Source organism: Dendropsophus ebraccatus, chromosome 5, assembly GCF_027789765.1.
Source record: "Dendropsophus ebraccatus isolate aDenEbr1 chromosome 5, aDenEbr1.pat, whole genome shotgun sequence".
Lineage (NCBI taxonomy): Eukaryota > Metazoa > Chordata > Amphibia > Anura > Hylidae > Dendropsophus > Dendropsophus ebraccatus.
The window spans coordinates 44,251,938-44,540,295 of NC_091458.1; the positions used below are offsets into that span (position 1 = coordinate 44,251,938).

The 288,358-nt window shown below is 42.4% G+C and overlaps 2 protein-coding genes, 1 long non-coding RNA gene and 1 pseudogene across 4 annotated transcripts; 2 read left to right on the forward strand and 2 right to left on the reverse strand.

The window, feature by feature from the left end:
- The first annotated feature begins 36,678 nt into the window (after nt 1–36,678).
- Nucleotides 36,679–42,005, forward strand: TRIM13 (tripartite motif containing 13). Its single transcript, XM_069972117.1, has 2 exons — nt 36,679–36,963; nt 40,775–42,005. Exon 2 carries the CDS (start codon nt 40,780–40,782, stop codon nt 41,995–41,997), a length of 1,218 nt encoding a protein of 405 aa, XP_069828218.1. The 5' UTR covers nt 36,679–36,963; nt 40,775–40,779; the 3' UTR covers nt 41,998–42,005.
- Nucleotides 42,006–52,245: 10,240 nt separating this feature from the next.
- LOC138794302 (U2 spliceosomal RNA) lies at nt 52,246–52,344 on the reverse strand (annotated as a pseudogene).
- Nucleotides 52,345–59,312: 6,968 nt separating this feature from the next.
- KCNRG (potassium channel regulator) lies at nt 59,313–61,901 on the forward strand. The gene is made up of 2 exons (XM_069972118.1): nt 59,313–59,893; nt 61,626–61,901. The coding sequence occupies exons 1-2, from the start codon at nt 59,313–59,315 to the stop codon at nt 61,876–61,878; spliced, it is 834 nt and encodes a 277-aa protein (XP_069828219.1). The 3' UTR covers nt 61,879–61,901.
- Nucleotides 61,902–65,118: 3,217 nt separating this feature from the next.
- Nucleotides 65,119–193,917, reverse strand: LOC138792491 (uncharacterized). Of its 2 annotated transcripts, XR_011363149.1 has the most exons (5): nt 193,733–193,917; nt 123,714–123,828; nt 94,423–94,504; nt 68,984–69,026; nt 65,119–67,666 (listed from the first exon to the last, which is right to left on the reverse strand). It is a non-coding gene; the product is annotated as an uncharacterized lncRNA (long non-coding RNA). The 2 variants fall into 2 exon arrangements; XR_011363148.1 differs by lacking the exons at nt 123,714–123,828; nt 193,733–193,917 and adding an exon at nt 102,297–102,553.
- Between the last annotated feature and the right edge of the window lie 94,441 nt (nt 193,918–288,358).

Sequence of the window (288,358 nt, forward strand, 5' to 3'; positions counted from 1 at the left end):
ATGTTCACACATCGGTTTTTAATAATAAGGGCCATAAAAATGCCCTTATGGCCGTTATTATCAAAATAACAGCAGTTTTTCTCCTAATAAAAATAGGCTGTGTTCTCAATATTTTTTTGTTCAGTATTTGTAGTCATAACCAGGAATGGAACTGACACAGACATGTGCTTTGGACTAAAAATACTGACCAAAATAATACCCAAAATACTGTGTGTGTGTGTACATAGCCTCAATGTTGGTTGATACACACATTTCCTGCCAACCATCATCAGAGCTGAGCAGCCTGTCACTGAAGAGACAGGGCCAGAAGCATCAGCTGTGAGCAGGGAACATTGGCAAAGGCTCCAGGACACTGGGGGAGAACAGGTGAGTATGATCATTATTATTTTTCATGGAAAAAGGTCTGCAAGGACATCGCTAATGCTATATATATTCCTTGCTGCATGTGTATGGGCTCGGTAAGTGAGCACTGCTCGTTTACAGCGTGGAGTCAGGCTAGGTAATACGACCCTAAAAGTGACAGTGACCAGCCAAGAAGCCAAGGCCTGATTCTCGGCTAATCGTGTGTTTAGTACATACTTCAAAATTTATCAGTCAGACATCTGCTTGTGTAAACAGGGGCTGTGTGGCCGATAATGGTAAAGGGAAACTGACAGCACATATATACATATATTTGTGCTAACAGTTTCCGCCTCCTTTAGAATGATTGACAGCTGGAGGAGGCAGGGCCTGAAGACACAACAGCTAGATGGGAGACCGGTAGAACAGGATGCTGAATTGCAGCAGCACAGATGGTAAGTATACACTCCTGTGTGATCTGGAAACTGACACAGATATATGTAGATCAGTGCTGTCAGTTTTCTTGGCTGCACAATTGATACATGGATCGTTCGTGCAGCCTAATTTCTCATGCCATGTAAAGGCACCACAAATTGTGGCAGCCTGTGGCTGAGAAATCTGCATGACAATTTTATACAAACTTTCCAAGGATTTGAGCCATGACACTGCACCACATTATTACGGACAGGAACAAGTGAGCACAGACAAATGGTTTTACGCACAGAACTGGGTTATATCTATTTTGTGTTGATAAGTGGCTGACGACCAAAGCTCAGGTACTGGGGTGAACAGAAATAATGGGATTTTTTGTATGCTAAAAAAAAAGTTATAATGAATTCAATGTAAAAAAGCAAACATAATATGGATGTAATTTGAGACATAAGATTACAGTTTTATGCCTGACAATACACTCCACTGACAATGCAAATGTTTAGTCTAAGGGAAGCCTAAGGGTTCTTTCAACATACTAAAATAGTAACATCCTCAATAAACATCACTGTTATCACACAGACACTGCTTGTATTCCCTGCCATTGTTTATAAGTATCATCCATACAGGCAACAAAGTAACAAAAATAAATGGGTCACCTAGTCACAGGGTGTTCACATGAGACATCAACATGCTACCATATGGGGCAGCTTTTTTTTTTTTTTTTTTTTTTTTTTTTTTTAATCCCATAAAAACTGAGTAGTAACTGCTAGATATTTGAATCCAAAAGCCGTCAGGTTGAGCTTCTGAGAACCCAAAAAGCATCTGATTTGGCCAGACTGGAGTAGTTGTTAGCTGCTCATGTTTTCTGCAGGGAAGCTGGCAAAGGCCGGCCAGGAGAAGCCGCTGCCAGTGTTGTATGGCAGAAGATAGGCGGGGAGGGTTTTTGCCTGGACAACCTCTTTAAACAGAATGTACCACCAGGTACACTGCTATAAGCTTTTTACATGAACAGATTGGCGCAGGGATGTCGGTGGCATGGTCCTTTTTTTGAACTGCTGCCTGGTTCTCGCGCACTGGGCTGGTCTATTACCAATCACCAGACTGGCGTGAGGCATTGGGGACAGGCTTGCCGGCCCCCAGTGTGACAAAACCCCCTCCCCTCTGTGACACGGCCCCATTAGAATCAATGGAGTTGTGTCACACAGGGGAGGGGAGATTGTCGCACTGAGGGGTGGCCGGTAATCGGTAATAGACCGGACGGTTTTTCAAAAAAAGGATCCTGCCACTGACATCCCCGCGCCAGTCTGTTAATGTAAAAAGCCCATAGCAGTTTACCTGGTGGTTCATTTGCTTTATGGTGGAGTTGGTAGATGCCTACTTTTCTTATTATTATTATTATTATCATGCATCTCTTCTCCCAGCAGAATGTTATTGACAGGGTTCTCCAGTGAAAATCTTTTTCTTTCAGATCAGCTGGTGTCAGAAAGCTATGTAGATATGTAATTTACTTGTATTTACAAAATTCCAAGTTTTCCAGTACTTATGAGCTGCTGTATGTCCTGTATGGAGTATTTTGTCCAGTTTGACACAGTGCTCTTTGCTGCCACCTCTGTTCATGTTGGGAACTGTCCAGAGCAGGAGCAAATCCCTATAGAAACTCTCTTCTGCTCTCCAGACTGGAAAGAATAATGAATGATATCATGTGTAAGATCTGAAAGGATTAAGTTCAAAAACACATAAAGGAGTGATCCAGGATTGCAAGAAAAGAAAAAGGATTTGCTTTTCTTTTTTTAACAGAAACAGCGCCACTCTTGTCCATTGGCTGTATTTTGTATTGCACCTCGCCCCTGTGTATTTCACTAAAGCTATTATTACACTGGGTTTAAATGGGAGATCGCTCATTCATCTATTTCCTGGTGAACAGTCTTTTGCAAGAATAGATATATGGTTTTAGACAGATATGGGAAATCCTGTTACGTGGGGTGTGGACCCTGCTGTATGTCACTTAATCTATGGGTGTTGATAAATAAAGAATTTAATTAAAATATATATATATGGGAAATCCTGTAGCCCTATAAGCAACCCTCTGGGGTCAGAGGTATAGGGGAGCCCATGGAAAAACCTAAGTGCCTGCACTTATAGACCCTAAATGTGGGGAGTCTGTCAGATGAAGAAGTAGAAGTTTAGCATAAATCGACCAGTAATGCACTAACCCCTTCCCCCAATATGACGTCCATGAAAAGCAGTGCCAGAACACATCATGACGTCCCTGGACGTCACACAGCCTCCTCCTGCTGCCACTGCCCAGAGAGGAGCTGCGCTCCCCCCAAGCAGTTAACCCCATAGACGCCGCGGTCTGTGCGACCGCAGCGTCTATGGGGAGATATGCTCCCCCTGCCGATCGGGTGCCTGGGAGGAGGCTGCGGCACATGCTGCTGCGCTCCCCCCAGGCTCCCCTTCTCTGCTGTCGAGCCCCCCCGTGTGGCCGCCCCCTCCCCGCGTGGCCACCCCCCCATGTTTCCCCATCCTCAGCCGGCCCCTCCTACGGATCGGGTGCCTGGGGGGAGGCTGCAGCACATGCTGCTGTGCTCCCCCAGGCTCCCCTTCTCTGCTGTAGAGCCGCTCCCTCCCCCGGCTCCCTCTTCAATCTCTCCCCCCCCCCCCGGAGCCGCGCGAGCAATCGCGCGACTCCGGGAGTGTATCCATAGCAACCCAGACGCTTTGCAGTGCGTCTGGGCTGCTATGATTTCTAATGATCAGGCAGGGACCTGATCATTTGAATGATCTGTCAGTGTGTAACACTGACAGATCATTCAATATATAATGCATTACAGCACTGATCATGTGCTGTAATGCATTATAGATGTGAAAAAGTGAAAGTAAAAAAAAACAAACACCAAACACATACATACATACATACATAATTAAAGAAATAATTAATTACAATAAATAAATTAAATAAATACATAATACATATATATATATATATATATATATATATCAATACACACATTCCCCATCCCCCCTTTATAAATGATCCCCTATAAATAAGATACACATATTTGGTATCGCCGTGTCCGTAATGACCCCGTCTATTAACCCGTTACATTAATTATTCTACCCGATTAACGATATAAAAAAAATAAATAAAAAAACTAACAAAAATGACAATTTATTGTTAATCCCGCCCCCTAAAAAATTAAGGAAAAACCTATCAAAAAGTCACATGTACCCAAAAGTTGTACCACTAAAAACGTCAGCTTATGCCGCAAAAAAAAAAGCCCTCACATAACTCCATTGGTGAAAAAATGTAAATATTACCACTCTTACAATATGCAAGACACAAACAGTATTTATAGTATAAATGCCATAAACTATAACAAAAGCTATATAACATGGATATCACTGTAATCGTACCGACCTGATGAATACTGATAACATGTCATGTGACGTATAGTAAAGGGCGTACATAAAAAAAGGATGAAAAACAGCTGCTAAATTGTGTTTTTTCTTCATACCACCTCATATAAAAATAATAAAAAAATGATCAGGGTATCACATGTCCCCCAGAATGGTACCGATGGAAATGTCAACTTGTCTTACACAAATATTTTGGCACCACAAGGCCTCTGTGAAATGGTATAATGGCTAAAAAAAACTCTGAAATAAAAAAGAACCCCAAAATTCACCAGGTCTCTGTCATGTCTGCAGCCTGTGGTTGAGTCAGGTGACGCACTGCAGCCACATATGGAGGATTTCTAGAACCATTGGAATATGGGGAATAAATAGTGAGTGGTATTTCTCGGTTAGTATTTGCTGTGTAAGAGGAAAAAAATGGATTAAAATGGAATATCTGCCAAAAAAATGAAAATGTTAAATTTCCCCTCCAACTTGCTTAAATTTCTGCGAAACACCTAAAGGGTTAATACACTTATGAAATGTTACTTTGAATACTTTGAGGGGTGCAGTTTTTATAGTAGAGAGATTTATGGGGGTAACTACCATACAGGCCCCACAAATCCACTTCAGAACTGAACTGGTCCCTAATTAAATCAGAATTTGAAATTTTCCTGAAAATTTGAAAAATCGCTGCAAAATTTCGAAGCCCTCTAACATCCTAACAAGTAAAAGGACGTTCACCAAATGACGTCACCATAAAGCAGACATGTTGTAGATGTTGCAGTAGTAATTAGTTCATGTGGCATGACTATCTTTCTTATGAAAAGAGAGTTTTGAATATACAGAAACATACATTTTTCAAATTTTTGCGCAAATGTTGTGCTTTTTACAAAAAAACTACTGAGTGTATCAACCAAAGTATACCACTAAAATAAAGAGGAATATGTCACGAAAAAACCGTCTCAGAATAACCACAATAATTAAAAGCACCGCAGAGTTATAACTACATAAAGAGAGACAGGTCAGATTTGAAAAATAGGCCCCGGGCATTAAGGCCAAAACAGGCAGCGGAGGCAAGGGGTTAAACATGCAGTAGGCAGGTAGGCCTGATGGATAATATACCTTGGGGTAGAGGCGACACCAGAATGGGCACAGCCAGCACTTCTTTCTGTCATCTATGTTTAGGTGACCTGACAACTTCATGGCAGCTTTCAGCCTATTGTATTTTTGCTATGTTATATAATGATTTCTTTGTAAAGAGTTGCAGATATTGTAAATTGAGTGTTTTGGTATATCAGATTCATAGGCAGCATACAACATGATAGCCAATAGGCCGATACTGCAGGACATGCCAGATGCTATTACCTGGGAATTGTTGCACAATCTGTTATGTGCAATTGCTTGACAGAAAGAAGATTTGATAAAACCAATAAATAAACCGATGCGTTTTGGGAGTTGCTGGTCCCCTTTTTTAAAAATAAAAGCCTTTAAACCCTGAAGCATGTTAGAAAAACTATGATCATTGCTAAGTGTAGGTTGCCACCCGGTGGCGACATTAGTTATTACACAGACATTTTTTTCTATTAAAGGAGAAGTCCGGCGAAAATTATTTTTTTATATGTTATTACTTATGGAAAGTTATACAATTTTTTAATGTACGTTAATTATGGGAAATGCTCATATACTGCTATTTCCCTTAATTTAGTGTATCAGGAAGTGTTAGAATTATCTCTGAAGCAGTGACGTCACGACCAACGGTGTAATTCCTATGGAGTGTCCAGCAGGGGGCGCTCTATATATAGAAGTCAATGAGTACCATTTCTATATATATATATATATATATATATATATATGAGTACCACTTCTATATATAGTGCGCCCCTGCTGGACACTCCATAGGAATTACACCGTTGGTCGTGACGACACTGCTTCAGAGATAATTCTAACACTTCCTGATACACTAAATTAAGGGAAATAGCAGTATATGAGCATTTCCCATAATTAATGTACATTAGAAAATTATATAACTTTCCATAAGTAATAACATATAAAAAAAATAATTTTCGCCGGACTTCTCCTTTAACAGAAATTTTGTTGGGTATATCTGTTATTATTGTATTGGATTTTTATTATGATTGCTAAATGCTGAAAACAGTCATAAACAGCTTGTGCAGGGTGACACTGCTGACCCTTAGGCTATGTTTACACATAGTATTTTAATCAGTAGCTCTCAACCAAAACCAGAAGTGGGTTGAAAACACAGAAATTGTGAAAATCTTTTCAGTTTAATTTTCTTCTGTTCAGTTCCACTTTTGAATTTATCTACAAATAATGACCAAAATACTATGTGCCTCACAATCAAGATTTGCTGTCCATGTCCTTTGTGTCCCTATTTCTTATTGGCTCGGAGGATTGTTGTGCCAGGGAAGTATCCCCTTCATCAGAGGTTCTCTGCCCTAGGGAACCATGTAACATAATGCATATTAAAGACATGAGGCAGAAAATATATTGTGATACTTACTCATGGCTGCCCTGAAGGCCCTTTTAGCTATGATCATAAAATGAGAAGTCCGGCGAAAATTTTTATTAAAGTATTATTTTACCCCTCAAAAGTTATACAAATCCCCAATATACACTTATTACAGGAAAAGCTTATAAAGTGCTTTTTTCCCTGCACTTACTACTGCATCAAGGCTTCACTTCCTGGATAACATGGTGATGTCACGACCCGACTCCCAGAGCTGTGCGGGCTGTGGCTGCTGGAGAGGATGAGGGCAGAGGGATGCTCAGTGTCCCTCCAGTGCCCTGTGTCCCTCAGGTCTCTGTCATGTCTGCGGCTTGTGGTTGAGTCAGGTGATGCACTGCGGCCGCATATGGGGGATTTCTAGAAACATTGATGAAAAAATGGATTAAATGGAATATCTACCAAAAAAATGAAAATTTCAAATTTCCCCTCCAACTTGCTTAAATTTCTGCAAAACACCTAAAGGGTTAATACACTTATGAAATGTTTATGTTTATATTCAAAGTATGAATACTTTGAGGGGTGCAGTTTTTACAGTGGAGGGATTTATGGGGGTAACTAACATACAGTCCCCACAAATCCACTTCAGAACTGAACTGGTCCCTAATAAACTCAGAGCTGAAATTTTCATGAAAAATTAAAAAAAATCGCTGCAAAATTTTGAAGCCCTCTAATATCCTAACAAGTAAAAGGACGTTCACCAAATGACGTCACCATAAAGTAGACATGTTGTAGATGTTGCAGTAATAATTAGTTTATGTGGCACAACTAGTTTTCTCAGAAGAGAATTTTGAATATAAAGAATTGTAAATTTCTCAAATATTTGCACAAATGTGTTTTTTTGTACAAAAAACTATTGAGTTTATCAACCAAAGTATACCACTAACATAGAGAGGAATATGTCACGAAAAAACAATCTCAGAATAACCGCTATAGTTAAAAGCACCGCAGAGTTATTACTACATAAAAAGAGACAGGTCAGATTTGCAAAATAGGCCCCGGGCATTAAGGCCAAAACAGGCTGAAGAGGCAAGGGGTTAAAGCTGCATTCACACGTTACGTATTTGCTCTATGAAACACAGACGACATGGACGTTGAATGCCTGCCCTGGACTGTTTCCCTACACGGCATGATCAATTAATATCATGCCGGGAGCAGGGAAACCGTTTGAATCTCCGCGGCACTGTAATGACACAGCTATGAAGCTCTGTCACTACAGTGCCGCTAATCTTCAATCAGTTTCCCTGCTCACTGTATGACTTCAGTGCAACACATTTCACTATGACAAGAACAGCCATTGTTTTAATTGAAAACAACAGCCCTTCTTTTCATAAAATGTATGTTTTGTGAACATAGCCTTAAATTGTAAAGAATAAAACTTTTTTTTTACACTAAAGTTTTTAAAAATAAATAAAAGGTAAAACAAAAAAAGCAAGAAAAACCAAAACCTCACACATGGGTGCACTGATGCTAAAAAATAAAAATGTAAGACAGACTTTATGCAGAAGGGCAAACTACTGTACTGTACTGGTCTGATAAATCAGTTACATTATCCAGGAAAACCCCAAACCTCCCCATGTACTAAAACAGCAAATGCTTGCATACTTACCTACTGTAACGCCCGGAGTAGTGGATCCACTGGACCGGCACCAGCGATGGCACAAACCTCACCAGGGAGCGGAGTCTAAGGGGCCGCTGGTTTTCACCAGAGCCCGCCGCAAGGCGGGATGGACTTGCTGCGGCAGGCGACCCCCAGGTCGCTACCCCTGGTTTGGTTGCTGGTGTCGGCAGGCGAGGCGTGGCAGGAGATGGCACAGGCAATAGTCTGCAGATGAGAGAGCACGTGACAGGCTGGACACGGGAACAGGTGGCGTGACAGGGAAACAGGAACCAGGAACGGGGACTTGGGACCAGGTAACGGACAGGACTCAGGAACAGGGACTTGGGACCAGGTAACGGACAGGACACAGGAACAACAGGGAGCTGGGCCAAACGCTATGGGAAGCATGTAGAGGCTCCAACACAAGGGACAGGGCATGCTGGGATTTATAGGGGAGTGATTGGTGCAACTAACCAATTAGGGACGCACTGCCCCTTTAAATCTGAGACAGCCGGCGCATGCGCCCTAGGAGGCGGGGACGCGCGCGCCGGCCGGCACAGACCGCGACATGCACGGAGGAGAGGTGAGGCGCCCCAGGGGCCGAAGCAGCAGCAGCGCCGGGTCCCTACACAAGGACCCCGGCGGCTGCACGGGACAGGAGGCGGTCGCGGCGGCAACCCGGAACGCGGGAAGCCGCCGCGGCCGTGACAGTACCCCCCCCCCTTTGGCCTCCCCCTCTTTCTTGCCTGCAAATGGCACAGGAAGCCACAAAGTCTTTGACATCTTGGGATAGGCTGGGCCACCAGTAGTGGCGAGAGATCCGTTGGCCGGTCTTACGGACTCCAGGGTGCCCGGCCTCCAACGAGGAATGTCCCCACTTCAAAATACCTCTTCGAAGCGCAGGGTGAACATGAGTCCTTCCGGGGGGTACTCTCTGAAGAGTGGAGGTGACGACTGGTACTAGGCGATCAGGCGGTATAACGTGGCAAGGGACTGTGGGTCTGTGGACGAGGACCTTCTGTAAGTTCTTCCGGTGGTGAGAGGACACGACCTTAGTCTTGGGTACGGGGAGAGGGTACACCTCGGCAGAGAAGGCATCCGCCGAGTCTTGGTCTTCTGCCGGTAGGCCGGATAGAGGCTTGGCCGGGACAGGAAATGACATAGTACACTTGGTCTGAGGTGACTTGAGACACTGGTGGGAACAGTCCTGACCCCAACTGAGAATCTCCCCGGTTCTCCAGTCCAGCTGAGGGGCATGTTCTTGTAGCCACGGGAGTCCCAGGAGGACCGCGGGGGAAGAATGGGGCAGGACGTAGAAGGATATCTCTTCTTGATGTGAAGGACCCACCTGGAGGACTAAAGGTGCGGTCTGGTAGTACACACGGTCGGTAAGAATTTCGCCCGTGACCGAGGAGATAGTCAGGGGCCTGGCTAGTCGGGTCACGGGTAGCCGCCATCTTTGGACCAATGTTGCCGCAATAAAACTGCCTGCTGAGCCAGAATCGAGGAAGGCAGTAGTCTGATGATTTTGTCCTGAGGGAGTCCGGATGGAAACTGGCATAGACAGACTTGGAATGGTGGCATTCGCACCTAGGGACACCTGTCCCACCGGACCTAGGTGCGAGCGTCCTCCGGATGTTTGGGGACGTAGGGGACATCCCAGCCGGAAGTGATCGGAACCACCGCAATAGAGACAGAGATTCTGCTCCAGGCGCCGGATTCTTTCATCAGGCGTCAGGTGAGCCCGTTCCACCTGCATAGGAATCTCAGGAGAGGGTTGGGACATCGAAAGGTCAGGATTCTGGAAAACCGGCGCCAGCTGGGGATGGCGACGGGAATGGGTTAGTAAATGTTCATGCCGAACCTCCTCCTCCCTCTCCGAAAAACGAGTATCAACTCGGGTGGCCAGTAGAATGAGTTCGTTCAGGGAGGTAGGCAGGTCTCGGGCAGCGAGCACGTCTCTCACTCGACTAGACAGGCCCTTCTTGAAGGTGGCCAATAGGGCGGCCTCGTTCCAGTCCAATTCAGCTGCCAGGGTGCGGAACTGGATGGCGTAGTCACCAACAGAGGAGCTGCCTTGAGAGAGGTTGAGGAGAGCAGTCTCGGCTGAAGAAGCACGGGCAGGTTCCTCAAAGACGGAGCGAAACTCGAATAGGAAGGCCCGGAGATTGGCAGCAACAGGATCATCACGGTCCCACAGCGGCGTGGCCCAGGCCAGGGCTCTACCTTCTAATAGGCTGATGATGAAAGCCACTTTAGAGCGCTCGGTGGAAAACTGACTACTCAAAAGTTCAATGTGCATGGTGCACTGAGTCAGGAATCCTCTGCACAACTTAGAGTCCCCAGAGTACTTGCTTGGGAGGGCCAGTCGGAGTGAAGAAGCAGCGTCAGGAGGTGGTGTGCGCTGGGCAGTAGTCTGCTGCTGTAAGGCGGCAGTGAGTTGCTGGATCTGCTGTGACTGTTTCTGGATTTGTTGAGCCTGTTGCGCGACCACTCTGGCGACGTCACGGAGATCAGGCACCTCGCCGGGATCCATGGTTGGAGCCTACTGTAACGCCCGGAGTAGTGGATCCACTGGACCGGCACCAGCGATGGCACAAACCTCACCAGGGAGCGGAGTCTAAGGGGCCGCTGGTTTTCACCAGAGCCCGCCGCAAGGCGGGATGGACTTGCTGCGGCAGGCGACCCCCAGGTCGCTACCCCTGGTTTGGTTGCTGGTGTCGGCAGGCGAGGCGTGGCAGGAGATGGCACAGGCAATAGTCTGCAGATGAGAGAGCACGTGACAGGCTGGACACGGGAACAGGTGGCGTGACAGGGAAACAGGAACCAGGAACGGGGACTTGGGACCAGGTAACGGACAGGACTCAGGAACAGGGACTTGGGACCAGGTAACGGACAGGACACAGGAACAACAGGGAGCTGGGCCAAACGCTATGGGAAGCATGTAGAGGCTCCAACACAAGGGACAGGGCATGCTGGGATTTATAGGGGAGTGATTGGTGCAACTAACCAATTAGGGACGCACTGCCCCTTTAAATCTGAGACAGCCGGCGCGCGCGCGCCCTAGGAGGCGGGGACGCGCGCGCCGGCCGGCACAGACCGCGACATGCACGGAGGAGAGGTGAGGCGCCCCAGGGGCCGAAGCAGCAGCAGCGCCGGGTCCCTACACAAGGACCCCGGCGGCTGCACGGGACAGGAGGCGGTCGCGGCGGCAACCCGGAACGCGGGAAGCCGCCGCGGCCGTGACACCTACCTTACTTACCTGCTGCTGCAGCTGTCTTATCTTCTGGTTGTTTGTCTGATGACATCCTGGTCCTTGTGCAGCCAATCACAGAGCTGGGGAGTGAGACATTATTGGAAGAACAACACATAAGATATCACATATTAAATATTTTTCACAAAACTTTTAGTGTTAAGGCAGCCAAAATTCTGCGGACTTTAGGTTCACCCTACGCTTTTCCCATCTCTTAAGCGTATATGTTTGAAAGAAAAATCTGATGCAAAAACGCATGGTAAAAACAGATGCAGTGGTATACTGCAGGATCTGTTTTCCATTGACTTAAGTTATTTAAAAAAAATGGATCAAAATGTACTTTTTTTTTAACATACGCAAAGATGTGGTCGATCACTTTTTTCTGTAAGTTAAAATTAAATGTACTAAAACGGATACAGTAAAACGGATGCAAAAGTGCATTGTGGAACTAGCCTTACTTGGGTATCTGCGCAGGTAAAATCTGCACTGGATTACAGGAGCAGGTAGATTTACAGATCTCATCCACATGCTGTGGCTAGTCCATGCAGAAGTATAAGCAGGCATGGATTTTCAATTCTGCAGTATATTTATCCTGGTTTTAGCTCAGATTTTATCATCTGACAATGTAGCGGAAATATATGACGAATCAACAGTTAGGTCACTTTCACACGTCAGGAAAATCTGATATTCTGATTTATAGGGTTGTTTTATGCACAGACACCCTTCAGGATTTTTCCTAAAGGGAGTTTGTTCCGGTAAATAGGTCAGTAAGCGACGAGCGAGAAATCGTTCATTTTGATCTTTCAACATGTTCTCAAATGGTCGTTGGTCATTCGCTAAAAATTTGCAGATGGCTTCGTGTAAACAGTCTTTCAAAGATTCACCCTATGTGAAAGATGGGCTTAAGCGATCTTAAAAACAACGCAATAACGATTTTTCTTACGAATTTTCAAACAATTTTTTTAACGATTTATTCGTCTAAATGCTGATCATTATAAAAACCAAATAGTTGCTTCAAAATCGATTGGGCGAATTATCACTTAGTGTAAACGCAGCATAACAGCATATGGTCATGCCTGCTGCGGGTCACACTGTGCTTCGGTCATCTGTTCACTCTTCTGCTCTCTCAGCTTACTTATCTTCCAGCGGCTTTTCACCTGTGCTGAGCCGGCTTCCTGTGGGATTGGGCTCCCTCTAGTGGTGGACGCACACCTGTTCACCTGTATTTAAAGGCTCAGCACTAGAGATTTTCCAGGCTGTCCCCGGGCAGCATCCTCCCCTCTGCACGGACCGGCAGCCTGAGGGAGATGAGGACAGATCATTTCTGCTTCGTATGAAACACAACAAATCTGATTTGCTCATCTCTACTCAGCACACAAGTTCTAGTAAATTCTAAGCTGATCACCTTAGGGTATTTTTTGCTATCATATCCAGACCTCTGTGCTCCATTGTCGGTACTGTTCCAGTCAGCAACCACGTCTCTGCTTCCTGGCTTTCTGCCATTTTCCTTGCTTCCTATCACCAGTCTACCCTTTTGGATCTTGCTCCATCCCTGGTTCTCTGCTCAGCTTCGGTCACGAAATGATAGAACCTGTCCTACTTTCCGGAATTCCGTCACGGATGCCCTCATAGTAGTCTATGGGAGCGTCCAAAATTCCAGATGCTTTCCTGATGCACAACCAGAAAGCGTCTGGAATACCAGAAGCTACAATAAATTTTTTTTCCCAGCCAGGAAATCCTGAAGGTGCTTCTGATGGTTTCCTTAATGTAAATTCTGATTACTATCAGGAAATTCTGATGGTTTCCTGAAGCCTCTCCTGATTGAGATTTCCTGACAGTAAAAACGGATGTGTTAAGGGGGCCTGAAACCATGCACAATGCTCATTTTCCACTTTGTGTTGATTCGACATAAATGTAACTATTTGAAGGTTAAAGGGCCAGTTAAAGCACTGTTTCTAGCACAATGATACACTGTGCTATTGCTAGGGCCTGAGAGGGTGTGCACAATAAAGGGATTTAGGTCACCAAGAAATTGAATTGTGCACTTTACCCTCAGGCCTGCACCAGTGTATTAGCTAAATGAACTGTAGACATGTCACAAAGAAATACCAACCTATAAATCCCACATAATAACATATGATAATGTGTCCCTGTTGTACAAAACCAGAAACTGCATCTCTACAATTACATACACAAAGACTCCTCAGAACAAATCCACAAATATTCAGTTTTTATTGTATCAATGTTAAAATCACATAAAAAAAATAAAAGGGAATTCACATAAATGAAAATGAGTGAAGGTAGTGGGTGCCAAAATATCCAACAGTTATATGCTAGGTATATATTGCATGCAACAAATAGCATATGGTAAAAGTTATGTAAAGTAATAGTGCATATATATGTTATATAGGATACAATTAGTATTAGTATTATAATTACATATCAGTAGTATAAACCAGTAGTGGTCAAAAAACAAAGGGCAAACCAACATGCCTGCATGAAATAGAATACATTAGCACCTCAGTGGACCACTCACGGCCGTGGTGAAGCGTACGGTCTAACATCTTCTGTACGCAGACCAAGTGCCAAGCTAAGGATTAAAGCACACTACAGCCTGCTTCACCCAGCTATACCTAAAGATTACAGGGAGTCTGAGCTCTTGGGCCCCATACACACGTCCGGTAAATTTATCTGGATTTCTTATCAAAATCCATTAGGCTTCTATTTGGCATGGACAGCCTTCAAGATTTTTCCTGAAGGGTGCCCATTCCAGAAAATAGTTCAGGAAATTATAGATCCTGTCCTATATTAGTCTGGAATTCCAAAACAGATGACCCTATAAAAGTCTATGGGAGCATCCAGAGTTCCGGACAGGCATCCAGAAACCCTGCCCTGTCAATCACTATTGTGGACTCCACCCCCCCCCCCCCTCCCCCTGCCCCTGTGCGTTCCATCCCTGGTTTTCTGCTCAGCTCTGGTCAGGAAATTATACAACCTGTCCTATTTTCCAGAATTCTGACATGGATGCCCCCATAGAAGTTCTGATGGTTTCTGATGACAGAAGTTCTTATATCAGGAAATTCTGATGGTTTCCTGAAGGCCTCCTGACAGTAAATAGGGAAGTGTAAAAGGGGGCCTAAACACACATGCACAATGTCCATTTTTCACTCTAGTGGCTGGGGGCAGCATTATCCATCCAGCCGCAAGAGGATGCACTCAAGTGATGTAACTTGTGCACGCATAAAACAGGAAGGGAGAGGGGGAAGCTGGAGGAGAGCACTGCTGCAGTGTGGCTTTTTTTTCTCTTCAGTTTTTAACGCCAGGAAATAATACTGATGTTTCCTGAAGCCTCCTATAAGACTTCCTGATCAGTATTTCCTCACCATAAAAATTGACACGGAAGTGTGCATATGGCCTTAGGCCCCAACTAGGGATGGTCCGAACCTGCCGAGGTTCAGGTTTGTATGAACCCGAACGCTCGGCAGCAGATTCCTGCTGTCTGCCCGCTCCGTGGAGCGGGCGGATCCAGCGGGAGGAACGCCTGGAAAACTGGGATACAGCCTATGGCTATGGCTGTATGCCAGTTTTCCAGGCGGTCCTCCCGCTGGATCCGCCCGCTCCACGGAGCGGGCAGACAGCGGGAATCATTACCGGTGGTTCTGGTTCGTACGAACCTGAACCGAACTCGGTTCGGACCATCCCTAGCCCCAACCATCTAAACTTGTTTAATGTTTTACAGGTTAAAGTGTCACTGTCGTTATAACTTTCAATACCTAAATCAACAGTAGATGTGATATAAAGCAAGTTTGCAATATACATTAATTTTTTTAGTTATCATGGAAAACACGGCACTTCCTGTGTTTAGACACTTTTTTTCTCAAAGAGTCTAAATACAGGAAGTCCCTCCATCTGAGCGCTCAAAGAGAGAAGGCAGTCATGTGATTGGCAGACACATAGAGCCGTGACTCTCTGTACTGGCCGGGACGTCACACGTTTAGTCTCTTTTTTTCAACCAGCACAAGTAAAATCTGCCTTCAGGAGACTGGACCTGGATTTCTGGTAAGTACAGTTTCTTTTTACCGCATAATAACAACAACAAAAAATAATGACTGTAAATTGAAAACTGGCTTTATATCACATCCTGGGTTGATTTAGATTGTTACCTGTGAGGACAGGAAGGAAAGTTGGCTAAAAAGATAAATGGGAGAAAAAGAAGATTCAAGTAAATCAACAAAAATTCCCTAATCAGCATCGAGAGTTGTTTTTATGCTGGACACTAAATGGGATTGTGGAAACAACTGGTGGCAGCGAAGAATACAGCATTATATCTCATAATCTACTGTTACTTCTAGATTTTAATTTTTATTTATAAATATTTAAAAAAATAAATAAAATTGGAATTCATTTTATAATATTCTTTGGCCAAATCATCGACTGCAGTGTTCATTTTAAATTTTTTTCCTTCTGAGAATCATAACTTGGAAATAAGTTGCTGACTTTCTATTGTAAGCGATTTTACCTATGGATTTGCACTGAAGCAAGCAACCCATTAACTATGATTAGTTTAAACAGTGAGGAGAGCGGAAGGGAAGAACCCATTGTACAAAGAGGAGACTGGCCCCAAAATTGCTGCAGTCAGCCCTGGGGTAATTGTTAGCTTTCTGTTAAGTTATCTTAATGAGGAAAATTGGAAAAGGAGGATGGAAGTGATTATTCCCAAACTATCAGAAAGCACAAGTAAAATCTTATACACACACCATAAATCTTTCAGTAACTTAGTCTCTTGAATATAGTCGTGTCTAATACCCTGGGAACGCAGTCTCTGACTCTAAACCATTGTCTGGTCAGCTCACTGCTTCTGATTTTGGGATTGTTAGGAGACGCCACCATGTCTTTTGCTAACCTAAGGGTGGTATTACATGGGCCGAGCAGGGCCCGATAATACCTGTAAACGAGCAGCGATCTGCTAGATCGTTGCTCGTTTACTGGGCCTATTACACGGCCCGATAATCGTTTGACAAGAGCTGCAGGGACATCGTTACCGATGTCCTTGCAGCCCTTGCTAAACTGGCATACATTACCCATCCACGTTCCAGGGCTGCTCCTGCCGTCCGCTTCTCCTGGGGTCCCGTGCGCGCTCTAGCTTCACAGCGGCCTGTCAGCTGGTAGGCCGCTCAGCCAATCACAGGCCGGGACCACCGGGACAGGCCTCTGTGAAGCTAGAGCGCGCGCGGGACCCCGGGAGAAGCGGACGGCAGGAGCAGCCCTGGAACGTGGATGGGTAATGTATATCGTTAGTCGCCGGCCACGCACCGCTATTACACGCAGCGGTGCGCGGTCGGCGCCCGACGAAAATAGGGTCTAACCTATATCAACCGATGATCGCTGTCATCGGCTGATCGTTGCATTTATTACAAGGAGCGATAATCGGCCGAATCGGGCCAATTCGGCCGATTATCGTTCTGTGTAATAGTACCCTAACTCACCTTTCCCTACTTGATAAAGTATGGTCACCTGTAAGGCTAGGGCTACAATGTTACTTTGGACATTACACGTGTCATGTGGCCAAAGATCTCAGTGCTGTGTGCCTGTACTGCAGCTTATAAGAATGAATGGGGTCAGGACATGATATCTATTCCTGAATGAATTTCAGGTTGTGGTCACAGCAACTTTAACCTCCAGGTTCCCTTTCATAAGTCCCTGTGCAGGTAGTACAACAGTGCAATGTCTGGACGTGCAACCCGTGTCATGTCCAAAGCCGCTATATAGTCCTAGGTACAGGGGGACATTATTACTATATGGAGGCACAGGGGGACATTATTACTATATGGAGGCACAGGGGGACATTATTACTTTATGGAGGCACAGGAGGACATTATTAGTATATGGAGGTATGGTAGGACATTATTACTATATGGAGGCACAGGGAGACATTATTACTATATAGAGGTTTTGTAGGACATTATGACTATATGGAGGCACAGGGGGACATTATTACTATATGGAGGCACAGGGGGAAATTATTACTATATGGAGGTATGGTTGGACATTATTTCTATATGGAGGCACAGGGAGACATTATTACTATATAGAGGTATGGTAGGACATAATTACTATATGAAGGCACAGGGAGACATTATTACTATATGGAGGCACGGGAGGACATGCTTACTGTATGTTGGCACGAGGGATATTATTACTATATGAAGGCACAGGGGGACATTATTACTATATTGAGGTACAGGGGGACATTATAACTAAATTGAGGTATGGTAGGGCATTATTACTATAATGACATTATTGCTAAATGAGATATAGGGGGCAGTATTACTATATAGAGGCACAGGGAGAAAATATTGCTATATGCAGGCACAAGGGGACATTATTACTCTATGGAAGTTTAGGGAGGGAGACAAAAACATAAACAGACACTGGGCTCTCTGCTGCCACCCTCTGTCCATGACAGGAACTGTCTAAAACAGGAGAGGTTTTCTATGGTAAATTGCTCCTATCAGGGACAGAGGTGGCTGCAGAGAGCACCATGTCAGACTAGAAAGAACACACCCCTTCCTGCAGGACATACAGCAGCTGATAAGTTTTTAAATAGAAGTAAATTACAAATATGTATAACTTTCTGACAACAGTTGATTTGAAAACTATTTATTTTCACTTGAGTAACCCATTAATAGTCTCACTGTTCTCCAGTTACCCTCAGCTGGCTCCTTTAGCATTAAACATGGTTGCTCTGCACACATACTGCTTACACTTTTTGAAAAGCAAACAAAACTTTGTATGACTGCAGTGCTCAATGACAACACTAGAGGGCAGTTTATGGTAATGAAATATCGCTTATCACTTCTACATCAAGTAGTTCTGTGAATTTGGAGCACTGCATAAGAACAGAGCTGTGAACACTACAAAGGTATATTAAGAAATTATTCAGCAACTAATTAGCACTTAGATTAAAACAGTGAAGCTTTTGTTTTGTTTTTCCAGTACAGGCAGCCATAATGAGAGACAAAAGAATACCTTGTTGAGAAAAAGTCATAAGAGAATAAGGAATATAGTATATGTAGATATTACTATTGACAATGAATAATTAGGTTCTAAGGTGTTCTTCATGTTGCTTATGGTTGTGGACAAAGTCTACCATATATATTAGACTATTGAAGAAAATGTACAGGTTTGTGAAGTTTCTATAGCTGAAGTGAAGACTAACTCCATTTTGTCAGGGATGGATTGAATGTATCCTGGAACCCCTAGTGTGCACTGGCACGGGACCCTAGGGTGATGAGCTTGTAAGCATTCCCTTATAAAAGATCGCTCCCCTAGAGTAAATGTCCCTCAGTGTAGCCCCCTTTTAGTAGATAGCCCACAGTGTAGTCCCTCTTTAGTAAAAGGCCCCCTGTGTAGTCCCCTTTAATAAATGGCCCCCAGTGTAGTCTCTCTCTCTACTGATCTGTAATGCAGACGTGTATTCTATCCGTATTTCTGTACAGTAAATACTAATGGGTTTCTTGAATTGAATTACACATTACAGCCCACAGGGAACAAGGAACTAATAATATGGAATAAAAACATGCTATAAAAATAACAATATATATAACAGTGAAAAATTAACATGTTGCTTAGAAATGCAGTCCAATCTTTGAGCACCATATTATAGAGGAGGAGGAGCTGAGCAGATTGATATATAGTTTGGCGTGATAAGATTGAGGATAACTTTTCATTGTTTCCTGTAAACCTTTACTCATCTTGGGCTAAGTAGTTATGTGGGTGGTGCTAATTAATGATTGACTAAAGTTGTATATACAAACTTATACACAAATAGAGTTGGGCCACACATCTGACAACTGACCCAGGTTAACATGAATGAATTACAAGTTATCCTGTTGTTGCTTCTAGTAAGTATCATCTCTTATTGCAATGGTGGATTTATAGCTGTACTACTTATTACTGCTCTGTAATGTCCTCCATGCTGCTTTTTAGGGTGCACTTTTAAAGATGTAGGAGAGTAGGATCCCCTTCTCTGTGTGGTGAGACATCATAGCAGCAGGCCTCCACCCACACATTTATAGAAAATTACATCAGAAATAGAAACTGTACATGAAATAAATTGGTAAAGAATGCAGAATAGGTTACTCCTCAAGTACACACAACAGCTTATTCTAAACTTCTAAAGAGTATGTCAAAAGAAGTCAAAAACAATACCAAAAGATGCTTTCCTTTCTATAAATGTTACTCCCCTGTCCCTTCCTGTGATCTTACAGCTGGAGTAATTATCCTAAAAAGGGTGACATCACAAATATGACCCCTATAACACTCTAAGGGTATAAACCCACACACCGTATAAGCAGCGTATTTACTGCTGCGATACGCAGCAAACACGCAGCAAATACGCAGCAGATTAGATCTAAATAACTGAACACAGCATCAAATCTGTACCAACAAATCTGCTGCGTATTTGCTGCGTATCTGCTGTGTATACGCTGTGTGGGTTTGTACCCTTAATCACTATTCCTGACTTTTTATCTGACTCTGAAGTTATCGCTTGGTGAAAAACACATATAAGGGGAGATTTATCAAACATGGTGTAAAGTGAAACTGGCTCAGTTGCCACTAGCAACCAATCAGATTCCTCCTTTCATTCCTCACAGATTTTTTGAAAAATCTGATTGGTTGCTAGGGGGAACTGAGCCAGTTTCACTTTACACCATGTTTGATAAATCTCCCCCATAGTGTTCTGATTATACCATTGACACAGACTTTGAACTAAATACCACCCAGAAGCTCTGTGGGAGAAGCAACTTCTTGAGATTACCTTTAAAGAGGTAGTGCGGCGGTAAACAATTATTCACAGAATAACACACATTACAAAGTTATACAACTGTGTAATGTATGTTATATCTGTGAATGGCCCCCTTTCCCGTGTGTTACCACCCCCACCCGTGTACCCGGAAGTGTGATGCGCTATACATACCTGTCACGTGCCGACTCGTCTCCGATCTTCAGTCAGCGATGCCGACTTCGGACGGCCGGGCCGAATCCCTCCGAGCGTCCTGAGTGCCGACCGCCCTCTTCAGTGTCATCAGATGCTCAGCCGCGATTGGCTGAGCACAGTTTGGCTCAGCCAATCGCGGCTGAGCAGCTGATGACATGGCCGCGTCATCGGCTGCTCAGCCGCGATTGGCTGAGCACAGTTATGCTCAGCCAATCGCGGCTGAGCAGCTGATGACGCGGCAGAGGGCGGCCGGCACTCAGGACGGACGGAGGGATTCGGCTGAAGACGACATCGCTGACTGAAGATCGGAGACGAGTCGGCACGTGACAGGTATGTATAGCGCACCACACTTCCGGGTACACGGGTGGGGGTGGTGGGACACGGGGAAGGGGGCCATTCACAGACATAACATACATTACAAAGTTGTATAACTTTGTAATGTGTGTTATTCTGTGAATAATTGTTTACCGCCGCACTACCCCTTTAACCCCTTAACGACAAAGGGCGTATAGGTACGCCCTATTGCCGGTAAGGGCGTTCAGAGAGCTCTGAACCGCGGCGGTCCTGGGTGCCGCGTGTAGCCCGGGACCGTAGGTATTAGCAGGCACGGTCCGATCGCCGTGCCCGCTAATACAGTAATCAGATGCAGCTGTCAAACATGACAGCTGCATCCGATTACCGGATCCAGCATCTCCCTGGTGTCTAGTGGAGGAGATCGCTTCTCCGGGATGTTATCCCGGAGAAGCGATCTCCGTTTCTGAAGCTGGCCGGGGACCGCTCCAAGATGGCGCCGTCCCCGGCTCGGCACTCGTTTGTTTCCGGCTGCAGCAGCCGAAAGCAAACGAGTGCCGATCTCATGGATCTCTGCAGCATATCTATGCTGCAGAGATCTCAATGAGAGATCAGAGTGTATATACTAGAAGTCCCCTAGGGGGGCTTCTAGTATATGTGTAAAAAAAATAAGAAAAGTGTTGTTGTGAATAAAAAGCCCCCTCCCCTAATAAAAGTCTGAATCACCCCCCTTTTCCCAGGTTATAAATAAAAGTAAATAAATAAATAAATAAATAAATAAATAAACAAACAAACATGTTTGCTATCGCCGTGTGTGTAATCGCCCGAACTATTAATTAATCACATTCCTGATCTCGTACGGTAAACGGCGTCAGCGCAAAAAAATCCCAAAGTGCAAAATTGCACATTTTTGGTTGCATCAAATCCAGAAAAATTGTAATAAAAAGCGATCAAAAAGTTGTATATGCGCAATCAAGGTACCAATAGAAAGAACACATCATGGCGCAAAAAATGACACCTCACACAGCCGGAGCGGTTTTAAGTGACGTATATTTGTTGACATTGGTTTGAATTTTTTACAGGCCATCCGATACAATATAAGTTTTACATGTTACATATCGTTTTAATCGTAACGACTTGAGGAACGTGCATAACAAGTCAGTTTTACCCCAGGGCAAATGGCGTAAAAACACATTTCGCCCAAATAAACAAAATGCTTTTTTTTTTTTCAATTTCACCACACTTTGAATTTTTTTCTGGTTTCGCAGTGTACTTTATGCAAAAATTCAGCCTGTCATTGCAAAGTACAATTAGTGCCGCAAAAAATAAGGGCTCATGTGGGTCTGTAGGTGTAAAAATGCAAGTGCTATGACCTTTTATGCACAAGGAGGAAAAAACGAAAACGCAAAAATCGAAATTGGCTCTGTCCTTAAGGGGTTAAGCTGACCAAGGCTACACCCAGTCGCTGTCTGTGACTAAAACGTAATATTATGCAGGATCATCAGACGCAACATTCAGCCTCTCCAGCTTTTCCTCTAATGTATTTCCAATCACTACATGGGAAATATGTATCTAAAATCTAGATAGAAAGTCTCTTTTTTTTTAAAGCAAATTTATCATCAATACATTCGCTTTACAGATTTGGAGATGGATAGAATGTGCAATGTACTTATTTTGAAACGCAGTGTCGGCGCTGTTTTGCAAATGCACTGATAGTACATTTGTTTTAAGTCCTTTTGTCTGAAAAGCAAATGTACCGTATATTTTTTTAAATGCAGGAAATACAAAGGTTTCTCAATTAATGTTCTTCAAAAATGAAATCAATACTATGGCTGCAATATTTATTTTAAGGGGTTGTTCACCCCAAAAATGTTTTCTTTCAAATCAACTGGTGCCAAAGATCTGTAATTCCCGTCTATTAAATAAAATCTCAAGCCTTCTGCGGCTTGTCAGCTGCCGTATGTCCTGCAGGAAGTGGTGTATTCTTTTCAGTTGGACACAGGACTCTCTGCTGCCACCTCTGTTTATGTCAAGAACTGTCCAAAGCAGTAGCAAATCCCCATAAAAATCCTCTCCTGCTTTCAAGACTGGAGAGAATACACCCCTTCCTGCAGGACATACAGCAGCTGAAAAGTACTGAAAGACTTAAAGGGGTAGTGCGGCGGTAAAAAATTATTCACAGAATAACACACATTACAAAGTTATACAACTTTGTAATGTATGTTATGTCTGTGAATGGCCCCCTTCCCCGTGTCCCACCACCCCCACCCGTGTACCCGGAAGTGTAGTGCATTATACATACCTGATCCATGCCGACACGCATCCGCCATCTTGTGCCAAACGTCATCTTCGCCGGCCGGCCCGAACACCTTCGATCTTCCCGAGTGCCGGAGGCGTCATCAGCTGCTCAGCCACGATTGGCTGAGCATAACTTTATAATGTGTGTTATTCTGTGAATAATTTTTTACCGCCGCACTACCCCTTTAAGATTTTTTTTAAATAGAAGTAAATTACAAAAATTTAGCATTTTCTGGTACCAGTTGATTTAAAATAAAAAAATAAAGGGATACTTTAAAATCAAGTAAAGAAAATAAAAATTTGCATATGCATATATAATTGCCTACATGTTTAATTTTGAAACCACCAAGCTTGTTGTTGTTTCCCAGAATGCAGTGCTCTCCCTCCCACAGCACTCCTGCCAGTTCCCTCCCCAGAGCTGTTGCAGAGCATCTCATGTCACGGGTTGCAGCACCTGCTGCTTTCATCCTCTGAGTATAGCATTATTCAGCACAGGACAGCTTGCTGTAAACTCCCTCCACATTCCCTAAATGTCCTAATAAAGGGATATATGTGTATATGACAGGGAGGTGTGATGTAGGCTGGAACGGTTGATCAGAGGTGACATCACTTAGGGGACAGGGCTAGAGCTCAGAGACAAGATCCAGACACACTTAAAGGGGTATTCCACTCAAGTAAAATACATGTTATTGAATTGTATTTTTTAAATACAAATTTCTGTTACTGGAATACCCCTTTAATGCTGCCCCCCCCCCTTTTGGGACAAACCAGCTGAAAAGATCTTATTAGAGACCATGCATGTTTTCCCCCCAGCAGTGCCATGTCTACATGTTAGTACAGTAATGTCCTTTAAAAAAACTTTTGACTTTTCTTACAGACATGTCGAAAGTTTTAATTGCTTGGGGTCTGAGGGTTCAGACCCGGGCTGATCTCTAGATATCTCCATATGAAGGGTGCAGTAATGGCCTTCACTTCCTGGCTGGCCACAATCCCCATCCAGCTGCACTGGACAGGCTCTACTATAAGTCTATGGGGACGTCCAATTCAACTGGATAGAGATTGTTGCCCGCCAGGAAATGAAGCACATTACTGCAGGCTTCTCCCAGTAATATCTACAGATCAGTGTTCAGACCTCTGGCAATCAAAACTTTTGACATGTCTGTCTGACATTTCAAAAGTCTTTCTAAATGTCAGGGACACTTTAAGTCCTGGAACATTTTACACATTCATGAGCCCTGTGTGGTAATGTGAATAATTGACGGTGCATAAACTAGTTGTGCAAACAGCCTTCTATTAGTCGTGTATCTAAGTGAAGCTTCTGCTGATGTGCACAGCGCCTGTCTATCCAGAGTCTAAATTGGTGGCTGGGTCACAATTCATTCTATGCAATAGAAAAAAGAAACATATAGATGATGGGTCTTGTGGAAGAATAAGCGATCCTGCTGCATACCAGCTAAAGTCTGGCTTTCATTTTATTGGTTGCTATGGGCAAGAAGGCCAATCTTCCTCTGAAAGTTTTGACAAGCGAAGCCCTATGAGTATGTTTTTCCCATTTACTATGCCCTCCACGAATGATGTCACCATCTCTGACCAGCCCTTCCAACCTACATTACTATCTATCTCCTATCTATCTATCTATCTATCTATCTATCCATCTATCTTTATTTGGATATATAGGGAGAGTGAGGTGTGCTTACAGCATTCTGCCTTGTGCTGAATGATGCTACAGAAAGAGCAGACAGGGAGTAAAAGCAGCAGGTGCTGCAGCCTCACTGTGTACTAGTATGGGGGAGGGGAGTAGGCCAAATGGGTAGAGCTGATGAAGAGCTGAGAGAAAGCACTGCACTCTGGGAATTGTAGCACTACGCAACTACTCAACCAGGTGGCACAACCACAAAATACAGAAGCAAGACCACCAAAACTGAATGGATTTTTGGTGTGTGCAGGACGAGTGCAGACAGGTTAGCAATGCTATATCTAAAGCATTTTTATTTTTTTAAACCTTTTGTCGGAGTTACCCTTCTAAGCGGGTAAAATAAAACTGAAACAATAGCAGAATATTTTTTTTTTTTTACGCTGTTTCACCCCAAATATGGATTAATAAAAGCTATTTACTACCGGTGTATACAGTATAAAATACTACAAGAAGCAAAAACTAAAAACAAAACTGTCCCATTGTTGAAGGGGTATTTCCATTGAAGCCATTTATGGCGCCTCTAGCGATCAGTTGGCGCCATAGTGCTGGCCTGTTTGGACTCTTGCCAATCAGACACTAGGGGGCATAGCCTAGAAATTTAAAGGGCTTTGAAAAAGGCATTCAGCCGAAACGTCCGTCGGGGTGGGGGCTTCTGGTCGACATCTCTACTATTCCTACCTTGGTAATGTACTGTTTGCTACTATATGATATTGTCATACTTACTTTTCTTAGGAGAAGCATATAGGTGTGTGTCTTTATTTCTACAGTGGATAGAGTCTTACTTTTTATTCAGACTCCCATCCTATATGGTCCACCTGCACTATCCCCCGCTTGTATGTTCATTGTTGTTGTTGTTTTTAAACATCTTTCCAGTCGTGATTCACTGTTTCCCTTTGCACTGTTTTTGATCATGTGTTTTTAATCAATAAAGATATATTTTCTTGTAATGATTCTCTCTGTATCATGATTATTTAGAGGTTCAGTTTTTTTCTCTATCGGTTTGTTAGAAATTAAAGGGGTTGTCCAGTGAAAATCTTTTTCTTTAAAATCAACTGGTGTCAGAAAGTTATATAGATTTGTAATTTACTTCTATTAAAAAATCTCTAGTCTTTCCATACTTATTAGCTGCTGTATGCCCTGCAGGAAATGTTGTTTTATTTTCAGTCTGACACAGTGCTCTCTGCTGACATCTCTGGCTGAGACAGGAACTGTCCAGAGCAGGAGAGGTTTTCTATCGGGATTCATAGAAAACTGAGACAAAGTTCCTGACTTGCCAGAGATGTCAGCAGAGAGCTCTTTGTCAGACTGAAAATAAAACATTTCCTGCAGGACATACAGCAGCTGATAAGTATGGAAAAACTTGAGATTTTTTAATTAAAGTAAATTACAAATCTATATAACTTTCTGATACCAGTTGATTTGAACAAAAAAGATTTTAGCTGGACAACCCCTTTAAGGTAAGTTTCTCTCCTTGAATCGTAGCTCAGTTGTGCTTGTTATCTATAATCAGATAGCGGTGGCTTCTTTTTTCTATTTTATTGTCTTTTGTAATGCGATGAGACAATAGTGGCGCTGTGTCTGGTAAAATTCCCGAACCCGCCTAATTATCAGGGTCACAAATCCCAGAGATACGCCATCTACGTGTAAAACTACAGAAGCCCTTTTAATTTGGATACTTTGGGGGGTCAGTATATCTAACTTGTATTTTTGTCCTCTTGCTTTCTGCCCTTTATGGAAAACTGTTGGCAGGAAACAAAGGAGTTAATACATGTTATACTGCATCCAGATTTTCACAATATCTTATAAAAGAACTGTATTTGAATAAAACTTGGCAGGATCGCTACTATTCTTTGTCCAATTTTCCATTCAGCCCAGTGTGATCCAAAAACATGAATAAGCAAAATTCAGACAAAAAGACAGTTTTAACACATAAGGACTGTGAAAAGTAATGTAGAAATTGATAATAAAACAAGTCAACAACCCAAAGGAAGCGGGACAATAAGCAGGGGTGTCCTCAGGGGCCCCTGCACTCTCCTCTACCTGAACCATGGCTTCAGGACATTTCCCAAGTCCCCCACACTTACAGGGCCTAGCACCAGATTTGCTGCGATGTGGGAGCCAAGCATAACATATAGCGTAATGGAATCATTCTGACTCTGGTGCCTGATGATGAATATGAGCCCCTGAGCTAGCTGGAACCACCGAAACAGCCGCTTATCATGCTTCAGCGTCATCAATAAAACACTGCATGTGGACATGGTGTGATAATGATACGGGATGGAGGAAGCGAAGCATTGTGTGAAATACAAAGTGCAAGTTAACCCTTTCATGGCCACAATCCTAAGATATTCCCCATTCTTCTAGTCACTGAACGGTATCCCTGTCCATAATTATGTGTTTTTTCTTACTTCAGATCTGGATGAAATCCAATGAATTCCGACCACGTCTAGTGACAATCGCTGAGCTCAGGCACTTATCCAATGATAATCACTACTCTAGTCTGACATGCTATAATGTCTGTTGTCTGACAAGCCAAATTGTGGTATAGGAAAGGAGCAGCAATATCCTTAAAGGGGTGCTCTGATTTTATTGCAAATCCACAGGATGACATAAATGTCTAATACTTGTTGGTTCTATCTCTGGGACCCACACTTATTTCACAAACAAGTACCCCAATCCCAACCAGCCTGGTTGTGGTGACCAAAAAGTGGCAGAGATTATGAAAACAGCCAAGGTTTACACTGGCTGTATCATTACTATTGACCTAATGTGAGTTGCATAAATAGTTATGGTCATTATATTTTTTTATATTATATATATATTATAATTTTGCCATTATATTTTTCTTAAAAAAAAATAAAAAATACATAGAGGGATTTATCAAGACTAGCGTTCTCGTAAGCCGGTCTTAAATTAGGCCTGCCTCCTCCCCGCCTTGCCATGCCCCCTGTCCGCCTAATGGGTGAGCGGGGGATACGGCAGGTGTATGCCAGGGAGAAGGGGCAAATCTGCACCTTCTCCCTGGCGTGCGCCACGGGTGGAACTTTCATGACTGTAGTAACTATACAAACTATAATGGACATTGGGGGGAAAAAATTTAACTGTTGCAAAAAAATCTGGTTATCATATAATTTCTTTTATTGTACATCTATAGAGATTGTTGGTAACATAAATTCACAAGACATATTTTTCGATCCGTTGTTTCATTTATTTGAAATGATCAGATGGTGTTTTTTTTTCACAACAAATCTATAAAAAACAGGCCACAATCTCTACAATGAACAGAGCCAAAGGGGCTGTACAGCCACCCACATAACTGAGAATGTCTTCTCTGTAAACTTCCACCCACTGATACTCATCGTTTTATGTCGCGTAACAACAAGAAATGAAATCCTGGTTTTTCATGTAGTGAGTGGACGTGCAGTTTATGAGCGCACTTCGCTTTACTCATACTTCTGATCCACCCAACTAACTGTACCATAAAATCACTTCTGTCATTAAATTTTTGCATAGTTGTAAATCTATTATAGATAGCATAGATGTAAATCAAGAGCATGTCCTTGTCAAAATGTAGTGTATATGTGGCATAAATATATGATCATGTAGTACACAGTGTTACAGAACCCCTTAGTATGAGAGTCACTCTTTGCAGTCAGTTGTCCTGAGCAGGGCACCCCAATGTCAGTACGACATAGAAGAGCAGTTTTTTTTGCACAACTGTAATAATAATAATAATATTAAAAATAATATTTATTTGCATAGCACCAACAGATTCTGCAAAGTTGTTTTTTTTTTTTTTTTTTTTAGAGTATACAGGGTATACATTTACACATTACATTACAGGATTAAATTATTAAAATAAATAAAAATACAGAAGGAGTGAGGGACCTGCTCACAAGAGCTTATAGACTAGGAGCACTGGGGGTGAGGCAGTAAGTGCTTTATTTGCAGATGGTCTAGCCATTGTGCATAGAAAAGTGTTTCGGAAAGTGCCTTTGAGGCTGACTTCACACACAGTTTTTTTTTTGGCCATTTCTGTGTCTATTGTGTTTTGTGTAATTCTGGCATTTTTCAGGTTGGTGTTCGGACCCAAACTGAAACGGAACTATTACTGAAGTCAGTGTTCGGGTCCAAACGCACCTACAACAGAAAGGAAGGGGTGGAGAAATAAGACAATTAAGGGGTTAAGTGGGGATGCAATACATCATCACTTAACTCCTGTGATATCCACGGCCCATTGACTTCTATTGGTAAACCATACCACAATCAAAATCCACACTAGGACATGTCCTATATTTTTCATGGAACGGATTGCAGATCCGTGTAAAAGTAGAATGTTTGAATAGCACAATAGAAATTAATGCACAATAAGTTGATCCGTGATTGCGGATTGGCAATTACTGGTAAATTTGCAAGATGTGTGAATGCCAGAGAGGAGAGAAAACAGCACTGAAAAGAAACAAAACGCCAAGTATGTAGGGTATCTCATAAATTTCCATTGACTTCCAGCTAACATCTGGCTGCTGGCGTTTTTGCAAATAAAAAGGCCATGGAAGTTTTTGTGGTGTTTTTGCTCAAATTTAAGGCAGTGTGAAACCAGCAGAAGTGTTGGGTGAGCCAAGTATGCTATTATAATTGATGAAAGTGTGAACATGCAAGAGTGGGACAGAACTCTACTCCGATATACAACTCAGACTACTGCTCCGATAATTGACCTTGATAAGCTGTCAAGCATACATGAGTATGGCGGGTCAGAAAGATTGCTGTCAGCCTAGCATTTAACAGAGAGCAGTGTTATATCTATGGCCAACTTAAAGGGGTTTTCCAAGATTAAAATGTATTCCCTCTCTATTGGATAGGGAATAACTAGCTGATCAGTGGGGATCACTGGGACACCCACCTATGATGAAAACTGAGGTCAATGGATAGGATAGGAGATAACCTTTAAGACAGCAGATATAGTCAGTCAGGGTTCCATGACAAGCTAATGAAGCTGACATACCTCTCGCTTTAGTCCTGGAAACAACAACTGAACAAATGTTATAAAGCTTTCAATTTTCGACACCTCATCAGCCGACTCTTTATGGCTGTATTACCATCAAAACTTGTGAAAAGTGTAAGAAAGTAAGGCAGGCGCATTATCATATCATCATCCACACACAGAACGGTCGTCCTATCACCACATCATCTAACATTTAAAGGTAGAAAAATTTTAACCCCTTATGGGAAGCCACAACATAGATACTGTATAACAATCAGCCTCTGTGTCCTCCATAACAGAAGTAGCCAGCCACAGGAACTCCATAACAGGCCTCATGCACAGCCGTGTATACAGAAGCAGTACAACTGTATACATAGTCCCTGCATGTGTCCTTTCACATTTAGTAGTAATACTTCGAGAGAGGGAGAAAGAATCTGCACACTCACTTACACAAAAGATAGTCAGCTGGCCCTGATGGCTTTAGTTTTATGTACATGGCCTTCTTAACCCTTTGAAGACCAGGCCCAAAATGACCCAGTGGATCGCGCCAATTATAATTTTTGTGTTTTCGTTTTTTCCTCCTCCCCCTCTAAGAGCTCTAGCACTTTCATATTTTTATCTACAGGGCCATGTAAGGGCTTGTTTTCCAGGAAATAGGTGTATTATGTAATGGCGTCTTTCATTCTACCATAACATGTATGACAGAACCCCTAATATATTATTTATGAAGATATAAATAGGTGAAATTGGAAAAAACAATGCAATATGGTAACTTTTGGGGGGTCCCTGTGTCTACGTAATGCACTATATGGTAAAAGCGATGCGATACTATTATTCTATAGATCAGTCTGAACACAACCATATGCAGGTTTAGGGTGGGTTCATACTGAGGAATTCTCAGGGATAATGTCCGCAGAATTCCGCAGTATGTCCGTGCGCCTTTCCACCGGTTCCATAGACACCAATCTATGGGTCGGCGTATTCTGCTATCTGCTTTCGGCGGATAGCGGAATACACCGGCCCATAGAATGGTGTCTATGGAGCCGGCGAAAAGGCGCGTAGCCGTGCGCGGGGACAGCCGATGGGATTCCGCGGAGTTTATCCCACCCTTACACAGATTTTCTGATAATCGGTAATTCTGGTGTTTTTTTCCCTCTTTTTGTTCATGCAGTTCACCGTACGGAATGACAATTGATATATTTTAATAAATCGGACAATTACGCACGCTACGGTATATATGTTTATTTATTTAATTATTTTTATATGTTTTATTTATCAAATGGGAAAGGGGGGTGATTTTAACTTTTATTGGGGGAGGAGCTTTGGGGTTTTGGGAAAAACATTTTTACTTTTTTTTTATTTTTTTTACACTTTTTAACTTTTTTACATACAATTATTAGATTACATACACTGATCATTGCTATGCCATAGGCATAGCATTGATCAGTGTAATAGGCGCTCTGCCAAAACACCAATTGGACCGCACAGAGGGAGGTAAAAGACCTGCTGGGGGACCCGATCGGTAAGTGACAGGAGAGGCCCCTGTCCCTTACACTTAAACACCACGGTCGCGGCCTTTAAGGGTTTAATGACAAGCTGCATCGCAATCGCTCCCACCTGCTATGAAGCGCGCTCCATTCCAGAGAGCGCTTTATAGCTCCCTAGAGACCCAGGACGTAAATGTACGTCCAGGGTCGTCTGGTGACAGACTTCCAGGATGTACATGGACATCCAGGAGACTTCCTGTTGTGTATGTAGCGATAACAAGGGGCTGCTGTAAAGCGATCTGTACAGCATTGCAGCAACATGTGACCATGAGACAATGGTACGCTCAGTGATGTTTTATTTTCATCTCAAGGAGACAGAGTCTGTGTGTTGTTGTCTTTGTCCATGAGTCTTGCTGTAAAGCATGTCACTAAATGCTGTTAAAAACAACCCAGGAAAGATGGAAGCCCCCATAACAATATACAAAAAGTAAAATAAAAAGAGAAAATTACAGACAGAAAATAGAATCAGCTTAGAATAAAAGAATACGTTTTTGTATCTGATTCTGATCTGATCAGTAAAAGAAAATATAGGCGACACATGCCCTTTAAGGTATTATCTGCTCTGATTGGATAGTGTCAGACAATTTAGGGACACTTCCCCCAGATGGTAACACCCAGTTAGTTATTTAGTCATACATTTCCAGTAAGAAAAACAACACATCACAGAGCTATTAGAGAAGAGGATCCAGAATTTCCATTTCATGCATTTAATGTATTTGTTACTACAGACAGATAAAAGGGGCAGTTCACCCATTTTTTTTCTTTCAAATGAACTGGTCCCAGCAAGTGCCAGAGATTTATAATGGACTTTATCTCAAGTCTTCCAGTACGTATTAGTTGCTGTATGTCCTGCAGGAAGTGGTGTATTCTTTCCAATCGGGAGAGGTTTCTATAGGGCAGTACTTCTCAAACTGTGAGGCGGGCCTCACCAGTAAGACGCCCCCTAGTTGTTGGTGAGGCCCGGCTGGGGAGTCAGTTTTCACAAAGTAACTATGAGCTGCACAGTCCTTTTGCTGTTGGCAAAAATATCAATTTTAACAACATAGGTAATTTATTTTGTACTTAATTTATTAGTATCTAGAGCTTGGGAGATGGGTGAAAGGTAGCCCTAGTATTGTTTTCAGTTTTTATATGGACTTTCCCCACAGATAGTGAGGCCCAGCCACTCTCTTGGTCAGTCTGGTGAGGCCCAGGCATTGCCTTGGTCTGTTGGGTGAGGCTCCAGTAGAAAAAGTTTGAAAAGCACTGCAATAGGGAATAGCTCCTGCTTTGGACAGTTCCTGTCATAAACAGAGGTGGCAACAGAGAGCACTGTGTCAGACTGGAGAGAATACACCACTTCCTGTAGGACATACAGCAGCTGATAAGTACTGTAAGATTTATTAATAGAAGTAAATTACAAATGTCTGGCACTTGGTGGGAATAGCTCATTTAAAAGAATTTTTGGGGGGTGAACTACCCCTTTAAGGGCCCTATTACACGGAGCGATAATCTTCTGAATCAGGCCAATTTGGCAGATCATCGCTCCGTGCAATAAAAACAACTACCTGACGATAACGATCATCAGCTGATCGTGTCTTAAGATCCTGACCTAAAGTTATTGGCCGCCGAGCACGCATCACTAAATGTAACAGCGATGCGCGGCCGACAGCTGAATGTCTAAAGAAAGTAATAAACAGTGCTGCATCGCTGATGGCGTCTTCTTATATGTCTGTTTGTTTTAAGAAACTTGTATGGAGTAAATAAAGTGAAAAGAAGAAGACTACAAAGTGGTGAATACATGAATACATGATATGCTGCGTTTACACGGAACGATTATCGTTCGAAGTTGCATGATAGCGATCGAATTTGAATGATAATCGTACGTGTAAACGCAGCAAACGTTCAAACGATGAGCGAGAAATCGTTCATTTTGATCTTACAACATGTTCTTAAATCGTCGTTCGCAAAAAATTCGCAGATCGTTCCGTGCAAACAGTCGTTCACCGATTTTTACTATGTGCAATATAGGATTAATCGATCACAAAACGATTTTTCCATACGATATATCGTTCCATCTAAACGCTGATCGTTATAAAAAAATAATCGTTACTTCGAAATCGTTAATCGTGCGAATTATCGCTCCGTGTAAACGCAGCATTATAGTTGCTATTGGAACTTTCACACATAGAGCACCACGTTAAAGTCTCTTAAACCTGTATTCAAGGAAGTTTCTGTGCCCTCCACCTTAAACGGATTTATATGGAGTGCCGGACCTGCCTGTTCTTTGCTTGGTCTGTGCTATGCTTAGACAGGTAATATTATCTTGACAATAGAGGGTATGATGAAGGCGGCACTCACCAGTATCAGTTAAAAGATGCTTTATTGGTACAGTAAAGGCATTAGGAGTAGGTGCTTTTCACAAAAATTACAGAGCGACGGCCGTTTCACTTGTGAGCCGAGAAAAAGCATTTTACACTTTAAAGAGTCACTGTCGTATTTTTTTTTTTTTGCAGAAATCAATAGTCCAGGCGATTTTAAGAAACTTTGTAATTGGGTTTATTAGCCAAATCTGCCATTATCTGCATGTAAAAAGCCTTTTCCCAGGTCCCCCCCTCCTTCCTCTTTTTCATCCACTCTGAAAAATCTGAAAATTGTGACTTGTTGCAGGAGTCGTCCCCTGTCTGCTCTAGGGAGAGGGGAGGGGGGAGGAGGAAGGAGGGAGTTAGCCGGCAGCAGAAAGCAGATAACAGAGGATTACAGGCAAGGAGCTGGGTGACAGCTGTAATCCGAGCTCAGACAGGTCACTGGTGACTGTCACAGGAGATATCCCGTGAGGGATTTGTAGATTAACTCTTTGTTGTCCTGTTTTGGTCTTTTGTTTAGCTCTCTCCATAGGAGAACAATGAAGACAGGGGGGAGAGCTTCAAACTGCTTTTTCATGATAAAAATGCATTTTTCGGCTAATAAACCCAATTACAAAGTTTCTTAAAATCGCCTGGACTATTGATTTCTGCAAAAAAAAATAATTCACGACAGTGACACTTTAAGGCTATGTTCACACTGTGTATGTTTCCGTCCGTAGTGCGAACCGCGAATATACACACGTAGTTTTGAGGGTGATGCGTTCGCTTGAAAGTATACGATATTCGGCCGCACAATGCACACTACGTATGAGCTTACGGCCGGATCGTATACGGCGCCGTGAAAAATGAACACGACCATTGTTTGAGGACGGAAATGTTGAAACTCACGGCCGTGGATTTCCATGCGGTCCCGTACGGAGTACTTATTTCAGCCAATTTGAACTTGATTTTTCGATCCAAAAGGTTCTGTGTGGTTTATGGTGCTGGGCGAAGATTTCCAAGTAAATGACCTGTTTCAGATCGCTTCGAAACAAGCTAGGGAAGCATAACTCTACTACGGGCGTATGTTCGCGGTTCGTACGCATCCGGTTGCATGTCTATTTTTCCCACACCCGTAGTTTCAGCCGCACATGTACGGCGGCGTACGAACTACGGACAGACTCATACGCAGTGTGAACATAGCCTAACGCTGTGTGCTCTGACACCTTCCTATCAATTTTCAATCATTTGTATTACAGTGGCTCAGAAGGGTCATAGCAGGTGGGCTAGCCTCCCCCCTAATCAGTGAGCCTTGGGCGCCCATAGCCCTGTCATCAGTTCATTGGTTGTCTCTTGAAGCATTTATGGTAAGTACTAACACTATATACTGGGAACTCCCAACAAGACACAACATTTTGGAGATGCTCTAACCCAGGCAGCTAGCCACCACAACTGTCTGTATTCACACATTGGTGTTTCATTGTGGAACTGTGCAATGTTGGTGAAGAGATAGAAGTGCAGCGACAGTACTGCAATGAAGCCGCAACGTGTGTGAACACAGCTTCAGGGCCCTATTACTACATACACTTGTCATCTAAACAGGCCGATATCTCTCTGTATAATAGCCATCATCCTGATCACTTCCTTCTGACCTGCTTTTGGCGGCTGCTCATCTCTGTGTAACAGGGGATGGCAACGAAGGGGTTATGGACGATCTATCCATCCTTCATGCGGCCTTCCTCATGTGATGGTGGAGCCTTAGAATGAGTGGCATGGGTGTCATGCGCATTAAAGGGGTTATCCAGCGCTACAATAACATGGCCACTTTTCCCCCTACTGTTGTCTCCAGTTCAGGTGCAGTTTGCAATTAAGCTCCATTTACTTCAATGGAACTGAGTTTCAAAACCCCACCCAAACTGGAGGCAACAGTAGGGGGAAAGTGGCCATGATTTTGTAGCGCTGGATAACCCCTTTAAAGGAGAAGTCCCTCCAAATTTAAAAAAGGGTGGAAGGCAGGACGGTGCAGGAAAATAATAAATGACCATAACTCACCTGTCCCTGTGCTTCTGCTGTGCCGTTACAGGTCCCACTGACTGCTGCCGGATGTCACTTTCAGCTAGAAACTTGGTCCATCACGTATCTGGCTCTTCCAGCTGCAACATCACGGCTCAGGTGAGTGAGTGCCTGCGCAGCCAGTCAGTGACTGAGGTGGTGTCCCGCCCCCATCACTGATTGGCTGAGCGGGCAATTGCTCAGCTGGGTATGTGACGTGGCAGCTGGAAGAGCTACAGGTCACCAGCAGCTGTCAACGGGACCCATGTAGTAAAATCATATAATTCTCGGCACTCACCAGTTCAATCTTTCAAGTCTTTAATCATAAGTAAAACAAAAACCTTTACAGGACACGTTTCGGCTTCTCGCCTTCAATGGGACCCATGATTGACGCTAAGGGGCACAAGGATAGGTAAGTTTATTATTTTATTGTTAACCCCCTGCCTTCCTGACTTTATTTCATTTGGTGGGACTTCTCCTTTAACATCACAGCCTGTACGTATCCATAGATATCCAAATTTCCTGCCACATTGAGGAATTTACCGCCAAATGGGTCAGTGAACTTTATGACAGGTACACTTTAAACTTGTCTATTTTTTCTACTTCCAACACTTCCACTTTAAGGACTTCTCCACCCTCTGCAGGATACATGTCACCCCCTATCCTCTCCTCCTATCAGTGGTATAATGCTATGGCAGATCAGTGTATATTACATCTACATCACAGCTATGGAGTGTAGGACACCTTATGGTAGTGCTCCCCAACCTGCAGCTGCATATCTCCCTCTCCACTGTCTGACCATGATGGGAGTTGTAGTCCTTCCCCAGCTGGAGAGCTGCAGGTTGGGGGCAGAGACATCACTGGGCTCCCCTGAGGCTTGCGCTGGGTCTGGTGATCTCCTGGATCCCATTGGATGTGCATAGGGGAGCGCACACTGATACACAGCGGCAGGAGGAGCCGCAGCGGTCACATTCACACTACATGACATCAGGGATGCGGCTCCTGAGAGGAATCTTTGTGATGCTGGTCACATGGCACTGGCGCCATGACAGCGGGCGGGGCGGAGGCAGCGGGCACCACGCTGAGGGGCTGGCACACCCGGCACAGCACTAGGGGAGGAGGCTCCACACCCGCTTGTCTCGTCCTGACCGGGAGCGCACGGAGTCAGCCTGCCATGCCTGGTGGCAGCGGAGCCCGGGGCTTGTGCTCACAGCCGCCGCTATAGGGTAAGAGGTGCGGGGACCTGCCTGCTGTCTCCTCCATGATCACCCATAGACACATTACTATGTGCAGCCTGTGCTATACGGGGACATGGAGGCTCAGCCCTATGGGAGAGCACAGGCTAGTGACCGTTAACCATTCATAGTGTCATGTCCTCTATGGGATTGAGGCCTCATTGATCGGGGGTCCTTGTTGTCCATAGCAACCAATCACAGGGCAACTTTCATTTTACGGCTAGAAACAAAGCTGCATCTGTTGCTATAGGCAACAGTGACTACTGTATAAGGGGCAAAGGCTAGGTCTTTTTTTGTGGGGAGGTTTATCTCCATGGAGACAAAGGAGTGGGAATATTGGCATTCAGCATACCAATGGGGAAGTGGCCAATGAGGCTATGGTTGTGATTTGTGGTCCTAGATGTCAGACCGTCACTGGTCAGCTAGTCATCTATCCTGCGGGTGCGGGGTCCAGGTGCAGAGACCTCCACCAATTGTTAGAATGAAGGGGCAGAAGTGCCAAGCTGCTGTGCCCTTCTGTACCCACACGCTGCACTCCAGATAGTGAGAGTGGGTGGTATACACAGGTGATGGAAATCCCTAATGCTGCGTTTACGCTGAACGATTATCGTTCAAATTTTCGCAATAACGATCGCATTTGAGCGATAATCGGCTCATGTAAACACAGCGAACGATCAAGGGAGAAAACTTTAATTGTGATTTTTCAACATGTTCTCAAATCGTCGGGTCGTTTGCTAAAATTTAGCAGATCGCTTTGTGTAAACAGTCTTTCAAAGATTCACCCTATGCGTGAGATGGGCTTAAGTGATCTTAAAAGCGATCGCAATAACGATTTTTCTAACAATTTATTGGTCTAAACGCTAAGCGTTATAAAAACCAAATCATTGCTTCAAAACCGTTAAACGAATTATCGCTTCGTGTAAACGGACCAATAGACTTACCTATATTCTGTATACTGTTTAGCTTCCCAAAGTGCGCAGAGTGCAAATAAAGGGACCAGCAAGTGCAACTATACGCTTCTGCCCCTTTATTCTAGTGATTGGTGGGGATCTCGGCCCCTGGACATATCGGTATTATGCGAGAGGCTTTTAGGAACTCTTTTAGAAGTACTCTGTAGGGTCTGTTCACACGTACAGACTCGCTGCGTAAAACTCGCACAGAACTCGCATCAAACTCGTATGAAAGTAACTGCCTTTTTTGTGGTGTTTAACTCGCCTGTGAAAATCATGTGAAAATCAAAACTCACATGTAAAAATCGCACCAAACACGCAGCGAGAATACACATACATTGACTTGATAGCAGTCAGTATCGCTGCGGATTTATGTGCGAGAAACTCACTGCGATAAATACGCAGCGAGTCTGTACGTGTGAACAGACCCTTAGGGTACATTCACACGTACCGGATCAGATCCGCAGCAGATTTCATCTAAATAACTGAACACACCATCAAATCTGCTGCGGATCCTGTACGTGTGACCGCACCCTTTAAGGGGTTATCCAGAGCTACAAAAACATGGCCACTTTCTTTCAGAGACAACCCCTCTCTTGTCTCCAGTTCAGGTGCGGTTTGCAATTAAGCTTCATTCACTTCAATGGAATCGAGCAGCAAAAACCCGCCCAAGTTGGAGACAAGAGTGGGGCTTTCCAGGCATAACAGGAATTGTAGTTTTGCAACAGATGGAGGGCTGAAGGTTCCCCTTCCCTGCTTCAAGGCTTTGTTCACACTGGTTTCCATCGCGTTTTTTTTTACAGCCAGAATAATGAGGACTGCTGCACTACAGTTTACTGCATAAAGCCCAGAAATGTGCTGAACACATTAGGAAAGGCAGTGGGCTCAGTGGGGATCTATACAGTCCGCCATTCTTCTTTTACCAGAAACTGATGACAACTGATGCCACAAAAATGCATCAGCTGTCATCAGGCATCCTGTCCTTTTTTTCATTGACCATCAGACCTTGGAGATGACAGATGGAAGAACGCTGCAAGATCCGGCATCCAGATTCAAGCACCGGATGGTTTGAACTGTCCCATTCAAATCTACTCAAAATCCACACCAAATCCTGCTTGGCTTTGTGCATATTTTGTACTGCAGAATAACTGCAGATTTTCTATCCCATGTGAACAGAAACTTTGTCATGTGATTAGAGAGGAGCGAACCGGGTTCAGGTTCGAGTCCCTCCGAACCCGAACGTTCGGCATTTGATTAGCTGGGGCTGCTGAACTTGGATAAAGCTCTAAGGTTGTCTGGAAAACATGGATACAGCCAATGACTATATCCATGTTTTCCATATAGCCTTAGGGCTTTATCCAACTACAGCAGCCACCGCTAATCAAATGCCGAAAGTTCGGGTTCGGAGGTTCGCTCATCTCTAGATGTGATGATTTGTGATTAGAGATGAGCGAATCTCGAGCATGCTCGAGTCCATTCGAACCCGAGCATTCGGCATAGCGGGGGCTGCTGAACTTGGATAAAGCCCTAAGGCTATGTGGAATACATATCCCTGTATTAATGTTTTCCAGACAACCTTAGAGCTTTATCCAAGTTCAGCAGCCCCCGCTATGCCGAATGCTCGGGTTCGGATGGACTCGGGCATGCTCGAGGTTCACTCATCTCTATTTGTGATGTTTTTGAGAAAAATGGGAGATTTAGTCAGATGCGCCAGAATTCTTGTTTGATTTGTGCCAAAATTTGGTGTTAGAAATTATGTGTCTGAGACACTTCCTGCACCACATTACACATCATGTGAGACCAGTGGTAAGTTCTGTGGATTTTACACTGTTGGCTTTACTGGGGAAGTCAAAATCTACAAATAAAAAAATAAAATAAAAAAAATCAGCAAATGCAGATTTTAAAACACAGAGTACAGTTCCTGTGTAAACACGTGCTGCTTGGCTCTGGCAAACAGCTGATCGTCAGGGGTGTCACCACGCCACAGGGTACAAGTCCCAGAAAACAAGTTTAAAGCGGTATTGTCATTTGTTTTAGCTACTGACGTGTAGTTCAGACAGTTAAAGGGGTACTCCAGTGTTGGAAAACTTTTTATATATTTCTGAAGTTATATAGAAAATAACCACCCAACCACGCTCCCTCAGGGTTCTCTTGTGGTAACTCTGGGTCCCTGACTAAATGTCCATGCTGCCACTTCTATTCACTGACTGACAGGACAGCACTGTGGCCAGTGATTGGGCAGTGATTGCTGGGAGGAGTCCGTCTCAGAAGTGGTGGAGGGATCATTTAGTGGGGGACCTGCAGGACAGCACAGGAAGAGCCCAGTGAGGTAAGAGTAGCATCTTTATTATATTCTATATATATATTATGTTCTATTGCTATAACTGCAGCAATATATAAAAGGTTTTCCAACACCAGAGTACCCCTTTAAGATCACACTGCGTGAGTTATAGTAAGGGAAGGCGTATCTGCGATCCTATACCTGGACGGCCACGGAGTCCAACTGATCGCAAGAGTTGGGCTGCATATACTTATAATGGAGCCTGACTCCTGCTATCAGTTGGATCAGACAAGAGTAAAGTGCTTATTTGCATGTTCCCCCAGGCCATTATTCATTTTCCCACCGGGTCTTAGATCTAGTGTGGTTTTAGCTTCTGACATGGCTGAACAGTATGTCGAAAAATTGACACAAATGACAGAAATGCTACAAAGGTAGTTTTAAGTGGGGCCCCCTGCTGTGACGTTCTGATATTGTTACGTCAGGGTCAAGGGTTAAACAGTCTAAAGAGTAATGGGAACTTTTTATCATTTTAATACTATAGATGATCTATTATACATGTGTTTCCTTCCAGATGTAATGGAGGTACTGGAAGAAGAGCTGACATGCCCCGTCTGCTGCAGCCTTTATGAGGATCCTCGGGTATTACCCTGTGCACATAATTTCTGTAAAAAATGCCTGGAAGGAGTGCTTGAGGGTAATTCCAGACCAATATGGAGGCCGTCTTTCAAATGTCCAACTTGCCGTAAAGAAATCTCTACGATGGGTGTGAACAGTCCTCAGGTGAATTATCTATTGAAAGGAATTGTGGAAAAATACAATAAGATGAAGGCGACTCCGAAGACACTGGTGTGTAAGGTGCATGCTGGTCAGCCCCTCAATATCTTCTGCTCTACAGACCTGAAACTCATCTGTGGGTTTTGTGCCACTAATGGCAAACACAAAGATCACATCTTCTCCTCCATCGAAGAGGCCTACAAGCAGGAGAAAAGTTCATTTGATTTCCTGTTTAAGAGTTTTGAGGACATTCAGTGCAAAGACGTGACTGCTCGCCTGGAAACCCTGGAGACTAACAAAAGGAACACCCTTCACTTGCTGACGTCGGACTCAGACAGAGTAAAGGATTATTTTAAAAGGTTGCAGGGATTACTGGAACAGAAGAAGAATGAAATCCTCTCTGACTTTGAGACCATGAGGCTTGAGGTCCTGCAGGCTTACGACCCGGAAATCAATAAGCTCAACACCATAATCAATGAGCAGAAGAGAACTTGTATCACTGCCAAAAACTTTAAGGATATCTCGGATCCAATTTTATTTCTCCAGCAGATAGAAGAGTTCAGAGAAAAAGTTGACTTTCTCAAGGCTCCTTTGCCCTCAGCTTCCGATGTGACTGTCTTGTCTTATATGAAAAATTTTAACACCCGTATGTGGGATAATACCAAACTAGGCGATGTGGATAAATTGTGTTTGCCACAGGAAGCCCCCGTGAAGCAGCAGAAACGTTGTGCGAAATTCCCATTCTCTTATTGGGCAGTGGCGGCTGTCTGTATACTCCTTGTTGGACTATTCATGGCGTTTCTTTTAGGACCTCCTACTGATTTCTTACAGACATGCGATGACTTAATACGCCAGATCTATCTTTACTCATCAGATGTTGCCATAAAAATATTTGAAGAAGCCACTGTATATTGGGAACTATTGGTAGAACAAATCTTTCTTCTTTTAAAAGTTTTAAAATATTACACCATGATGTTTCTGGAGCATGTGGCAAATTTTGCCTGTAAATATAAATTGTAACATCGAAATGATTTCTCATCGTCATTGTGTATATGTTCATATTCTGTGTATGCAGTGGGGAGGTGGCTAATAGACACATGGTGCAAATGAACCTGAGAAAGTTTTAAAGGCGTTTTCCCAAGACAAAGGGCGTCCGGTCACAAGGGGAAGTGGCAGTGCATGCTCAAAATCTGTCCATTAATGTCTATGGGAACTAAGAAGGTCAAACAAGTCCTCCATCATTATAGAATCATATAACGTTCTTCACCACGTGAGGATTGTTATTGTTATGTTACCAACATTGCTGATCTCCCAAATGTAATACTTGTATTTATGCTAGTGAAAGCGCACGCTATGTTCTTTAGGGCTGTACGCCTGTTTGGCCTTCTTATATAATTTTCATGACTGATCTGTCTTTGTGACCTTTGCAGAATAGTGAAAATGTGATTGGCCACTTAAAGGGAACCTGTCACCCCCCGTGCCGGGGTGACAGGCTCCCGACCCCCCGTTAGAGCCCCATATACTTACCTAATCCCGCCGGGTCCCGCTTCTGGAGGTGGTCGGGTGACGGAGATCTCAGCCGCTGCAGCCCGGCGCGCGCGATGAGAGATGAGTCCAACGCTCATAGAGAATGACGGAGCGCTGGACTCTCCTGTCATTCTCTATGGGTGTTGGACTCCTCTCTCAGCGCGCGCGCCGGGCTGCAGCGGCTGAGATCTCCGTCACCCAACCACCTCCAGAAGCGGGACCCGGCGGGATTAGGTAAGTATAGGGGGCTCTAACGGGGGGTCGGGAGCCTGTCACCCCGGCACGGGGGGTGACAGGTTCCCTTTAAAATCCAACCTTTATCACTTGTTCTGTACATCGCTGTAGTACAGGTTGATTCTTCAGTGAACCAGGATTTCTAGGGGACAATACCTTGACAATACGGTATCCAATGGAGTATATTTTTTATATGGAAACATACATATAGGATGAGATATATTGTTAAATGGAAACAGGCATTTTAAGGTGAAGTTCATTTTTAGAAATCTATAAAGTGCAACTGCATTCATTCACTTTTAGGCTGCTTTCACACTGCCTTAAATTATAAAAAAGTCATGATGTTTATTTGAGCAAAAACGCCAGTGGGCAGATATTAACTGTAGGTCAATGAAATTTTATGAAATGCCATACTTTCATGGCGTCTTTTTCTGTGGTGTTTTTTTTTTTCGGTTCTGTTACAGTTTCTCCAAAACGCAGCATGTTAAGGGTATAACGTTTTCTTTCTGCAAACTGTGGCATCTCTCTCCCATAGGTGTTCAATGAAATGTCTTCTGTTTGTCTCAAAAACACCAAAGACAGAAAAAGAGCTGAAGTCAAAGACGCCAAGAAAATCTTTGGCATCTTTTCTGGCGTTTTTTTTGGAGGCCACAAAAATGCCACACAAAATCTGTGTGTGAAGCCACTCTGGAAGTGTCACTGATGTCTCAGAGACATAAAAACAGAAAAGTGCAACAGCATGCTGTAAATGCTATAGAAAACAAATGAAGTACTTAAAGGGAACCTGTCACCCCCCGTGCCGGGGTGACAGGCTCCCGACCCCCCGTTAGAGCCCCCTATACTCACCTAATCCCGCCGGGTCCCGCTTCTGGAGGTGGTCGGGTGATGAAGATCTCAGCCGCTGCAGCCCGGCGCGCGCGCTGAGAGATGAGTCCAACACCCATAGAGAATGACAGGAGAGTCCAGCGCTCCATAGAGAATGACAGGAGAGTCCAGCGCTCCGACATTCTCTATGAGCGTTGGACTCATCTCTCAGCGCGCGCGCCGGGCTGCAGTGGCTGAGATCTCCGTCACCCGACCGGATCCAGAAGCGGGACCCGGCGGGATTAGGTAAGTATATGGGGCTCTAACGGGGGGTCGGGAGCCTGTCACCCCGGCACGGGGGGTGACAGGTTCCCTTTAAAGCGACTCTGTACCCACAATCTGACACCCCCAAACCACTTGTACCTTCGGATAGCTGCTTTTAATCCAAGATAAGATCTGTCCTGGGGTCCGTTTGGCAGGTGATGCAGTTATTGTCCTAAAAACAACTTTTAAACTTGCAGCCCTTGTGCCCTAACTTTGCACCACCCCTCCGTCCCTCCTCCCCACCCTCTTCATCAATAGGAATGCCACTGGAACATTTTCTCCCGTCTGAACATTGCACAGGTGTTTTAATGATCCAGCCCATGTGCAGTATTCACACAGCTGAGGATTAGGAGACAATCTGCCTGGAGCATTCCTAATGATTAGGGGTGCAGGGAGGAGGGACAGAGAGGTTGTGCCAGCCTAATTCATACACAATCTAGGCCACGGCGTTGGGCAAGGGGCTGCTAGTTTAAAAGCTGTTTTTTAGGACAATAACTGCATCACCTGCCAAACGGACCCCAGGACAGGTCTTGGATTAAAAGCAACTAACCGAAGGTTAAGCGGTTTAGGGGGGTCAGGTTATGGGTACAGAGTCGCTTTAGCATACCATTTGATTAAATAGTGTGTACCATCCCACCACATTAAGGTGACCTCAGACCTCCCGTTGTGCTCAGTGTGCTGCTTTGAGTGAAGAGGGCGTGCGCTCCTCCGCTGCCGCCGCTCTCCGCTCAAAGAAATGACACTTCTTCATGTTTTCAACTTATAAACCAGCTTAGCGCCATACGACCAGACTCTATTCACTTTGAAAGATGTTAAAGTGTAACTGTCATTTCAGGGTCATTTTTCTGAAAACATTAAATATCAACAGTACAAGCGATTTTAAGAAACTCTGTAATAGGTTTTATGTACTAAAAGAGTTTCCTTCTGTACTGAAAAAGCAATCTCCCAGCCTCCCCCCTCACATCAGAAGAGGCAGGATTTCTGTCTCCATTATGTGGCTATGGAGAGGGGAGGGGCTGTTAGGAGTGACTGAGCACGGAGCAGTCCTGCACAGCACAACACCCTGCAATCTTCTCTCAGTAAGTTCATAGATAAGCACTGACCTTTCTGACACCTGAATTTAGCGTCTTAGGTGCCCAGAGAGTCTACAAACAGCTGACCTTCATGTCACCTCTTCCTGCTCCCTCGGCCCCTCCCCCCTCCATAAGGATAGAATGGAGAGAGCAGAGCCCGTCTTCACTGGCTTCTCTGTAATGAAGACGTGTTTGCCTGATAATGCACAGATAAGAAGTCAGGTGGGGAGGCTGGGAGATTGCTTCTTGAGTACAGAAGGAGGCTTTTTTGGCTGATGAAACCTATTACAGAGTTTCTTAAAATCGCTTATACTACTGATTTCTGAAATAAAAAAAACATGACAGTTACGCTTTAAGCAATTCAGGTCTCCTCATAGGCCAAGACCAGTTTACCGGTGGTATACTCAAGAGCTCTTTGTAAGCATCAGTTTCCTGGAATTGCATGCAGTTTAGCAACATGTGGGTGAAACGGTCAGGAGAGGCATGCAGGCTCGAGGTCAGGTCTTCCATATGCATAAGATTATTAATTTTTCCGACCCAAAGAAATCAGGGGAGGATGGCCCTGGCGGCCATCACAAAAAAAAACTTAGCAGGGAGAGTAAGAAAAATGGAATTTAGCCTGGGCACTTCTCCTAACTCATTGTAGTAATATGTAAGAATCATCATTAAATGAATATTCCAGAAAGTATATATAACTATGTGACACTGAATATAAGTCATAGACTATGTAGAGTTATTATGGTATTTCCTGTTAACCGAATAATAAAACATTCAGCTAGAAATACCCAAGACTGCTGCTGGGAATGTCAACTCTCCAGATAGTGCCCACACACATCTATAAGCAGACTACAGTGGAATATATGGAGGAGCTGTTAGCTGTTCAACAAGATCTTCTGTCAATCATCTTAATTCCTTGTGTCCCCATAAGGTAAAGATGCAGCTGGATTATAGGGACATCAGGCACCAAGGTTAAAGAAGTCCGGCAAAATTTTTTTATATCTAATATTGTATTGCCCCCTAAAAGTTATACAAATCACCAATATACACTTATTATGGGAAATGCATATAAAGTGCTTTTTTCCCTGCACTTACTACTGCGTCAAGGCTTCACTTCCTGGATAACATGGTGATGTCACTTCCTAGATAACCTGGTGATGTCACTTCCTGGATAACATGGTGATGTCACGCCCCGACTCCCAGAGCTGTGCGGGCTGTGGCTGCTGGAGAGGATGATGGCAGAGGGACACAGGACACTGGAGGGACACTGAGCATCCCTCTGCCATCATCCTCTCCAGCAGCCAGAGCCCGCACAGCTCTGGGAGTCGGGTCTTGACATCACCATGTTTTCCAGGAAGTGAAGCCTTGATGCAGTAGTAAGTGCAGGGAAAAAAAGCAAAAAGTGTATATTGGTGATTTGTATAACTTTTTTGGGGCAATACATTAGTTTAATAAAAATTTTCGCCAGACTTCTTTAAATACTAAACAGTCGACTAGCTATAGTTTTGGATTGGTTCTGCTGCTAATTTGAATTGTCTAGAAAGTTGTCTCCTCTGCAGCATGTTTTCTGGTAGTACAGCTCATTTGAAGCTGTAGTATATTGTAATTTCAGGCATTGGCCACTGCTTAACATATGGTGCTGTGCCTAGTAACAATAAAGGGTCCAGGCATAACTACTTTAAAGGGAATATGTCATCACTTTGCTGCCTGAATCACAAGACATTGGTACTCAATGGTCTATATCTGCCCTGTCAGACAGAATTGATAGATCTCTCTATATTTCCAAAATGGAGACTTCTATTAATCAAGGCTGGTGCGATATGGAGAAGCCACCAAGGAACACCCAGATGACTCATAGTTTAACAGTACCCCACCACCACCAATAAGTGTTTAAAGGCAACCTAATAGTTGGACCCCCCAAGAGTTCTAATATTGATTGCCTTTTCCAATGCTTCTCAATTCCAGTCCTCATGGTCCACCAACAGGTCATGTTTTGAGGATTTCCCATACAAAGAACTCCTGTGATAATACCTGATGCACTGAGTATAATTATATCACCTGTAAAGGGCTAAGGAAATCCTCAAAACATGACCTTTTGGTGGGTCATGAGTAGGAATGATCGAACAGCTGAAAATCTTAGGTTCTATCAAACTTGAACCTTCTGCATTTGATTTCCGATGCCTTCCCGGTCCGTGGGGAAGGAGGAGACAGCCCGGCGCCCTCCTGGAATTCCGGGATACAGACTGTTACCTAGGCTGAATCCCGCAATTCCTCCCGCTGTCTCCTCCTTCCCCATGGACTGGAAAGGCATTGGGAATCAAATGCGGAAGGTTCAGGTTCTATAGAATCACTGTTCCATCATCTCTAGTAATGAGGACTGGAATTGAGAAGCACTGGCCTATCCTAATGATAGCAGTCTATTCTAAATAAACTGAAAAAAAAACCCTTTAAATTCAGTAGGTTCATGTAATTGTCTTCATATACACTGCTGTTTCTGTCTATATTTTTCATATTGATGGCCAAACCCATAAAACAGGTCTCGACTAGTATGTTATTAAACTGAAACTTGATCTATAAAGTGCTTTGTTTTCTCTGCTTTGCATTATGAGCAGTTCTCTTATTGTTATCGTTAGCTGACTTGGTTTCCCTGTTAGCACATGGAGATGTGAACAGTAGAGCCAGAGAGAAAAGAAACTTCCCACAGCTTCCCTAGATAAGATAGTAGAGCAAGCTATAGTCAATGGCCTCACAACCATATTGTCAGGCTTCATAGATTCCCCAGTTTCTATTCACCGCAGAATCTAGGTGGTTAAATCAGGGCTGACATAATAGTGTACCTATACCTTATGGTGCTTTGAAGATGTTATTCACAGTTTTTGGAATAAAACTGGTGCTTTTCTAATTCTGCATAACAGGGGCATAGCTAAAGGCCCAGGATCTGTATGCTAATATTGCCCTGGCCAAAGCTGGGACTAATAAAACCAATCTATATAATAAAGGGTTAAAAATATTTATTTTTACTCCTAGTTGGTAACCAACATAGGCAGATACCAAACTGTAGCTTCTTGTTTTATGACTTTACTCCTTTGACCTCTAACCTGTGAGACACCTCTGCCCCTCTTAGTGCTGCTGGACCTCCATATACTGTGGAACATTGAAGCAGAATTTTAGCAGGTCAGGCATAAGCAGTCAAGCTTTGTATGGAGATGGGGGCCTCTGAGCCCACCTGATTTATGGGCCCAGTCCTAGGTGTGACCACTGCAACCCCTATAGCTATGCCACCGCCTCTTTAAGAGGTTAATGTAGCTAACACCAGTAGTGTGCTTTGTGGTGATTAGAGAATGGTAGCAGTTTCTATGCTCTCAGAATGAAACAAGTGAGGGAAGTCTATATTATACTCTATGTGCTGATGAGATCTCATGACAGGGACTGAAAGGTAACAAATGAGTAACTGTGGTTAAATCAGTTCTACTTGATCATTTTCAGGACACTAACTGTATATCATTAAAAGCGAATGTACCATCAGGTACATTCTCTTAAAGTTTTGCCTATGGATAGAATAGTGCCGACGCAGGGGAAACCCCCGCCCCTCCGTGATGTGGCTTCATTGATTTTAATGGAGCCATGTCGTAGAGGGGCGGGGTTTTCTCCAATTGGGGACGGCCCGGCCCACCTCCAGTGCTTCATCCCTGGCCAGTGTTAGTAAATAGAACCGCACCGTACACAGGATGGTACATTAGCTTTAAGGAAGATGTCACAGCAAGGTGCTCTGCACAGAGCCATGATGACTACACTGCTACGAGAGGCTGCTGATAAGTCTTTGGCTTTAATCAGAAAGAAACAAGATAGGAAGATGAAACTTTACATTTATTCCACATACTCTCCACTGATGTCAACACACTTTTTACATTGGTATTCCAAGTTCTGTAAGCCTTGCAAAATGAAGGATTTTGGTTTTGCCCTCAACCAGTGATCTGTAGTAGCCATGGCATCAGAAATGGTGTGAAATGTGGTACCCTTGAGATGTTTCGTCAGGTTTGAAAACAGATGATAGTCGGAGGGAGCTAGATCTGGTGAATAAGGTGGGTGGTCAATCAGCTGAAAGCCTTGTTCCACCAGTTTTGCCGTGATCGCTTGTGCAGAGTGAGTGGAGGCGTTGTCTTGCAGGAACAAGATTCCTTTGGACACATTGCTGCACCTTTTGGATATCAGAGCTGCCTTCAATTGGTCCAAAAAGTCAATGTTATACCTTGCATTAATGGTGGAACCATTTTGAGGATAGTCCACTAGCAGCATTCCCTCCTTATCCCAGAACACAGACCCCCATCACCTTAGTGGCCGATTCTTGCACCCTCAACTTCTTTGGACCAGGAAAACTACTGTGCCTCCACTCTTTTGACTGCTCCTTGGTTTCTGAGTCATATAAATAAATCCAGGTCTCATCCATAGTGACCAGTTGTTCCAGGAAGTTCTTATCAGTCCGGAAATGCTGATAAATGGACTGGGAAGTTTTCACTCACTGCTTTTCTGATCTGTTGTAAAATATTTGGGGACCCATTTTGCAGATCGCTTCTTTATGTTCATGGATAAAGACACACACAGGTTCACGAGAACTCCCCATGATGTCTGCTATTCCTTTAGCTAAAATCCGCCAATTCTCCAGTGTGAGATTATGCACAGCATCAGCGATCTCCAGAACAACCACCAGTCTCGATCGCCCAGGATTTCCCTCATCATTGGTGCTGAAGCGGTCGTTTTTAACTTGGCAACCCAGCTCTTACCTGTACAATATGAAGGGCATTGATCACCCAATATCTGCGACATATCACCATGAATGTCCTTGCAGAAACAAGAATTTTATCCCTCCTCTGCTCTCATTTGCAGTAAATATTACCTCAGACCATTTTGTTTTCCTGCGTGCCTAGATCACTGTTGCCATAAGCTATATACATAAAATTTGGAAAACATATATTAGACATAAGTGATGTAACATTCGTTATTGGAGAAAAACAAAAACAAAGCCAAAGACTTATCAGCAGCACCTTGTATAGTACAGGCATCATATCATCCTTGGATCGCATGGATTTTCCAGGATTTTAAGGCAGTGTGAGGGCAGCCAAGCTCTGTACAAAAGGGAAGGCTGGAATACAGCCGTTTATGTCTCACTTTACTTCCCTATTAAAACACTGGAGTCAATGGCATAACTACTGTGCATAGCGAGCTGTATCTGCGATGACTAGTTGATAATCTATTGTATATATGAGGTGCCTTGGCTTGCATCATGTTGTAAACTTACATCAGACAACTCCACTTAAAGTAAGTGACAAAATCCCCAAAATTTGCATTTCCACAACAAAAATTCTCAAAAACTGCAGTAAGGAGAAATTAGGGGACATTGACACGCACAGTTAATGATGTGCAATGGAAAGGACTTAGGGTACTATTACACGAAACAATAATCGGCCCTATCCGGCCGATTATCGTTCCGTGTAATAAAGACAACGATCAGCCGATGATCGTTGTCATTGGCTGATTGTTGAGATAGGTTCTGACCTATTATTGTCGGGCGCTGACCGCTAATTTGCAAAGAAGAATACATTACCTTTCCAGGCTGCAGGGCTCCTCTTGCTCTGTGCTTCTCCCCAGGTCCCGCAGGCTCCAGCTTCAGACGCCTGTCTCAGCCGGGAGCGCCACAGCCAGTGATTGGCTGAGCAGCCTGTCAGCTGAGACAGGCCGTTCTGAAGCTGGAGCGCGCGGACCCAGGCAGAAGCCCAGAGCAAGAGGAGCCCTGCAGATAGAGATGACTGAACCTGCCGAGGTTCGGATTCGTATGAACCTGAACTCTCGGCGTCTGATTCCCGCTGTCTGCAGGCTCTGTGAAGCTACAGTCTGAGGGCCGCCTGGAAAACTGGGATACAGCCATAGCCATAGGCTGTATCCCAGGCAGTCCTCCGGCTGTATCCACCCTCTTCACCGAGCAGGCAGACAGCGGAAATCAGACGCCGAGAGTTCAGGTTCATACGAACCCGAACCTCGGCAGGTTTGCTCATCTCTACCTGCAGCCTGGACAGGTAATGTATGAAGTTTAAACAAGGGCTGCAAGGACATCGGTAACAATGTCCCTGCAGCCCTTGTTAAATGATTATCGGTCTGTGTAATAGGCCCAGTAAACGAGCGCCGATCTAGCAGATTGGCTCTCGTTTACATTTATTATCGGGTCTTCATTGACCCATGTAATAGTACCCTTAGGAGTTCCTGGCTTCATGATTCATTATGATGTCGGGAGCTCTGAAACGGTTAAAAACTTTACGCTACTGTACTGACACAGCAAAAAAGGTGGACAAAAGTGGCAAAAATGTGTGAACACAGCTGCAGGGGAAGTTTTTAATATATTCTGAAGGCATAGATATAGCAGTAGTTTACAGATAGAGCTGGGTGAGGAAATGTCTGAACACGAAGATAAGATCTCATAGATGATAATGAGGATGACGGTCTATAGTTCTCAGGAAGTCAGCTGACCCAAAACAGACCACCACCCCTTTACACACTAAACACTATGATTGTTTGTGGGCCAGGGTGGTGATCACTTGACCCAGTTACAGTAATGAAACACTTGGATGCAGCTGCGCTGGAGTGAAACAAATGGTGTGGTAGGGCTAGTGATGGTGAGAAAAAAAAGCCTGGAGTGCTTCTTTAAAGGGGTTATCCAGCACTACAAAAACATGGCCACTTTTCCCCTTCTCTTGTCTCTAGATTGGGTGGGGTTTGGAACTCAGTTCCATTAAAGTAAATGGAGCTTAATTGCAAACCGCACCTGAACTGGAGACAAGAGAGGGGGAAAAGTAGCCATGTTTTTGTAGCACTGGATAACCCCACTAATGTCTTGCAAAGATTTCTGCAACTGAAACTTAGAGAAGTAGGTATAAAGTCCAGCTCACTTGGGGATGTTAAGGCACTTCCTCCCCTGGGCTGGGTGTGGGAACACCAATGGCAATTGAAGAAGCATGTCAGTCTTTGTTGGGCTTCCTTTGTTTCTAAGATTTATTATAGTCCATAAAACAACATACAGCAGGAAAAACATAATGCTTTTCAAGCTCTAAAACACTTCATTTTTTTCTCCTGCATGGGCTATAATAAATCTTCGAATCAATACTTCTTCACTGGATTTACCTAAAAAATAATCAGGTTCGTGAGTTTCTACAGCAATCTCATTGATTTCTCCATGAGAATTTACCTATCCTCTGCAGTACACCACTGTCAAAGTCTTGATAAGGACTCGTGGGCAGCAGATTAGCATTCCCTTCCAGTCAATGTTTCCAAGAGAGCTCCCAGACAGGGGATGTATCAGATATTAGACTAATAAGAACAGATACTGTGCTGGATCCTAGCCAAAAGTCTGAGAATCGATCCAAGGTAGACACTTACTGTGTGCATTAAAGGGGGATATTTACCGTTGGTATTGCTTGTATTTACCTTATATAAAAGGTTTGCAACTTGAATTACATATTTGACACCAATTTTGAGTCTGTGTAATATCCCAGAGATACACTGACAATTCTGCTAAGTCTTTACTGGAAAGAGTCGATAAGCCTGTTGTCAGTCATAGTCCTAATAGCTTTGGCCAAGCTTTTATTATGCAATGGGATGATTCTCTACACTGCCTGATGTAAAGACCCTTCCTAAGAGCTTGCTGTGCTGATTTGCAGACATTGAGCCAACAGGGGATGCTCAGAAATGTCAACGCCGAAGCCTGCAGAGTTATCAATGGAGCTGTGAATCATTATATTGGCTGAACAATGCGAGATAAAGCTAGGTTTACATCAGGTTTCTGCTCTACATCAAATGTATATATGTTTATGACAAAAAAGGTGTATATATTATAAACACACACACACACACACACACAGTACAATACCTGCAGGCTTCAGTTGTGCAATTATTTTTTTTTCCTACCTTGATCGATCAGCACCGGTGCGGGAATGCTGGTGGCGTGGTCCTTTTTTTCATTTGCCGCCCGATTCCCACACTTCCCACAGGACAGATTATGCGGTGGTAATGTTCAAGGTGTGGAGGTATTATTCAGTCCTTTTGTGGTAAGGTCATGGTGCAAGATTATTTGTCCCTTGTGTGTATACTGATATTATTGGTAATATTTGTCTTGGTGTACTGTTATTTGTTCAGTAACAGTATGATGTAATATATTAGGTGATATTTGTTATTTGTATAGTGGTATTATTTGGTAACTGTACCCTGTGAAAGGAATTTGGGGGGGGGGGGGGGCTAAAGGTACTGCAGTCCGACACTGGTTGTTTACATTAAATGCCATACATAATAAATTATATTTGAAGTTACACAGAGCATTATATATAATCAGTTACAAGGGTTACAACAGTATGGCCTCACAACAGTTGTATCAATATCAAAAAAGCACTTAGACACAGCAGTTGTTACATTCACTACTACAGTAATGGGAGGAGAAATCCCCACCCTAATGCTGAGCATGGAGTCCTGGGGATGATTAGGCCAATAAACATCTAGCACTGGGATGTGATCTGTCAGGAGGGCACAAACACCGAGCAGCGAGGAGCTAGAAGCCGCAGAGCCAGTTAGACAGGTTGCCTCCTGGCAGCTGTAATTACAATGCAGTCATGTTTTTAATTAACTATAAATAGATCTACAAAGAACTACTTAAAGGAACACTAACCCCAAAGTAGAAATCTCATAAAAACCTATTAAAGCTGCTTATAACATTTACACATAGTTATGTAAAAGTTTACCAGAAGTGTAGCTGGGAGATACAGAAGTGATCATCTACCCTAGACTGATGGCTGCATTCACTACACAGCCTGTAATGGCTGCTTACAGAGGGAAACAAAGTGTACCAAGCAGATGTCGGAGCAGTGTACAGAAAGGTTTTATAATCTTTAGAAAAAAGCGAGCTATTATATACACTGAAACAGCAACAGCAAGAAGGTCATTTTGAAGTTGTGCAAATCAGTAGACATGCAATGATATAAAAAATTATAAATTAAGACATCTTGATTTATTAAATATGGAATATGAGTACCACACACACATGCACACCTTGGCACGCCATTAGTTTGGTTATTACTGATTGTCAGAGAAATGTTCTGCCATGCTGAGTACACCAGGGCATACACATCAAAAGCTCTTGCTTGCAGCTTCCTTTGCAGTTACTGAAAAACGATATTCCTGATGTGCTCTCCCACCATCATTTCATTCAAGAAAAAAGCAGGGATCATCACGGAAAAAGATAGACCTCCAATCCAGTTTGTCATCCCCCCCCCCAACCATTGGGACATGTAATATTACACAGTGCTGACATCTCAGCCTAGACACAAAGGGGGACATTAAGACTGGTGTGCGAGTACATAAGTGTTAAATAAAGCCCTCGCCCCCAGTTTCTCGGACTGATTAACTACGAGGCGCATGCCTCTTAGTAAATCCGTCTGGCTCTGCACCTGGCGCAGGCATCGCATGACAGGTGTAGATTTGTGGCATGATTTACGTCTACGATAGATCAGGCACGGGAGGAGGCCACATCTCCTAACAGCACATTAGGCCAGTGGGGACAAATCTACCCCTTTTCTGTTGTGTACGCCTAAGGCACATTTTGATGAATGTTTCCAATAGTGATCTGCTAGAGGGATAAACAAGGTGGAACAATTCTGTCCGTATTAAACAAGTGGTACTAACTGGCATGCCAACAAAAAGGACATAGTGCACAATCACAAAACTGTACTGACTTCATCAATACAGCACGTCCTACTTGGTATTGCAATTTCAATGTTGGGGTGTATTATACATACACCATAAGGCCAGGTTCACATATCTGTAAACTTTGTCTGCAATTGCAGACAGACTACAAACCCATTTATTTGAATGGGTCCATACAATTACAGACAGCTCAGGATGTACATCGGTAGTGCTGTATGTAGCTGTGGGCCCATGGCTACGGACAGCCCTATAAATGTGTGAACAAGGCCTAATACCTTTTTGGACTAGACATACAGTTGCTTAATATTGTTATCATTTATTGGGTTTACACATTATAACAACCACCACTGACATTTTTAGGGCCAAAACCACATCATTGTTTTCACTAGTCACATGATTTAAATGGGTATTTGTATCTCAACTAACATAGCTTAATGGTGCATTTCCACAGAGATTTATCTGACAGATCTTTGAAGCCAAAGCCAGGAATAGACTATAAACAGAGAACAGGTCATAAAGGAAAGACTGAGATTTCTCCTTTTTTTCCCAAATTTATTCCTGGTTGTGACTTCAAAAATCTGTCAGATAAATCTCTCTGTGTAGACGCACAATAACTTGTACCACCTACAACTACTCCAATAAAAACCAACAACTTAATTTCCCCCTAATCTTACATAAACTGTAAAGCATTTTCAAGGGAAACTTATTTTTAAGAAAGTTAGGTTTTATGCATTCCAAGAATATCAGACAGCAGCCATAAACAACCTATATAACGTCTGTATGGTGCTAGCCATCTATTTATTATGCTAGGATATGCCATTACTAGGATAGCATTCACATCCAGGGAGTAGAACCAGAACTAGGCAGTTTTCTGCCCTCACACCTGAACTTCCTTTCCCTTACTTCTCTGTAAAACCAGCAATTGATCCAGCACTTTGTAATGGTGTAGAAAAGAGGAAAAGGTGCACAGGACAGAACGGGTACACAGTACGCTGGTGATAATGCTTCGCAAAGTGCTACATGAGCAGGAAGGAAAACATTAAAAGCAGTGAAGAAATGTGCATCATAAAAGCAGCCCTGGTCTAAGCAAGGAGGGGATTACACTCAGGAGGCAGCATTGTGTTACATTGTGAGAAAACAAGTAGGAGTGTATGATATATGATAGTTCATTTTATCAATATATTTAGAGGAAAGAAAACATACTACATACTGCAAGACCAGAAAGTTTGTTACTGTAAGAAACTTTCACCATTAGTCCCCATTATGGCAGGCTGTCATGTTAACCAAGATGCAAAGCAGTCATGGCCTCATGAATAATTCAGCAGTAACAGACCATGTGGAACGCTGCACAACAACAAACTATATACTGTATAAATTAATATCTTCTTTACACTGGGACTAAATATAGTTAAATTCATGTGCTGCTGGAGCAAGAAGGGGTTAATCTTATCTGTCTGGTCTGAACTGAAGTGCTGAAATTTATTTTGCTTTGCCTCTCAAAAAGTGAAATAATTATTTAAAAAAAGAACAAAAAAAGCCTGAAAAACATGCCAAAAATACAAGCAGATATGAAACTGCAAATTTATAATGTATCCAAATCCCAGTTCTCTTATCATAGTGGAAATATTTGGCAGTTTCGCTACTCAGGAATGGTGTTAGCTGCATTCAATGGATTATGAAATCTCAGCCAAGGAACAGCAGCTCTGGTCACAAGATATTATTTACATGTAAAATGCAGTCTCAGAGAAACTCATGGCTAACAAGCAACTGGACTTGAATCATGAGTTCAGGGAAGATGTCATTTGAACATGGATTATGTATGCATCCTATGTGTATGGACTAGGTATGCATCCTATGTGTATGGACTAGGTATGCATCCTATGTGTATGGATTATGTATGCATCCTATGTGTATGGATAATGTATGCATTCTATGTAGCATCATGGTGTGTCTCAAATACAGCAGAGCTTCAAATCTATGCATTTATTTACAAAATGACAGCCACAATGTGTGCAACCTTCAATGTCTAAATAGAACATATTCGTTTATGATTAGAAGGGGTTATCCAGGCCAAGCAAAACATGGCTGGTGTACAGTTTTGGGTGTAGGTTGCCTTTAAGTGAACAGAGCTGAATTGTAATAATTTGTGTGGTATAAACATGTAACCATTTTACTTTCTGTTGCATATTAGTTTGTTTGGGGCAGTTGTGATGTAGCTATTACAACAACGCCACACCTGTCCTCAGGTTGTATGTGGGACTACAATTCAGCTCCATTCACATTAAAGGATTAAGTCCAGCCACAAGCATTTTATACCAAACAGGGGCAGGGGGGGGGTTTACAATGCTAACTTCTGGCTGCTCTGACATCACGACCCAGCAGACAGCCCTCTCAGACAGTTACTGGGGTGGGATACTGCTGCAGTCAGATTGGCTAAGCGGGCTGTCTGTCTATCAGCTGTGACGTGCATATCCCCCCACCAGACATCACAACTCAGTGGAAGAAGCCTTCCAGTGGGGGTCCCGAGGTCTGTCAGGTGGTGCATCGTGGGCACAGGGAGAGGTTAAAAAAAAAAAAATCAATAATTTTTCTCTCCTTTAAAGGGTAACTCCAGATAGAGGTTAAAAAAAAAAAAAAAAAAGACTTCTACAGAACGATAACATTATTTACCTATCTATCCCAGTTTTGAAACTACCAAAAATGCATTTGGGGGGTTGTTCTGTATTGTGTTTCTGTACTTCCTGGTTGAGCAGTTCCAAGAATGCAGTACTGGTTCCAGAATGCATTGCTTTCTCTCAGCTATTCATCACAGTCCCAGAGAAGTTGCAGCAGCTGCTTCTGGCTGGTCAGAGATTGTGAATCAGTCAGGGGATTGGGTTATCCAGCCAAGCCTCCTGTGACATCACGCCCTGCCCCGTCTGCATCAGAAAACACACACACACACACACACACACACACACACACACACACACAATGTGAGACAGAGGCATAACATTTTTGTATCCTAAGGTGGGATAGCAGAAGGAGCAGGAGACAATGTGGATTGGCACAGAGGCCATTTTTTTTTACTTCCCGGATTTCTATCAGCTACCAGTGTGGCAGAACCGCAGAGATACAGTAATACATTGTATAGACACATCTATATAACTTTTAATAGAAAACAAGTTTTCCTTTATGTGGAGTTCCCCTTTAAGGAGCGTTTACACGTACAGCATCAGCAGCAGATTTGAAGCCGCAGATTTGCTTTAAGTCTGCACCATCAAATTTTCTGAAGATCCTGTACGTGTGAATACACCCTTAGGCCATGTTCACAGAACGTATGTTTAGCAGAAATCACGGCCGTTGTTGCAATTTGCAACAGCGGCCGTGATTTATGCTAAACATACGTTGTCTTTGAATAAATGGAATCCCGGCCTGGGCATAGACATGTAGTATATGCTCCGGCCGCACGAAAAACTGACATGCCAGTTTTCTGCGGCCGCTATTCATTGAATAGCGACCGCACAGACATGTTGGTGAATTGGGTGTGCCCGCATCTGAATTCACCAGAAATGAAGATCATCTGGGTCACAAAATGGCCGGTGTTATATGCAGTGGGAACATGGCCTCAGGGTGCATTCACACATACAGGATAGGATCTGCAGCAGATTTGATGATGCAGATTTGAATCTGCAAGTTCAAATCTGCTGCTGATCTTGTATGTGTGAACGCACCCTCAATGTAACTGATCTTCAAAAACCATGCCTAATCTGAGAACAAGAGTGCTGCTGTTTCTGGAAGAAAGTGGTCATGTTTTTGTACACCTAGAAAACCGAATTAATGTTGACCTGGGGATTTTCTGATTGGTTAGCCTTTTGCAGTGTGGTGCAGTATATATAGTATAGTGGTTCAGATTTCTTTTTTTTTTGTGCAGTCAGTATCATGTTGTTTATATAGTTTCTTCCAGTTATTTAATTGTATTTTAATACTGCTCAGTCGTAGAGCCACGTAGTAGTTTGCCCCTTTAGGACCCTATTCCACGGGACGATTATCGTTCGCATAATCGTTAACGATAAATTATCTCAAACGACCGCTATTGTGAACGACCTGAAATAGTTCACCCATTTACACGGAACAATGATCGTTGCTTATGATCTTTCTTGCAGTCGTCTTGTTGTTGCTATTGCGTTCGTCATTACTGCGAACGAGCAATGATAAAAAATAGATCCAGGTCTCATTAAGCGATCTACGATTTCTCGATCGTCATTTAATAGTTTACTGCTATTCAACCGAACGATTATCGTTTCGGTCCGAACAATTTAACGATTATCCGATAATCGTCCCATGGAATAGGGCCCTTAGGGTTTTTATTCAAAATCTAAAAGAACAAATGAGACAAAAAATTTTTAAGAAATTCTAGTAAAACTCATTTTTTAAGATAAAAATGTATATAAAATGCTTATCTGAGGAAACTTTAATCCATGCCCCTTGCTGATTTGCATATGTTTTCTGCTGAATGTTACACAACAGTAATGGATGTTCCCAAGCAACTAGAAGACTCTGTTTAGTTTGTGGTTGCCAGGCACATGGCCTCTCTATGGTCTACCTTGCTGGAAGCTTTTAGTGTGAACTTTCTAAAACTGTGGAAGGTGATCCAGAATGAGCAATCCAGAAGTGATAACCCTTAATGTGGGCGGCATGATGTTCACCACACTGACATCTACTCTTGTTAGATTTCCAGAGTCAAAATTTGTACACATGCTGGATGGCACTGATCGGGACTTTAGAATAGTAAATGGCCAATATTTTGTGGACCGGGATGGAACTCTATTCAACTACATTTTGGATTATCTCAGGACATCACAGCTGACTTTGCCTTCAGACTTCTCAGATTATGAGAGACTGCAGAGGGAAGCAGAATTTTATCAGATTATATCACTGGCTGAACAGTTGGGTCAAGAGAACTTTTATCGGCCCAGAATGGAAATCTTAGAAGTTCGTTTTCTACTTCAGGAAACGCATGCTTTTTTCCGCATTTTCTGTTCCTGTAGCAGCACTATCGAAGCTCTTGCTGATCGCATTGTAATGTATATAGAGCAACCAGTAGGAGTTCAAAGCTGGAGCTTTCCGTATGGCTCACAAAAACCAATGGCACCCGTACCTCTGCAAAGACCATCACACCATGACCTGGTGTTTCAGTGTGGAACAGACTATTCAACAGGAGACCAATTCGGAGCCAGGTAAATACCAAATTTATTATCATCTATACAAACATATATAATTCTCCTTTGCATATAACACCCCTGTATGACATCAGCAAGATACCTCTTGTGCAGAAGGAGTAATAGTTCAGAGGTGTCAAACACGTGACTCTCCAGTTGTTGCAAAACTACAATTCCTATCATGAAGAAATCCTACAAAAAAGGCACCACTTAGAAATATTCAAATCACAAATCCTTTATTAAACATATTCAAAATAACATGATTAAAAACATATAATATATAAGCAGAAATGCAGAAGTGGTATGGGTACACACGGATCCCACCTGGACACAGCAATTATAAAAGAAGCACATAAGTATCAGAGGGGAGCATGAGAATACATATAAAGTGCAAGTGCTACAAATAAATCTCCTATAATCTCCCTGACATGAAAGTGTCACTCCTGAGTCTGTCCCCAGTGGGGCAATCAGCTTCCAACATTAGTAAAAAACCAAAAGCAAAAGTGCCAGTGCAGCTAGGTATGTATACCTCTGTGTTCGGTGGATACAGGTATCCACGGTAAATAATATTGGTCTATATAGGATTTATTATACAATTCCTATCATGCCTGGACTGCCAAAGCTGTTCAAGCATAATGGGAATTGTATATAACCTACACAAATCCCACAAAAGAAAATATAACCATCTAGTTCCAAACATGATGGGAACTGTAGTTTATCTCACCTTTAGACATAGCACGTCAATAGAAAAAGCTTTAAGAAATAGCATATACATTATGTTTCCACTACATTTAATATTTCAGGGAATATTCTAAAAATAGGATTTAAAAATATAGTGACAAATGTGCAGTTATATGTACAAGCCATTGAAGCCAGTTATTGCCCTGTGTTGTATAAGGCGTAACAAATGAACATTTGTCAGCTGATCGCAGAGACACTGCAGGAGTGGAAATCAAACTACTGCCATGGATAAATGGGATTGCTGTAGACATAATCCAGCAATGCAGGCAGCTGTTTACTCAATTATCGACCTGTTTAAACAACCGACCCGTTCATAGTCAATCAGGTCTTGTATTGAGCAGTGAAATGCCAATGTAATAGGACTTTGAAGTCCTTCTTATAGCATTGTGAACAGTCAGCTGACCCTGCAGATATCAATAGGATTTGCCATCTATATACCATGTATGGGGCCTCCCAACCAAATGTTAGGGGAAAGACCGATCAGACATGTTGCATGCTAACTGCCTGACTTGCCGCCTCTTTACATTTGAACATGGCATGTCAGGAGAGGTGACAGATTCTCTTTGAAGGGAATGTCACCTAAATTTTAATTTTATTGATGAGTCTGTCGCCAAAGAATTCTTACTCTGTTTAACATAAAACTTTACACATTTTCAACTTTACAACATTTTCAGATTACACATTCCCTTTAAGTTGTAGGGAATTGATTCCCCCCACACACACCACAAATTGATCTCCAGCCGCAGTGTAGTCTCCTGCATGGTCAACTATGCTACATCATGATCAACTTTGGCTCCTGCCACTTCTATATACCACAATACCTAGCAAGTTACAGAACGCTACCAGCTTTGTTTAGAATATAACACATACACACATGTATACATAGCCTTTATATTCAGCATAACAGCAGCATGCAATGGTAAATGGTACTTCTCTTGATAATAGGGTCCTAGTGCAAAGACTACACAGGGTGGTAATCTGTTTTCTGGAAATATACTCTTTGCCGCAGGTATGTCTCCATAAAACCGGACCAGAGGAAACTATTAAATGGCACCAATGTGCTTGGACTACTGCTGGATATCTTACTTAGGGAAGGCTTCAGTCTGGTGAGCACCAGAGCTGTGTCAGCAGAAGAGAAAGTTGAGTGCTACACATTTCAGAGGAAGAAAAAGCCAGAAGTCCTAACTATCACAGATAACCCCAAACCAGAGAAATACGTAACAATCCAACCAAAACAGGTGAAACCGAACAAGAAAAAATGAAAGTGAATGGCACCCAAAAGCAGAAAGGCTAAAGTATTATCAAAAAGACTGGGGGGTGGGGGATTACGATTATCTACTGACTTTCCAACAAGCTAACTGCACTGTGTGTTTAGAGGTTTTTTTTATTATTTCGGTGCTCATTTGTGAGTATAATGACTATATACGTGAAAATATAATAGTTTTTTTTTGCATCAAAAATTGCTCCAGAAATGTTCATTACTACATTCACTGGGAAAATAAATTCCCCTCTAGCCATGCCTCCTTTTCGGTCATCGGCTGATCGTTTATTTAGGCCCAAACCTAAAATCGGTCACCCACCGCGCATCGCTTTGTGGAATATCGGTGCGCGACAGGCGACCGACGATTTGATAAGCAGCATACATTACCTACCAGGGCTTCTCCTCCGCTTAGTCTTCCTCCCCGGGTCCCACATCAGCTTCGGTGCAGCTTGAATGAGCTTTCAGACCACTCAGCCAATTACTGGCCGGGACCGCCGCAGCCAGTGATTGGCTGAGCGGTCTGACAGCTCAGTCAGACCGCTCCGAAGTTGATGCTGCACCGCGGGACCCGGGGAGGAAGGAAGGAGAAGCCCTGCTAGGTAATGTATGCTGCAAGGACACCGGTAAGGATGTCCCTGCAGCCCTGGCTAAACTATCGGGCCCTAACTCTGTTCACATGGTTTGTGGTTACAATCATTCGTATACCAAAGACTGAAAGATTTGCAAATAATTAAGAAAGCATCTTTTGACCTGACCATAAAACCTATCAACAAATTTTCGTTAGTCGTTTGATCACTGCCTGCAAACACACAGAAAGATTATCACTTAGAAGTCGGGCCAAAATTTTTATTAAAGTATTGTAGTGCCCCCCCCCCCCCCTCCCCAAAAGTTATACAAATTAAACCAGCAGATGCAAGCTGAGAGGTGCCAAGGCTAGAAGGTCTCGGGGAGCTGCTGCAGCCAGGGTCATGACGTCGCCATTTTATCCAGGAAGTGATGCCTTGATGCAGTAGTGCAGAGAGAAAAAAAAAACAAAACAGTTTATGTTCATTTCCCGTAATAAGTGTAGTATTGGTGATTTGTATACCTTTTGGAGGGCAATACTTTAATAAAAATTTTGGCCGGACTTCTTTAAATTCAAACAATTTTTCGCACAATCTTTCCGAGCAATAGGGCCTTAAGACTTTTGTAGGCTGGAGAAGTTGGATACAGCCCTATGGGGTCAAAAATCTGCAATATTCACATGTAGACACTCCTATGTCTTAAACAATTTTATTAATCCATGGATTTTCAGACAATTTGTCATCATAAGACTTAGGCTGCATTCAGACTGAACATGGAGGGCCTGTAACGAAATGTTGTCTCCCCCCCTCCAAATAGGCAGCATCTCTAACATGATGCTGGGAGCAGGGAAACTGTATGAATATGTGCCGCACTGTAGTTATAGAACCACACAGTTTCCCAGCTCCCTGGGGGGGGGGGGGGCGTTGAATTGGGCTGATAGAAGTTTATTCTGACCCTATAAAGTTCCACTGTTAGTGCTTTAATTACCCAGAAAAAGATAGAACAGGCTAAAGTCCCCTAGGTCTGTATCTATTCATGGTTTCTGAAGTCTTGGCAGAAGACAAAAAACATACTTTTTTTCGTATATCTCCACAGTTGCCCAGCAGAGGGAGCTCATACAAGTGGTATAGGTAATCAGCTGCTGTAAGGTCTGGCTCCTATTCCTGCTGCTGACCTCATATCTGCACAGGCAGATAGGTAGGTAGGAAAGTGGAGTTGAATTCCTCTGTACCACTGTATAGAGCTAAATTGTTGGTGTCTACACAGCAGTAAGAGTATAGAAGCTAGTTTAGGACACAACACAGTAACCTTATACTCCAGAAACTAGGAACTTGTATTTGCTTCCATCACGTTTCTCCCATATCAGTGAAGACCACAGTACACTCGAACCTGACAGGATGGGACCAATGTTGTAAGGTTACAAGGTTCCCTGGAGCTAAAGCATGATGTGGAGCCACAATTAGAGGATACTAGAGGCCACTGTCAGATGTGATCACCACCACATCCACGCACAGGGGATGTAATGTGTTAGTTATCACCCTCATGTTCAGGACTTGCATTTGGGGTGCACAGAATTTTTTTGTCACAGATTTCTTAGTCCTTTATACCCTGTGTATTCTAGGTCTATGAGCAGATTTTTGCAGTTATTTGTGGTCATATTAAAAAGGGAGGGTTCATGTGAACATACCCTGCGCAAAATAGGTGCTTTCAGTCTGTATTAAACTAAAATTAAAGGGGTACCCCAGGGAAAAAGATCTCAAGCCTTCCAGCACTTATCAGCTGCTGTATGTCCTACAGTAAGTGATGTATTCTTTCCAGTCAGAAACTGGTGGCAGCAGAAAGCATTGTGTTAGACACATATATAAAAAGAAAAAAAGCAGTAAGTGATGCATGTGCAGGAAAATTAACTCTGAGGGAGCCACAAACACAAGCACACAGTATGCACGCTCACCTGATATGGTCGTGCTGAATTAGGCACAACACTATTCGGAGCTTGAAATTGCAGTGGGATTGCAGCCCGCCACCTTCCGGTAACTCAGCCAGGAGTTCCATCAGCAAGATTAGCACAAAGAAAAAAAAAAAAAAAAAAAAAAAAAAAAGGATAAAAAGCAGTGGCTTTCCTGGCGCAGCCCGTCTGGACCAAGAGTCTGATGTCTGGATCACTGGGTTTCCTCAATGTTACCAGACACTGACTCCACGTTCTGGTCTTTATTTGCATTCAGCTACATGTTTTGAGGAGGCCACCCTCCTCTTCATCAGGCATCTGTGTCAGACACAGAGGTGGCAGCAGAGAGCATCAAGTCATTTACAAATCTGTTTAACCTTACCCAGTTGATAAAAAAAAAAAAAAAAAAATTCTCAGGGAGTACCCCTCTGAGCAGCCATGACACTTTTGGAAGCATACTACCCACTGCCCATGATATGAAGTGAAAATCGACATTTGGAACCATTCATAGAGAACAAATGAAATTGATAAGACTGGGGGGGGGGGGGGGAGCCAAAACTTTAACAGGTCATAAATGGTTATTACCTCAAAGGCCATATATCTGCTAACCAAAATATGACATATAAAATAGCCTGCTTATAATAGCAAACAGAAATATTATAAAAAAAATACCACAAACGTTCTATAGAGCCAGAGATGGATGAGAAAAGAACACCATAGACACCGCACAGATTAAACAGTCACTAACACTTTATTAAATGTATACATGTTGCCAAAATTAACTTGTACACAATACTTTCATATTGGAAATATTCTACCAGGGCTTATGTTACATAACTTATGAAGTCAAATGCAGATAGATTTTGTGACAAAGCCATAAGGATTTTAGAGGTGTTATTAACCCCTTCCAGACTTTTTGAATTTTGATTTTTCTACTAGCTTTTCAGACCCCTTACATTTTTCTTTTTCCACCAGAGTTGTATGAGGACTCATTTTGTGCGGGACAAGTTGTACTTTTTATTGGCTCCCTTCAATTTACCATAAAACTTATTATTTCGAAACCAGAGAAAAAACTGTGTGGTGAAATAGAAGTGAAGGGCAAAAAAATTCACTAACAATTATGTGGGCCAATGATTTTTCCTAAGGTCACCCTGCAGTGAAATGGACACATTAAAGTGTCACTGTCTTATTTTTCTTTTAAGAAATCAATAGTACAAGCACTTTTAGGAAACTTTGTAATTGGGTTTATTAGCCAAAAAAAGCATTTTTATCAAGAAAAAGCAGTTTAAAGCTCTCCCTCCTGTCTTCATAGTTTTCTATGGAGAGGGGAGAAAGGAGATGAGGCAACAAGACAGGACAACAAAGTTAATTTACAGCTACATCACCGGGCTATCTCCTCTGACAGTCAGCACTGACCTCTGAATACCGGCTTTCATGCAGCTCCCGCTGTGTAATCCTTTGTTCTCTGCTGCCAACTAATCTCCCTCCTTCCTCCTCCCCCTCCCCTCTCCATAGAACAGACAGGGGCACACCTAATGCAACAAGTCTTTTTGAATGCAAATAATGCCATATTTGCCTAATAAACCCAATTACAAAGTTTCTTAAAATGTCCTGTACTATACAAAAAAATAAAAAATAAATTTACGTTTTAAGAGCGTTTTGGTTTAGGAGCTCACAGTTTTTCAAAATTGTGACTTGGTTTAAGAGCATTGCTTTGGTTTAAGAGCTCCCTGTACTGGGTGGGAGGGGGAGTGGAGGAGGGGCATGGTCTGCATAGCGGGGTCTACAGCACTGTACACTGGACCCAGGAAGTCTCCCTCACCTTTCAAATCATAGCAGATCCACTTCAGGCTGGGGCTTACATCAGGGGACAGGTCTGTGGAGGTAATCTCTTCATAGCTGTGACCCCCCTCTCCTTGGTGTCTAGTGGGGGGGGGGGGGATCCCTTCTACTGAGCCGTCAAGGGCTCAGCGTCGGAATGACGCTGGTCCCGGCTCGCCAATCAGTGTATCTGGTCTGCTGCAGACTAGAATAAGGGATAAGTGCTCTATTATATACACAGCATTGATCTCAATGGGAGATCAGTGCTGTGTATTCAGAAGTCCACTAGGGGGCTTCTAATCACTGTCAAAATCCCCTCCCCTAATAAAAAATCCCCTCCCCTAATAAAAAATCCCCTCCCCTAATAAAAGTTTAAATCATCCCCCCTTTTCCCATTTTATAAACAAACATATTTGGTATCACCGCATGCATAATCGGCTGAACTATTAAATTATCACATTCCTGATCCCGCATCATAAATGGCGTAAGCGCAAAATTACGCATTTTTGTTTACATCAAATCCAGAAAAAAAATGTAATAAAAAGTGATAAAAAAAGTCACACAGCCCCATAGACCAAACAATAAAAGCGTTATAGGGCAGGGAATAGAGCAATTTTAAACACATTTTGATTTTTAAAAGGTTTTAATTTTTTTTAAAAGCCATCAAATAAAATAAAGTCATGCACCTTTTTTTCCCCAATTTCACTGCACATATTTTTTTTTCCTGTTTTTTCAGTATATTTTATAGAAAATTTTAGTCTAAATCTGCAAAGTATAATTGGCATCACAAAAATAAGGGCTCATATGGGTCTGTAGGGGAAAATATGCAAACACGGTGGCCTTTTAAACATGGAGGAAAAAACAAAAGCACAAAAATGAAAACTGTCTCCGTCCGTAAAGGGTTAAGCACATATGTAGCAGGCTGCAGTGAAGCAGCAGAGTAGTTTTTAATGATTAATAAGGGATGGCGTATGAAACACTGTGGAGGATTACAGAAGACAGAAGTTCACATTAGTAAACGCACAACACATCAGTCCACTTGATGGTGCACTTCTTGAAGCCACTTCCTTTGAAAGCATGATGATGAATAGCCTTACTCTAGCAGCACTGTTAATATTGGGAAGATATGATGAGTGAACTCCAATATTTACGTGCTGCTAAGGTACTGCTGACACTTTCAATGACAGTCTTCAGACACTTCTTTTGGAAAGGACGCAACCCTTGGGTTTTGGCGGCAGCACAATATGGCCTGCACCTCTGTGTAATCCACAAACCATTATGTGCTGCTACTGTACTTCAAGGCACATGAGACACCCAACTTATTACATCAGTCCTTAGAAAGGGAGGAAATAGCCCCCCCAAATCCCAATTCCCAAAGTATCATATAAAGATCACCTGGCGTATATCCGAACCCTGACACACCACATTTTAGTCAAGTGTGAGGTTATCTTTTTAAAACCTGCAAAAAAGAGAAGAGAATATTTACCATTTCATGAAGGGTAAGAGCTGCTCAAGGAGACGCACAGACATAGACCTGGCTCTCTTTTACCTGTTTGGGAATATAAAGTGTATAAACAGTTTTTTTTTTTTTTACACTGCACCAATATATACTTCTGCTTTATAGCCATGATGGTTGCTACTCAATGATATCCAATTAAACAGACTAATATTAAAAACCCTTTCCTATTGAACAAAAAAGGCAAAATCTGATGTTAGCCGGGGAAGATCAGAAGCAACATGAAAAAGTATTTTACTGAAAGTAGAAGACGCTTGAAACAAACTTCCAGCAGATGTGGTAGGTAAATCTATAGTAAGTGAACGTAAACCTGCCTGGGGATAAACATTTATCATAAGATAAGGGCTCGGCCACACTAGCGCTTTTCTTTGTTTCTAACGGATCTGTCTATATTAATTAAACGGATGAGCATAAACCTATGCAAACTGATTGCAAAATGTTCATTTTTTTAATGGTCAGTTTGTATTTTGGCTTAAAAAAACTGACTTTTGTCCATCAGTTAGCATTCGTTTTTCTATCAGTTTATTTTTCTCCTTTGGTTTCTTGCTGCTTCTGCGCATGCTCAGTGCAAAAACGGATGAAAAAAACGGATGTGAACGGAAATACCTTCCGTTTTAGATCCGTCCTCATTGACTACAATGTAAAAAAACAAACAAAAAAAACAAAAGTGCACTTTCCGTTCGTGATCCGTTTTTTCAAGCGGAAAGAAAAATACAGCAAACACTATTTTTTCTTCCGTTCAAAAAAACGCATCTTGAACGGATTTCATGCAAACGGAGCACAATTAGGGCAAACGGAGCACACTAAAATAGCATGGGAATCTATGGGGATTTTAACGGATCCGACAGTTTCCGTTTTGCTTACTCTAAAACGGAAAAGGTAGACGGAATGGTGCCGGATGGTCAAACGCTAATGTGAACGTAGCCTAAGAAAGTAAATAGGATCAGGGCAGATTAGATGGGCTGGGTGGTCTTTTTGTGTTGTCAATCCTTATGTCATGACAGTGTGGAACCATAGAAGTCATGTTAGTTGGTTAATTTAGTAGGATAGGGCTAGCTGGGTATTTTAGTAGGACAGGTGAGAATGTTAGACTTGCTTCTCCATTGAACTATTGGATTTATGGAGGCAACCAAGTGTGTGCAGTGCCATGTAAATTCCATCTTACTATGATCATGCAGGTCTGCGCGTCTCTTTGGAAAGGAATGGCTTAAAATACTAAATACATCAAAAAATGTAGAACCATAAAAAAAGTTTACTTACTGCATTAGTAAAGTCTTTCGTCCCTTTTAGTGCTCATTTTGGTCTGCAAAAATATATATTAAAAAAAATTATATATATTAAAGTGTGGTTGTAAACAAACATGCATAACAGACTACTACAATACATAACACATTAGTCCCTTAGTGGTCGGCTTATTTTGGGCCTTAAGGCCAGTTTCACACATACCGCATAGCAGCCGATTTCACACTGCAAGTTTCACAGCGAAATCCACTGCAATGCTGTGTGTCCTGACACTTCATATGGCTCTACATTCTTGCAGATTTTCATTTTGCTGCAAAAATGTAGCCCCTGTCCTATTAACCCACCGCTGCCAAGCTAATAACTTACCTGTCCGCGATCCGGCCTCCTTCTCTGCCTTCCTGATGTCCTGCTCAGGGCCCTTTTACACCAACAGAATATCTGACAAAGCCGGGAACAGACTATAAACAGAGAACAGGTAATAAAAAGTAAAGACTGAGATTTCCCCTCTTTCCAAATCCATTCCTGGCTTTGGCTTGAAAAAATTCCGTCACATAAATCGGTTGGTGTAATAGGGCCCTCAGCCAATCAGAGTGCTGTCCCACTAAAGCCACCGATTGGCCGAGAGGGGTGTCAGGGAGCCAGGAGAAGAAAAAGGAGGCCAGAGTGCTAACAGATTGAAGCCAAAGCCAGGTATGGATCTAAAGAGAGGAGAAATCGCAGTCTTTCCTTTATGACCTGTTTATATAGTCTGTTCCTGGATTTGGCTTCAAAAATCTGGAAGATAAATCTTTGTGTATACCTAACCCAAAAGTGATATAGCAATACATTTAAATTGACGCACAAGCAGTGTTGTTCGTGTGGCTCAGATGCTCAAGTTATCATGTCTTCTAAAGGCACTGGAAATGAGTGCCGATCTTGTTTGGTGGGTCGTAGCATTAAGGTCCTTATAGACCTAATAGTCGGCCGTCCAATCTCATCATAATAATCTGATCCAGGATAAAATACAATATACAAAATACATCTAAATATGCACCACGCATAAAAACATAGCCAATAAAGGAATCATATGGAAAACCAGTGTCATACATATTTTGTATTAAACTTCTCATCTTTCCTGCCAAGTAAACAAGCTATGTATGCTTCGGTGCAGGATGACACTGACACATTTGTGGTGGCTTGTCACCACGTCAAGGCGTACACACAAGTGGTGCGAGTAGCTGCTTATTTTTTATATGTAGAACTGTTTAGTCCAAAGACCCATACCTGGTTGTATCTAAGGAGTAGGGTTTTATTCGTTACTTTATTGCGAGGGTCATTTACATCTTCAATGGCATTGGTTATATACACTGGATTACATTTACCCTTTCAGCTTATATCTAGGATAAGAAAACCATAACTAAAACCCAAACATTGATCTCAAGTCCAAGTGTCAAAAATAAAGAGAGAAAAAGTGGTATTACTATGTACTACTTTGAAGTTTGAAACCAAATCACTGTCTACAGATAAGATTATACATGGCCGAATGACAGCAGAGAATACAGATTGTGGACTCAAACCCACAAGATAAATATCCCTTTAACCCCTTCCCCCAAAATTACGTCCTGGGATCTTATGAAATGCAGGTACTTAACGCATTAGGACGTCCCAGGACGTCATGAATGTAAACAAGCACTGTGCAAAATTGCACAGTGATGTCAACTGTTTGTGGCCACCGGCAGGACCCAGGGTCTCCTGGCAACAGCCAGGAGACACACCGGAGCCCGGCCAGTTAGCTTAACCCTATAGATTCCGTGGTCAGTACTGACCATGGAATCTATAGGCTTGACAGGAGGAGCTTCCCTGTCATCCATCGGGACCCTCACAGCGCGATCCCGATGTGTCCCTGAGCCTCCTGATTCATGGCACAAGCAACTGCTGCTACAGAAGCCTGTGAGATCGCACTGTAGGCTCTGTCTCACAGGCTAAGTGACAGCCTGTCAGAGCCTGCAGCGCAATCTCACAGGCTTCTGTAGCAGCAGTTGCTTGTGCCATGAATCAGAAGGCTCAGGGACACACCCCGCGATCATGCTGCGAGGGTCCCGATGGGTGACAGGGGGAGCTCCCTCCTCCTGTCAATCATAAATCACAGCAGGGGGATCACTTCAGATAGGAAGATACACAGGGGGCATGTTTTGAAGAGGAGCATCAGGCTCAGACAGGCATCGGGACCCAGCGATCACACTGCACAGGTCACGATGGGTGACAGTGGGAGCTCCCTCCTCCTGTCACCTCTATAGAGTGAACACATTTAGACCCTGTGAAGGCAGGTATAGCACATACTAGTACTGATGTACTTCGATGTGTTTTACCAGTCAGTGTCAGGTATAGCACATCGCAGTACTGTTGTACAGCTGTGTGTTATACTAGCCATCGCATGGTCCTAATGTGTGCCTGTGCTGTGTACCTGCTGAACATGCCCCCCAATATAAAAACCTGTGAGATGGAGCCACAGGCTCTGTCTCACAGGCTGTCAGTGTAAAATTAACAGTTAAAGCACATAGCAGTACAAATGTACCCCCATTGGGGAACCAAAAAAATAAAGTGAAAAAATAAATGAAGTGTAAAAACATAAATAAAAATAAAATAATTAAGTGTAAAAACCTAAAAAGTGATCCTTCACCAATAAAGGCATGCATTACAAAAAAGGTTAAAAAAAAAAAACCACTGAGACCCTGACTGATCTTAAAAGTGGGGGTCCCCAATGTGAATGGAGCAAAATACTGGATCCCAGCTTCATTCACAGAATATGGGACTTCTCAAGATAGCTGGACACTGTATTCCGCCACCTTATCCGCTATCTCTGTCAGACCTCTAGAGCCTGAATGGAGTGGAAGTGCACATACAAGACCACTGCTTCACTCAAAAGCACTCAGGACCCCGTACTTATCAGTGGGGTTCCAGCAACCAGACCCCCACTAATCACTTCTCACCTATCTTGCACATGGGTGGTAATTTGTAGTCTTAGGATAACCCTTTTAAGTGTTTTCATTGTGCAAAAAAGTAAAAGAAAAAAAACCATAAATGTGGCATCTCAAAATAGTGCTAAATTTAAGGGGTACGCGTATCTCTGGTGGCACAAATGGGGCACAACATATGTTGCACTGCAATGGCCTCGCTGGAAAAAATTATGTGCATTTAGCTTGCCTGTGGGCTCTTAATGCTCTGTCTACTCCTAGATGTTGTTTCTGAGGGTGTCTACTTTAAAAAAAATGAGGTTATCTTTGGGAGGTTTCTGCTGTACTAGTACCACATGGGGCATTATAAATGTGGGTGGTACTCTATAACCAGTCCAGCAAAATGTGCCCTAAATATGGCACTCCTCTCCTTCTGAGCCCTGTCATGTGCCCAAACAGCAGTTTATGGTCACATATGAAGTATTTCCATATTCAGGAGAGACTGGGTAGAACATTTGGGCATATTTATACCCCTGTGTTCCTTGTGAAAAATAGATATTTTGCGCAACAAGTTAAATTTTATTGTAAAAAATGTAGATAAAAATTTTTATGGCAAAATGCTTAAAAGGGTAGTGCGGCGGTAAAGAATTATTCACAGAATAACACACATTACAAAGTTATACAACTTTGTAATGTATGTTATGTCTGTGAATGGCCCCCTTCGCCGTGTCCCACCACCCCCACCCGTGTACCCGGAATTGTGGTGCATTATACATACCTGTCACGTGCCGACTAGTCTCCAATCTTCAGTCAGTGATGTCGTCTTCGGACGGCCGGGCCGAATCATTCCGACTGTCCCGAGGGCCAGCCGCCCTCTTCAGCGTTATCAGATGCTCAGCCGCGATTGGCTGAGCACAGTTATGCTGTGGTGCGGCAGCCGATGATGCGGCAGAGGGCGGCAGGCACTCAGGACATTCGGAGGGATTCGGCCCGGCCGTCCGAAGACGACATCACTGACTGAAGATCGGAGACGAGTCGGCACGTGACAGGTATGTATAATGCACCACAATTCCGGGTACACGGGTGGGGGTGGTGGGACACGGCGAAGGGGGCCATTCACAGACATAACATACATTACAAAGTTGTATAACTTTGTAATGTGTGTTATTCTGTGAATAATTCTTTACCGCCGCACTACCCCTTTAAGATTTTCCTTCAACACCTGTGAGGTCTGAATGCTCATTACACCCCTAGATGAATTGTATGTGGTGTCCAGTTTACAAAATGGGGTTATTTATGGGGAGTTTCCTCTGTAATAGTACCATGGCGGGCGCTGCAAATGCACATGGACCGAAAATAAGGTTCCAACAAAATCTGTGCTAAATATGTTAATACACCCCTGGATGAATAATTTGAGGGGTTTAGTTTCCAAAATGGGCTCATTTGTGGGGCGGTCCACTCTCCATCAAAATCTGCACTGAAAATGTAAAAGGGCGCTCCTTCCCTTCTAAGCCCTGCTATGTTCCCAAAAAGGGGTTTATGCCAACAAAGGGGGTGCTTTTGTACTCAAGAGAACTTGTGTTACAAATTTTTGAGGTGCATGTTCTTTGTGAAAATATGAAATTTTAAAGCGTAACAGAGTTGCTTTAGCATACCATTTGATTAAATAGTGTGTACCATCCCACCACATTAAGGTGACCTCAGAGGGAATCCCGTTGTGCTCAGTGTGCTGCTTTGAGTGAAGAAGAGGGCGTGCGCTCCTCCGCTGCCGCCGCTCTGAGAAATGACACTTCATGTTTTCAACTTATAAACCAGCTTAGCGCCATACGACCAGACTCTATTCACTTTGAAAGATGTTAAAGCGTAACTGTCATTTCAGGGTCATTTTTCTGAAAACATTAAATATCAATAGTTCAAGCGATTTTAAGAAACTCTGTAATAGGTTTTATGTACTAAAAGAGTTTCCTTCTGTAGTGAAAAAGCAATCTCCCAGCCTCCCCCCTCACATCAAATGAAGCAGGATTTCTGTCTCCATTATGTGGCTATGGAGAGGGGAGGGGCTGTTAGGAGTGACTGAGCACGGAGCAGTCCTACACAGCACAACACCCTGCAATCTTCTCTCAGTAAGTTCATAGATAAGCACTGACCTTTCTGACACCTGAATCCAGCGTCTTAGGTGCCCAGAGAGTCTACAAACAGCTGACCTTCATGTCACCTCTTCCTGCTCCCTCATCTCCCCCAGCCCCTCCCCCCTTCATAGGCTTACAATGGAGAGAGGAGAGCCCGTCTTCACTGGCTTCTCTGTAATGAAGACGTGTTTGCCTGATAATGCACAGATAAGAAGTCAGGGGGGGAGGCTGGGAGATTGCTTCTTGAGTACAGAAGGAGGCTTTTTTGGCTGATGAAACCTATTACAGAGTTTCTTAAAATCACTTAAGATATATTATATCTGCGGGCGGGCTCGCAGCGAGATTCTCGCTGCGAGCCCGGCAGGTCCTGTCAGTTCCCATAAACTACATACTTGCTGCGGTCTAAACGACCGCAGCGAGTATGTAATTATACCGCGCTTAAACCCTTCTACTCCCGCCGGCTCCCCCGCTGTAAGCAGCATACATTACCTGTCCTTGCTGCACGGGTCCGGCGTCCTGCTCTCCCGTCCGGCCAATTAGTGTGTTGCCCAGCCGCAGCCACTGATTGGCCGGGCGGGAGAGCAGGACGCCGGACCCGTGCAGCAAGGACAGGTAATGTATGCTGCTTACATCGGGGGAGCCGGCGGGAGTAGAAGGGGTTAAGCGCGGTATAATTACATACTCGCTGCGGTCGTTTAGACCGCAGCAAGTATGTAGTTTATGGGAACTGACAGGACCTGCCGGGCTCGCAGCGAGAATCTCGCTGCGAGCCCGCCCGTGTGAATATACCCTTATACTACTGATTTCTGCAATAAAAAAAAAACACGACAGTTACTCTTTAATGGTGCATTCACACCTACAGGATCTGCAGCTGATTTTCTGCAGCAGATTTCATTTAAATAACTGAACACCGCATCAAATCTGCTGCAGATCCTGTAGGTGTGAACGCACCCTAAACATGAAAATCTTCATGGAAAAAAGCTAAGCTTTTAAAGGACAACTCCCACAAAAATTTTTTTTTGCTCATTTAACACACATTACAAAGTTATATAACTTTGTAATGTGGTTAAATACCCGGCCTGGCCCCCTTCCCCCACTTTCGGACCCCCGACCCCCCACCCCGGAAGTTAAGGAATGTATACATTACCTATTACGATCGTCACGGTCCTCTTCTCCGGGGCGGCATCTGGTGACGACGACGTCAGAGCCGAGGGGCGGTCCGGGTCTTCTTCCTCCTCGGCGTCTTCATGCAAAGTGAATGGGGATGAAAAGGCTGCTGGTGCACATGCGCACCAGCAGCCTTTTCATTGGCTGGAGCGCATCACATGGCTTCCAGCTTGCTCAGCCCTGATTGGCTGAGCTTGCTGGAAGCCATGTGATGCGCTCCAGCCAATGAAAAGGCTGCCGATGCGCAAGCGCACTGGCAGGCTTTTCCATCCCCTGGACCCGGAAGTTGGAGACATCGCTGGATGGCGGAAGGCGGCGACGGAGAGGCGGACGGCGGGCGAATCGAGTGGCGATCGTCACCGGAGAGATGGTGAGTATGGTGTCTGTGTGTGTCTTTTTTTTTTTGGGGTCCCGCGGGAGTTGTCCTTTAATTCTTATGTCCTAATGAGTAATGCTTTCCTCAAACATATGGGGTGACTTATGGGTGTTTCTAACATACAAACTGCTCCAATTCACTTCACAAATTAACTGGCCCGTAAAAAAATTGATATTTGAAATTTTCATGAACATGTGAAAAATACTGATAAACTTCTAAGCCTTGTAACATCCTAAGAAAGTAAAACATGTTTCCCAAATCATGCCAACACATAGTAGACATATTGCTAATGTGACTTCGTAACTAATTTATGTAACGTGACTAACTTTTTTAGAAGCAGAACTTTTCAGTCAGTTATACTAATGCTATTTTTTCTAATTTTTCCTAAAATTTTGCAATTTTTCACCCAAAAAACCCAAAATACTGACCAACTAAATACAATAACAAAGTACAATGTGTCACGAGAAAACAATCCCAGAATCGTGAGCATACATTAAAGCATTGCAGAGTTATAATGAAATAAAAATAAAGAAAGACAGGTCAAATTATGAAAAATGAGCTTGGTCATTAAGGCCAAAACAGGCTGCGTAGGCAAGGGGTTAAACCTGGGCTACAATCAAATGTAATGGTCTGTCCTAGGGCTGTATGAGTCTATCAAGGCGCCAAGCAACTAAAATCACCCTGGTCATAAGACAGATGCTGTGTGCCCAAATGTAGAACTTTATTTTACTCTCACATTACACACGTCTTAGTCACACATTCATGCTTTCATCTCTTACTGCACAGCCACCCACAAGTAGCAATACTTGTCTCCAATCTTCCTTTGCACAGCCACATCTGCAGATCAGTATGTAAAGACAGGGTTGCAATGTCTTTTCAATAACAGCAGACTTTCCATTAACTGTTTATTCACATTAAGGGCCACTTTACAGATACAGTATCACAGCAGATTTCACGCTGCAAGTTCCGCTGTGTACTCCGGCCTTAACAAGCTAATACCCATTACCTGCCTTAACTCCCGCCTGCTTCTCCGGCTTCCGGGTCACTGATATAGCGCACTACTCAGCTGAGCAGGATATTGGTGGCAAAAGAAGAAGGCGGGTGCACTGGCAGGTAATGTATTAGCTTGTTAAAGCCAGCAGTTGTTGGGTTAAGTAGGCAGGCCATAACAGTACAAAGTACTGATTCGAAATTTACTTCATACTGTAGGCATGAAGGTGCGGTAAAGCAGAAAAGTAAAGAGTATTTAATTGCGCCTTTTTATCTACAATTATGTTTAAGTATGCACAGAAATCAAATCTGGAAATCCCTCTTAAAAAAAAGCAACCAATCTGTCCCAAACATGGCCACAAAAGGGTCAAAGAGGAACCACTTTTTTTTTTTTTTTTTTTAAACAAAAACATTCCACACAGTGTTCCTTAGATGCAGTTTTCTGCCTGCTCCGTATCTCTTGCCATTCCTCTTCCTGTGGCCTGCTATAAGACACATCTCTCAGTAGTCTTTGTGGTGCATGTTCAGAACGTTCTGTTTCTCAAACTCCCATAACACCCTTTTACTGACAAAGCCGCTCTCCTGTAACATCCCACAAAGGTTTTCTAGGCAGGGGTGTTAACTACTTTGCCTTGGTAGGGTGGTGATTAAAAAACAACCTGGCTCATGTCCCTGGCTCCTGCACCACCACTGGTATACCGCTCCATCCCGGCTGTAGGCCCACCCAGCAAATCAGTAGCATCCACCTCATCTGCTGACGCAGACCAGAGAGGAGTGTAAAAGTTATTGTTTTGAATCACCCCCTACCAAGGCAAAGTAGTAAACACCCCTAACTAGAAAACCTCTTTATGGGTACTGTCACATGTACTAAATTTCACAGTGAACATTTAATGCTGCAGACTTAACCTATTTATATTAGATAAAAGGCACACCATCAAAGGTATTTCCTTCTCAATTAATATAGTTAAAGGGAATCTGTCAGGACCTGGGCCCTACCTAAGGTGCCTACGTAAGTGCGCTTTTTGATTGTGCAGTGAATTATTTATAATTTCAGGTCTCCTACTGTAATGAAGTGCCAAAGAGGAGTTGTTTGTGCCACAGCTCAGCACTCCTTCCTCCTCCCTCTTCATGAATATTCAATGCTGCCCGGCCTCCTGCTTGCTCAGCTGTCAGCCAGTGTCTGAGTGCAGATCAGTCCTCTGTAGGCAGTTTATGCCTGAAAGAAACACTCAGATATAGTTGAATCTTTAAACCCAAATGTGTTGGAGCTGTGGTCTGGGGGGGTAACTCATCTGTCTGGAGACCAGTCAGCCATTTAATTGCAAATAATTGCAGTTATTTTAAAATGGCCGCTTTGAAATATTGGCCGTAATTTGCCATTAAATGGTAGACATCCACTGAATTTCAGGGGATCTGAACCAAAGGATGAACTGCTGTCTGGTCTCTAGACAAGCGATTTACCCATATACCACAGCTCCAACACATTTGGGTTTAGAGATTTAACTATCTGAGTTTCTTTCAGACAAACTGCCTACAGAGACTGATCTGCAATCAGGGACATTGACTGACAGCTGAGCGATCAGGTGGTCGGGCAGCACTGATTATTTATGAAGAGAGAGTAGGAGTGGTGAGGTGTGCCAGAGTGTGGCACAAACAACTCCTCTTTGACACTTCATTACAGTGGTATTGTGCATAATGCACTGCACGGACAAGTTACCAAAGAAGTTACCATGCTGACTAGGGGACTGCCAGCTACAGCACACTGTCAGCAACTTAGGTAGGGCCTGGATGATGACAGATTCCTTTTAAACTTGTAGGACATATCAAGTTAAATATTTTTACAAATACATCTATTGTCGCCTTTTCCTGAAGTGTCCAATTTTTGTCTGAGAAATCAACCAATCACAGCTACCTTTGAGAAATGAAAACCAAGTGATGATTGGTTGGCACCGGAGATAAAAATGCATACAAACGGGCTTGTGCAGACCTCTCCTGGTATGTTGCGTGCTGGGAATAATAATTTTCAGCATCACACAGAAGCTACAGACAAACCTCACTCCAGAAACCTATCAAAATCAATTAACCTGCAAAGCAAACAATAAATCTAATCTTTATCAATACTTTGTTCAACCGTCCTCGCCTTCAGAACAGCATCAATTCTTCCAGGTAAATATTAACACCTACATCCCACATTGCAGTCATACAAGTTGAGGTTTAGGAGGAGGAGGGGGAATACATTTTGTCTGCTGCCGCCACACTTTGTAATTCTAGTACTGAAACTGGTTGAGTCTTATACATTATGACTCGTCTCAACACCAGAACATAACTACTAGGCTACGTTCACATCAGCGTTTGACCATCCAGCACCATTCCTTCTACCTTTTCAGTTTTGGAGTAAGCAAAACGGAAACGGTCGGATCCGTTAGGGTACGTTCACACTTACCGGATTCGCAGCGTATTTTCTGCTGCGGATCTGCAGCAGATTTCATTTAAACAACTGAACACAGAATCAAATCTGCACCATCAAGTCTGCTGAGGATCCTGTAGGTGTGAACGCACCCTTAAAATCACCATAGATTCCCATGATATATTAGTAAGCTCCGTTTGCCCTAATTGTGCTCCGTTTGCATGCAATCCGTTCAAGATCAGTTTTTTTGAACGGAGGAAAAAATTGTGTTTGCAGTATTTTCTTCCCATTTCAAAAAACGGATCACAAACTGAAAGTGCACTTCCATGGTTTTTTTTTTTACATTGTAGTCAATGAGGACGGATCTAAAAACGGAAGATATTTCCGTTCACATCCGTTTGTTTTCATCTGTTTATGCACTGAGCATGCGCAGAAGCAGCAAGAAACCAAAGAAAAATAAACTGATAAAAAAAAACGGACTTTTGTACATCAGTTTGCATCAGTCAGCATCAGTTTTTCTAAGCCAAAATACAAACGGACCATTAAAAAAAAGATTAACATTTTGCAAATCAGTTTGCATCAGTCTGCTCATCAGTTTATGCTCATCCGTTTAATATAGACGGATCCGTTAGAAAAAAGGAAAAACGCTGATGTGAACGTAGCCTTACATAGTGGAATTTGTGATTGCAACTCTTTACTGTGCTATAAACTTCGACTGAATGGCCAACAAACAGTCGGTATGTGTAATCGCAAATAACGAGTGGTCCTGCCATTCCACACCACCCAGTTGTGTGCTCTATGATGACGTTTGTTCAGATCTACTTACCATTTCACTATGGATTTAATACGTCAAGATAGAAATAAATAACTTCACACCCATTCTAATGTACCACATGTAGTGCTAAACTCCCAGTAATGGGCCACTTTTTATTAGTGTTTTAAAACACACCTAAAAAGTTGGTCTAAAGAGACTAAAACTGTTGCATCCATAGTAGTGGGTATGATGAAAAGGCAAGCTTCACAAGTTCATCTCAAAAACAATTTAACCCTTTATAAGGCATTGCTAGCGGTCGAGAATTGTAAGAAACTGATACCATACATATCAACTATCTATATTGTCTTTTTATTCAATGTGCGGGGGTAGGGGAGCATGCTTTATTATATGCCATAGATAAGAAGCGCTGCCTTTTTACAGCTGTGTTCTCTCTATTTTAAAATATCTAATCCTAGCTTATTCTTTTTGACACTTACATCAATGAGAAATAAGGGCGTTGTTCTCAAGCCTCACCCTATGCAACCGAGTGTGTGCTGTAATCCTCAGACTTGTGCAGTGTTGGGGCATATGCTGCACACCACACTGTATTACATACAACTTAGAATTCAGCGTTTTATTTACTCTTTAGGGTCTCTAAGGCAGCTTTTTACCCTGTCCTGTTATTGGACCTTTCTGGTGTTCACAGCAAAGCACCCTAAAACCATTATCCGCACCCACTATCAGAAAGTAATTTTGGCAAAGATCACAGCCTGTCATATTACAATTTGCGACTGGAAGTCATCTGGTAACCGGCAGCTCCATGCAGAGCACATGTGGAGCCGAAACCTAGAGCACAGTGAAAGCATTGGTGTATTGTCATACGCAGAGCCTTGTGTGCTATTCTGACACGGGTAGAACAGTCCATCAGAGTCCAATGCATGTGTGTTCACCAGGCATCTCCTACCCATAAAAAGGGCAACGACTCCTTCAAACCCAATGTCTCTTGCCCAACAGCAACTTTAGAGGAATGTTCACATAGAAGAATTGTTGCAGAAATTTCTTGGAAAAAAAAAAAAATCTATCCCTCTAATATCTGCAAGCCCCTTTCAGATGTCAGAAATTTCTACAGTAGCCCAGCCTTATGTGAACTTCCCCTTGTACAATAAGATGTGCACAGATCTCGTCCAGCTGATGTGACATTACAGCTGAATGGAAACAAAGAAGCTTATGGACAAGATACACCATTTATGGGAAAAGAAAACCTATTTAAATATAACAGTTCCTTTGACGTGGTTTAGAAAAACCATCTTTATACATGATATGAGTTAAAGGTGTTATCCAAGTATAGATAAACAGACGCCATCTTCACAAAACAGCCCCACTCTTGTCCTCAATGTGATATTACACCTATTCACTTCAATAGAATGGAGGAGCAATACCACATATACACTGTACAAAAGTGGTGCTGTTTTTTGGAAGTTTTTCCAATTCTGGATAACCCCTTTAAAGTGTCACTGTCATTATAACCTAAACCAACAGTAGATGTGAAATAAAGTTTGCAATTTACATTCATTTTTTTAGTTATGAAAAACAAAGCACTTCCTGTGTTCTAACTTTTTTCCCCAAAAAGAGTCTAAACAGGAAGTCTTGTGTTTCCCAGGTAACCTGCACGCTCACAGAGAAGGCGGTCATGTGACTGATTGACACAGTGAGACTGTACTGGTCAGGACTTTTTTTTTCCCAACCAGCACAAGACTAAAAAGCTTCAGGAGACTGGAGGAAAAGCGGCGGAATTCCGCCAGCCTCTGTGTCATAATGACAGTCTATAGTAGGGTGGCGCAGCTCCTCTCTCTGCGCTGAAGAATGAACATGTTCATTGTTCAGCGTGGAGAGAGGAGCCGCGCGAGCCTTCCATAGACTGTCATTACGACACGGAGGCTGGCGGAATTCCGCCCCTTTTGCTGTGTGTGCACGGGGCCTTATACAGCATGATAACTAAAATAAATATATAAAATAAATAAATAATAAAAGTAAATTGCAACTTGCGTTATATCACATATACTGTTTATTTTGATTTTAAAAGTTATAAAGACAGGTACACTAAGATTTAATAGAGGAGGGTCCTCTGTTCAGGTGCCTCACCTTTTGGCTATGGAGAAAGGTTAGAAGAAGCATCTCTTACACTGGAGCGACAGAAAACCTATTGCACACGGGGTGCTGAGGAGGATGGTATATATGTTACCTTCCTCCTCGGCACCCTTCCTGTGCTGTTCGCAGTGTAATCCTTGGTCAACAGCACAGCTATAAGCACTGCCCCCCCCCCAGAGCGCCAAGCAGTCTCCTAATAAAGCGGCTAAGCTGGCTTGGCACTATGGGGGCGGGCACTGCTCTAGACCAAGGATTACACTGCTAACAGCACGGGAACAGCACACAAGAGAAAAGTAAGAGACATGCCGTCCTCTTTGGTGTCCCATGCGCAATAGCTATCAGCGGGTTGGATTTTTCTAACCCGCTGATTCCCTGAGTTCCCCTTTAGGGTATAAACCCACACACCGTATATGCAGCAGATATGCAACAAATACGCAGCAGATTTGTTGGTACAGATTTGATGCTGTGTTCAGTTATTTAGATCTAATCTGCTGCGATTTTGCTGCGATTTTGCTGCGAGTTTGCTGCGAGTTTGCTGCGAGTTTGTTGCGTATCGCAGCAGTAAATACGCTGCATCTACGGTGTGTGGGTTTATACCCTTAATCTGTGTGGTCACTGTGTAATGCTTCATTCTCCCTGTACTGGTAATGCAGGGAAACTAAAAACTTTTTGCCAGATTTACTCACAGATTACAGCTGATTACCGATGGTCTGGGAAACAATCTGATTATTGTTAAAAGAAAACGTAGGGATACCTAAAAGGAACGTTCACGTGGATTCAAAATCTGTGTCCCACTGATTCAATAGCAAACCCAGATTGCTGCTCAGATGACACCAATTTTTCCCCATTTGATATCGGTGTGTGAGTGCAGTGAGTACAGTGATGGATAGCCTGGACTCTGGTTAACTCATCAGGTCCATTGCAGAAAGCTGCACGTTTGCTTGGATTTCTGGCACAGATTCAAGAATTTTTTCTTTTTACAAAAGTTATTTGAACATAGCATTACTGACAAGTCTATATAATCCACCCTATTTCCTGATCAGTAACATTAATACTTCCACACCAAATCGTGCAATTTTGCAATTCTAGATGTGGAATGGAAAATATATATTTAAAAACAAAACAAAAAAAAAAAACTATACGGCATATTAACTAAAGCCTGCTGAAGTTGATATAAAATTATTAGTAAGAGCAGACTTTTTTCACATCTGTGGCTGTCCACGCACCAGTAAATCTATGCCTGCTATCAGCTGCTGTAGATTTCAGCTAAGATTTACACCAATTTCTGGAGTAAATTATAGTGAATCTGTTGGCCGCTGCCATGCCCCAGTCTACTCAACTCAAAGTGCAGCAACCTTAAGCCTCTATTACACGGGGCGATGTGGAGAGCAGGTAAGCATCAACCTGTCAGGTCAGTGCTCGCTTGTGGAACGATTACACGCGCCGACAGCAAGCGAGGAGATTGAGGAGACCGGGCAGCCCTTAGGAGACAGCAGCGGTCTGCTGCTACCGCTCCTATTACGCAGTGCGATGGCAACAGATCTTTGCCAAGCTGATAATTAGCATTTCAGCCTGTTGAAAGACAACAATCAGACGACATCGTGCATGTCTGCTGATCCGTCTTCTAATACACAAAGTGATTATTGGCCGGTACGGCTGATAATCCCTTTATGTAATAAGGCCTTTAGGATAACATGTATAAGAGAATGCCTTAAGGGGTTAAACTGTCGCTATACTAACTGACTGGTGACAGGTCCTGGCAACCACCCAGGCACCTATCACCACTCCACAGTCTGAGATCACTACGATTTGCCTTTCATTACAGATGGACCAATCACAGTAGAAAATGACAGGAGGCTGGCTTCTGACAACTCTCTCTGAGAACAACCACACAGTACAGCTAACAAACACAAAAACAGACAAAAAATAAACTGTGTTCTCACCTTGTTACCCCTCTGCCTGTATCTAATAGTTGCCCTTGTTCCCTGTTTACTACTAACAAGAAGTACATTTTGTGAGGAAAAACAAACTTATCCAATTCATTCTGAGGTTAAGGGCCCTATTACACCAACAGATTTTTGACCAATTTATCTGACAGATGGAATGGAAGCCAGGAATGGATTTTAAAAGGAGAGATCCCAGTCTTTCCTTTATGACCTGCTCTCTGTTTATAGTCTGTTCCTGGCTTTGGCTTCAAAAATCTGTCCAATAAATTGGTCAGATATCTGTTGGTGTAAAAGGGTCCTAAGTGTCGATAAGTTATTAGCAAAGAAAACGAGAATGGTCAGATTTGAAAAACAGGGCCCAGTCCTCAATGTCAAAATGTCTGCAAAGTTAAGAGGCTAAGGGTTATAGGTTAGGCTGGGTTTACATATGTCCGGCGGTGCGGCGGCGTTTCCCTCCGGCGCAGGAGAAAAGCACCGGAGGGAAACGCATCTTTGAACTGATCCCATTGTTTTCAATGGGATCGTTCAAAATGTGCGGCGGTGAACTAGTGGCCGCCGCATCGCCGGACCGTCGGTGCGTTAGACGCATCTTGCAGCGTCCTGGCGGACCGCCGCTCCGGTGATGCGGCGCCGCACCAATTTAATCGAATAGAGCGCCGGATGCTTCGCCGGGCAGGACGCATGCCGTTCGGCTCTGGCATCCGGCGTTCAGGCAAATAGTAGCACAAAATAAACATATATCTCCCCCTGTGTGCTCTCCCCCTCCCCTATAGTCCCCCCTTGGTCCCCCAGTAGTATATCACCCCCCCTATTTCTCCTCCAGTAGTATATAGCCCCCCTGTTGCCCCCCCAGTAATATTTAGCTTCCCTGTGTGCTCTCCCCCAATTAGTATACAGCATTGCTGTGCGCTCTCCCCCAATAGTATATAGCCCCCCATGTGCGCTCTCCCCCTCCCATATAGCCCCCCTGTGCGCTCTCCCCTTGTAGTATATAGCCCCCCTGTGAGCTCCCCCAATTAGTATATAGTCCCCGTGCGCTCCCCCGCAAATCCCATTGAAAATGACAGGAAAACATACTGGGGAAAAAAATGTCAACTGATGAGCGCAACTTGTGACAACTGATGGCAACTGATGGTTTTTAATGAAAAGACGGATAGAAAAACTGATCACAACTGATGCATTTTTGGCATCAGTTGTGACATCAGTTGTGGTCAGTTTTTAGGCAAAAAACGCAACTGATGCCAACTTATATATGTAAACCCAGCCTTAAGAGGAAAAGAAAATAATCGATTATAAACTCAGATTAAACATTTAATAAATACCAATGTTGGCAAAATACTTTTTATTTTTTCTAAAAATTTTATACAAAATTTTTTATAAAAAAAAAAAAACAAAAAAAAAAAAACAGCCAGATGTTGGTCATATGAAATGCAATAGCCACATTACATTTTTTGGTGTTTGATATTTTTTTTAGGCCATTTTGGCATTTTTCTGGTCATTTGCAAAATCGCAACAGGCTATGTGTTTACTGTTATTTCAAGAAATGGTGGCATTTTTCCTGATAGACTTCTATAGGGGAGAAGAAAGAATTCCTATATCTATATGCATATTTGCATCCCCCCCCCCATTGTTTAATTCTGGAATCACATGATGAAACAAGAAAAAAAAAACAACTGCTAAAAACACCTATACTTTTTTACATAAAAATTAGAAAACCAGGAAAAAAAATGCTGGTACTTTTTTTTTCTCCAGCCATTAGTTGTGGTTAAATGACTTCCGTACTATAAAAAAACGCCTGTCATTTTTACAGTGTGAACATAGTTGTACGCAGCAGACTCAGAAATGGCCCCTCAGTTCAGTATTAACGCTGATTTTATCCCTATAAAAGTAAAATATATTTTGGGGGAAAAAACACCACATACAAACCACATTCAATTGTACTATAATTCTTAATGTATTAGAGGTCACAACTATTGACACATAACATTAACAGCTCCTCAGCAGCGTATTAAAGATGTGAGTGCAGCATGTATGCAGAGAAAGCTGGTAAGGTCTGTAGTCATGAGCAATCAATTCAGGAGGAAACAATAACCCCAACAAAGTGCACAATATCTCTTAGAATATAAATAGAATATAGAATGTTATTAAAGGGAGTTAAAAGAATATATTTTTGCTCATATGTGCACATGGCACGCAGTGTACATGATATTTTAAGCCACAGGATATGAAACTTGACTTCTAGCATTATTTTATTTCACAGCAGAGAAGCGTAATGTGCTGTATTTAAAACCTTGACACTTTTACACCTCATTATGGAACACTGAAAACGAGAGGAGACAAGAGGCGACTGAAGAAAAAAAAAAAAAAAAAAAAGTTCTCCGTGGACTCAAAGCAGTAAAGAAAACAGCAAAGTAACACAATCTAAAGTAATGCACTTGAAAATTTTCCCACATCTATTCTAACACAGGTTAAAAGAAAGAGATGAAGGGCAACTAAAACACCATAAAAGTGGTGTTCCAGGGGAGCAGCAATATGGGTAAGACATGATAAACTTATGCCATTTGTTTTTGATACATTACTTTCTGGGGCTGGCGGCAATTTTATGTGTGAGGTTCCATCTGTGTCTATAGTGACTTGTTAGTATATGCACTTATAAATACAGATCTACTGGGATCTTCGGTTTTTTGAACTGTTAGTTATCCAATGCCCTTTTAGTGTCACAATATATAGTAGTCTTATGACCCATATTTGCTTTTGTCCCCTGGATCAATGTACTGTTATCATTTTCCCCCTTATTTTTTATGTATGATATTTCTGCTTTACATGATTTTATTAATATAGAAATTTTTTGAGTTACGGAAAGTACGCCCAAATGGTGTTTTTTAGTAAATTAAACACCATAAAAGTCCTAAGACATGAATGTTAGGACCAGACCACCAGCAATGTCCTGAAACCTGACCTCTGCCATGTAACTTAAATAAGCCAAAAATGTTTTTCGTGGGAGTTGTCCTTTAACACACATTACTAAGTTATATAACTTTGTAATGTGGTTAAATGCCAGGTCTGGCCCCCTTGCCCCACTTTCCGAACCCCCCCCCCCCTTCCTCCTCGGCGTCTTCATTGAAAGTGCACTGGCAGCCTTTTCTCTCCCATGGACCTGGAAGTAAGAGGCATCGCTGGACGGCGGACGCAGGTGATGGTGAGGCGGACGAATGGAGTGGTGATAGTCACCGGAGGGATGGGGAGTATGGTGTCTGTGTCTGTTTTTTTTTTTTATGGGGGGATCCCGCCGGAGTTGTCATTTAATGGTGGCCTGCCCGAATTATGGAATCAAGTGCAACATTTAAGGCCCTCCCAATCTATGGCTGAGGGTCCACATGTGGTGACTCCATAGATCTTGCAGCAAATTTACTGCAATTCTGGACTGTGCTGAAAATTCTGAGGATTTCAGAACTGTGATAAAGGGTGAAATCTTCCCAGAAAAGATTACAGCATGCTTGTTTTTTCCACTACTTTTAGATGTAGAAACATCCACATGTCCACAGCTTGTACACCACTAATAAAATCACCCTATGTCCCATAGATATCCTAAACAACATTTTCTACATTTTATTGAAAATATAAAAATATATTTAATCCAGCTAAAAATTATCTCACACTGAACACAACACTAGCAGAAATGATCTGCACACTGCTGCTTCTAGAAAAAGTATAAAAAAAATAAATAAAAACATATTGCCCTCAAGGCAAAATGCTGCTGCCTTGATCTGTATACTGATAGAGAAATTCTCTGTAAATATACATATACATATATATATATATATATATATATATATATATGATAGATAGATATATATAGACAGATATATGTATGTGTGTGTGTGTGTGTGTGATGTTAGAGAAAATCACTATACAGATTAAGGCAGCTGCACTTACATGCATTTACATCTGTGATGCTGAACTTATGTCACCAGCAATGCATTAAAGTAAAAGGTTTAAAAAAAAAAAAAAAAGGGGGGGGGGGGGGGGGGGGGGGGGGGGACAAAAACAACAACAAAAAAAAAAACACACACACTGACAGACATTTATGTTCAATAAAATACACACATTGGCAACCTCACAACCAAAAATTAAGACAAAACAGTTACTTTCTTGCAAAAACTGCACCACCCCTGTCCTTAGGTTATATGTGGTATTACAATTCAGCTCTATTCACTTCAATTGAACTAAGCTGCAAAACTAGAGAGGTGCAGTCTTTGGAAAAAAAAACAGACATGTTTTGCAAAGCCCAAATAACCCCTTTAAGAATTGCAAGACTGCAAGAATTTTAGAGAACATTTTTTCACCACCAACATTTGGCATAATGCGGGAAGTGTTGTTTAGGGCGTGAATAACAAATACTATATCAATTTGGTATCACTGTAATACTACTGCCTACGATATAGTTCTCATAAAAACAAAACCACCACAAAATAAATACCCCCCCCCTTTTCACATCACAAAGAGCCTATTTCATTAGGTATATATGGTAAAATGAAGGGTGCTATTAAGAGGAAAAAAAAAGTACAATTTGTACTGCAAGAAAAAATAGAAGCTGTAGGGGGGAAAATTTTTGCTGTCTCAAAGTGGTTAAGATGTCATTTTGGAGGTCAAAAGCTACTGTTCATATTGCGAAAGGAGATTATGATTATACATTTGTGTGCATTAACTAGTCAATAAATGACTAATGTGCAACAAAGGGCTTCACTGCCCATGTGGTTACAGCCATGGTGAGACAATATAAGTATATTTAATTTCATCTTGTGATTCTTATTTTACTAAACGTATATTTTTCTGGCAAAGGTCTGTATATAACGCCAGAGTGGCTTAGGACCTTAGGGGTCTATCATGTGACAATGTTTGTTTATCAATCACAGCTGAATGTACCACAAGCATGCACACTGTCTATTCTATTACACACACAGCATATGGCAGGAACCACCTCCCACCTGTAACACATACACCAAGGCAATGTCACATGTAGAGCAGCAAAGGTTTGTGAATTAAAAAAATAAAACGAGAGCATACATATGGACTTCTGATTTATTGCATAAACTACTATTTGTTTTATAAATGAGCGCATGAGAGCGCGCGCACACACACTGAACTGTAATGTGAAGGGGTACATTAATTCATGTTACCTATTAGATCAGGGGCGTCAAACTCACAGCCGTCCAGCCGCTGCAAAACTACAATTGTCATCATGCCTGGACATCCAAAGCTAAAAACTTTCCTGGACTGCATACTTTTTTTTAGCACTACCATTTACAGATTATACCTATGAAGTAGGGGATACAAAAAGCATCAGTGTAGTCCTAGCCCACATCAGCAGCATATCTGACACCAAGATGGACATGATTTTGACCTGAAATCGGCACTGCAAGTCATTTTCTACATGGATAATGCGCAGACTTATCAGCAAGTGAGTGTTTCAAAATTTTATCCACTTTGCTGCTATAGTACATAGTGACTGAGTGGATCCTAAACACAGAAAACAAAAAAGGTATAATGCCAGATGTATATGACCATATGGCTGGCTGACCAAGAAGTAAACTGTAATATGTTTAAGGTGATACTGTCACCTCCTTTTTGCATTTTTACATCTCTATACAGGTGTAATGGATAAATTTAGCGGTTTTCATACCCTATTTTATATCATACGTCATGTTGCTTGTTCAAGTAAAAAAAGTGTCCTTTTATCATCTGCAGATTGTGTTAAGTGGGCGGGGCCTCGCGGCATTACCGCCACTTGTCCCCGCCCCCTCCGTGGCCATTGGAACAGGCTGGCCTAAAGGTCTAGGCCCCACCCCCTCTAAGTAGGGGGCCAACAGTTGTGTGGTGGGCGGGGCTAAGTGACGCTACTGACACGAGGCCCCGCCCACTTAACACAATCTGCAGTTGATAAAAGATCACTTTTTACTTGAACAAGCACCATGACGTATGATATAAAATAAGGTATGAAAACCGCTAAATTTATCCATTACACCTGTGTAAAGATGTCAGAATGCACAAAGGGGGTGACAGTGTCACTTTAAAGTGGTAAACTGGGGAGCTGATTTTGTTCAGGGTTATCCAGGATTGGAGGAAGTACAGCAGTTTCTTGCAAATAGCACCACCCATGTCCCCAGGTTGTGCATGGCAGGGCTGTGGAGTTGGGAGTCGGAGCTAGTTTTGCCTGGATTTGGAAAAAATGTACCAACTTTGACTCCAGCTTAAAAAAAAAAAAAAAATTCAAAAATTTTATAATTGAGTTTTTATATGATTATAATAAATGTTGCCCATCAATATAGTTTATATTCTCTAAATCTAATCCCCTTATTTATAACAACCAAAAAAACACTCTCTCACATTTAGTTTTCTCCATATATCAGTAATAAAAACACTGGTCCTATTAGATAAGGGGGTCGAGGAAAAGTTGGTGGTCACTTTTTGGCAGTTTGTTTCTGAGCTGGAAGAGTCCATTGCGTAGGGGGAAATCTGTGCTGTTCTTTTCCTGGATTATTGTCTATGAGCTGCAGTGCAATATGTAGATATTCTGTGTAATATAGAGGTAGAGGAGGAGAAGCCATATGTAGTGTAGCAGTAACCTCTGTCCTCTGGGTTTTTTTTCCCCTCTGAGAGAAGACTGTGGGGGAGATTTATCAAACTGGTGTTAAGTAGAATTCCACCTTTCATTTTTCAAAAAATCTGTGAGGAATGAAAAGTGGAATCTGACTGGTTGCTAGGGGTGACTGATCCAGTTCCACTTTACACCGCTTCGATAAATCTCCCTGTGTGTTTTTCTTTTAGTGTGCTCTGGCTGCAGCAGGCTGTGTGTGTGTGTGTGTTAGAAGCAGAAATTAAAGGGGTATTCTGGGCAACAGTGAAAAATCCAGGGGGGACAGGGGGTGGTGGGATCATAAAATAGAAGTCCTTTTTACCAGTCCATGTGCTCCTGCAGTGCAGATACACAGCTCATGGCCCCAGCTGGGCTCACGATCCTCTGATGTAATGGCCCTACTCAACAATGCCCACTCAGTCAGTCAGTCAGGACACAGCTGTAGTTGTTGACTGGCTGAGCGGGGTAATTCCTGTGGGGATGTGTTGATTCAAGAGTGCGGATGCTGACAGAGGTGATAAATTTGGGCGTATGGCTGACCCCACAAATATCTGTCATTGTTACCACGTTATTGCCCAACAAAAGTTATGAAATTACTTTTTATGGGACAATTATGGGAAACGCACCTAGTGTGCATTTTCTCTGCACTTGGCCTGTTCAGGTCTCTGTAAAGTTGGTGATGTCACGTCACATAAACTGATGACACCCGCTGCTCCAGTCTGTCCCACCGCTGCAGCAGATGTTGGTGATGTCACATCACAAACTGCTGACACCTGCTGCAGCAGTGGGACAGTCTGGAGCAGCAGGTGTCAGCAGTTTGTGACGTGACATCACCAACTTTACAGAGACTTGAACACGAAATGCTGAAGTGCAGAGAAAATGCACTATAGGTGTGTTTCCCATAATAAGTATCTATTAGTAATTTTCACAACTTTTATTGGGCAACAACATGTCAAAATTATTTCGGCCAGACTTCCCCTTTAATAACTTCCCTGTTGTCTGACTGGCAATTTATGAAGGAGCTGAAGTCTGAAGTCAGAGTCGGTCCAAGATAAAATTTAGGAGTGGGAGTTGGGAGTCAGAGCTGCGGCTCACTGACTCCACAGCCCTGGTGCATGATATTACTACTCAGCTTCATTCACTTCAGTTAAACAGAGCTGAAAAATCCACACCCAAACAGACAAGAGCTGTTACTGGAAGAAAGTGCCAATGTTTTCGTATGCCTGGACAACTCTTTTAAAGCATAGGGTATAAAATTTAGAGTGAGATCAGCAAAGGTCTGACTATTCTCAGTACCCCTATCTCTTGTCAAGAGACAGCTGACAAGCCTATAGCACTTCAGCGAGTGCCACAACCCTATAACTGTGGGTGTGTATAACAACTCTGTGCCTGGTATAACACCTTTGTCCCATTCACTTGAAAATAGCTGAGCTGTAAAAGTAGTAATGCTTAGCACAGCTGTTGTTAAAAGTATGGAATACAATGCTAAATAATATACAACACTGCCCGGAATGCCATGGTCCTTTCAGATAGCTGATGGTTGGGTCCTTATCAAACCTGAATAACCCCTTTAAATTGTTCAAATTTACAATTTATAACACAAAAACAGTCTTTTCTGTCCATAGCCAACCCAGTGCAGCTTTTATTACATAAGCTGATTCAGAAAAAGGAAAGCTAGTCTATTACTGGTTGCTATATGAGAAACAAGGACAGTGTAAGAGTTTTCATAACTTGGGCCCTCAAAATAAAAAGAAAAAAAAAATGGCAGTAATTTACACTTCTGCCATGTTACTGCTGCCCCACTGGTGACCTGATGAGCATAACGTGACATGTCATCCCTGTCAACACTTTATAGCACATGCAGAATGTTAGTGACATCACCATACATGTAATATCACTGCAGGTGACTGGTGAGGGGACCCACACACCATTAAGGAAGTTAGCACTGGTCTGTCTCATGAATATGACAAGTCTGGAGCAGTTATGTCTCTCATATACCAGTATTACAGGTGAGAGATCAGGAGGATTTTACACAATGTTAGCTTTGTGTAATATCCATCTATAGAGAAAGGAGGAGAGGACTACTACACTGCCCAAATACTGTACCAGGCACAAAGAGTTGGCTCTGTGTGGCTAGTGGTAGTTCTCTACTTCATTTATCACATGTACATAAAGCAGGCAAACCATAAGCACTGTATTCACACATGCACTAATAGTAAAATATTGGAAAACAACAACTAAGGCTTTGTTCACATATGCATTACCTCCTCCTTTGTAAGTTAGCAGCATTATTCCTGCCATTAAAATAATAAAACAACAAGTTGTAAGGGTCCATTTGCAAACTGTTCTGTCAAAACTAGTATATGAACTAGAGCCAAGACACCAGACTGAATAGAGAAAGCCATAAACATGTAAAACAAAACTAAAAAACAAATTGACAATTTGTGTGACCCCTGCAGGCATTGGGGTAAAAATATGATTTCAGCATTTACAATACTCCTTCCGTGCATCCACCCCCCACCCCCTCCAACAGAAAAATAAAGACAAATGCCCGCAGAGCCATGCAGATTTTTTTCCCCTTCAAGTTCTTACTGATTTTAATGGGAGTTGGCACATTAGAAAAGTGGCATGCTTATTTTCTTTAGTGCTGAAAAATCTTACCGTTTTTAGAAAACTGCATTCATTTTCAGCTTTTTACATTTTGATGCAAAAATCTGAAAAGATTTTGCATGTGTGAACATAGCTCATACTCTTACCAGTACTTATATAATACTTGATAATAGTTTACACAGTACTTGCTCTAGTCCATATAGTGAAGATACATGCTCAGCACAATGCTTGGCATTTCTGTTCATACAGACATAATATTGCATTCTTCACCCGTATTGTGTGTGAACATATATGCAATCTGGATCAGGGCTGCGAAATCAGAGTCTATAGAAATGTACCAACTCTGGCTTCAAAATATTACTATACTATAGCTAATAGAATCAAAGCATAACTCTTAAAGATGCTCTGATGCACTGATTATTACACATTACATACAATGATAACAAAGCAGTCAATTTCCAAGCTTGAATTGAAGGGCGGGTGGATGGGGGAGGTATATATACATATATTTTTTTATTAACGTCTATTTACTCGACCTACAACCGAGTTATTATTAATCCATCTGTATTTTCGAGAGTGATTTACAAATGGACCTTCTTATTTAATACTAAGCATGTACATGTGTTTTTTGCAACTGCAATATGTCATTTAGGTTTCTTGCAAAGTGTTCAAAACATTATAGGCATCCATATGCCATCAGCATTAAACAAATATTTCAAGGAAGGTGTCTTCATGTGGTTTTGTTCCTTCCTAGAAGGCAGCCCATCAGTAAGACTGATCTGTGACACTGATGCAATACTAATGATACAGGGATGTCATATTCATTGTAGATCTGTATTCTGCATATTGCCATATACCTGTGTCATGACAAATAGATGGCTGCACAGGTTTTGCTCTGCACCAAAGAAGTTATTGTCTTTAATTTTTCAAAAATTTAAACAATTACATTATTTGTGACATAAAACAAGTTTTGTTTCCTAAATGCAAAGGCAGGAGGAGGATTCCAGCAGTGCTGGAAGTATCAGGCAGCTCAGTAATACACATCTAACTATACACACATGCAAAGTATACAAACACTCCCACATTTAGCTGTGCAATACACAACACTACATTCTAAACATACAAAAACACAAGAAACTAAATCTGACACTCTGAAGCCCATGTTAGGATGGAATGACTCATTTACCAAGAGCCCACATCAGATTACTGGGCAGTTCTGGTGGAAAGTGAAAGGCTCGTAGTTCTGAAATGAATGGTTTTACATGTCTTATGATCTGTCTCTGCAGCTCCAAATCACTCACAGGACCAGTCACAACCACAAGATAATGCAGCACCTATACAAAAGGAAACTATACTATACCTGATTTGGTCAACCCCACCGGGACTAGGTTACTCTGGTTGCTGAAATATCAAGTCCTCTTGCTGTTCTACCTTCGCAACATCTAAACAGATAATAGATATTACAGATAAATTATGTTACATTTGATGATAAAATAAAAATAAAATAAAACAAAAACTACTACAAAAAAAAAGGTGATATATATATATATATATATATATAATATATATATTAAATAAGTTGCAGAGTAAATAAACCCAAAAAGAGTACACAGTAATATATTTTCCCATGAATTTCAGACTTATAACCACAGCAGTACACCTAACCCGCCCCCTCATTTTAGATATTGAAAGGGTCAAAACCTGCAATAAAAATGCCATGTAACACAGCAAGATGACAAACAGATTTCCGAGTCCAGAATTCATTGCCCCGCTCACAGGTCATCACACTGACCTCATGTTATTTGTAACATGACGGTAATTATTATTATTATTATTATTTTTTTTTTTTTTTTTTTTGGGGGGGGGGTTCTCTTACTAAAAAGAAAGAACGGTTGTGAAATAAATTTCAATTTATTTTTATTTTTTTTGCTTAAATGTATTCCCTAATACGGCTTTATATTGTTTCCGTTACTTAACACAGTACAATATGGCTAGAAAACAAACAATCGTGTTTTGTAATATCAGTAGTCATAATTACAGAAGAGAGGGTGTGAACAAGGGCGGATGAGAAAGTGGAAAAACACAAAAGACATGGACATCCGCTGCAACCAAACTACCTGACATGTGAAATAAATATTAACCCAACTGACCTCTGTTATACTGTACTAGAAAATATACCAAAATTAGATGCAAATCTGCACGTGCTGGATGGGCCCAAAATCTCCAGAGCAGCTCAGCATTTTACAAGGTCAAGTGTGCAAGAGCTCGGCCTGACATATCGGAGTTTCCAGCGAACATTAACCCTTCACTGCTTGAGTAGCCAGACAGTTTAAAGAAGATCTTGTCTCTAATGGAAATCAGGCTCTGTTCACACTTATCTCTGTTGGATCCTGTGGACTATGGGGTCCACTTGGTTTCTGCAATGTTTGATGGCAAAAATAGAACTTGCGGGCTAAACTACTGTTGCCGCCAAAATTACTGGATCCCCAGGGGGAAGAAAAAAAAAAGGGGGGGAAATTGAAAACATGTAATTTACCAGCATGAGAAAGTTCAAGCTGAAATTTACATTAGAAAAAAAAAAAAAAAAAATTATTATATATATATATATATATATATATATATATACACACACAAAAATCTGTTTTTTTAAGCCAAGCCTGTACATTTACACACTACATCACAATATAGATATACACAGATAGATACGCATCCCTCCAAGACTGCTGCACATAAATAACATTCTTGCATATTTAGAAACATTAAAAACCAAAAATGACTTTCTGAAACCTGAATTTCCCCTGTACTATAGTTTTTCCGTATTGTCATCATAACAGACTGTAACTACATCTGCAAGATCAATATTCCAAACACTTCAAGAATGAAGTAAGAACACTTGCACATTACACAGCAGCAGTAATACAGAGACACACAGGCTATTACCCTCACTCGGGCATAGGCAGCTTCCCTCAGGACAGTGACATGGTGGCAGCACCTTCCTCCATCTCTAGCACCAAGCCTGCAGGAACTTGTGAGGTGACTAGCAGAGTGTGCAGTGTGAGGAGCATCAGTGTGAGGTAACCACACCCAGGAGAAGTCAGGAGAGACTAGTGGGCACAGCACCTGCTGCCATGTAGAAAGGCCTGGCACTACAGGACAGGGGGCTGGCTGGTGCCTGTAGTGTCACTACCTCTGCTCTACTCCTCCACCAGTGCTGGAGCTGCCGCTTACATAACGCACACTTCCATCCCGGTCTCCCCGCGTCTGCTTCTTAGATATCACGGGCGCCGCTCTGATGCTTCGTCACACACAAGCCGCCCCCCCCCACCCCGTGTACCGCAACACAACGGGACCGATACCGCACAGACATCAGTGTGTACGGGGAGACACGTGTCCATAGACCGCCCATTACCGAGTGTATACCGTACAGAGGAGTCACCAAGCGTATATACGTATGCCGGTTCTATCCCTCCATATATCTCCAACATACACGGTACCGGTATACTCATCAGTCCGACTACCAGTCTATATGTACACGGATTATATCCAGCACTGTACACACCGTCTGCTAACGGAGCCGACATGGCCGCTATAGATCACACATTACCGCACAGTGTATACTGGGCACAGGAGCGGGATATACTATATAGCACACATTACCGCACAGTGTATACTGGGCACAGGAGCGGGATATACTATATAGCACACATTACCGCACAGTGTATACTGGGCACAGGAGCGGGATATACTATATAGCACACATTACCGCACAGTGTATACTGGGCACAGGAGCGGGATATACTATATAGCACACATTACCGCACCATTACGAAGGTATAGGTATATTCTATATACACACACTATATTCCAATAACCACATTATATAGTGAGCAGCAGTGTAACAGTATTATGTACATCACCTTACACTATATAGGAGTGTGTATGTACAGCCAGTGAGGCCATACACTATATCTTATCCACCACATTAGCTCTAATATATATCCTATTTCTATTATCTAGCAGTATATATACTCACTATACAATGTCCAACGTGTAGCAGTATATACATATGGAAGGGTGTCCACTAACAGTATATACAGTGTTTTCTATCAGGATATTATACACACACTATACTGTGACTAGCAGTATCTAACCATTATAGTGTTTTCTATCAGTGTGTGTATATAATAAATTATAATGATTATATATATATATATATATATATATATATATATATATATATATATATATATATATATATATACACACATACATATATACACACACACTACTCAGTGATCTCTGTATGAGAGTATACACACAATATATATGCTCACATAGTATAATTTTAAGAGTGTATATATAATCTATCTTTCTGTATCACACACAGTAGAATGTGTACATATACTTCTATTGGACTATGTGAATATATATATGATAATGGACACTAATTGTGTATATAATTTTTTTTATATACTCTTACTGGACACTGTATAATTTCAAGTGTGTCCATGTGGCAGTATACATAAACTTAGAATCAAATTGTGTCCACAATATGTGAGTGGACACAATTTGATTCTAAGTTTGTGTAGACTGCCACATGGACACAGTATAGCTATCCACACAAAACATACATGCATCCACACTGTACTCTATCCATTTGGCAGTATACACACACTTGAAATTATACAGTGTCCACTAAGAATGCAAAAAATTATATATATTTCACACAGTTCTATAGCAGTAAATTCTACAGTGCATATTATATACAGATACAAACAATATATAGGTACACACTATTGTGTCTGTCAAGCAGTATACAAACACTATACACTGTCCACTATCTTAGCAATATAGTAGTGTCCACCCCACTTACCACACATTGTTCTGAGCTACAAAATCTCACCATTACTAAATTATATTTTTCCAACATCTCAAGAAGCGGCTGCTCCCACCTAAGACCTACGGTATTTGTTATAATTGGTGTAAAAATAGGCAGGTCGCAACATTTGCCAGTCACGGAAGAACGTGGCGACTTGTGTGGTGCCAGTATTTCTGGAACAGACGTCCTTGCTGGCTATTCCTGAACCACACTAATCGAGAGTGTACAAAGAGTGGATGAACCATGGACATATAGCTTGCTGCTGTGTAGCATTGGGTGGCATATTTGGTATCTCAGCAATGGAGCACTACTGTGGTCCAAGTGATCAAGCAGCAATGCAGCCATTAAACTTTTACAATAACTACGTGGTGTACCTTGCATTGACTGTCCAATAACCAAAGACAAACAAGGGCGCCTCTGACAGACCCACATCATCGCAAAGAATAAATCAAATGGGCCTGTCTTGATTCCTGTTTAACCAAATAAATGGTTGGTTGGTCTTCATCTGGTATAATCTATGGGGGCACTGTGGGACTTCAACAGGCTGGTAGTGGGGGGGAGTGGGGTGGGGAAGGTTTTCCTGGCATGCCCTAAGAGCAATGTTCATTAAACCATAATCCTGGATTGGAGAACTCTATAAGGACCTGGTAGCTGACCATCTTCAGGGAGTCTTTCCTGACCACAGTGCCATCTTTTAACAGGATAACGCTCATCAGGCTCACACACAGGTTGGAATACAACAATTAATGCTCCACAATGCCTTAGCTGCTAAATAGAAAGGAGTGCAACTCAAGCATGCTCAAGTCCAATTGTTTGGCATTTGACTACCAGTGGCTGAAGAAGTTGGATGCAGAACTAGGGAGTCCTGGAAAACACAGATACAGCCATAGGCTCACTAGGCTGTAACCCCATTGAGCATGTTTGAGACCTGATGGATCAGGCTGCAGGATCTGCTCCCACTCCTCTGACAGAGCCATGTGAGGGAATAGAGTGGAGCGTTGAGGATTTTTAGTGTGTGTATATTTACTACTAGATAGTGGACATGGGATAATGTGCATATACTGCTAGACAATGGACACTTTGTTAGGTAGTGAATACTGTATAGTGTGTGTGTGTGTGTGTGTGTGTGTGTGTGTGTGTGTGTGTGTGTGTGTGTGTGTCCACCATCTAGCACAATATACATGTACACAAACAATGTGCTCTGTTGTGGGACAAAAATCCATATCTACACACACTGCAATGGCCACTTTACTAGCAGTATACACATTGGGGGAGATTTATCATACATGGTAAGGAGTGAAACTGTCTTAGTTGCCCCTAGCAACCAATCAGATTCCACCTTTCATTTTCCAAAGAGTCTGTGAGGAATGAAAGGTGGCATCTGATTGGTTGCTAGGGGCAACTGAGACAGTTTCACTTTACACCATGTTTGATAAATCTCCCCCATTACGTCTGTGTTTCCACAATGGTCATACACATGCACACACACTGATTATACAGTGTCCACTATCAAGGAATAACACGGTTTCCACAATATATACTGTCCACTATATTGCCATGTGTTTAACTTGTAATACAGTGTCCACTGTCTAATGTGTGTGGGGTAAAGAAAAAAAATAGATGTGTGTGAATATATTGCAAATATGTATAATTATTTTTTTTTTAAACTCTGCTAAATAGAGGACACCACATATCTGCATATACTAAATGGTGGACTGTATATAGTGTGTGTATATTTGGACAGTGTATAAATACTGCTATAGGCTATGTTCACACATCGTATTTCTGCCTTTTAGTCAGCATTCTTATAACCAAAAGGGTTGGGTTGCAAATAATTTTGCCCTGTGGTTATAATTTTGCCCTGTCAGTTCCACTCCTGATTTTAGATGAAAAAACACTGACCAAAAGACTGGTGTAAATATTGTGTGTGAAAATAGCCATATAGTGGACCCTAGTTTGTGTGTATATATACTGCTGAAAGGCCAGTGTTTGAAATATATTTCCTATATTTGCATACATACAGCAAGATAGAGGAAACTGCAATTCTGTGTGGACGCCACAATCTATAATAAATGTCCTTTTTCTAGCAGTGTTTTTATACAGTTTCCACTCTCTTGCATGCATAGTAATATAGTCACCCACACTGTCCTCCATCTAGCAGTATATGTACACAAAAGTGTTATCCACTACAACTTCCACTATGTAGCATTATGTACACCACCATCTTGTTGAGTATATATATATATATATATATATATATATATATATATATATATATATATATATATATATATATATATATACACACATACACACACACACATAGAGAGAGAGAGAGAGACTAACTGCTACTACAATTTTACACACACAGCTAGCCACTATACACACACACACATTATAGTAGCAGTCATTGTATAATGTGTGTATATTTTTGACACTACGCGCATATCTACACACTCAGTTTCCAAGTTTCAATATACATTGCTTCCACTATCCTCTATCATGCAATGTATTATATATATATATATATATATATATATATATATATATATATATATATATATATATACACACACACACATATACACACACACACACACATCACTATCTATATAGTGTGTGTATAATGTCCACTACACACACATATATTATATATATATATTACAGTATCTAGCAGTGTGTGAAATATAAACACTATTTAATAGTGTATACACAATCTATATTTACACATTTAATAGTGTATGCACATTAAATTGCCCACTATCAAAAATACATTATGCAGTGTCCCCCATTTATTATATAGTGTCCACTAGAAGTATATATTCACACACACACACACAACAAAGTGTCTATTATCAGTATACATATATTACAGAGTCCACTATCTAATAACACACACAATCTTCTAACTGGCATTATGTACACAGATTATACAAGGTCTTCAATGTAGTGGTATCTAGCAGTTTATACACAATAGAGTGGTCACTATAAAAAAAATATATATATATATTATACACATACAATGTGTTATTGCTATATAATTGGCACTGTATAATGTCTCCCATTTAACTGTAGCAGTATATATTCACACTCTATAAAGGGTCTATAATCAGTATACATTATACAATGTCCACTATCTACCAGTACAAAAGACATTTAACAATCTTACCTAAGGTAGTAATAAATTAACATGTGCCATATCCTCTAACTAGAATATATATATATATATATATATATATATATATATATATATATATATATATATATATATATATATATACACACACACACACACACACACACATATACAGGGCTCACTATCTGGCCATCTATGTACAGACATGCAGCAGTAGAGTCCCTCATCCCCAGCTGTGTGCACACGAGTATACACGTCCTGCACCAGTCACACTCAGGTGCCCAGCTATGCAGCCCCGGTCCCTCCATACTACACAACCCCCATACAGTTACTATAGGCGCCCTAGCACGGTCCCCCCATACGCACGTATCTGCGCTACACTCGTACAGTTTCTATACCGGACACCACGTGACACGTCCACAATGTATCAGTACATACACAGCCCGGTCAGTGGTTACTACATTACCAGCGTGACACACCGATACACATGGCGACTAATCGATTACCTATGGGGATCTACAGGTTACATCTCCAGCTGCTGCAGGACTACAACTCCCTTCATGCCCTGACTTGTAGTTTTGCAGCAGCTGGGGAGTTACAGGGTGAGAAACGCAGTCTGTACTATTGCAGCCACTATAAGGTAAACGAAGAGCACAGACTTAACTATAGAGACCTATACACACACAGCAAAATTAACCGCCACCAGGTGTACTTCTATAGTGTGGGGGTCTGCAGGTCGCCGCCCCCCCCCCCCCCCCCCGACAATCCCGTCACCTGAAGCCGCTTTATATAGGCAGCAGGACAGAAGGGTCCACTAACCTGTGGGGGGTGTCCTGTCAGTTGCAGGTATCGGGATGTATAGCGCAGATGACAGCGGCACTGGCCTCCCCCTCATAATGACAGATGCACCCGCCCAACCGCCCCCCCTGGCAGTCCCGCTCAAACTGAAAAATTCAAACTGGAGCCCCCCAGGAGCCGCTCCGCGCGGGGGGGCACTGGGGGGGCTTCAGGGGATTTTTTTATATTTTTTTCATATTTTTCCGCCCCTCCTGACAGGTGTTATGAGGTGACGCGGGGCGGTGAGCGCTGCCCCCCGAGCTGTCACCTCACACAGAGGGAGGAGGAGGAAGACGCCGGGCTCAGCGCACCGTGCACACGTTCCTCCGGTACCGACACCTTATCCGTACAGCGACTCCGTCCTGCCAGCGCCTGCTCTTACCTCCCTCAGACTGACAGCCCGCAGCATCCTCACCCCGGCATCCCCCTCAGCCGCACACCGCAGTGCCCTGCTCGGGCTGTCAGTTCACACACAACACGCGGCACCGCAGTGCATGTTCCGTCCCGCTACACAGCTACTCCCCCAGACAGCTCCGGTCCAGTCAGGACTCGAAAATGGCGCCGAAAGCGCAGAGCTTCTCATTCAAATCCGTTAGTGCCAGCCCCGTCAGCCCTAGGGCATGCCGGGAACTACTTCGGCTGTCATGGGAACCACGCCCCCAACCTAACCAATAACACGCCCCCTCTGGTCACGCCCCCACTTCTGGATCCCAGCGCCTGGGCTGCGCACATCCTGGCACAGTCCGGTACGCGGCGGCGGCGGCGGCGGCGGAGGAGCCCGGGCCTGTATAACGCACCGGGAGCGGCGGCCTCCGGACTCCTCATCCTGGAAGTGTAGTGGGACAGATGGCGCAGGGCCTGATGGGAGTTGTAGTTCTGCAACAGCTGGAGAGCCACAGGTTAGGTACAGGGACAAGGAGTCGTCAGCCCTCCCGCACAACTACAACTCCCATCATGCTTTGTCTCTGCCGGCATGACGGGAATTGTAGTTTTGCAACAGCTGAAGGGCCGCAGTGACAACCAGTCATATGGTGACAGACAGTGATATCCTGGGCAGCAGCCATGGGATGGCACAGATAGCTGGAAGCTAGTGCACGTAATTTATCGCCATTGAGGATGTATTTCCACCTTGTTGTATGTATTATTCCTATCATGTGGATTATACATGCAGCTGTGCAAATATTTAGCAAGTTTTTATAAAGTTACTGCTACTTTCTTCCTATAAACAGCGCCACGCCTGTCCACAGGCTGTGTGTGGTATTGCAACTCTGCTCTGACATTTCAATGGAACTGTAGTGGTTCAGTATCAGGATGAAAGCATTTATGATCTCATCCTGAACAACCCCTTTAAACCACGCCCCTTTTATAATAGAGCTGCCTGGATGAAAAGCCAGGGAGTGAATTGCCTTAGCACTGGCCTCAGCTGGACCTCCTGATTGGTGGGGGCCTCAGAAGACCCCAACTGATCAAAACGTTTGACACAAATTCTTCTTAATAACAGGTATGCTTTATAAAAGAAACACTCTGGCAATTTTTTTTCCAGATCAACTGGTACCAAAAAGTTATATAGGTTTGGATATTTAACATCTCAAGCCTTCCAGTACTTATGATATGCTATATGTCCTGCAGGAAGTGGTATTTGTGCTCTCTGCAGCCACCCCTGTCCGTGTCAGGAACTGTCCAGAGCAGGAGAGGTTTTCTATGGGAATTTGCTACTGATCTGGACAGTTCCTGACACAGACAGAGGTGGCAGCAGAGAGTCATCCTGCAGGAAGTGGTGTATTCTTTCCAGTCCATGCAGCAGCTAAGTACTCAAAGGCTTGAGATTTTTAAATAGAAGTAATTTCCAAACTTTATAACTTTGACACCAGTTGATTAGAGAAGGGAAAAAAATAATTCTGTAGCGTACCCCTTTAAGAATCAAATATGTTTCAGGACTAAGGTTCAGGAGGGAAGTGTTTTTATAAAAAGAAACTGAATTCAAGAATAGGAGGACACACTGAGAGGTTAGGTGGGGGAAAGATCAGAAGCAACGTGAGAAAATATTATTTTACTAAAAGAGTAGTAGATGCTTGGAGCCAACTTCCAGTAGATGCGGTAGGTAAATCTACAATAACAGAATGTTAACCTTCCTGGTATATACATGTATCTATCCTAAGATAAGAAAGAAAATACTAAGGGGGCAGACTAGATGGACCAAGGGGGCTTTTTCTGCCGACAATCTTCTATGTAACATGTCACTTCGGAATTTAGATCCACGTAAAAAATTTCCATGTGTAAAATGCCATATTGTGGAAATCCCATTGAAATAAATAGGAGTCTTAACTAAAAGGAACATGCATCAAAGTCAGTGCAGATTCTGCCTGAATGTGTGACTATGGCCTTAGGCCATACGCAATATACCTATGGGATCTCCATCATGTGTATGACGGATCATTGCCGTGGCTCTGGAGCCACAGAAGCATCAGCCCTGAAAGGTGAATATATGTGACAATTTGTTATAGTTGGGATTTTGAAAATGTCAGCAAAGCTCTTTAAACGGGCCTGTAATGTGCATGTAATAGCATCCCGGAGAAAGGAAAGCCAGGAGCGCCAGTCTTTGTGGAAAACCAGGGCATGCCTCCAAAATCCTGGCCTGATCAGCTATAAACCGTGTTCACACTAAAGCAGTAATAGCAATTTACGTTTTATATTTGGGGTTTACTACTGAATTTTTGGCAATCACAATAGCAACAACTCATTACATCATATACATGTACTCATGCAATCCCTAAAGGATGAATGAATTAAGCAAAACTGCTTTTACCTAGGTACTCTTATAAATCACAGTGCAGCTATGGCCTAGCAGAGGTTAAAGGGGTACTGTAGGCCAGATTCCTGAAGCCCAATACTACTGGCAAATAGTATGGAATCACCACCTTTACAGGATGTTGTTTGTATTAGGACTGAGAAAGGGGGCTGTCTAAAGGCCCTATTCCACGGAATGATTATCGGCCGTATTTGGCCAATAATAGTCCCGTGGCATAGGAGGCAACGTTCATGTCGGCTGATCGCTGAAGTCGTTTGTCTTTCAACATGTTTAAAGACAAATGACTTATATAGCAGCGATCTGCTGCTGTCTCTCTCCGTGGAATAGGAGCAGCAGCAGACCACCGCTATAACCTATGGGCTGCCTGGACGATCAGCGATCACCCGGCCCTCCCCGGACTCACCTGCTCACTGCTGCCGCGTGGAATAGTGGCGGCAGCGAGCGGGGAACTAGGGGAATGAGCGCTAATAGCACTTGTTTGCTCCTCACTGTCGGCCCGTGGAATACGGCCTTTAGGGTCCATTTACACAGAAAGATTTACCAAAGATTTGAAGCCAAAGCCAGGAACAGACTATAAACAGAGGTCTTAACAGGTCATAAAGGAATGCCTGAGATTTCTCCTGTTCAAATCCATTCCTGGCTTTGGCTTCAAATCTTTGGCAGATAATCTGTCAGATGATCTGTGTAAATGGAACCTTAGGTAATGAAACGAGACAAGCGGCCATCCTCCCTACCTGTCACAAAGAGCAGAGCCCAGTACTGGAGGTGCTGGAACAGCGAGCCTGGAATTAGTGCAAATTTACAGTATATCAGTCAAGTTGTTTTGTCACTAAACAGCACTTTTAGATGAACACTGTTTAGTGTAATATTGGAATTTGATTTGTATTCTCTATAAAGTTTTGAGCCAGTGGTACTATACTCTTATCTAGTTTAGGTACAAGCAAAGGTGCTGGTCCCCAAAACAAAGTCTGTATTAGGGCCCCTTAGGCTTTATTTATAGTACTGCTCTCCACCTATATAGAAGAGGCATTATAAGACCTTCAGGCTCCTGGGCATAATTTCAACCCCTGCACTCCATAGTTATTCTCTTATTTTGGGCCTTCAGAAACATACACTTCACACTGTGTTGCTGTTTCGGGGAAGGTTATTTCTATGCATGTGTCATACACCCACAACCTCCCTCAAAAAAAAAAAAAAAAAAAAAATTGTGCAGGAAAACCACCCAGGACAGGGATTCACCATCAGTTTTAACAGATTCATGGAGCAAACATGGAACATGTGAATGCAGCCTAATGGTGCGTTTACACAGACAGATTTATCTGACAGATTTTTGAAGCCAAAGCCAGGAACAGACTATGAACAGGGAACAGTCTCAATTCCAGTTTTCAAAATCAGGTGGGAAGAGTAGCCCACACAACCACTTTATATTGGGATGAGCTCAAATATCAAAAACAGCAGCGATAGACAGACACAAATTTAGTGGTGTATTTTTTTTTATTTGAAAAAAACCCTTAGTTGCTCACCAGTATTTTTTGCTGTACTGATCCCAGCCCCAGCTGACATCCTTAGGCTGGGTTCACACTACGTATATTTCAGTCAGTATTGTGGTCCTCATATTGCAATCAAAACCAGGAGTGGATTAAAAACACATAAAGGATCTGTTCACACAATGGTGAAATTGAGTGGATGGCCGCCAAATAACAGTAAATAACGGCCATTATTTCAATATAACAGCCGTTGTTTTAAAATAACAGTAAATATTTGCCATTAAGTGGTGGCCAGCCACTTAATTCAACATTGTGTGAACAGATCCTTTCTGTGGTTTTAATCCACTCCTGGTTTTGGTTGCAATATGAGGACCACAATACTGACTGAAATATACGTAGTGTGAACCCAGCCTTAAAGTGGTTGTCCAACGCTACAAAAACATGGCCGCTTTCTTCCAGAGGCAGCACAACTCTTGTCTACAGGTCAGGAGCATTTTGCAATCAAGCTCAATTCACTTTAATTAATTAAAGTGAGTAATGGTGCGTTTACACAGGCAGATTTATCTGACAGATTTTTGAAGCCAAAGACAGGAACAGACCATAAACAGGGAACGGGTCAAAGACTGAGCTTTCTTCTTTTTTCAAATCCATTCCTGGCTTTAACTTCCAATCTGTCTGTGTAAATGCACCATAATGCTGCGTTTACACGGAACGATTATTGTTCGAATTTTAGCAATAACTTTCACATTTGAGCGATAATCGGTTCGTGTAAACACAGAGAACGATCAAGTGACGAACGATTAATCGTTCATGGTGATCTTTCAGCATATTCAAATCATTGTTGGTCGTTCACTGAAAATTAGCAGATCGCTTCGTGTAAACACTCTTTCAACGATTCACCCTGATGATGGGCTTAAGCAATCTTAAAACGATCACAATAACAATTTTTCCAAACGATATATAGTGCCATCTAAACGCTGATTGTAAAAAGTCCATAGTTACTTCAAAATCGTTAGATTGGGCAAATTATCGCTCCGTGTAAACGCAGCATTACAAAGCCCCAAACAAACTGGAGACCAGAGCGGTGCGGTCTCTGGAAGAAAGTGGGCATGTTTTTGTAGCACTGGATAGCCCCTTTAATACCAATGTGTATATGGAGCTACAGAAATGAATGGGTTGTGGACAAATCTAGTAGTAGTGTGAAAGGGGCCTATTGAGAATTAGTGGAAAGACCGATAATATGGCTCTGTCTACCCAAGTTGTGTAGTCTGTTACCATGGAGACACAAAGCTTTCTAGGGGAGCTGTACATACAGAATGGGATTTTAGTTAACTACTTTCCATTTCACATCAATTTAGAAAAACAACTCATCTCTTTTACGTAAAAAAACAACAAGGGTGAAACATATGGGCTTTGGCCAGAATGCAGAACTTAAAGGACAACTCCGGCGGGACCCCCCCAAAAAAAAACAAAAAAACACAGACACCATACTCACCATTCCTCCGGTGACGATCGCCACTCCATTCGCCCGCCGTCCGCCTCACCGTCACCTGCCTCCGGCGTCCAGCGATGTCTCTTGCTTCCGGGTCCATGAGAGAGAAAAGGCTGCCAGTGCGTTTGCGCACCGGCAGCCTTTTCATTGGCTGGAGCGCATCACATGGCTTCCAGCAAGCTCAGCCAATCAGGGCTGAGCAAGCTGGAAGCCATGTGATGCACTCCAGCCAATGAAAAGGCTGCTGGTGCGCATGTGCACCAGCAGCCTTTTCTCTCCCATTCACTCTCAATGAAGACGCCGAGGAGGAAGAAGAAGACCTGGACCGCCCCCAGCTCTGACATCACCCGACACCAGAGAAGAGGACCGTGACGACCGTAATAGGTAATATTCTTTAACTTCCGGGGTCGGGGGTCGGAAAGTGGGGGAAGGGGGCCAGACCGGGTATTTAACCACATTACAAAGTTATATAACTTTGTAATGTGTGTTAAATAAGCCAAAAAAAATTTTCGCCTGAGTTGTCCTTTAATCACTGCATGAATTTGCCAGCAAATTTGTGCGCTGATCGGCTAAGAATAGCAGTCCCCAAAAAACAAATCTGTTTTAGGGCTCAGCCACACTAGCGTTTTTCTTTGTTTCTAACTGATCCGTCTATATTAATTAAACGGATGAGCATAAACTGATGAGCAGACTGATTCAAACTGATTGCAAAATGTTCATCTTTTTTAATGGTCAGTTTGTATTTTGGCTTAAAAAAAACTGACTTTTGTACATCAGTCAGCATCAGTTTTTCTGTCCGTTTATTTTTCTCCTTTGGTTTCTTGCTGCTTCTGCGCATGCTCAGTGCAAAAACGGATGAAAAAAAACGGATGTGAACGGAAATACCTTGTGTTTTATATCTGTCCTTATTGACTACAATGTAAAAAAAAACAGAAGTGCACTTTCCGTTCGTGATCCTTTTTTTATTAAGCGGAAAGAAAAATACTGCAAACACTTTTTTCTTCCGTTCAAAAAAAAAAAACGGATCTTGAACGGATTGCATGCAAATGGAGCACAATTAGGGCAAACGGAGCACACTAATATATCATGGGAATCTATGGGGATTTTAACGGATCCGACAGTTTCCGTTTTGGAGTAAGCAAAACGGAAAAGGTAGACGGAATGGTTCCTGATGGTCAAACGCTGATGTGAACGTAGCCTTAGCTATAGCAAACCTAAAACTTATTTACTAGAGGATCTGCTTCAGGAATCTGATACCAGCACTCTCACTGCAGATTAACATTAGCCTCATACAGCAGCAGTAAGTAGCATGTTATTCACTGCATGTAAAAAACATATAAAACAGCAAACAATCACAACGGATGCTGCTTATTTCTCAGAGAATGGTCAACAGGATAGCAAAACCTGTATTCACTTGAATTTTGTTTTATTTCATGCAGTCTTCAGTGCATGTAAACTTCTGACGTGTCACACAGTGACCCTGCTTTGAACGGTGCAAGGCTGCTACTAGCAGCTGGGAACCACCAATATTAGCCGCTAGCCATGCCGGCTAATTAAGTATTTAAATGCAGCTGTTCTACAAAAGGCCATCCCTAGTGGACGGATTGCGCCCCCCGCCCCGCGATGTGATTGCGGAGGGGCGATCCGTTGCTGGGCCGGAGTCAGTGCTGCAATGACACGGATCCTGGCTCTGCATTGAATTACTATGGGCTCCAGCAGCCCATAGTAATCCAGTGCAGATAACATAAATCAATGCAGTACATGTATACTGCATTGATCTATCAATGCAATTTGTATAGAAGTCCCTATAGTGGGACTTCAAATTACTGTAAATAAAAATGTTTTCATTGATAAAAAATCCTATCCCATAATAGGCTTAAATTACCCCCTTTTCCCATTTTATACATCAAAACAAACATATTTGGTATTGCGGAATCGCCTGAACTATTAACCCTTAGGGGACACAGCCAGTTTTCATTTTTGCGCTTTTGTTTTTTCCTCATCGTGTATAGAAGGCCATAGCGCCTGCATTTTTCCACCTAGAGACCCAAATGAGCCCTTATTTTTTGTTTTTACTCTGTTCGCTCTAGGGTAAAACTGCCATATATGTTCCTTAAGTTGTTACGATTACAACGATATGTAACATGTATAACTTTTATTTGATTTGATGGCTTGTAAAAAATTAAAACCTTTTAAAGAAAATATATGTTCCTTAAAAATCGCTCCATTCCCAGGCTTATAGCGCTTTTATCCTTTGGTCTATGGGTCTGCGTGAGGTCACTTTTTGCGCCATGATGTGATCTTTCTATCGGTACCTTGATTGCACATATACGACTTATTGATCGCTTTTTATTACAATTATTCTGGATTTGATGCGACCAAAAATGTGCAATTTTGCACTTTGGGATTTTTTTGCGCTTACGCCATTTACCGTGTGAGATCAGGAATGTGATTAATTAATAGTTCGGGCGATTACGCACGCGGCGATAGCAAACATGTTTGTTTATTTATTTTTATTTATAAAATGGGGAAAGGGGGGTGATTTAGACTTTTATTAGGGAAGGGGGATTTGTGTTATTAAATACATTTTTCTTTTACTTTACACATATACTAGAAGTCCCCCTGGGGGACTTCTAGTATATGCACTCTGATCTCTCATAGAGATCTAGTATATGCACTCTGATCTCTCAGAGATCCATGCAGTATAGTTATACTGCATGAATCCATGAGATCCGTGTTCTATCGCTTTTGGCTGCCGCAGCCAAAAGCAATAGAATGCCGAGTCGGGATCAGCGCCATTACGGCGCAGACCCCGGCCCGGGATGGATGCAGGGATTGCCCCCCCGCAATCGCGCCGCGGGGGGGCAATCCCCACTAGACCACCAGGGATGGAGATGAGCAAGTATTTAGAAGCAGCTGTCAACTTTGACAGCTGCTTCTAAGTACTTAATTAGGGGGCACGGCGATCGGACCGTGCCCGCTAATAGCCGCAATCCCGGGCTACATGCGGCACCCGGGATCACGGCAGTTCAGACGACCCCCCTCTGAACTCCCATAGCGGCACGAGGACGTTCAGTAACGTCTTGGTGCAGCTATGGGTTAAATTAGCACATCCCTGATCTCATACGGTAAACACTGTAAGGGCAAAATTGCAAATTTTTGGTCACACAAAATCCAGAAAAATTGTAATGAAAAAAAAGTGATAAAAAAAAAAAAAAGTCACATATATACGCAAGCAAGCAAAAGAAAGAACAGATTATGGCGGGAAAAAAAAGACATCTCACACAGCCCCATAGACCAAAAAATAAAAGATAGAAAGGATGGTAATAGAGAAATTTAAACACATTGGGGGACATTTATGAATGGTCCGCCTGAGGCATACACCAGGGAGAAGGTACAGATTGGCTCCTTCTCCCTGGGGTACGCCCCGTGCGGCCGGCCGGATTCACTAAAAGGAGTGTGCCTCTTGGCGAATTCTATTAGGCCCCGTCCCCTTTTCCCTGGCAGAAGACCAACGTACTTGTATAAAGTTTTATTTTTTGCAGTCAGGTAAAATAAAAGTTATACAAGTTACATATTGTTGTAATAGTTTTGGCTTGAGGATCATAGATAATATGTCTTACATAGGGTGAATGGTGTAAACACAACCCCCCAAAATGTGGGGGGGGGGGGGGGGGGGGGGGAGTTAGTTTTTTTTATTTCACAGTGCAAACAGTTTTTTCCCCCCAGCATATGCAGTGTATTACAACTAGTGCTGCAAACAAAGGGATCATGTGGATCTGTAGGTGAAAAAATGCAAGTGCTATGGCCTTTTAAATATAAAGAGGAAAAAGCAAAAGTGGAAATTGAATTTGTCCTTGAGGTATTAAGGGTACCTGTCATTTAACCCTTTAACAATTCAATGGGCTTCCAGAAAGGAAACATAGCAATATTTGTAAAACACTGGACACAGACAAGTCCTTTACAACATGCTAGAATGCTCCTGAGCAACAAACCACCACTAGAGGGCTAAGTTGCTAGACAAGAATTTCATGTCCCGGAAGTGAACATTATACATAGATATAGGGTACATATAAAAATAAGAATTTTAGATTAACTGATGCCATAAAGTTATATAGATTTGTACATTTTCAATACAGACAGAGGTGGCAGCAGAGAGCCCTGTGTTGGATTTGAAAGAACTACGCAACTTCCTTTAGGGCACACAGCAGCTAGGTACTGGAAGGATTGTATTGTTAAATATGGTCTGTATAACTTTCTGACACCAAATGATGAAAAGTTTTTTCTTCTACAGAGTACCCCTTAACCCTTTAAGGACATGGCCCATTTTCGTTTTTACGTTTTCGGTTTTTCCTCCTTGTGTTTAAAAGGTCATAGCACTTGCATTTTTCCACCTAGAAACCCACATGAGCCTTTATTTTTTGCGTCACTAATTGTACTTTGCAATTACAGGCTGAATTTTTGCATAAAGTACACTGCGAAACCAGAAAAAAATTCGAAGTGTGGTGAAATTGAAAAAAAAAAACGCATTTCTTTTATTTGGGGGAAATGTGTTTTTACGCCATTCACCCTGGGGTAAAACTGACTTGTTATGCATGTTCCTCAAGTAGTTACGATTAAAACGATATATAACATGTATAACTTATATTGTATCTGATGGCCTGTAAAAAATTCAAACCGTTGTTAACCAATATACGTTCCTTAAAATCGCTCCATTCCCAGGCTTATAGCGCTTTTATCCTTTGGTCTATGGGGCTGTGCGAGGTGTCATTTTTTGCGCCATGATTTGATCTTTCTATCGGTACCTTGATTGCCCATATACGTCTTTTTGATCGCTTTTTATTACATTTTTTCTGGATTTGATGCGACCAAAAATGCGCAATTTTGCACTTTGGGATTTTTTTGCGCTGACGCCGTTTACCGTACGAGATCAGGAATGTGATTAATTAATAGTTCGGGCGATTACGCACGCGGCGATAGCAAACATGTTTATTTATTTATTTGTTTACTTTTATTTAAAACCTGGGAAAAGGGGGGTGATTCAGACTTTTATTAGGGGAGGGGGCTTTTTACTATTAACAACACTTTTTTTTTTTTTTTTTTACACATATACTAGAAGCCCCCCTGGGGGACTTCTTGTATATATACTTTGATCTCTCATTGAGATCTCTGCAGCATAGATATGCTGCAGAGATCCATGAGATCGGCACTCGTTTGCTTTCGGCTGCTGCAGCCGGAAGTAAACGAGTGCCGAGCCGAGGACGGCGCCATCTTGGACGCGTCCCCGGCCGGCATCAGTAACTGAGATCGCTCCTCCGGGACAAGGTCCCGGAGGAGCGATCTCCCCCACTAGACACCAGGGAAACGTTGCCTCCGGTAATCGGAGGCAGCTGTCAACTTTGACAGCTGCCTCCGATTAGCTAATTAGCGGGCACGGCGATCAGACCGTGCCCGCTAATAGCGGCGGTCCCGGGCTACACGCGGCACCCGGGATCGCGGCACTTCAAAGCGGGGCCGCCGCGCGGCCCCGCTTTGAAGTGCAAGTGAGGACATAGGACGTACCGGTACGTCCTATGTCCTTAAGAGGTTAAGGGTACGGGTACGTCAAGTGTCACTTAAATTTTTATTTCAGAAATTAATAGTACAGGCCATTTTAAGAAACTTTGTAATTGGTTTTATTAGCCGAAAAATGAATTTTTATCATGAAAAAGCAGTTTGAAGCTCTCCCCCTGTCTTTATGGTTTTCCTATGGAGAGAGAAAGTAGAGGCAGCAAAACAGGACAACAAAGTTAATTTACATTCACATCCCGCGCTCTCTCCTCTGCAGTCACCACTGACCTCTGAATAGCCCCCCTGTCCAATCCTTTGTTCTCGGCTCTCAGCTGCCCGCTAATCTCCCCCCTCCCTAGAACAGACAGATCCGACGGATGAAAAAAAACAGTCGAGATTTCCTGATTCTGAGCAGTGGATGACAGAAGGGAGAGGAGGGGGGACCTGAGAAAAGGCTTTTTACATGCAGATAATGGCATATTTGTCTAATAAACCCAATTACAAAATTTCTTAAAATAGCCATTAAAAAAAGAGACTTTTTTGCAGAAATCAATAGTCCAGGCGCTTTTACAATTCCCAATGTGAGGCAGTGCACAGCGAGATCGCCACTCATTTGCAGAGCCTAAACAAGGCTTGATGAATCATGTGGCAAGCCCATCTGTATATATTTTGTTACTGGGAAAGAATAAACTACTTAGGTTTTTTTTTTTTGTGTTCGGCTTAGTTCACACTGCATTTTTGCAATCAGTTTTTGCAAGAAATGGATGGAAAAAAACAGATGCATTTGTGTTCAATTTGAGTTCAATTATTAAAAAAAAAAAAATCATCAACGCATCTTTTTTAACTTACACACAAATGTAGCTGACCTTATTTTTGTTTAAAAAAAAAAGTTTTTATCCCTTTTTATAATGGATGTCAATCGAAAAATGGATCAAAATGAATGCACGCAAATGCATTTTTTTTGGCAAAAAAACATGAAAAAAAAGTATTGCAAAAACGCAGTGTAAACCTAGCCTTACAGCTGTAATACAGCTGTAAAAATAAACAAAAAGACAAAAAAAACCAGTTTCATTGTACTGTACAGAGTTTTACATAACAAAAAACGTGTGAAGTTTAGCCTAAAGAGTTGTGCGGCCTTGCTGAAAGGTCAAAGGTACCAACCTGCGAAGCTGCACAGATACCAATAACAGGCAGCTTCTTGCTTTCTAAGTTTCTGCTTTATTTTTCCAGATGTCGCTAATAGCTGTGGGAAAGACCAGTAATGTCTTCAGGACAAGGATGGGCAAGCCGCGGCTATAAATATGCTGTCAAATGGGCGATAAAACCAAATTAAGGAACCGGAAACTCTACAACTAACCAACACAGGAAAAAGCAGAAGTGGATAACTAGTGGCATCCAAGTACAGTTCAAAGAAATAGTTACTAAGAGATTCTCATGTAAGACACTGCTATGGGCAGTCAGTACACATGGATAAAACATGCCCAATAGTCAGATTTTATACAAAAATAGCACTCATTTACCATATGACCACTACTGTCATGTCAAATGAGAACATGTAAAATGTGCATGAGAAAAGTGGTTTGCAGCAGCCACATGGACCCTAGTAGCCTGTACTATGGAGCTAAAGGAAAATACACAATGGCTCCAGCACCCCAAGGCTATGTTCACACTACGCAAGGTTCGCAGAAATCAAGCAGAAACTAAGGTTGCCTGTGATTTCTGCAGGCTGAGGGAATCCCGGCTGGAGTGTATACACATAGTATACACTCCGGCCGGGATCCCTAGCGGCGCCATAGAAAACTGACATGTCAGTTTTCTGGGGCCGCTATTCAGTGAATAGCTGTCACAGAAAACCCTGTCAGTTCACACAATGGAAAGAGCAGCTCCTGACGCACGCTCCATTGTGTGCTGTGCAGAGTTCTGATGCGGGCGCTTACGGATGTGCCCGCATCAGAACTCAGTGGCGCTTAAGATCATCCGGCCGGTACTGCAGTGCCAGCCGGGATGATCTTTTCTAAGACCGGCCGTTCCGTGACCTGGCTGGGTCACGGAATGGCCGGCATCATACTAAGTGTGACCAAAGCCTTAGACTGTGTTGTGCCAATGTTTGTTTTGCCGACGTCTTAACATCAAAAGATGCTAGAGCCAGACCTCTATAAGTATACAACTTCACTAAATAACCAGAAAGAACTAGATTAGGCTATGTTCCCACAACATGGAGGCAAAAAAAGGCTGTTATTTTGTAACAGATGTTATGAAACAGGTGGCCTTTTTTCATTTTAAAATAATGGCTGTTTGGCTTCAAAATGGTGGCTGTCCTAAAAGACAGCCATAAAATGGCCCCCCCCCCAAAAAAAAAAAAAAAAAAAAAAGACGTGTGAAAGTGAAAATCTGCAGAAGAAGTCGTCCTAAAGCGTATCCAAGGAGGACTCTTCTGTAATGAAACACTCCCCTAAACTTACAATGCAGAGTTTCAGTGAGAAGAGTCATCAAGGATATAGAGATGTATTTATTTTTTTAAACTTAGTTTTTAAAGCAACTCTGTATCCAATCCCGCCTGGGGCATTCCTAATGATGAAGAGGGTGGCACGGTGGAGAGGCGTCACAGGCCTAGGGCACAGACACTCTAGGCCACGCCAATTTGACACAGGGCTGCAAGTTTAAAAGTTGGTTTATTTGGACAATAACTGCATTACCTGCCTAAAGGACTCCAGGACAGATCTTGGATTAAAAGCAACTATCCAACGGTGTGGTGGCTGCTCTGCAGCAGCTGCGACCGGTCACTTGCTAGATGGTACTGTGTGACTTCACTACTGTAGTGGTTGGTCGGTGGAGTATAGCTCAGCCAGGTGGTATGCTGTCATGATGCCAGTGCTAACTCCGCACACAGGTATGGAGGCACAATTGCTTTTAGTTTTTTGTGGCTGGCTATACCCTTCCCCAATGGTCGGTGACCTGCCGGGCTGTGATGGGTCCCGTGGGCGCTCCCAGTGGTCTGGAGTGGAGTTATGACCCACCTGTACTGCTACCCACAGAAAGGGGAGATGACCCAAGGGCACAGAGTCCCAGTAGAATAAATAAACTTGTTCTTTACTAGTAGATCTTCTGTGATACAAGTGAATAGTATAATACAATGTTGACTTGCACAAACTAGATCTGCACCGAGAACTGTTGAGGTAGAAAAGTAGTATAGCAGTGCTTGGCTTGGTTGTGTGCTGAGAAGAGTAAAGAGAGTTCAGAGTAGTGGAGAGGAGTAGGTCGTGAGTCCCAACCCAGTGTAGTACTGTGCTCTGCCGGAACTTTATAAGAATACCTGAAAGAAGAATACTTGTGCCAGTGTTTTGACCTTTTTTGCTATACCACCTTTTGACCTGCAGTGTCGAGTTATCCTTCCTATCAGGGTGACAAGCCCCAGTCCTAGTTACCTGAGTTAAGCGAAGTGTCCAAGGGTGTCCCGATGTCACCTGCATTACGAGATACAGTTAGTAGGCTCTTAGCTGCTTTGCTCTATCTGGAGATCAGTTCCTCTACTGTTAGGATACTGTCTTGCACTGTGTTTAAGATGTTCACAGTGTGTGTTGGGGTGATCTCTGACTTGTCCTCTCTTTAGTTGTTTAGCACTACATTATAGGTAAAAGTGTTGCTTTAAGAAAGAAAGTCTGTGTTTTCCATAAGGATACAATACAGCTGGTCTGTCCCGGACAGGTAACCTGGCAGAGCCAGGCTCCAGGCAGGGATGCCTGATGTGTGTGTCTTACTCCTCTGAGAAAAAAAAAAAAAAGAACTGACTAAGTGTGGGGCTACACTTCCTCTCCCCATGTGACAACTTCCTACAGTGTGTGTAACAGCTCCTGTGAGTGGAGATTGCAAGAAGAAAGGAGAATCGTTTAGGATTTAATAAGTAGTGTTCGGCTAACATTGCTAAACTCAAACATTTTGACAGGTTCGCCTAACCCTCTGTGTTTAAATTCCTGCGGCTGCAGAAGATAGATGCCATACTAAGACCCCCAGGAAAACATGGGATACAGCCTGTGGCTGTATCCATATGTTCCAGGACTCTGTTCGAATAATGCTGCCAAACCCGGACATTGACAGGTTTGCTTAAAACTAACAATGAGATGTTATCTTAATACAGTAACTTGAATCACTGCACTGTTCTCCCTAATGGATGTAAACACTCCCTGTATTCCTCTCTAAACTGTGACCCCGATGTTGTCATGTGCACACACTTTCCCACAATCCCCCTTGGATTAGAGAACAACTGCCAGTACCTTCCTGGAGACTGCAGTTGAACTGAGAATTCCCGGATCACCTTAGAGGGTCACAAGTAGTCACCAAGGGCAACAGGTTATCAGAACAAAGCAGACACATGAGGATTAATAAGTCTATAGGCCTCAAAACACACTCAGAAATGCTTGGATATTCCTTTGGCAAATTTTGGGGGATATAAGCACAGGGCATGCTTTCTTGAATAATAGGCTGCTGCCAGAGATGCCTGGCAGTGGCTAGCCGACCTCCCCTGGCAGCTTTACTCCTAGGTGTAACGTTTAGCGATATCATAAGGATTTCTGGCTTACACATGAAGTACTACATACCAAGACATCGCCCCTTACATTAGTGGAGGTCCCAGAGAGACCCATTCTATAGTCCACAGAGAACTCTGCATTTTATGGTATTCCACAGTACAGTGTCGACTCATTCTGGCTGAGCATATGCCACCTTTTTAACACACTGGGTGCATAGGGACCAATTAATACATTTGGCGTCGTTGGCTGGAACGCTCCCAGCACATATGCCGGAAACAGTTCAGCGTGGCGTGAACACAGCCTAACATGCCAAGGGTGAACAGTGTTTGTTAACTAGTTTGATAGCTGAAAATCTGCTCCATTCAGGTCATTTGTGTTTAAAAGGAACCTGTCACCCCCTGTGCCGGGCTGAAGGCCACCTGACCCCCTGCTAAAGCCCCGGATACTTACCCCATCTCGCCAAGTCCCGTTCCTGGAGCCGGTCTCCGGACGGAGATATCCCAGTCTGAAGCCTGGCGCACGCGCACTGCTGAGACGAGTCCGATGCCCATAGAGAATGACTGCTTCATTCATTCTCTATGGGCCTCGGACTCAGCAGTGCGCGTGCGCCAGGCTTCAGACTGGGATATCTCCGTCCCGGGACCGGCTCCAGGAACGGGACTTGGCGAGATGGGGTAAGTATCCGGGGCTTTAGCAGGGGGTCAGGCGGCCTTCAGCCCGGCAAGGGGTTCACAGGTTCCCTTTAAAAACGACATATCCTGAAATATATGTAATTCAATGAGAGAAAATTATCACTTTTTGTGTAGCGTAGCTGCTGTGTTCAGCTATTTATACTGATTTACACAGAATAAAATCTTCCGCTACGTGTGGATATACCCTGAAGTGTTTTACAGTGCCGTAGTGAAGGAAGTCTCTGGTTCCAGTGGGCACTTCAATGTCCGGTCTATTCTTTACTCCACTTCTAGTCCTTGGCTGACCCTACAGGTGCTCTACCCCATGGTGAAGCCATCTATGCCCAGGACTTGCACATTAAAAGCAGCATCTCACATCCAGCACAGAATTCCTCTGAATTTTCTTTCTTGAACTTTCTGTAATTTTCATTTCCAAGCCAGGAGAACTTTGACAATATAAAATCAGAACCATATTCGGGATAAAATGCCATTGAATGACCATGTAAAAACAGATTAAGTAAAAATAAACAGATCTTGATCATCAAATTTTTGCCACTTCTGATTGATTAGTGTTTGATTACAGGGGGATTTTATATGATGATTGATGGAATAGGCTTAGGTTGCACCAGGCACCACAAACTTTATTATGTTTATGGATAAGTCGATTGGTAGCAATTTAGGACTTCTTCCTCCTAAAGGGAAACTACATAAATTCCTGGTACTGCACTAGAGCTTCTTGTAGCCAATGATAACCACACATTGTAGAACCCTCCAACAGATGGAAACAATAGACTAGCCCCATTCCAGTTACAAAAACAGGTTATCAGCCGTGTTCACATTGCAGTTTTGCAGAGTTTATTTTTTTACATTATTATTAGGGACTAGCGCTGAGCGAACTTGCTAAATGTTCAGGTTCATACAGTCGGGATTCCATAGGACACAATGTTATTTTAATTTTCAATAAATAGCAGCCAATGTTGTAATGGCCATTATTTATTGAAAATGTACATTGTGTGAACTTGTATCCATGTTTTCTTATAAAGCTCTATGGTTGCATCCAACTTCTCCAGCCACCAGGAGTCAAATGTCAATCATTCAGGTTCGGACGAACCAGACCTTTTGGAAAGTTTGCTCATCACTAAAGATGAGTGAACCTGGAGCATGCTCGAGTCGATCCGAACCCAAACTTTCGGCATTTGATTAGCGGGGGCTGCTGAAGTTGGATAAAGTCCTAAGGCTATGTGGAAAACATGGATATAGTCATTGGCTGTATCCATGTTTTCCAGACAACCTTAGAGCTTTATCCAAGTTCAGCAGCCCCCGCTAATCAAATGCCGAACGTTCGGGTTCGGATGGACTCTAACCCGAACCCGGTTCGCTCATCTTATCACCATTAAAGAACCTAATTTATTACATCTATCACTTCTGTGGGGGTTTCAGGGCTGAACCTCACAAAGCAGTGATATGTCAGTTTTTTTTGCCTGGTCTCCCACTGAAGTCCACAGCTGTGGGCTTTTTGATTTATGGTTTCAGAGACAAAAACAAACAATTTTATCTGTGAGAACATGCCCTTAAAGGGGAAGTCTCATGAAGACAAGCCCTGTCCAGAAGTGGAGCTTCCTCTGCTCATAAACCCCTTTCCCTTCTGAGCCTACAGAGAGCCATTCTGCACAGGAGTCCCGTTCTGTTTGACAGGCGTTACGTTATGTAGGGAGATAACCTCTTTGGATCTAAACCTACCATATGGATTTGGCAGGGTGCATGATATTTAAAAGGGCTGTCTGGATAAACTTTTAGATTTAGGCGAGTACCAATGCTTTTATTTTCTCCTACTATTAGCAGCACTACATATAAAGAAACATTTATCTAGACCAGTGCTTCTCAAACTATTTCTACTGGAGCCTCACCCAACAGACCAAGGCAATGCCTGGGCCTCACCAAATTGACTAAAAGGGTGCCGGGCCTCACTATCTGTGGTGAAAGTCTATTTAAAAGCTGAAAATAAATGCTAGGGCTACCTTTCACCCATCTCCCAAGCTCTATATGCTAATAATGCAAGTACAAAATACACTAATAATGTTGCTAAAATGGAGATTTGAGGACTGTGCAAATCATAGTTACTTTTGTGAAAACTGGCTCCACAGCTGGGCCTCACCAACAACTAGGGGGCGCCTCACACAGTTTGAGAAGCACTGATCTAGACCTTACTGTCAGTACCTAGCAAGAGTATCACGAGACAGACATCATGATCTTGTTTAACGTTAGAATATTCAATATATACTATGATGTCCCTAGGGTTACAAAGTAAATATCTGTAGGGACACAGTATTTTCTGCTACAAGAGCAGTATGAAACCATAAATCCTTACATTAAAGGGGTAGTGCGGCGGTAAACAATTCACAGAATAACACACATTACAAAGTTATACAACTTTGTAATGTATGTTATGTCTGTGAATGGCCCCCTTCCCCGTGTCCCACCATCCCCACCCGTGTACCCGGAAGTGTGGTGCGCTATACATACCTGTCACGTGCCGACTCGTCTCCGATCTTCAGTCTGCGATGTCGTCTTCGGACGGCCCGGCCGAATCCCTCCGAGCGTCCTGAGCGACGAGTCGGCACGTGACAGGTATGTATAGCACACCACACTTTCGGGTACACGGGTGGGGGTGGTGGGACACGGGGAAGGGGGCCATTCACAGACATAACATACATTAGAAAGTTGTATAACTTTGTAATGTGTGTTATTCTGTGAATAATTGTTTACCGCCGCACTACCCCTTTAAAGGGGCTGTTCACCAAAAAGGTTTTTCTTTCAAATCAACTGGTGCCAGAGATTTGCAATTTATGGTCTATAAAAAATCTCATGTCTTCCAGTCTCAAGTCTTAGCAGCTGTATGTTGTGTAGGAAGTGGTATTCTTTCCAGTCTGGAGAGCAGGACAGGTTTTCTATGGGGATGTGCTCCTGCTCTGGACAGTACCGGTCACGGACAGAGGTGGCAGCAGAGAGCACTGTATCAGACTGGAGGGAATATGCCACTTCCTGCAGGACATACAGCAGCTGGTAAGTAAGGAGTTTTTTTTTGTAGAAATAAAATTACAAATCTCTGGCACCAGTTGATTTTAAAGAAATTTCGGTAGACCGACATTAACCCTTTGATGCTGCACAAATACTGTCACAAACCCTTTCACTATCACAGACCACCAAAAGTACTAACATTAGCCCCTTGACTGTCACAAACCTGGATGCTATGCTTAATTGAAAATATTAGGGTGCTGTATGATTTGTGACTTTCCGTACTGCCTGGCTAGAGGCCCAGGTCCCCAAGTATTACACCAGCAAAAGGTTTAGAAGGTCTCAGCAGATTAAATGAATATTACACATAGTATAACTCAGTTTAGTGGGTATCCATGTCATACTGTGGTAGGGACAGACACTTAAAGCCAGTCTGTAGAAGTCATGAGATGGCAGAAGCCCAAAGGGAACACATAGCTATCAGTCAGTGACAGGAGAAGCAGATTATTTCTGCAAGAATTCTAGGGAACAGTGAGAAAGCAGTATTAGTTCCCCTGCAGAGAAGTGGGCCCGACCATTCTAATGTCTATAAATGGCAGCCCTCCCTAGTCATACAATACTTACAACAACGTAAGAATCCACTGAAAGTCATTTCTATTGAAGGCTGAATCAACTGTACGATGCAAGTGGCATATACTGTACACACCATCAACTTATAAGCTTGTAAAGTAAGGGGGGAAAAAAAGAGGAATGATTGGTTTACAATATACACCAACTATTCCACAGACAGCTACTGTTCAAAATAGCTTTATCACCTTAAAGGGATGCTCTACCCACAATCTGTCCCCCCCAAACCACTTGTACCTTAGGATAGCTGCTTTTAATCCAAGATCTGTCCTGGGGTCTGTTCGACAGGTGATGCAGTTATTGTCCTAAAAAAACAACTTTTAAAAAGGGGTTATCCAGCTCTACAAAATCATGGGCACTTTCTTCCTGAGACAACCCCACTTTGTCTCCAGCTTGGACGGGGTTTTGCTGCTCAGTTCCATTGAAGTGAATGGAGCTTAATTGCAAACCGCACCTGAACTGGAGACAAGAGTTGTGTTGTCTCTGAAAGTTGCCATGTTTTGGCACTGGAGAACCCCTTTAAACTTGCAGCCCTGTGGGCTGGGGCTTAGATCGTGTTTGCATTAGGTTGGCACAACCTCTCCGTCCCTCCTCCCCACCCTCCTGATCATTAGGAATGCTCCAGGCAGATTTTCTCCTATTCATCACCTGTGTCAGCGCGACACATGGACTGGATCGTTAAGGCACCTGTGCAACGTTCACTACAGAGGAATGGGAAAAATGGTGAAGAGGGCGGGGAGGAAGGACGGAGGGGTGGTGCAAAGTTAGGGCACAGATTCTCCAAGCCACGGCCGTTGGGCACAGGGCTGCAAGTTTAACAGTTGTTTAGGACAATAACTGCATCACCTGCTGAACGGACCCCAGGACAGATCTTGGATTAAAAGCAGCTATCCGAAGGTACAAGTGGTTTGGGGGGGGGGGGGGGGTGTGACAGTCACTTTAAGGCTATGTTCACACTTTTTTTTTATAGTGAAAAAAGTGCACCAGTTTTTTCTTTGCAATTACAGCTGTAAAAAATGATCATGATTATTTACAGCTGTCCTTATTTAAAAAAGAAAACAAACAAACGTAAAAAAAAAAAATAGCTGCTATTATGGAAAAAACTATCCCCCCCCCCCCCCAAATAAAAACGTGTGAACATAGCGTTAATGTGCCTAAACTCATTCAATATACCACCATAACATAGGCACAGACTCAAAAAAAGGGCCTGGGCTATCTGGGATCCCTCTCAACATTTATTTGAAAACTGCCCCAGATGCCAGTGTCCTGCTGATCAATGTATGGACAAAGGAGAAAGCCTACTAGATCTATATGTGTTATAATTTTTCTGTGTATAATGTGGACACTGGCAGTGGCGAGAAGGGGAAGGTAAAAACCTCCTTTAGGGTAAATTTACACGGACGGATCCGCCGGGAGTCTTACGCACGATCCAACCGTGTGAATTTACCCTTAAGGCAGGATCCACTATTTGGAATAGCAGAGAAGGTCAGCTTCTATTTCCTCAAACACAACATGGAGCATGCATACAACAGTCCCCTATACAAGTCATTTTCCAGCTTTCGAAATTTGGGGAAGGAAACCCTTCACTGTGGAAAGTGTAAGCTGAAAACATTTTGACATACCTCCAATAGGGAATAGGTAAGTTAATGCCTCTTGTCTTTAGTATAAAGTAGTAAGTAGTCCCCTAAGCCATTAGCCGTGGAAAAGATAAATCAATGGTTCCAGAAGTAATCCATTCTGAAAAACAAAAGGTGTGATATATTAGAATATACAAGCGACATTACAATGGACTCATTGTCGCTGGGTATGACCTCTTCCAACATCTCATTACTCCTCATTCATACATTTCTATAAATGTAACATTACAAATCACATATTTACATTACAAAGAATCTCTGTACATGTACAAAGCAGGGATTGAAAGAAAGAATCTATAAACTTTGTCATCTATAGAATTCATACCCCTAATGAAGCATCTCAAGAGACAGTATAGGAATCACTGACTGTAAGGATGGCCACACATAGCACTTTTCTCCTGTTCAATGACTCCAGAAGTAGATGTTAAACACAGCTATAGGACTCAATTTACTTTCAAGATGCTAAAAGAGAGAGTGTCCTGTTGACATCCAGCTGGAAGGTATATAGTCGGTATATAGTTTTTGTGCACTCTGCTTCACTTTCCTATAAAAGAGGAAATTCTGCTAGATTTATAATGGGATGCCTAAGGGCAACATATGCCGCTTGTACAAGTCAGAATCTCCAAACTCTTGATGCAAATGCAGTGTGAACGGAGCCGACAGTTCTAATTCTAATTCTATTTAGTTTGTATGCCCCTAATCATACTGTGGTTGCCTGACTGAACAGTTCAGAGGATCCTTCAGCCCTCCAGCTGTTGCAAAACTACAATTCCCATCATGCCTGGACAGATCTGTACTTTCTATCAGTACTTTGCTTGCGTAGCAACATTTTGATCACTTTTTGTTACAATTTTTTGCACTTGGTGGATTTTCGCGCTTACGCCATTTACCTTGTGAGATCAGGAATGTGATAATTTAATAGTTTGGGAGATTATACACTCAGTAATACCAAATGTTTATTTTTTTTTATTTATATTTATAAAATGAGAAAAGGGGGGGGATTCAAACTTTTATTAGGGGCTTTTTATTGTTAAATTATTATTATTTTATTTATATATTTTTTTTACACATACATTATTAGAAGTCCCCCTGGATGACTTCTAATACAACTACACTGATCCCTCAGAGATCATTGCAGTATATTTATACAGCAATGATCAATTAGATCAGTGCTGTATTCCCATAGATTACCAAGCCAGGATAAGCATGAGTTGGACGCTGAGGCCCGGCCAAGTAAGATGAAGGGATCTCCCCTCTGCGATCGCATCGCAGGGGGAAAATCCCCCTACTACACACCAGGGATGGCTATTTAGGAATTTAGAGATATTTGAATGCAGCTGTCAATTTTGACAGCTGCATTTAAATGGCTACTTATCGGCGCTGCGATTGGAATGCGACGACTAATAGCTACGGTCGCTGGCTTCAGATAGCAGCCGTTTAGAGCAGGGTCACTACGCAAACCCTTACTGAAGCGCCACCCACAGCAGAATGTACATGAACATTGAATAATAAAACTGAATTCAAGAACAAGGGGACATAATCTGAGTTGGGGGAAAGGTCAGAAACATCACAAGAAATTAAGTGAAAGAGTAGTAGATGCTTGGCACAAATTTCTAAAAGATGTGGTTGGTAAATATATAATAACTGAATGTAAGCCTGCCTGGGATAAACATATCTATGAACTACTAATAGGGCAGACTAGATGGAACTAGTGATGCACGATGCACCGAAATATCGATACTACTATCGATATTTCGGTCAGAAAAACGGTTCGATACCAGGATTTCCTGGTATCGATACTTCATGTTAATCTGCATAATAGTGCAGATTAACATGAAGTATGGTGCAGAGAACACGGCCGGCAGCTACCTGAGCGCCGGCCGTGTTCTGTGTACCGCCCCCTGCCCCCTGGTGTCCCCTCTTCCGCCCGCGAGCTCTCCGCTCCCGGCGGCGCCAAATTTAAATAGCCGGCACACAGCGATCGCTAGTGCCAGCTATTTTAAAGGGTAGATGTCATAACAGACAGCGGCATTTAACCCCTGCAGAGCAGCTCCATATGCAGCACGAGTCTGCTGCATATGGATCGGCCCCTCACTGCTAATGACTGCGGCCTGCAATCCCGCGGGCGGCAGTCATTCAACCATTCCAAATACGGGACCCGCCGGTGCTGCGGCAGCGGTCCCTTACACCAGCCAGTTCCCCAACCTCCGGGTCCACAATCCTGTCGCCCCCCCCCCCCCCGTTCCCGCGGGGCACACCGATACAGTGGCACAACAACTCCCAGAATACCTTCTTGTGAGGAGTTGTTGTTCACAAGGAGGCATGCAGCAGCATACCTCCTTGTGCACTACATCCCCCAGCATACCTCTTTGTGCACTACATCCCCCAGCATACCTCTTTGTGCACGAGGAGGCATGCTGGGAGTTGTAGTGCACAAGAATGTATGCTGCACGGAGTTGTTGTGTCAGGAGCTGCACAACTGCAATTCCCAGCTTACCTCCTTGTGCACTACAACTCCCAGCATACCTTCTTATGGGGAGTTGCAAAGCACAAGGAGGTATGCTGGGAGTTGTAGTGCACCAGGAGGTATGCTGGGAGTTGTAGTGCACCAGGAGGTATGCTGGGAGTTGCAGTTGCGCGGCAGCAGCCTTTCAAAACATCCCAGCATACCTTCTTATGCACTACAACTCCTAGCATACCTCCTTGTGCACTACAACTCCCCACAAGAAGGTATTCTGGGAGTTGTTGTGCACAGAGAGGTATGCTTGAGGTTAGAGGGGAATAAAAAAATGTAAAAAAGTGTTTTAACCTCTTAAGGACGGAGCCCAAAATGGCCTTAAGGACCGGACCAAATTTCAGGAATATGACCAGTGTCACTTTATCCTTTAATAACTTCAGGATGCTTTTACCTATCCGGCTGATTCTGAGATTGTTTTCTCGTGACATATTGTACTTTATATTTCTGGTAAATTTGAGTCGATACTTGTAGCCTATCTTTATGAAAAAACCCAAAATAACGTGAAAAATTGTGAAAAATTGCATTTTTCTAACTTTGAAATTTTATGCTTGCAAGGAAAATAGTTATGCCACATAAATGAGATATGAAATAGCATTAGCAACATGTCTACTTTATGTTGGAAGCATTTATTAAACTTGCCTTCAATTTTTTAAGACAATAGAAAGCTTCAAAGTTTAGCAGCATTTTTCCAGATTTTCGCAAGAATTTCAAAATCTGATTTTGCAAGGGACCAGTTCACGTTTGAAGTGGATTTGAGGGGACTTTATGTTATGAAGCCCCACAAAGCACCCCATTTCAGAAACTGCACCCCCCACACTGTTCAAAATCAATTCCAGAAAGTTTTTAACCCTTTAGGTGAGTCACAGAAATAAAAGCTAAGTGTGTAAGAAAATTGAAAATTTAAATTTTCTTTGCAGAAATTATATTGTGATCCAATAGGTTCATAATAGAAAACCTATTTCCAGAGAAATGCACCACAATTCTTATTGCCCCGTTTCTGCAGTTTATAGAAACATATGATATGTGGCCTTATTGCGCTATTTGACGCATTCACAAGCCTCAGATGTAAAGGAGCGCCTAGTGAATTTTGAAGCCTCCATTACATTTGGCCAATTTTCAAGGTACCACTTCTGGTTGGCAGAGGCTCTGGGGTGCCAAAACCTAACAAACACCCCTAAAGTGACACCATTTAGGAAACTACACCCCTCGAGGAATGTAACAAGGGGTATAGTGAGAATATGGACCCCACTGGTGACTGACACAAATGTGGAACAATGTGACGTGAAAATAAAAAATTACATTTTTTACACTAAAACGTTGGTGTAACTTTGAATTTTTCATGTTCACAAGGGGTTAAAAGAAAAAATGAACCCCCTAATCATGTAGAGCAATTTCCCCCGATTACAGGAGTACTCCACATGTTGACACAAAGTACACAGCGGGTGCACGGAAAGCCTCCAAGGGGAAGGAGCGCAATTTGGATTTTAGAAGCTGGATTTGGCCAGAATGGAGGACGAAGGCCATGTTGAGTTCCCAGAGCCCCTGTGCTGCCAAAACATTGGAAACCCCCCACAAGTGACCCCATTATGGAAACTACACCCCTCAAGGAATGTAACAAGGGGTATAGTGAGCACATGGACCCCACTGGTAACAGGCACAGTGTGCCATGAAAATTAAAAATTGAATTTTTTTTACACTAAAACTTGGTCTAGCCTCAAATTTTTCAGGTTCACAAGGGGTTAAAAGAAAAATAAAACATAAAACTTGTAGAGCAATTTCCCCCGAGTACAAAAATACCCCACATAGGTGCATATTCTACCATGACGGCGCAGGACTCTCCTCCAAAAGGAGGGTGTGCCATTTGTCTTTTGGAACCTGGATTTTGCCAGAAAGGAGGACGGAGGTCATGTTGGGTTTACAAAGCCTCTGTGCTGCCAAAACTATTGAAACCCCTCACAAGTGACCCCATTAGGGAAACTACACCCCTTGAGGAATGTAACAAGGTGTATAGTGGGCATATGGACCCCACTGGTGACTAGCACAATGCGCCCTTAAAATGAAAAATTAAATTTTTTACACTAAAACGTTCGTGTAACTTTAAATTTTTCATGTTCACAAGGGGTTAAAAGAAAAAAAATGAACCCCTAATCATGTAGAGCAATTTCCCCCGATTACAGGAGTACCCCACATGTGGACACAAAGTGCCAAGGGGGTGCAGGGAAAGCCTCCAAACGGAAGGAGCGCAATTTGGATTTTGGAAGCTGGATTTGGCCAGAATGGAGGGCGAAGGGTTCGCAGAGCCCCTGTTCTGCCAAAACAGAGGAAACCCCCCACAAGTGACCCCAAGGAACTCAGGAATCTGTGGCTCATACGTGTCAGGGACTGGGGTCCAGGTGGGGTTACTTGAGGGGGCTTCCTGGTGCCTAGTCCTGGGGCGGCGCCTTGGGGGCTTATCATCACTAAATGATGATGACGATGAGGAAGAAGAGGAAGAAGAGGGATCTTCCTCTTCTCCCTCATTGGTTGTTTTTCTTTAGGGTGCCTTCACACACACCGGATCCGCACCGGATTCCACGCTGCGGATCCAGCGTCAGTGCATCCCTATGGGAATGACATCCCACTGCATGTATGTAAGTTAACCCCCTGGCGGCCGGAGCATACATCACCTCCTCCCCATTCCAGTTTACTTCGGGGCTCCCGATGTCTGCTCATCCCGCGCAGCCAATCAGTGTGCTGCCCCGCCGCAGCCACTGATTGGCTGAGCGGGTCGTCCTGCCGAGAACCCCTGAAGCAAGCCGGAGCGGGGAGGAGGTGATGTATGCTCCGGCCGCCAGGGGGTTAACTTACATACATGCAGTGGGATGTCATTCCCGCTGCGTGTATGTATTCTCATAGGGATGCACTGACGCTGGATCCGCAGCAGATTTCGGGGCAAATCCACTGCGGATCCGGTGTGTGAAGGCACCCTTAGAGGGGGGGTGTAAGTGTAAGTGTTATGCTTTCACACGTGTAAGTGTTAGTGTGTGTGTTTTATGTACTGTTTTTACATTTTATTTGTGTGTGTTTTTTACTTTGATTTTTTACTAAAAAAAAAAAAAAAAAAAACAGAAGGAAATTTACACTGAAAAAGAAAAAAAGAACAGCAGAGGCCAGGGGACACTATATCAACACTGATCAAGGGGAGAGGGTGGCAGCGGAGAGAGGAGAGGGTGGCAGCGGAGAGATGAAAGTGTGGCGACAGGAGAGGGTAGCAGCAGGGAGAGGGTGGCAGGAGAGTGGAAAGGGTAAGAGAAGAGAGGATGGCAGAGGTGAGCGTGGCAGGAAAAAGGAAAGGGTGGCAGGAGAGGGTAAGAGGAGAGGGTGGCAGGAGGGAGGGCAGCAGCGAGAGGATGCAAGAAGGGAGAGTGGCAGCAGGGAGAGGGTGGAAGGAGGGAGGGTGGCAGGGAGAGGGAGGGTGGCCGCAGGAGGGAAGGTGACAGAGGGAGGGTGGCCGCAGGAGGGAAGGTGACAGAGGGAGGGTGGCAGCAGATAGAAGGTGACAGAGGTAGGGTGGCAGCAGATAGAAGGTGACAGAGGTAGGGTGGCAGCAGGAAGGGTGACAGAGGTAGGGTGTCAGCAGGAAGGGTGTCAGCAGGGAGGGTGTCAGCAGGGAGGGTGTCAGCACCAGCTGAGGGGAAGGCCGCGGATCGCAAGGGGGAGGTGGAGGCACCGGCAGAGTGGAAGGGGAAGGAGGAGCCCTCGGTAACGGAGGGGTGAGCACTGCAGGCGGGGGGCTTCATAGGGGGGATGCTGGCAGCGGCGGCGCGCGATCCTTCTCTGCTCGCCGATTCTTGGCGAGCAGAGAAGGAGATCCGCCCGTGATGGGCCGGCCGGTGGCTACCGGCCAATCACGGGCAATTGCGGGCACGGAGTCTCGGGTACGTAACCCCCAGACACTGCGGTGATTGGTGCTGTCTCGCACCAATCACCGCTCAATTCTGGTATACCCACCCGGTATACCAGAATATTTACAGCGATCGCTGTCACGGGGGGGCGTGAGGATGCCCACTACGTGACACAGGAAGATGGCTGCAATAGTAAACTGCAGCCATCTTCCTGCGATCGCGACCCGGCGGCCCGCGGCAGTCCCTTAAAGGAGCGGCGTACCGGTACGTCATGGGTCCTTAAGTGACAGTGATCCATGACGTGCCGGTACGTCATGGGTCCTTAAGGGGTTAAAATAAAACAAAAACTAGAAAATAAGGTTCTAATAATCCCCCCTTTTCCCTTTTTTAAAAAAAAAAAAGTAAAAAAAAAAAAAAAGAACATACATGTATCCATTACATGTGAATTGTCCGAACTATAAAATGTAACAAAGTGATCAAGAAGTCACATAAATAAAAATGTTGTGCATGGGGGGAACATATCTGTAGTCAGGGAAAAGGGAAATTATATTTGTATTTTTTAGTGTTTTTTTTCTCAAACTTTTTATTTAGTATCGAATTGGTATTGAGTATCGAAATCCGAAAGCTTGTATCGGTATCGAACTCAAAATTTTCGTTTTGTGACATCCCTAGATGGAACAGGTAGTCTTTTTCTACCGACAGTCTTCTATGTTTTAGGGGTGCTCAAAATCCACCTTGAGCATAATTCATTCCGGGACTGTGCTTGTAATCCAAATCCACTCTTAAACCAAAGCAAAACTTCCTATAAGAAATCACTGAAAGGCAGACAATTGGTTCCACACTTCAGAAATATAAATTTTTTATTCTGAACATGTAAAACAAATGAAACAAAGATTTAGAAAACCCTGGATATGTTATATTATAAGTTACTGTCCAGTATAGCAATCAGCATGTGGTTTATAATGTATAGTAAGGGCATAAACCTGAAAAAACAGCAGCAGTTGGTACATACAGGAGTGTGAGTGCAGGCTCATTATAGCAGGAATGGAGAGGATAGGAAACACAAGGGCTGACAGACACTGCAGGGAGCATGAAAGAATGAGCAGGGCAGATGTGGGCATAGTATAGCAGCACTCTGTCCAGGGAAAAAGGGGTTAAAGCTATGAAGAGATTACCGACAGTCATGTCCCCTGATGCAAGCCCCAGCCTGAAGTGGATCTGACACGATTTGGAAGGTGAGGGAGACTTCTTGGGTCATAATACAGTGCTGTAGACCCCGCTATGCAGGCCATGCCCTGGCTCTTAAACCAAGTCACAATTTTGAAAAACTGAGCTCTTAAATCAAAACCAAAAAAGTTACTCTTAAACCAAGGTACCACTGTAGTTAGTCCATAAATAGTATATACTCCGCAGAACACAGCAGTAGAGGGAAAAAGACTTGGGTATTTATTCCATCATACGTGCAGTAACAAAAAACGGCATATGACAGGACGCAACGTTTCGATGGCCTCCGCCATCATCAAGCGTGCAAATAGTGAAACAATGCACCTGTATATATAACTTGCATTATTTCACTATTTGCACGCTTGATAATGATGGCGGAGGCCATCGAAACGTCGTGTCCTGCCATATGCAGTTTGTTACTGCACGTATGATTGAATAAATACACGTTTTTTCACTTACTGCTGTATGCTGCAGAGTATATACTATTTATATCAATCTCATTTTTTTTTACAGTATTCACTGTGCTGTATAAAAGACTAAAGTTAAAATGACACGGCTCTTTACTGTAGATTAATGTGGCTCAACCTTGCAGTTTCTATATAAGTAATTCTATTCACAGTGTACAGTATACTAGATACGTGAGCCGAGTGTAGCACCAGCGTTACCTAAAGCCTCCTCAATATGGACTTTGTAAGAAATCTCACTCTGTGTGTGACACAATTGAATTAACAGATGTGAGCGCACGTTACAGACTGCTTGTTATACAATATGCTTACCTAGAGTAATTTGAGAGCTAAGACGTTAGTTAAGCCAAATGAAATAGTCAATTGGAAACCATTGGATATTTTGACATGAAAATTAAAAAAAAAAAAAAAAAGGAAGGGGGGGGGGGGGGGGCCTAAAAATATTGAATTTTCTGCACAGAACCACAAGTGAAGGTACTATTGAGTTAACTTCTCCTGGGATGTAAGTGGTGAATGCTGGGGAAGGGTGAAGGCCAACACATTATATAAATTTACACATAGATCATACATCTACATGGTAACAGAGCTTCTGAGATTAAAACCTGGTCACAGTAAATGGACCCAGGATAACGGGGCCAGCTAATATTTTATTACGTGTAAGATAGGTTACGTGCGCTGCTTCTCAGTATCAGCCAAAGTGTCAGGTTCATTACTAGACTAAACATGCACAGAAAATAAAATCCAGATCCTGTTTCCTCACCCGCTTTCCGTAGTACTCTGCAGAAATCAAGGAGGATTAATATCCTTTGTCTCCAGGAAAATCAATCAATTGTATCAATCCTCTGTCCACGACCAAAAACAGGTCATGAACCTCGAACCCCATAGTCATGCTTCAGCCCAAGATGATAAGGTAGCTAGTGGGCCAATACTTTTTAACAGGGGTGTAATCAGGAACTGGGCATCTGATAAGAAAGTTTAAAGGGGGCCATAGTAATTGAAGGTGTGAAAAGCAAGCCCCCAGCAGGCAAAAGCAAAAAGTTTAGGTGGCGGCTGCCTTACTACGTTTGGCTAGTCTACTATTTTTAATCAACTAGTTTCAGAAAGTTATATAGGTTTGTAATTTACTTCTATTTAAAAATCTCAAGTCTTCCAGTACTTATTGGTTGCTGTATGTCCTGCAGGAAGTGGTGTGTTTTTTCCAGTCTGACACAGTGCTTTCTGCTACCACCTCTGTCTGTCAGGAATTGTCCAGAGCAGGAGAGGTTTTTTATGGGGACTTGCTGCTGCTCTGGACAGTTCCTGTCTCAGAGAGAGGTGGCAGTAGAGAGCAGGGGGAGAGTCCACTAGCCTGTTAGAAGCCTCTTTGCCTGTCAATCATCCCTGCAAAGCTCACCGTCACAGACTGGACACGGCATAGATGACTAGTCATGAATCTCTTCCTGCACCATGCACCAGAATAAAAGAAGTTTTTTTCAGACATACCCAAACGGAAAACGGCACACACTATGGTAAGGGAGCTCAGGAGCTGCTAACAGCATTATATGCAAAATAATCCTAGTTGGTTCCCTTTGAACGGCTTCTTACCCAACCAGCACCCCAAATCTGTTCTGCCAAGAGGAAAGATTCTGGAAGTAGCCTCCCTTTGGAGCAAATCCCTGGTCATTGTTAGGGTACAAACACACTGGGCGTAGCCACAGCGGATTTCTCGCTGCAAATTCGCAGTGAGATCCGCTGAAGATCCCTGCCCTGTACACTCTATGGGCAGACAATGCGAGTATGTCAGCAGCCCGCCCTATTAACCCCCCGCCTGAGCAGCTGATGACGCGGCAGAGGGGGTGTCGGCATGAGGAACAGCTGGAGCGGTCCGGCCGGCCTCCCGAAGATGAAGTCATCGACCCAAGATGGCGGCCGGGGTCCACAGCGAATACGTAAGTATAATGCACCATACTTCCGGGGGGGGGGGGGGGGGGGGGGGGGACATTCACTTAAATAACACACATTACAAAGTTGTATAAAACTTTGTAATGTGTGTTATTTAGTGAATAAAAGTCAAACGCCGCACTACCCCTTTAAAACAGGATCATAGCTGATATTACCTGTAATCTGGAACAGCTGATCATGGCTGCTCAGCACAGGACTACTTAGACTGGTGTTTGTGATTAGTTGGTTTCTCTAGGTTTTGGTGGGGATTGTAGCATATGCTCTGTTTATTTTCAGTAGTCCTTATTTTCTAGAATCTTCAGGGATATTCACATGTGCACTTTTTGTCAATGTGTGCTATGGAACAGAATTCAGAGCTCCTGGCATCATCATCATTATGATGCCAGGAGCGCAAAAACTGTTCAAATCTTTGTGTTACTGTACTAACACCACGTTCAACTTAGTTTCCTGCTTGCTGCCTGTGCTACTACACACACAACGAGCGGAGGCCACCCAAACAAACCTTAGATTGTTCACACAGCCCATTGAAGTTAGTGGTGGTGTGTGGCCACCACTCCTAGTACACAGAGTGATGTACAACAGACCGTAGCTGCACAAATCACGACCTTTCAACATATTGAAAGACCACACTCAAGACATTGTGTATCTTGGCAGATCATAGCCTTTTTAACATGTGCTATTACACCAAACGATTATGAGCCTTAAGAGCTGGCTCATAATCTTTTAATATAATAGGGACTTTAGTGGTGTTTGGTATTACATTAGTGTTTAGGGATATATAGTCTTTGTAGTTATTAATGTAATTTTCAATTCCTGACTGCATGGCTTGTATAAGTTTAGGGTAAGAAGCCCTTTTATACACTGCCTTTAGTTGAGTTTACAAATCTGCCAACACATCCTATTTAAAAAGATTTTAGAAGATACTCACCTTCAATCTTGAACTGGTAGCTTGAAAACAAAGGCTCCAGTGGTCACGTTCTACACTTACTGGCACAGAGTGGTGATACCAGTATTACCATATGTGATTGGCAAGGTCAATGATCGCAAGCTGCAGCCAATTACATATGGCACTACTGGCATCACCACTTGGTGAAGAGCCATGATGCCAGTAAATTGATCATTGACCATTGATAACCAATTGATTTAAAACTGCCACCAAACAGACCACTACAGCAAGAGACTGGTAGGGACCACTGGAGCATCTGTACTGGATCAGCAGAGGATTAAGAAGATGAATATTGTTAAAACATTTGTGGCTTGTCAGAAACCATACAACCCCTTTAAATGCTGCCCCCAAGAGCTTACAATATAGAAGCAGCTATATTTAAACCAGTAGTCTTGATATTTATAGTGCATGTACAGCCAAAGACCTTGCAGTTTAAGGACATTCTTAATATTAATACACCATACCTAACACATTTGCAGCACATCAGATCATTCGTCCACAAGCACATTTTAAAATTGCAGCTTTTGGCAAAATGTATTCTGTCCTTTTATTTTTGCACTAGTCCACAGATGTGCAATACACATGGTTTAAATTATATATACTTTTCTATTGCTTGTGGTCGGATTGAAAATCAGCTTGGAAATATTGCTGAATTTAACGCACCACTTATTTAAATGCAAAATACCTCAGTGTTATCATGTGAACTTAAATATTCAGGAAAATATGTGTTAACCGATATGTTTAGAGCACTGCAGACAGCTAAAATCCTCAGATGCTAAGGCTTATTCTCCTCAAAGGGAAACCCTTATCTGAGCTGTCTAAAGATACACGAGTAAGGCGTCCATCTGACAGTATAATGAATGTTGTTGGATCCTGTGGGTTTTAGATTGGACGTGCATGTGGGCCATGCCTATGTGGCTAGGAGAGAGCTTTATTGCTTTCAAACCTTTATTTTGCTTCCCCATCCTACTACACAGATACATAATTTCTTGGTGGTTGTTAGCGTCCTACCATTACATAAAAAAATAAATAAATATATATTATATTATTTATATATATATATATATATATATATATAATCTCTCTCTATAATATATATATATATATATATATATATATATATATATATATATATATATATATATATATATATATATATATATATATATATATATTAGTTTCATAAATTCACAAGATAGTCAGGATTTTTAACGGGTGTTTACCGGGTGGAGGCCAGGATAAAAAAAAAAAAAATCCCTAAAATAAATAAAGAAGAAGCACAAGTGTGGGGCACCCAAAGGGTAGGTCCAGCTATGGTATTTTATGTACAGAATTTCCACTAGAAATAAAATGGGCTGCAGAGAAAAAAAAAACTAAAAATTCTGCACAAGACTGGTGTGGAAATCGACCTGCAGGGCAGATTCGAAATCTACAGTTTGAAACCATCAGAAAATCGGTTATTCTGAGTCCTCAACTTCTGCTGCCATCTTAAAGGGGTTGTCCGGCGATAAAAAATTATTCACAGAATAACACACATTACAAAGTTATACAACTTTGTAATGTATGTTATGTCTGTGAATGGCCCCCTTCCCCGTGTTTCCCCCCACCCACGCTAGACCCGGAAGTGTGGTGCATTATACTCACCGCATATTGTGTCGTCCACGGTCTCCGATCGTCAGCAGTGACGTCTTCTTCGGGAGCTTGGCGGATCTTCCCGAGTGCCGGCCACCCTCTGCAGCGTCATCCGAAGCTCAGCCGCGATTGGCTGAGCATAACTGTGCTCAGCCAATCGCGGCTGAGCGGCTGATGACGCGGCCACGTCATCAGCCGCTCAGCCGCGATTGGCTGAGCACAGTTATGCTCAGCCAATCGCGGCTGAGCTTCGGATGACGCTGCAGAGGGCGGCCGGCACTCGGGAAGATCCGTGGCCTCCCGAAGAAGACGTCACTGCTGACGATCGGAGACCGTGGTTGGCACGCGACAGGTAATGTATAGCGCACCACACTTCCGGGTACATGGGTGGGGGTGGTGGGACACGGGGAAGGGGGCCATTCACAGACATAACATACATTACAAAGTTGTATAACTTTGTAATGTGTGTTATTCTGTGAATAATTTTTTATCGCCGGACAACCCCTTTAAGATTTGCATATTTCTCATGAAAACCCACCCAAAAAATTTTTGTTCTAGATTATAGTTTACCACCACAATAAAATGTCCTAATGAATTAAAAAAAAAAAAAAAAAACACACACACACCACACAGTTGACAATGTATTTGTTTTAGGTTACATTAATGCACATCTATGCCTACCATAAACCTTGCATTTCAGATTGTCCATTGGCATCTGTATTCCAGATGAAAAAGCCACTCTGTCCCCTGGTAGATAAGCCACAGATGAGTTCAAAGAATTTACCATGTTGAAAATTCAAGTCTAAATGAGATTGGTTTGACCAACTCCAATGGGTGTGTCCATAGACCCCCTGAAACCTTGTCTCCAGCCTGCTTGCAGGAAAAAAATGGGAGTTGCATAAACTTTTTTTTTTTTGGGAGTCCCACAAACAGCACAGTGCTCTGAGCAGCAAGCTGGAGGGGTCCAAGGAGCCCTAAGTTGCAAGATGGAAATTGTGTCTTGGTTTAAGAGCATTGCTTTGGTTTAAGAGCTCCCTGTACTGGGTGGGAGTTGAGTGGGGGAGGGGCATGGTCTGCATAGCGGGGTCTACTGCAGTGTACTCTGACCCAGGAAGTCTCCCTAACTTCCCAAATCATAACAGATTCACTTCAGGCTGGGGCTTACATCAGGGGACAGGACTGTGAAGGTAATCTCTCCATAGCGGTAACCCCTCTCTCCCTGGACAGAGAGTGCTGCATGTATGTGCCCACATCTGCCCTGCTGATTCCTTCATGCTCCCTGCAGTCTGTCAGTCCTGATTGGTCCATGCTGAACACACCCCCTTCCCCACTGCTGTCATGTGACCACACAGACCTCTGACAGCAGCCCTGTTTCTCTATTCTAGCCTGTTGTACTACGCTACTGCATTATGGGGATCTGCAGCTCCATCCTGTATCTACAAACTGCTGCTGTTTTCTAGGTTTATGCAATGACTATACATTATATTCCACATGCTGATTGCTTTACTGTACATTAACTTATAATATCACATATTCAGCTGTTTCTCATTGTTTGTTTCACCTGTTTTACATGATATTCAGAATAATAAATCATTTTTGGGGTGTGTAACCAATTGTCTGCATTTCAATGATTTCTTATAGGAAAGTTTGCTTTGGTGTAAGAGTGGATTTGGATTACAAGCATGGCCCCGGAACGAATTATGCTCTTAAGCCAAGGCACCACTATAGTGCAAACTGCATAGACTGCACCTACTCTGCTTCTAGAAAGCAATTCTAGGCTCAACACTTTTTTCTGAGTTTATTTAATGGATTTGAGGTTGGATTAGCATGTAGGGAATATGGGCTACACAGTGAGGGGTGATCACACCTTCAGGTTAGTAACTGAAACGTAGTGAATCTAAAGCAAGGAACTTATTAACAGGAAAACAGACAGGAATCTCTTCTTAAATTCATCCCTGGCTTTGTATTTAATAATTGCAATTAAAAACCTGAACGTGTGAACACACCCTGAGGCATCTGGCAGAATAAATGCAGATCGACATTGAGAAACTTGCATTATACTGTAATATATGCAAGGTACAGGTGCCAACTAGTCGAATTTCTCTTTCAAGGCTATGTACACCTTGGAAATAGAAAAAACAAAAACACCACATTGTTAGTGGTATCTGGAGTGTGTAATCATTCATTTTCGGACCCCCAGAATGTGAGACCTGGATGTTTAGGGTTTGCAGGGGAGAATACCATTTGCTGTACACAAGGGTAGACAGAAAGCTGGTAAAGAAGCATATACTGAAGACTTTAAAAAGCAAAACAAAGGATATTAATTTTTTTTCATGAATAACTTAAAGCTAGTAGAAGAATCCTACTGCACACTTATGGGGGGGCAATACCTCGTATCAATCTGTGGATGGATGCCTGGCTTTGGTATTTCCCTTTTTATGCTGCAATACTCGACCCACCCTGGTATTTCCCCATTTGTGTTATTAGTCGCAACCAAGTGGGATTTAGGGGCTACTATCAGGGTGGTTTGGTGATTTCCCCACTAGGAGGCACCCCTTAGCAATGGGTTTCCTTCCCAGGAGGGATATCTGGCTATTCCAGTGGTTTGAGACTTGCGACTTGGGGTTCCATGAATTTTTTTTGCATATTCAATTTTTTTTTTTTTTTAGGGGGCAATTTATCAATGGACTCCTGAACGAGTTCTCCATTGATTTTTTTTCCCGCTGATCTCCCCGAGCTCAGTGATTGTTGTGCTTTGCCAAAATCCATGCAATTTAATAAAAGTAAATAAAATATTTAAAATACACACAGGCTAATAGATAAATATTTAAATAGACACACCAACACACAGGCTATTTATAGATAGAATATTTGCCGTGGCTTAAAGCGTAACTGTAATTTCAGGGCCATTTTTTTGAAAACATTAAATATCAATAGTACAAGCGATTTTAAGAAACTCTGTAATAGGTTTTATAAACCAAAAGAGTTTCCTTCTGGACTGAAAAAGCAATCTTCCAGCCTCCCCCCTCACTGCAGAAGAAGCAGGATTTCTGTCTCCATTATGTGGCTATGGAGAGGGGAGGGGCTGTTAAGGCCCTATTCCACGGAACGATTATCGTTCGTATTCGGCCGATATCGGCCGCTAATCGTCCGGTGGAATAGAGTGCAACCATCAGCCGACATCGTTAATGTCGGCTGATCGTTGCAGTCGCTTGTTTTTCAACATGTTGAAAAACAAGCGACTGATATAGCAGCGATCTGCTGCCGTCGCTCCGTTGAATAGGAGCATCGGCAGCAGACGCTGCTGTATCCTATGGGCTGCCGGGACGATCAGCGATCCCCCGGGCAGCCCCCCCGCCGCCCCTCCCGCACTCACCCACCCACGTAGAACAGCGGCGGCAGCGAGCGGGGATCGAGGAGCAAACGAGCGCTGAGAGCGCTAGTTTGCTCCTCTAAACGACCTGTGGAATAGGGGCATTAGGAGTGACTGAGCATGGAGCAGTCCTGCACAGCACAACACCCTGCAATCTTTCCTCAGTAAATTCATAGATAAGCACTGACCTCTCTGACCCCTGAATCCAGCGTTTTAGGTGCCCAGAGAGTCTACAAACAGCTGACCTTCATGTCACCTCTTCCTGCTCCCTCATCTCCCTCGGCCCCTCCCCTCTCCATAAGGATAGAATGGAGAGAGCAGAACCAGTCTTCACTGGCTTCTCTGTAATGAAGACGTGTTTGCCTGATAATGTACAGATAAGAAGTCGGGGGGGGGGGGGGGAGGCTGGGAAATTGCTTCTTGAGTACAGAAGGAGGCTTTTTTGGCTGATAAAACCTATTACAGAGTTTCTTAAAATCGCTTATTCTACTAATTTCTGCAATAAAAAAAAAATATATGACAGTTACGCTTTAACATTTGAACAAATTGGTATCTGTAAGGGGACATTTTTCTGTACTAAATTGCAATTTCTCCACTAGAAGACACTGATTCATTGCTTGAGCCAACCAACTGCCCATTGGAGGACATGAATTGTGAAAACCACTACAAAGCCTAAAAAATAAGCTACACTTTAAGCTTACAGTAAGCAATTAAGTGTGTTATATAGGGCTAGAACAACGTCTGTTTACTGTAAATGGCGCCTCACCTGTCCATGGGTTGTATTGCATCTTATCTCCATTGAAGTAAGTAATGTTGAGCTGCTATATCACACACAATCTACAGAAGGTGGCGGGTTTATGTAATGGTGCGTTTACACGGAATGATTATCGTTCGAATTTTCGCAATAACGATCACATTTGAGTGATAATTGGCAAACGATCAGGTGACGAGCGAAAAATCGTTCAATGTGATCTTTCAACATGTTCTCAAATAATTGTTGGTCGTTCGCTAAAAATTCACAGATCGCTTCGTATAAACAGTCTTTAAAAGATTCACCCTATGTGTGAGATGGGCTTAAAGTGATCTTAAAAAATTATCGCAATAACAATTTTTCTAACAAATTTTCTAACTATTTTTCTAAAACTCGTCTAAATGCTGATAGTTCTAAAAACCAAATTGTTGCTTCAAAATCATTAAACAATCGATTGGGCGAGTTATCACTTTGTGTAAACGGACCAATACAAAGGAGTATTTTATCAAATATTTTACACCTGCTAAGATTAAGGGCCCTATTACACCAAAAGATGTCTGACAAAATTATCTGACAGATTTTCAGCCAAAGCCAGGAACAGACTATGAACAGAGAACAGGTCGTAAAGAGGAGACAGATTTCTCCTCTTTTCAAATCCATTCCTGGCTTTGGCTGAAAAAAAATAATCTGTCAAATAATCTGTCAGACATCTTTTGGTGCAATAGGGCCCCATAGATTATGGCAGGGACCAACCTCTGAATCCCCAGAATGCATGACTTCCCCACTACTGAGGCCTTTGCTCTTATTAGCTTGTCCTATTACAGCCAATGTGGTATACACAGATTCTATCCTTGCAGGTGTAGCCAAAATGCTATACATTCTATTTATGGAACATTTAGGAATATATGTGTTATGTTTAGGCAAATGTTTCAGGATTTTGTTTTTGTTTTTAAGTCTTTACGAGTTGCATTATTGCCAATGCAGAAAGGAGGAATATAGGTTTACACAAGTTTGAAATATTCAAATTCTATCCATTATTAAAAGGAAACTGTAGAATAATCTAACCCATGTAATGTACTAAAGCACTTTGTGATGAGTGGCCTGGAGTTACATTACTGCAGAGTGCAGCATGAATACTCATGGGACAGCAGGTGGATTAGGGCACTGAGGGGTAAGTGCCTCCCCCCAATGTACCAAATACATAAGAGCAAGTTGCACCAGTCTAAATTTTACACCATTTGATAAATCCCCCCATAGTGTCTGAGAATAGTCTTTGCCTCTCAAATTCAATGGTACCATTTTGCACACTCTTTAATTCAGCTCATTATCTGAATTTTATTTAGTAAGATACTGTAACTAAAATGCTATTCCTGTAGGGGGCAGTATAGTTGTGTATTAAAGGGGTACGCCAGTCATTCAAATTTTTTGCTAGTGCTGGGGCTGCATAGAAAACGAACCCACTGAAGTGACTCGTTTTGCAGTAATAGACCGCTCAGCCAATCATTGGTCGTGGCATTATTGATTGGCTGAGCAGGCAACCACTGTTATTTAGAGTCCAGACAGAATTCAGCGGAGGACCCAATTCTATGCATTTCTTTCCTGGGGCTCTCATCCACCTACCCCTGGGGACACCACTGTCTATACGGTGAAACATGTTGGGTGCCCTTAGTGTAGATTTTTCCAGATTGAGTTTATTTTCAAATATTCAACAGAAATAATATGGTCAAACATGGAGGCCAAAAGTGGTGCGGATAAGTGTTCGGCGGAACTTGTCTGGAATTAGAAAGTGCAAATTTTAATTCCTTTGTATTAAACTAAGGAGTACAATGGAGTGGCAGTAAAGAAAAAAAAAAAGAAAAAAAAAGGAGTTCTCCCTAAGCGCCTATCAATCCTCAACCCTTGCAGGTGGAAAAGGGAACATTTTTGGGGCAAGAGCTTGCAAAAGACACCCCCCCCATCCAGGGTCGGACTGGGCCACCGGGGATCCCCTGGTGGACCCCTCCTCCCTCTTGCAGGGCCCTTCCCCTAAGCCAGAGAGGGGCCTCCCGTTTGGAAGCTGCCTTATATCGGGAGCTCCCACACTGCTGGGTGAGTTAAGCACCGTATCAGGGCCCGTTCTTTCTGTAATCATGGGCCCTCCCCTCCCCCTGCTCACCTGACTCCCTTACATCTGCTCCCATCCTCAGCGCTGCCCTCTTCCTGCCTGTCACAAGATGCTGAGAGCAGCAGCAGCAGGGCCCCTCTGTCCCCCCTCCCCTCTGCAATCACGTGACTCTCCTTTTGCTGTGTGCAGTCGGTGCACAGGACAAGAGGGAGAGGCTGCAAGCTGCTGTGCCTGGCTGGGAGAAGAGAGGATGGAGACAAGAAGACTGAAGCCTCCTGCCCTGCTGAACATGTGAGTGTTTGTGTATATTCTTGTCTATCTTGGTCATCAGTGTGTGTCCGTACGTGTCATGTGTTTATGCATGTGAGTGTGTCCGTACGTGTCATGTGTTTATGCATGTGAGTGATATATATATGTGTGTGTGTGTGTTTTATATCATGTATATAGTGTATATATTATGTGATGTAGTTCTATAGATGGTTTATATGTGTAATCTGCATGCTTTTGTATCTGTGTATCCATGTTGGCGAGTCTGTGTGTGTGTTAGTATGATTAGATGTATATATGTAAGGTGTGTTGTTTCTGCATGTTTGTGTATGTCTGCAGTATGTCTATTTGTGTATATATGCATACAGTATGTATGTCTGCAGTATGTCTATTTGTGTATATATGTATACAGTGTGTATGTCTGCAGTATGTCTATTTGTGTATATGTATACAGTATGTATGTGATGAGAAGTTCACACTATGGAGGTCCAGTTATGCAGGAGATCCGTGAGGCTTGGGCTCTGATCAGCTGAGGATTCTCACATCAAAAATGATAGGTGTTGTAGTTGATATAACAGGAAGACTTTAATCAATGGATGACGTGTTTCATCAAATGAGATCATCAGATCTATTGAGGATTCCCTTAGAAACACATTATCCATTGATTTGTCTTACTCCTACGTCTACTACAACTCCTATCATCTGTGACGTGAGAATCCTGACTCAGCTGATCAGCGCGCAAGCATCACGGATCTCCTGCACAACTGGGCCTCCAGAAAGCAAACTTCTCCTCAACTATTGTACCGACTCAAAAATAAAGATATAAGTAGCAGACACAGACACAAGTGGGATAATGCCCCCCTCACCAAACTGCACCCCCTCCGGAGCAGCAGCAGCAGTATTAGTGATAGGTAGGATAATGCCCCCCTCACCAAACTGCACCCCCTCCGGAGCAGCAGCAGCAGTATTAGTGATAGGTAGGATAATGCCCCCCTCACCAGACTGCACCCCCTCTTAAGCAGCAGTATTATCGATAAGTAGGATTATGCACCCCTCATCTGACTGCACCCCCCCGGAGCAGCAGTAGTGTCAGTGATAGGTAGGATTATGCCCCCCCTCATCTGACTGCACCCCCCCGGAGCAGCAGTATCAGTGATAGGATTATGTCCCCCTCATCTGACTGCACCCCCTCTGGAGCAGCAGCAGTATCAGTGATAGGGAGGATTATGCCCCCCCCCCTCATCTGCCTGCACCCCCTCCGGAGAAGCAGTATCAGTGATAAGGAGGATTATGCCCCCCTCACCAGACCGGACCTCCTCCGGAGCAGCAGTAGTATCCGTGATAGGTAGGATTATGCACCCCTCATCTGACTGCACCCCCTTCGGAGCAGTAGTATCAGTGATAGGTAGGATAATACCCCCTCACCAGACTGCACCCCCTCCGGAGCAGCAGCAGAGGCAGCACTAAAGTAGTAAAAATTCTTGTGATTTTATTCACACCCTCTAGCGCGATGTTTAGTTTTAGCTCTGAGGAAGGCAAAACATTGCACAAGAGGGAGTTAATAAAGTCACAAGATTTTTGACTACTTTGGTGCTGTCTTCGCTGCTGAATTATTGTACCAAGTCTCCTGGTTCTATTGAAAGGGCTGCAAGCGGCATCAAGGTGTACAAACCACCGCTAAAGTGACTGGCGGTATTGGGCTTGTAGCATGACCGCCCAAGGTGAGCAGCAAGTTTAGCCACTTACACACATTTGTTCTGCAGTAATAAGCTATGTGCGCCGCATGGTGTTCTCTCTCTTCTACTAGTAGATGTATAAAATGGCAGATTACATTTTAAAGCCAGGTTTACACGCTGACCACTGATATGCCTTTCATGATGGTCCTTTAAAGTCTTATTCTAGCCCAACACCTTATGGTGAGGCTAGAATAAACAGTCATGGGTCTCCTCTGCTGGAGATTGTAATAGAGGAGCAGACTAGATGGTCATTTTTTCCTTCATCTTCTGAGGCTGTGTTCACACATGACATTTTTTATGTGTTTTTACAGCAATATTGTTGGAATTTCATTAAAGTTTCTACATAAATGGTGCAGTTTTACCACAACTGCATAAGTCAGTAACAACTGTATAAGTGACTGGCAGTGCACTAGCGTTGCTGGTCACATACACAGCTCTATGCAAAGTCGCTGTACTAACGTGAAAGCTTTGGCGCCGATTATGGCTTTATATATTGGGTGGGCCCCAAGAATCAATTTCCCTGGTGGGCCAAGGTACCCCAGTCCGACACTGACTGCATCTGTGTGCACTTTGTGGCATGCTGCACTTTTTATGTAGTTGGGTGATAAAACCAACTATAGATGGGTGTTTTCTTTTTAGAAGAGACTTTGGTTCATGCACCATAATTTTTTTAGACACATGCTAAAAATTACTTCTCCTCTAAATGGAAGAATACCCTCTCATACCAGCCAAAATAAACACCATATTTGAGGCCCCTGGGCCACTTTTTCCATTTACAAATGCCAAAAAAACTGGCATAGATACATTGGTAAACTGTCCCTTTGTATTCGGTCAGACCATTTGGGGAATCCTTGGGGCATAATTACTGGTGGTTGTATAACAATGTGGTGTCTGTGCTCCACTCGCCTGTGTGCAATGATCCAAACATATTGGGGGGGGGGGGCAAGGTGTAAAGACGACAATATTTTTAGAGATATACTGTATATGCTATGTATTATATATATTAGAGTTGGTTCTGTTATTACAGTTACCATATTGTAGTTGTGTCACTTGTATAAGAATACGCAGGATGAAGAAGGTTTCCCACATAACTAGGACAGAAGGGTTAAACAGACATCTGTTGTCTCTTTATTTTTAGATCAGTGGAGAATGGTTTCACTACAGTATAGTTGGAAACATATGTTCCAGCCCAGCAGCCTTGTCCCTGTGACAGTAAAATAATGATATTTCTTGGAGGTGACACTACTTTTGCAGTTTCTGGAAGACAAAGCTTGGCCGGAATAAGCCTTAACCACAGCATTTGTTTAAATAAAATCTACCTTTAAGCAAAACATTACAGAAGAAAATCACAGCTTTCACTTGTACTCACAGCGCCGGGCTGACACAATGCTTTGCTGTAATGTAAAATACAGTCTCTGCCTCACTGCGCCCTTGCGGGTTCAGTATAGTGTACAGCATGCTAAAGCCATTCCAGTGAGTTCAAATAGTTGTTACTACCCGACACTATGGAGGCCAAAGAGATAGATAGAATATCCATCTCCAAAAAGCAAAAGGAAAAGTGATTACAAGGCATACATTTTACTTAGATTATGGTATCAAGTAATGAAACGCATAAAAAAACCCAAAACCAAATATGTAAAAATACACACTGACAAAGATGAAACAATGGAGTGGGTCTCCGATAACCCGAACAGATAGGTGTGGCCGTAAGTAGGTCAAAAGAAAGAGTAACAAGGTATATAAGACAAGACCCTCAAGGTACTATTCCACTAAACGACTTTTCGACAATTAACGATCTCAAACGACCACTATGGCGAACGACCTGAAATTGTTCACCCAATTACACCATAGTTACTTATGATCACTCTTGTGGTCGTCCCGTCGTCCCTACTGCGAACGACGTCTTATTACATGCAAACTATTTTCAAAGATAAACGATAAAAATAGGTCCAAATTTTATCAAACGACCAACGATCTCTCGTTGGTTGTTTAATCGTTGTCTGCCATTACACGAAACTATTATCGTTCAAATCCGAATGATCTAACGATTTTTTGAGCGATAATTGTCCCATGTAATACCACCTTAAGGGTCCATTTACACAGAAAGATTATCTTCCATATTATCTGCCAAAGATTTAAAGCCAAAGCCAGGAATTGATTTGAAAACAGGAGAAATCAGTGCTTTGATCCACACTATTTTTTTACAGTGCCAATTGCAGTGGGGGTCTCGGCACAGATCTTGTGAATACCTGCATTCACTTAAATGGTTCCTAAAATTTGCCCGTGGTCATGGATCTGCGACTACGGACAATTTTACAGGACATGTGAATGCAGCCTTAAAAAAACGTGGATCCCCTGCATGAGGTGAAGGTACACTGAAAACAGAAATGGAACAATGCCACAATAAAAGTGAAAGAGTTGATCATGTTATTATGGCCAATTAGAGGCAAGAGACCTACCATACTCTTGACAGTAAACCAGGACCAGACACTCTAGGGCTATGTTCACACGCAGTAAAATAATGGCAAAAGTAGTCTTTGGAAACAGCGACCATTGGTTCACGTTTGCAGTGGGTGTCAAGTTAAGGTTAGTATCATTATTTTGCGGCTGCTTTTGAGCGAACAGCGACAGGTATTTTACATTCAGATTTTTTTTTCCACAGTCTTTTCAATTTATTAAAGGTTGTTTCGTTTAAAGGGGTACTCCCGATAAAAATAAATAAATGGTTTCTAATTAACTGGCGTTAGAAAGTTAGATTTGTAAATTACTTTTTAAAAATATCAAGTCCTGCAGGACATACTGCAGAAGTGGTGTACAGTATTCTTTCCAGTTTAAAATGTTGCTCTCTGCTGCGACCCCTGTAACAGAAAAGCAGGATTGGTTTTCTATGGGGACCTTCTACTGCTCTGGACAGTCCCTGTCACTTACAGAGATGGCAGCAGAGAGCACTGTCTGGATAGAATACACCACTAACTGCAGGACATACAGCAGCTGATAAGTACTGGAATATTTGAGATTTTTAAATAAATAGATGTCATTTACAAGTCTATATAACTTTATGAACTCAGTTGTTTTATCTGAAGTACCCCAAATTGGACTAGAAATATGGCAATTTTATAAACTGCACCAGAATCTTGTACCAGAATTGTGTATTATTATGCATATTAAGCCACACCCCCTATTTTGAAGTCATTCTCCTTTGCCAAGTGTAAAATACATAATAAATTCTTGATTACGCGCACCTCATTTAACATAAGAAAGAAACCTATTAAATGTATGGCACAGATGGGAGTGTTCTCTCTTTTGCTCAGAAGTGTGTGTTTTTTGGGTTTTTTTTTGTTTAGTTTTAGTTTCAATACCCAACCTACAACAATGTGTTTATCCAGATTCCTAATCTGTCCCCAGGTGATTTATTTTTGTAGTTTTTGGGGGGGTTTAAAGGGGTAGTGCAGCGGTAAATAATTATTGACAGAATAGCACACATTACAAAGTTATACAACTTTGTAATGTATGTTATGTCTGTGAATGGCCCCCTTCCCCGTGTCCCACCACCCCCACCCGTGTAGTGTGGTGCGCTATATATACCTGTCACGTGCCGATTAGTCTCCGATCTTCAGTCTGCGATGTAGTCTTCGGACGGCCGGGCCGAATCCCTCCGAGCGTCCTGAGTGCCGGCCGCCCTCTTCAGCGTCAGATACTCAGCTGCGATTGTGCTCAGCCAATCGTGGCTAAGCATCTGATGACGCTGAATAGGGCGGCCGGCACTCAGGACGCTCGGAGGGATTCGGCCCGGCCGTTCGAAGACGACATCGCAGACGAGTCGGCACGTGACAGGTATGTATAGCGCACCACACTTCCGGGTACACGGGTGGGGGTGGTGGGACACGGGGAAGGGGGCCATTCACAGACATAACATACATTACAAAGTTGTATAACAACTATAAGTGTAAAAACAAAACAAAAACAACAAAACACAAATTACTAAAAACAAAAATGTATGTGTACAGGAAGCCTAAGGCTAGTGTTGCACGCAACATTTGTGATGAAAAAAAAAGTGCAGTTTTTCCTTAAAGTGACACTGTCCCCCCCTTTTTGCATTATGACTTCTCTACACAGGTGTAAAGGGTAAATTTTGCAGTTTTCATACATTTTAGATCATACGTCATTGTGCTTGTTCCAGTAAAAATTGATCTTTAATCTGCGGATTGGGATACCTGGGCGGGGCTTCACAGCCAAAGTGCCCCTTATCCCCGCCCCCTCTGTGACTTAATCGGCACATAGGCCCCACCCCTCAGCGGCAATTAGAAGGGTCGGCCTAAAGGACTAGGCCCTACCCCCACTAGATTGGCCAACACCAATGGCTGCAGAGGTAGGATATAAAATAAGGGATGAAAACTATAAAATGTACCCTTTACACCTGTGTAGCAAAGTCATAATGCAAAAAGGGGGTGACTGTCATTTTAACATGTACCTTTTAATTTACAAAATTATAGCAATGTTAAAACTTTGATTGCTGAGGGTGTTCAGACTCCCTAGACAAATCCCTAGATATCATTGAAGGAAGCATGTGGTAGCACGCTTCACGCCCTTGCTGACCATGGTCTCCATTGGACAAGCTCTATTATATGTCCAGCCAGACATGGATTTATAAGCAGTGGGAAATATAAAGAGGAAATCGAAGTGTGAAACCATCTTAACAGGGCAGGTCCTATGATGTAGACTATAATGTCCTACGTAATGACCAGACAGTTTACAAAGCTTTTATGTGCTGGTAAAATAGTAAAATAACTGCTTTAGGTTTGGCGGTATAATATGTTCACCTTGACTTTGCAGAGTAAGCATAAAGAGTGGGGTGCATTTTATCTTCCTTTTTACAGCACACAGTTTTACTCTGCTGCTTGAGCTGACACATCCAGCTCTAGGCAAAAAGTAATCCAATATTGTGACATTTGTTATAATGCTGGAGCAGCTGGGTCTAACAAAACTCAGAATCAGCTCTGATTGTAAGGCATACCAGTGAACGTGGCCACTTGCCAATCAACGAGAACGGCAAAGTGCTGTGAGCAGGCTGGGGTCAGGAGATCAGGGAAAAGTTGAAATGAAACACAACTAATCTTGGTTTGACTGCAAAGCCCGAATCCTGTAGCTGGAGAGGTCTTCCAGAAGCCAAAAAGCAATACACCTAATATACGGGGGGGGGGGTATTTATGAAGGATATACTGCAGCTCTATGGTGCACAAAAGTTACCATTTGTACAGAACTTCATAACTTTTTGCATCACACACGCCATGCCCCATAAAAGATACACATATTCACAAATATCTACAGCCATAGCATTATCCTTAAAGGAAATCTGTCAGCACCTGGGCCCTACCTGAGGTGGTGACAGGTCCGACACAGGCAACCAAAGAAGGTAAATGTTCAAACATGTTTGATCCTCGCCACGGAGCGCTGTCCATTTTTCTTCTTAAAGAGGTGTTGTGTTTGTGTCACTCTGGCACGCCTCAACACACCTTACTCTTCTTCATGAATAATTACTGTTGCCCCCCCTCCTGCCCGCTCATGCTGTCAATCAAGTATCTGCCAACAGATAACTGATCTGCAATCAGATATAGTTAAAACTACTAGCCTGTGTTGGAGCCTGTGTTCACCTGTTCTGAAGACCAGCACCAGTTTTCTTTGGTTCAATTCCCCTGATGGAAATGAAATATAGTAATTTCTTTTTTTCCTATTATTGTATAATTTTTAAAAGTGCAAAGAATTCCCAATCAGTTCCAAATTAGGTTAGACCTTTTTAATACAATGATGAGAAAAACAAAACAAAAAAACAAAACTATATTTCATTTTCATCAGAGGATTCAAACCAAAGGAAACAAACTGGTGCAGGGATTTACCCCTAGACCACAGCTCCAACCATATCTGATTGCAGATCAGTCCTCTGTAGACAGATACTTACGGACAGTTGAGCAAGCAGGGGGCCATGCAGAATTGAATATTCATGAAGAGTGAGGAGGAAGCAGTGGTGAGCAGTGCTAGAGTACAGCACAAACACTGATCTACCACTCCTCTGACTCTCTTCATTTCAGTAGGAGACGCAAGATTGTGCATAATCCGCTGCACAGACAAATTACCAAAAGGTACCGTGCTCACAAGGGGACTGCCAGCAACAGCACACAGTCATCGCCTCAGGTAGGGCACAGGTGCTAACAGATTCCCTTTAACGAGACAGATCTGGGGAATTCAGAGGCAAAGCAAACAATGCCCGCAATCTAAGCGTTCTTTCATTGACTGTTTCGTTCCATGACGCTTATCGTAGCCAGCATTAAAAGGGGTACTCTGGCACCAAGAAATAATTTCATTATTTTTCTGCTAATACAAAGTTATAAAACTTTGTAATAGCATCGCGTTAAATTATCCTGTTTACCCGCTACATGCCTGTTCTTACTGCCACCAAAAGTTGCAGTTTCTAATAGTCTTGACTGGCGCCCTGATTCCTCTGATTGGCCGAGCCAGCTGACACCTACAGTGGTCCAATAAGAGCATCCTGACACTTTTGCAGCTTTTCTTTTTTTTTTTTGCCTTAACCCCTTTAACAGCAGCCCTTCTGTAGGGTTATGCCAGACAACGTATTGGACATCTGAAAGCTCGCTGCTTGTTGGGTGTTAAGGGTAGCCTGTTCACAGTACCTACCAGGACAGTCCAAAGAGGGACAATTGTTAAACTCCCACCACTGCATACCAGGAACATCCCATAAAACCTGCTGTTTTGGGGATGTTCAGACCCAGTTTCTAACAATCACAATTTGAGCCTTATCAAAAAAACTGTTCAGATTCTTACTTTTTACAACTTTTCTGCTTCCAACACATCAACTTCAAGAACTAAACTGCCTGCTACCCAATATCCTATCCTGTGATAAGCAGTAGAGATGAGCGAACATGCCGAAAGTTTGAGGTTCGCACAAATCAGATCAGCATTTGAATCCCACAGCCTGGAGAAGGTGGATGTGGCCCGAGGACAGCCTGGAAAAAACATGGACACAGCCATAGACGGCAAGCTAGCTCATGTCTAGTAGGCACCTCTGTCACTACTTCACCTGTCAGTGGTTTTAATGCTATTGCTGAAAGTATTACAGCCCCCCGCACTAATAAATAAAAAGGAGGAATACCTTCTGGTATTTATCCATTTATGCAATGTTTTAATGCAAATGGATGTGCTCAGCACTAGCAATGATTTGCCAGTTGTGTCCCATGAACATTTCGCACAGATGGAAACATTTAAATAGTTCCAAAGTCATATTCATCTTTTTAATTTGCATTGAAAATTATCTTCAGTAACTATGTCCACAGCCTAAAGTCAATAGGGATATGCAGGTTCTCTGAAAACAGATCAGTCAATACAAGATAGGCGCATACACTGTACATGCAAAAGTATTGTAACACCTACAGGACCTTAGAGGACAACTTCCACCCTTTGGCAAGACTTTCTAGAACATTTTGGAGGAGTCTGACCTCTCAGATCAGAATGGGCAAAATGGCCCATAATGTTTATTCTAGTTCATCCCAAATGTGTTGGATTTAGTTGAAGTCAGGGCTCTGTGTGGGACCATCTGGTTCTTCCACACCAAATCATTGTCCAGAATGTCTTACTATGAAGCAATAAAGCGACTCTACCCACAATGTGCCCCCCTGCCCCCTCATAAATCACTTGTACCTTCAGATAGTTGCTTTTAATCCAAGATCTGTTCTGGGGCCCATTCGGCAGGTGATGCAGTTATTATCCTAAAAAACTGCACAGGAGCTGGATTGTTAAAGCACCTGTGCAGTGTTCAGACAAGTGATGAATAGAAAAAAAACCTGCCCAGGGGCATTCTTATGGTGAAGAGGGTGGGAAGGAGGGACGGAGAGGCAGTGTAAGCCTAGGGCACAGACACTCTTAGGTCACGCCAATTTGGCACAGGGCTGCAAGTTTAAAAGTAGTTTTTTAGGACAATAACTGCATCACCTGCCGATTGAACCCCAGGACAGATCTTGAATTAAAAGCAGCTATAAGGTACAAGTGGTTAGGAGGGGTCAGATTGTGGGTACAGAGTCCCTTTAAGATTTCCCTACCCTGGAACTACGGGTCTAAGCCATGCCCTGAAAAACAACCGCTTAGCAGTATCCCTCCTCAAGCCATCTTTACTTGCTTGACTCTATTGTGCCTGTCGTAAAGTTCTCTTATTTGTCAGCTGATCACTGGCTCGTACATGGGCCATATTAAAAGGAATGGGCGTTCCTACACACACAGATAAATCGCTTAATCATTTGTTTAGCAGACGATAGGCAAACAATAGGCATTTAGACGAGAAGATAAAATCGCAATGAAAAGTCATTAATGCAATCAATCTTTGAATATTCGGAATTGCATTCGTCTCTATATACTGTGAATGATGAGTGTTTACACTGAAAGACTTCAGAACGATTAACAATGATTTTTGAAGTCAGCGGAAAAGATGCGATCAACGTCATGCCAACGATTTTTCGTTCATAGTTTACACCAGAAGATTATCACTTAACTTGCGTTGTGTGAACACGGCCTAAGTATTAATCATAGCCGTTGTTGCCGATTTGCAACAGCCATGATTATCACTTAACTTACATTGTGCTGCAGCCAGAGGGAATCACGGCCGGAGTGTATACACATAGGGGGACATTTACTAAGTCCGGCGTTTTCTGCGCCGGACTTAAAAATGTCCCCACAGCTCTGGCACTACGGAGATTTATGTAGAGGCAGACTGCCTCCACATAAATCCTGTGCGCGCGGGTGCGCATGGAAGAAAACCTACGCCAGCTGAGAGCTGGAGTAGGTTTTCTGCGTATCTAACAAAATAATGAATCGCACGGACCCAGAGTACGCGCCCCCCGTTCCGCCCCCTCCACACCCCCTCCCCCTGGCGTACTGGGGTAAACTGCCGATTTGCGAATACTTTATTTGCAAAACGGCCATTTGTGAATAAATACAAATACATTCGCAAAAGGGCACTTTACGCCAAAAAAAATAAAATTCGCCCCTTGATACATGTCCCCCATAGTATACACTCCGGCGGCAATTGCTAGAGGCCTCACAAAAAAAACTGACACGTCAGTTTTCTGACGCAGAAGGCATGTCAGTGCACACAATGGAGCGTGCGGCTCCGGCCACATGCTCCATTGTGTGCAGAGGTAAATTGGGATGTGGGATCTTCAGAGGTGAAGATCATCCTGCCGGTACTGCAGTACCAGATGGGACGATGTTCTCAAACACCGGCCTTTCTGTGACCCGGCTGGGTCACAGAACGACCGGTGTTTTACAGAGTGTGAACATGGCCTTAAAATGTAGAAATTTTAAACGATTTTTTGTTGCACGATAATTGAACAGTGTAAAAGACCCTTAAAAGGGCTCTTAAAGGAATAATGAATGATCGCTCAACCCACGCTTTCTCGTCTTACCCAGACACAAACATTTAAAATGGGGAGGGTTTGGACAACTTTTAGTATAATATTGTTTAGGGACCTTAGCCTAATCAGACTGTTTCAATCTTAAAGGGGTATTCCACTCAAACATGGCTTCTGATATGTTGATGCCCATGGTGGGACTAACAATTCCTTCCATACTTATCCATTTAGTCTCCTCTCAGTTCTGAGCAGCTGCTTTGTGCTGAAAACACAACTCTGTGTGTGAGCTTTTCTCTGTCTCTCCATCCTCCCCCCTCCCTTCTGAGACAGCTGATGTAAACAAGTCCCTGGCAGGGTTTATCTGCAACATTGTAGCTTCTCTGTAATGCTGGGAGGAATATTCTGAGGTCAAGCTGCTAATGAACTCACTGATTTCAAAGAAGCTACAATGTTGCAGATAAAGCCAGACAAGGACTTGTTTACCCCAGCTGTCTCAAAAAGTAGGGGGGGGGGGGGGGGACAGAGAAAGGCTCACACCCCGATTTTTGTGTTTTCAGAAGAAAGCAGCGGAGAAGGGGAAAGGGGAAAGAGATAATAATAAAAATTGGAGTTGTTAGCAACATATCAAAAGTTGTGTTTGATCGGAATGCCCCTTTAACGAACATACTCAAACTTGTTGAAATAGTCTTTTAGTTTTGGTACTGTGATGTCACTATATAATAGCCACTTTTAAAACCAAACACCAAAGGAGTAGTGTTTTGCTATGCTGACATTACTGGATGTAGGGCCTCAAAACCGTGCAGTGGAGATACACACTGAGGGTGCCTTCACACCTACCGGATCCGCAGTGGATCTCACTTCTGCAGATTCGCAGCGAGATCAGCTGCGGATCCAGTATCATTCACCCCTATGATAGCACATACTCGCAGCGGGATTGACATCCCACTGTGAGTATGTGCTTTAACTCCCTGGTGCCCGCAGCCCCACATCCCCATCCCATCATCCCAGTCCCCGGCATCCTCCATCCCCGCATTCCGCAGCATATATTACCCGCTCGGCGGCGCGGCTGCAGTGAGGCTCCCGGCTCCGGTCCAGCTCAGCCGATCAGTGCACTGCAGCGGCCGGGGGCCTCACTGTAGCTGCGCCGCCGAGCAGGTAATGTATGCTCTCGGCGGCAGGATGCAGGCGCGGGGATGGAGGATGCCAGCGGCGGGGGTGATGGGATGGGGATGGAGGATGCCGGCAGCGGGGCTGATGGGACGGGGATGCGGGCAGCAGGGCTGCGGGCACCAAAGAGTTAAAGCACATACTCACAGCGGGATGTCAATCCCGCTGCGAGTATGTGCTATCATAGGGGTGAATGATACTGGATCCACAGCGGATATCGCTGCGAATCTGCAGAAGTAAGATCTGCTGCGGATCCGGTAGGTGTGAAGGCACCCTGAGGGTGCCTTCACACCTACCGGATCCGCAGCAGATTTGATGCTGTGTTCAGTTATCTAAATGAAATCTGCTGCGGATCCACAGCAGAAAATACACTGCGGATCCGGTAAGTGTGAACGTACTCTGAGGGAGATTTATCAAACATGGTGTAAAGTGAATCTAGCTCAGTTGCCCCTAGCAAACAATCAGATTCCACTTTATTCCTCACAGACTCTGAAAAATGAAAGGTGGAATCTGATTGGTTGCTAGGGGCAACTGAGCCAGTTTACACCAAGTTTGATAAATCTCCCCCACTATATACAAAAATATTTTAAAAATACAGTCTCTGTGCATTTGCAGGAGTGGACACAGATTGCAGTGGCACCTGGGAACTGGACATCGAGGTAGCCCCACAGTTCATATACCGGCACTATGAAGTTGGGTGTGCCTTGTTACAGTTCTTGGATCTTGATGCAAAATCTACCAGTTATGGCCCTGCTCCCCTTATATAATCAGCTTCATAATCCAGGAGACCCACAAACTGACAATGCATTTAACAAGGACAGGCAAACTGAAATAAATACAAAAAAACCAACATTACATAAGCACTCTTTTTTCGGAAATAAGGTAACCCTTTTTATAGAGTAAAGTTTCGTCCTTCACGTCTATTTAGGATCCACGGCCTAGACTCTGCACACTTTTTACGGAGGGTTATACAATGAGGCACACTATACATCTTCTGAGAAGAGCTAGGTCTTTAAGGCCACTAGCGAGTGTAAAATAACCAAGAGAGGAGAGATGGAGATAGCTCTTGGTGAGGAGAGGGACCAACACTCCCCCTATAAACTCCTGGCCTCATCTCTAGCTTAGCCAATAATACAGCTAAAGAGTAATGAACAGCACACTGTGCTATGTAAACAGATACACAAGAGTAAATACACTGGGCTTTCATAGCTTCTAAATAATGCATGTTCATAGAAGACATGTGAGTGTAGGCACTTACTGATACGTCATTACACATGCAGTGCTGCCAACCTCCATACTCTCCTGTGGGGCAGTAATCCTTGAAAGATTCCTCTGCGGACGTGCATCCCTCCATATGTGTACATTATACACAGTTGGTAATTATATATTATACACACACACACACACACAGTAAAAAAAACATTACAAACATTTTTCAGATAAATCACTTGAAAAGCATGCACTACATGTCCCTGTATTGCACAGGAGCTGGACCGCAGTTGTCCTGTTCCTCTGTTATACCTATTGGAAATCTATGCATATTGACAACACTTGCAGTAGGGGAGTGTCTCCACATTCACCCTGTGCTATCAGTGACGGACTGCCAGACTTTAGGGACATAGTGTCCTACTGACAGAGGGGATGGTAACACCAAGCTACAATTGTATTCATAGATTTCTAGGAAGAATCGAGGAATGGCAGAGTTCTAAGAAACACAAACCGGAAATATAAATAGTGCCAAAATAGATACGTCAGGAAAGTCGCTATATTCTGTTTAAAAGGGGAATATACAGAAGTTCTGCAGCTCCCAAATTCTCACAGCAACTGAAATAACATTTTTAACTTGGATTAAAATGGTCCTGCCATGCCGGTGTCAGGCTGATAGTGTCTGACTTATGTGGTTACATGTCCATAGATTAAACTTAAAAGGGTATTCAGAATGAATTATTTTTCAAATAAGCTGGTGGCACACAGACACAGATTTGTAATTTACTTCTATTTAAAAATCTTAAGTCTTCCAGTACTTATAAGCTGCTGTATGCCCTGCAGGAAGTGGTGTATTCTTTCCAGTCTGACAGTGCTCTCTGCTGCTACGTCTTTCCATGTCAGGAACTGTCCAGAGCAGCAGCAAATCCCCATAGAAAACCACTCCTATCCTGGACAGGACAGAGGTGGCAGCAGAGAACACAATGTCAGACTGGAAGGGATACACCACACCACAGCAGATAACTACTGAAGGCTTTTTTTTTTTCTTTAAATCGAATTAAAGGGGTACTCCAGCGGGGAGGTGGCTGAGGTAAAAGACGTCCACTCACCTCCCCGGATCCAGCGGCGCGTCCCGCATCGTGGCGCTCCGGTGCCAGATTCCCGGCCGTTTCCTGGTGTCTGACGCTCAGCCAGTCAGTGAAGGAGGCGGGATCCGTTTCAAGTCCGCTCAGAAGTCGACGTATCGTCTTGGGCTCGCGTCAGACACCAAGCAGCGTCCGGGAACCGGAGCGCCGCGATGCGGGACCCGCCACTGAAACCGGGGAGGTGAGTGGACGTCGTTTCCCTCAGCCACCTCCTCCTCGGTCCCAGCAAAAAAGTGCCCCCCCCGCTGGAGTACCCCTTTAATCTAAAAATCTGTAGAAATGTCTGAAATCTGTCGATGTCAGCTTCAGATCACATTCCAAACTGCTGACAGTGTTAGAAAGAGAAATGGTACTTTCATATACCCATATGAGCTTCCATAACCATCAAAATGCTTTTGTCCTCTGGTGCAAAGATCCAGAGGTGTCCCCTAGCCCCTGAATTGCAAAGCGCTGAAATGCCTCCTCAGCCCCCCTCCCATCCCTGCTGGATTGACAGTAAAGGCGCAGTGTCCAATACTGTTTCTGCACAGTGCATCTGAATTTTGCGCAGCAGAGAGATTTGGCTTAGTTTACATCTGACTGCTAAACAGAAATAGGGGTGGGAGGGGGAAAGGATCCCTTCTATAATTCAGCACCTTGGGGGCTTAGCAATTCCTCTTTCCACCACAGATTAGAAGAATTTCTACTTTATAGAAACACAGACAGATATAAAAAGGTACCATGTGTCTCCTGTCCTAGAGTGTTCAGATCCACATAAACTGTTAGGGTCCTATTCCACGGAGCGATAATCATCCCGATTTAACCGCTCGCCGCTCCGTGGAATAGAGACAACGATCAGCCGATGATAGTGTCATCGGCTGATCGCTTATTTAGGCTCAAACCTAAAATTGGGCACCAACCACGCATCGCTACATGGAATAGCGATGCACGGTCGGCGACTGACGATTCCACAAGCACCATACTTTACCTAACCATGTTGCAGGTCTTCTCCTGCGCTCCTTCCTCCCGGTCCCGATCACAACAGCAGTTCGGGTTCGGATGGACTCCAGCATGCTCGAGGTTCGCTCATCTCTACTGATGACACATTTACAGAACACAGTGATGACAGAAGGTCTTCAATCTGAGACACCAGTTCAGGAGTTACAACCTGCACTTCCGGTTATCATCTTTTTAATTTTATAATTAGTAATAGCTGAATATAGGATGGAAAATATTCGGCTGGTGAATATCCAGTGTGTATGAAGAGGGCATTACCCTCACTTTTCCTTTCCAAATAAAAATATACGTCACCCATCAGATTATGTGGTGTGCCCTACAAAAAGGAATATACATTGTACATATATTCTGTTGCGGGTGTCTGCACACAGCCCGGGGATCTATACACTAGGAATGTAGTTCTGTGTACAGAATGTACTGATGCCACACTGTTCTATCCTCTTCATTACAACACGCATGCTACTTATCAGAAGGCTGCACATTCTGTTATCTGTCCTTCACCACCTCAGTCGGTTGGATAGCGCCGATATACGGTAGTCAGCTGGAGACACTACATGCAGAAGTGAAGCCATTTAGTTGCCTCGGTATACGGTAGCGTCCTAATATGGCCTTGTATTTGGATAAGCTTTTTTTTTTTTTTTTTTTTTTTTTTAAAGTAAATACTCAAATTCACATCCATCAGTGTACTGTACTTTTCCTTAATTTTTGCTAGATGGAAAAGTCATGTGCATGGCCCATAGAAATTAATGCGCTGCACTCTCTATGCTGACAGTATACAACTAGATTTGCATTTCCAGGGAAATACATAGTGCTTGAAAAGAGCGCCCCTTTAACAGTGACTTCCCTTTAAGAGAAACTTTAACCCTTGATACCCTCCCTTTAAGAACGACTTTGGTACAGTCCCTTAAAGAGCAACTAGTACAGTTCCTTAAGGAGGGACTTGGGTGACAATGCTTTGAGTGACCTATATACTGTCCCTTAAGACCAGCTTAAGTACTCTCCCTTTAAAAGCGACTTAGGTACCACCCTTTGAAGACCAGCTTAAGTACTGTCCTTTAAGAGCGACTTGGGTACCATCCCTTTAAGAGCGGCTTGGGTACCGTCCCTTTAAGAGCGACTCATGTAATGCCCCTTAAAGGGACGGTATCCAAGTCGCTCTTAAAGGGACATTACCTAAGCCGCTCTTAAAGGGATGTTACCTAAGTCCTTCTTAAAGGGACGGTACCCATGTCGCTCTTAAAGGGACGGTATCCAAGTCACTCTTTAAGAGCGACATGGGTACCGTCCCTTTAAGAAGGACTTGGGTAACATCCCTTTAAGAGCGGCTTGGGTACCGTCTCTTTAAGAGAGGCTTGGGTAACGTCCCTTTAAGAGAGACTCATGTAATGCCCCTTAAAGAGTGACTTGGATACCGTCCCTTTATGAGCGACATGGGTACCGCCCCTTTTAGTAGCGACTTATTTAATGCCCCTTTAAGAGCAACTTGGGTACCGTCCCTTTATGAGCAGCTTGTGTACCGTCCCTTTAAGATCAACTTGTGTACCGTCCCTTTAAGAGCGGCTTGGGTACCGTCCCTTTAAGAGCGGCTTGGGTACCGTCCCTTTAAGAGCGGCTTGGGTACCGTCCCTTTAAGAGCACCTTGTTTGCCAGCCCCTCAGCTCTGCTATTTTACTGGCTGAACTCTGCTTCTTATACTGGTTAAGATCATTGCTCAGTTACCATGACAATCTTACTCATGTCAGTGAGACAAAATCGTTATATTACGTCTTCTATTGGCCAATAGTGGACATGACTGTGTTGATGTTGTGATGCATTGACTGACAGGAGCTTAGAATTCCTATTGGCTGCTATATTTCAGCTATTTGCATATGTGCTGTGATTGGCTGTCAGCGTTTACAGTGTGGCCATTATTTCCAATGGGCCATTATTTTCTATGGGAAATTACGGGTCTTTAAACGTAAATTTCTTCAAAATGACAAATCCGATCGAAACTGAAAATAGATAGCACACCACACACCACCGAGGGCTTCGAAACGCAGTTTGAATGGAGTCTGTGCGCAAAGCAGTGCGGGCTGTATTAATCGCTGAAAAATGGCTGGAAGAAGAATACGGATTACAATATAATACTAGATTTGCATTTCCAGGGAAATACATAGTGCTTGAAAAGAGCGCCCCTTTACCAGTGACTTCCTTTTAACTGTACCCCTGGGTGCCGTCCCTTTAAGAGCAACTTGGCTCCAGTCCCTTTAAGAGCGACATGGGTCCCTTTAGTAGCGACCTGGGTCGCTTTAAGAGCGACGTGGGTCCCTTCGCTCTTAAAGGGACCCAGGGATGTTTCGCTTTTAAAGAGCCCCAGCTCGCTCTTAAAGTGACCCATTTAGCTCTTAAAGGGACCCATTTAGTTTTTAAAGGGACCCATTTTGCTCTTAAAGGGACATATTTAGCTCTTAAAAAAGGGACCCAGGTCGCTCTAGCGACATTGGTCTCTTTAAGAGCGACATTGGTCCCATACCTTTTGGAGTGACTTGGGTCCCTTTAAGAGCAACATGCGTCCCGTCTGTTTAAGAGCAACTTGGGTCCCATCCCTTTAAGAGCGACTTGGATCCCTTTAAGAGCTACATGGGACCCTTTAAGAGCGACTTGGGTCCTGTCCCTTTAAGAGCGAATTGGGTCCCGTCCCTTTAAGTGCGACTTGGGTCCCTTTAAGAACGAATTGGGTCCCTTTTGAAAAACGACTTGGTTCCCTTTAAGAGAGACATGGCTCCCGTCCCTTTAAGAGTGATCTGGCTCCCGTCCCTTTAAGAGTGATCTGGGTACTTATAATGGTAAAGATCATTGCCCGGTTACCATGACAATCTTACTCATGTCAGCGAGACAAAATCGTTAAGGACCTTCCATGTATTACATCTTCTATTGGCCAATAGTGGACATGTGACTGTGGATGGTGTGAGACATTGCCTGACGAGACCGTAGAGTTCCTATTGGCTGCTATATCTCAGCTATTTGCATATGTGCTGTGATTGGCTGTTAGCGGGTAGAGTGTGGCCATTATTTGCAATGGGCCATTATTTTCTATGGGAAATTTGGGGTCTTTAAACGTAAATTTCTTAAAAACGACAAATCTGATCGAAACGAAAAATATATAGCACACCACACACTGCCGAGGGCTTCGAAACGCAGTTTGAACGGAGTCTGTGTGTAAAGCGGTTCGGGCTGTATTACGCGCAGAAAAATCGCTGGAAGAAGAAGAAACTGAAGAAGAAGAAGAATACGGATTACAATATAGTGCTTTTCAAGCACTATAATAATATATAGGACAGCCAGCAGGTGCAGGGGTGAATTTGATCAGGAGTAGGAAACTACCACTCCCAGTGCCTGCGGGAAGGCATCCCCTGAGCTGTGATGTAACAGTAGACTGGCCGCTCAGCCAATCAGAAACTGGAGTGGCGTCCTGCCCCAATCCCTGATTGGCTGAGCGGGCAGTCAATCAGCTGGGTTGTGACGTGTCAGAGATCCTTGAGCCCAGTGGGGTCCCCGAGGCTTGTCCCGCCACTCACTGCAGGCACGAGAGAGAGGCAAGTTCACAATGCTAATCAAATTGCCCCCTGCAAGATTTTAAAAACGTCTGGACTCCTTTAGGCCCTGCCTGTAAAGCCCAAATGCATATGAACACAAGGAATATTACACATTAAATAAAAATTTTAAAATTTTTAGTTTAGCAAATTAATATATATTTTTTTTAAGTTTCCCTATACATCACTGCGGTTTACGCATACAGGCTGAACAACAACGTGGAGATGAGTCATCTATTCACTGAAGACTCCAGTATGATAATAAGGTTCCATTATATAACAGAAAATCATCCCCAGTGATAGAAATTTCCAGCTCACTACTATATCCATTTGGGATTGATGGCTGGTGGGAGAGAACTAGATGTTATACTGTCCAAGACTTCAGAAGAACTGTAGTCTGCTTCACATCGCTTTCTATTATAATGAAATCAGCGGCATGGACATAAAAGGAGTGTCTGTACAGTGACTAGATATGCTGCACCCCAGTATATTGCATGCGAGCAGGGCTAGATAAAGTTCCATATGCAAAACATTTAGTGAGGGATCCCCATTCTAAGACCTGAATTCTATATCTAGGAGAGGTAGCCATTAGAACTGAGTGAAGTTCAAGCAGGTTTTCTAGGCAGCTGTAGGGCTTTATTAAATTTTTGCAACCATCAAACGTTGCACGATTGGGTTCGGATGAGCTCGAGCATGCTTGAAGTCTGCTAAGCTCTAGTAGCCTTTTTTTACTAAATATATGGGAGACAGCATAGCCTGATACTCCCTAAAGGTATATGCACACAGTAATTCTCGCAGAAAACTCACCGCTCGTCCCAGTGCGATCCTCCATTGACTCCATTCTCCGTATGCATATACCCCAAGACCTCATAGAGCAGTATGGACTTCTTGGCCATTCAGTGATCCTATCCTACCATCAGTGAGGATGAACGGCAATGTGGTGGAGGCCCTGGGAATGTACATAATCTGCTCACCATATAACCCAGCCCTGTATGTAAGGATCATAAGGCAGCGATTAATGAAAGTGCGGATTTAAAAAAAAAAATTACTGTTCATAACCCAGCCGCGGCCTTGATCTCCACAGTCATAACCAAATTCAAGACGTCATGCTTCCTGTGGAAAAGTTTCTTGAAGACAGATAAGTGTTCCCGAAAGGATACGGATACATCTACAATATGGCTGCAATTTTCAGACTTCTCAGGGAAAGTCCCAGATTTTTAGACGCCTGTCTTGTTAATGTTTAGCTGTAAGATAACCCGCCACTGTCTAGGACAAGCTGCATAGACTATATCTCAAAAATCCCCTGGTTATTGGGAGGCAAATACATGGAAAGACAGAAGTATCAGAAAATACCTGGTCTACAACAACATGTTTCTACACACCAGGATGCCCTGTGGAAATGACAATGATGTTTGCCATGCCTGTGCTTATTTCAATGCATAATTCTACTATGTAATGAATATGCTCCAAACAGACGTGCCCAACCCTTTAGTCTACTACACAGTGGTGCAAACCAGGATCAGCTGTAATTTTTTTTTTGCACAAAATTGGCAACTTTTCAGCGTTGTTGCATCCTACTTCATACTTAAAAAGAAAAAAAGTGGGGTTTACAGAGGGACACGACCTTTGCAGCCCAGAAGATTTACTATTCACACCAAATTTTTATAAATTACATTTGCTTAAAAGCAAGCATAGATTTACATTTCTGACACTCGGACAGACACAGGTGCAATTTAGGAGGAGCTCTTAATAAATTTGTTCCATGTTAGTCCAACACAGATTTTTATTACCAATGACCAGTCTTAACCCCTTCAAGACAGAACCCTTTGATGCACGGATGTCTGCAATGTTCCTTCCCTGCATCTACGAGCCATAGCGCTTTTATTCCACCTACAGGGCTGGTTGAGGTGTCATTTTTTGTGCCATGTTTTTATTAATATCATATTGGTGTAACAGAGAAATGTATAGCATTTTATTAATTTTGATTAAAAAAAAATTCCGCTTACGCCGTTCACCCTACGGGAACAATAATGCTATGTTTTAATAGATCGGACAATTCTGAACGCTATGATATGTAATATGTTTATTAATTTTTTAATATTTTTTGATAATGGGCAAGGGGGTATTTTAAACCATTATTGGGATGGGGTTATAAGTGTTTTTTTTTTTTATAATTTAAAAAAAAACTTTTTTTATTACACTCCATCACTGTGCCATAGAATAGATCAGTGTTATCGGCAATCTATGCATATAGCCTGCCTGAGAGCAGACTATGCATGGATGGCCGATCTGATGCATGTTCGGTCACTGTACCTTAAACGCCGCGATCGCTATAGATCGTGACATTTCAGGGGTTAATGAGATGCAGCTGCCTCTTATTGCCTCCAGCCCCGGACACACTGCAGTGGTCCCGCACACATCAGTAAGCCCCTCAGTCAGGAACGTATATATATATATACATACCTACTGCATGGGGTATGTGCAGTAGGAACGTATATATACACACACACATTACTGACGGGAAGGGGTTAAATTCACCACATATGAGCTGTATATTTAAAAAAAAAAAAAAAAAACCAAGACAGTTTTTCAGGAACACAAAAAGTATGGCCCTAGATAGTAGTGTAGTATAAGAGACTGTCAATCTAGTACAAATACATTCTATGGCAGATATGTCTGCTTTATGAAAAACATATTTTTCCAGTGTATATAGAAAGAGCAGAAATTGAGATTAAAAATACAGAACAAATATTTGAATTTCAAAACCTATGCTGAACATATGTAAAATGAGCGACATGGAAAGTCTCACTTCCTCATTACAATTGTCAGCCGCTGCACAAAAGAGGATACTCCCAACTTGTCAGCATGAATGCAAAGAAAGTTGTAGTAAACAAAGGGCAGAATGCAACCTAAACTTATCAAGGGATGCTGTAATTCTAGCATGAGCAGGATTTTTTTTGTCAAGGGTTTTCCTGGTTCCTGGTTGAGTGTGGTATTATAATTCAGCTCCCATCTACTCCAACGGGACTGAGGTGCAAAACCCACACCCTAATTGGAGCAGTTTCTGGAAGAAAGCAGCCATGTTTTTGGACAATGTGATCAGGCCAACGTTCAACATTTCATATTGGCCTAGCATCTCGATATTATAATGCGTTGCTCATCATTGCATAAAGTGATGGCCGGCTCCTGTACAGTCAGCAGAAGATGGCCACCATGATGGCCGACTCCTGTACAGCCAGTAGCTGATGGCCACCATGATGGTTAGCTCCTGTACAGTCAGCAGCTGATGGCCACCATGATGGTCAGCTCCTGTACAGTCAGCAGCTGATGGCCACCATGATGGCTGGCTTATGTACAGTCAGCAGATGGCCACCATGATGGCCGGCTCCGGTACAGCCAGTAGCTGATGGCCACCATGATGGTTAGCTCCTGTACAATCAGCAGCAGATGGCCACCATGATGGTCGGCTCCTGTACAGCCAGTAGCTGATGGCCACCATGATGGTCGGCCCTAGTATAGTCTAAAACCACAATGATGTCTACTATTAAACAGAACACACAATAAAATCCAAGCTGCTGCCATTTTGAATAGTTTATTAACTTGTGTTAAAAGAAGTCAAAAATATCTAATAAAACAGAAGTGCGGTGGCTCATCTAATTTATACCCTTCATATACACTGATGCTAATGAGGAACAGATGCGATGCTGCATGAATCAGACGCCGTACATGTATAAGGGGATGGCAGCATACCACTGGGTGCCTCCATCCCAGTCCATGATGCTCTCCAATAAAGGCATCTTCCCAGCGTGCTTCTTCTCTAATTAGCAGTGACCATGATTACCCAATGTGTGACTCAGGCCGGGGGAGGCGGTGAGAACAGGCCTCGGCGCCATGATACAGCTGTACAGCCCATGACACATTACAGGCTTCACTGGATACTAGCTACATTTTGCCTTCATTTTTATCAATTTGTTAATATGGGATACAGTCCCTGAGGCCAAGACTACAAAAAGCCAAAATCCACTGAAGCTGCATAGAACCAGAATACATTCTGCAGCCAGCCTTTCCGTACTCACCAGGCTGCGCTGCCTACTAACTACATGGCTCCTTGTCTCATGACCCCATGTAGGAAATTGTTAATTTACAGTGCAACTATGATATACAAGACCTTATCCCTTCCACGTGATGTACGGCAAAAAGTAAATGTTGTCTTATAAAAACACAAACCAACAGGAATAAGGCTTCACCAGTGGCATCATGGTTTCCATTGTACTCCTCATAATAAAAAAAACAAACAGCAACCCCCCCCCTCCCAGCAGTGGCGGATTAATGCCAGTCAGTCCACTGGGCTTCTATCAAATTGGGGCTGGGCTGCATCCTGCGTTATTTTGTCTGGGACAGACAGTCTAAACTTATAAACCAAATTTAGCACAGTTTCTTATGGTGTATAATCAAGTTAGTGTATCCTTAGTCTGCCTGGTCTAACTTAAGGGGAACTCCACATAAGGAAAACTTGTTTTCTATTAAAAGTACATTTAAAAAGTTATATAGATGTGTCTATACAATGTATTACTGTATCTGTACGGTTCTGCCACACTGGTAGCTGATATAAATTCAGAAGTGAAAAAAATGGCATCTGTGCCAATTCACATTGTCTCCTGCTCTCCCACCTTAGGAGACAAATCTTCCATGCCTCTGTCTCACATTGTGTGTGTTTGCTGAGCACAGGCTGATGATGCAGACAGGGGGCAGGGCGTGATGTCACAGGAGGCTTGGCTGGATCCCCCAATCCCCTGAGTGATCCACCATCTCTGACCGGCCAGAAGCAGGTGTTGCACTGATTTCTCTAATTGTGCAAAAGTGTGCAGTGAAATTAGGGCTGTGTTCACACATGTTGGCGTTTCATTGCAGTACTGCAGAGTCTTCACAAAAAAACAAGGCATAAACAGTATATCCCATGTAAGATAATATGGGATAAAGTCCTTATTGTGGGGCTCAACCTCAAAGATAAAAAAAAATACTTGATCATAATATGTGCATGGAGATGGGAAAAAAAAAAAAAAAAAAAAAAAAAAAAAAAGTTCTTTATTACAATATCAGCGTTACAGGTAGACATTGAAAGTTTTGATAATTCAGGGTCCCAATCACAGATTATTAGACCTAGGCGAAGTTCAAGGCAGGGTGCTTCTCTCACTGCCTTTCTGCACTCTCCTGATCGCTGCAGGAGATGGACGCCATTGTAAGTCTATGGAACCCCTCTCCTACAGAGAGACAGAAAAGAGTGCTTTTCTCATCAGCTTTCTAACAACTAACAATCGGTAACTATCAGTACAGAGACCCCAACTAGTCAAAACTTTGACATATCAAAAATTTGGACAGCAAGTATTGCATTTCATGCCCCCTTTACGCCAAGACACCTCACTTTAACATCAAGCCACATGTTCTCCTGGGGTTTGTGGGGATTTCTTCTGGATACTTTGTATGGAATAAGTTTGAGCTACATAAAAAATAACTATTTTTACTGTTATTATTACCTTGTCAAGCAAGGTACAAAAAGTATGGATGATGGAACTTACAGTACTAGTGTGGCTAAGCTTTGTTAGGCGCAGCGGTCAGCTTGTCGGCTCTCTGCCTTTGAATTCTGTACCGCTCTGGGAAAAGCTGGATCCAGTCCTAGGTAACGGAGAAATTTCCCAGGACTAGATCCAGCTTTTCCAAGCACCCGGAGCGGTGTTCCTAGGCAGCCGGCTGACAAGCCGACCCCAGAGCTTAGCTACCCTAGTACTGTAAATTTAATCATCCCTAAAAGTCTAGACGGACATACTTTGGGTGTGAGGCTTGTACTCCAGAACTGTGGTCCATTTGAAATAGTAACACTGCCCCAATGTACTAAGCAGGGCTTATCAGACGGCTCTGGTAGAAGACAGATAGATCCAAGTTGTCTTCAGTAAATCTCTGATGTCCAAGTAAGCTCCTCAGTAACAATGCTTATGAGGGATCTTCACAGTAGAGGCCTCCTGATAGACTCCTATAGAGGGTAACCCTCCCTGCCTGGATCTAGCATTACACAACATATTCTGCTCCCAGCCAACGCTTTGTTATCCTCTCCAGCTCTCACGGATTTCAGTGTGATATTTGTTTATAGAATAAATATATCCTGATGAATACAAAATAAAGCTGAGGCTTCTGTAAGCAGTGACACATAGCCGGCTGTCACTTAGGCTACACTTACAGGGTTTTGCATTGTCCCCCTTGTGGCCATAATACAGATCCAGAAACGGCTGTTATGTTTACAGTAAACCGGCTATAGGCTCCTTTTTGCTCATCAGAAGCAGAAAGTGTCCAGAAAGTGGGCTGGTATATAGCGGAGTCCCGACACTGCTATGTTGTATTTCTAATGCTGAAAAATGTGGTGTGAAATGGACCTCATAGCTAAGCTGTCATGTCAGACATTGGAATACAGCTAGAGTGATGGCAGTACAGACAACAAGCACAAATAGGGTTAAAGTAGAAGTCTCATGAAAAGAATTATTAAAGTAATGTATTGCCCCAAACATTCTACAAATCACCAATATACAGTTATTACAGGAAATGCTTATAAAGTGCTTTTTTCCCTGCACTTCCTACTGCATCAAGGCTTCACTTCCTGGATAACATGGTGATGTCACTTCCTGGATAACATGGTGATGTCACGACCCGACTCCCAGGGCTCATGTGGGTTTCTAGGTTAAAAAAAAAAAAGCAAGTGCTATGGCCTTTTAAGCACAAGGAGGAAAAAGCAAAAATTTAAATTGTCCCGGTCCTCTAAGGGATAGGGCTATGTTCACATTATTAAATACAGCCGGTGTTTTTACATAAAGACGGACGTTTTTGTGCAAACGTCCATTATTTTTGAAACAGCTGTTTCCACAACAATGGCCATTGTTATGAAATATGGCCGTTGTTTTTACATAGTGTGAACATAGCCTTAGAAAGAATAACCATTTTTGTGCAAATGTTGCATTAGGTCAAAGGAAAACCAACTTAAAGTGATCACAGGAATCACACTGTAAAAATAAAAAAAGGGGTGAATTCGGGAGATAACCAAGGTCTTAATTTTCTAGAGCTACATTGTCACTCAGAACAGCAGAAACATACAATCAATAAGTACATGAAACATAAGCTACGTGCCAACAATCTGACCTACCCTCCGAATAAAGACCCAAGGTAAACACGACCAATAAAACACAAACCTAAATTCCTGGCACGGTTTCACTGCAGAGATCTCTTGCACAATGCAAAACTAGAGCAGGACTGACTGAGCAGGCACTCTGCACATGCCGTTTTTTTAGGAAAATCACAGTGTATTGAACATCTGTTTGGTATGGCCGTGGAAATAATTGACATGTCGACTATTTCTGGACGTTGTGAATTAAAATCAAGCCAATTTTCAGTGCAACAACGGCCATTGTTCAACCCTCACGACAACGGCCGTTGTTTATGAGTGCCAAACAACGCCAGTTGTTTGTAGACTGTGTGAACATAGCCTTAGGCTGGATTCACACAAAAGACAGAAGGTGCAAGGATTTACATGGTGAACCCAGCCATAGCTTCAATGGCAACTTTTAAAATCTTTAGACAGCCTTTCAATGAATGGTTCTAAGGGTGCGTTCACACCTACAGGATCTGCAGCAGATCTGCAGCAGATTTGATGCTGTGTTCAGTTATTTAAATGAAATCTGCTGCAGAAAATCAGCTGCAGATCCTGTAGGTGTGAACGCACCATAAAACTAGAAAGTAAGTGTCAACGTTAACTTTAGTTTAGACCACATGGATCTCTAGTGAACTGTATAGTCTGTGCTCAGTGTCATGCATCCATAGGGGGCGTGTTAACACTACAGAATTTGTTAGGAACAGCTGGCTCCCAAAACATAAAAATTCTGCAAACAAATAAAAAAACAAAAACAAAACCCAACCATATATAGTAGGGATGGTCCGAACCCGCTGAGGTTCGAGTTCGGATGAACCCGAACCCTCGGTAATGATTCCCGCTGTCTGCCCACTCCGTGCAGCGGGCGGATCCAGCGGGAGGACCTCCTGGAAAACTGGGATACAGCCTATGGCTATATCCCAGTTTTCCAGGCAGTCCTCCCGCTGGATCCACCCGCTGCACGGAGCGGGCAGACAGCGGGAATCATTACCGAGGGTTTGGGACTCTGTTCGTACCATCCCTAATATATAGGTGTTATATAAAGTGAATGAATTTTTTTAACTGATTAGAGCTGAAATCTGAGACATTTTTTTTTTCTAATGGGTTTCTATTCTATTATTGAAAATGTTCATGTAGAATGTTTTTATGCAATCTTGCCTTAAAGAATACCAGTAATTAAAAAATAAGTGGAAGGCAGAGTTGTGAGCTTTATCTACTGTGTGTACCTGTGTCATCTATATATACACACACACTAGTGTCAACTTTCACTGTAATCCTGTATGATTATAGAGGAGGACACAGATCAGCTTAACATTAGGCCTACTGGCCAAAGTAAAAACTGCAAGATAAAAACTTTATTTTGATTTAAACATTGTCATTTTCCCATTATACATTCCCTTTAAGCTTTCCAAGAGATTTTCCAATAATTCCATCTACTTGTTAGCTGCCATTATAACCCATTTCCTATAGCCTTATAACGTCTGTTCTTTAGCAGAAAAGTTAAAGAACCACCATTAAAACACACTAGCATCATCAAGGTAAAAGACAGCTCTACATGTAGTCTTACACTAAGGAAACCTAAGACACCCCATTCTGAATTCATAGACATTAATAAGGGGTTTGCTCATTTGTAGGTAAAACGCTCTTTTGGGAAGTCTTTCTACAAGATCTTGGAGATGTCTGGGGGAATTTTTGCCCATTTATCCCGAAGTGCATATGTGAGGTCAAACACTACTGTTGGACAAGAGGACCATGCTCAATCTCTGTTCTAGTTCATCTTAAAGCTGTTGGATGGGGTTGTGGTCAAGGCTATGTGCAATTAGTTAAGTTTTTCCTTACTAAACTTCAACTATGCCTTTATAGGCCTTGCTGTGTGCACCAGGGCACCACCATGCCAGACCTGAAAGGGGCTGAATCCAAATTGTTCCCACAAAGATCGATCACCTTTCACTGGAACTTTAGGGCCTGAGAATCTTTGTTTGTTATTTTTCAAGACCTTCATCTGTTCCTCTATATAGAACATTTAAAGGAGATGACACTTGAGCTGGAATCTTTATAGGCATGGTATTTCATGATCCCGTTCCTTTTATTTGTGTGCAAAGTCATCACTAAAGAAACATTACTTAACCTCATTGCCGATTAGTCTAAGACCCACAAGAGGGTGACGTGGCAGGGATGGCCTCCTGCTGTCTCTATAGATGGCCCCATTTTAGCGCATAATGAATCCCTGTCTTGTTAATCAGTGTAGTGCCCTTTTGTTATTTTTCCTCTTGACCGCTCTCATTGAGCAGGCCCTCATTTACTGAAGATGTATATTTTTAATTACTTGAGGATTTTCACCTGCAAACAATTATGCTTTTGCTAGAAATTAAACTACTAACAATTTTTTTTGGTCAGCTTTTCTATTTTGTTTTTGTAGTAGTTGTCACAATTCTCATGTTGGTTTTCACTTTAGCAGTACCCTTCAAGAATAGACAACCTGATCATCATCACATGGAGCCTTCTCAGCAGGTTCAGGGGTACGGAAGTGACCCAGCACTTGAAACCTCACCAGTGGTTTGCGGAAGTCCAACCCATTGTTGAGGCCTTAGCATTTCAATGGCCCGCCAAACTATTGTTTGAAGCTGTATTTTTTTTGTAAGTCAGAGAAATAGACAAATCAACAATTAGTTCAAAAAGGAAGGAATAGAAAAATCCTCTGCAAAAATTCAAATCACAGCGCATGTTTGGCACTCCACAAGTCAATTCCAAAATTGTCCACTCTTGAAGGGCAAGCAGTACCCCTTAGTCCATCGGAAAGAGGTAATAAACAATAAGGTGCCAATGCTACATAAGTGATGGGCGGGTAATATGCCACTACCCGTTTAGCACTTAAAATGAGGAATTTGAACTGGTAATCCAACAATGTAGCAGAAAACCAAATTACGTACAAAGAGTATCCATGAATTAGTAAGTGTGCATACCAATATCAGTTTAAGGCCTCGTTCACATTATCTATTTTTTGATTAAACTTTTAATCACAACAGCCGATAGCATTAACTACTATGGAATCCTGGTCGGGATTCTATGCGGCCACACAGAAAACTGTCATTTATTTTGTCTGGCCGCTATTCATTGAATAGCAGCCGCATGAAATAGACTGTGCACACAATGTGAAGTACAGCTCTGGCTGTACTTTACATTGTTTGAAATGGCTTATTGGAGCACGGGCACACACTGATGTGCCCGCATTCCAATTAAAAAGAGGTGATGTTAACCCGGCCATTACTGCAGTAGCGGCTGGGTTGAACATCTCAGACAGTGGCCATTCTGTGACACGGCCGTGTCACAGAACGGCCACTAATTTGCCATGTGTGAACATGGCCTAAAGCTGTATTTAGGATATATATAGCAAAAGGATTAAATTTCAAAAATTTTAATTATGTCAGGATTTTTAACCAAAACCAGGAGTTGAATGAGAAAAACAAAAAAAAAAAAAAAACCCTTGCAACTGGTTTTGACTAAAAAAAAAATACTATGCATAAACCAAGGCTATTAAGCAGGACAGCTCAGATCTTGTGACACTACTGTGGTTTTAAAATTATAAAAAGGTGAGCTTGTAGATTTGGCTCCTCCATCCTCCAAGCTTTACACCGGCTCACAGGCCACCCACAAGCTCAATAGAAACTCAGTGCATGTAATTCCAGCCACGACAATGGGGCAGATTAATTGTGTAGTAAAGGTAGACAGAATAAATATAGACTTTACAAGCAGTAAGTGTGCCAGATTTATCAGGATGGTGCTCTGCGAATGATTTATTTGGCCCAACTGGCTAGACGTATTAAACCCATTTTCCATCCGCCACCTCTCCACAGCGAATGTTACACCGCCATTATGCACCACTGTTTGGAATCATTTACAGCTCCTCTTAGGAGCCACCTTAAACTGTTGAGGATAACTATACCGGCAAACTATACTCCGCCTTTTAGGGCACAGTTTGTTCCAGAATACTGGTACCTACTTAATATCTCCCAACAATTAAATAAATCCACTACGGCTGCCTGTGTTTAGAGATACTTGGGGAATGCTGTAAGCAAAAGAAAAATCCTGTATTGGAGTTAGCAGGGGTGGATATGTACACAAAATCAGATTATCCACATGTTATATACAGACACAACCACAGTGACAGGAGGGGGGGGGGGTTGGAGTTACATGGAGCTCATTTCTGCAAGCACTGCACTTGTGCATGAAACAAAGGGTCACCTATACTAGCAGCCCAACTCACCCCCTTCAGTTCATTTAAATAATAGGCATACATGTCTAAATTGGCACGCTTAGCAATCCCCAGAGTGTCCCAGCGACAACCTATTTTTCTGCAGCAGCCAAGTTAAGTACAATAAAGCCATTCTGTACGTGAACAGATCAAAACCTATGTGAAGCTTGGTGAATCTGCACAGTATCAGGAAGGGATGATCAGCTTTTGCTTTATAGGAATATTTAGCAGTTTTGACACTGCAAACCAAACTTGTTTTCCTAGTCACTTTTAATCAAGATTAGTAACCACTTGAAAGGGGTATTCCAGCCATATGAAGTCTGAACCTAATATATTTTTTCAATATACACCATATTGAAGAGTTGTGAACCATCACAGCCCTTATTTACGCAGTACACATTGTCAATGGATAAAATCCTGCTGTCTATGATCAAGCATGAACTGGTTAAAGGGGTTGGCCACTTTAAGGGTAAAACCCACTTGACGTATTTGCTGCGTGAATCAGTCTTAAAAATAAGCAGGCAAAACGCAGGTTGGCTTTATACAATTGTTCTGGGTTAAAATACGCAATTGCGTATTTTTGAAGTGTGAAGCTACATGCGTTTTTCGCACAGGTTGTTAAAAACTGATGCTTTGCTAACAAGCTTCACGCTTCAAAAATACGCAATTGCGTATTTTAACGCAGAACAATTGTATAAAGCCAACCTGCGTTTTGCCTGCTTATTTTTAAGACTGATTAACGCAGCAAATACGTCAAGTGGGTTTGTACCCTAAAGTAAAATTGCTCAGTAGATGTATAAGTGCACTCCCTGCACCTACTGAAGGCAGCTTTCGGAGTACCTCAGAGCTGAAATCAGACTTGCTGGGCTGTCCTGCTCTGTGGTGATTCTGTCTATATAATGGCTGACCTGGAAGAGCATGTGACCATACCCTGCCCCCAAGTGTCTAACGCTAAGCCTGTATATTCCTATAGAGGACACTGGAGGCGGGGCATGGTCACATGCTCCTCCATGTCGGCCATCTTATGGACAGACTCACCAAAGAGCAGGCACCCAGCCTAAAGGGGTGGTATATGATTTTAGCTCCATGAGGTACACAGGAGCTGGTGCCGTAATGGCTGTGAGTACAGTTACTAATACTGTATACTGAGCAATTTCACTATAAAGTGGCCAACCCCTTCAGGGTTTTCAATTAGAGACAAGCATAAATAGAGCATGCTGAAGCCCGATCGCTCGGCATTTGATTACTGGTGGCTGAAGTTGGATGCAGCCATAAGACTGGAAAACAGCCTGTATCCATGTTTTCCTGGACTCCCTAGGACTGCATCTAACTTAAGGCACTGGTAATCAAATGCCAAGCAATACGACTTCAGTATGTTCAAGTTGTGCTGATCTCCATTTTCAATGTTTACTATCTTTCATAGTATTTGTACATGTGCAAGGGCCTATTGTTGTGTTCTCTGTGCTTCCCTGGCGGTAATAAGGTTGGGAACCACGAGTGTATGTAGACACAAATAAAAGTAAACACAAATTTTCCTTTGTTCTGATATCACATGGTCATGGACTAGATCAATACTCTGGTGTAATCTATTTCATGTGAAGTTGTGTTAACAGGAAGACAAAACAAAATCAGTAAGAGCATGTGGCCAAAATGTTGACCTTTTAGTAAGGCTATGGTCACATCTGTCCTGTTACCACCATTTAAAGGAGCTGATAGAAAAAAAAAAAAAAAAATGGCACCCAATGGGCCAAAGGAATACTAGTAGGGTAAAAATAATTTGTCAGACTAGTGTATTGAGCGATGCAATTCTGCATTTGTGGCAAAATTAGCAATAGAACTTTCCAAAATGAACCTCAAAATTAGTTGAGATTTTGCGCAAATCGATTGTTGGGTTCTATTCAGATTTGACCAAGAATTAAAGACAGAAGTCCCTGCTCTTGTACAACAAGGTGCACATTTATTCATTGCACCATTTTTGGCTAATTTGGTGTTTTTGCACATAGCACATTCCCTGTAGGTGATCACAGACACAGATCTGCAAAGTCTACACTGTAAACCACCCCACAGTGATGTCTAACAGTAATTCGTCACTTACTAAGCTTTTCTCCTACTAGCCAGAATCCTGCTCCACACTGATGAGGGGCAAATACCCAGAATCAGTCTGGACGGAAACCTTGCTTGGGCATTTCCCCAAGTGCTGTCATACTTGACTGTGGCTTGTTGAAGGTGGTTTCCTTGACTGGAGATCCCCTTGGCTTTGTTGTTCCTTCTCAGAGGAAGGTCTGGCTAGCTCATTGACGTTGAGAAACACGTGATGGTTTCTCTGCGGTGTTGGTTGATCTTTGAGGTCAATCATCATTCTATTGTCTAAACAGTACAGTAAAGTAGGATTAAAAGAGCCAATTTTTATTTATTTTTAAATGAGTAAATTCAGTTCATGATTGATACATTTATTCATCTTTACTTTAAGTGGACCTTAGACACAAATGTGAACATAACCTAACGTGTCTTCAAAGGTAACTGCGAAGACAGGGCACTGCTGCATGGTGTCCCCAGTGTCCATCTTGAGCTAAATCTTAGCCTTTTGGTTAAAAGAAAGAAAATGAAAAGTTTCCTAATTATTGCATCTATTTCAGTACAACATACAGGATATTGTTGTTTTAGTCTTAAAATGGGTATTCCCATCTCATATAACAGTTAAACACATAGGGGGACATTTATTAGTGTGGCTATTGGCAGTGGCCACTTTCTGATGCAGAGGGCCCACTTGCACAAAAATCTGCAAACACTGGCGTAGGCATTGGTTTCACAGTGCACACACAGAGGGGCTCCGTGCGCATAGGATTTATGTAGAGGCATTGCGCCTCTACACAAAGCTGGCAAAACTCAGTGCTGCGGGGACATTTTTAAGCCCGGACTTAATAAATCTTCCCAATAGGGTTCATCAACTTAATTTTCGCTAGTTCATTCATTTAGGAAACTTGTCTCGTCCTCCTGATAGACCACTGCTTTTAGAAATAGCAGCAATATCAGATTTCAATATCATAATTTATAGAAGATAGTGAAAAGACAAGATACAATACAAGTAGTGATATGGCAGCTTAGAGACTGTGGTCACTTTTTATCAGTTTAGCCAACTTAAATTTATCAGGTTTTGCTAGGTTTCAAACAAAGCATAAAATTGTCTATTTCAAATCGGACCAGCTGACACCAGTCTGACGCTAAGCCACTTTAAATAGAATTTACTTTAGGGAAACCCACTCACACCCACCAAGCTTCTATCCAGGAAGAACTGCAAGTGTTTTGTGACTCACAACAGAAACAATTCCGGGAGGAATAAGAGTAAAAAATAAAAAATAAATAAAAATATAACCTCTATCATCAGGAGGCAGATATCACGTCATAGTACTGTGAGTCAGCCAGTCATACACTGGGTGTAATAAAACATGAGTGGAAGGTGGCACGTTTCAATTGGCATCATAAGAGTAATATACCAGGCAAAAAAAGTTGTGCGGTCGTCAATCAAAAATGAAGGTTTGAGAGAAAATTTGGCGGTCAGGGATGTTGAACAATTTTAATAAGTGATATTTGAGGTAATTCTGGAGAACATTTTGTAATAAGTTAACATGAAGTCATGAGAGGATGTGGTAAGGATGGCAATGAGGGTTTCAGGAGAAGTGTAGGAGTTGGTTTCGGGAATACTTTCCAATGGGCGAGTAGACTTTTGTTCACATCCTCGAGCGTTAAGGCGAAAGAAACCTGAAGGAACGCAGAACATGACATGCTTCTAATTTGTCCTGTTTATTCGTGTGGTGGAGTTCTTACCGTCATTCTACATCCACAATGGTTTCTAAATATTTAGAGTACGTGACCTGCCGGATCTTTAACATGTGATCGATGCAATTTACCACTTTCCCGCTAGTCGGCTATTACTCGGTCAGGTCACAGAAAACAGCTAAAAAGGTTTATTACAAAAGCAGCTCCATCCTGTATTTACAAACTGCTGCTGTTTTTCAGGTTTATGCCCTTACTATACATTATACTCCACATTCTGATTGCTCTACTGTACAGTAGCTTATAATATGACATTCAGCTGTTTCTCATTGTTTGTTTCATCTGTTCTACAGGTTATGCAGAATAAATTGGCGTGGAGCCAATTGTCTGCATTTGTGATTTCTTATGGGAAAATTTGCTTTGGATTACATACATGGTTCCAGAACAGATTATGCTCGTAATCCAAGGCACCACTGTGTATATATCCCTTAAGAAAAAAAGGGCTAGGCTTAATTTCAGGGTAGGTCTTATTTTTGGATAAACGATAGTGGCCGCTCACACACAGCACACCCTGGCAGGCAGCAGCGCTACTGAATTTCTAGATGTCACTGCCCTTGTGACACGGAAGACAGTGCAGACATCGGGACCCATCAGGGGGCTGTCAGGAGTTTCTGAGCTGGGCAATAGGTGTAATACCCAACAGCATCAGTCAGAGCGCTGCCAGGGGTATTTGTGGCTGCAGAGAGGGAGTCTGATGCTCTATTACAGCAGGTTGTGGTGGCTGCTTTGATCCTTCTCCGAGTGGGCTCCCAGGTGTCTCACTCACTGCAGTCAGAGGGATTGCATGGCAGGCGAGAGCATGTTTTGGGGCAGATGTGGGGGTCTGTTAGTTGGTTCAGGGCCTCAGATGATTCCCAGCACCTTGTACCATCTGGCAGTGCCTAATGTGCAGTCTGCGGGGTGAGTTAGAGGCCAGCGAACAGAGGTGCAAAGAGGCCATAGTGGTTAGGAGGTTGTACCCATACTCAGACTAGCACATGCGTGGATAGCAAGCTTTGTTCTATCGTACCCGCACACAGAGCTTATTAACGTGCATGCATCAGATCCACTTCTCGCTGGCTAGCACCACTGCTTGTAATGGTGCTAGACAGCCAATAAGTATTGCTTAAAAGGGGGTTCTACTGGCTAGGAAGGGATTTTTTTTTTATAGGGGTCCTGCTGGCTACATGGGGACCCTGCAGATGTGTGATGAGGCCTAGGGTCTTGTTGCAGTTTGCATGTTACTTGTAACAGAGACAGAATGAGAGGGCAAAAAAAGACTGACAAATCTATACACAACTACATACGGAGATGATACAGTGTTGTATAGGAAGAGAACAGTAGAGAATGTTTTAGGAATCAATATATAAAATTGATTACCATGCAGATAAATGTGGTGACTTATGACTTATGCTACACAGCAAGCTGCATTTTTGTAAAATGCTGTATGTAAGAACCAGGACCTGTTATGGGAGCAGCACCAGAGCTTATAAGATTATCTCTGTATGCACTGCAGTTCCGCTTCTGCCCACTAGGTGTGCTCTGTAAGAAAACAGGCAGAGCAGCATGTAAACAAACAGCCAACATGTAAACAGAGCTGTATCATGGAAAGAGAAGCTGATAGAAGAGAAACAAGTGTATAGGGAGGTTTGTCTAGGTTTTGGCAATACATCTGGATTTTTGTTGGTCTATGTTATTAATTTTTGGAAAACACATTTTCTCCTGGTTCTGTGTCACGTGATTGAGTTGGCTGCAAGTCTACTGGATCGGCTCTCCTCTGCACCAACTGGTCAGAGTGTGAACAGCAGGTAAGCTTTAAAGGGAAACTATAAGCAGTTTAGACAAATCTAACCTGCTGATAGCCCCATATAGTGCTGGGGATGCTGAGGAGGAAGGTATGTGTCTTACCTTCCTCCTCAATGCCGGTCCCGCACTGTTAGTTGGGGTAAAGTAAGCTCTGGAGCACAGCCATGTCACCTGGCCCACCCTTCTAATGATAAATGAAGTAGGCAGGCCGGATGATGCGGCGTTTACCCAGACTAACAGCGCAGGATCGGCACTAAACAAAGGTAAGGCCGGGTTTACATATGTCCGGCGGTGCGGCGGCGTTTCCCTCCGGCGCAGGAGAAAAGCGCCGGAGGGAAACGCATCTTTGAACTGATCCCCATTGTTTTCAATGGGATCGTTCAAAATGTGCGGCGGTGAACTAGTGGCCGCCGCATCGCCGGACCGTCGGTGCGTTAGGACCCAACTTGCAGCGTCCTGGCGGACCGCCGCTCCGGTGATGTGGCGCCGCACCTATTCAATCGAATAGAGCGCTGGATGCCTCGCCGGGCAGGACGCATGCCGTTCGGCTCTGGCATCCGGTGTTCAGGCAAATAGTAACCACAAAATAAACATATCTCCCCCTGTGTGCTCTCCCCCTCCCCTATAGTCCCCCCTTGGTCCCCCAGTAGTATATCACCCCCCCTGTTTCTCCTCCAGTAGTATATAGCCCCCCTGTTGCCCCCCCAGTAATATTTAGCTTCCCTGTGTGCTCTCCCCCAATTAGTATACAGCATTGCTGTGCACTCTCCCCCAATTGTATATAGCCCCCCATGTGCGCTCTCCCCCTCCCATATAGCCCCCCTGTGCACTCCCCTTGTAGTATATAGCCCCCCCAATTAGTATATAGCCCCCGTGCGCTCCCCCGCAAATCCCATTGAAAATGACAGGAAAACATACTGGGGAAAAAAATGTCAACTGATGAGCGCAACTTGTGACAACTGATGGGAATTGATGACAACTGATGGCAACTGATGGTTTTTAATGAAAAGACGGACGGATAGAAAAACTGATCACAACTGATGCATTTTTGGCATCAGTTGTGACATCAGTTGTGGTCAGTTTTTAGGCAAAAAATGCAACTGATGCCAACTTATACATGTAAACCCAGCCTAAGAAACATACCTTACTTCTCAGACTCCCCAGCACTATCAGCAGGTTAGATTCACCTTTAATCCTCGAGTCCCTTGGTCATTTTTATGTCATACGATGTTAGAGAGTTTACTTCCTATAGAAGGTAAAGTGTTATGGAATAAATTGGTGCTATAGCACTGATGCTAGGGTTGTCTGTGTGCTTGGTACTACCTTCTCCTTTCATACATCCTACAACACGTTTGACGTTGTACATATTCCTGGTGATATTTCATAACCACAAAAATAATGGACTACTACAATAAATTTTATTCAGGTTTAGGTACTTAAAATCCAGAGCAGGAATCCCAAACCATTCATTTGGATGTATGTAGTACTGTTCGTTCTCCCCTACTTAGTGAGTATTCTGCGAGCCTGCATGCAGCCTTTTCATGCCGTACTAGCATGCAGACAGAGCGAGCACTGTTCGTGCCTTTATGTCTTTACAATTCATAAACCTTCTAATGAAAAAAAAAAAAGTCACTCTTCCTAATGAATATCGTTATTTTCCAAACACCATGATGCACATGACAGAACACAAAAAAAAGAAAGTAAGTAGAGCAAAAATATTATAGCAGACCGTGGACGCTAAACAAAGAGGATTCTATTGCCTCATTCTAGACTGCTGAGCCAGCAACTTTACACGCAGAACTTCTTAACTTGGGAAACACAAAATCTCAAATCTATACTCTTCAGTGCACTTTGCTGGGAAGTATTTACAGTACTAAGATGGTGATAAAAACATAATAAGCGGCTACGGTACAGAGACGGTATTTAGTGTTTATGGCATAGCAAAGACACCAAAAGGGGCTTTACTTTCTGTGATATCATGAAAAATATCATTCATCCTTGTCAATGTGCCCTGGATACTAAACCCATATTATCGTCATTTGCTGTGCCATTGAATACAGTCTATTGTTCCTAGTCTGCCATTTTTACATAATCACTACTTTTGATGACTGCAGACAGAATTAACCCCTCAAGGACATGGCCTAGTTTCTTTAGAGTATATAGTATATATAGATTTTATTTTATTTTTTTGCAATTCCACCCCTCTTTGTAGGTTGTTTTTACAGTGTTCACTATTCGGTAGGAAAATGATCACTTCATTACGTGGATTGTTACATGGATACTAAAAAGGTGTATCTATTTTTCTATAATCGCACGAAAACACTTTAAATACAGCATCACAAAACAAGTTGACAGACTTTTATTGTTTAGTTTATAATTGTGATTTTGGAGATGAATAGGGGTGGGGTTGGTACTTGGACTCTTTTCTTCTAAAGCTCTACTCAGCAGGGGACTTGACCCACAATTCCCTGACCTCTTATGATGCCAATAAATGTAAACTGATTAGGCTCCAATCTCCAGTGGCAGACCTGGGAGCCATATTCAGAACCTCAGCTATCACAGCAATGCAGCGACACTCCCTCTGTACAACCACTTGAATGCCACAGGCAATGTGCTATGGTACAGAGTGGGAGTGGTTATTATGTGGCTTACATTAGTATTCTGAGCTGTAGAGAACTGTGTATAACAGTTACATACACACATATATATTATATATATATACACACATATACACACATACACACAAAGACAACCTTATAAATATATTTTTTTTAACTATTATATACATTGGCCAATGGTCAGCTATTTAGATGTATCGGGGGAGATTTATCAAACATGGTGTAAAGTGAAACTGGCTCAGTTGCCCCTAGCAACCAGATTCCAGCTTTTATTCCTCAGACCCTGGAAAATGAAAGGTGGAATCTGATTGGTTGCTAGGGGCAACGGAGCCTGTTTCACTTTACACTATGTGTGATAAATCTCCCCCATAGACTTTAATGTCTCCTATAGAGTCCAATTGCGGAAGTGTACAAGAGGCATAACAATTTACAATTTTTAGGATTATAAAATATAAACCTCTTATAAAACGCTCTTGTAAACAGCGCCACACCTCCATTCCCTTCAGTGAAACCAAACTGCAAAACCCACACCCACACGGAAGGCAGGAGAGGTGCCATTTCTGGAAGATAGCGGCCATGTTTTTGTAAACTCCGATAACCCCTTTATATATAAGGGTTGTAATCTTTTACATGTAGAGTCCACTCATGTTAGGTTTCATTGTCAGTGTGCACAGCCAGCATTTCCTACGCAGATTCCCAGGTTAGTCCAGTTGGTTCAGGTACGTTTCGGATAGACAATTACCGAGTGCCTGGAAGTCCACTAACATGGAAAAATCCTCTAATCTTGAAACGTATGGCAAGAGTCTGATGCTATGCCTCAAAATTCTCTTGAGTATTTTTTGAAAGGAAACAAACACAATATGAACTCTGTGCCATTCTCCTGATCATGGATGGCTTAAGTCCTTATGGAGACACCTTTAGGCTATGTTCACACATTGTAAAAATTATGACTCATTTTGCGTCAAATAATGGCTGTTGTATGACAAGGACCGGGAGATATTGTTCAATTGTTGTTCAATGATGGCCATTTAATAAAATGGCTGTCATTTTGTCGGTGTGTAAACATAGCCTTAGCATGGATTCACATGCCCCTTGTATTTATGCAAAAGTTTTTACCTTTTCACAATACTTTCCAGCTCCATAAACTGAGATATATGTACGTCATGCAAATGACAGCAGTGTAGATTATATATTCTGACATCAGATTTATATAGCCGCGTGCACCTTAATAAATTTACTCCAAGAAAGTTTCGTTTAAGACTGGTGGTAATGAAACGCAGAAAGTCTTAATGAATCTGAGTCTTTGCCGACAAAAGAGACAAGGCAAAATCCTTAAATTGAGGATAGTTACAAAGCCGTGCAAAAGTGCTGGTGACAATAAGAGGCTATAAAGCTCTTGTCCATTAGCATGCTTACAGACACTTAGCAGAGCAGTCTGCCACTACCTCAGCATGCTGTAGTAACTGAAGACCTCTCCCACATCTCTCCGGGGACGTTTTTGCAGAGTGATTTGTGCCTGTTCTGTGTTGACAAGCCCAAGGCTTTTAAAAAAACGTAAAGCCTTAAAAGCTCACGTGTGGTTGTAATGTCAACAGGGCCCATCGGGGGCTTGCTTACGGCTCTGTAATCCCTCACTTTGGTTCTTCTAGAGGCCGTTAATCTGCGAGTAACCCAACTCCTGCAATTCCTCAAAAATAACAAATAGTAAACGGACGGTGTTCAGCAATGAATCACGTGAGTTATGTCAGGTCTATAGTTGTTCTAAAGGCTTCTAACCAAGGTAAGAGGGGGGGGGGGGGGGGGGGGGGAGCCAGATCATCCATTTATGTAGTAAGGACTTACAGGATATATGTATTTACCAAACTTTCCTCTTGGGGGCTTGGGTTCCAAAAGATTTCGCAAATCCGATAACATCAACCTCAGAGCTTCTCTAGGGGAGAGTTGCCCAAGAATTCTCACTTCACAAGTCACAGTAATGGCTCAATGAACTTGTTGGACATAGGCCTTTTAATCTAACTATGACTGTGCTTTGATACAGTGCCGCCTTCTATTAAAACTTACTTCTAGTTTGCAGGCCTAACGCTGCCTGCAGCCTATAAGCAAGTTGTAATAAAAAGCGGTCTCCCACTGCAGCCACTGAATGGCTGATCAGGAAGTGTGGAACCACAGAAGCAGGCCGGGGTGTGGACGGCTAAGGTTTTCACCGGGCCGCGGCAGGTTAAGTGGGATGAGGATTTACATACTCACAATGGAATGAAAATTCTACTGAGTGTATGGAAACCCATACAAAATTGCAGTACTGGTAATTGCAGATTTCGCTGCGAAACTTGCGTTGTGAAATCAGCTGCGACCCGGAAGTGTGAGCCCACCCTTAGAGTATTTTTTCTAGACTAGGGAGGGAAAGGGCTTTTTAGATGGTTAAGAATTTACTGTATAAAAGGTGGTGAAAGGAATTTCAACCACTAATTTCCTATTACCTCAGTCCTTATCACTACAATACACTTAACATATGAAGGTCTGACTGTGCATTAATCAGCCATGTTTCCTATCATAACCCAGCCTAATGCATGGTCATTCCCGGTAGCACTTTATTCTGAGCTGCTCAGTCATCAAACTTGACAATGAGCAGACGGTAGGTACACTTGTGCTCCACTGCATCCAAAGCAACTTTGAATGTAGTCTTGATTACATTACATTATACAGCTTCTATGTTAGAACTACATCTGGTTGTGTATTGCATGATATTACAATCTGGAAAGCCCAAGGCCTATAGGATAGGGTGAGTATTCGCTGAACAAGCACAGTGGAAAACAGCCAGAAGCTGATTTATTGTACCATAGGCCAAGAGCTGTTCACAGAACAGGAGACCCCGCACCACAGGCAGCAGGAAAAAGGAATTTACAGTTTGCTAAAAAAAAAATAATTTTTTATATTTAATATTTTACTTCTGTTTGAATTTAGTTATTTAGGCGCTAAAATAAAAATTTAGAAAAACGACCACTGTGTGCAGAGTTGCCTGATAGTTAGTTTATAAAATTTTGTAGTGTGGGAATTAGCGTTACAAGTGGTAGGCACAAGCAGGCTTTGGATGCAACAAATATATGTTTATTGGTAACAAAAAAGAAAAAAAAAAAAAAGTCCAGCATGAGGCATTTACAGCAGCCTTTCAAGCTTCAAACACAGAGGTTGACTTTCAGGAACATTAACAGAAAGCATATACACACCACCGCGTAGTTTTCCCTCATTCACACCAGCAAGTCTGTAGTAGCTCTGTTGCAGGGCTTCTCTCTCCAGCTCCTGTCTGCCAGATTCACTGTGGATCAACTGACTCCCAAATACTCTCAGCAGGTTGTCTCTCCACACCTGAAGTACCAAGTCAGAGGCTTTTTAAAAAAAAAAAACCAAAACAACAAAACACAGTAAAGCCTGGACCGGAACGTGGGAACGGCCTCCCACCCACGCTACAGCCGTTCCAAGAAAGACAGACCACTTTAGCCGCGCAGCAGCTATACTAAATAGCAAATGTCAGTAACCTATTATCGACCATGAACTGCTGTCTTTCCCCCACACAGTCCCAGGACCTCTGTGGCACATACATTGTAGTTCCGCTGCAATTCAGGTATATGGAAAGCCCAGAATGTACTAGCGGACTGGCAACCCTGACCTCCCTGGAACTTCCACACACAGAGAGCAATAACCTGCTTGGCACATATCTACCTTCCACTATTTTCCCTGCTGGTTGCCTACAGTAGGTTTTTTCTTTGAAAATGCAACATGACATCTGACTTCAACCAGACCAGGGAGTTCCGACAGTTCAGTCCGTTGCATACAGGCTGTCCACGGAGCATATATATGCAACGTGGGAATGCGACTATCAGTTTAGATATGTGGGTGTGCAATACAAACTAATTAAATAAGTGTAGATCTGCTACATACACCCTCACAGTTCTATTGTATTCACTCCAGTGTTGGGTCGGGTTCACATATATCTGGTGATCTAACATATCTGCCTTGGTTTCTCTGGTTAACAAAAAATGTTAAATGCATTATTTTACATGTCATCTGTAGGTCCAACACCATGTCTCATATCAGCATATAGGGCAACAAATCCAGAATTTCTATCCAGGACAGCTACAGATCATTATACAACCAGATGAGGTCATACAACCTCATATTGAGTGAACTTGGGAGTCAATATGAACTTGCACTTGCCTGCATTTCTTCTAATAGCATAGGAATATTGTTAGAAATGGTACCAGTGGTACTCAGTAGTATGTGTGGCCTCCATGTACCAGTATGACCTCCCAGCCACACCTTGGCATGCTACTGATAAGGCGGTGTATGTTCTCCTGAGGGATCTCCTCCTAGACTTGAATTTAAGAATCGTTCAACACCTGGACAGTCTGTAACAAGACATGACATCCTAGGTCTGCTGCATTGGATTTAGGCCTGGGGAATAGGCAGACCAGTCCAAAGAATCATAGTCTTCTTGCAGGAACTGCTGACACACTTTAACCACATGAAGTCTAGCAATGTCCTGCATCAAAAAGAACCCAGGGCCAACCGCACCAGCATATGGTGTCACAAGGGGTCTGAGGATCTCATCTCGATACCTAATGGCAGTCTGGCTACCTCTGGCGAGCACATGGAGGGCTGTGCGGCCCTACAAAGAAAGGCCACCCCACACCATTACTGACCCACTTCCAAACTGGTCATGCCAGAGGATGTTGCAGGCAGCAGATCACTCTCAGAGTCTCCAAATTCTGTCACATGTGCTCAGTGTGAACCTATTGTCATCTGTGAAGAGCACCAATGTCAAATCTGTCAATTTTGGTGTTCTCTGGCAGATGCCAATCGCCCTACACAGTGGGCCAGACTTGTGGGCATTGGGCCCTCATACAGTGTTTCTGAGCAGACACATGCGCAGTTGTGGCCCACTGTAGGTCATTTTGCAGGGCTTTGGCAGAGCTCCTCTTGTTCCTCATTGCACAAAGGAGAAGGTAGCGATCCTGCTGCTGAGTTGTTGTCCTCTTACGGCCTCTTCCACATCTCCTGGTATCTGCTCCATGCTCTGGACACTGGGCTGACAGACATAGCTCACATTGATGTACCATCCAGGATGAGCTGCACTACCTGAGCCACTTCTGTGGTTTTTAGACACTGCCTCATGCTACTTCTATGGATTAGAGCAATGACACTAGGCCAAAGTGACCAAAATGAGAACAGAGAAACGGCCTGTGGTCACCACCTGGAGAACTGCTCCTTATAGTGGTAGTCTTGCTTATTGCCATTTCTACCTGTCTGTTCTATTTACACAATGAATTCACAATCTGTTGCTTTATAACCGGACAGGTTGCTATGTGTTGTTTAAGTGTTCCCTTTATTGTTTTGAGCAGTGTATAGCGTGACAATAGAAATACAGTCAGGGGGTCATGTAAAGCTCCCCTTCATTTTAATAGAAAACTAGTCTAGCTGCCTGTATAACCTTATGAAATAATATTTTTTAATATAAAATACAATGCATCTTCTGGCACTGGATACTCATGCAGGAGTCTAACATTTAGAAAACAAGAAGGGCTCAGTCTGGATTGGTGAGTGCAGATTTCTCAGAGTCCTTGTGACTGCAGTAATGTGCAGAACGGGGTCGGACAATCACTGGGGCTGTGTCTGCAGTGGTGATGGCAAGTTTATCTCTGCTCCACCAGGCGCCACACTGCAAGTTTAACTGTATTTCTATACCACAGACAGAACGGGGACATTGCTAGGTAGACTCTCCAGAATACACCCCTGGCCTGCCCTTTCCATTAAATCACTACTTCTCCAGGGAACAGTCATTTGTGGAAGGTCAGGAATTGGGCGACACGTGAACTAAACCTAATCTCGTATTTTCTGACCTTCGCAGAGTTCAAGACTCAGTTTACTGTGTTTTCTCAGATATCATCTATAGTAATCTCAAATGACACTAGATAAGCATCGTGAATGGGGATAGACCTGTACATGTAACATAAACCAGAACTTAACTCTACAACTGTATCAGCAGCGAGGAATCACAGTGGAAACTGTATACACATGGCACTGCTGATTAATACTGGGGGATCCCGAGGGGCCACTTGTCAATGCTTACTAATGCTGTTTCTTCACATGCTGAACCATACAAAGGAAAACATCTGACAATGATCAACTGGGGCGGCTACACAGTAACAGCCAAAACTACGGCTCAGATTTGTACCCATATAAAGATGGATTTATACACTGTCCTTAACCATATATGTAAAAAAAAATTTAAGATTATGAACAGTATTTCAATATTAAAACATTAGGGTAAACTGTGCCGAGACAAGAAATCTATTCAATGGTTTCAACGTTGAAGTAAAGTTACCATCAGAAATCTGTTCTCGGCCACAAATCTATAGCTACTAGGCAATTCTTCTGCCTCAATGGCATCAAGTCGCGTCCTACAAATAGGCATGGACAATAACACACCACAGTATCAGATGGAGAGGGAGTGACAGTCTGGTGGCAGGGACCATAAGATCTTCTAAAGGCCAAAAATCCCCTTTAATTAAAGTATTTAAAGAGATATCAATATGGAATCCTGCAGTACCCGTCATGAATCATGAAGTACCTGTACATTTCCAAAGATAAATTTATCAGTTAATGTATTGGGGGTTAGAGACTTTGTGACCACAAATGTAAACTGGAAATTATCCAATAAAGCTAAAACAGATATAATACATGCTTTGTTAAAGAGAACGGCCACATTTTATTTTGCATCATGGTCAGTGACTTATGGCAGTCTAGTTTGTATTTTTATGTGAAACATGAACTATAGAGAATGTATGACAGATTGCGATCTTGACATTACTGCTGCATGGTGGGCCCCGATTGGCTAACATGGTCATGTGATTACGCCATTTGTCAACAATGATGGAGACCAGCACAGAGGAATTACAGTTTTAATATTTTCGGAATATCATGGTAAAGACGCTCACATTGGCTTGCCACTGCCGGGAGTCATCTCTACTGTCCAAACAGCCATGGCTGAGGTTGGAGAGCATTGGCGTTCCTCATGTATTGTATTGGGCATTATCAGAGGTAAATATTTACCTGAAATAGCAGACGGTGGAACAAAGTTGAGGTTTGAAATAAAGCCAGTCTTTCTTAAGCTGGAATTTGTAAATAAATTAAACCATAGTAAAACAATATAGGGCTTAGACACATAATGGAGACATTGTGCACAGTTCTCTTATTGACTTCTAATGGCAGAATCCACACAACTATTATCAATCTGAAAAAGTGGGAGATCTGCACAGTTTTCGGCCACCATTGTGTCCATACCCTAAACCAGTGTTCCCCAACATATGGTCCTACAGCTGTCGCAAAACTAAAACTTGGCTGTACAGACATGCTGAGAGTTGTAGTTCTGCAACAGTTGGAGACAGGTTGGGGAACACTGCCTTAAACAGTCGCATTATTTCATGAGGCCACAGAGAACAAAAATGAAATTGTGCGCCTAGAACATATAAAGGACCTATTACACAGGACGATTATCATGCGGAAAATTGTTATTGTTATATATTTTAAAAGGTCATCATCCTGCGTAATTGCAGGTAACGATCGAAAAATCGTCCATGTGTCGATTGTTGATTTAGATCTAACCCTAAAATCACGCTCGCTGTAGTTCCGCATTCGCTCGCTAATTGCACACTGTTCCTTCTTTTGCTGGGATCTGATGGAGTAAACGATCAAAGTAACGATAGTAACTAATGACTATCGTTCTGTGTAATATGGTGAACGATTTCAGGTAATCAATTAACAATCTTGTTTGCTATCATGTATCATTAGTCATTAAAAAATTGCTCTGCTTAATGGGACCCTAATAGGTGTGGACTATGGTGCGGCATAGATCCACAGCCATAATGGCCTTACAGTCGTATACTTTTACAAAAGGATCCAAATGATTCCCAATTTGAGGGACCTTCTCTTTTTTTTTTTTTTTTTTTTTTATATATATATAAAGCATAGCAGCTTATACTTGTCAAAACGACACTTTTGGCACATGTCAACCCAAATATGCCTACAGGTGCTATACTGTCCATGCCTAGACCGATACACACACACATATATATATATATATATATTTTTTTTTTTATATATATATATATATATATATATATATATATATATATATATATATATATATATGGACAAGTTTAGAAGAACAGATACTCCTATAACCAATTAGAACTACAAGTGTTGTGAGTAGCTACTATATGTACACCAGGCTTTAATAACATGACACCTTCACTTTCAAAGCCCGCTTTTGGAAGGAAAAAAAAAAATCCCTTTCACTTGCCCATGGCATTTCGCCCTAGAAACCAGAATTTAATATTTTGTTTGGACAGTATAACTATTTTACCTGATTCCAATGTGGCTGGAGGTAAGAATGAGAAGTTGTTACATTAGCGTTCCCTTAAGAGCGGTTTGCTCTACACAGTGTCCCTATTTTCAGGACATTGTGAAATCAGCGACATTGTTGCTATATTTAATAAGTCTTCAGCGATGACACAGATGGAATCAGAGCAATAACTTTTAATTGCCTGGCTTTTACGAGCCCCCTTTCATAGTGTATGCACCTGTGTTTGTAGCTCCCTATAGTAAGCGGTACAGGTACATCTGTATGAGGCTACCTGCCAATGAAGTCTATCCAGCTAATATTACGTGTGATTTCTGCACAGCGGCCTGCAGAAACAATTGAGTCGCATTCAGACGCTGCACCCTGGTCATTTTACAAGCCTTCACATTCGCCCTCAATGGATTACAGAGAAATTTGCTCCACTGGCAGGAAATTGCCATTTTAACCCTTGGGCTACTGGTTGTGACACTAACTGGTTTTGTTTAGTACTTAAGTCGATCTAATAGGAAAGCTCTTAAAGCGCTTTACCAGGTTCTTGTAAAATCCATTATACTCTAACCCCAACCTAAGTCATATACGGACATGTTGGCAGTTGTTGGGCTGGACCTCATGGACTTGTAGAAGGTGGTGGTGTTCTACCCCTTGGTGCCAACCACCACCCTGTTACCAAGACGCTCTATCCCCCAGACTGTATTTTTGTGGGAGACTGCGATGCTAGGGCTTTGACAGGTTGCAAGGTCTCCAATCTCATGTAGTAACAATGGTGCAGCAAGTTACAATACTACTTCATCATACAAGCTGCTGTGTGATGATCACATTTCATGGCAGAACAAAGTCAATACATTACATCATACATCTCTGCAGCCTGGTGATCACACAGGGCAGAAGCACATAGAGAACACAGGAAAATCACTCAAATCAAATTTTTTTGCAGCTCCAAACACTAATCTAGTTGTAGGTTTATTATAGGTTTCTTTTATGCAACAATCTCACATCATGAACGTGTGAAGAGCAGCAGCGTGTTAATGGGATGTCAGTCTTTTCAATTACTTTGTTTACAGTAAAAACATTAATTATAAATTACTTATATTGTTTTTGACACTTTGTGTCCCACTATACTGTCTTTAAAAGGGTCTAGAAAAGTGGATGTCAATGAACAAATAAAATGTAAGAAATATTGCCATAAAGCAGCGATGGGGAATCCTCGGTCCTCCAGCTGTTGCAAAACTACAATCCCCATCATGCCTGGACAGCCAAAGGCTGTCCAGGCTCCAGGCACGGTAGGAATTGTAATATATATATCTCTCAAATATATAGCAAGGGCAATAAATTATGGTATAGTGTTCACCACTGAAAAATACAAACTGGATTTGGCACAATTTCTGCTTGGTGTAGTTGTATCACGTATAACTTTAGGCCTCCAATACATCTGCCGCAGTATGTGAGAATATATACTCAATCTAGGGGATAGAGGGGATCTGGGGTTTCTCCCTTCTTCCTTACACTCCACACACATGCTAATAGGTCAATCTGCCTCCTCAGAATGAAATTAGCCCCAATGTGCAAGCCTGGGAGAATAATTAGATTATAATCCCCATGGGGTTCAGTGACTGACGGCAGAGAATACAATCTGGGGGCCATTCGTCAATACTACCCAACAAAGTGGAGCATTGTTCAGAACGATCAGAGCAGCCATGGAGCACAAGATTTCCCTAAGTGTTCTATTGGGGTGACGTCACACAGGGCACTATTTTGCAATAGTCCATGTGTGTATATATATATATATATATATATATACACACACACACACACACACACTACTTCCCTACTTGCAAAGGAAGAGCTGCCATTTGAGGTCCCTGAAAGTGACATATGCCAATTTATGGCTAGTGATATACAGACACATAAGGTCCAGGTCCACATATATACACTGCATACGGTTCTGTTTTTTTTGTGTGCAAAAACAGTCGTAAAAAAAAAAAAAAAAAAAAACACACGCTGTCATCGAGCATTATTATACTTTCTACTACAACAGTTTTAAAGTTAGATAGGAGAATTCTGCAGGACAAGGTCTCCATTCAAGCGTTAGGCCAGGGCTAGGGAACCTTGGCTCTCCAGCAGTCCATCCGAACCCGAACTTTTGGCATTTGATTAGCAGTGGCTGCTGAACTTGGATAAAGCCCTAAGGCTATGTGGAAAACATGGATATAGTCATTGGCTGTATCCATGTTTTCCAGACAACCTTAGAGCTTTATCCAAGTTCTGCAGTCCCCGCTAATCAAATGCCGAACGTTCGGGTTCGGATCGACTCAAACCCGAACCCGGTTCGCTCATCTTAATTCCCTACCCCTATATCAGGCTATGTTCACATCTATGCTGGAGCAAAAAATAAGGGTGTAAGGAGCTAGCAGATTCACTGGATGACTGACAGAAGTCGACGGACCCCTCTGACTATAATTGGGTCCATCAGGTTTCCAGAAGTCCGATGCAGATGTGACCATAGCCGTACAAGTGACATGCCAGATGCCAAGAGCAATCCCTCCGACAATGGGATCAGTTCCCCAGACTGACCTATATACTAGAGCATATCCTCGTATACCATACATGTAAAGAGAACTACCCGCCAAAGGACAGAAGAAAAGTTACATTTTGTGTCTCTTGCTAAAACCTTGTCCTTTCTTTCGATCAGTTCTTTTTCGCACTTGCCTCCATTGAAAGGACAAGAGAAATAGATGGCACAAACTAGATTCCAGATTGTTGCACATCTCACGCATGTCCCTTTAAGTGAATAAAAAAATAGGGCTGGCCGAGGAAGGGGTACAATAATCTGTGCCGGTCCACCTTAAGAAGATTAGGCAGTGTTTACCAATAATAAATAAACAGGGTCTCCCATGTCTCCTCCCCTGCAGGAGTTGTGGCTGTCATCCTCAGCATTGTCACTTCTGGGTCTCACATAAAGGGCTGGGGGGGCAGCGCAGCCGCTACTGTTGTCAAGGAGGCGATGACGTCACCCCTTGCTTAAATTAGCCCGTTGTCAGCCGCTGGCGACTTTTCCCTCTGGCAGCACGAGCTGTCAATCAGGTGACGTCACAATACGCCTGCTGTAACTGTAAACAGAAGGTTGTGTCGGTGTTGTGGCCGTTGTGGCCGTCGTGTCCCCGGGCTGCGCTGCCCCTCACACACCTGCCCGCCATCCCTCATCCTGCCAGCTATAAGGGACAATTCATTGAGAAGCACTGGCCGGGTGACGTAATGTCCCCAGTAGCAGCGCCTCCTCCAATGGTCGTGCGAGCTGGGGGAAAGACAAGTGGATGTTAACCCCTCAGCTGCCGGCAGGGATTGGGGGGAGCCCCGTTACCTGGCTATTACCTGGCTGCACTGCACGGCTGAGGGCGGCAATGACGCTGACGGGAAGCACCGAGCACTTTACTAGCCGGTGCACCCCCATAGCCGGGAGCGGAGGTAAACAAGCCGCGGCATGCTAACGCTCCATGTAGACAGAGCCCTGCGACAGCTCACCCCAGGCATGCTACCCATGTAACACGGAGAGAGACAGCAGAATGACACTTACTGGGGGGGAGCGCTCAGTCCTAGGGAGCCGGCTGTCCAATGGTAAGATCCCGTGGCCGGCATGTGTCCCTCTCCCCGGGCAGCCCCGCCGCCGGCACCGCACACTCGCCAAAGCTTCTAGGAAGTTGTCTTTGTTCCACTATTTATACATTGCGTCAACATTGCGAAGAGAAGGGGCGTGGCCACAACACAACACACAGCGCTGACTGAGAGCCGCGCCTCCCCCCCCCCCCAGCCGAGGATCACACGAGTCACGTGGTCGGGGATAACCGGCCCCGCCCACACCCCGCCCGCCTGTCACTAATGCCATACAAGAGGTGCGAGGCTCCGAGGAGGCACACTGCAACTCACTCAGGACTCTTACTGACAAACTCTCAATCAATTGCATACGGTGTACAAAATATATCCACTACTATAGTATAAGGTCTTCCCTACGGGAGGTTTGGGAGAACCGAACAAGCCACGCCCACCACGCAGATGCCACGCCCCCTGCCAGGCTTCCCTCACTCACTTTTTGCTTAGTTTTGCTTTGTTTGCCCTGACAGTTTATGCTCATCTTTTGTCCTCTATGATATTTTTTGAGTGTGTATTAGTGAGTTTTTTTCTAATTAGAAAACAAACATGGCCTTTTCAGCACTATTTTCAGTTATTTTTATGGGTTTTTTTTTACTTTTTTACTTTTTACATCTGAAAATGAGGCCCAGACATGGTGTGTGGACATAGCCCTGATGGTGTGTGATTAGCAGAGTATTCAGGACCCTGCAGTGACATATGGCCATGGGTGGTCCCACTGGGTGCTGTCACCAGGTAGCAGTCATTCTTCATTATATGTTTCATTGGCCAATCTGCTGCTTCTTACAGTGGGAATCTAACCTGCCATCATTGATATATGTGTCATATTCACCTTACAGGCAGTCACCATGAGCAGGGTCCCACTGTCCCAGTCACCCATACAGAGCTTGCATCTACTTTCTGCAGAACCAATCCTGTTCTCATACATGTAGTTAGATATATGTAGAAAGTTCTGCCGGGTGTGAAGATTTTTTAAATGGTATTTCCTAATTTATTGCTGTTGAAAAACTACAACTCCCATCATGCCCCGGCCACCTTTGGTTAGGAATGATGGGAGTTGTAGTTTTTCAACAGCTGGCCAGCCGCAGGTTGGGTAACACTGCTCTATCATGTAAATATTTCCATATGATGTGACATTGCTTCTATGGTACAAGTAGGACAGGATGGGACCCACTAAACCCCAGGATATCTACAAGTAAAGGGATCCGATGGACTATTATATATTTAATCGTAATTGAGTGTTTGAGGATTTGCAGACAGGTTGAATCTGACAAGTTTGAAAAAAGTCCAAGAAGTTTTGCTTCAGAGAGCTGGTCGTACACTAGAGAGCTGGTGGAAATGTGACCCCACAATGGCGGCCTTGCTTAGCCATCATTGTCAGCCCCTAGCCGTCCTATGTAAGTGTCCGGTATATAACGCTAAATGTCCCAGCTTCCTGATCCTCTGTGAGATTTACACAGTGGGATTATCTGCAGAAACTTTCATCTATATGTTCCATTTCAGTTTGTCACCACTTTAAAGATCTCTGTTTGCTGTCAGTGAATGAGGATGTTTTGTTGATGACTTTTTTTTGTAGTGACTTTATACTGAGTAGCGGGACATAATTGTACCCGATCGAGACAATTCTAGTAAGCTAAAAGAAACCCAACCTAGACTCCAAGTTTATACATTTCACCTACATCATAATAGATTATTAGGGACTGTTGTATTTAGATCACAGAGGGTTCCCTAGGCTGGATATTCTTCTATCCACTTCTCTGTCTTACACATATACAGATTTTCAGCTTTTCTATATGCTTTTCTAATGGATAGCAGAAAGCTGTAAACTTGTCTTAAAGGGAACCTGTCACATTTAAAACGCAGTCCAGCCTGCCAGCAGGATGTTATAGTGGGTGGAGGAGCTTAGCAGATTGATATATAGTTGTATGGTAAAAGTTGTGGGAAAATTTGTCATTTATTCATGTAAATCTCTAATAATTCTGAGCTAAAAAGTCAAATGGGCGGTCCTACTAAGTGATTGACAGCTCTGTATATGCATTCCTATACACAGATAGCTGTCAGTCACTTAGTAGCCCCGCCCACATGACTACTTGGCTCTGAATGGGCAGAGATTTACATAAATAAAAGACAAATTATCCTGATAATTTTCCCCACAAAATTATAAATCCATTTGCTGAACACAAATTGGACTACATTCCCTTTAAGGGGAGAAGTTACCTTTAAGTTTAATTTACATAACACCAGAAAATTCCTGGGTGGCACAGAAAAAGCAAAGTTTTCGATTTAGGGTCACTTGAATTTAGCATCTGAAGCAGTGAAGATTTTCTGTATAATTGCTCTTAAAGGTTTTCCTGCTGAGCACATATCTGGGGTCATACATTGGATGCGGCTGCATGTATATAACCACCCTAGTGTATATGCTTCTCAGAGTAGACTGCATACATTGATTTCTGTGTCTCCAGCCTGTCATTGGACCTTTATCAATAGCCGTGTCACCATGTGACCCCCATGCTACCTAGCCCTGCTATTAAACAGTAGTCTGGCCTAACAACCCCACCACCATGTTAAAAGGGATCTACCCCTCAAAGAAGACCCGCTCTCTGATCTCTTATTCTATCCGCTTTAGTAAAACATAACTTCCTGAGTCTTGATCACTTTTCTTAAAAATCTGACTCTGTACCATTGCTTCATTGTCATACAGATAAACATAAGGATGTCCATCCAAAAATGCATTAAAAGGCAAACTATATGAGAAGATGGACATTTGAAAGAAAAAAAAAAAAAAAAATATATATATATATATATATATATATATATATATATATATATTCTCTCTGAACATGGAGAGGATGAAGGGGAAGGAGGCGGATAATGCTGCAGTTTCTCTGCCTTTGCCTGAATGTGGGACTCATGCTGTGAGAGAGGAGGGAGAAGAAAAAGAAGAAGGGATTGAGGGATTTGATCAGAGCACAGTTCTCTAGGAGGAGCCCTGGAAAGGCCCATCTGCTCTGCCTAGTCAGACTGGATTTATACAAGGCAGAAACATTAAAGGGGTTATCCAGCGCTACAAAAACATGGCCACTTTCCCCCCTCTCTTGTCTCTAGCTCAGGTGTGGTTTGCAATTAAGCCCCATTTACTTCAATGGAACTAAGTTTGAAACCCCACCCAAACTGGAGACAAGAGAGTGGGAAAAGTGGCCATGTTTTTGTAGCGCTGGATAACCCTTTTAAACTAAACTTCATGTTTAAATTCTGCTCCATTTATCTGAACATTTGCAGAACTCCATGTACTTGTTGCAGAAACAAAGGTTTGGCATAGAATTTCAGGTGCAGAACGTCTACAAGGAAAATGCTGCATGTAAATTCATCCATAATATAGTGAAAACTAACATTGGCAGGCACTATGCACAGAGATGAGAATAACTGAAGGGTTCCATGCAACATTTCTGGCTGCATGACAGCTAATACACATCAGGCACGGCTAGGGGATTACAGGTACTTTTTATAGTCTAGCTTTGTAAATACCAACAGGTATGACTTAAAGGGGTTATCCAGCGCTACAAAAACATGGCCACTTTTCCTCCTGTCTTGTCTCCAGTTCAGGTGTGGTTTGCAATTAAGCTCCATTTACTTCAATGGAACTGAGTTTGAAATCTCACCCAATCTAGAGACAAGAGAGGGGAAAAAGTGGCCATGTTTTTGTAGCACTGGATAACCCCTTTAAACCTGTTATGCAATCACTCCATGTATTTGGAAAGCTGAAAAGTTTTGTAAGGTAAGAAATGATGAGGCAGATGGAGCACGCTACTGGATTTTGGACAAACAATCAGTGTTCACAATCAGTATTTATTGTTCATGACACTCTAGGCTATTTGGGAATATAGGTATATATTGTGTGACCTCAGCCATCAATAACACATCTGGGGACTATGCATTACCTGGGGGTGTCATACCACACACAATTTTATCTTTCTATTATTACATGTAACTCTAGGTGACAAAGTACATCATAAGACAAATGTCCTGGTGCATGTTATTTGTCTCCAGGCAATAAGTACTAGTGCTGAATATGACATTTAAATCCAGCCATAGCTGTTGAATGAATGTATATACTCCCAACATCTCTGACACGCCTGATCCTTGTTTGTCTTAGTATATGCTATCAGGGATGGTCATATATGTTACAATGTCAAAAGATGTCAGCAAAATTAGTGGAACCCTCAAACATTTATCCAATGTGTATGAGCAGTACATGTAATATATGAGGACTGTATGAAAGATCATATAACTGTATCATGTTTTGTTGTTTAGCTCAATAATGATGTCAGTCTTGTCACAGTTAGTCTAATTATATAAAGTACCACTGTGTATCAATAGGTCTTAAAGGGGCTATGCAAGATTTAAAAAGTATAGATGCTTTTATAGTTTGGGTTACTAAAACCACAAACTGAGGACAGGAGTGGAAGAAAGCTGCTAAGTTTTCTAATCCTGGATAACCCCATTAAGGTGTTGTCAAAATGTTCTTTATGGGCCTAAAGGTGTAAAACAATGACCTTTATGCTGTTCTTGTCTCCTCTCCCACTGATCCCAACCTGATAAGGACTTTTACATAATCCAGTTTTATATATGTTTTCCATTCTACAGAAACTCAAATGGCCACAGAGGCCAGAACTGACCAGGAATGCAAATCAGAGTGACATATCACCACAGAATTGGTTACTTTGAAAATGTGAAATGTTGTGATGTAGGTATGACATCATCCCTACTTATAGGCCAATATAGCCTACTGAAATGAGTGGAAGTCTTAATTAAACCGTGTTGTTAGTGTTATATTGAGATAATGGTACCCACAAAAGGCCATGGGATGGCTGGGATAGATTCTTGACATCTTGATCAATATATATATATATATATATATATATATATATATATATATATAGGCCCTTACGTTACCTGATCTTTTTCTTGCACTGGAATATCTTCATATCATAGAACAAAAACCCCCAGCATGTCCATACCACCTTTTATCTGCATCTATGCATTATTATTATTATTATTATTATTATTATTATTATTATTATTATTATTATTATAACAACCTTGACACATACAAAGTATATAAAACTGAGTAATCAGGTCACAATGTAAACTGAATATCATGTATGACATCCAAAATGGGCCCCATTTAAGTCCTACAGACTCAGTGCTCCTCAGTGCTGATCATTGTAGATGAAGAGAAGAGTTTGGTTTAGGTTTCATTGCAGAAACAACAATTCTCTATAATAATAATAATAATAATAATAATAATAATAATAATAATAATAATAATATAATTTCACTCCACCTACAGGCATGTGCTGATAATAAACTTGTAAGGAGAAATAATAATGCTGTAGGGACAGAAACATGACAGACTCCTGACACATATCTTGTATATCTGCTGAGAAGAAAGCTGATCATTGTTATATACAAGCAGTGTCATGGAAGAATCTCCTCTAGTGCTGCAATGAGCTGGGGGCTTGGACCAAATATTGGAGAATCAGAATTAATTCATAAAATTGCCAATGGAAGAAAGGTTTGCCTTTCTCTCTTTCTTGTAGTATGGCAATGGCAACTGAGAATTTGCTTTATGGCAGATGGGGCAGATGTGCTGTGTGTCCTTCCCACAAGGGTTGAGTACAGGACCTTTATAGCTGCTGCACTGTGTAAACTGGAGAATCACTTTCTTTCAATCTATTTCATTCTCAAAACTATCCATTCATTCTCTTGTTCATTCAGATTGTGACAACCCCATTCTTTCCCTCTAATAGTTGATTTCCCTTCATTCTAATCAATAATGTTCATTGTTTTTATGCTTTGGTTCTTTTCCTCCATATGATTCTTTATCTTCCACCCCCTTTCTTTCTTAGTCTGTCTCATTCTTTTTTTCCATCACTTATTCTTTCATGGTTTCTTATTAATTGAATATCTCATTCTTATTGTTATCCTCTTCTTCTCCCTATCATAGGAATCCTCAATGTATTCTCATAATCACTGAAAGTTCTATCCTCACTTAGTCCTAATCATACTGTCCTTCATTTTGTTCTTATTCAACATTCCTTCTATTATTTTAATTCTAATGCGTTTAATTCCTATTTATAATCTATCTATCTATCTATCTATCTATCTATCTATCTATCTATCTATCTATCTATCTTCTATGATCTATCTATCTATCTATCTATCTATCTATCTATCTATCTATCTTCTATGATCTATCTATCTATCTATCTATCTATCTCCTATCTATCTATCTATCTATCTATCTATCTATCTATCTATCCATCCATCATTTATCTTTCCCTTACTCTTCTCTTTTCTATCCTTCTTGCATTTATTCTCATGCTTCCTATCCTTCATTTATGCTCACTCAGTCTCTTGACTCTCCCTCTTCTTTCTATCTCCTTCCCTCTATTTTCCTCCTCTGCCTCCTGTCTCTTTGCTCCCTCCAGTCCTTCCCCTGCTCCTGCCCCTCCTTCTCTCCCTCCCCATCCCCTCTCTTTAGTTTTCCATTGCATTCCCTCTCTGATTTATTCCTCTCTCTTCCTCTCTTCCTATTCCTGATTTATTCCTCTTGGCGCAGTATCTTACAGACAGGAATAATATATACATATATTCTATAAATAACTAATACACGAATACAAAACAAATGCGGAAACCTGGACTCCCTATTTTACATATCAGTACTATCAGTCCTATCCCTTATGTAGAGCAGCTCCAGGACCTGGCTATACATCCCATGCAGATGATCTAATACCCACTACTATTGTTATTATAAGGTTACATAATATCCACCAGGTGTAAAACCCTTACAGTTCTATAATCTCCTAAGCAGGGATAATACAGATTTACCATTCCCAGACATGCAGTGAATCTATTAGGACATAACCCAGGGTCACCATCCCCTCTGTAATAGTGTGCTGTGTGCCCTGTGCCATTGTTATCACCAGCCTCCAGCCACCTATAGACTAGGCTGCAGACATGAGGGTGATGGAAATGTGTGATGTGTCTGCAGGCAGAATGTGACACTTGTATTGTCAGCCAGCGATTCCCAGTCATCTGCATTGGAGAGTAATGGACTATTCATGACTGGCAGCACAATAATGCTTCTCACATGTATAAATGCTCATATTGTGTAAAGACTTGGCAAGGGAATGTCAGCCACACTCACAGCACAGCACACCATGCCCCATGCTAGATAGATGTGCAATATCACTTATTGTAACGCCATTATATATATATATATATATATATATATATATATATATATAGAGAGAGAGAGAGAGAGAGAGAGAGAGAGAGAGAGAGAGAGAGAGAGAGATGTATATATATATATATATATTTTTTTTGTTATTACTATTATTACTAATACCATCTTTATTTTTTTAAAATAAATAATGCTCAATTAATTTTTTTTTTGTAATCAGTCCCTTTAAATGTTACCTATAGTGCCTTTATGAATGAACCTGGTAAAGATGGGTGTCTACCCCTCACTACAGCAATCTCAGGTCATCTAGAAGTACAAAGATGACATTACTTATCGATTAGGATTCACTGAAACTTATTTCATCCACTAAATTCTAGAAATGAGTCACTACCATACCCTGATGCAGCTTGATATTTCTATCAGATGAGTTAATGCACATATGCTATGGAGCTACTGTCTGTTTCAGTGTATTGGAAGGAGCTAAGCTGTGGATGATACAATACAAGGACACCACTGCTGGCTTAGGCTCTTTTTTTCTTCTTCTTTGCTACAGGGATCGTCTGAATTTTCCGGATCTGAGGGAGAAGGAGGAGAAAAGAAAGGTTTGCTGTCTTCTGCCAAGTCCTTACCCCAGCAAGAGAGCAGGAAAGGCAGTACTGTGAGGTAATAGGAGCTAACAACACATAAACATCACACATAAACATCTATATACAATATATAACATCTATATACAATAATATGCTTTGTATACTATGGTTGTGTTTGTAAATGCTTAAATATACTAGGACATGTAAGGGTCAGAATCTAATAAAAGCAAAGTAATTTTTAACACCTGTAAAAAAATAAATGTTTATTCTACTTTATAAGCCTTCACAAAGGGGGGACAACCTAAAGTGAATATATGGATAAAGCATATATATATATATATATATATATATATATATATATATATATATATATGGATAAAGCATATTTAAGTCAATCAATTGGCACAGCTTATTATGACGTCATTCTTGTCTCTGTAATCCTAAATATGAATATTTTGAAAGAAAATATTTCAAACTAAACTGCTTGTTGAAAGTATTAGACCATTGTTATATTATTATATAAAAATGATTCAAATGTAATTTAAATTTGCAAAATGGAACAATAAAATGAAGGCAGGATAGAGAATAAATAGCATTATACCACCTAGAATAAAACATTGTGTTTTACTATTTAAATATTCATATGATCTATTCCAAATATTTATAAAATGTAGAAAAAAACCCCAGAAACTTACAATTTGAGTGTGATATAAAAAGGTAGTATTCCAACTTTTAATGTTCTTTTAATTTGCATACATTATTTACTATTAGGTTTGTTATATTATGCATGATTTGTTAATTCTTACTTTATTTTAGCTAATGTAATATAATATAATATATTAAAAGTGTGTGAAATACCATGATAAGGAAATATGGGAGAGCATAGTTAGCATATGTTCAAACAGAATTTTTTTTTATCCTAATATGTATTATATATATTAATGTATAATACATATATATTGCTTTAAATATTTACTATTAGTTTTAGTTGCATAATTATCAGTCATAATATGCTAATATTTTATTTTCCTATCTCTCCATCCATCCATCCATCTATCTAACTTGTTATGTATAGCTACAAAATAGGTAAATAAGGCACATGACAGTATCTGTGTATATAAAGTATTCAGATTCTATTAACCACTTTTATGCCTGACATCATTCTACTCCATTTATATATACCTCAAATGTATTATTATGACTACTATTAATAATATATAATTACTATAATATATAATAGCATTGATAGCAATGATCATACCACTTATTTGCTCTTGTCAGTATTTAATGAATAATCTGTATTATCATTTGTGCTAGTATCAATAACTTAAATGTATTTAGTCTTAGATTTATTCTTATTCTCAACTTAGATTGTTAAAGTTGTATTTATATCAAACTTAAAAAAAAATAATAATCAAAGTTCATTTTATATGTTTCATCTTGTTATATGATGTTACGAACATGTTCTAAATCATACAATGTAGTGCAGCCATTGGTTAATGATCACATGTCTATTGTCTGCTTTCTATTGTATGTAACATTTTTGTTGTTTACTTACACTGGAGGTGAAGTAATTTGCCTTTACATTGATTTCTGTGTTCAGGGCATTAGTACTATTTGTGTTTAACAAGTGCCAATGACAAGACAAGACAAAGTGATCAGACATCCCAACAAAAAGCTTTTTACTGGGTGAAAAGAAATGCAGTCTATTGTGCAGATAACAAGCACATCCATTTTATTTAACCATTTTGTCTTGAGCTTGCTGTAATAGTCACATACACTTCTTGTATAATATATATATATATATATATATATATATATATATATATATATATATATATATATATTTCTTATCATATTATGTCATTTTGTGCATGGTAAAAATACAGTTAATTTTTTTTTTTTGGGGGGGTTGTATTAACAGTTTAATAAAGTATATTTTATTAGCTTATAAGTATATAATATTAGCAATTTATAATAAAAATTAAAACCTTGTTTAAATAATAAATCAACTTTAGTGAATAAAATAAAAGAATGCAGAGAAAATTCTATATTTATTAAAAAATACAAATAACTAATTTGATGATACTAATACAATAACATGACTGTGATATTAGATACATTCTGTTCATTATTCAGAGTGTATATAAAGTATTTGTTTTAGAATTATTTATAATAGCTATACATAAAATAGAAATGAAAATATATAAAAAATATTTAAACTGTTTACAGTACATGAAAAATAGATATATTTCTGTGGTGTGTGATAGACATATAGATAAGCATTTTTGTGTATTGCCTCTATATATATATTTATCCCCATCAGATGAATTTATTTTGTGAATGTTTGTGAACATCAATTTTTATAAAATAATATAATTATTACACAAAGCAATTATTATACATCAATTATCAAATAATGCAACACTGCTAAGGTAGAAGGATATTATAAACTCTATCTTTCCACATGTAATGCTTTAAAGTGAAAGAGGTAGAATTAGTCACAGTTACATAAGGTAACAAGGAAAAGGTGTGCTGATATTTGTAGAGGTTTGAATGTCCATTTTCTTAGTGACATACAGTGTGAGTGTTATATCTTTTATATTTACCTGTATTCTACTGTATATATTATATATCTACTGTATTTATCTATTTTTCTATCTATCTATCTATCTATCTATCTATCTATCTATCTATCTATCTATCCATCCCATTTCTATCTATCTATCTATCTATCTATCTATCTATCTATCTATCTATCTATCCATTCATCTATCTATTGGCTATGTGAGACAGCTAAATTGTTGCCTTTGGAAACACTGTGATAGAATAAAGAATCTTCTTATTTCATGGATATGTTGTTATCTGATGGACCTCTTACAAGGGTCATATGCCTGCCTGCACCTGTCATACATTATTCATTCTTGGATATGACGCTCTCTTGGATTGTCTGTTCTTTATCACCTACTATCTATCTATCTATCTATCTATCTATCTATCTATCTATCTATCTATCTATCTCTCTCCTATCTGTCTATCTATCTATCTATCTATCTATCTATCTATCTATCTTTTATCTATCTATCTATCTATCTATCTATCTCCTATCTATCTATCTTTTATCTATCTATCTATCTATCTATCTATCTATCTATCTTTTATCTATCTATCTATCTATCTATCTATCTATCTATCTTTTATCTATCTATCTATCTATCTATCTATCTATCTATCTATCTATCTTTCATCTATCTAAAGTTCTATCCTCACTTAGTCCTAATCATACTGTCCTTCATTTTGTTCTTATTCAACATTCCTTCTATTATTTTCATTCTAATGCGTTCAATTCCTATTTATAATCTATCTATCTATCTATCTATCTATCTATCTATCTATCTATCTATCTATCTTCTATGATCTATCTATCTATCTCCTATCTATCTATCTATCTATCTATCTATCTATCTCCTATCTATCTCCTATCTATCTATCTATCTATCTATCTATCTATCTATCTATCTATCTATCTCCTATCTATCTATCTATCTATCTATCTATCTATCTATCTATCATACACCCTATGTCAGTATCTATCTACTGCATATATATCTCTATCGGTAACGATAGTTCTTAATAATAAATTGCTGCTTAATAAACTGGATGCGCCTTTTTATAGATCCTGATGGGAAGGAGCCACATATGAAGCCAATGGTTTATTGTCTTCCACTTTGTCTACTGATACACTGAATCCCTGAGGACATTTGGCAGGTCATATTCTGTCTATCTCAGGTGTAATTGTGGCTGGGTTCTTAAAAGAATTAAAGGAGAAGTCCGGTGAAAATTTTTATTTAAGTATTGTATTGCCCCCCCAAAAGTTATACAAATCACCAATATACACTTATTACGGGAAATGCTTATAAAGTGCTTTTTTCCCTGCACTTACTACTGCATCAAGGCTTCACTTCCTGGATAACATGGTGATGTCACGACCCGACTCCCAGAGCTGTGCAGGCAGTGGCTGCTGGAGAGGATGATGGCAGGGGGATGCTCAGTGTCCCTCCAGTCCCCAGTGTCCCTCAGTGTCCCCCTGCCATCATCCTCTCCAGCAGCCACAGCCCGCACAGCTCTGGGAGTCGGGTCGTGACATCACCATGATATCCAGGAAGTGACATCACCATGTTATCCAGGAAGTGAAGCCTTGATGCAGTAGTAAGTGCAGGGAAAAAAGCTCTTTATAAGCATTTCCCGTAATAAGTGTATATCGGTGATTTGTATAAGTTTTAGGGGGCAATACAATACTTTAATCAAAATTTTCACCAGACTTCTCCTTTAACCATACATGCGCTCTTTTTTTTGCATTTATTGATCTATCTCTCTTAGAGATAAGCGAACTTGATGAAAGTTTGTTTTTACACAAACCCAAACAATGAGCATTTGAATCCCACTACATGGAGAAGGTGGATTTGACCAATGGCAGTGTGTTTGACCAATGGCATCTGCCTCGTTTACCAATAGACAGCTAGCTAGATACAAAGCAAAGACACCGCAGCACTCCAGGGATAAATTCAAAAACGTGTGGTGTTTATTTTACCCAAATTAGTGTGAAATTAATGCCACACGTTTTTGAATTAATCCTTGGAGTGCTGCGTTTTTTTTGCTTTGTATCTTGGCACTTGTGGTCCTTCAAGTGCATACTGCATTTGCACCTACCTATATTGATCTATCTATCTATCTCCTATCTATCTATCTATCTATCTATCTATCTATCTATCTATCTATCTATCTATCTATCTCCTATCTATCTATCTATCTATCTATCTCCTATCTATCTATCTATCTATCTATCTATCTATCTCCTATCTATCTATCTATCTATCTATCTATCTATCTATCTATCTTCTATCTATCTATCTATCTATCTATCTCTCTAGCAGTCTATCGCTACATGAAGCAGATGCCATTTGTCAAACACACAGAAATGGCACAGGCCCCTTGCCATATAAACAAGGTAGTTACTTGCTATTTACCATGTAAACAAACTAAGCATGTGATATGCTAATTACCAAAAGCCTCATTATTTTTGTGGAAGGTTTTTTTGGCAGTTGGAGGGGCTGCTTTTAACTATTTTCATGTCTGTAGTGGGTCTACATCTTGCCATTGTGGTGAGCTGTTGCATTTTTCTGTGTTTGCAATTTCAGCCATAGCAACAAGCTCCTGCCTAGTGTGAATGGTGTTCTAGGAGAGCTGACCAAATTTGTCTTTTTTTCTGTGTTGCAGATGGGGGGAAGTGGCTGTCTCTACTTGGTTGTGCACTCCACCCAACCCACCCAGGTGGTGCAATTATTTTTGCAGGTATAAGACGGATCTTGCATGCCCAGAGCATAGGCGTATTGTACACCATGGAGAGGCCATAGTACAGTGTAGGGTCCGTCCAAAGCATTAGGCTACCTTATCGTGGTGGGGTGGTTTACACTGTTTGCAAATGGTAACCAAAAGCCTCATTATTTTTGTGGAGTTTTTTTTTAGCAGTTGGGGGGGCTGCTTTTAACTATTTTCATGTCTGTAGTGGGTCTACATCTTGCCATTGCGGTCAGCTGTTGCATTTTTCTGTGTTTTTGGATATGCTAATTACACTGGACAACAAAGATTTTGCTTCCTTAAATGGTTCGGGTTTACCTCATGTAGTTTGAGCTGCTGATCACATAAATCACCTTGAAATTTTCCTGTCATGTACCATACTGAAATCTTCTGTTTGAGTGCTTCCCCCCCATATTTTCAGGCTGTCCATGTATTGTCCACAATATATGTAATGTTCTGTAATCTATACATAACAGGCAAATAAAAACATGATTCCTTGCATTTCATTGAGGTTGCAAAATTTCAGTGGAACAGTTACAGACTAGGCACACCTAGACATGTCTGGTCGCTGCCTGGCTGCATAATCTGCTTACAAAAATTCTGCAAGTTTGTTGGGAACATAGGTGGAGTACAATAGAGAAGTAACGGGAAGAGGACACAGACAGTGATCCCTAGTCTGGACCCACCTGGCTGACCCTGTCTACTTGCCTGAAACAGCTCTAGGCAGCTGTAGACAACCACAGTGATGGTCCATTACCTGAGGCTATAGTGATAACACAGCGTAGAGACAAGACAGATGAACACCAAGGGAAATTTGTACAGGTTGTGGTCAAACCAAATGTATGATACAGCACTAAATCAGAACCAAGAGAGTAGTCAGGGAAACAAGAGCTAAGGTCAGCAAACCCAAATAACAATGCAGATATAAGATATAGAAGACGCTTGCATGCTAGGGAAACTAGTTTAATAGCAAGAGAGGAAAGCAGAGTGATGATTCATTTTATAGCAGGTCAGGAACCTGGTACAAGAAGTAATGGGAACCGGCCTCCTGATCTCCCCACCAAAACATGTGTCAGATACACCTGACTGGCAGGAACACCTTCAAGTCAAACATTACCTATACTCAGCACAGCCTTTTTGAACCTATTGGCCGGTGACACAAACCTGCAGTGTCCCGGGTTACCTGGGATGCGATTATCTTTGATGTCACCTAGCAGGCGGAGCCGGGCGGGTTTCTGGGAATCTGGGGTGGCACTCCAGGTGCCAAAGAGGACAATGCTGAAAAGAGGTCAGTTAAGGATATAACAGTACCCACTCTCCCTTTTATGAGGGCCCAACAGACCCTCACTTGATGGACCTGGTTTGGAAGAGTTATGCAGATAGAAAAGCTTGATGAGTAGAGGAGTATGGGTATCTTTCTCAGCTTTGTGGAGGACATTATGAATATGCATCTGGTAGTTGCAGTCTGTAAGAGACAGGGTTTATGAACTCAGTGATAAAATAAGGATCTCAGTGATAACATAGCCAGACCTTTTTCCCCAACTTGTACTCATGGCCAAATATGCGTCTTTTATTGGTTTGCATTTGAATGATTTGTGGGCTGTTTTGTGCACAGTTGTTTGTAGTTGGCTTCGGTGGAGGGAATTATGGGCTCAGCACTGTGTAGGGACAGATACTTGGGGTTAAATCCATAATTGCAAAAGAATGGCAATATTTTAGTAGCAGAATTTTCCCTATTTGGTGCAAATTCAGCAAGAGGTAAGAATTCTCTCCACTTATTTTGGGTGTTAGAAACATAACACCTTAAAAATTATAGACTAATACCAACTATCCATAATTATATTTCCGCTTAGCTAAAATGGGTTTATTGTAATCCACTCAAATTTTCAAGGAAGCAAAAGGTTTGAAAAAAATCTGTTGTCCAGTGTTCTGTCCATGGGGTTGAGCCAGTCACCAAATTCCGTAGATTTTTAACCTCAAAAGAAAGAAGTCGCAAAAGCGAACTACAGCATATTACATCCTTATGGTCAGATAGGTAGAAAACATATCCAATGGAATCATAACAACAATTTTTTTTTTAATCCTAATGGTTGAAAAACATTGTGCAAAATGAAAAGTGCCAACGTGTTTCCCATGACTGTGACAACCATGGAAACCATGTGCTCCACTCTGCAGCTGGCTGAAAATCTGTAAGGGTCGGATTTTGTTGACAGCTAAGAACAGACATGTGCTGCTTTGCACTCCCCCCCCCCCCCCCCCCCCCGGCTGTATCTCCAGATCACAATGGGTATTGGCATTAAATCAATAACTTTTGACATGTCTGATGACCTGGGTTGTGTGGCTACTTCCTGTTGGCTTGCACTTTACCCATGTCCTGTGGGTGCTTTTAAAAAGAAATTATTTGTATCCTATCTGCCAAGTAGTAGACTTATTGTTAGCCCAGAAGAGGCCATTGGTAGTGTAGGAATGCTTGAGTAGGACCATGTCTCCGAGGACACCTTAACGTGAAGACATGGTACACTCTGTATGATCAAATGGTTTGTTAAGATCCTAGTTTTTTAATATCTACAGAGCAGGTGTATCATGGTTTATCATGTGTATGCAGTATGTAGTATGTACGATAAGCACTTGCACCTGTAAGTCGCTGTTGTATTTTTCTCTTTTTTTTTTGTGTCTGATGACCTGTCAAAAGTTCAACATTTCAAATGACAGTGACTCTTTAATGCCAAGGTTTTAGTCATTTTACATATTCAGTAACCCTCCAAAACATATTTCATAATATAACATTCCACAATTAGACGTTTTTTCCCATCCCCACTTTAGCGAAATTTTTTGTGGGACAAGTTGTATATCTTAAAAGGTACCATTTAACCCCCTCATACCACCTTGACTTTAGGAATATTCTTCTTTTTGTATATTCTTCTTATTCATTCCTTTTCTCCATGGAGCCGTTTCATAACTTGTTTTTGCAATACAAGCTGTAGGATTGGTGCCTTTGGGGGGAGGGGGGCACACAACTTTTTTTTTTTATAATCTTTATTCCATTTTTTTATGTGAAGACAATAACAGAAAGCAACAGCTCTGGTCCTTTTTTTCCCTATGACATTGACCATGTAGGTTAAATAACAGCTGTGCCTCTCAGCACTATCCTACTATGGGCCTAATAGGAGTACTTACCGTATTTTCTGGCGTATAAGGCGACTGGGCGTATAAGACGACCCCTGACTTTTAAGAAGATTGTCAGGGGTTCGCTTTATATGTCGGAAAATGTTAACCCCTGCCTGACCGCAGTCCTGCTAAGGTCAGGTAGGGGTTAACTGCAGCTAAATTAAAAAAACAAACAAACAGTTAATTCACCTGGGCCCGCTCCCAGCCTCCGCATGCCTCCTGTACCGTTCCCGACGCAGGCACTGTAATGTACACTACCTGCGCCGGAGACAGAGATCGTCAAACTTCTCCTGGGCAGCCGAGCGTCTCATCGGAGAGGCTCGGAGAGGCTCGGCTGCCGGGAGAGCTTCGGGAGAATGAGAGAGGCACCGGAAGTTCCTGAAGCTTCTCTCATTCTCCCGAAGGTCTTCTGGCAGCCGAGTGTCTCCGGTAGATGGCAGATCGGGGCCCTTCATTAAGCCCCTGGCTGCTATTGCAACTCATTGGCATCTCCTGACTGCATTACATAGGAGTAAGTTCCAGGGAATCTGCTGTCAGATGCTTATTGAAGTTGAAGAGTAATAATTAGTATTACATGCAACCTTTCAAACAAATGGCTATCCATGTAATACTTGGATGCACTTGGTCTCCATGAGCTAGAGCCAATGATTATTAGAAGCTTTTTTTTTGGTTTATAGTGAGGTGTCCCATATGGGGAACCTTCCCTATGATGTCAACAATCCGTACTAAGCCACTTGGAAAGGGGATTTTGTATGACAACAACTTTAATAAACTCTAAATAAAAATTCTACCACTTCTGTACTCTTCTTGCCATCACAATGAGAAGAATCTCAATGGGACCCTGATGGCCCCCATTATGGGGCAATGGGCTCTATTGTGGGCCATTAAGCTATATTTGTAAACAAAAGCCATAGCTTATATGTGAACAAATGGAAACAAGAAGAAGGTGTACGGTCCAGCACTCCAAGGCGTGTAGAGAAAATAGGTTAATAAAACATAACTTTTAATTCATGCTTTTAAAATGGTGCCCTAAAAAGGTTTTAGAGCACCATTTTAAAAGCATGAATTAAAAGTTATGTTTTATTAACCTATTTTCTCTACACGCCTTGGAGTGCTGGACCGTACACCTTCTTCTTGTTTCCACTTGTGAATCCACGCCCGGCCGCGTCAGGGATCCGTGCACCCACCCATCCCCCTACAGCATACAGGGAACCAGCTGTCCACCATCTCCAGGTGAGCTGATCTGATCCCTCACTACTCTCAGTATATGTGAACAAAGCCTTATCACACTACATTCTAGAGTTTTTTCACATCATAAAATAAGAAAATATAAAACTCAGAATTATCACTTAGTCCCACAATTTGCAGGCTGATTAGAGATTTTGCAATTTGGTGCATTTTTCAGGCAAGTTTTTATTTTACATATATATTACTTAAATATGAATAATATGAATATGGTTTTTACAAATTACTAGTAAACCTCTAGCACACTTGAGTTCACCTGAACACAAATTCTCTGCATTTGATTACCAATGGTTGAAGAAGCTGAAACTCATGGACACAACCTATGGCATTGCTTCCACTTCGGAAACATATTGGGTGAACGCGGACGTCTTGTTGAATAGATGGACGCTAATAATGATCACGATCATTATTAGTGGCTGTCTATGTTATGAGACGGCCATATGTGGGAACATAGCTATAGGCTGTCAAATGTTCCCTTCAAGCTTCAGCCACAGCTGAGCGGAATGGCAAGAGAGCTGAGCAATGGTTAGGCAAACTTGGGCAAATCAAAAACTTGACACAAGAACACCGGTCCCTCCCCATACACTACCCTACCGGAACATCCATCCCTCCCCATACACTACCCTACCTGACCTTCATCTTTCCCCATACACTACTCTACCTGACCCCCATGCCTCCCCATACACTACCCTACCTGACCCTTCCACACACACTACCCCAGCTGACCCCCATCCCTCCTCATACACTACCTTACCTGACCCCCATCCCCACACACACTACCCCACCTGACCTCCTTACCCACATACACACTACCCAACCTGACCCCATCCCTCCCCCCACACACACAATACCCCACCTGACCCATGCCTCGACCATCCCTCCCCACACACACTTACAATACTGCTGCAGTCCAAGATGCGAGCTGTGGCACCAGGAGACGACGCTGGAGGCAGGAGGAAGACTGGGCTGGAGGCAGGACCAAGATGGGTCTGGAGCGTGGCACCGCTGTGGCTGGCCATACTCAGCTACTGTGCCGGTTGACGTCACAGTAGATTTGTCCAAGCGGTACGTGGGGTGGGGAATATGTGGGGTCAGGCCACACTGTAAGGCCGTGGGGCTGTCTTGGAGCTTGCATAGTGGCTGCGTGTCAGCGACTATGGCTACGTGTGTCAGTGCTGACACGCATGTCATAGGTTCGCCATCTCGGGCTGAGCGGGTAGCTGGAGGCAGTGAGCGGGGCCCCCCTGTGAGCTGAGCGGCCGCACGCCGCGCAGCTTAAAGGGAGCGTTGGCTGTGTCCATGATTTCCAGGAGTCCCTAGGACTACATAAAAGTTCTTCAGCCCCTGTTAATTAAATAAAGAGTGTTCAGATTTAAACATACGTGACAAACATACCTGAGCATGCCTGAGGTTTGGTTATCTCTACAAAGTACTATGCTTTAGAATTTGCTCAGGCAGCATACTTTATTAAAGATTTATGACTTTTCTGCCTTTTTTACCCATATTAATTTTAACTGGAAAAAACAGCATTGAAATCTGCCTGTGTCACATTGTAGTCCTTCACTGAAGTCAGTCTAGAAACATTTCCTAAAACCGCAATACTGTTTGGTCTAATCCCAGCCCTGGGATCACATGTGAATCTTATACACATGAAAAACTAAATGAGTAGGTAACTGTACTTCTTAACATATTACTTCTTTTTATTACTGTATTTTGTTTCCATCATTGCAGATATACAGCTCTGTTCCAAATCCAAATGAGCCCAATTCTCACTGACCCCCAACAACTTATTGAAGAGGTAAAGTCCCTATTACATGAGTTCTGAAATTAAATTGGTGATGTCATTGTTGCAATGCGAGTTCTATGCATGATTGTGCTGTAGTTATTTATAAATGCTGATGCAATGACAGGAGAGGCTCGTGTAAGAATCTGCCCGGCTGGATGTGACTCACATGCGGTGGGGGAAAGAGCTGCAAAGTCCAGTAGTAAGACTGAGCGAGTGAGCATTCATGTGTGGAGATATGGCGAGATAAGTGGTTAGTTCTCATCAACCGAAAATGTAGGTTCAGCTGGCGGTGAACTATCGCTGGCAAGAACTTGATAAAGCAAATCTTTTCCTTATTGTGTAGTCTTATTATAGACACATCACTGAAAACTTAACCTTTTATTACATTACAGAAAAGGAAGAAAGGTAGAGCCAAGTGTTTAGATAAGTGCGGGCATGACAGATAACATTAGGAAAAGCTACCTATAATACTACTCATCTGATTCCCTAGAATTGGGTTTGCTACCAACTCATGATCACCCAAAAAGACAATAAAAACTTATAGGGGAACATTTATGAAGACCGGTGTAGATATGTGCTATCTGTTGATTCCATAGCATATATGTTCTTTTTTTTTGTATTCAACCTTTTAGCATTTTTTAAATTTCTCACGAGTATATATATGTGTGTGTGTGTGTTTTTTTTAACATCACAGTGTGTTTTTAGATATTTTTCTATTGAATTGTCTCTCAGAGATTATTCACTTGTGTGTATTATGGGTAATTCTCCTGATCGGACCCCTCCCCACTATGATGTCAGAGTCCTGGGCATTTTAAATATGTTTGTGTCTTCAGTGAGTGTGTTCAGTGAGTGAGGACGTTTCGTTCTCGAAACAATTTTTTTTTTTGTCGTATTTAGTGCAATAAATATTTTCTTTTATTCTTTGGAGTAGCCCCTGATACAGGTTCCCCTTTTTTTTCTTCCTTGACCAATACTGTACAAATGTGCTGTAAGATGCATCAGCAAAGGAAAGATGAAAGAGAGGAGATTTAGAGGTAATTGGGGGTGGGGGGATGCATGATCTGTGAGAGGTGCCAGTGAGTTATAGATAGACATGGGCTTGTTCACCTGAATGTGTAACTTTGTCCTTCTGCAGGAAGGCAGGGGGCTAAAGATTGCATAGCAGTGGTGGACTATAGGGCGTAAGACATGTCATGGGCCATGTTTACAGACACAGTGTTCGTTGCATTTAAGTACTGTATCTTGAATTACACTTGAATATGGGGGGGATAACTGCAACAACAGAAAATACTCTCAGGTAAGACCTAACCTGCTGAAAAGAGAAGCAGCATGCAAGTAATCCTACACTTTTATATCAGTTGCTAGAGAAAAGATCAACCTCCTAAAGCTTTTGCAGAACCAACATATTGATTGGATCTAATCCATGGAACACTTATTAGTCATGCCAGGGCTGCTAGTCTATATGTGTCTACGCCTGGTACCCATATACTATTGACACTAATGACAGTACAGGGGCCACAAGCTCTAGAATTTTACACACACACACACACACACCACACACACCACACACACCACACACACCACACACACACACACCATAAGCTGATAAATCCATCCCTAGTGGCGAGAGCTTAGGCATATCCAGGCAATGTCCTGTTCTCTACTGCCTTTGGACTTGCTTGTATCCACCTGCTCCATTTGTCTGACAGCCCCTGATAAAGAGGGCATGGGTTGGACTTAAAGGAGAGCTCCGACCAGGACCCCTTTTGTCTGAACACTCAGGGAAAGGGTGGGTAAAAAAATAAAATTCACCTCCCTGGCTCCAGCACTGCCGCCCGCATTCTGTCGCACCGGTACCCGGAACATAGATTGAGAAGAGCCCAATAAACCAAATGACAAATTTGTTGTATGAAATGCTGGAATATATGAGAATAATAAAATTTTTTTAACTTTTAGTAACTATTGTGAAGGGAAGGTAATGACTATTTATGGTGTTGATAAATCCCATGTAAGGCTTGAAAGACTCTTGGCCCCTTCCTCTTGCTTCAACAAATGGAGTTTATTGGTTTTCTTGAGTGAACAATCCACTTCAAGTCTTTTCACAATGTGTCTATTGGATTACGGTTTGCACTTTGACTGAGCCATTTCAAAATGCAATTTTTTCTGCTTCAACAATTCTTGGTACAATGAATAGTGTGTTTAGGGTCATTGCTTCAGTTCACTGATGAATATCCCAACATTCTCGGAAACGTTTGCTGGTATAACCAAGAATTCATAAACAATGGCAAGCCGCCCCATTCTTGTAGTAGGAAAACAGACCCCAACCATAATATAGCTCTCTATGCTTTCCATGGTGGACATAAAGTGTAATCAGGCTTGCTATGCTGGATAATGGACTCAAGACATTAGCTATTGGCTCTTTTATATCTTTAGGAATACTTAGGAATATATGGCTTGTACTTGGGGAGATGGTTGTACTCCTGGAGGAGAAGAACTACCTACCAATGGAATAGTCAATACTGTTTTGCAAGCCTTCTCTTATGAATCACCAATTGCCTATTTTAAGGCTATGTTCACACAACGTATGTGTTGTAGACTCACAACCGTGATTTGTACAGCACACACGTTGTATGTGAAAGCATAGAATCCCGGCAGTAGTATATACACATAGTATACACTCCGACTGGGATCCCTAGCGGCGCCACAAGAAACTGACATGTCAGTTTTCTGCAGCTTTTCAGCTGCAGTTTTCAGTGAATAGTGGCCGCAGAAAACCCTGTCAGTTCACACAATGGAGCGTGTGGCAGGGAATTCAGCGGCGGTTAAGATCATCAGGCCGGTACTGCATTACCGGCCAGGATCTTCTCTGACACCGGCCGTTCCGTGACCCGGAGTCTTACACTGTGAGAACATGGCCTAATTCTGCAAGTCTGTGTGGTAGGGATCACATTGTGGACTTACACCAGCTGGCCATCCCAGTGACTCAATCTATCCAAAAGAACTAATGATCCTAGAGGGACACCTACATTTTACCTTCCTTGGGAATGTATTAGCTTCACTTATTAGAACCAAATCCTGATTTCTAATTGTAAATATTTTTCTATTTTTATCTTTGTACAGTATTATAGTACCAGCAGCAGCATCACCCAAGCTTTCTGCACAGCATTTAGAGATATGCTTTACAGCAAGGCACAATAGATAGAGGCTGACACATTCACTTTAAGGCTATGTTCACACACTGTACTTTTTATGAAAAGAACGTCTGTTGTTTTCAATTAAAATAAAGTCTGTTCTTTTCATAATGCAATAATTTGCATTAAAGTCAATGCCAACAATGGCCATTGTTTCACACAACGTATTAAACAATAGCCATTGTTTGGCTACGGCTGTCGAAATAACATTCACATCATTTATTTCCAGCCGTTGACCATAGAGTTTAATGCAATTTTTCATTTAAAACACTGGCTGCTGTTTTGAGTGCCAAATAATAACCGTTGCTTATATGTAGTGGATACTAAGCGTTAAAGTGAATGTACTATGAGATACCGGTGCCGGTGCTACAGCCCTTTTTTTTAACCGGCTTCTGGTTCCTGTGCACGGCGACTGTCTATTTCAGGGCATTTCCGAATAATAATAAAAGCTAATAAGTAAGTTACATGTGACCCAAAATGATGCCTGTTAAAAATACAGTTTGACCTACAGAGCCTCATAAAACTACATCGACTGAGAAACCAAACAGTGATGGCTCTTGGAATGCATGGGTGGGAAAATTTTTTTTTGTTGTCCTTAAAAGGGTTATCTAGGATTATAAAAACACGCCACTGCACCACCCTTGTCCTTAGTTTTTGTGTGATACTGCAGCTTAGTTCCTTTCAAGTGAATGAAGAAGAGTACACACAATCTGAGGACAACATTGCCACTGTTTTTGGGAGAAAGCAACTATATTTTTCTAAACCTGGATAATACGTTTAAGGGCCAAAATGCTGGTCTTTGACAGGTTAAAGGACAAATCCGGCACTGATAAAAAAAAAACTGAACTGAAGCTCCAGTTGATGTCTTCATTTCTTCTTCACTTCCTGGTTTGGGCTTTCCCATGATGCACTTTGTCTCCTGTGATGTCTAACTGACTCTGTGGAACTGTTAGATGGCTTACAGCTTGCTCAGCTAATCAGAGCTAAGCAACCTGAGTCACCTGACAAAGGGAGGCTGACCTAACAGTTTGACCAGTTTCCCTCTTGATGATGTCATTGTCTCAAAATGTCTGTCACAGAGCAGCCTGGGGTCAAGAGTCATTAGGTAAGAAGGAGTTTACTTCACTTCCTGGTGGGGGGTTGAGGGGGGGATAGGGAAGGGGGCAGATAGGTGATTGAAGCATATTACAAAGTTATATAACTTTGTAATGTGTTTCAGTTACTGGGAAAAAGCTTTTCAATGGAGTTGTCCTGTAATGTAAAATCATTTTATAAATAGATTTAAAAAAGTATATATTTCCATTTCAAGTGAAATCTGTGCAGAGAGTATTGCATAGATGAATGGATTGTTGTAGGCTTCAGGATAAGTTAAAGGGGTATTCCCATATCAACAATATATTTGTAGGACACATAAAGTTATGCTGATATGCTGCTCTTTTCCTCCCTTTATTAACAACTCATTGTCTAGGTTACAACCACCACTCTGCTGTAAAATCAGTGGTCAGATATAGGAGCGGGCACATCAGGAGAAGGAGGCAAGTATGCGAAATGATTGTATTGGCAAAACTATTTAATTTGATGTGCCCTACCTGTGTTCGTTAAGATGGGAATACCCCTTGAGTTTCTTATTATACTTTAATTAATTTTAAATAAAAATAAAATAATAGTTATAAATAAAAAAAAAATAATAATCTATGTTGCTTTTGGGGATGTGAGAAAACATGTTAGGGCCCTATTACACGGGAGGATTATCGTGTGAAAAATCGTTATATCGTTCGAATTTAAGCAATAATCGTTCTGTGTAATTGCAGGCAACGATCAAAACATTGTTCGTATGTCGTTGATCGTTGATTTAGATTATGGTTAACGATAAACAATCTTGTTTGCGATCGTTTATCGTTAGTCGTTAAAAATCGCTCTGTGTAATAGGACCCTTAGTCTCAGTTAAACTTTTGTAAAACTATTTTAACCACACGACTTACCACATGAATCATTAGTCAGATGTTTTCCTTTTTGGTCCAGTTCAAATGCAAAGAAGGCTACCTACTCTCGCCATATATCAGCCGTCAGCTTCAATGGTTCTACATATATTTATAGGTAACATTTAAATTTACCTTTGCACGTATGTATAATAAATTATATAGTTTAATACATGATTTTGTGGGTGACTCCTATCTTCTTTCTAGGTGATGTCTATCCTGTCTTCCTCTAGATTTGTTCTGCTCAATCATACAAAATACTATGTAAGTAAAAGACATTAGGCTGGGTTTACACTTCATTTTTGCAATCCATTTTTTCATCAGTTTTTGCAAAAAAAAAACAAAACAGTGGAAAAATGGATGCATTCGTGGGCTTTCATTTTGATCCGTTTTTTTTTTACTTCCATTATAAAAAAAAAGGAGCAAAACACATCAGTTTTTTTAACGTACACAAAAACAAAGCCGACCACATTTTGTGTACATTTTAAAAATGGATGTGTTTTGATCCGTCTTTTTTCCTAATGGAAGTCAATGGAAAAACGGATCAAAACAGATGCACAAAAATGCATCTGTTTTTCCATCCTTTTTTTCAAAAATGGATGAGAAAAACAGATTGCAAAAACATAGTGGGAACCCAGCTTTAGGCCGGGTTCACACTACTTAAGGCATCTGCCGTTCTTTGACTCGGTCGTGTCACAAAACGGCCGGCGTCAGTGAAGTTTATCCTGGCCGGTACTGCAGTACTGTACCACAATTCTGTCCACCATAGCTGACAATGGAGAGTGCGGCTGGAGCTGCACTCTCCATTGTGTGAACTGTCAGGCTTGTGCAGCCAATATTCAATGAATAGCAGCTGCACAAAACGGACATGTCAGTTTTCGCTGTGGCCACTAGGGATCCCGGCCGGAGCGTACACTATGGGGGAGATTTATCAAAGGGTGTAAAATTTAGACAAGTGCAAACTACCCACAGCAACCAATCACAGCTCAGCTTTAGGCAGTGCTGAAAGGAAAGCTGAGCTGTGATTGGTTGCTGTGGGCAGTTTGAACCAGTCTAAATTTTACACCCTTTGATAAAGCTCCCCCTATGTGTATACACTCCAGCCAGGATCCTATTCATTTTCCATTTAAAGTATTTTTTAAATTAATCACGACCATTGTTGCAGCCGTGATTAATTAAAAGAATACGTTGTGTGAACCTAGCCTTACAAAAAAAAAAGAAAATAAAAACTCTGTTTCACAAAGACCTATTTCACTCTTGAGGACCCAGCATGTACATGGACTACATTACACAAATGGTCAAAATTAATTTTAAAAGACTGTCTGCAGCCTTACTCGACTCCTACAACTGAATCACGGAATCACTGGCCCATTCTTTGTAATTAGCTAATCTTTGGAGAATGTGACCTATGTGGCCTAATGCACTCTATGATCAGGGACAGTGTTGGACTGGGGTACCTGGGACCTGATCCTGGGGGCCCACCAATAAAGAACCAGTGAGAAATGTTACTGTTACTAAAGTGTTACTGCAGGTTCTGAGCTGGGGGCCCACCGGAGGATTCTCCGGCCCTCTGGTGGGCCAGTCCGGCACTGATCGGGGAATAACCTTTTCAATACTGTTTGCTTGGCGCTGCTTCAGTTCACTAAAGCTTGCATAGTACTTTGAGTATCTGTATGGTCTGACTATCATGTCTATTTTGTGTTGAGAATCATGATCACTTTTTCTTTGAAGGCTGCAGACGTAAGAGATGAATGCCCTGTTCCTTAGCCACCGCTGATAAGTGAGAGCACTACGGTGAGTTATAATTCTATATTTATAAGCTTACACAGGGGCGCTGTAAACTAAGACGTCTGGAAGCAACATAAAGATTGCTGCTTCAGAGAATTAATGAAGCCAAACCACACGCATTGGTAATGGGCTACCTATTGCTGTAATATTTTACTGTAATGCTTCATTCAGTATATTAAATGGATTTTACATTTCGAGTAAAGTTTTCCATGCTCCTTAGGACCATTAAATATATGATATAGTAAGGAGGTATTAAAAGGTATCAACAATTGAAGTGCCAGGCAAGTCTAGGGCAAGAATAAAATAAGCAATGACCTAGTAAACCTAAAATCATTACTTTTTTTTTCTAAGCTGCGGATCAGGGTTCATTTCAATAAGTGCAGATCATTCTTCGGGAATGTGTGCTTATAATGTTCATATATGTTATTGTTCTCTATAAAATATTTCAATATAATTGCTGTTCAATAAAAAAGAAGCATGACAAGCTGCCAAAGCAAACAGGAGCATGCAGCCTGAGCTGTACCGCAAGGACCTTAAAAGCACTTTAAAACTTGGCCAATCTTGTCATGCCATACATATTACAAGATGCTTATAGACTGTGGGCAGACACAGTGATATTATTAATGCAGAGCCTGGCATATAGTATACTAGATGGCATAGTTTCTTATATAAGGAATAGCAGTGAAGGTTTTTTTTACAGGGGCCGATTATTGACAAGCAGGAATGCTCGTTGCTGTAAAAGGGCCAGGAATCAGCGATGAACGAGAAAACGCTTGTTGACTGATTAAGGCCGCATTCACACGTTCCATGTTCTGCATGGAACACGGACGTGGAAGGGCTGTACCAGAGTCTGTGCCCCGTAAATAGACAGACTTTGGTACAGGCCTTCAATGTCCGTTTTCCGTGTAGAACACGGATCATATGAATGCAGCCTAAATCTTTTATCCAGCCAATAAAATCAGTGCTAGTTTATATGGGAAGGTGTGTGACTGACTATGATGAGATTTTACAATCCAGCCCGGCTACATGAGTAACTGAACACTCTAAAGACGGATGCCTATCATACTGATTGATGGTCATTTGCTCTAGCTATTGGACTGTCAAGAAGGGACTTAAAGAAGAAGTGCGGCAAAAATTTTCATTAAAGTATTGTATTGCCTCGCAAAAGTTACCAACATACACTTATTTCAAGAAATACTTATAAAGTGCTTTTTTCTCTGCACTTACTACTGCATCAAGTCTTTACTTCCTGGATAAAATAGGGATGTCACTTCCTGGATAAAATGATGATGTCACGACCCGACTCCCAGAGCTGTGCCGGCTGTGGTTGCTGGACAGGATGATGGCAGAGGAACGCAGGGTAGTGGAGGTAAACTGAGCCTCCCTACCAGGTAAAGCAACAGATCAGAGCAAAAGGTACAGCAACAAGGGGCAGAATACAGCATTAGTTGTTCTCTATAAAATCCTACACTTAGAGAAGGAGATCGGGGCCTGAAATGCTGTCAGAAGCCCGCCCTTTCCTTGCTGAGATTGGTCTGCCTGTATAGATGGACCATTTGCAGCTATCGTCAGACGGGTTGAGAGATGAGAGTTCCCTGGCTGGATGCCAGAACCTGTCATCGCTTGATAATGTCACTCAGCATGACAGACATTATTGATGGACTTCAGAAATATAATATAGCATTTGAACTAAATGGGAATGTGTCATCAGATAATGACCTATTGTTAAAAAATATAAATTTTTAAAATGTTTAAATTTTAGTTTACTGGGAACATTGTAACATAAAGACTCTAACACAGTCTGTAATCATTGACAAGTTTTTAATTTCAAAGAAATTAACAGCAAATCTTATGTGCCTTAAATAATTGGCCATCTATAAAGAAGAGGTGAAACCTAAGGTAAACTTGATACAAAAAGGTAAAAACCAACAAGAATATAATAAATGTGGACAAAATGCAATGTGGATGAAAAAGAGAAAAGAAAGAAAAAGTGAAGGGGGGGGGGGGCTAGGATTAAATAGCCAATCTTTAAATGACCGAGCCAAGATTCCATATACATGGCCATGCTGTCATAGTGATGTCATATCTCTTGTCCTGCCCGTGATGTTCATTCCAACACTATTGGTGTAGCATTCGACTTTTAGTACCTTGGGAATGCCATCCTTGCTGCTTGTGGAAAAAAAACCCTGAAAATTTCATTCTGTTGGGCAGACATGACTGAGAAGAACTACTACAGGGGTCCCAGGAGTGCAATCAATAGGTTGTGAAGAGCAGCCTAAAAGGGAGACATAAATCTACAAGACCATCAGATATGGATGTGAATGTGTTCCTCCTCATCACATCACCAACACAGATCAGCACTAGAGGGAAACTTGAGAACATCTGCTTTAGTTTTACAGGTGTTCTATGCCAGCAAGGGACTGGGGATTTATGGGTCAAGAGTAAAGTCCTTTCACACTCCTCTGCATCCAGAGATTAACCCAACTCACTGTACTAAGTTGCAATAAATGGTAGTAGAGAAGTCAACCCAGAAGTTGTCTACAGCAGCAGTTCTAACCCCCAATGGAGATCAAATGTGACCGCAAACATAGGTACTCGAGTTGGGTTAGGTTCCTAAAAAGCACATTATGGAGGCCTAGTTTGTTCAAACATAATAAAAGAAGTATTTGCGGCACTCTCACGCCCTCCGAATTGAGAGCCTGGATTACTGCAGCCAAGCTCCCCCAGTCGTTCCCTTTTGAAAGGCAAATTTTTCCCATTTTTACTATCTATAATATAAAATAACCCTGAAACTTTTTGAGTTTTAATTCAAACCACTAGATCTAATAATAAGCTGACACTTCCAGTTCTGTATAGACCACTTTCCAGCAGTGTCCTCATTATAATCGGACACCATTGGACTGGTAGTGGTGGGGACATTAGTCAGTTGAGTAATGTTTTGTTTTTTTTAAATAAATTTTTCTTTTAACTCTGTCTTTCTCCTTTAATTCTGATGGACGGCCCTTTTTTAGAAGCTTCTAGTTGTAAAATGGTACGACGCAGAGAATTGTGTTACAATGAGAAATTCCAGCATCTACCAAAACAAAGTGGAGTGGTGACAGATCCTCTGACGGCTATGACAGCATTCATTTGGGCCAAGTGGCAGCACTAGCATGAAGGTATCGAGTATTAGATCCTTATATGTTCCTATGCATGTTCTCCAATATATGTCAGCCAACTAAACATTGTAAAACGTCTTTGATATATCTGGGAACTGAGCTATTATACAAAACACATGTCATTTGTTACACCATTATATCTGTACTTGTCTTGGTTAAGAAAATAGATATGGGGCAGAAAAACGAAATATATATATCTTTGGCAAGATTAGGTTTAGCGATTTTTGTTTTCCTCCAAACAGTGCAGCCAAATTGGCTTTTCCTCAATCTACCTATTGGGAGGCCAATCTAGTGAATTGATACTTTTCCATCTAATTCTAGATTCTATAGATTCAAAGCACATGTTAAGTCATTAATTCTTTGTATCATGTTTTTATACATTTGGATACAATATCCATTGTAACGCACAATGTTTTTTATTATCTTTCTTTTTGTGTGTGTGTGTGTGAAAAGTAAGAGTTGTTAACACCCTGAACATTTATCATTTGTAAGGAGTTAAAGTCTATGACGTGAGATTAAAATATGCTCGGAACACTCCATGCTTTTGTCACTTTGTGATACATGGTCAAGGAGATTAACCTGAATTAATTTAAAAAGGCAATTCTTTATTCTGCCAGCAGTGATTTATTCATTTTTTTAGTCAAAGTCCATTTAATAAACTGTCTCCCTATTTGCTTTTGATGCATTTTACCTGTAGATGTTACAAACTTCCTTAAAAATACAAGAGAGAACGTGACAAATATAGTATCATTTTATTCTTTACTCAAAATAATAATAATAATAATAATTTTTATTTATATAGCGCCAACAGATTCCGCAGCACTTTACAATTCTGGGGTACATACATAGACAAAAAAATAGACATTACAGAGAGATACATATAATTATCCATACATGAGGAGTGAGGTCCCTACTCGCATGCATCAGCTTACAGACTATCAGGAGGGGGTGTGAGACTGGCAGAGGGGCAAAGTGCTTCATTGTTCTTATGGTCCGGCCATCATTATGAATAAGGCAGTGCAGGTAAGCGGGGGTGAACCAGTCACCAGCCAATGCCTGCATGCACAGGTCTAGGTGCTTAAATGCTTAGTGTGTGTGTGTGTGTGGCTGTGGCGGAGGTAGGTGTGTGGGGGGTAGTGTCACGTACACACTCACTAGCACATGACGTGGATGCCACTGCAACGGGTTAATCTATTTCCACTCACTCAATCTTGCCCTCACCTACCACTCAGGTGGCAAATTGAGCATAAATCACACCCCAACACAGTCCCAGCACCTCAACAAATACGCTGCCACCACCTTTCGAATTAAGTGTGAAAGGACACTGTCAACCCACAACACCACTCACTGGCACTCACAGGGTTAAAACACTACATCCAAAAGCTATGGATTCTTAGAGCATACAAGGACCAAACTTATTAAAGTTTTAAGCTTTAATAGACAAAAGGTACAGTGCTTACAAAAAAAGGTGACATATATACATGCAATAACAGTATAAAATAAAAGGGAGAAATAAGCAGAAACTATCTAAGACTTACAATAGTCGTTGCCTTCCCAGGGGGTAGGAGAAATCATGGATCGCAGCTCACTCAGACTGACCCCCTACACTGCCACTGCCAAAAGTTTATAGATAGAAACTCAATGGCAGAAAATTGAATGAATACCAGAATTCAGATGCAGCCATAAGGGTAAATGCTTATGGCTGCATCTATCTTCCCTGGACAGCAGGGTACAAATGCAGAGCGTTCGGGTTCAGGCAAATCTGAACTTACTGGAAGTTTGCTCATCTCTAAGTGACATGCGGCAGATTACAAAATCTACACTGCAGGTCAATTTTCGTGACTAAAATCTTCATTGTGTGCCCATGAGATTCCAAAAATCTATTCCAGGAGATGTCATTCAATCATATAAATCTTTGCTCATTCTGGACTAGTAGTTAGGAAGGCGGTTCTACTTATCATTAACACTAAGTAGGACCACCCACTTGACAATTTAGCCCAGAATGAGCAGAGATTTACATGATTATCCTTGAACTTTTCTCATAACACTACATATCAAACTGGCTGCTCGCACAGTTCGCACATCCCTCACGAGTGGTAAAATAACGAATCCTACCTCCTTAGCGTAATGGATCAAAGAAGTTGACCACTTAGGTAGAATGGAGGAACTCTTAATGGATTCACTACACTATACTGAACATCATATTTCCTTCTGGAAGCCATGGTAAGCCTTTAGAGACAACAGATATCAGAATTTGGTTATTTAGTTTCCTTCTTACTTCTCTTCTTGGGATCATTGGTAGCACTTACTCTATTTCTGCATTTATTGGTGCTTAGTGGAAATTTTTATTTTTATTTTTTCTTGTTTTCCCTAGGTGAAAGATGTCTCTATTTGACGACCTCCCTTTCCTTTATCTTCCCTGGATTCTTTGAGGTATGACAATGAGTACCAATGGTGAGCCTCTTAGTTTGACTTTCTATAACCTTAGGACAGATTCTCTTTTTGTTTCCCCCCTCTTAGTTTATTATGTTGTAGATCTCCACTGTATTTCTGCTAATATAGTCTGGTTTTAACATTTTTATATTCATGCACTAAAACATTGTGCTTCTATTGTTTCCTATGTACCGATTTATTTCATTTCTGTTTGGAGAATTTATCTCCCTGATTTTTGACCCCTTTCCCTTTCCTTTTATTGTTATTTTAACTTAAAATCTTTAATAAAAGTTTTAAAAAAATATTACAAACCCCCTCCTCATAAACGTTAAAACCACCCCTTTTAAAAACAAAAATCAAATATGTAAAAAAAATTTCAGTGTGCGGAATTGTCCAATCTAATAAAATAAAACAATATTGTTTCTGTACAGTAAATGATGTAACTGAAAAGAGGGGTAAAAAAAACAGGACTGCTGATTTAAATAAATAAATAAATAAAAAGGGATCAAAAATGTGCATTTACACCAACATGTCACTAATAAAAACAAAAAATCATGGTGCATGTAAAGATCATTTTTATATAGAACGGCCGGTGTCAGAGAAGATCATCCCGGCCGGTACTGCAGTGCCAGCCGGATGATGTTTAATTCTGATGAATTGGGGTGTGGGCGCATCGGTGCCTGCCCGCATCCCAATTCTCCACTGCACACAATGGAGTGTGCGTCCGGAGCCGCACGCTCCATTGTATGAACTGACAGGTTTTCTGCGGCCGCTATTCAATGTATAGCGGCTGCAGAAAACTGACATGTCAGCTTTTTGCAGCGCCACTAGCGATCCCGGCCAGAGTGTATACTGTGTGTATACACTCTGGACAGGATTCCCTCAGCTGTAGCACAATGTAAGTTCAGTAGTAATCATGGGTGTTATTGAAAATCAGCAACAACGGCCGTGATTACTACTGAACTTACATTGTGTGAACATAGCCTTAGAATGCAAGATAAAACACTGCTGCAATGTGACGCCAACAACCATGCATCAATGACCTTTGGTCACAAAGAGGTTAAAACTAGAGATGAGCGAACCGCGTTCGGGTTCGAGTCCATTCGAACCCAAACTTTCAGCATTTGATTAGCGGGGGCTGCTGAACTTGGATAAAGCTCTAAGGTTGTCTGGAAAACATGGATACAGCCAATGACTATATCCATGATTTCCACATAGCCTTAGGGCTTTATCCAACTTCAGCAGCCACCGCTAATCAAATGCTGAAAGTTCGGGTTCGGATGGACTCGAGCATGCTCCAGGTTCGCTCATCCCTAGTTAAAGCCTGTCCGGCTTATGTACTAAGCAGTATGGCAATATCGTGATGGAAATAAAATGGTTTCATTCTGTGTTTTACACATTAGCCACGTAGCAGCTGGAAGGCTTTGTAGAATTTGTTCAGTGTGTTACATGCTTCATCAGCAGCAAAAAAGACCTTCAAAATAGAATTACATACAGTCATTGGAGTCCTTAAGTCCCATTGGATGTACCTGCCAAAAGAAATGAAAATGCTCTTAACAGATACAGCTAGTCTCCGAGTATCCCAGCTAAAAGTCACCGGCTTTTTAGGGTCTGATTAGATCTGAGCCCGTGGCCTTATGCCATTTGTTTTTAGTGTTAAAAAATGATGCTCTTGCTTTTTTTCTGTTCCTCCCCCTATTTTGGCAGACGTAAAATATTATGGTTTTTCCATGTATCAAACCAAGTTACTGCACATTTGTATGATACTAAAAACAATGTGTAAGCAGTTTGTAATTGTGCTTCACTACTGTATAACCTAACGGGGCTAATGAATCTTTAGATTTCTTTTATAGTTACCAAGGCCATATCAGGGAATTACAAACGCTACTTCTTCTTCAGGTGGCCGGTCACAAAAGGGTCTTACTGCTTTACAGAGCTGAAATTCCAATGCAATGGAATCTCTATAGTTTTGGTAGAAGTAAAGAAACTAAGGGGATTTATCAAACATGGTGTAAAGTAAAACTGGATCAGTTGCCCCTAGCAACCAATCAGATTCCACTTTTCATTTCACACAGACTCTTTGGAAAATTAAAAGTGGAATCTGATTGGTTGCTAGGGGCAACTGAGCCAGTTTCACTTTTCACCATGTTTGATAAATCTCCCCCTTTAAGTGTGTAAGTCAGCCCAGCGGTACCAGCCTAGTAAAGCCGGCTTAGCAGTGAAATCAGCAAGGTCTGTGCAGTCACTGAAGTTTGCCTTAGATTAGAATACAGTGTTAGGCTATGTTCACACTACATAAGAGGGTCACGGAACGGCCGGTTTCTGCAAAGATCATCCCGGCTGGTACTGCAGTACCGGCTGGATGATCTTTCTGGACACAGTATTCTGATGCGGGCGCATCACTGCGCGCCCGCATCAGAACTCTCATAGCACACAATGAAGCAAGCGTCCGGAGACGCTCACTTCATTGTGTAAACTGACAGGTCTTTCTAGGGCCGCAATTCACTGAATTGCGGCCGCAGAAAACTGACATGTTAGTTCTTTGTGGTGCCGCATGGGACCCCGGCCAGAATGTATAGCATGTGTATACGCTCTGGCCGGGATCCCATAGAAGGAGAGGCAGTGTTCCACACCATGCAAAGTATGGCCGTTTTTGCCGATGGCAACAACAGCCGTACTTCTACGTAGTGTGAACATAGCCTTAGGCTACTGTATGTTCACACGATGTCAAAAAAAGAGAAAAGGTGTCCGTCTTTTCTATTTAAAAAGACGTCCTGTTTTGCTGCGATTTAATTGGCTTTAATGCAATGCATTGAAGTCAATGGAATGATGGACGTTCAATGGGCACAGTGTATAAAATGACGGATGTTGTCGGTGCGGATGTCCAAATAATGATCATGTCAATTATTTTCAGACGTCTATTGCAAACAGCGGATGTTATTTTTTAGTTGATTACACATAATTTTTATTTTTTCACCGTGCTTTCACCGTTTTTTACTATTACATTCAAAGGACTTTTCAATTAAAGACACATCCAAAGGCCAATCAATCCACCTAAACTAGAATAATGTGCCAACAGCCGTCATTGCACTGACGGGCGGCCAAGCAAACAGTGAAATGACTGATGTAATTTTAATCTCAAAGTGACGTAATTTTTTCCTTTCAGTAACAGAGAGGAAAAAACGTTGTGTGAACATAGCCCTAGCCTACTACATTGTGCAACCCTCCACAGAGACCCTGCCACCTACTACTCCCCAATACCCCCACAGTGGGCATACTATTATGTTTCTCCTTGCCTGCTCAAAAACAGAGCACCAGCCACCTTGTGTTCCCCGAGTTCTTTCTCTCTTTCTTCTGTCCAAGTGCGGATTGTTATTGTGGTACGGATTACCAATAAAAGTCTATGGGATCCATATTTTTTACGGACATCACGGATGTCACATCTGTGACATGCGTAAAAAAACACGGATCAAATATATGCAAAATTGTACTATTCACATTTTATGGAAACGGATACAAAAACGGATGCAATAACATATGCTAATATGGATGATTTCCCACGGATCATAAAGAAAAAATAGAGGTTTGGTGGCCCAGAAAAATCGCTGACCATGTGAATGAGGCCTAAGGAGCAGTGCCTGGTAAACAATCAAGGGAAGACTCACTGAAATGCCACAACCCCTTTAGTCAGCTACCCCCCCCCCATTAGGATATTACCGGCCTGTCCTAAAGCTCGGCCATTAATCTTTTAGTCCCGATAATCCCTTTAATGTGACCCACACTTCCTTTAATCAGATATACATTCAGCAGAGAAATGGCTGTAACACATCCTAGCTGCACAGCTGCATACAACTATATTTCACAGGCTGAAGAATAATCTGTAATTACAAGTTGTTGCTTTTTCTTATACGTCCTCAAGTGGTTTATATAAATGGGATAATTTCCGCTTATAATCACTAGAGAAATGTATAAGTTTACCATAGTTGAAGAAAAGGTCAATAAGATACATTTACAGATAAAGAGAAGAGATAGGCGCAGACTGCAGCAGGAATCTGACAATGACAAGATAACAACATCAAGCGTTCAGTTTAAAGAACGGAGTCAGAACACTTAACTGCTTAATGGCTCTTAATTATACTGTTCATAGGATCTGGAATGGCACGATCACAATCTGTCTGCTGTAACCGCGTCTTTAAAATCCTGGGACATCAGGATCAAGAATTTTATGAAAAGATAATAAATCAAATAAATCAGTAGTGGTAGGAGAAAAAAAACTGCAACTGCGGAATATATTTGTATAAAAAAACATTGCAATCCTGTCTGTCCGCTGTGTAATCCTTACATTAGGCTGGTCATAGAAGTGAATATCATATAAAGGCCCTATTCCACGGAACGATTATCGTTCATAAACTCGCTCCAACGACCGCTCGTTAACGATTACTAAACGATTTTTTTTAGCGAACGATAACACATAACGTGACTTATATATGTGGTGTAACGATTATTTTGCGGTCGTTACATGGTCGTTTAAAACGTACGCCGGGGTGTTCATGACCATATGAAACACCTACTTTTTTAAACCTTTTTACGAACGACTGAAAGATTTCTAATTTTGAGAACCGATTAGCCAATTATCTTTCAAAGACCAACGATTTTTTTCGACATGCTGAAAAACTATTTTGAACGACAATATAACGATTTCGCCTTTGTCGTTCGCTCGTTTACACCAATTCCACGAAGCGATTATCGTTAACGAGTGGTCGTTGGAGCGAGTTCATGAACGATAATCGTTCCATGGAATAGGGCCTTAAAGGATTTCTATGTTTAAGTCTAGGTTCACACTGCGTTTTTGCAATCCGTTTTTTTCATCCGTTTTTTGCAAAAAACAGATGAAAAATGGATGGAAAAAACGGATGCATTAGTGTACATCCGTTTTGATCCGTTTTTCCATTGGCTTCCATTGTAAAAAAAAAAACGGATCAAAACAGATCCGTTTTTTTCAATGGACACAAAAGTAGTGCCAGCTATGTTTTTGCGTCCATCCAAAAAAACTGATCTGTTTTGATCCTTTTTTTTTTACAATGGAAGTCAATGGAAAAACAAATCAAAACGGATGGACACAAATGCATCCGTTTTTGCAAAAAACGGATTGCAAAAACGCAGTGTGAACCCAGCCTAAGAGAGATGGAAGTGTATAGTTAAAAATTAGGGAAATTACAAATTGCTCCATAACTAGGCAGTATAGAGGCTCAGAGAGAAGAAAGGAAACAGCTATAGATATAGGGTAAATTGGCATGGGATCACCCAGATTCTTTGCTTTGGCACACCTCTCCTCCCAGATTCTCACATCTGTCTCTGCTTGCACCTATACGGTTTACTTTACATATCTGGTCTTCATGTGCTACTAAATTTGGGTTAAAGAAATTATCGAGCAAATATCTTTTTTTTTTAAAACAGTTATATAGCTTTGTAATTTACTTCTAATTAAAAATCTTCCAGTACTTATCAGCTGCTGTATGTCCTACAGAAAGTGGTATACTATTTTCAGTCTGACACAGTACTCTGCTGACATCCCTGTCCGAGACAGGAATTGTGCAAAGCAGAAGAGGTTTCCTATGGGGATTTGCTGTTGCTCTGGACAGTTCCTGTCTCAGACAGAGATTTCAGCAGAGAGCACTGACGGAAAAGAAAACAACATTTCCTGCAGGACATACAGCAGTTGATAAGTATGAGAAGACTTGAGATTTTTAAATAGAAGTAAATTACAAATCTATATAACTTTCTGACACCAGTGGATTTGAAAGAAAAAGATTTTTGCTGAACAACCCCTTCAACCTCCAGTATCCCACCCCATGGCTGTTTCTAGGGGTGGGCGGGCCGGGCGACCGCACGGGGCGCTGACAGGTTGGGGGGCGCTGGTGGCACTCCCAGGACCTCACTTAGCGGCGTGTACCTTTGGCTGACAGCCTGTCCGCCCCATCACCTGGATCCTGGCCTGACCTCCCCATCAACTGCTCTGACCACTGGACCGCCCGCCGGACCGCAGCTCCGCCCCCTGGACGGCGCTCAGCCGAGCCGAACGCTCATCACCTGGCTGGCTGCTGCCGCCCCCTCACACATCGTCTCGGAGACGGAGGCCGGAGGAGAAGAACAGACAGGGACCCGCTCTATCGATTGAGGTGAGTATAATGTTTTTTTTTTTTTTTTTGTGTGTGTGTGTGTGCGTTTGGGGGCGGGAGGGGGTGAAGAGCACATGGGGAGATTATTACTATGGGCCAGAGCATGGGGGGGGGGGGGGTTATTAATATGAGGACAGCATGGGGGGGATTTTTACTATGGGGGTCAGAGCATAGGGGGGGATTGTTAATATGAGGAAAGCATGAAGGGGATTGTTACTATAGGGGGCAGAGCACAGGGGGGATTAATATGAGGACAGCATGGAGGGGATTGTTATTATGGGGGGAAGAGCACAGGGGGGATTATTAATATGAGGACAGCATGGAGGGGATTGTTACTATGGGGGGCAGAGCACAGGGGGATTAATATAAGGACAGCATGGAGGGGATTGTTATTATGGGGTGCAGAGCACGGGGGGATTATTAATATGAGGACAGCATGGAGGGGATTGTTACTATGGGGCAGAGCACAGGGGGGATTAATATGAGGACAGCATGGGGGGATTGTTACTATGGGGGGCAGAGCACAGGGGGGGATTAACATGAGGATAGCATAGAGGCGATTGTTATTATGGGGGGCAGAGCACAGGGTGGGATGGGATTAATATAAGGACAGCATGGGTGGGATTGTTATTATGGGGTGCAGAGTGCAGGGGGGATTGATATGAGGACAGCTTGGGTGGGATTGTTACTATGGGGGCAGAGCACGGGGGGGTTATTAATTTAAGGACAGCATGGGGGGATTTTTTGCTATAAAGGGCAGCACAGGGGGTGTTATAACTATGGGGGCAGCACAGAAATAGATTATTACTATGGAAACAGAGCACAGGGGGGATTATTACTGTGGGGGCAGCACAGGGGGATTATTACTATGGGGATAGAGCACAGGAGGATTATTACTGGGGGCAGCACATGGGGGATTATTACTATGGGGGGCAGAGCACAGGGGGATTATTACTATGGGCACAGTACAGGGAGGATTATTACTATGGGGACTGCACGGAGGAGATTATTACTATGTCGGATGCAGCATAGAGGGGGGGTTATTACTGTGGGGACAGCACAGAGGGGATTATTATTATGGGGACAGAGCACAGGGAGGATTATTACTATGTCGGATGCAGCACAGGGGGGATTATTACTATGAGGACAGCACGGGGGGATTATTACTATGGGGACAGCACAGGGGGGGATTAATACTCTGCTGGATGCAGCACTGTGGATTATTACTATGGGGACAGCGCAGGGGGCATTATTACTATATGTGGGCAAAGCAGGTGGCATTATTACTATATAGGGGCACAGCAGGAGGCATTATTACTATATGGGGACACAGCAGGGGATGCTACATACAGGGGGCAACCCACATACCTATTCACTTTACTGCACATGACACAAAAAAGTGGAAGTTATAAAAGTGCAGAGCCTTAAATGTTTGTCTGGCAGGTTCACAAGAGCCGAATTGTTGCTGCAAGAAATCATCATGGTGGTCCAGACCAGAAGGAGAGGAAAAGGGAACAAAGAAGACCTTTTTTTTGTCCCACGTTGAAAAGGTATGAATAGCATTTCTCTATGCCATAATACACACACTGCTTCTCCCTAGTAACACCCTCCCCCCATATCACTTTGGGGGGGGGGGGGGGGCGCTTTTAGCAAGATTCACCCTGTAGTTCAAATTACCTAGAAACGGCCCTGTCCCACCTCTCAACTCCTTCCTACTCTTTCCAGATTTTTCACCAGGACTGCAATCGCAAACTGTACATACATGGGAGATTCAGAAGTTATTTCAATTTGCAGATGGGGTGGAGCCATTAAATCGTACTCTTCTCCCCCTGGACGGGTTGGCTGACAGATCTAACCTTTCATCCTCCGAACGTTTTACATATCTAAAGTTGCACCATTTGAGCAGCTGGCTAGAGCAAGTACATCTACTAAAGGCTCAATTTCGGACATATATTGTATTCTCAATTCACCAGCAGAGGGATCTCAGGTCAGACATACTTATATGGCCAAGTGGAAGTCAATGCAGCTGCAGCATTGTGTGGAGCAGAGTTGCTGCTTCCTCGATATGTACCACGTACAAGGAATCACACTATAAATTGTTATTCATACGCCAGAAGTGCTTCATAAGCTAAATAATAGCGTCTCGCTACTCTGATGGAGTTGTTTGGGGTCTGTGGGATCTCTCTATCCCATTTTTTGGAAATGTTGACTCATTCAACAGTTCTGGATGGAGGTGTGTGGCCTGTCTTCCGCGATTCTTCAGACAGATATCCCTAGGGATTCAGCCCACTAAAGGTATTAGAAATAAACAAACTACTGGCGGTCTTAGCTGCTGCTAAATTGCTGATAGCCAGAAGTTGGAAGCAAACGTAATCTCCTTCCTTAGGGTATGGGCACACTGAGGAAAACACGCAGAGGACTTGCGTTGGATTCCGTTCATTCTTTGGGTGTACAGCGGAATTTGCCAGACCATCAAATGGAGTCTATGGGCCTATTACACAGGACTATTATCGTGCGAAAAATCGTTATATCGTTCAAATTTAAACAATAATCGTTCTGTGTAATTGCAGGCAAAGATCGAAAAATCGTTCATGTGTTGTTGATCGTTGTTAACTAACGTAACTAACGACCATCGTTCTGTGTAATATGGTGAACGATTTCAGGTTAACGATAAACAATCTAGTTTGCGATAGTTTATCGTTAGTCGTTAAAAATCGCTCCGTGTAATAGGACCCTAAGGCACAAGAGGAGAGTGAAGCAGGAGCACGTGTTTTTGTCTGAAATCTAGGGTGAAATCAATGGAGCCATGTGACAGAGGGAACATTGTTACACTGAGCCCCTGTGCTTCATGCCCAGCTGGTGCTCGGTAATAGACTGGAGCTGTGCGCAGGAACTGTGCAGCGCTTCAAAAAAAAAAAAAAAAAGGACTGCAGCACTCACATCCCTGCGCCAGCGCTGGTCTGTTTATGTAAAAAAACAAAAAAGCGATGCATGTAGTGGTACATTTGCTTTAAAGTGTTACTGTCCCTTTAAAAAAAACTTTTGACATGATGCACAGACATGTTAAAAGCTTTAAATGGTTGAGTATGGGGGCTAAGACCACCAATTGCTAGATAGAGCTGGGAGAGGCATGTGGTTGAGTTCTTCTCTGGCTAATTGTTCTAACCACCTCAATTTAGGCGTAAACTTACTATAGATCCTAACTCCTGCAACAAGATGAGGAAAAACAGAAGGGATCAGCCGCTCACCTCTCCCTCACAAATTATCATAATGTCTGTATGACATGTCAAAATGGCTTTTTTTTTAAAGTGATAGTAACACTTCATAGCCACATTATTAGGCGTTTCACTGAAAAATGCACCAATGTTACATGCACTGATTGGCTGTGCAGCAGCACCTCTCTACAGTACAATACTATGCTTCATGTACTGTGCTGCCATCTATCTGTACAATATGTACTACACCTGGAATGAATGAACATTGTAACTGGAGAAGCAAGTATATGCATGTTTCTGGAATAGTATGTGTGCAGCTCTAACTAAATATTAACATCTGCATGTAGCAAAGCATAATCTCTGCATGTCTAAAATGTATGACCACATAGCCATACCTAAGGCTTTCTAATCAAATTTACAAAATACTAATAATGAAGCTAGAGTACAGCTTATCTACTCTTAATTTAGTATCAATATTGCCTTGAGATGAAACCGTAACTGTCATTTCAATACCATTTTTCTGAAAACAATAAATATCAGCAGTACAAGCGATTTTAAGAAACTCTGTAATAGGTTTAAGAGTTTCCTTCTGTACTGAAAAATCTGTTTTCCTAGCTCCCCTCTCACTTCAGAAGAAGCAGGGTTTCTGTTTCTGTTATGCTCTATCGAGCGGTCAAGAGGAGTGAGTGAGCACTGAGGGGAGAAATATCAGTCCTGCACAGCACAACACCCTGCAATCTTCTCTCAGGAAGTTCCTAGATAAGCACCAACCTCTTCCAGCCTTTTAGATCCCCAGACAGTCTCCAAACAGATGACCTTTTTGTCTCTACTTCCTGCTCACTCATTTCCCTCGGCCCCTCCCCCTCCATAGGATATAATGGACACAGCAGAACCTGTCTTCACTTTGCTTCTTTGTAATGAAGATGGATTTGCCGGATAACGAACAAATAAGAAGTGAGGGGGTAGGCAGAAATTTTGAGTACAGAAAGAGTTTTTTCCAAATAAAACCAATTAAACAGTTTCTTAAAATCGCTTAAAACTACTGATTTCTGCAAAAAACAAAAAATTACAGTAACACTCAAACAAAATTAAGACCTCAGTAGTCAGAGACAGATGATCACTAATGGTACTTTTACACAGAGCGATAATTCGCCTGATCGCACGATTAACGATTCAGAATGAACAATGTTTTTTTCATAACGATCAGCGTTTACACGGAACGATACATCGTATGGAAAAATCGTTTTGCGATTGTTTAAGCCTATCTCATACATAGGTGAAATCATTGAAAGAATGTTTACATGGAACGATCTGTGAATTTTTTGCGAACGATCAACGACGATTTGAGAAGTTGTTAAAAGATCAAAATTAACGATTTCTCGCTTGTCGCTTGATCGTTTGCTGCGTTTACAAGTACCATTATCGTTCGAATTCGACCGATAAATCGTTCCGTGTAAAACCACCATCAGGCAGAGGAGCTATAGTAACACAAATTGCTGAAAAAGTAACATTGTTACTTTGTGTTAAAGAGATCTCACTATAAGAAGGGTCCAACAGCACTCAGTAGATAAGTCAATCAATATGAGTAAAAAGTAAGTTGCATGGCTTGGTGAATAAAGCTACACTTTTTTTCACTATTTTTGGATGCTGTCTCTACACTTATTAAAGAGATCTCACTGTCAAGTAAGTACCGTATGTCACATCCGCGGCCAGGGCACATACCTCTCGCCGCTGTAGCACTGTCACCCCTGGTTGCGACCACGGTCTCGCGCGGGTACAGCGGATCCACAACACCCATTGTTACACTGTAGGAGATGTGTATTGGCACATATAGTACTAGGATGCCATATACACCATTGAATATCTTCTATCTTTGAATAAAAGAGTCAAAGAGGCGGAGCTTATCATTCTCTGCTTCCTAGCATTGTTATGCCTTACTATGTTGTATGCCCACTGCTTACATAATCAGTGATGTGCGCTGTGCATACAGCTGTGTTAGGGCAAAGTCATCAATAGACTCCGCCTCTTTGACCCATTATTCACATTAAAATAGAGATTTTTTTAAAGTGAAAATAAAAGCACAGACACACGCAACAAAACTGTGTTCTCAGTATCCAGTAGTGTCACCAGCTTTGTAATTTGGTCAGTGAGTCACAGATTCGCTTTAAATACTTAAATTAATGTCTTGCAGCAGATACCTTAGGACACCTTCAGATGTCAGAACTGTTCTGGTGGCACTAGGGACCCACAGAAAATTAGACCTTCGGTTTTAATGTTATGGTGGACTTTTCATACAATACATTTATTCTTTCCATATAGGTTGTAATTTTAATCTTGGTTTTGAGTTGCTCCGATTCTGTAATTTTTCATCCCGGCTGACAATAGTTCCTGCTTTTCCCGACCTTTGTTCTCCTGACAATCAAAAGATTGATGAGTTTATTAAGTAGATGTACTCTGAAAATGACATGACTTCATATGCATTACTAAATAGCTGGAAGACTTTCCAAGCACATTATCCTCTCTAGATCACACCGTTGTATGGAAGTCTAGAAATTTCTTTACATTCATCTTTAGACAGGTCTAAACTTTATGTTATAATTATAATGGTGACATCTCTAATTACTGCAATCAATATTACTGACTGCAGGTCATGTAGTGATATTATATACTGGCATCTGTCATTGTGGGGAGTATATTTAGCAGGTATATTTAATAGCTCTTCACATAATTATACTATTCTATCTAGAACTTTCCATGCTAAAGAGAGTCAGCTTAGCTGTGTGATAATATAGTTCCTCCATCATTTTATTAGATTTTCTATTAAAGATATAAAAAGTAAACATAGGGGGAGATTTATCAAACATGGTGTAAAGTGAAACTGGCTCAGTTGCCCCTAGCAACCAATCAGATTCCACCTTTCATTTTCCAAAGAGTCTGTGAGGAATGAAAGGTGGAATCTGATTGGTTGCTAGGGGCAACTGAGCCAGTTTCACTTTACATCATGTTTGATAAATCTCCCCCCATGTCTAATAAATCTCCCCCAAACATTTTAAAGAAAAAGTTATTAACCCCTAGGCGACCCTGGACGTACCCGTACGTCCAGGGCCGCCTCCACGCGTTCAGAGCGGGGCCGCGCTCTGAACTGCCGCGGTCCCGGGTGTCGCTCGTAGCCTGGGACCGCGGCTATTAGCAGGTACGGTCCGATCGCCGTGCCCACTAATACAGTAATCGGATGCAGCATAGAGATATCTATGCAGCATAGATCTCAATGAGAGATCAGTGCACTTATACTAGAAGTCCCCCAGGGGGGCTTCTAGTATAAGTGTAAAAGTAAAAATAGAAGTGTTATTATTAATAAAAAGCCCCCTCCCCTAATAAAAGTCTGAATCACCCCCCTTTTCCCATGTTATAAATAAAAATAAATAAATAAATAAACAAACAAACATGTTTGGTATTGCCGTGTGCGTAATCGCCCGAACTATTAATTAATCACATTCCTGATCTCGTACGGTAAACGGCGTAAGTGCAAAAAATCCCAAAGTGCTAAATTGTGCATTTTCGGTCGCATCAAATCCAGACAAATTGTAATAAAAAGCGATCAAAAAGTTGCATATGTGCAATCAAGGTACTGATAGAAAGTAAACATCATGGCGCAAAAAATGACACCTGACACAGCCCCATAGACCAAAGGATAAAAGCGCTATAAGCATGGGAATAGAGCGATTTTAAGGAACATATATTTGTTAACAATGGTTTGAATTTTTTACAGGCCATCAGATACAATGAAAGTTATATATGTTACATATCATTGTAATCGTAACGACTTGAGGAACATGTATAACAAGTCAGTTTTACCCCAGGGTGAATGGCGTAAAAACAAATACACCCCAAATAAACAAAATGCGTGTTGTTTTTTTTCAATTTCACCACACTGAATTTGTTCCTGGTTTCGCAGTGTACAAAAATTCAGCCTGTCATTGCAAAGTACAATTAGTGTCGCAAAAAATAAGGGCTCATATGGGTTTCTAGGTGAAAAAATGCAAGTGCTATGGCCTTATAAGCACAAGGAGGAAAAAACGAAAACGCAAAAATTTAAATTGGCCAGGTCCTCTAAGGGTTAAAGGGGTTATCCAGCACTACAAAAACATGGTCACTTTTCCCCCTACTCTTGTCTCCAGTTCAGGTGCAGTTTTAAATTAAGCTCCATTTACTTCAATGGAACTGAGTTTTAAAACCCCACCCAAAATGGTGACAACAGTAGGGGAAAGTGGCCATGTTTTTGTAGCGCTGGATAACCCCTTTAAAGCCCCTGTACCCCCGAAGGTGATAAGAAAGTTACTGGACCACCAGGTGTTATAAAGGTGACTAGTGTGAGGATAATTGTCACATCCAAAAAACCAAAGCTAGTCAGCAAATCCAAATAATCCAAATAATAAAAAAAAAATATACAGGTGTATACTGCAAAATGCAAAAGCAGTCACATAGAAAGGTTACAGCATCGCCTAAGGCATACAGAAACATTAACCCATTCCTGTCATGTTTTGACTGTTGTTTGCTTTTCCCTTTCAGGACCGGGCTAATTTTAGCCTTGAGCGCCAGAGCTCATTTTTAAAATCTGACCTGTGTAATTTTTTACAATTAGAGCTCTGGGATGCTTTAACTTATCCAAGCAGTTTTTTCTTCATGACATATTGTACTTTAGGTTAGTGGTAAATTTTAGTGGTATTTTTCCCCCCAATATCCTTACAATTTTAGTCCCTCGTGCCGGCCGCCCTCTGCCGCGTCATCAGCTGCTCACCCGTGATTGGCTGAGCATAACTGTGCTCAGCCAATCGCGGCTGAGCAGCTGATGACAGGTCAGAGGGCGGCCGGCACGAGGGACGGTCGGAGCGGTTCGGCCGGCCACCCGAAGATTACATCATTGTCACAAGATGGCAGACGGGGGTCGACATGGATCCGGTGAGAATAGAGCACTATACTTCCGGGTCTAGCGTGGGTGGGGGGAAACATGGGGAAGGGGGCCATTCACTAACATAACATACATTACAAGTTGTATAACTTTGTAATGTGTGTTATTTAGTGAATAATTGTTTAGCACCGCACTACCCCTTTAATTGTGCTGTTGGACGTTGTCTGCGCGGACGTCAAAATAATGATTCATGACAATTATTTTCGGACGTATTTTGCAAATAGCAACGTTTTTTAGTTGCGTACACACAGTTTTTCTTTTTTCACTGTCCTTTGACTATTTTTACTATTAAATTCAAAGGGCTTTTCAGTTAAAGACACAACCAAAGGCCAATTAGTCCACCTGTACTAGAATAATGTACCAACAGCTATCATTGCACTGACTGGCGGCCAGACAGTGAAATGATGGACGTCATTTTGAACTCAAAATGACGGGTGTTATTTTTTCTTTTTAAAAAAATGTAGAGGAAAAACGTAGTGGGAACATATCCTTACACTGACAGGCATAGCTGATCAGACTCCAATCAACTCCCATAGCCGGGACATCAGAGGCCTCAATGAGTCCTCCGGTTTCCTTGGGACTCTGCGATCACTCCCTCTTTTATCCCTATAGATGTTGCGGTGCACCAAAATTTTTATATGTGGCATCCATTATCAAACCACGCCTCTCTACTGTTTTACTACTACTACTACTACTACTACTACTACTACTACTACTACTACTACTAATAATAATGCTTTTATTTGTATAGCACACACAGATTCCGCAGCACTTTACATAGCTATGCCAATTATTGCTCCCTGTCCCCATTAGGGCTCACAATTTAAATTCACCTATCTGTATGTTTTTGGGTGTGGGAGGAAACCTGAGTACTCGGAGGAAACCCACGCAAACATGGAGAGAACATACAAACTCTTTGCAGATGTTGCCCTAGGTGGGATTTGAACCCAGGACCCCAGCACTGCAAGGTTACAGTGCTAACCACTGAATTCATTTTGGTTTATAATAAACACATTTTAACTGCTACACATCACAATTTCGCTGCATTTGGAGCCAAAATCTTGGTGCAGCAGCCACAGTACATCTGGGAATGTAGGGAACATTCTTATACTCAAAAAGGAATAATGCATAAAAATACATGTAAATGCTGTTTGTAAATCTGGAGTAAAAATCTTTATAGTGTTTAACTACTATTTTAAAGGGGTAGTGCGGCGGTAAAGAATTATTCACAGACTAACACACATTACAAAGTTATACAACTTTGTAATGTATGTTATGTCTGTGAATGGCCCCCTTCCCCGTGTCCCACCATCCCCACCCGTGTACCCGGAAGTGTGGTGCGCTATACATACCTGATCCGTGTCGCGCCCGTCCGCCATCTTGTGCCACAGCGTCATCTTCGGGCAGCCGAACATCTCTGACTGTCCCGAGTGCCGGCCGCCCTCTTCAGCGTCATTAGATGCTCAGCCGCGATTGGATGAGCGCAGTTTGGCTCAGCCAATCGCGGCTGAGCAGCCGATGACGCGTCCGCGTCATCAGCCACAGTTATGCTCAGCCAATCGCGGCTGAGCAGCCGATGACGCGGCAGAGGGCGGCCGGCACACAGGACGGCTGGAGAGATTCGGCCCAGCTGTCCAAAGATGACATCACTGACTGAAGATCGGAGACGAGTCGGCACGTGACAGGTATGTATAGCGCACCACACTTCCGGGTACACGGGTGGGGGTGGTAACACACGGGAAAGGGGGCCATTCACAGACATAACATACATTACAAAGTTGTATAACTTTGTAATGTGTGTTATTCTGTGAATAATTCTTTACCGCTGCACTACCCCTTTAATGATGTCTGGTGTTTTATAAGGCTACTGTGCTTTTACTTTGGGACTAAATACATAGCATCCCTGTAGAATCAGAATCATCACAGCTACACCAAGTCCATTTTCCAATAAATACTGGTGAATTTTAAAAGACCCCATCAATTTCAAATGGAGTCTATTGAAATTCCTCTATACTTAACGTCAGGAAATTCATGGTGGACAGCGCTATTTTTGAAAATTTTCTAATATACTTGAAAGGGTGATGAAAACCCGAATGTAGAGAACAGTTTGTCTTGGAATAGAGACACATTGGTAATTGCTAGGTCTGTTGTATATATGTGAAGGGTAACCCATATAACCCTTGTGAGACTGACCTAGGTAGGACATAGAGGCTGTATGTTGTCAAATTCTCAGATTATAGGTCGAAGTAGCCTTCGCATATATGTCCTCTTAACGTACTAAGTGTCAGTAATGGTTTTTTTTTATGAGCATTATTTTCTATTTTCGCTTGAAAGGTGCAGATCTGTAAAAACGTTCGACTTTCTGCAACATAAGCTATTATTTTAAAGCTCTGCGTTTTATAGCTCATAAAATTATCAACATGATTTTATGACAAAAATAACATTCTGGATTATTGCTGTGAGGTCATTCCAAACACTCCAGGATACAGGGTATCCATTACACCACTATGAGATATTGAATAGATTCATCTAAACTGTGAACTAAGTGAGAAACAATATTTATTTTGGCAACATGTAAACATTTGCGCCTGAGAGAAAAAGCTTTAGCGGCTCGGAGAGTATTCGTATTTTTATTCCTGATATATGATGTGTCTGGATCGATTGTAGCATCAACATCTGGCAGTTTTCTGCTCGGCTTATCTGTCAATCCTCTGGCGTGGTAAAGGGTCGTATAAACATGTTATATCATTATTATGTCTCTCTCTGATTTGCTGGTTCTCCACTTTGTAGATAATGTGGGGGTTACGCGAGCAATGTTCAGTTATTGTCTGATGTCTGTTTATTTTTTGATCTCCATTTTTTTTTACTCTTTGGAGGGTATTTTTTTATTTTTATTGGGAGCGATGGTCAAGAACGTGCAGCGTATATCACAACAATATATTCATAAAACTGGCAATCTTAAAATTTAAAGGTTACCCATCCAAAGCTTGTTATTTCCAATCAGGTTATTATGGATATTCTCCACGTTGACCAAGTCCAACACGCAAGACCTAGTTTAATTAATAGAACTTGTGCGTGGAACTCACCCAGCAAGGGACGTAGGAAGTATACATCGCAACCCAATCTTATGACTGCACGCCATTTGTGGGTTAGGCTTTGTGACTGGTGCCCTTTAAATGCTATGGAAGTGGTAAAAAGTACAACTAAAGTTGTCCTCTTTCAAAGACAACCCCTTAAAGGGGTTATCCAGCACTACAAAAACATGGCCACTTTCTCCCAGAGACAACATGACTCTTGTCCTCTTGTCTCCAGTTCGTGTGTGATTTGCAATTAAAGGGGTTATCCAGCACTACAAAAGCATGGACACTTTTCCCCCTCTCTTGTCTCCAGTTCAGGTGTGGTTTGCAATTAAACTCCATTTACTTCAATGGAACTGAGTTTGAAACCCCACCCAATCTGGAGACAAGAGAGGGGGGGAAAGTGGCCATGATTTTTTAGCACTGGATAACCCCTTTAAGCTCCATTCACTTCAATGAAACTGAGTAACAAAACCTACACCCAAACTGGAAACAAGAGTGGTGCTGTCTCTGGAAGAAAGTTGCCATGTTTTGTAGCGCTGGATAATCCTTTTAAATGGGCACTGTCATTACCACTAAATAATGCTAAATCAGCAGAGGAGGTGATATCCTACATTTTTGAAATTTACTTTATTTATTTATTCTTGCCTGTTTTCTATATAAAAAAAACGAGGCTATAATGCTATACATTCGGCCACTAGGTGTCTCACTTACTGGAATACTGCAGCTGAGGCTCCAACGCTAAGTCCATTTTGTATTTAGTAACAGCAAAAAAGAGACCAAATGCAGGAAGTGGTCAGTTGTTCACCTTCTCTGCACTGATTGGCCCAGTGAAGATGATTGGCCAGCAGCCGTACAAGCCCCTGTAAACACTCCTGTGCACTGCTGCAGCTGAATGAACCGAAAGCATACATTGGGCAAGCATTAACTATGTGTTTGCTGGAGTTTTTTCTTTTTTATATGTCATGACAGGCACATTTTAAGCCGCTCAACCATTTTGGATGATAAGCATGCCACCTAAAGGCAATGTGTCATTGTTAAATGATCCTGAAATCTTGCCCTTTTTATTAGGACCACTAAGTTTGAAACTAAGCTAAGACTTAATTTTCTGTACACTTTACTTTCCTCCTTTTCATTACAGAAAAAAGGTAACACCAGAATATAGATAAGACACTATTCACAACCACTGAAGATAAGGACTCTGCACAGGTCACAGAGCCTGCCTAGAAAACATTCTCATTCTAGTTAATAGTGTCTGCTCCAGACCATTCTTTGTTTATGGGCCTTGCTGTAAAGCATGCTAAAACAGCTCAGGCAACATGACTGCACCATAATAATGTACAAAAAAAAGTAATAAAAAAGTTTACAGACAGAAAATAGAAACGGAAAACATGTTTTAGTATTTGACTTTGATGAGTAAAAAAGAATCTAGGTAATACATGCACTTTACTATCAAGAATTACAAAGGACGCATGGCCATTTTTTTCACTTAAAGAAACTGAGCCACAAAATTACGTTGTCAGAGGTTTCAGTAGCAGCGGGGATGATGTGCAGGCTACGTCTACTGTTACATTAGTGATGAGCCTGTTACATTAGTGATGACACTGCTACATTAGTGATAAGTAGACCACTAGGAATACATAGATCACTGCGAAAGCAAAACATTCACAAAGTTTACTGCATCACTCGGCGAGTGCATCACACATGTAAGCATTCCTGCTGTATTTACTATATATACATTGGAGGTTGTGTGAGCCAGTCACATCATCAGATGAATTCACCATCACCACTCACCATTAGATCACTTTGGAGTCATAGGATTAAAAAGGTGACTCTGCTTTTACATTTAATCCACTACAGAGTGTACCTGTACATTTACACTACTTCATTATTGTCTGGAGAGTCTGACTAACTTACAACCAGATTTACTAAATTGTGTAATTCTACAGCGTAACCTGAGACTAAACAATAAAAATAATATATATATATATATATATTTTTTTTTTCCCTTCACTTTTTCTGTTCTTCTTGCTCACTTTTTGCACCAAAATAGGAGGGGTAAAGTTTTACTAGGAAAGGGATTTTTTAAAGTGTCACTGTCTTTTTAAAAAACTTTTGATCGGCCCAGGTCTGAGGGTTTAGACCTGTACTGATCTGTACTGATCAGGAGACCCAGCAGGGAGAAGACCGCTACAGCGCAGTCCACTCCTGTTCATTTAAAAAAAAGAGTTAAAAGGGTTGGCCACTGCACTTCCTGACAGCAGCTCCCTGTGTACCTCATAGAGCTAATATCAGACTCCCCTCCTCCCAGCTGTGCTGCCCTGCTCTGTGGAGATTCTGTCCATAAGATGGCTGAGCACAGAGAAGCATGTGACCATGTCCCGCCCCCAGGTGTCCACCATAGACATATACAGACTCAGTAGTGGACACTGGGGGGCGGGGCATGGTCACATGCTCCTCCATGTCGGTACACAGGGAGCTGCTGTCAGTATATACAGTGAGTACACTTACCAATACTGTACACTGAGCAATTTTACTATTAAGTGGCCAACCCCTTTAAGCCCATGATATATGTCTATGGAGCCTGACTTGGACATGCTGCAGTGTGGTCTTCTCCCCGCTCGTTCTTCTCATTGGTACAGGTCAGAACACTCAGACTCGGATAAATCAAAACATTTGACATGTCTCTATGACGTGTCAGTTTTTTAAAAAATATACAGTGGCACTTAAAACTTTTCTCGTACACTTTTTATACTCCCCTTTTTAGTAATTAATCAGTAATCAGTTAATAGTAATTGATTGATTACACAGCTATTGCATGCATTGAGCAGGGAAGTCTGCACTCTACTAGTACAGTCTGTCTGAGTTAACATGGCAGACACAAAGGTCTACAAAAGGTCATGTTAACCAATCTGCACTCAATTGCATTGCTGGGGGTGTGACATGATGAACCTAAAATAACCTCCTAAATGTCAACCAACAAAACACAGCAATCACTGAGCTCAAGGAGATCAGCGAAAAAATTTCAATGAAGTACTCAATCACGAGTCTCCACTGATGCCACCAAAATTTAAATAAGCAAAAAAGGAGTCCGTGGAGCCTCACAACTGAGTGGGACTTAAGGGGTTATCTATCAGGGTGGTGTGGTGCTCTCCCCATCTGGAGGCACGCCGTGGCAACAGGCTAGAGATATCTGGCTATTCCTGTGTTTTGAGACTCGCAACCAAGGCTCCACGGACTCCTTTTTTGCATATTTAAATTTTGGGGGGCATCAGTGGAGACTCTTGATTGAGTACTTCATTGGAATTTTTTTTCACTCATCTCCTTGAGTTCAGTGATAACTGTGTTTTGTTGGTTGATTTGTCATTGCCCCAACTAGCCAGAATCCTGCTCCACACTGACTAGGGGCAAATACCCCGAAACAGCTGTCTGTGGATGGATACCTGCCTTGGCAAGCCCTTGTTATGTCGCAATACTCGCACCTTGAGTTAGACTAGGCTATTCCCGTGTTTTTTTGCAACCTCCTAAATGTCACAACAGTTATTGATTGTGACATTTAACCTCTTAAGGACATATGACGTACCGGTACGTCATATGTCCGCACTTGCACTTCAAAGCGGGGCCGCGATCCCGGGTGCCGCGCGTAGCCCGGGACCGCTGCTATTAGCGGGCACGGTCTGATCACCGTGCCCGCTAATTAGCTAATCGGAGGCAGCTGTCAAAGTTGACAGCTGCCTCCGATTACCGGAGGCAACGTTTCCCTGGTGTCTAGTGGGGGAGATCGCTCCTCCGGGACCTTGTCCCGGAGGAGCGATCTCCGTTACTGATGCCGGCCGGGGACGCGTCCAAGATGGCGCCGTCCTCGGCACTCATTCGTTTTCGGCTGCAGCAGCCGAAAGCAAACGAGTGCCGATCTCATGGATCTCTGCAGCATATCTATGCTGCAGAGATCTCAATGAGAGATCCAAGTGTATATACTAGAAGTCCCCCAGGGGGGCTTCTAGTATATGTGTAAAAAAAAAAAAAAAAAAAAGTGTTGTTTATAGTAAAAAGCCCCCTCCCCTAATAAAAGTCTGAATCACCCCCTTTTTCCCAGGTTTTAAATAAAAGTAAACAAATAAATAAATAAATAAACATGTTTGGTATCGCCGCGTGCGTAATCGCCCGAACTATTAATTAATCACATTCCTGATCTCGTACGGTAAACGGTGTCAGCGCAAAAAATCCCAAAGTGCAAAATTGCGCATTTTTGGTCGCATCAAACCAGAAAAAATGTAATAAAAAGCGATCAAAAAGACGTATATGGGCAATCAAGGTACCGATAGAAAGATCACATCATGGCGCAAAAAATGACACCTCGCACAGCCCCATAGACCAAAGGATAAAAGCGCTATAAGCCTGGGAATGGAGCGATTTTAAGGAACGTATATTGGTTAACAACGGTTTGAATTTTTTACAGGCCATCAGATACAATATAAGTTATACATGTTATATATCATTGTAATCGTAACGACTTGAGGAACATGCATAACAAGTCAGTTTTACCCCAGGGCGAATGGCGTAAAAACACATTTCCCCCAAATAAAAGAAATGCGTTTTTTTTTTCAATTTCACCACACTTTGAATTTTTTTCTGGTTTCGCAGTGTACTTTATGCAAAAATTCAGCCTGTAATTGCAAAGTAATTGCCTGTAATTGCAAAGTGCTTAAAGGGTTAAGGACATGGCCCATTTTCGTTTTTACATTTTCGTTTTTTCCTCCTTGTGTTTAAAAGGTCATAGCACTTGCATTTTTCCACCTAGAAACCCACATGAGCCCTTATTTTTTGCGTCACTAATTGTACTTTGCAATGACAGGCTGAATTTTTGCATAAAGTACACTGCGAAACCAGAAAAAAATTCAAAGTGTGGTGAAATTGAAAAAAAGAACGCATTTCTTTTATTTGGGGGAAATGTGTTTTTACGCCATTCGCCCTGGGGTAAAACTGACTTGTTATGCATGTTCCTCAAGTCATTACGATTAAAACGATATATAACATGTATAACTTATATTGTATCTGATGGCCTGTAAAAAATTCAAACCGTTGTTAACCAATATACGTTCCTTAAAATCGCTCCATTCCCAGGCTTATAGCGCTTTTATCCTTTGGTCTATGGGGCTGTGCGAGGTGTCATTTTTTGCGCCATGATGTGATCTTTCTATCGGTACCTTGATTGCCCATATACGTCTTTTTGATCGCTTTTTATTACATTTTTTCTGGATTTGATGCGACTAAAAATGCGCAATTTTGCACTTTGGGATTTTTTTGCGCTGACGCCGTTTACCGTACGAGATCAGGAATGTGATTAATTAATAGTTCGGGCGATTACGCACGCGGCGATACCAAACATGTTTATTTATTTATTTGTTTACTTTTATTTAAAACCTGGGAAAAGGGGGGTGATTCAGACTTTTATTAGGGGAGGGGGCTTTTTACTATTAACAAAACTTTTTTTTTTTTTTTTTTTTACACATATACTAGAAGCCCCCCTGGGGGACTTCTAGTATATACACTTGGATCTCTCATTGAGATCTCTGCAGCATAGATATGCTGCAGAGATCCATGAGATCGGCACTCGTTTGCTTTCGGCTGCTGCAGCCGAAAACTAACGAGTGCCGAGCCGAGGACGGCGCCATCTTGGACGCGTCCCCGGCCGGCATCAGTAACGGAGATCGCTCCTCCGGGACAAGGTCCCGGAGGAGCGATCTCCCCCACTAGACACCAGGGAAACGTTGCCTCCGGTAATCGGAGGCAGCTGTCAACTTTGACAGCTGCCTCCGATTAGCTAATTAGCGGGCACGGCGATCAGACCGTGCCCGCTAATAGCAGCGGTCCCGGGCTACTCGTGGCACCCGGCATCGCGGCACTTCAAAGCGGGGCCGCCGCGCGGCCCCGCTTTGAAGTGCTAGTGCGGACATATGACGTACCGGTACGTCATATGTCCTTAAGAGGTTAAAGGGTTAACCCTTTAAGGACATGGCCCATTTTCGTTTTTACGTTTTCGTTTTTTCCTCCTTGTGTTTAAAAGGTCATAGCACTTGCATTTTTCCACCTAGAAACCCACATGACCCCTTATTTCTTGCGTCACTAATTGTACTTTGCAATTACAGGCTGAATTTTTGCATAAAGTACACTGCGAAACCAGAAAAAAATTCAAAGTGTGGTGAAATTGAAAAAAAAAAACGCATTTCTTTTATTTGGGGGAAATGTGTTTTTACGCCATTCGCCCTGGGGTAAAACTGACTTGTTATGCATGTTCCTCAAGTCGTTACGATTAAAACGATATGTAACATGTATAACTTATATTGTATCTGATGGCCTGTAAAAAATTCAAACCGTTGTTAACCAATATACATTCCTTAAAATCGCTCCATTCCCAGGCTTATAGCGCTTTTATCCTTTGGTCTATGGGGCTGTGCGAGGTGTCAGTTTTTGCGCAATGATGTGATCTTTCTATCGGTACCTTGTTTGCGCATATACGACTTTTTGATCGCTTTTTATTACATTTTTTCTGGATTTGATGCGACCAAAAATGCGCAATTTTGCACTTTGGGATTTTTTTGCGCTGACGCCGTTTACCGTACGAGATCAGGAATGTGATTAATTAATAGTTCGGGCGATTACGCACGCGGCGATACCAAACATGTTTATTTATTTATTTATTTGTTTACTTTTATTTAAAACCTGGGAAAAGGGGGGTGATTCAGACTTTTATTAGGGGAGGGGGATTTTTACTATTAACAACACGTTTTTTTTTTTTTTTACACATATACTAGAAGCCCCCCTGGGGGACTTCTAGTATATACACTCTGATCTCTCATTGAGATCTCTGCAGCATAGATATGCTGCAGAGATCCATGAGATCGGCACTCGTTTGCTTTCGGCTGCTGCAGCCGGAAACAAACGAGTGCCGAGCCGAGGACGGCGCCATCTTGGACGCGTCCCCGGCCGGCATCAGTAACGGAGATCGCTCCTCCGGGACAAGGTCCCGGAGGAGCGATCTCCCCCACTAGACACCAGGGAAACGTTGCCTCCGGTAATCGGAGGCAGCTGTCAACTTTGACAGCTGCCTCCGATTAGCTAATTAGCGGGCACGGCGATCGGACCGTGCCCGCTAATAGCAGCGGTCCCGGGCTACTCGCGGCACCCGGGATCGCGGCACTTCAAAGCGGGGCCGCCGCGCGGCCCCGCTTTGAAGTGCTAATGAGGACATAGGACGTACCGGTACGTCCTATGTCCTTAAGAGGTTACAGCGTAACTGTCATGTTTTTTTTTTATTGCAGAAATCAGTAGTATAAGCGATTTTAAGAAACTCTGTAATAGGTTTCATCAGCCAAAAAAGCCTCTTTCTGTACTCAAGAAGCAATCTCCCAGCCTCACCCCTGACTTCTTATTTGTGCATTATCAGGCAAACACGTCTTCATTACAGAGAAGCCAGTGAAGACGGGTTCTGCTCTCTCCATTGTAAGCCTATGAAGGGGGGAGGGGCCGAGGGAGATGAGGGAGCAGGAAGAGGTGACATGAAGGTCAGCTGTTTGTAGACTCTCTGGGCACCTAAAACGCTAAATTCAGGTGTCAGAAAGGTCAGTGCTTATCTATGAACTTACTGAGAGAAGATTGCAGGGTGTTGTGCTGTGTAGGACTGCTCCGTGCTCAGTCACTCCTAACAGCCCCTCCCCTCTCTATAGCCACATAATGGAGACAGAAATCCTGCTTCATTTGATGTGAGGGGGGAGGCTGGGAGATTGCTTTTTCAGTACAGAAGGAAACTCTTTTAGTACATAAAACCTATTACAGAGTTTCTTACAATCGCTTCAACTGTTGATATTTAATGTTTTCAGAAAAATGACCCTGAAATGACAGTTACGCTTTAAGGTTTTAAATAAGCAAATGTTGGTAATTAGCAGGAGGTGTCAGCCGCTCACCCACGCATCCACCCCTGTATATATAGTCATGAAGGGGTTAATAAGAGTGAGAAGTGATAGTTTGTGGTAATCTTTGATCATCTCTACCACCTACACTTTATATTGTATATTAGCACCGATATTAAATCGAGAAGATGCAGATTTCTATGTACACAAAATATTTTGCCCAAAATCTGGGCAATGGTGGACGATAATAACGTTTAATGAACGTAGCAATTTGTCTTGAATTTTATCTAGAGCAGAAGAATATATGTATCCTTTTACCCAAGACTCACTTAGCGTGGGTTACATATAAAAAGGTCATTGCCTGTAGGAGTACTTTCTGTATGACTCACTAGTGATCACAGATAAACTTATCACTGTTGCCAATTTCGTTAACCTTTTCACACAGACTTTGTTTGTTTGAGACTCCAGTCTAGTTTCATGGTGCTTGATGAAAAACATAACTCAATATTTGACAGAAAGAAATTTAATAGCTTACACTATAGGTACCAAAATCCTTAAAGGGGTATTCCTACCTCATAAAATGGTGGTATACTATAACTTTGTGATCTGGATTCGACCTGGATTTTTTTTTATTCCATTTTTATTTTTCATCACATCTAGAAACAGTACAGAGTAAATAAATAATTTGACATTCCATTTTACAAGCCCAATTCATATACAATAAATTCATAACATCAAGCCTGACCCCCCCCCAACACCCATTACCACCCCCCCATCCCCAATGCTCCACCCTCCCCCTGACCCCAGGAAGCGGCAGAGAACAAACTAAAATAAATAAATAAATAAATAAAAAAAAAGTGCTTTGTCTTCTTTACTTTGTTTTTTTTTCTAGGCCATGCTGTGGTACTGTAAGTGAATAGATGATATGTAGTCTCCACAATACAAGGAAAAAAGTTACTGTAGCTGTGCTGGGAAGCTAGGTGAGTTTTTTTTTTTTTTTAATGCTACCAATCTGTCTACTGTTAAATGTAAATGTATTTTCCAGTATACCACTTTAAAGCTGGCTCAAACTCATAAATTTTTAAGAGCCCTCTAAGCCACCAAGAAGCAGCGACAAAGCTCATATGACCACCATATTGTTGCAGCACAGGGAATCCTTGGTCCTACAATCTACTGATCTATTGGGTTGCTCAGTGGGTTGCAATGCTATGGAAGACCCCTTCAATCAGGGGTGTGCGACCTGTGCAATCGAACAAGACATATCTCTCCAGCAGATGGAAGGGGGCGCTGCATTGGCTCCCCTTCCCTGACCAGGAGGTGCAAAATTCTTAGGGGGGCAACATTTCGAATGTAAATTGAGTCGCAATATGTACACTAAACTAAAAATCCTTGCTCCGCTAAGTACATTCTGTAAAGTGCTACATAATGTATGTAAAGGACCAGGGCCTTCCTGTTCCTTTGGTTTTTGTGTGATGATGTCGTATTCTGCACCACCCCGGGAGATCGGACCCAGAGCAGAGGCCTCAGTACTGGAAAGAAGGGGAGGTGAGTGGGATTTTAATTATTTTTGAATTGGTGGATTGATTCAAGGGAGGGGGGTAGCTACCTGCTCAGGGCATCTATTGAGTTTGATAGGGTTAACTTTAACTGCTGGGGGCATCTACTAAATTGAGGGGGTTTAACTACCTTCTGGAGGTGTCTACTGAATTGGGGGGGGGGTTACTAACTCCTTGGGGCATCTACTGAATTGGGGGGTTAACCACCTGCATTTATTTAATTTAGTATGAGATAACCCACCTGCTGTTAAAAGAAAATTCTGCACAGGGTGGGAAAATAGCCTAAGGCCGACCCTGTCTACTAAATAATGGCTGATCCTCGTTGCTTGTTTTGACAGTAGGATCCACATTCTAATGTAGTCATGTAGTCTGTTACTAAGGCGACACATACAGCTATATATACAAAATAGTTGTGCATTTGTCATTAAGACTATATACAAAGTGGCTTAATTTAAAAAAAAATCTTAGATGCTCTAGATTATTAACCCCTTCACGTCAGCAATCTGTATATATATACACCTTCCTGCTGCACATACCCCATGCAGTAGGCATGTATATATACATTCCTGACTGTGAGGGGCTGTAGATATGTGCGGGACCACTGCAGTGAGAGCGGTCCTGCAAACATCATTGTCCCGAAAGCCGAGCTGCGATCAGCAGCTGCCTGGCAATAGTCCCTTAAACGCCGCGATCTATAGCGATCGCATCGCTTAAGGTAGTCAGTGACAGCAGAAGCTTCTGTCACCGACTGATTGGGACTCCCGCAGCCATGCTGTGGGGGTCCCGATTGCTTGAACCGACGGGCGGGAGTAAGTCACCTCTGTCCTGTCGGATCGGCCATTTATGTATAGGGTCTGCTATGCATAGATCGCCAATAACACTGATCTATGCTATACTATGGCATACCATAGATCAGTATATGCAATCTACTGATTGAATATTTTAACGTGAATAAAAGTGTTTAAAAAAAGTGTAAAAAAAAGTTTTTACAAGTATAAAAAAAACTCTTATACCCCTCCCCCCAATAAATGTTTTAAATACCCCCTTGCCCATTACAAAAATAAAAATATATATATATAAAAAATAAACATATTATGCAGTGGTGCCTTGTATTACGAGCATAATTTATTCTGGCACTGTGCTTGTAATCCAAATCCACTCTTAAACCAAATCTAAATTTCCCATAAGAAGTCACTGATAGGCAGACAATTCGTTCCACAACCCAAAAATAATGTTTTTTTTATTCTGAATAACATTTAAAACAGATGAAACAATGAGAAACAGTGGAGTATAACATATAGTAACTGCATAAACCTGAAAAACAGCAGCAGATTATAGATACAGAATGAAACCGCAGATCCCCGTAATACAGGCTAGAATAGGGAAGCAGGGCTGCTGTCCGAGGTCTGTGTGGTCACATGGGGATGGGGGGGTGTTCAGCATTGACCAATCAGGAAGTGAGAATCACAGAGCTGTGCAGGAGGACAATGACAGAAACTTCTCTATACAGCAGTGTGAATGGCTAAGTGTGAAGGAATGAGCAGGGCAGATGTGGGCACAGTACAGCAGAACTCTCTGTCCGGGGAGAGGTTACAGCTATAAAGAGGTTACCTCCACAGTCCTGTCCCCTGATGTAAGCCCCAGCGTTAAGTGGATCTGCTATGATTTGGAGGGTGAGGGAAACTTCCTGGGTCAGAGTACAGGGCTGTAGACCCCGCTATGCAGACCATGACCCTTCTCCCACTCGCGCTCCCACCCATTACAGGTAGCTCTTAAACCAAAGCAATTCTCTTAATCCAGGTTACAATTTTGAAAAACTTGGAGCTCTTCTTGCAAAAAGCTCTTAGTCCAAGTTAATCTTAAACCAAGGTACCACTGTATATCTTGTGTGCGGAATTGTCCGATCTATTAAAAAATAACAGTATTGTTCCCGCATGGTGAACGGCGTAAACTGAAAAAAACAAAAAAAAAAAACAGCAGGATTGCTGATTTTTCAAAATTATATATCAGAAAAAAGATGAATAAAAAGCGATCAAAATTTTTCTTTTACACCAATATGATATTAATAAAAACTAGAGATCATCTTGCAAAAAATGACACCCCTACCAGCCCTGTAGGTGGAAAAATAAAAGCGCTATGGCTCTTAGAAGGCGGGGAGGAACATTGCATTAATTTGTCCCAGATATCCGTGCATCAAAGGGCTCTGTCATGAAAGGGTTAAAAGCTTTTCCGATCCAGACTGGACAGGGGATTTGTTCATTGTTCAGAATCAAGGCATTTTCACTTTTTTGTCTTGTTGTCCATATTATGCAAGTTTCAATAGTATAGCACCACATAGTGCCTTTTAATTCAGATTGCCATGTTACTATATATCACTATAAGGAAGATCTGAGACCCGGCCTGTGTAATTTATACCATTTTATGCTGACTAACCAGTTTCAGAATGAATCTTATATATAAATGTCAGCGATGCTTTTTTTATGTTTTAATTTCCGTTCTTTAATTTTGAACACTTGTTCGAATCCCTGGGGGAGACCTTGTTTTTCCTGTTTTTCATTTATTTTCTTCTTCTTTTACTAGAATCAGACAGTACATAAAGGAATCATCTTATATTTCACTGATAAATCATCTAACACATTCTAATGGAGAATCTCAAATAAAGGCATGGCATTAATCTTACCTGGCCTATACTAAGTCTTAACCCTCCAGTGACCATGTTTTAACACTATTCTCTACAAATACACAGACATCTACAAGTCCTTATAAGCCAGGAATCCTATATAGACGGGGAAGGAACTTGAAGCTCTTGGACCCTATTGCAAAATCTGTAGAACCCTAACCTACTATGTGTCTCCTTAGGAGACAGTCATGCCTCTGTGACCCTTCTTGTACCATAACCTAGGTGCAATTGGTAACTTTGCATCTCTGATAGCTATGTCCACAACTATAGAGACTATTATCTGGCAATATATCAGATTGGTTGGGTGGCAGATTTTTGCCAACTGCCAATCATCTATTTGATCGGGCTATGGCATTGGGCAACCAGTGCAGCCTTTTTTTTTTTTACACCTCCCCATACATTTGCATGCCATACATTTATTAGTAGCTATGTAGGATATAGCAGCCCTGTCCCAAAAGAGGTGCCAGAAGTCAACTGGTGTCAGAAAAGTATACAGATTTGTAAATTAGTGCTGTTTAAAATCTCAAGTCTTCTAGTACTTATCATCTGCTGCATGTCCTGCAAGAAGTTGTGTGTCAGGAACTCTCCAGATCAGGAAAACAGAGGTTTGCAGATTTGCGAGTGTGCCAAGAGTTGTTTATCTATGTGGAAGATATGTGATATGGTATGAATAAACCATACATGTTGATATTCGGGTGTAGGATGTTTGAGCAAGACAATGCAACATGTTACACAGTCAGAAATGGCCAACATTGGTTGAAAAAGCATGACCAAGATTTCTAAAGAGCCTCTTAAACAGGTCGGTTATTGGCCAGGATCATTGCTAGGAAGGCTCTTGTGGCTGATAATCATCCCCTGTAAAAGTGACAGTAAAAGCAACGGTAAGTATGTACATCTGTGTGATCTGGAAACTGACAGCACAGATATATGTATATCTGTGCTGTCAGATTCCATGGCTGCACGAACAATACATGGATCATTCGTGCAGCCCAGCTGCTAGATTTCTAGTGCCATCTACAGGCACACTACCATGAGCTCTTATCTCGCCACCCACAGCCACAAAATCTTTGTGTGTAAAAGGACTCTACACTCATAGGATGTGCCAAAAGGAAAGAGGGCAGTCTAGGTGGTATTTACTATGACAGAATAAGCCCTCCTCCTGATGACTCCTATGTATGGGTGAAACTAGTTGAGGGACTATGCGGCTTGTTCTAACCTCACCTCACTATTAGTCCAGACAGTTAGTTGTATACGACTGCAGCTACTAGTGACTAATCTTACCCCACATGGGGCATCAGACATGTGATTCCAGATGACTATAGTGGAAGTTTGTTTTTAAATTCAGCAACAATTCATATATATTTTTTTTTTTACTAGAAAGTCATTAAAAGTTAAGTTTTATGTGTATGGGGGCACGTTTAGGTGTGCTTTGGTCTATTGGCCCTTAAAAGAACCCTAAGTACTACCCTGTCTCTCCAATTTTCCAGATATTAACCCATTTGGACCATCTTGAGCGTCACATTTTCTCTATGCATCCTCCCCCATGCACTGTTTATGGGTTACACTGCAGTCAGCATGGCTCCAGATACCTATAACACCTTTCAGGGCCTTACTGATTCGTTCTCAGCTGCTGTCCTAGTTGCACAGGGCACTCACTCTGAATATTAGCTGACGATCCTAATTATTTGACTTGACTGTGTATGAGTGTGTGGGTATTGACTGTTGGGACCTTCAATGATCAATAAAGTAGCAGCCCCTGAATGCCCATGGAGTGGTAGTGCAGGTCTGTATGACTCACTGCTATGGCACTGACGATCACTGTTGATAAATTATTGGCTTTGCTTCTTGTGGAATCATTACATATGAACAATAGTGATGAGCAAATAGTATTCGTCGAATAGTACGCTATTCACGCTATTCGATTGCGTTCGAATATTCGAACGACAACGCAGTAAAAATTCGATTCGCCCTCCCACCCCCACTGGCGCTTTTTTCCAGCCAAGAAACATGCAGGGGGGAGGGACAGGCACTAGGAATAGGCAGGACTAGGCAAAAACCCTCTAACTGTGATTGGCTGGCTAAACTACGTCACCTCCTGAGTAAATGAATAGGGGATTTTAGATTTGTGTCACTTGCTGTTTGGAGCTAGAGAGGGAGAGACTGCATACCAGGGAGAGAGAAAGCTTTTAGGTGAAGTTAGGTAGGAAGGGACCCCCAAAAGCCCTTGTTAGGGCTAAAAGTATAAAAACCATATACAATGGTACCTTGGTTTAAGAGTAACTTGGTTTAAGGACGTTTTGGTTTAAGAGCTCACAGTTTTTTAAACTTGTGACTTGGTTTAAGAGCATTGCTTTGGTTTAAGAGCTCCCTGTAGTGGGTGGGAGGGCGAGTAGGGGAGGGGCATGGTCTGCATAGCGGGGTTAAACTTTTTTTTTTTTGTTTGTGTTTGGGATCCGAACCAAACATTGGGATGTTCGCTCATCACTAGTGTTAGATGCACCCTGGCATGCTGCTCCTGGCGTCCCATATGCATTCCAGAGGTGTTGGCATCATTTCCTGAGGTTTTATTGTGCACTTGGTGACCTCCCAGTGGTCAAATATTAATTTCCAGGTCCCAAGTATTTTTCTCCCATAGACTATAATGGGATTCGATATTCGTTCGAATATACGAATATCGGGAGCTATTTGAAACGAATTTCGAATTATCGAATATTTCACTATTCGCTCATCTCTAATAAACACGTAATAATCTGCCTCTAACACAATACATTAACTGGTTTTATTAAATGGTATTATAAGTTTATTGGTTTTTAGCAACTGAACTTGATACGCTCTGGATTGCAGAAGTGACTTTATACATGTAATAAACCTTTTGTTTAGTAAATAGGCTAGGATTAGATATGACTATCTATATGGCATCAGTGACGTGGACTAAATACAAATATAACTTTCACATTTTACTATGTAAGTGTGTCTGTAATAACATCATGTTCTTAATATGAAGTGTAAGCAGACTTTACTATGAGATCAATAAAAGTTTTGAGTTGCTTCATTTGGCATTGAATACAACTGGATCCTATGTAGTGTGACAAACTATAAGGGAGTAGGGGAGGACTTGTGTAGGCTGCACTCTCCTAACCACCAGGCGTGGGCAGGCTCACAGACATACTGTACTTTCATACAGGATGTCAGGATGCTACAAGCTAAAAATTAGTATACATTCATCATGACAAATAACACCCCTAAAACTTTTTATTCCACTATTGGGGTTGTTAACCACCACATTTCTGTCAATATGGGAAATTGTAGTATTGCTATGTTCCTTTATGTAGGTAGTTCTGTCCTGGGTATGCCAGTGGCAGATTATAACTGTCAAGTAGTATTTTTTATGTTAGTGAATTGCTATGGATGGACTTTTAAAGCATCAAGACAAGATTCTAGTATTCAATATCCATGTTTAAAATTCATACGGCCTCATTGAAAACAGAATGTACCCTAACAGGTAAAGGAAAAAAATGGAAATACCAGCATAAATAGCAATAATAAAGGTATGAATAATAGCGCCATATATATAAAAGCACACTTACACCAACCCGCTTGGTTTTGCTTGGTTTTACTTGGTTATGTGTCCATGCTGTTACCTGACAAGTCACAAGTACCTGCAGAGAGAATATGACAACTGACTACTAGTGATAAGTGAACTTTTGGGATTTGTTTGGGATTAGCAACGTTCATCCTGACCTGAATACTCGGCATTTGACATCTGGGCGGAGATTTATGAAAGGGTGTACGTATACACCTGGTGTAAACTGCCCGCAGCAACCAATCACAGCTCCTCCTATATTTTACTAGAGCTGAAAGCTGAGCTGTGATCGGTTGCTGTGGGCAGTTTACACGAGGTGTAAATTTACACCCTTTTATAAATCTCCCCCCTGGTGTCTAGAGAAGTTGGCTGCAGCCCTAGGGCAGCCAGGAAAACATGGATACAGTCTATGGCTCCCTAAGGCCCAGTTCACACTGAGCAAAAATGGCGGAATTCCGCAGTGTCAGAAAACAAATACACATGATTCAATGAACCAATGATAACTTTTATAAAACAAAAAAGTTACAAGAGAAATATATGATGTAAACCAATTCATTAAAAAACAAAAGATCCACAACCCATACGTATCTAAAAATACAACATGATTACCTCTATGACATATTAATCAGTTAAAGTGCTTGTGCATAGCAAAAATGATGTATACCCAGACCGAGATGTTAATAAATACTCAATGAAGTGTCATAATGCCGGTGTATTGCACTGTGCCCATAAAATCATGATGCACTGAACATAAAAAAAAAATCACAAAATTGCAACCAATCTGCATGTAAACTAATAGCCCCAGAGTACTATAGTGCTAAAAGTGCGGATGTACCCCCATGATGAAGGGTGAGCCAAAATGCGCATTGGGGTGATTTTCTGTGGAACCACTAACCACTGGTACAGTATGTTATAGTGTTACCTCACCTCTTTTCTTACTTCACTGACCCATATACTGGACATTAATTGTTTACTGTTTACCTTTTTGTACACCCGCACTTTTGGTACTATAGCACTGCGGACCATTAGTTTACATGCGGGTTGGTTGCAATTTAATGATTTTTTTCACGTTTAGTACATGATGATTTTATGGGCACCGTGCAATACATCGGCATTATAACACTTTATTGAGTATTTATTAAAGGAGAAGTCCAGTGAAAATTTTTATAAAAGTGTTGGATTGCCCCCCAAAAGTTATACAAATCACCAATATACACTTATTACAAGAAATGCTTATAAAGTGCTTTTTTCCCCTTCACTTACTACTGCATCAAGGCTTCACTTTCGGGAAAAAATGGTGATGTCACTTCCTGGATAAAATGGTGATTTCACGACCTGACTCCCAGAGCTGTGCGGGCTGTGGCTGCTGGAGAGGATGATGGCAGAGGGATGCTCAGTGTCTCTCCAGTGCCCTGTGTCCCTCAGTGTCCCCCTGCCATCATCCTCTCCAGCAGCCACAGCCCACACAGCTCTGCGAGTCGGGTCGTGACATCACCATTTTATCCAGGAAGTGACATCACCATGTTATCCAGAAAGTGAAGCCTTGATGCAGTAATAAGTGCAGGGAAAAAAGCATTTTATATGCATTTCCCGTAATAAGTGTATATTGGTGATTTGTATAACTTTTGGGGGGCAATACAACACTTAAAATTTTTGCGCCGGACTTCTTCTTTAACATCTCGTTGTGGGCATACATAATTTTTGCTATTCCCACTAGCACTAACTGATTAATATGTCATAGAGGTAATCATGTCGTATATTTAGATATCTAGGAATTGTGGATCTTTTGTTTGTGCAGCCAGTAAAATCATATCTCAATCCTCTCGCTGCCGGCCCTATTATCAGCAGCGAGCGGGTGAGAGCTGGGGGGGGGGGGGGGGCACGGAAAGTTGCAGGGGGCCACGGGGAGCTACAGGGGGGCTGCCTGGGTGATCACTAGATCGTCCCGGCAGCTCCATAGAGGATAGCGGTAGTCTGCTACCGCTCTTATTCCGCAGAGTGACGGCAGCAGATCGCAGCTATCCTGGTCGTTTGTCTTTCAACATTTTGAAATAGAAACGAAAGAAACGATCAGTCGACATCTCTCATGTCTGCTGATTGTTATCTTCTATTACACCAGACGATTATCGATTATCGTTTAGTGTAATAGGGCCTTCTAACGGCAGATAACAATGCATCTAAATGGCCACACAAACAATACAGCAATCATTTGTGTGGCCTGGACGCACAAATTTTTGTTGTGTAAAGGCATTATGTTAATCCCACTCATCGACACTCATTTGCGGCTGCACACTGGACGTCTAAAAGGACTCTTAGGGTGCCTTTATATACAGAAATGTATCTCTCAGATTTTTGAAGCCAAAGCCAGGAATTGATTTGAAAAGAGGAGAAATCTCAGTCTTTAAGACCTGTTCCCTGTTTATAGTCTGTTCCTGGCTTTGGCTTCAATAATCTGTCAAATAAATCTCTCTATATAAAGGCATCCTTACTTAGCCAATTACTAGCCACAACATTGCCGTCCTCAGCCACTTATTTCTCCATTGGGTAATTCCTCTGATCAGCAGCGACTAGTGCATAATATGGGGCAGCCATATACATGACCCAAGATGCCGCCTCCCTATGATAAACATACACTGCATGCTGTCATTGAAACATTGGCCGTTGCATTCAGGATCCACGTGATCCCACGTCTCCACATTATGTTATGTTTACAATAAACTATTCTCAATTGTATGGCAATATAAAATGCATTTTCCGTAATTTTTTTTTTTACTTTCTTTCTTCCGCTCTGTATCTATTGCAAACTGTTTAAAATTTGAAAAGCTGATTTGTGTAATTCAGGACAGATGGTCGTTCATTTTGATTTTACAAGTTAGCATTTTAAGTAGAAACAATGGAGAACAATCCCATTCCATTCAATAATAAGTGTGATGTGCGGCAATAACATTTTACTGTACCATGTAAAAACTAAAATCCAATCTTTACATTGTATAGCTCAAGTCCCAACCATTAGCAATTTTGTTTATTAAGTTACTGTATAACTCTCCCCACCCAATACCCACCATGTGTTACATGAGCCACAGTAGCAGATTATATAGGATGGTTGTCTGGTTGTCATTACAATCAGACTCCATTTTTTCAGCTGTAATTCTGACTCGGTGTTGTTTGTGCAGTATTTGATCATGCTTTGGAAAGTTATGTTTATAGAGGACACATGCCCATAGAGCTGAGAATTCACACAGCTGCTGTCTAAACCTCGTGCGTGAACGCCACATGACTGCTTGATATGGTACTTAAGGAGCAGAATATCCAGGGTTAACAGATCAGCCCTTTAAATCCAGCTGCGTATGATTTATACGTGCCACATGGTCGCACTGTTAAAGGGGGTTTCAGGGCAGGGAGGAATTTTTTTTATATGCCTCGGAGTGCAGGGAAATTTGTTTAGGCAGGAAGAGTCAGCATTTCCTGACAGAATGAAATGTCACTAGGACCAGGAAGAAGAAAGCAGTAGAATCAAACATGTCAGACTGACAACGGTGGGGGATCGGGGCAGGTGAGTATACCATCTTTTTTACCACTATCAATATTAGGCCCTATTCCCATTTAGTAAAACACCGTCCGTTCCGTGATCCGTCCGGGTCACGGAACGGCCGTTGTCTGAGAACATCATTCTGGACGGTACTGCAGTACCGTCCGGATGATCTTCATTGCCGCCGAATTCGGATGCGAACGCACGCTCTATTATGTGCACTGACAGTTTTTTTGCGGCCACTATTCAATGAATATCGGCCACGAAAACTAACATGTCAGTTTTTTGCTGCGCTGCTAGAGATCCCAGCCGGAGCGTATACTATGTGTATACACTCCAGTGGGGATTCCATAGAAGGCAGCACTATGGAAGTTACGTAGTAATCGCAGCTGTTGCAAATTGTCAACAATGGCGGTGATTATTAAGTAGCTTACATAGTGTGAACATAGCCTTACTATACCCCGAAACAAAAACCTTTATATTTCAATTCGGGATTTCAATATTGACATAAAATCTATATGGAAACAAATAAACTATGCAGTGAGTATAAACAGTTAGGGTCCTATTACACCAACAGATTATCTGACAGATTTTTTTTGAGCCAAAGCCAGGAATGGACTATAAACAGAGAACAGGTAATAAACGAAAGACTGAGATTCCTCCTCTTTTCAAATCCATTTCTGGCTTTGGTCAGATAATCTGTTGGTGTAATAGGGCCCTTAGGCTATGTTCACACATCCTCCCCTGGCCCTGGTTTTAACAACTTTTCACATAGAATTCTAACTATTGAATCATCGGTAAAAATGTCCCTTATTTTATTCTTAGTTTAGTCGCATATACAGAATTGTTATAACAGTATAAAATAAGGTTTATCTGTAAAAAAAAAAACCCTTTTGATGAGACATCCATGAGACATTCACATAGCCTGGACGCATGTCTAATGCAAGTTGATAAGGCATCCAGGTCTTAGGGTACTATTACACAGAACGATATTTGGCTGAATCGGCCCTATCCGGCCAATTACCGTTCCGTGTAATAAACACAATGATCAGGCGATGATCGTTGTCATTGGCTGATCGTTGACATAGGTTCTGACCAGGGGCGTAGCTAATGTCTCTTGGGCCCTGGTGCAAGAGGTCAACTTGGGCCCCCCCTTCCCCGACCAAGCAATTCTATTGGTATATCTCAAGACCGATATTACCAATAATACCAGTATATTGGAAATATTATCACCATACATATTACCGCCATAATGTTACTAACCAAATCCTGTATACTGAGACCAATATTGCCAATAATACCAGTACACAAGGGGCAAATATTACCATCACCACCATATTGTTATCCAGTATACTAAATCCAATAAAAGACTGTACCAGATTACAAGTAACAAATATTACCACCGCATACTGACTAATGCCATTGCATACTGACTAATGCCACCTCATACTGACTAATGCCACCGTATACTGACTAACACCACCGCTGCTACTAAATTATCCACTGTACACAGCTCACTATCACCGCATCCAGTCATATAGAGGTAGCCCCAGCTCTACACAGGCTCTGCAAACTATATACATTACAGTGCAGTTTTATCCAGTGACTCACAGGGGACGTCTTCTCTGATCGGAGTTTTTCCCTTTTCATCTTCTTCTGTCCTGGGCCGTTATGAGAACTTCTCCGAGCCACAAATCCACAGAATCTGCCAGACAAACATATTAGGCTCCTCACTCTGTCACCATCCTCATCTCTATACACACTGCACATCTGTATTGGCCCCTTTACACCCTTATTTAGTGGGTAGCCCTGACACTATGTGATCCCACTATAGTACATGCATTCCTCTGTGTGGTCCACTATAGTACATGCCCTATTGTATACGCCCCCCCCTCCATGTAGTCCCCCTTATAGATGGCCCCCAATGTTTCCCCCTTATAGATGTCCCCGTGTTGTCCCCATTATAGATGACCCCATGTTATCCCCATTATGTTGCCCCCCCATGTTATCCCCCTTATGTATCCCCCCCCATGTTAGCCCTCTTATGTTGTCCCCCATGTTAGCCTCCTTATGTTGTCCCCCATGTTAGCCCCCTTATGTTGGCCCCCTTTTGCTGCCCCTCCCCCATGTTAGCCCCTTTTGCTGCCCCTCCCCCATGTTAGCCCCCTTATGTTGTCCCCCATGTTAGCCCCCTTTAGCTGCCCCCCATGTTAGCCCCCTTTTGCTGCCCCCCCAATGTTAGCCCCCTTTTGCTGCCCCCATGTTAGCCCCTTTTGCTGACCCCCATGTTAGCCCCCTCTTGCTGCCCCCCCATGTTAGTCCCTCTTGCTGCCCCCCATGTTAGCCCCTCTTGCTGCCCCCCCATGTCAGCCCCATTTTGTTGTCCCCCATGAAGCCCCCTTTTGCTGCCCCCCCATGTAAGCCCCCTTTTGTTGTCCCCCATGTTAGCCCCCTTTTGCTGGCCCCCCCATGTTAGCCCCATTGCTGCCCCCCATGTTAGCCCCCTTTTGCTGCCCCCCCATGTTAGCCCCCTTTGCTGCCCCCCCATGTTAGCCCCCTTTTGCTGCCTCCCCCCCATGTTAGCCCCCTTTTGCTGCCTCCCCCCTTGTTAGCCCCCTTTTGCTGCCTCCCCCCATGTTAGCCCCCTTTGCTGACTCCCCCCATGTTAGCCCTCTTTGGCCGCCTCCCCCCCATGTTAGCCCCCTTTTGCTGCCACCCATGTTATCCCCCTTTTGCTGCCTCCCCCCATGTTAGCCCCCTTTTGCTGCCCCCCATGTTAACCCCCTTTGCTGCCCCCCATGTTAGCCCCCTTTTGCTGCCTCCCCCCATGTTAGCCCCCTTTTGCTGCCCCCCATGTTAGCCCACTTTTTCTGCCCCCCATGTTAGCCCCCTTTGCTGCCTCCCCCCATGTTAGCCCCCCTTTTTCTGCCCCCTTCCCCCCCCCATTTTATCCCCCTTAAACAGCACACAGCTCACCTGACAACTCACTCCCCCGCCGTGGATCTTCTCTTCTGCAGTCCGGTCTCCGGCTGACATGCGGCTCCCTGACTCTGTCCGTCCCCGGCAGCACACACTGAGCTCTGTGTGTGCCGGGGATGTTACTTTCAGCACAGCGGGCGCTTGTTATAGTCGCTCTCTGCGCCGGAAATACCATCAGGACAGTGACAGACCAGGGAAGCCGCACGGCAGGCGGGGGCCAGCCACTTGTGACTGCAAGCAAAACACTGCGGTCACAAGGAGTCGAAGGGAGGCAGTGCGGTGGCAAGGGGGGCCTCGCGGGCCCCCTCTTGGTAGCGGGCCAGTCGCGGCGGCCGTGGTAGCTACGCCACTGGTTCTGACCTATAATTGTGAGCCACCGACCGCGCATCGCTACGTGTAATAGCGGTGTGTGGCCGGCGGCTGGCGATTTGCAAAATAAATAGATTACCTATCCATGGTCCAGGGCTCCTCTTTCTCCTCTTCTCCCCGGGTCCCGCGCGCTGCTCCTTCAGAGCGGCCTGTCTTAGCTAACAGGCTGCTCAGCCAATCACAGGCCGGGACCGTCGCGGCCAGTGATTGGCTGAGTGGCCTGTCAGCTGAGACAGGCCGCTCTGAAGCGGCAGCGCGTGGGTCACAGGGAGAAGGGGACCGCAAGAGGAGCCCTGGACCCGGGATAGGTAATGTATGCCAGTTTAGCAAGGGCATCGGTAACAATGTACATGCAGCCCTTGTTAAACGATTATCAGGCCATGTAATAGGCCCAGTAAATGAGCGCCGATCTAGCGTTATTATCGGGCCCCTATCGGCCCGTGTAATAGGACCCTTATAGTGTTAGGGTCCATTTACACAGAAAGATTATCTGACAGATTAGAAACAGACTATAAACAGAGATCAGGTTATAAAGGAAATCCTGAGATTTTTCCTCTTTTCAAATCCATTCCTGGCTTTGGCTTGAAATCTTTGGCAAATAATCTGTCAGATAATCTTTCTGTGTAAATGGACCCAAATGCTAAGTTTACACGGAGCGATAATTGGCCCGATTGTACGATTAACGATTTTGAACTAACGATTTTTTTTAAATAACGATCAGCGTTTAGATGGAACTGCAGTGTCCCAGAACACGCTGTCTGTTTCTCACTGTCAGTTCATTTTTGTCATTACAGCCATGTCTGCTATGGAAACTATTTGCACTGCAACTGTGACTATATAGTCCCTATTACTCTCAGGTTCATGTATATTTTACATGTGTTTAACTGTGCAGTGGTATGCAAAGGCTGAGGATCACGTGACCATGCCCTGTAACCATGGTTCCTCCAATGGCCGTCGAGCTTTGGCCAGGAGTACCATGTGACTTCCCCTTGCTAGTCCGGCCCCTGCTCCCAAGTAAGGAGGTCGTGTGTTTGTGTCTCTCTTCACCTTCAGAAGAGTGGACCTGGTGCTCTGCTGTAACAGATCCTGGCTGTCCGTCTGCTCAAGTGCCTGGAGTATCTTCTCATCTGGGTGTCGTTCCTGTTATTCATCTCCTCATCAAGTCAAGATTCATACCGCAAGTACTCTAAGTCCACCCAGCATCTCTATTCTTCTCTCATTACTACTCCCATCATCCGGCACGTTTCACCTCAGCCTATGCAGCACCACCTTAGCTCTGTCTATACAAGTCTGCTATATACCCGGTTGCATCCGGAAGAGACTGTTGCTACCAGTTACCTCAGTTACAATAAAAGTGTAACCACCGCTGTTACTGAACCCTGGCATTGGTGTCTGTTTACTGGTGCCCTGACTAGTTACAGCGAAGAATCGCATGCCCAGTAGCAATTATACCCGAGTAGCTGCAGACCGGTCCCTCAGCTGTGCCATCCTCAGGCCCTGTACTGTGACAATCCTATACCCTGCAGCTGCCCCGGTTTCTGCCCGCTCACAACACCTGCACTGTGAAGTGACCATCACGGGTCAGGGCATCGCAGAACGATATATCGTACAGAAAATTCGTTTTGCGATCGTTTCGCGATCGCTTAAGCCTATCTCACACATAGGTAAAATCAGTGAACGACTGTTTACACGGAACGATTGGCGAATTTTTTGCGAACGACGAACAATGATTTAAGAACATGTTAAAAGATCAAAATGAACGATTTATCGATCGTACGATTATCGTTCAAATTCGATCGTTATCGCGAAAATTCGCCCGATAATCATTCCGTGTACACGTAGCATAAGGGAGAGGAACATGCAGCAACTCGTTCTACTAATCAGCTGGGGTCTGCACACTCTGGCCCCAACTGATTTTTGATATGTCCCTAGGACAAGTGTCAGAAACTTTTCCCCCATTCGGTTATGTGCCAAAATTCATCTGTATTATAGTACATATTTCATCATGTTTTCAAAACAGTAATTTTTCAGAAAGCCTTTTTTGGGCTATAGCTTTCATTGTGACACACAAAAAAGGCTGAAATGTTGGTCCTGAACATTAGAAAAACTTCCCTGAACATGTCAAACTTTTGCCCCACAAAAACTGCCTAAGGCTATGTTCACACAACAATTTTCAATGGCCGTTGTTTTGAATCTAAAATAACAGGTGTTGTTTAGCATACTTTGGCAGTCATTTTAATGACGGCCGTTGGTTCATTACTTTTTGGGTGTGGCTATTAAAAAGTTACCCTGAATTAAGTTGAAAAAAGGTTGAATGACGACCAGAAAATAAATTATTGTGTGAACAGCTAAAAATAAACAGTTGCTGTTGGCAAAATATTGGATGCAAATGTCAAGAACATTAATTGGATGACCGCTCCGAACAACAGCATTGTGTGAACAGACAGACGTTTTTTGCATAGACTTGCAATGGGGAATCAATAAAACTGAAAATAAGGGCCGTTATATTAAAAATGTATAGCGGCCGTCATTTTAGACAAAAAGACAATGGGGGAGATTTATTAAACTGATTTAAAGTAGAATTGTCTTAGTTGCCCCTAGCAACCAATCAGATTCTACCTTTCAATTTTGCAAAGAATCTGTGAGGGATAAAAGGTGGAATCTGAATGGTTGCTAGGGGCAACTAAGACAATTCTACTTTACACCAGTTTGATGAATCTCCCCCAATGTGTGAACCTAGCCTAAGGCTGGAAACACAAACTGCCACTGCAGTTTTTTGCCAAAGAGGCACATTTATTGCAGATTTTTCCCATTGACCTTTAGGCTAGGTTCACATTATGTAAAAATGATGGGCGTCTTTCATAATAACGTCCGTCATTGTGTAAATAACGTCCATTATTTAAAACTATGTGCGAAGACAGATAATATTATGAAATACAGTCATTATTTTTACATAGTGGGAACTTAGCCTTAGGCTACGTTCAGACACTATAAAACAGTGGCCGTTGTTTAATGCTTTCCTCCAGCTGATACTGATTATGAGACGGAAAAATGTTATTTGAAGCCCATTGTAAACTGTATGGGTGTGTCTGAAAGTCAATTAACCATGTACTTGGATGCAGGGCCGGCACCAGGTTTTTGCAGACCCTGGGGCGACAGAGCCTCAGCGGGCCCCTCATCCATCCACTATGCACCCATCATCGACACACTATGCACAATCACTTGAGACACCACTAACATACACAAACACACATTATTGACACAGACATTGACTGAAACTACTAACTGACACTGACTGACTGACTAACAATTACACTGACAGACACTGATTGACAATTGACATTGACAAAGATAACTTACAGCTCAATCTTCCCTCTTTCTCTCTGTCGGGCTGCTCTCCACACTGTAAGGTTGAGGACCTTCGGGTCATGTGATCAGGTCCTTCACCCGTTTCTCTCTCTGTACAGGTCCTGCTCCATCTCCCGTGTCTTCTGATGTTCAGCGCTCAATCTGCACTACAGTGAGCGGGCTGAACATTAAAACACCGGGCCCCTAGAGGAGCTGTGGGCCCCGACTTGCTCGGGTAGGCCCTGTGCTGACGCCGGCCCTGCTTTCACGCACACTACGGCCAACATGGCAGCCACACAGTGTGTTAACAGCGGACGCAAATAATTGACATGGCATTTATTTGTACGGCGCTGTAGAACAACGGCTGTTGTGTGCTACATAGTGTGCACAATAACGGCCGCTGTTCTATTGAAACCAATGTAAATGAATGCATGCAGAATTTCAATGACATATTCGGCCGTAGTTTTCCCATCCATTTACATTGTAAATGTACATTGCCTGGCTCAGTGCTTATGTTTGCTTTTCTGTCCACTAAGGCCAGTTTCCTATGAATCTAATACAGCAGCATTTCTGCGAGTCCTAACCTGACAACTGGTCTAATGACCCAAACTGACAGCATCATAGATCCCTATCTAGTGCAGTTCATAAAATCAATAGTCATGTCAAGACTTGCACCAGTAATATAGACACAGAAATGTTACTGTATTACACTGAGGTGAAATTATGATTTGGGTAAGTTCACATGCTGTAGATTTGTTGCAGAATTTTCTTGACTGAAGAGGTCACTGTCACTTAAAATAATTCCTTTATTTATGTAGCGCCAAATGATTCAGATTCACTTCACATAGATTTGTCATTTTTGTTTGGTCCCAGTCCGCATTAGAGGCCCTATTACACAAAGCGAATATCGGCCGTATTTGGCCAATCATTGTCCATTACGGCCGATAAACACTTTGTGTAATAAAAGGCAGTGATCAGCTGACATGCACGATGTAGGCTGATTGTTGTCTTTCAACATGTTTAAAGACAAACGATTATATAGGAACGATCTGCTGCCGTCGTTCCGCGTAATAGGAGCGGCAGACCGCCGCTATTTCCTATGGGCTCCCTGGAAAATCTAAAGATTGTCTGGGGAGCCCCACTCCCTCCCCTGGCACTTACGCACTTGTGTTCGTCACTTGTAATAGCGCCGGCAGTAGCAGGTCAATGCTTGCTTGCTTGCTTGCTGATCGGCCCATGTAATAGGGCCTTAGGGATCACAATCTAAATTCATCTATGTGTATGTTTTTTGGGTGTATGACAACAGAAGAGTACCTGAATGAAACCCAAGCAAACATGGGGAGAACATAAAAACTCCTTGCAGATGTTGCCATTGGCGAGATTTGATCCCAGGGCTCCAGTGCTAACCACTAAGCCACCATGCTGCCTATATTTCACCTTTCCTCCATTTAAAGGGGTATTCCCATCCCAATGAGTATAGTTACACTTGTAGGACTTGTCAAGTTAAATATTTTTGCAAATACACTTGTTTAGCAGACGTATCTCCTTCTCTTGATATGCTGCTCATTCCCTCCCATCGGTGACAGCTCGTCTAGGTTAAAGCAGAGGTCTGGTTGTTGTATATGTAGCTATAATACTTTAGCTATATATACACCAGCCAGACTACTGCTTTTTGAGTGCCTTTACACAGAGAGATTTATCTGACAGGAATGGATTTGAAAAGAGGAGAAATCTCAGTCTTTATTTTATGACCTGTTCTCTGTTTATAGTCTGTTTCTGGTTTTGGCTTCAAAAATCTGTCATATAAATCTCTCTGTGTAAAGGCATCATAGAGCAGAGCATTGGTCAGTAACCTAAACAGGGGGGGGGGGGGGGGGGGCGGCGTCCTTCAATCTTAAAAAAGAACCACATTTATTAGACATTTAAGGCATGTCCCATGGATATACCATACGTGTCCAAATAAGATTATCGCTTTTAGAGACTGGAATGAAAAAAACAGATAAAAAACGGATGCAGAGTTGTTGTTTTTTTTTAATTAATTAATGGAAGTCAGTGGATGAATACATACATAAAACTGCAGTGTGAACCCATCCATTGATATGCTGTTTTTGTAGTGTTGGATAACCCCTTTAACCCCTTAGCGACCCATGACGTATCTGATACGTCATGGTGCCGTGGGGGGTGTTCAGAGCGGGGTCCCGCCAGGACCCCGCTCTGAACGGCGATGATCCCGGCTGACATATGCAGCCGGGCAGTGCCTCTATTAGCCTGCGCGGGTCCCGTTGCCGCACCTGCTAATTAAGCCTCTAAGTGCAGCTGTCAAACCTGACAGCTGCACTTAGAGGCTTTGACCACATATCCCTGGTGTCTAGTGGGACGGATCTCATCGCGGGGGGGAGATCCGTTCTTCTGGCTGGGCCAGCACTCAGCGTCGGAATGACGCTGATCCCGGCTCGGCAGTAGATTGCTATGGCCTGCAGCAGGCCATAGCAATCTATGACCGATCTAATCGATCTTTGCTGTGTATATACACAGCATTGATCTCTATTAGAGATCAGTGCTGTCTATATACAAGTCCCCCAGGGGGACTTCTAGTTAAAGTAAAAACAAAAGTAAAAATGTTTTTTTTATTAATAAAAAAATCCCCTCCCCTATTAAAAGTCCAAATCACCCCCCTTTTCCCATTTTATAAATATAAATAAATAAATAAACAAATAAATAAACATGTTTGCTATCGCCGCGTGCGTAATCACCCGAACTACTAATTAATCACATTACTGATCTCGCATGGTAAACGGCGTAAGCGCAAAAAATTCCAAAGTGCAAAATTGTGCATTTTTGGTTACATCAAATCCAGAAAAAAGGCAATAAAAAGCGATCAAAAAGTTGTATATGCGCAATTAAGGTACCAATAGAAAGTACATGTCATGGTGCAAAAAATGACACCTCACTCAGCCCCATAGACCAAAGGATAAAAGCGTTATAAGCCTGGGAATGGAGCGATTTTAAGGAACATACATTTGTTAACAGTGGTTTGAATTTTTTACAAGCCATTAGATAATATAAAAGTTATACATGTTACATATTGTTGTAATCGTAACGAAACATGCATAACAAGTCAGTTTTACCATAGGGCGAACGGCGTAAATGCAAAACTCCCCGAAATCAAAACAAATTCCTTTTTTTTTTCAATTTGACAGCGCAAATGATTTTTTGACGGTTTCACAGCATATGTTACGGAAAAATAATGCCTGTCATTGCAAAGTACAATTGGTTTAGCAAAAAATAAGGGCTCATGTGTGTCTCTAGGTGACAAAATGCAAGCTCTATGGCCTTTTAAACATAAAGTGGAAAAAGCAAAAGTGCAAAAACGAAAATTGGCTTTGACCTTAAGGGGTTAATGTAGAACTAGCTGCATGAATTAAATGGAACTTGTCATTAGGAAATGACCTGTTGTTTAAATCAAAGTTTTAAACACATTTTTTAAAATAATTTTTGGTAATGTTTTTTTCTCATTTTAACAATCCTGAAATCTTGCAGTTTTATTTCTTACCACTAGGCCTAAAATTGAGCTGTGATGTGATTGGTCTGTGATGATTAGAAGGAGGCATAGAGATTCCGATAGATGAAGCTCACAGCTCAGCCTTCCTCTGCCCGTGCAGTGATCTCTTCAAAGGTCACAGAGTATGCTTTTGTTTCCTATTCATGTTAATGGGAAAGGTCCTGTCTATTGTCGTCTATGTCCATGGGGCTTGCTGTAAAGAATGTCACTAAATGTTGTTACAAGTAAATCAAGCATGATGGTTGCCCCCATAATAATGTGCAAAGAATCAGATTAGAAAAAAAAGAAAATATTTTAGTATCTGGTTTTATTCAGTAAAAAAAAATCAAGGCAATACATTCCCTCTAAGGACTGGAAGAACATTACAGAGGAGAGTCATGGAACACCCCATCAGGCCCTGTACGAGTCATAACAGTGTTTTTTTTTTTTTTCCAAGTGTTTACTCAGGTTCTCTTAATCTAATAGTACATCTTGTACATCCCAAATGTAAAGGTGGGCCATCTGGAAGAGAACCAAACCTTTATACCAGTAATGTTACCATAGATCAAAAAGCTCTGCTGCTTCTATTTGCACTCCCCTCGAGTGTTACACTCCCAGGTTTGGAAAATGTTAAACTAGAGGTATTTCTCGTTATACTTTCAAAGGCCATTGTGTTTAGGGAAGGGAACTGCCAATTATAACTTCTAAGAGCGCAATGAGCCCAGACAATTCTTAAAAATAGAATTGCTGTTTCTTGACGAGTGTTAGAAAAATATACTCCCATTGTCTTGCTGAAGTACCCAAGACTAAACCAATGCTAAACCAAGCAGTGCTTTATAGAAAAACATGGTGAACATTGAAAAGGATATCGTAGTGGTACAACATTACTGCTTAGATTATACACAGAGGGCTTTAAAGGGGTACTCCGGCGCTGAGAAAAAAAAAATCAATCAATGAAACATAGTTTTTACATTTACCATTCCTCCTGAGTCTGTCTCCGTTTGAATTTCCCACTGTTTGCAGGTCCCTGAACCTCCAGTTGGTGTCTTCATTTTTTCTTTACTTCCTGGTTTGGGTTTTCCCATGATGCACTTTGTCTCCTGTGATTCTAACTGACTCTGTAAAACTGTTAGATGGCCTACAGCTTGTTCAGCCAATCAGAGCTGAGCAACCTGAGCCATCTGACAAAGGGAGGCTGGCTTAACAGGGCTTAGAGCCGCCTCCCTCTTGATGATGTCATTGTCACAAAATGGCTTCCTGGAGTCAACAGTCATTAGGTAAGAATTTATTTCACTTTCTGGTGGGGGGTTAAGGGGGGAAGGAAGATAGGGAAGGGGGGCAGATAAGTGACTGAAGCATATTATAAAATTATGTTACATGTATTTCAATCACTGGGAAAAAGTTTTTTTGCTGGAGTACCCCTTTAAGGCTACAGTCACATGTTCTGTAGGCTGTCCATAGCCGTGGACCCATAGCTACAGGCAGGCTAAGAAGTTCATCTATAGGTTGTCCCCAAAGCACAGACCTAATAAATAGAGAACAGTGATCACAGCCCTGTATTATGTACAGATGTGTGAACAGGGCCATTCAAATGAATAGGTCCGTAGTGCTGTCAGTGTGTAATTGCAGACCCACAAATGTGGACAGCACTACAGATCCATTTATTTGAATGGCCCAGTTTACCTACAGTACTATACAGGGAGCACCAGTGGGTCTTGTACTGTACTGGAGATACAGAGGGAGCCAAATACTATACAGGGGGCACTGACGAGGCCAAATAATATACAGGGGGCACAGAAATGTCTTCATACTTCACATAGGGCACAGAAAGGGCATAAAACTATAAAGGTGCAACAGGGAGGCCCCATATTATACAGTGTGGATATAGAGGGCTAAATACTATAGATGGGGTATGGGAGAACCTTCTATTATGTAGGGGGTATAGTCTGGCCTAACAATAGTGAGTGGGCACAGAGGGCTCTAACTATTGTGCAAGGGGAACAATAAGAGCCTTATTAATTTATGGGGCACTATGAAAGGGAAGTACATATAGAGGTAAGGAGGGTGCTGGAAAAGTGCTGAACCTGAAATGTTTGTCCAGTAGATTTTGTGGAGACGAGTTGTAGATGAAAAATGTCAGATGAGAATGGAAAGGAAAGCGAAAAACTCCCATTAGAGAAGACTCCCCCTGTAACCGAAAGTAACTACTGTAATCAGTCATTACATATGGGATCCTGAAGTTAATTTATTGGTTGGGCCAGGGGGTCTGAATTCATTTAGGATTCTAGTCTGGGGTCTGCATTTATTAATAGATCTGATTTCTCATTGGTCTTGGTCTGGGATCTCAATGAATTTGTGGAACTGGACTGGATTCTAAAATTGTGTTGGTTCTGGTCTGGGGTCTGAATGAATTTAGGGAGTTGCTTTGGGATCTAAATGAATTTGGGGGTCTGGGAGCTTAAAGTGAACGTAGGGGTACGTAAGTCTGAATTTATTAAGGTGTCTGGTCTTATGATTGAATTAAGTTGGGCTTCTAGTTTGGGGGTCTACATTTATTTTGGCATCTAGCATGGGTCTGAGTTAACCTGGTGCCTGGTCTGGGTCTAAATTAATCTAGATGGTCTAGTAATAGTTTGGCCTCGAGGTCTGTAGACTGAAATTAAATTAGTGCTCTGTGGTTTGATTTTTTTTTTTTTAAGAATTCAGGATCTGAATTAATTTAGAAGTTGGGCCTGGGGTCTGAATTCATTTAGGGTTTTAGCCAGGGGTCTGCATTTACTAATGGTTCTGAGTTATTCTAGGGGTCTCTTTATTAAGGTTACTATAGAGCCTAGGGGGAGGGCCCAAAAATGTCTTGGCAACAAAATGTAAAATGGGATGGCACAGAGAAGAAAAGCAAATGACTACAATCAGAGAAAACATCACCTGTAACCAGATTTATTGAGGATATGTCACCTCTTCCAACGTGTTTGTTATAGTAAATGTTTTTATGTATTACCCGTGAGATAACAATTCTGGAGAATTTTACTGGAGACATTTAGTATTATAACTAATTAATTATAACCATGCACTTAATACTGCAATACAGAGCAATACATTAAGATTCATGTAATCTTGTGACTTGCAGCTGTCACTCCTTAGAATCCATCAGTAGGGCTACAAAAAGTCTTTGTGTAGCCCAGGCCTAATTGATAACCGGGTGGTGCCATTCTCCTTGTCAATAGGTTGTTCTCCTATACAGTCTGATACTGTCAACGATGATGGGAATAACAGAGGAGGAAGGGCACAGAGCAGGGTTATAAGAAAAGATGCCTCCTGTACAAGTCAGAAGAGGTCACAGGTCCTCCGTAATTATTGTGTATTTGAACCTGCCTGGAACAAACATATATGTATCCTAGGATGATATAAAGGAAATAGTGTATAGGCTGACTAGACCAGGTGGCCTTTATCTGCCACCAACCAATATGTTCTATGGCATTCCATCTGTGACTGCATCTGCCCAGTGTATTCCTATGCATAGCCTGTAGAGTGATAACACTCTGCAGACTGCCTGTGAAGACCTGCTACATGACCATCATATTGTTACTGTATGGCGGTATTATTTGATACATTAGTGGCCGTGGAAAAATCTGTCCTTGCTTGTGCAGATAAATGGAGGGGTGGAGCGCCAAGCGGGGAGGAGGTGGCGCCTCCTCCCGTGGCTAATTTATCATGGTTTATATCTGTAAACCGAAGCCGGTGTAGATTTCTGGTGCAGATTCTGCCAGATATGTTCCCACTAAGGAATATGCTGCGGAATTTTAAGCAGAGGCCGTGAGGCGGACCATGCTTCAAGTTCCGCCTGTCCTATAGACTAAATGATATTTTCAAATGAAATCTGCCTTCCACCCAAAGAATTGGCATGTCAATTCTTTGGCAGACAGTGGATTTCGTTTAAGAATATCACTGAGTCAATGGGACAGTCAGAACTTCAAGTAAAGTCCAATATATAGTAGATAGAAAATGATGATATTGCGGCACTCACTTGAATAACATCAAAAGTTTATTGATCGCTGGACAGGATACAGTGTAACCAAAAGTACGTAAGAACGTTATGACGTACCACTAAGCCCGTTGATGCGTTTGACCGCGAAACGGCCGTCGCTTTAAGTGGAATGCACCTGTACCTGCTATGTAACCTCCTTTGAGCACTTTTGGTTACACTGTATCCTGTCCAGCGATCAATAAACTTTTGATGTTATTCAAGTGAGTGCCGCAATATCATCATTTTCTATCTACTATATATTGGACTCTACGCATTGGATTGCAGAGCACCACGCTAAGATAAACGCTGGAACAGACTGACCTTAAGGGTGAGTCACGGAGGCAGTTTATTGTATGCGGAGAGATGTATATATGATGTGGAGTAGTGCCAAGTGAACTTTTTCTATTTTTTCACTTCAAGTAAAGTCCACCGCATGGCCTCCACTTGAAATTCCACCGCATATTCTGTAGTGGGAACATACCCTTACTAAGGGGCATGTGACTCTTAGTTAAGCCAGCCAGGTAAATGGGGAGGGACTGTATAAAAGACTGATGTACCAGCCAGTCTTGATAAATGTCCTCCGCAGTGTGCACATAGCTTAAGCCTACAAACATAAGAGATAAAGTAGTCTTCTCCATTGTATTGTCAAGCTTAGTCCTCTCTGTACAGTAGGGGAATGCAAATGAGTAGAAAGGTAAAAATTACATATTTAGAATCAGCATCTTTTAGCCTAATTCCATATTCATATAATTTACGTAAAGGTGTGGAAGTGATAGAATTCCTCTAATATCTTGTTTTTTAGGCAAGTTGTACAAGAGTACAAATTATTTCTGGATACCGAAATTTTGGCATTTTTAATTTACGTAGTATCTTTATTTTTAAAAAGAGATTCTGACTTTTTTTTCTTGCTATACTAAAATGCTCAGACATCTGTTACATCATAGCTGAAGTATACACGAACAGGCACTACAGCCTTGGGTTTATGTGAAACCAAGGGGTTGCCAGTATAAAACTCTCATGCTACAATATAATGTAATGAGAAGATTTCTTGCTGCAGATCACATTCATTTATTTATTTATTGAAGAATAGTGATAGGTACAAGGACCCTCCTTTTTTTGCGTGCGGCCCGGATTAAAGACCCATAACACGTACAGATATGTAATCGGGGCCATTCAAACGAATGGGTCCATAGTGCTACCCGTAATTTGTACAGAACTATGAATGTGTGAATGTAGCTTAAGGCCATGTTCACATGCTGTAAGAGACCTCTGAAAAGATCATCCTGGCCGTACTGCAGTACTGGCCGGATGATCTTTTGGGCCGCAGAGTTCTGATGTGGGCGCATCAGTGCGCGCCCCGCATCAGAACTCCCCATAACACACAGTAGAGCAAGCGGCCGGAGCCACTCGCTCTATTGTGTGAACTGACAGGGTTTTCTGCGGCCACTTTTCGCTGAATAGTGGCTGCAGAAAACTGACATGTAGTAGAGATGAGCGAACCGGGTTCGGGTTCCAGTCGATCCGAACTTGATCGTTTGGCATTTGATTAGTGGTGGCTACTGAACTTGGATAAAGCTCTAAGGTTGTCTGGAAAACATGGATACAGCCAATGACTATATCCATGTTTTCCACATAGCCTTAGGGCTTTATCCAACTTCAGCAGCCACCGCTAATCAAATGCCGAAAGTTCGGGTTCAGATGGACTCGAACTCGAACCCGGTTTGCTTATCTCTAGCCGCTAGGGATCCCGACCGGAGCGTATACTATGTGTGGCACGTATATTCCCGTATAAATCACGGCCGTTGTACAACGGCTGTGGTTTTACGACAATATGCGGTGTGTGAACATAGCCCTATTCTATAGGTGCCATAGTTCAATGGTCCAGTGCATAAGGTGGGAAAGTCCCCACTCCGTTGGAATGGTTTATGCCACCACATGTCCAAACTTTAGAGAAAGGATGAGCCATGTGTTCATTTCCCCTTCCTGTGACCCTGTTTTTCTTTTGATATGAATTCAGTTCTTATGATTGTGAATACAATGAACAGACCTTATCATTTATACTAACTATGTAACACTGGCCTTTGGTATCCTAATCTACATAAATTAAAACATCAAAATTCCCAAATTTGCCAAATTTCTTACAGCGATGACAAAAAAATGTTTCCATGTGTAGAAGGAAACTGGATTATAAAAATAGCATGCAGTGGTATTATACACTCCCAGCACTGTCTAGATTACATATCATAGAGCCACCTGCCCTTCAGCTTAAATTCATCTCAACTCTATAAAAAAATCACCTCCTTGATTGCTGGATGCAAGAATCGCTCTAACAAGATGTATTCGATCTTTTGATCTACATATATCTGAAGCCTGGGCAGTGGATGTTCATTGTTCCTCTGATGTTGTAAATGGGACCACACAACTTGCACGGCAGGGCAAATACATTTTAACATTTTCATAGCTAAAAGAGTAAAAAAAAAGAAAAGAAATCAAAGGAATTGCTGAGTAATTTGAAGCTAAGGGTTTCATCAAGCATAATTAGGAGCAATGACGACCATTAAGGATACAGTTCCCAGTCTACTTCAGACTTTAGTTGTTATGGTCTTCATTATGTAAAATAAAACAGTCTGATTAATCACCCATACACAGAAAAAAGTACCGTAGTATTTCTTGATGCACATGAGCAAGTAGGCAAAGTATTCAGGATGTGCCCATGGCCTCCCTCTGATCTGCTACAACTATGCTCACGGATATGGAATTTTTTTTAACTGCTTAAGATCTGGATAGGTAGAATTGCTCCATCATGCTGATCACAGTCATTTAGCAGCAAACTCTATATCAGTAGATTAAAGGGTTACTCCGCTTCATGTCATCGCCTTTTGTTTCTTGGGTCCCCAGCAATAAAGTAATTACAGGGTCTTCAGAGAACAGCAGTTTTTTGTGGGAGTATTCAGCAGCAAGTGTTAGACTTCACTGCAGTGTCATCAATGGACAAATCAGTATGCAATTGTCATTGAAATCAATAGGCTGTCCATGTATTGGAAGGACGAAGTCCTCTAGTAAGGTAAACTGTCTTTGTAGCTTCTCTTGTCTCTGGCTTACAGATGAAGCTTTTTGATTGAGAACTTCCCTCTTTTAATTAGTAGGGTAGATTAAAAAAATTCAAAACCAGCAATCTCTTTAAGGCATGGAATAATGATTTTTGGATTACGTTTGGGAATATCAATCACCTTGGCCACAAAGGAAGTGTAAGAACATTCACTTGAATGGAGTGCATCACATGTACGGCCAGCAGTCGCTTTATCCCTCTAGTGTGGGGGCTTCAATGGATGGACCCCCATGGATCAGCTTGTTTTTCCGTTTGATAACCCTTTGCAAAGTGGACCAACACAATCACACACACACACACACACACACACTATCACAATCATTTGTACACAAGTGTATGATAAGCTGTTTGCATGTGGCTGTGGACCACAGAAGATGACAAAAATATTAAAAGGCAAAACATTACTACCAAAATGTTGTTAAAAAATATGGCTGTCAGAAAAAGGGATTCGCTAATTCGCTGTATTTCTTCTGCTTGGCCCATCACCATCAACCTCCTAAAAGTAAATTATTTTATTCTTACCACTTGTGAGTGTGTTCTGAACTTAGGGTTTTCCAAATCGACCCCTGGCAGAAAAGGAAGACCCTCCTGCATTCCTAAAGATCCCATAGGAAGATTCAGGTAAAAGCACTGCACCACAGTGAGGTGAGATCAACAAGACACCCTGATCACAGAGGTTGCCCCAAAGGGGTGTTATATAAGCAAATATGACATACCTGATATTATGGATGTAAACATTATATAACATAATCTTTGTATTACAAATTTCCACAATTTACTAATTGGTATAGCATTAAGGAAAATAATTACAGTTTTTATTTTTAAAATATGGTGTTACCTACAGTGGCTAAGGCCCCCTTCACACGTCCGGAACAAACACCCGGACTTTAATTAGTCACGGACACCCCTCCTATTTTTGTCTGGAATTCCGGCCCGGACGCCCCCATAGAAATCTATGGGAGCGCCGGAATCACAGGCACTTTCCTGATGTACATCAGGAAAGTGCCCGGGATTCCGGATTGGTAAGAGCCCGCTGGCTACCCCTCGCAGCACCCCCCCGGACAGCCTCCCTGCCCCCTGAGCTCACCACCGCTGCCCGCCGGAGCTCACTGCCCGACCTTCCGCACCCTCCCCGGGGTCCGATGATGCCGCCCAACCAGGTGATTCTCTACCCCCCCCCCCCGAATGGCCTGGGAGAGCGCCCCCCACTACCCCCCCTCCCTCACCCCAAATCTTACTGGTGGTACCCGACCCCTGCGCTGATTGGCTGGCCACCAACTCCTTACCAGCACGCGCACCCGCCTGATGATGCCGTGCGACCGCGACTGCAGCAGGTTCCCTCCTGCAGACTCACCACCTGCTTCCCCTGTACCGCTGTCCCCGGCCTCCAGCGCTGACCAGCGCTGACTCCTCAAGCCAGGTGATGCCGCCCAACATGATGCCGATCGTCCAGCTCCCCGGGACAGGGGAGATCACCCCCCCCCCCCCCCGTCGCCGAACTAAAACTCCCACCATGTCCTGCTGACAGGGCATGATGGGAGTTGTACTTCTGCAGCCTGTGCCCATCCAGGTTGCAGAAGAACAACTCCCACCATGCCTTGCTGACAGGTCATGATGGGAGTTGTACTTCTGCAAGCTGTGACCATCCAGTTTGCAGAAATACATCTCCGATCATGTCCTATTTTTTCTTCTGATCAGGAAATCCTGAAGGTTTTTCCTGATGGTTTCCTGAAGGTAAAAACGGATTACTGTCAGGAAATCCTGATACTATCCTGATGACATTTGAGGTCTCCTGATCAGGATTTCCTGACAGTAAAAACTGACACGGACGTGTGAATGGGGCCTTAGGACAGTATATAAAGTCTAACCACAGATTCTCATTTGTATTAAAGGGGTACTCTGGTGAAAAGTGTTTTCTTTCAAATAAACGGATCTCAGAAATTTATATAGATTTGTAATTTGCTTCTATTTTTAATTGCTGTATGTCCTGCAGGAAGTAGGTTATTCTTTCCAGTCTGACACTGTGCTCTCTCCTGCCACATCTGTCCGTGACATGAATTGTTCAGAGCAGTAGCAAATCCCCATAGAAAACCTCTCCTCCTTTGGACAGTTCTTGTGATGGACAGAGGTGGCAGCAGAGAGCACTGTGTCAGGCTGGGAAGTATACACCAATTCCTGTAGGACAAACAGCAGCTGATAAGTACTGGAAGACTTGATATTTTTAAATAGAAGTAAATTACAAATCTATATAACTTTCTAACACCAGTTGATTTAAAGAACCCTGGAGTACCCTGTTAATTTATGGGCTTTAAATAGGCCATTCCAATACATTTACATGTTTCCCCTTAAAACACTCAAGTGATGCTTTAGCTGTGAACTTTGGGTCATTGTCTTGCTAGGTAAACCTCCATCCCAGTATCACATCGCTGACAGACCCCAACAGATTTTGCTAAAAAATATCCCTGTATTTAGCAGCATCCATCTTCCCCTCAACCAGTTTTCCAGTCCCTGCTGTTGAAATACTGTACATCACCACAGCACGATGATGCCTCTAACATATCACTGTGAGGATGATGTTCTTGGGGTAATGAGATGTGTTGGTTTTGCACCAGACATAGCGTTTTCCTTGGTGTCCGAAAATATCTATTTTGGTCTTTTCTGTCCAGAGCACCTTCCTCTATATATTTGGGGAATCTCCCACAGGCTAATAGACAAACTCAAAATGAGCCTTCTTATTTTGGGCTGTAAGTAAAGGCTTTTATTAGACAGATACTCCAGTCTCTGCTTGGGAACTCTCTGCTTTGGGAATCTTTCCATTTGATGATAATGAATTTGATTGTGCTCCATTAGAGATTTGGATATTTTTTTTTGTAACCCAACTATGACAACTTAATGCCTGACTTGTTTGGAGATCTCCTTGGTCTTCATGGTGTTGTTTGGTTAGTGGGGCCTCTTGCTTAAAGCGAATGTACAACAGATACATCGCTTTAAGATTTTTACATCAATAGACCGGTGCCAGCCCAGGGATGCCGGTGCCCTGGTCCTATATTTGAACCTTGGCCGCTTCCCGCATATGGCCGTGGTCTATTCTCAGTTACTGGCCCGGCCTGAAGCACTGGCTGCCATTGTGATGAAACATCTCCCTTTCTGTGACACGGTTCCATTTATTCTAATTCGTCACCAACTTAGACTATTTTGTGCAGATGCATCACACACAATTCCCATTAAAAAAATAAAGACACAAACATTTTTACACAGGTTGCAATGTAACAAAATAGGTTAAACTTCAATGGGAATGAATAGTTTTGCAAACCACTCTATATAACACATTTATGAAGCACCTTTGCCAATTGAAACTCCAAGCTGAAGTTGCTTAAACCATACACCACATATATCATCCTGTTGAATATGACATACAGTACCCCAGTAATGCTATATGCTTTATAATATCTCTGTGTGGAGCAGTGAAAGTTTGGAAGTCACACAGTAGTAGAATTATGTTATATGTTAGTGATCAATTTGCCTCATCAACCACAATCATGACTAATAGTGACTACTACCTCTGACTTTAAGAAAAATATTAATATACATAAGCCGTATCCTAAATTAGTTCTGACAAAATCTGCCAGCCACCCTGCTTGACTACACACTATTTCCATTGTTCTCACAGCTATATATTTCATTGATAGTGTGGACATTCCTTTCTGTGTGCGCTTTGTATGGTTTTTCTGTGTGTTCTTGAGATGTTTTTATCACCCTCTTACTATTGTTTATCGGCCCACAGGATTCTCGAGTTGACATGAGCCTCCTGCATGTTGATTTTCAGTTGACAAGTTTTGTCTGATCTTCTTCTAGCAGACATAATAAGTTCTGGACAGGGCAGTTTTCTTCTTTTAGACATACACTTATCTCCCAGACTGTGGTTAAAAATACAAAATCCATTTGGGAAATTCGCTCGACACATGGAGCCATGCCCTTAAGCTACAGGCTAAGGAATGTCAGACTTTTAAGAAATCTCACCACATTAATAGAGCAAGGGTGAATCTGCACAAATATTGTCTTGGGGAAACGTTCTGTGTTTCGTGGATTTGTAGTAGAATGTTGTATTTGTCAAATAAGGGAGCTTTCTTATTAGGGAATTAAACAGGAAAAGTCAGGTCAAAGACAAAGACACTACAGGTTAGTTTGTTGCCAAATTAACAAAATAATAAAGGGAATCTGTCACTAGGTTTGTTCCGCCTTAAATGAGGACAGCATAAACTAGTGACAGAAATGCTGAACATTCTGTTTAGTCGTTGTTTAGCCGTTCTCCTAATATGCAGGAGAATAGGATTCTTGCCACACCCCTCCTCTCACCCTCCAGCTGAATGACAGGTGACTGCCTATACACAGCATGAATAGATAACTGGCAATCAGCAGCTGGTGGGCAGAGTCTTCTGCTTCTCATGAATATCCAGGACTACTGGGCTCATGCAGTAGTCCTGGACTACTTATTTCCCATGTTATTCAGGAGGATATCTCTGGATCAACTGCTCAGACCAATGTAAGTGATACATCATTCTGTTCAGTTTCTCTGTCTCTAGCTTATTTTTCCCTTAGATAGGACAGTATAAAGCTGCTGACAGACAAATGAAACAAGAAAAAAGCTAAAGGAATCTTGGGCTGTTAGGCTGAGCAAAGGATGAGCTTAATACGGACTAGCTAAATACGACTGATAAGCGTTGGTGTAACAGAACCTTTACTTACAGAAGAGACTTTTGGAGGTATATAGGACTGGTGCAATAAAATAATGCATAGTATATATATATATACACTCACTGGCCACTTTATCAGGTACACATGTCCAACTGCACGTTACCACTTAATTTCTAATCAGCCAAACACATGGCGGCAACTCAGTGCATTTAGGCATGTAGACATGGTCAAGACAATCTCGTGCAGTTCAAACCGAGCATCAGTATGGGGAAGAAAGGTGATTTGAGGGCCTTTGAACGTGGCATGGTTGTTGGTGCCAGAAGGGCTGGTCTGAATATTTCAGAAACTGCTAATCTACTGGGATTTTCACGCACAACCATCTCTAGGGTTTACAGAGAATGGTACGAAAAAGAAAAAACATCCAGTGAGCGGCAGTTCTGTGGGCGGAAATGCCTTGTTGATGCCAGAGGTCAGAGGAGAATGGGCAGACTGGTTCGAGCTGATAGAAAGGCAACAGTGACTCAAATAGCCAACCATTACAACCAAGGTAGGCAGAAGAGCATCTCTGAACGTACAGTACATCGAACTTTGAGGCAGATGGGCTACAGCGCAGAAGACCACACCGGGTGCCACTCCTTTCGGCTAAGAACAGGAAACTGGCTAAAATTTGCACAAGCTCATCGAAATTGGACAGTAGAAGATTGGAAAAACGTTGCCTGGTCTGATGAGTCTCGATTTCTGCTTGAACATGACAATGAGTTCACTGTACTCAAATGGCCTCCACAGTCACCAGATCTCAATCCAATAGAGCATCTTTGGGATGTGGTGGAACGGGAGATTCGCATCATGGATGTGCAGCCGACAAATCTGCGGCAACTGTGTGATGCCATCATGTCAATATGGACCAAAATCTGAGGAATGCTTCCAGCACCTTGTTGTATCTATGCCACGAAGAATTGAGGCAGTTCTGAAGGCAAAAGGGGGTCCAACCCGTTACTAGCATGGTGTACCTAATAAAGTGGCCGGTGAGTGTATATATATATATATATATATATATATATATATGGACATTTGAACAGCTAGTGTGAGAAAACACAGCTAGTTGTGCATAGGTGCAAATTGTTTAATATAGTGGCAGCTGTAAGTGTAACATTGTACACTTTATTGTTTTGTATGGAATTTTAAGTGGTTGTCAGATTTCACACTGTTGAAATTTAGTGAAATGCCCGTTATTTGCCATTAAATGATGACCATCAAGTCAATTTCAGCAGTGTGTGAACATTACCTTTCTGTGCTTTCAGTCCACTCCTGGTTTTGGTGTCAAAATACTGACCAAAATACTGAGCAAAAATATTGTGTGGGAACAATAGGGTTAACTAGATCCTGCCCATCCTGTGAGCCAAAAGAAACAACATAATTAAAATAATTAATCAATTACCAGAAAATAACTAAGCGTTATAACAGACCCATAGGCATCAGAAACAGTTGTGTTTTGTTTCTTATGCAGTCAGAACATCAGTTTTTTTAGGATCCCAGAGGCTTTCTTTTTTTCCTCTGCTACTCTGGATTACTTGGGTGAGAATGTATGTTGCTGCCTAAGGCTATGTTCACACAACGTATGTTTGCAAGTGTGAACCCGACTTTAGGCTGCAGGGCAGGTTTTACCTATTCCTGGGCAGCATACTCATTTCTCCTGGCCACTGTGTCTGTGTGCTGCTGTCCCTGGCTGCTTGATGTCAGGACATATTGGGGTCGTGTCTGCCCATTGGATCTGACCACAGGATTTCATAGTCATCTGATGCAGCACCTGCCAGTAGAGTAGTCCCACACCTCTGCCCAATACAGAGATGGTGTGCGGACTACGGACGCCTGACTTTTGGCACTTGCTGTGCTCTAATGGTACCTCTGTCGATGAGGAAGTAGTGCATGCATACCAGTCTCCTTCCTCCTGACATTTCCCAGGCTTTTGCTCTATTTCTTGCTTGATTGGTGTCTGTTCATCTACAAGCACACTGTGTGGCAGCACCCCTGGTGTTTATTCAGGTTCTTTCCTTTCTTCTCCAGATGCAAAAGCAAATGAAAAGACAAGCATAGACTGTACATAAAGTATACTTAGTTGAAAGGTGCCTACAAAAAATTAAATTTTATCATGCAGTGGTGTGGATCTCGACCAGTCACTTACTAGGTTGTCCCTGGTGACGCCACTTCTGTGGTATAGTACAGCTCAGCCTGCTTTTGATTGTGGCTGGCTATACTGTTCTCCTAAAATGGTCGGTGACCTGCTGGGTTGTGATGGGTCTATTGGGCTCTTGTCACAGTGGTCCGGAGTGGGAAGATGACCCACCTGGACTGTCGGTACCACCATCCACAGAAAGGGGAGACTAACCCAAGGAATGTGTAGCCCGTATGCGTAGGTGCTGGTGCAATGATCACTGAATCCCAGTAGAATAAAAAAGGTAGCTCTGGCAATACAGGATAAGTGGGTAATCAATAACTTTTGTGGTACAGACTTGAGCTCACTGAATCTGTGCTTAGAGACACCTGAGGTGTTGAGGTAGGGTAGCAGTGCTTGTGGAGCTTAGTGTTGAGTAGAGTAGAGGATTTTTGGGAGAGCTCCAACCCAGTGTAGTAATGTGCTTTGCCAGAACTTGAGAAGAGACTACTGAAGAGAAGAAGACTTGAGAGAAGAATACTTGTGCCTGTGCTTTACCAAACCACCTTTTTCCCTGCACTGTGCTTTACCAAACCACCTTTTTCCCTGTCAGGGTACCCGCCCTGATTGTTCAGTATGGCACCCAAAGGGTTAAGGGGGATGCAATGCATCCTCCCTTAACCCCTTGGGTGCCACACTGTAAGTAGTGATCTGTAAAAAAAAATGCGTAGGGTTCCACCTATTTTCATAACTAGCCGGGTTGAAAACCAAGCAACAGCAGCCTAGTAAGACCAGGGTGGGAAGGGCCATTTGTTTTGGCCCTCCCCATCCTAATATTACCAGCCTGCTGCTGCCCAGTCCAGGAGCGCCAATTTTGACTCTCCGGGACCACTGGCAACCGGCTCTTACCAGTACCCCTGGTGGAATTGGGTACTGGGGTAATAATGGGGGGGGGGTTAGTGTTAGCCATTTTATACTGGCCCTGACTTAGTAATGGATTCCATCTATTAGACGGCTTCCACTACTAAGTCTATATAGTAAATAAATAAAGACAAGACACAAGTAAAAAATATATTTTATTCAAATAAAAACACCCCCACACCTCTTGTTGACCATTTTATTAAAAAAAAAATCCCAACAACTGCTGGTCATCAACGTAGTCCACCAAACCAGCCTTAATCCACAGGATAACAATATCTGAATAACAAAAAGGGAGAAACACACAAAAAAAACCCCACACAAACAGGAACACATTACCCATCATTGTGAGCGGTGTTGTACACCTTACAGTATGCAGCATCTTTACAGATCGCTGCTTACAGTGTGGCACCCAAGGGGTTAAAGAAGGATGCATTGCATCCCCCTTAACCCTTTGGGTGCCATACTGAACAATCTGGCCCCCAGGGGGTTAAGTAAGGGTCCCTAATTAACCCCTTGGGGGCCAGACTGATGTCAGACTGCACCCATATCAGCAAGGAAGGGGTTAAGTGACCCCCCTTCCTTGCTGGGATGGGTGCAATGCGGGGGGGGGGGGGGGAGCTTTCTACTCACCCTCCAATGTCTTCTCTTTGCCGGTCCATGGCACACTGAGCTCCGTCTCTTTATATGTCTGCTCAGCCAATCAGCTGAGTGGACATATAAATTAAAATATTTCTTCTAATGTTGCTATTGTGATAAAAAAAATAGCATAATTAGAAGCTG

Excerpts from the sequence above, each read along its gene's own strand:
- TRIM13 (XM_069972117.1), top strand. The coding sequence starts at position 40,780 with ATGGAGGTACTGGAAGAAGAGCTGACATGCCCCGTCTGCTGCAGCCTT.
- KCNRG (XM_069972118.1), top strand. The coding sequence starts at position 59,313 with ATGAGCAATCCAGAAGTGATAACCCTTAATGTGGGCGGCATGATGTTC. Across the intron at positions 59,894-61,625 it reads GGAGACCAATTCGGAGCCAG|GTATGTCTCCATAAAACCGG; the intron begins GTAAATACCAAA and ends TCTTTGCCGCAG.